Here is a 288,358-nt window from a genome sequence, read left to right on the forward strand (position 1 = left end):
CCTTGTCTGCCTTTTACAAAGCCTACTTGATCTTCATGTTCTATTGTGGGGAGTATTGGGGCTAGCCTGTTGGAATAAATTTTAGCTAATTATTATTATTATTATTATTATTGCCATTTATATAGCGCCAACAGATTCCGTAGCGCTTTACAATATTTTGAGAGGGGGGGATGTAACAATAAATAAGACAATTACAAGAAAACTTACAGGAATGATAGGTTGAAGAGGACCCTGCTCAAATGAGCTTACAGTCTATAGGAGGTGGGGTATTAGAAACATTAGGATAGGAAATATCAAGTAGGAGTGAAGCAGAGCTGGAGGAGAGAGCAAAGCACTATCCCATAGGAGAGCAAGCGACAGGTATGTAAGGGAGAGATTACTCTGGGAGGCCATACGCTTTCCTGAAGAGATGGGTTTTAAGGCCCTTCTTAAATGATTGAAGACTAGGGGAGAGTCTGATGGCAGTAGGCAAGTTATTCCATAGGAGAGGAGCCGCCCGTGAGAGGTCCTGCAAGCGTGAGTTGGCCGTACGGGTGCGAGCAGCGGTCAGGAGGTGGTCGCGGGCAGAGCGGAGGGTACGAGGAGGGGCATACCTCTGGATCAGTGAAGAGATATAAGAGGGGCTGGAATTGTTCAGTGCTTTAAATGTATGGGTTAGCACTTTGAATTGACTCCTATAGGATACAGGGAGCCAATGTAAGGACTGGCAGAGGGGCGAGGTGTGAGAGGACCGACTGGATAGGAAAATCAGTCTAGCTGCAGCATTCATTACAGACTGTAGCGGGGCAGTACGGCTTTTGGGGAGACCAATCAGGAGAGGGTTACAGTAATCCATGCGGGAAATTACTAGAGCATGGACAAGCTCCTTGGTAGCATCTTGCGTAAGAAAGGGGCGGATGCGGGCTATGTTTTTGAGTTGGAACCTACAGGACTTGGCAACAAACTGGATGTGAGACTCAAAGGTGAGACCAGAGTCAAGTATGACACCAAGACAGCGCGCTTGTAGGGATGGACTTATGTGGATATCACTGACTTGAAGGGAGAGTGAGAGAGGAGGATCAGTATTAGGAGGAGGAAAGACAAGGAGTTCAGTTTTTGAGAGGTTAAGTTTGAGAAAGCGTGACGACATCCAGTCAGAGATGGAAGAGAGGCAAGCAGTGACACGTTGCAGGACGGCCGGGGAGAGGTCCGGTGAGGAGAGGTATATCTGAGTGTCATCAGCGTACAGGTGGTAGTTGAATCCAAAAGAGGCAATAAGTTTTCCAAGAGAGGCAGTATAAAGAGAAAATAGAAGGGGACCAAGGACAGAGCCTTGGGGAACTCCAACCGAGACAGGGCGAGGGGAGGAGGTATCCTTGGAAAAGGAGACACTAAATGAGCGTTGGGAGAGATAGGAGGAAAACCAAGAGAGGACAGAGTCACAGAGACCGAGTGATTGAAGAGTTTGAAGGAGGAGAGCATGATCAACTGTGTCAAAGGCAGCAGAGAGGTCAAGGAGAATTAATATGGAGTAGTGACCTTTGGATTTAGCGGAGATTAGGTCATTAGTCACTTTGATAAGAGCGGTCTCAGTAGAGTGGAGAGGGCGGAAGCCAGACTAATAGTTTGATATCTGTATTAAGAAGTGATATGGTAGGCGTAGGTTTTGTCCTTTGTCTGGTATTTTTCCTGGTTTGGGTAAAGTGGCCACATGAGCCATAAGCATCTCTTTTGGCATTGTTCCTGTTCTGATTATGCACTGGAAAGTTTGTTGTATGTACGGGATGAGTGTAGTTGCGAAGGTTTTATAGTAATAATTCATTAGGCCGTCCGGTCCTGGGGACACCCAGTGGGTAGTCGGGAGATAGCAATTGTTATCTCTTCCGTCGTGATTTGTGCAGATAAGGTGTCTTTTTGTTCAGGTGTCAGGGTCGGTAACGGTATCTGCTTCAGATACTCCTTGATTTCCGCTGTGGTTGGCTGATATAGGGTTGTGTCGGTTTTTAGGTTGTATAGGGCACTATAAAAGGCCGCTAGTTCTTTGTTCATATCTTGTGGATTCCAAAGTTTTTGGTTAATTTTGGAGAGAATGTATGGGATTTTGGCGTTGGATTGCCTTTTGCGTAGCATGTTGGCCAGGAGTTTGCTAGCTTTGTTCCCTTGTGCATAGTGGGTCATTTTAAACTTTTGCAAGGTGTACGCTGTTTTTTGGAATTGCTGTTCATTGATTTTTGTAGTTAGTGCTTGGATGTGGGTAAGGAGGTCTTGTTGCCTTGTTTGGTAGTAGGCTTGGGTGGTGTCTCTGAGCTCCCTGAGTAGTTTCATAAGTGCTGCTCGTTTTTGTTTATTGAGATATGAGGCCCTGTGGATCAGTAGGTTTGTGTGCCTGCCACAAGGTCGGGGCCGTAAGCTGGGGGTCTGTGTTTGTGGTGAAGTAGTGATTAAGCTCTTGGTTTAGTGTGGAGATAAATTCTTGGTCATAGAGAAGCGAGTTGTTCAGTCTCCATGACCCTCTACCTTTGTATGAGAAGGCATCATTGAGAACCAATATCACTGGGGCATGGTCTGACCATGTGATGTCCCCGTGTGTGCACCCATGCGTTTGTGGTAGCGTTGGGCCAGTGACAAAGTAATGGTCTATCCTAGAGTGAGTTTTGTGTACGTGAGAATAGTATGTGTAATCTTTGTCCCCAGGGTGTAATGTGCGCCACACATCATAGAGGTTATGTTGGGTTAGAAGTTTATTTAATAAGGCGCAGGCAGATGTGAGGGATCTTGATCTAGGTGTTGTTGTATTTAGTGTCGTGTCCATATCGGGATCTAGGATATGATTTAGATCTCCGCAGTGTATTAGTGAGCCTTGTTGTATATTGCTTACTTTGGTCAGGAGGCTTTGCATGAACTGTCTCTGGTTGTCGTTGGAGCATAAATGTTCACTATGGTATATGTGACATTATTGAGATTACATATCAGTATGAGATATCGGCCATTACTGTCCTAGATTATTGGTTCGAATGCCAGCGATTTGTGCACCAGGATACTGACTCCTCTAGCTTTATGGCTATATGTGGAGTGGTATTGGTGTGGAAATTGTTTAAGGCCGAGGGACGGCACTTTCATTTTCTGGAAGTGGGTCTCCTGGAGACATATCACATCAGCATCCTGTTTTTTTTAGTTCAGATAGTAGCATTTGGCGTTTGTGGAGAGAATTTAGTCCCCGAACATTATGTGAGTATATCTTCATTATGGGGTGCGTTTAAAGTGAATTCTAGACTGAACCGTAATTGAGATAATGTATTAGTTGGTATTAGTTGGTGTAGTAGTAGGCTGCGATTAGTCAGCGTCGATGTGCGTTGCGCGGCTATCGATAAATAGCGTTGGGGTTGAGGTTCATAGTTGTGGACATAGAGATGCCGTGTACAGTCACGTGTTTTGCAACCTGGGTTAGGGAGGGAGGTAGGGACAAACAGTAGTCCTTCGAAGGACCTAACTATGTACAGTCGTGCCCTAGATTGGGGCTTGGTACTCCTTGTTAGTACCTGGGGTGTGGTGAGCATGCGTGGTTTGCTCACTAAGGAGGCTACCTGGGCTTATTTAGTTTATTAAATGGACCCTGGGTTTGCACCAGGCTGCGTTCCCTGGTGTGGTATGTGTATATTTTGCCCTGGTCGGCGAATGCGCAGCCCACTCCAGGCTGACGCGGAAGGGGTTTCAGGTTTAAGGAGGTGACGTTGAATTCAGATGGAGGAATATATAGGGCCCATATCATACATTTATACAGTTGCGGTGTAGCATTAAATAAAGTCAGTCAGGTTCCCTTGCGCGTCAGAAACTAAGTTGTCTGAAGCTTCGTCTGGCCCTTGGGGCTTCACTATCATTGTGTGTCTGGGGTCACCTAAGCCCTTCAGTATGAGCTCTTTTTTTTTTTTTTTTTTTGAGTCTCGTCCAGTCTATCGACTCGGTCTGTTAGGGGCTATAGTTGATACTTGGACCCCTGAATTGATAATCGTCGTCTCAGAGAGTGGGTGCTTTTCCCGTCCGGACTTATTAGGGTTAAGCAGGTTGTCAGAACCCTTTATTGTCAGATAGTGCAAGTGACAGGTAATCCCTCAAGTAGGGGGAAGATATACATAGGTAAGTTGGGGTAGAGCTCTCGGCGTTCCGGGGTTCAGGTGTGTATTGGCGCTATATGGGTAATTCTCAGTAAATATCGCGGGGTGGTTCGGCAAAACATATTAAACCATAACTATTAAAATAAAGATCATAACATCATAACAGCTAAACAGTAGTCAGCATAACAGGCAAAGTCAGTGTGGTATAAATACATTACCAGCCAGTACATGCTGAAGCATATGAAAGGCGCAATGTGGCTGGTAGTAGTTCATGGCTGCTATGCCTGTCGCCACTCTTGCTGCAGCTTATTTGCTTCTCTTGGTGGCTTGCTTGGTCGAGGGAGCTTCCACTCTTGGAGAAGCTTCTCCCCGTCGTCTGTTGAAAGTAGAACTTTTGTCGTGCCGTCTTTGGAGATGAGAAGTTTAAGGGGATATCCCCATCTGTATGCGATTTGGTGTTGCCTGAGGATGGTGGTGATGGGTTGGAAGGATTTTCTCCTCCGCAATGTTGCCGCTGACAGGTCAGGGAATATCTTTATTTCGGCATATTTGCTGGGGATTTCCTTGTTGTTTCTGCTCTGTTATAAGATGAGCTCTTTGATGTGATGATAGTGGGCACACAGGATGACATCTCTGGGTTTCGAATCTGGCAGATGTCGTGGCTTAGGTATCCTGTGGGCTCTATCTAAGAGCAGCATATCCGACGGCGTGTCTGGCGACAGGGCGTGGAAGAATACGTGCAGGTAGGGCCGGAGTTCCGCTGGAGCCACCGTTTCTGGTATGCCCCGTAGCCGCAAATTATTCCTCCTTGCTCTATCCTCCATATCCATGAGTTTGTTCTCCAGTGTACAGATAGTGGACTGTAATGAGTCGACCTGGCACGCTAGTTGGTTGTGTGCACCTTGAGTCTCCTCCATCTTTTCCTCCACTCGGGAGGTTCTCGCACCCAATTCTCCTATATCCTTTTTTAAGCTTGCTAGGCCCGTTTTCCAGCCAGACATCATTTTGCTGGAGAATGCGTCAAGTTGCTCCAAGAGGAACTGCTTAGTGACCGGTTCTTCGAGAAAGGGATTTACCGGTTCGCCAAGAGGATCGCCGTCGTGTGATCCCTCCCCGCCATCTTGTTGGTGCGGTTGAGTCGCGTGCTTTGCCGGCGTGGCATTTTGGCCAAAAAAATTTTGTTTTTTGGCTTTAGTCATTTGCCTCTTCTGTTTAGGCTGCGACATACTGGTTTGCTGGGTATCTGGCTTCACTGTGTCGGGGTTTAGTCGCCTGTTTTCGGAGCCCATGTGCCGGAGCCAAGATTTACACGTCCATCTTGCTCCGCTGGTAGCCACACCCCGCAAACATAAAACCTTTTAACAACACCCATTTCTTTTTTTTTTTTAATTCTTTTTTTTTTGTCGTGCAAGCTTTACATTTTGCTTGAATAGCCACAACAGCTAGATCAAGCGCATCCGTAACAAGGATAACATTAGTATGGCATTTGCTATTACTGCACATTTTTAAGTGATGAAAATTAGACATTTAGGAAAACTTGAGCTTGTAAAGTTAAGAGGTTACGACAGCTGTGACAGGTGCGTTGCTATATTTATGTAACGTCTACGTGGCATTGATAAGTACTGTCGTTTAGTGCCTGGTATTAGTCAAACTTAGAGTGGGACAGTAACTAGGAGGCTTATATAAAACCGTTACGTCCGCCTGGTTGGTGGCGTTATCGAGGGCGGTGGTGCCGCGGCGGGCGTTGTAGGAGCGTACCGTATCAATTACCGCTGTTAGAGAGTGTGCTACCTTGGGGTAGGGGAAATGTACCCATGCTAGTTCGGGTGCGTGGAGATTACTGTAATTGGCCGTCAAAGGGGTCGGTAGGTTAGGTATGAGATGGGCCGTGACCTGGCCTAGACCAACATAGGTATTTAGTCAGGAGCGTAGTGCCTAGGACGGCGTATAATACAACTCCTCGTTAGTGAGCTAAAGCCAGCCGTGTGCTGTTTGGAGTTGGGGGGGTGGGTGATATATTGGAGCCCGCTTTCCGGGCAATCCCGGTAGTTGTAATGTAAGAGACAAGAATGAAAAACATAGGATAAACTTAAACATTTTAAGCAAAACATATTAAACTTGTGAGCCGTGTTAGACTGGCGGTGGTGGTTCACGGAGTTTCCTTCCTCTGTGCGCCCCCTGATCCAGAACAAACGGAACAATGTTGGCTGGGTCCCATGTTGTTGTGGCTGGAGGGGGGTTATGTAGGCCCAGTTTTGCCATTACAGTGTCCATCTCTGTTATAGCGTTGACTCTGTATTCAGTGTCCTGGTGTTGTACTATAAGCACATGAGCTGGTCCCCAGCGGTACGTCGTCCCTCTGGCCGCCAGTGCAGTCGTCAGTGGTCGAAGGGATTTCCGCCATTGCAGGGTGGTGCGGTATAGATCAGCGTAAAATGTTATGTCCATGCCCTCGAAGCTAAAGGGATTTTTCCCTTTAATGGCGCCCATGAGCGCAGCTTTGTCTTGCCCATTCAGTAGTTTGACCAGGAGGTCCCCAGTAGCGGTGCCAGTGAGTTGTGGTGGCTTTGGTAAACGAAACATGCCCTCTAGCTGTATCCCTTTTGCTTGCTTGGCGGGCAGCAGGGTTGCAAACAGCCTGCGGAGAAAGTGAGGTAGCTCTGCCGGGGTCAGCGAGTCAGCTATACCTCGGATTTTAATGTGTTTCCATCTGCGTTTGTCCTCCATGGCAGCTAGTTGGTGGGACAGTGCAGTGTGGGCTGTGGTGAGTTCCCTCACCTGTTTCTGGAGGTCTGTCACCTGGGTTATGTGAGCTTGGGTGAGTTGTTCAATGGTGGTTAAACGGGCGGTAAACTCTCTGACATCTTCTCTCACTTTGGATATCTCTGTCGATAATGACTGGCGCAAGCCTGAGAGGAGTGAGGTGAGTATCTCCGTGGTCACCGGGTGGCCCCCAGTCGGCTGGCTTGGTTTTGCCGGCTCTCGGTATTCTAGAGCCTCCGGACAGTGTAGTGGGAAATCATCCGTGCTGTCGGAGTATTCATCCATGTCGGCCGCCATCTTAGGCCCCGCTGCACCATGCGGCCTCCGGAATAGTTCGCCGATATCGGCGGATTGCCGCGGCCGATCCGGGCGCAGTTTTTTTGTTTTCTTTCCCATTTGTGTTGGGGTGCTGTAATGCTTCTTGCAAAGCGGTAGGCAGTGTGTTTGGTCGGTTTTTGGGGTTTTAAGGCGTCCGATCGTCGGAGAGCTGCAGGCATGCGACTGATCGGGCTGAGTGCTGGCTCTGCCCCCCAACAACACCCATTTCTTATGGAAACCACTCCAACTCTTTGGCCCCCCCAACCCCAACTATACAAAGTAGCATGTCACCCACATCTTACAATGCCAGCTTTGCCCCCAAAAAGCTCATCAGTGCCATCTTTGTGCCCAGTTTCCCAGTGCCTTCTCTGTGCCTATACTGCTACCCAGAGCCATCTGTGTCCCAAAATAGCTAATCAGTGCAGTCTTTGTCTCAACATAACTAATCAATACCATAGTTGTGCACAAATAGCTTATTAGTGCCATCTTTGTGCCCATAGATGGCGTCAATTACATGCTGTGTCTTACATATCAACGAAAAGACAGTGTTTATATTGCTGCCTAGTAACACCTCTAGTGGCCATCACTCAGATGACCACTAGAGGTGCTTCCAGGGGCAGGGCTACACAGTGTACAGTACCTACATTCAATGTCTCCACGATCTACATAGGGGCGATATATATAGATGCATTGATTCTCTATGAGGAGGTACTGATTAGTGCATGTGCAATAGCCTGGCTTGGTGCAGTTCATCAAGATTGGTTATGTCAGCCACGGAGGTGGAGCTAGTCACGGCGAGACCGCCACAGCCTAATTTGGGGCGGAGACAATCTCGGAGGGATCCGTCCAGGATCGGCCCTGAATATATATATATATGTATATATATAGATCTTCATTCTAAATTTATTTTGATATCAATATATATATATATATATGTATACATATATATATATTTTTTTTAGTATTAAACGGACACTATAGTCACCTGAACAACTTTAGCTTAATGAAGCAGTTTTGGTGTATAGAACATTGCCCCTGCAGCCTCACTGCTCAATCCTCTGCCATTTAGGAGTTAAATCCCTTTGTTTATGAACCCTAGTCACACCTCCCTGCATGTGACTTGCACAGCCTTCCATAAACACTTCCTGTAAAGAGAACCCTATTTAGACTTTCTTTATTGCAAGTTCTGTTTAATTAAGATTTTCTTATCCCCTGCTATGTTAATAGCTTGCTAGACCCTGCAAGAGCCTCCTGTATGTGATTAAAGTTCAATTTAGAGATTGAGATACAATTATTTAAGGTCAATTACATCTGTAATTTAAAATTCTGAAAGTGAAACCAGTTTTTTTTTTCATGCAGGCTCTGTCAATCATAGCCAGGGGAGGTGTGGCTAGGGCTGCATAAACAGAAACAAAGTGATTTAAAAGACCACTCTAGGCACCCAGACCACTTCAGCTTAATGAAGTGGTCTGGGTGCCAGGTCCAGCTAGGGTTAACCAATTTTTTCATAAACATAGCAGTTTCAGAGAAACTGCTATGTTTGTGAATGGGTTAAGCCTTCCCCCTAATCCTCTAGTGGCTGTCTCATTGACAGCCGCTAGAGGCGCTTGCGTGATTCTCACTGTGATTTTCACAGTGAGAGCACGCAAGCGTCCATAGGAAAGCATTATGAATGCTTTCCTATGTGACCGGCTGAATGCGCGCGCAGCTCGTGCCGCGCGTGCGCATTCAGCTGACGGGGAGGAGAAGAGGAGGATCGGAGGAGGAGAGCTCTCCGCCCATCGCTGGAAAAAGGTAAGTTTTAAACACTTACCCCTTTCCAGAGCCCGGCGGGAGGGGGTCCCTGAGGGTGGGGGCACCCTCAGGGCACTCTAGTGCCAGGAAAACGAGTATGTTTTCCTGGCACTAGAGTGGTCCTTTAACTCCTAAATGACAGTGAATTGAGCAGTGAAATTGCAGGGGAATGATCTATACACTAAAACTGCTTTATTTGGCTAAAGTAATTTAGGTGACTATAGTGTTCCTTTAATAAACTGTTATTTTTTTTAGTTATTTTTTTGTAAATGGAGCAAGTAAATAGCGTGTACGCAGTGGCAGATCCGGGGGGGGGAGGCGCAATGGGGCAATTGCCCCCCGGAGAAAACAAAGGGTCTCCCTCTCCCCTGTCAGCACATGCAGGCGCTAGCCAGTGGTCTATCCTGGTTTTGTGCTGTCCTAGGCAGGACAAAACTCAGGCGCCCCCCTCACACCCCCCCCCGCGCCACCCCCACCCAACCCTTCCCCCGCCCGGCCTTCTAAATACACACACATTCACTGACAGATACGCATACACTAGCTAACAGAAACACACACTTACACTAACAGACACACACACAGTCAGATACACACACACACACTAACAGGCACACACTCCCTCACTAGCAGACACACACACTCACTAACGGACACACACACTCACACTAACAGGCAAACACACACACAGTCAGACACACACACTAACAGACACACACACTCACACACAGACACACACACACACACACACACTCACATTAACACATTTTTTTTTTATTTATTTAACCTCCCCCCCCAGCCTCCTTACCTTTGGGAATGCTGGGGGGTGGGGTTCTTTTTCTCCCTGGGGGTCCAGTGCCTGCCTGCCAGGCGTGCGGGATGCTGGGCGGCTGGCGAGGGAGCACTTCCTCTGAGCTCTCTGCTCAGCTCCCTCGCACGCTGCAGAGTGAGGCTGGGAGACGGAATATTACGTCATCTTCTGGCTCCCAGCCTCACTCTGAGGCGCGCGAGGGAGCTGAGCAGACAGCTCAGAGGAAGTGCTCCCTCGCCAGCCACAAGGCTAACAAGGTATTTGCCCTGGGCATTTGGGGGTGGCTTTTTTTGCCGCCCCCTGGAAAATGCCGCCCAAGGCAAATGCCTTGTTTGCCTCGCGGCTAAAACGTCCCTGGTGCTAGCCCTGTAATGTGCCTTCACGGACAGGAGGGGAGGTCAGAGACCTCCCTCCCCGGTCCACAGGCACTGTGCTGGCAGCCGGCAGGGGAGGTAGTGAGAGAGGACCCGGGAGCTCAGCCTGCAGCTCCTCCGGGTCCTACTCTTGCGAGCACGGACACACATACACTGCCCCCCCATACACAAACACTGCCCCCCATACACACACACTGCCCCAGACACACATACACTGCCCCCATACACACACACGTCGTTTATGACCGACTCCATGAGGACGGCATTGAAAGCATATTACAAAAAGTATAGATTTGTATAGAAATTTGCACTTTTATAAATTAAAGGGTTACTCCATGAGCATTAGTTCTATCCCGCTGGCTGACATCAGCGGGGGAGGAGCAGAGACAGTACCCTAACCTAAGTTGAGTGACAGAAGGAGTATATAACCCCTTTTGCACCACAGGGAAGGGGGCAAGAAGAAGGTGGGGACTATAGGGAGCTATAGTTCCAGGAAAAACTACAGTTTCCCTTTAACTCAGTGGAGCTAAACTCAAGAGGCAACCAAAACATATTGGAAAGTCTGTGATTGGACAGCCACAGAAAGTCTTGGCATGGTTAGAAGGGGAGAGCTTGCAAAGGCATCAGATAGGAGACAGTGGCGGATCCAGAACCTGATCTCGGGAGGGGCACTTGTAGATTATTTAAAGAAATAATCCAGGCACAATAACCACTACATCTCAGTGTAGTAGTTATGGCGCCAGTAGTGCCAGGATCCCATCCCAGAGTAAGTAGTCAAACCGTTTAAGAACAGTTTGACAACTTACCTGGGATCTGCTGGGATATTGGGCATAGGAGCAGTGGTATGTGTTAGGGGTGAAGTGTGTGTGAAAGGTGCAGTGTGTGTGTGAGTGGTGAAGTGCGAGTGCGTGAGGGCGGCAGTGTATGTCAGGGTTGCAGTGTGTGTGTGTTAGGGGGCAGTGTATGTGTGGGGCAGTGTGTGTGTGTGTGTGTGTGTGTGTGAGCGGTACAGTGTGTATGTGAGGGTTGCAGTGTGTGTGTGTGTTTGGGGCAGTGTGTGTATGGGACAGTGTTTGTGGGGCAGTGTGTGCAGTGTGTGTATGGGGGGTAGTGTGTGTAGTGTGTGTATGGGGGCAGTGTTTGTGGGGCAGTGTGTGTAGTGTGTGTATGGGGGCAGTGTTTGTGGGGCAGTGTGTATGGGGGCAGTGTTTGTGGGGCAGTGTGCGTAGTGTGTGTATGGGGTAGTGTGTGTAGTGTGTGTATGGGGGCAGTGTTTGTGGGGCAGTGTGTGTAGTGTGTGTATGGGGGCAGTGTTTGTGGGGCAGTGTGTGTAGTGTGTGTATGGGGGTAGTGTGTGTAGTGTGTGTATGTATGGGGGTAGTGTGTGTATGGGGGGCAGTGTTTCTGGGGCAGTGTGTGTAGTGTGTGTATGGGGGCAGTGTGTGTAGTGTGTGTAGTGTGTGTACGGGGGGCGTGTGTGTAGTGTGTGTATGGGGGTAGTGTGTGTAGTGTGTGTATGGGGGGGCAGTGTTTCTGGGGCAGTGTGTGTAGTGTGTGTATGGGGGCAGTGTGTGTAGTGTGTGTAGTGTGTGTACGGGGGGCAGTGTGTGTAGTGTGTGTATGGGGGCAGTGTGTGTATGGGGGCAGTGTGTGTATGGGGTAGTGTGTGTAGTGTGTGTATGGGGCAGTGTTTGTGGGGCAGTGTGTGTAGTGTGTGTATGGGGGTAGTGTGTGTAGTGTGTGTATGGGGCAGTGTTTGTGGGGCAGTGTGTGTATGGGGGTAGTGTGTGTAGTGTGTGTATGGGGGCAGTGTTTCTGGGGCAATGTGTGGTAGTGTGTGTATGGGGGCAGTGTTTCTGGGGCAGTGTGTGGTAGTGTGTGTATGGGGCAGTGTGTGTAGTGTGTGTATGGGGGCAGTGTTTCTGGGGCAGTGTGTGGTAGTGTGTGTATGGGGCAGTGTGTGTAGTGTGTGTATGGGGGCAGTGTTTGTGGGGCAGTGTGTGTATGGGGGTAGTGTGTGTAGTGTGTGTATGGGGGGCAGTGTTTCTGGGGCAGTGTGTGGTAGTGTGTGTATGGGGGCAGTGTGTGGTAGTGTGTGTATGGGGCAGTGTGTGTAGTGTGTGTATGGGGGCAGTGTTTGTGGGGCAGTGTGTGTATGGGGGTAGTGTGTGTAGTGTGTGTATGGGGGGCAGTGTTTCTGGGACAGTGTGTGGTAGTGTGTGTATGGGGCAGTGTGTGTAGTGTGTGTATGGGGGCAGTGTTTCTGGGGCAGTGTGTGGTAGTGTGTTTATGGGGGGTAAGGAGGGTAGGGAGGCTTTTTTTTTTTTTAATTTAATTAAAAATAATATATTCATGTCCCCCCTCCCTTCTTACCTTTACTGGGAGGAGGGGGGACATTTCTTAGTCCCTGGTGGTCCGGTGGGGAATCCCTGGTGGTCCCAGTGGTGGTAAGATGAACTCAAACCCAGCTACAAGGCTAGAGTTCATCTTGCGAGATTTGGAGCGTTGCCGTGGTTACCGCGGCAACGCTCCAAATCTCGCGAGAGGAGGACCCGGAGGAGCTGCAGGCTGAGCTCCCGGGTCCTCTCTCCCTCCCCTGCCGGCTGCCAGCACAGTGCCTGCGGACCGGGGAGGGAGAACTCTGATCTCCCCTCCGGTCCGCAGGCACTTTGCAGGGCTGCCACTTGGGCAATGCCAGCCCTGCATTAGCCGGCAGGGGAGAATCTCGGGGGGGGGGGCAATTGCCCCGTTGCCCCCCCTCTGGATCCGCCACTGATAGGAGAATATAAATATAAATGGGGAAAAAATGCTTGTGTTTTCATTTGTGGCATATCTACCAAACCATGATTTGTTTTGGGGCAGTGAGGGGCAGCTGTAAATCTAGTGCTGCCCTATAATATGTAGTATTTAACTACTGGATGAAAAACGATTAATTAATGAAAGCATTTGAATACTAGATACTACAGGGCAGCTCTTTTCATGGACTGCAAATCAGCATGGAAAAAGTGATTGTTTTCCAGCGAAACATGATGTATCCCCTCTCATAATATTGTAAAGCGCTACGGAATCTGTTGGCGCTATATAAATGGCAATAATAATAATAATAATAATAAATCTGGGAACCCTTGTACTTGGTGACTGTTCTTGGAATGTTGCAGTTATTATGAGAGGAGGAGGAGGAAGCTGTGTTCAGGAGTAAAGTTTCTCATTGTGGGTGGAATTCCAGGTGTGTCTATAAGCTGTGTTTTTGACACTCACAAGCTCCCAAACCAGTATTTATCTATAGCCCAGGTGGCCGCCCCACCCAGGGGAGGGCCATTCACGCTGCTAACACGGTGTGAGTATTGAGAAGCTCTGTTTTCCTTATGTCCTCAGAGGTCGGAGTGCAAAGAGGTCGGTGATTTACCATTGGAAAAGCGGCTTGTACTGGAGATTGAATGCTAAAACCATCTGGGATGACATGTTGAATACAGCTGGGCAGGGAATGACATGCAAGGTGCATTTGGGGCTGAGAGGGCATACCCACAGGTATCTTGGGCTAGTATTGTGTGGGTCCAGATAGGAATTCGGTAGGGCTGTTTGCAGGGACTGGGTTCGGTAAGTCCGATTCGGGATGTCTGTCATGGGAGAGGGATGGTAACTCGGAAAGCTGCTTGTTTGGTCAGTTAGGACAGGTCCGGGCTGATGGCGCTGTACGCGCAACGTGCTGGTTAGCAACAGGTAGAGAGCTGGTGCAGAGGGGTAAGTCTTAGAGCTGGGTACAGGCTGCGTGTGGACATGTTATCAGCAGCTAAGGACCAGCAACGCTACTGGATAGAGGGAGAGCGGGACAAACACAGGGTGAGCACTTTGAGCTGCCCTTCCTCCCTGTGGGGTACAGGGTGAGCACTTCGAGCTGCCCTTCCTCCCTGTGGGGTAAAGGGTGAGCACTTTGAGCTGCACTTCCTCCCTGTGGGGTACAGGGTGAGCACTTTGAGCTGCACTTCCTCCCTGTGGGGTACAGGGTGAGCACTTCGAGCTGACCTTCCTCCCTGTGGGGTACAGGGTGAGCACTTCGAGCTGCCCTTCCTCCCTGCGGGGTACAGGGTGAGCACTTTGAGCTGCACTTCCTCCCTGTGGGGTACAGGGTGGGCACTTTGAGCTGCCCTTCCTCCCTGTGGGGTACAGGGTGAGCACTTTGAGCTGCACTTCCTCCCTGTGGGGTACAGGGTGAGCACTTTGAGCTGCACTTCCTCCCTGTGGGGTACAGGGTGAGCACTTTGAGCTGCACTTCCTCCCTGTGGGGTACAGGGTGAGCACTTTGAGCTGCACTTCCTCCCTGTGGGGTACAGGGTGAGCACTTTGAGCTGCACTTCCTCCCTGTGGGGTACAGGGTGAGCACTTTGAGCTGCACTTCCTCCCTGTGGGGTACAGGGTGAGCACTTCGAGCTGCACTTCCTCCCTGTGGGGTACAGGGTGAGCACTTCGAGCTGACCTTCCTCCCTGTGGGGTACAGGGTGAGCACTTCGAGCTGACCTTCCTCCCTGTGGGGTACAGGGTGGGCACTTGAGTTGCCCTTTCTGCAGGGTTCATGCTGTTAATTGGTGTTTTTTTTACTTGGCAAATAAAGGCACAGCCATACATCGTCTACTCTTAGTGTAAGCAGGAATTATTTTTCAGATCTAGCAAACTGTTACACAAATATTAAGACAATCCAGAGTATTGGGTATACCTATTATTTCTATAGATTTCTATGTAAATTAATTCAAACCAAACCTGTTCTATAGATCCACAGCTACTTTCCAGCCAATACTGATATTAAAAGCAGAGCACTCCCTTTGCCTTTAAGTGTGTTGTTAAAACCTGAACAGTCTCACTGTATTTCCTGATTGTTGCCTCTGTGCTGACTGTGTACACCTTCTCCTATGGTTTGTTGTGTTAATTCATTATTGCATTCTTCTTACCAGGAATTATGCTTTGACTTTTATTCTAAGAACTGTTTACAGACATCACTTGGCTTAATATGTGGATTTGAATGGGGACAGACCTTTTAGAAATGGAAGCAGGCATTATTCTGATACCTCTGGTAAGTAATGAATTGGAATGAAACCCAGTAAAGCAGTACAATAAGACTCTTACCAGGTTTTTTGTGTTTTTTTGTGCAAACACTGCAACCTTCCAGGTATCTGGCTCCAGTCCAGTGTTTTGATGAGCCTGTATGTCTCTCTGCTTTTGTCTGATATCTAATATTGTGAATTGGTACTCATACAGCTTGGTATATATCCAGTGGTGTCAATCTAGATTGAGTGGGTGAAGATGTAAGGCATAAAATTAAGAAATATTTAATTAGATTTTAAGATTTTTGTGGCTGCCTAATTAGGGTTGCCTTGTGCACAGTGTTTTCCAAACACAATTGGAATTTTCGTGCTGAGGGACAGTACAGGAAAACTGCTGCCCTGTAATGAATAATTTGATTAATACTGATGTCCGCAGAGGGGGTCCCTCTCAGGTGGGATTAGGGAATGTTCTAGGGGCAGGATTTATGGGTAGGATTAAGGGTTTTGATTATAGATGGGATTAAGGATTGAATTGGAGGCAAGATTAAGGTAAAAGGTGTACATGTGGGGTATCATTGTAATTGTGAACAGTAGCAGAATACAAATATGTTGTTTTGCAGTGGTGGGTCATGTGTGGTCTGTTATTTTTCCCAAAATTAATAAAGGTGTAGGGGAAAAAATACACACAAAAAATAGATATTTTGACCTAGTTATGGTAAAATGAAGTGTCAAAATGCTCTTAGTTAAATAGCCTGAAATGTATTATCTATAAATATATATTTTTGTGTAGCAGTTTTGGATTATGTGACTACTATAAGTTGTAGTCGCAGCATGTCAAATTTTGCAAAGTTGTATTTATTTTAATTTTTTAAAGGGACACTATAGTCACCCAGACCACTTCAGCTCAATGGAGTGGTCTGGGTACCAGGTCCCTCTAGGGTTAACGCTGCCTGCTGTCAACATAGCAGTTTCAGAGAAACTGCTATGTTTACATTTGGGGTTAAGCCAGCCTCTAGTGGCTGTTTTCCGGACAGCCACTAGAGGTGCATCTGCGACGCTAGAGGCATATTATGCCTCCATCACGCAGAGCGTCCATAGAAAAGCATTGAAAAATGCTTTCCTATGGACACTTTGAATGCACATTCCGCTCCGCTGACGTCAGATGGGGGAGCTGACGTCGGCTGGGGAGGAGAGGTAACGGAGCCCGGCGGTGGAAGAAGGTGAGTAACTGAAGGGGTTTTAACCCCTTCAGCACCACGGGAGGGGCACCCTCAGGGTACTATAGTGTCAGGAAAACCGATTTGTTTTCCTGACACTATAGTCACCTGAACAACTTTAGCTTAATGAAGCAGTTTTGGTGTATAGAACATGCCCCTGCAGCCTCACTGCTCAATCCTCTGCCATTTAGGAGATAAATCCCTTTGTTTATGAACCCTAGAGAGAGGAAAAGAATGTGTAGTATACCTGTATGGGGATATGGGAACGTGTAGGAGGTATTGTGAGTATAAATACCAATGGAGACTAGAGATACCAATCAGAGATAATGATTGAAAAATAAAAAAGACTTTATTGAAAAAATATATATATGTTCAAAATTGCCAAACAACTTGGCAATCACCCAGAGTGTCACACACTAGCTAAATATAGTGGGGGAAAAAACTAAAATAAATAAAGTAGAATGAATTAAAAGAAAGGGGCTTGATAACTGAAGATTCTGAAGTTGCACTCCAATTTGTGTCTGTGAAGCACACGTCTGTGCTACAGAAAAAAATAAAAAAAATAAACGTGACGTATTGGGGGAGGAAAAAGATAAGATGCCTTGAAAAAGTATGGAAGATTGCAGAACCTGTGTGTATACAATTAGAGAAATTGCCTCAGTAGACAAAGAGCCTTGATACAGAGTCTGCAAACAGCAGGCTTAATAAGTTGGCATATGTGTTTAGGATGTAACAGTTCATCAGTAAATGTTGCCAATATTTAGCACTGTCTGTTCGCTGTGTGTGTAGACTTGCAGCAAAATCTCAGTAAAAACACCAAGCACTGTGAGGCTATCGCAATTCCCAATGAGATAAAATTTACGCAGAGACAGTACACCAATACGTATTGCCAATTATGCAGTCCGTTCGTTAAATATACAGACTAGTAATGGATTATTGTGAACCGCAGAGTAAGAAAGGCTGTCACTTTACCCCATTAGAATAATACTGGATAGTGTGACATGGTGTATGTGGTCTCTTTGTAAACATAGGAACATTAGATCGATAGCCAAAGTTCTAGATGTGACCTGGATGTAGAACTGAGAAGATTGCTGCCAAAACACAGGATGCAAAAAAAGCCACACATATACTGGATATTCACAGAATGCCTTTGAGGGCACCTAAATCCAACCCCACTTAGTAAGATGTATAGAAAGAATGGAGTGCAAGCGTAGAAACGATGATTAGCTGGGTACGATAAGCCACATAGAAGTTTCCCTTGACGCGTGCGTTTCACCCGACCAGGCTCGTCAGAAGGTGGGGGGGGGGGGATGGAGAAGTGTTTTTTTGTTTTTTTTTTAATCACTTTTTTTTACTATTTTATTCCTATTTAATATTGTATTATGTACAAATATAGGGTATCAAAAGAAAGGAACACTATGGGATGGGGGAGGCAAAGGAACACTGAGACAGGGGAGGGGGGGTGGAAAGGAACACTATGGGACAGGAGGGGAGGGGAGGGGGTGGAATGGAACACTATGGGACGGGAGGGGAGGGGGTGGAATGGAACACTATGGGAGGGGAGGGGGTGGAATGGAACACTATGGGAGGGGAGGGGGTGGAATGGAACACTATGGGGGAGGGGAGGGGAGGGGAGGGGGGAAAGGAACACTATGGGGGAGGGGAGGGGAGGGGGGAAAGGAACACTATGGGGGAGGGGTGGAAAGGAACACTATGGGGGAGGGGTGGAAAGGAACACTATGGGGGAAATGAAACTATATGAGTGTGTATGTATGTATGCAAAAAATGGCTGGCACTCACGGTGTCTCATGTAGTTAAAATATCAAATCTTTATTGAAGTATATCCATAAAAAAAAAAATCGTTTCAGCACTCGTCCAGGGCTTTCCTCAGGATCAATAATAAAGCACATAATTAAAAACACTGTAAGTGGGTGTTTCTATTCAAGGAAATGCTTGGCCACGGGTTTATCAGTCCGGCTATCCCTAAACGTTGTCCTTATGCTAGATCGCATAAAGGAGTTTTAGTCTTACCAATGTAAACTAAGCCACGGGGGCACGATAGGTTATACAGTTGCAAGAAATAGTATGTGAACCCTTTGGAATGATATGGATTTCTGCACAAATTGGTCATAAAATGTGATCTGATCATCATCTAAGTCACAACAATAGACAATCAGTCTGCTTAAACTAATAACACACAAAGAATGAAATGTTGCCATGTTTTTATTGAACACACCATGTAAACATTCACAGAGCAGGTGGAAAAGGTATGTGAACCCCTAGACTAATGACATCTTCAAGAGCTAATTGGAGTGAGATGTCAGCCAACTGGAGTCCAATCAATGAGATGAGATTGGAGGTGTTGGTTACAGCTGCCCTGCCCTATAAAAAACACACACCAGTTCTGGGTTTGCTTTTCACAAGAAGCATTGCCTGATGTGAATGATGCCTCGCACGAAAGAGCTCTCAGAAGACCTACGATTAAGAATTGTTGACTTGCATAAAGCTGGAAAGGGTTATAAAAGTATCTCTAAAAGCCTTTCTGTTCATCAGTCCACGGTAAGACAAATTGTCTATAAATGGAGAAAGTTCAGCACTGCTGCTCCTCTCCCTAGGGGTGGCCATCCTGTAAAGATGACTGCAAGAGCACAGCGCAGACTGCTCAATGAGGTGAAGAAGAATCCTAGAGTGTCAGCTAAAGACTTACAAAAGTCACTGGCAAATGCTAACATCCCTGTTAGCAAATCTACAATACCTAAAACACTAAACAAGAATGGATTTCATGGGAGGATACCACAGAGGAAGCCACTGCTGTCCAAACAAAACATTGCTGCACGTTTACAGTTTGCACAAGAGCACCTGGATGTTCCACAGCAGTACTGGTAAAATATTCTGTGGACAGATGAAACCAAAGTTGAGTTGTTTGGAAGAAACACACAACACTATTTGTGGCGATTAAGAGGCACAGCACACCAACATCAAAACCTCATCCCAACTGTGAAGTATGGTGGTGGGGGCATCATGGTTTGGGGCTGCGTCAGGGTCTGGACGGATTGCCATCATGGAAGGAAAAATGAATTCCCAAGTGTGACTGTACATACCTTTACTCCGTCAAGCATTCCCTTCTTCCCATAAAATAATATTCCTAATAATCCACAGGAATAAATATTGCCGGTGTCGCCAAATAATCCACACATGAGCCAAAGCTTAATGCTGGAACCGAACTTTACTGCAAGTAACAGGTATTCAAGCCACAGTTTGTTATGCCCTGCTCCCATGCAGGGGAGGGACACACACGTTATCTACAGTAGCCAATAAAACAGAGGTTACAGCCCACACAAAATCCTCCCCTCTGCCTGTGATTCAATTATCTTATACAATAGAAGACGCAATTATCACAAGCAGGAAAAATACAGTTTTTACAGTATATTCATAACTTCTAAAATATACATCACATTCACATAAATTATATATTCACAATCAATCCATTCAGGGGAACAACATATCAAAAAATGGCATGAATCAGACCAGGGGTTCAGAAGTTAGTAAAGTATCTTTTGGGGCCTGGCTGGCAGCATGGCTATCTGGCCCAAACCGGTTTTACAGAGCCCTCTATCCTGGAGACAATGGGGAAAATAATCCAATTATATCCAGGGATAGAGGCAGACTCCATTGAGCACGTTACCAGTAAAACACAAAAGGATACAAAAATACATAACTCCTATCATACTGAATTGAACGGGCCAAATCTCCCAGGGTCCATAGTCACAGGGCAAGAGGCAGGCAAGCAGTCCTCTCCAGGCACAAGTGGCGAAGGGCACTTCGTCACAGTAATAAATCCATGAATAAAGTAGCAGGGAGGGAAAGTACCGAATGAATGGAGGGGGATTCTTCACACCAAGTTTATCAAGACATTTTGCAGGAGATCTTAAGGCCATCTGTCTACCAGCTGAAGCTCGACAGAAGATGGGTGTTGCAACAGGACAATGACCCAAAGCATAGAAGTAAATCAACAACAGAATGGCTTAAACAGAAGAAAATACGCCTTCTGAAGTGGCCCAGTCAGAGCCCTGACCTCAACCCGATTGAGATGCTGTAGCATGACCTCAAGAAAGCGATTCACACCAGACATCCCAAGAATATTGCTGAACTGAAACAGTTCTGTAAAGAGGAATGGTCAAGAATTACTCCTGACCGTTGTGCACGTCTGATCTGCAACTACAGGAAACGTTTGGTTGAAGTTATTGCTGCCAAAGGAGGTTCAACCAGTTATTAATTCCAAGGGTTCACATACTTTTCCCACCTGCACTGTGAATGTTTACATGGTTTGTTCAATAAAAACATGGCAACATTTCATTCTTTGTGTGTTATTAGTTTAAGCAAACTGTGATTGTCTATTGTTGTGACTTAGATTTGTGCAGAAATCCATATCATTCCAAAGGGTTCAAATACTTTTTCTTGCAACTGTATATGACGTGGGACGTCTTGCATGTAATGGTATGTCGAATATAATAGATTTTGTTGTTATGTGGATGATTAAAAATGTGAGATGAAACCATGTGTCCACATGTGACACATCCAAGACATCTAACACAACCTCGTACCTGTGTCTTCTTATCCTGTTCAAAGCTTTTCACTAGGTCCGTGTTTACTAGCAGGTCACGTAAATTCTTGTTTCGGCAAAAAAATAAATCATAGGAGTTTCCTTAACCCCTTAAGGACACATGACATGACATGACAGTGACAGTTTGGTCCTTAAGGGGTTAAAAACGATACCGTTCCCAAAGTGTTTATCTTGTTCAAGGAAACGCGTATGATTTGTTTTCGACGGAACAAAAGTTTAATTTTGATATGTTTTTGACATTTTTTAAAAAAAATCATATATATTCAAATAAATAAATCAATCAAGTGGCCAAGTCCTTTTTAAATATATTAAGTTATTTATATTTCTTTCATGGTTTATGCTGACTTAAAATAGCCTAAGTACCATAACTAGTACAGCCCTTGCAGTGGATACTGTGTCAGGAATCTCCTGACCCACAGTAAGTAATCATAGTTGAATGGTTTGACACTTATCTTTGTCAACTGACACTCTTAGTCAATGAATATTAGTCCAAATATGGTCAAAATATTTACTACTGACGAGGAAGATCCCATTTCACAATTAGTGTATGCAAATGAGGGCCAAGTTGGAGGTGCCCAAGGATAACGGGTTGGTGTCAAAATATTTGGAATGGGACTCCTGGCAACATTACTTCTTTAGTGAACTGTTGTGGCTATGGCACCAAACTGGTCTTGAACCCAGTGGGTTTGAGGCTGAACTTGAACCCATTTAGTCAAACCTGATTCAGAGACCTGAAAGTGCCTGTCCGACAGTTCCCATCCACTATTATGATACTTACAGGGACATTATAGTCACCAGAGCAACTACAGCTTAATGTAAACACTGTTTTCTCAGAAAAAAGGCAATGTTGACATTACAGCCTAGGGATACCTCCCCTGGCCACTTCTCAGTTGGCTATTAGAGGTGCTTCCTGGGTCACTACTGCATAGTGTGCAGCACTGCCACTCAGTGTCTCCACCCTCTGCATGGAGATATTGAACTTTCCTCGTAGAAATGCATTTCTATGAGGGGATGCTGATTGGTCAGGGTGGCATTTGGCTCCACCCCCCAGCCCTCCTCCTTGGCTGAGACAAATGTTGTCTCTACTTCCTTTTTTCAAATAAAAAAGAGATTATCAAAATTGACAATCTCAGCCAATCCAATGCTTTCCTGTTGTGATTGGCTGAGATAATCATTTCTGATGATGTCAGCCAAGGAGGCAGACCAGGGGCACAGTTGGCACCAGCAGACTGGAATAAAGGTAAGACTTTACTATATTTTTAGGGGGGGCCAGGGGGGCTAGATAGTGTTTTTAACATTGTAGGGTCAGGAATACATGTTTATGTTCCTGACCCTGTAGGGTTCCTTTTAGAGGATGTGTAGAGATTAATGGCATAAACTACCCAAATCCAGGTGTGCAAAGCTTGTTACGTCATAGTTGAAGCATCTATGAAAGCAATTACAGCCTATGTAACGAGTTAAGGGTCTGAATACTTTTGTCAACGTGACATTTCAGTTTTCTTTTTAATGTATTTGCAAAGTTGAAAAAAAAACTAGTTTTTTTGCTTTGTCATTATGGAACATTGGTGCATTGACGATGTGAAAAAAAAAATACAATTTAGGAAATTGTACCATAAGGCTGCAACATTAAAAATATGAAAAAATTGAAGGGGTCTGAATACGTTCTTAAAGCATGTATATGGTCATCCTTTCAGCCATGGAGTCCATACTGTGTGCTAAGATACTGGTTCATGCTGTTGTTCTCTCTCGCCTCGACTACTGCAATCCCCTTCTCACCGGTCTTACATGTTCCCAGCTTGCACCGCTGCAATCTATAATGAATGCGGCTTCGAGGCTTATTTTCCTGTCCGGTCGCACCTCCCACGCCTCCACGCTCTGTCAGTCCCTGCATTGGCTTCCAGTTAGATATAGGGCCCAATTAAAAATTCTGGCGCTTGCTTCCAAATCCCTACATAATGCTGCTCCAACGTACCTATCCTCCCTCATACACAAGTATGTCCCGTCGAGACCCCTGCGCTCATCCCAAGACCTACGCCTTTCCTCTGCCCGGATCCCCACCTCTGACGCTCGCCTTCAAGACTTTTCTAGGGCTGCACCTATTCTGTGGAACTCCCTTCACTCCTCAATTAGACTTTCACCCAGTCTCCATTCCTTAAAAAAATCTTTGAAAACTCACTTCTTCATTAAAGCGTATCAATTAAACTGTCATCCCCCACCCCATGACTCCTTTCCTGCAACTGTCAAAAATGACCTACCAAGCACTCAATAAACCCTTCTCTAACAAACTATTTAATTCCCCTACTTTAACCCTTTGTGTCACTATACCCCACTCCCTCTAGCATGTAAGCTCATCGAGCAGGGCCCTCAACCCCCTCTGTTCTTGTACGTCCAGTGGTCTGATCTCAATTATGTGTCTGTTAGTCCACCCATTGTACAGCGCTACGGAATTTGTCAGCGCTATATAAATAATAAAATAATAATATATGACACGTGATATTTAAATAGTGACTCCCCATTCATAAAACTAGCTTGAAAAGAAACCAACCTTTTTCAAGCGGGTCTTTTGAATGAGGAGTCATTGATTAGCTGAGAGCGTCAGGTGACTGCCCTTATCAATCCGAGGCGCCAGTGCCCAATTCTTAAAGAATTTTCCGGTTTCCAAATTTAAAAAAAACATAAGGACAGAGGCATAGATTAAGCGCTGGAATAAAGAACAGCTTAACCCTATAACGTGAGCCAGCACCAGGGACCTCCTGGCAGTATAACAACTTCATTTAAACTTAAAATTTACACACATCCTCCTTTCCGAAAGCAAATAAGAACAAATTAATTACGTATTTAACATAGAAATTGTATTCTTGGAACATGTTTTTAATTTTTGCTCATCACTGCACCCTTTTTTTTCTTTTTTTTTGGTTGACATTTTCTCTTAGGGCACAGAACACTCTTCTAGCAGCAGAGTTAGTAATGGAACAACTTCTAGCACTGAGGAGGAAGGACAAACTGTTAATTAAGTTAGCAATAATTAAAATGAAACCGTCTCGGGAAAAATCCATTGTCGCAGTCATTCAGACTGCGCATTGCAATCTAACAATAATGGTCGCCGAGTGCGGAGTTATCGTGTGACTGCTCTTCTATTGTTCTTGCAAGTATTGTGTGAGCCATTTCCTGTACACGGATAGTCTTAATTTTATCAAGCACAACTGCACACAATAACGGCAGTCTTCGTTTTAACGCACACTTCGGTTATACAATTATCCGGATGCCTGTTGCATATTTTTTTTTGTTTTGTTTTGTTTTTTTTGTTTTGTTTTTTTTGTTTTTTTAAATCCATATATCGTGACTCGACTGTGTCTATAAACTAAATTCTAATAAGAAAAAATTACGAAAAATGTTTGAGGAATGTCACACCACCCCACTAACACCTTTGCATCTGGGATTTGCCTTGACACTTGCAGTGGTTTTACATTTATTTTATTTATTTTTTATTTTTAAATGTGTACATAATGGTTTGGCGATACAGCACAGATAAATGTTGTTTTTATGTTTTAGTTACATACTGTAGTATGCAGTCTCACACAAGCTATGGGAGTGTGAGCAGAGGGCTGATGTGTTCTTTCACTACAAGTCCAGTGCTCAGGCTATTGAGAATATCACGTGTTTGTGACACTTCATGGGAAATTACAGCTGTCTAGTTTCTGATTAGAAAATAAAAATCTTCTACCTAGGATAGTTCCCATGTTTTGTGACCTCAATCCGTACCTTAAAGTAAGAAAGCTTAAACAGATTGCATCTTTTTACACAACTTAATTGTTTCGTTTCTTTCTTTTTTTTAATAGTTCTTTAACCCCTTAAGGACCAAACTTCTGGAATGAAAGGGAATCATGACATGTCACACATGTCATGTGTCCTTAAGGGGTTAAATTGCCTCACTTTGTCATGTAAAGGGGTTAAAGGAACACGTAACTTGTATTTCTGTCCCTGTAGTGTTAAAAACACTATCCTGCCCCCCCCCCTAAATATATATATCCTGCCCCTCCCCCCCCCGCCCTCCTAAATATAGTAAAATCTTTATTCCAGTCTGCTGGTGCTGGCTCTGCCCCTGATCTGCACTGCCCAGGAAGCACCTCTAGCAGCCATCTGAAGAGTTGCCAGTGGAGTGATCACTAGACTGTAATGTAAACACTGCATTTTCTCTGAAAAGACAGTGTTTACTGCAAAAAAGCCTGCAGGGACTGACTATACTCACTAGAACCAGGGCCGGACTGGGATAAAAATTCGGCCCGGGCATTTTTTTATCACAGCGGCCCACTAAGAAGGGGCGGTGCAGAGAGGGCGTGTTTTGTCGTCACTAACGACAAACACACCCCCTTCTCAAAGTGCAGGCCAGGGCAGACCATGCGCAGAGCTCTGCTAAAGAGCTCTAGCATGAGAAAAAAGCCCTGTATTTGTTCTGCACAGTGCAAGCAAATTTAATAACATGCTTGCACTGTGTTTCCTTGCAACTTGTCTCTGGTGTCTCTATAAATGGATACCAGGAGACAAAAATGCCAGGAAAGAGTATCGTGCTGTGTTTGGAGCCTGCTTGTGGGATTGTGTGTGTGTGTGTGTGTATAGAGTGAGCTGATTGTGGTGTGGTATTGTGTAATAAGGTCGGTTTTAGTCGTGTTGTGTTTGTGGTGTAATGTAATGCATATGTGGCTAGGGTCTGTAAAGAATGTGTGTATAGGGGATGTAGCAAGTGTGTGCATACAGGCTATAGTGTGTGTGTGTGTATATGTGATGTAGTGTTTGTAGAGAGTGTGTGTTTAGGGGTGTAGTATGTGTTTGCTTACAAGGAATCTAGTGTGTGTGTATAGGGTATCCAGAGTGTGTATGTCAGGAATGTAGTGTGTGTGTGCGTGTGTGTATATATATATATATTTGGAAGTATTGTGTATGTGTGTGTTGGGGAGGTTCGGTGTGTATGTGAGGGGTGCAGTATGTGTGTATGATGGATGCTGAGTGTGATGTGTGTGAGTCCTGAGTGTGATGTGTGTGAGAGTGCTGAGTGTGATAGTGCTGTGGATGATGTGTGTGAGTGCTGAGGGTGATGTGTGTGAGAGTGCTGTGTGTGAGAGTGCCGAGTGTGATAGTGCTGTGGATGATGTGCGTGAGTGCTGAGTGTGATGTGTGTGTGAGTCCTAAATGTGATGAGTGTGATAGTGCTGTGGATGATGTGTGTGAGTGCTGAGTGTGATGGGTGTGAGAGTGTTGTGTGTGAAAGTGCTGTGATGGGTGTGAGACTGCTGTGTGTGTGATGGGTGTGAGAGTGCTGTGTGTGTGATGGGAGTGAGAGTGCTGTGTGTGTGATGGGAGTGAGAGTGCTGTGTGTGTGATGGGAGTGAGAGTGCTGTGTGTGTGATGGGAGTGAGAGTGCTGTGTGTGTGATGGGAGTGAGAGTGCTGTGTGTGTGATGGGAGTGAGAGTGCTGTGTGTGTGATGGGAGTGAGAGTGCTGTGTGTGTGATGGGAGTGAGAGTGCTGTGTGTGTGATGGGAGTGAGAGTGCTGTGTGTGTGATGGGAGTGAGAGTGCTGTGTGTGTGTGATGGGAGTGAGAGTGCTGTGTGTGTGTGATGGGAGTGAGAGTGCTGTGTGTGTGTGATGGGAGTGAGAGTGCTGTGTGTGTGTGATGGGAGTGAGAGTGCTGTGTGTGTGTGATGGGAGTGAGAGTGCTGTGTGTGTGTGATGGGAGTGAGAGTGCTGTGTGTGTGTGATGGGAGTGAGAGTGCTGTGTGTGAGTGATGGGAGTGAGAGTGCTGTGTGTGAGTGATGGGAGTGAGAGTGCTGTGTGTGTGTGATGGGAGTGAGAGTGCTGTGTGTGTGTGATGGGAGTGAGAGTGCTGTGTGTGTGTGATGGGAGTGAGAGTGCTGTGTGTGTGTGATGGGAGTGAGAGTGCTGTGTGTGAATGTTAGAAGGGATTGAGTGTTGGGGGGGGTAAAATAAATAAAAAAGTATGCATTATGTCCCCCCCTCCCTTCTTACCTTTAGCCTGGGAGGGGGGGACCGGCATGCTGGTGAGTGGGTGGGGGGGACCGGCACTCCGACACCATCCCTGGTGGTCCAGTGGTGAGTGAACTCTAGCCTGAGGGCTAGAGTTCACTCTCGCGAGATCCGGTCGTTGCCATGGCAACGCGCCGGATCTCGCGAGAGGAACCCGGCGGAGCTGCAAGATAGAGCTCCGCCGGGTCCTCTACCTCCCTCCCCAGCCGCAGGTCTCTCCAAGGGGGCCGGTGAGGGAGATCTATGATCTCCTCACCGGCCCTTCATTGAAAACAGCGGGGCCGGCGCTCGGATAGTGCCGGCCCTGCATAGACCGGCAGGGGAGATCCTGGGACCTTCCCCTGCCGGCCTCGGCCCATGGCCACCGCGGCCCACCGGGCATTTGCCCGGTGTGCCCGATGGCCAGTCCGGGCCTGACTAGAACAAATACATTAAGCTGTAGTTGTAGTTTAATATCACACTTTTTGTCTTCTAAGGTTATTCACTAAAGTAAGCTTTCACAGTGAATTTAACATTTATCTTCAAAATAGCCTAAATGGCAAAATTCTGTCGGCTATGCTTTTTTTTTTTTTTTTGACTACTCTGGCCTTAAATTTAAAATTCAGTCAAGTGTCTGTGCGCTTCTTACATTTTCATGTTCTTCTTCGTTTGCAGATTCTGAAGAATTTTGCTCAGACCTAGCGTTTTCTGCTTGTTTCCAAGCTTTTAAAGAGTTTATTCACTTAAAAAGATTTTGTAGAATAGACAAGCGAACTTGAAATGCTAGACCAAAATCACATCACAGAATTGGGTAAATTCTATAAATGTGAATAAAATATTTTTGCCTGAAATCAACAATTTCCTCATAATATTTCCAGAGCTGCTGAATTGGTGAATATTCCCTTCAATATAGTATACACTTCTTGGGTGGGAAAATATAATTTTGTATAAAATCAGAAGTAAAATATGAGCTGAAAGTAATAAAGTACATTTTAAGATTTCCTCCAATGAGTATATCTCAGAAAATAATTGAGAAATCCTAACATATTCTCTTTGTGAATTTTCCAGGAAGAAGACCCCTCTCCGGGAAATGTTTGCATTCAATGATTGCAAATCACGTCGGTTTTTGTAGGTCATTATCAGAAGAACTCGTCTGACTCGGATATAACAATGGATGATAATGACCAGGCAGAGACCTTTGAGCGTTTTGAGCCAAGCTGTATTCTAATCCTGATTATAACTGGCAAAATTATAATGAACATCTTTATTTCCGGAGCAAAACGAAGAAGCGTCAGTCCGAGCTTCATGGGATATTTTTGTCTGTCCCTAGCTTTTACAGATTTTGCTCTTTTGATTTCAGTCTTCAGCATTCACTATTTTCAGGATTTTGCGATATGGGGTGTTAGGTTCACAACTTACCATATATGTCTGCTGACGCAGATTATATCCCATACATATGGTATCTTACACTATCCTGTTTTTGTAGCAAGTGGACTGGATTATTACTTGACTATTGTAAAGTCTGTACATCTTTCAAGGTTTTGCAGTGGATTTCTCTATTGTGCAGTTGTTCTGCTCCTGTGGACTTTGGCTTTTTTGTATACCCTCAATATCCCGGCTGGCTTGGCAGAATGGAATGCTGGAGTAATATCCCACCAATGCACTTTTTACATCAGCAGACAAAGTTTTTATCTATCAGCTGCCATAGTCGTTACGGTTTTCATGGTTCTTGTAATCTGCTGTTTTGAGGTTGTGGCATTAATAAGAACAATGAAACTAACTACCTATTGTGATAAAACTGTGATTCTGTTTTCATACGGAAATGAGTGGCCAATACGAAGCACTAGATGTCTCCTGACTTCTTTTCTATTTTCATTTCTGGGGACGTGGGCGCCATTTCTTCTCATTCAAATCATCATTATTTTCTCATGTGCCCATATCCCGGGATACATGGATATGAATGTTGCATGGCTGTATTTCATGAACAGCTTTCTAGTGGGAGTGTCTTATAGTCTTGAGTATCCCAATATTCCAATAATAGAGCGGAAGCTTAATGTGGATCCTTTTATAGACTGGAAATACTGCGTTTATCCATTTTATACAGAGGACAGCCAAATAACTGCATTAAAGGAAATGCCTCTGGAAGTTGTGATTTAATATATATATATATTTTCATTTTGATATGTGTATTTTTCTTGCATACTTGCACATTTTGAAAGGTTTATTTTGTTTTGTTTGTCTTTGTTCTGTTTTTTTAACTTGACCTTGTTACTAAGAGCCATAATTGTACCGGTTTTAGTGGTTTTCCTGGACCAAAGTCTATCTAAATTTTCATTAATTTATGAACAAGTAGTAAAAAGCTGTCCTTGATATAAATGTCTTCTATAGACCCTTATTTGTAGTTCTTGGAGAATATACATTAATGCAGTGACATTGACTGTTCTGTCAGCACCTGTAATATAAATTAAACTCCACAACTCGATCCAATGCAGATTGTCATTTTTGTATTTTTGCTAAATTTCATATTAAAATAAAAAATAAACATCCCAGTGAGGTGGCCTTGTGTGTTTGTGTTTTAGTTTTTTTTTTTTTTTTTACCTGTGCCTTCTCTCCTCTTTTTAAGTGAGCTATACAATAAACACAGGAGTATGGGTGAGGTAAGCCTCGAAGGGGAGCAGTAAGTATGCTGGTAATCCAGTAATTCAAAATTTTGGAAAGCAATTAATAAGTAGGAAAAATGGTTATTATAGCTGGTCTTACAAAACATGGCTTGCACAGTATTGGTGAGATGTGACCCAGGCAGGCTTATATTTTATACAACTCCCATAATTCCCTGGCCGCTCTAGCCTTGATGAAAATGAAGGGAGTTGTAGATAATCATCTAGGAATGACGGTTTTACACTTGTATACAGATTAGCGAGCCAGCATGGTCACCTTGGAGATGAGCACAATATTAATCAAATGAGACTACAAATACAGGAACACCATGATGAGCCACAAGCTTTTCAATGAATAAGGTTCCACTGTTACATTTTCAAAAGATAGATTTGTTTGGGTGCAAATTAATGATGTGTGCACAAGTCTACTATATTACCTTTGTGTAATTCTATGGTGGATTAGATTTGCTCAAACATCTCAAGGTTGTCCAAAAAGGGGAAAATTGGTCCTACGTTCTTACAGGAGATGCGCAAAAGTGAATCCCCAAACTCAAGTGTTATTAGTAATACTTCGACTTAGCTTTATAGCATAATTGTAAATTAGATTATTTCATGTAGTATCATTGTCTGAATTAAGAGCAAATTTGATATACTCGGTCAGTAAAATGTAGGACTTTTTTTTTTTTTTTTATATATATAATATACAAAATTGTAGGACATGTATAACCCATGTTTTCTTAAATGTCTGGTTTATAATGTTAAATATAATTTATTTATAGATTTAAAACAAATGTTGCACCAGCATTTCTTATTGTTGTGCCAGCTGTTTGCAACAATAAGAAATGTGATGATCCCTTTGTTACCTAGAGGTAATAGTAAGTCATCAAGTCACAGAGGGCTATAAAGAATGCATGCACTTTACAGAGACAAGCTGACCGTTTCGCTGGATCAGATGGTCAAAGGATTATCAAGATTGACTAGGAAAGGAGGAAAATGAGATTTATTTGGAAATATATATATCCTGTATTATTATTATGATATTTATATAGCGCCATCAAATTCTGCAGCGCTTTACAATGGGTGGGCGAACAGACATGTAGTTGTAACCAGACAAGTTGGACACACAGGAACAGAGGGGTTGAGGGCCCTGCTCAATGAAGTTAAGGATAGTAATGACACAAAAAGTTAAGGATAGTATTAGACTAGTGACAGTTGCAGAAGAGGAATCAGTCAGGAGCTATTAACAGTTTGATACGCTTTTATGAAGAAGTGGGTTTTTAATGATTTTTTTTGAAGGAGTGGAGACTGGGCAGCTAACGGAGGAGGGAGGCAAGTTCCACAGGAAAGGTGCGGCTCTCGAGAAATCTTGAAGGCGTGCATCAGAGGTGGGAGTACGGACAGTATATAGACATAAGTCTTCAGCATCGTAAGGGCCTAGACGGGACATACTTGTGTATAAGGGAGGATAGATAGGTGGGAGCAGCATTATGTAGAGATTTGAAAGCAAGAACCAGAATTTTAAATTGAGCTCTATATTTTATAGGAACCCAATGTAGGGACTGACAGAAGGGTGAGGCATGGGAGGTGTGGGCGGACAGGAAGATGAGCCTCTTTGCCACATTCATTATGAACTGTAACGGCGCAAGTTGGGAGCTTGTAAGACCACTGAGAAGCGGATTACAGTAGTCAAGACGAGAAAGGACCGTGGAATGGACCAACACCTTAGTCGCATCTGGCGTTAAGTAGGAGCGGATGCACGCAATGTTTTGAGATGAAAATGACAGGATTTGGCGATAGATTGAACATGAGGCTTGAAGGAGAGGTCAGAGTCAAAGAGAACACCTAGGCAGCGAGCCTGCGAACACCTAGGCAGTGAGCTGATGGTAGCACCGTTGACTTGGAGGGAGACAGACACAGGAGTAACAACACTTAAGGGAGGAAAGTCCAGAATATCAGTTTTGGTCAAGTTTAGTTTAAGTAAGTGGGCAGTCATCCAGTTAGAAATAGCAGAGAGGCACGGGGAGAGAACAGGAGAGTACAGGTAGATTTGCATGTCATCTGCATAGAAATGATATTGGAAGCCAAAGGAGCTAATGAGTTTACCAAGGGAGGCAGTATAGATGGAGAACAGGAGGGGACCAAGGACTGAACCTTGGGGGACACCAACAGAGAGGAATTGGGGAGAAGAAGCAGAGCCAGAGAAAGAAACACTGAAAGAGCGCTGGGAGAGGTAGGAGGAGCACCAGGAGAGAGCAATATATTGTAGACCGATATTGCGGAGGATGAGAAGAAGCTGTTGATGATCAACAGTGTCAAAAGCCACAGACAGGTCAAGGAGAATTAGGATAGAGTAGTGACCACGAGATTTTGCAGTGAGTAGATCATTGGATACTTTGGTCAGTGCCGTTTCCACAGAGTGGTTAGCATGGAAACCAGACTGAAGCAGGTCTAGCAGAGAGTTGGACTCGAGGAAGTCTGTCAATCTCGCATACACAATTCTTTCAAGGATCTTGGATGCAAAAGGCAGTAGCGAGATAGGACGATAGTTGGATGGGGAGTTGGGTTCAAGATTGGGCTTCTTTAAAATTGGGGTTACAGTTGCATGTTTGAAGGGCGATGGAAATATACCAGAGGGGAGAGAGCGATTTAAGAATTTTAGTGAGAGGTGGAAAAAGAGAAGAAGACAAAGTACGAATGAGATGCAAGGGAATTGGATCTAGGGAGCAGGTGGTGGGGCGGGAGGACTGGAGCAGAAACCTATTCCAATGTAGCGAGTACGAATGAACATAGAACAGCAGAGGGAATGAAGTTAGGGGAAGTATTGTAAGAGGAAGAAGAAAGATGAGAGATCTCTTCTCTGATTGTAGAGATCTTGTCAGTGAGTTGCAAAGTCTGAGGCGGTCAAGTTAGTAGGTGGAGGAGGAACATCAGGGCGAAGAAAGAGAGTTAAATGAATGAAATAGTCATTTGGTTTGCAGGAGAGTGTGGTTATGAGGCTATTGAAGTAATTAACTTTTGCAGAGGAAAGAGCCAAGCTGTATGAGCTCAGCATAAATTTATAGTGGAGAAAGTCAGATGCACAGTGAGACTTTCTCCAACAGCATATATATTATAGATCTGTCCCAGTCTTCCTTGACTGGTGCTCGGCTGCACAATTTATACTATGAAGTATAAAGCCAGCTCTCAAGGTCTTGTCGAGTAGAGAATAGTTTAATCAAAATAAAGATCCAATTGTCAACGTTTCAGTTGTGCAAAGAACTTTTCTCAGGACACAATATTAAACAAAGTAATCAAACTACTATACATAGGAAAAAACAAACCTACCTTACCCAAATCACCTGTATTGGAGCGTTTGAGACCCCTCCATGCGCCTGCGTGCCATGCAGAGGTCCCCACCAATGATCTAATAACGTTCGGTGCTCGGGACCCTGTTACCATGGTGATATGTATACAAATATTGCGTAAGCGGCCACAGTACCCAATCGTGATTGAAAAGCCTTACAATTACTCGCTGAGTATAAGTGACAAGTAGAGGAGTTATAGTGAAAAGTATGATACAAGATCGTAATGATCACCCAGTGGTGCATGTAACGGTGGGAGGAAGTGATATAACCTTGATTGGGCATTAAGAGTCAGTGTAAAAGGGACACTGGGCACCAATACAAATTGAATGCATTTGATAGATTTTGACCTCAATATGTTTTGATATATATTTTTTGCGTGCTCGTATCTTTATATATTTTGTTTTAAAAAAAAAAAGTAAATGTTTTGCAGAATGCTTCATTATAAGCCTGTCTCTTTAGCCAAGCCCACTCATGCCAGAAAGACCTCTCCGCCATTGACACTACTGAGTGATCTGAGCTACAAAGCAACCTGCGTTAGAAGGAGAGTACACCTGGGGAGACCTATAGTACGGATATTATTATTTATATAGCGCCATCACATTCCGTAGCGCTGTACAATGGGTGGACTAACAGACATGTAATTGTAACCAGACAACTGGACGTACAGGAAGAGAGAGGTGGAGGGCCCTGCTCAATGAGCTTACATTCTAATCTAAAGGATCACTACATACATTTTATAGTTTCTCTGGTTGGCCGCAGCAAGGCTTTGAATTAAAAGCAGGTCACTCCGAGCTGTTTGGGCTGAGGCTGTGTGTATACATGGTATACGGATGTATTTCTGGCATTAGAGGGTGTAACTTGGGTGGCAACATATTTTTATATCACACTGTAAATGTTATTGCTAGTGTATACTAACTTGCAGTGGTTGATTACAGTGTATATAGGTGAAGGGTAGGTAGATGAATTGTGTCAAACGTTGTACAGATGGGAATAGTGAATCAGATTTTTCTTTGTAGCCATTCTTATCTCTTTAGTAAAGCTTTTTAATTTTCTTGGAATTGTCTTGGAATTGTCTCTTTACACCAGTCTGCCCTGTCTCTCATCCTATGGCTGGTTTTCTATAATCTATTTCACCTCCGCATTCTGTAACTCTTCCACACACATTTTGATTCCACTCCTCCCCCCCCCCCATTTTTTTTTTTATGTATTACCTAGAAATCTGTCCTGTCTTCTGACACATTGTATTATTATCTTGCTTCCATTTTGGAGGTGATCATGTGTGAGCTAAAAAAAACGGTACAAGCATTTGCACTAATGTATGGCGCTTGCCAAATACATTTAACCCAAGTCTTCAGTTAGTTCTGGACACTCAAATAGAGCAGAAGAGCCATGCACTTTGGGGTGGTCTAGAGGGATTTCATTCTAGATCAAAGTGTCACTTCTTCAGCCCTAGGTGACTTTAATCTCTGAGATAAAAGGCATCTGATCCACTGTGGAGTTTTGCTACATTAGTGTGGGCTACAGTGACTGAATCAAAATATGAGATCCACGTGTGTGAGATGGATATTCTATTTCACTAAAGCTTCTTTTAAAATGTAATATTAAAGGGACACTGTAGTCACCAAAACAACTTTTAGCTTAATGAAGCAGTTTCTGCTTGATTAAAGATAAATTGGTGGTGCCTTCCTAAAGCCATAAATCCACCTGTAAATCAGCTCATACTGGGACCTGTGCCTTCAAAACATTTGAGACCGACTGAGTATGTCTTGTCAATAATGATAATATGGTACCACTTAAAAGAGCCTCCACCCCCCCACTGGGCAAAATCTGTGCAGAAATGAAAAAGGACTAAGGCCCTACTCAAAGTCAGCTTCTTTAGAGGTTTCATAGGAGTCTGAGAGCAATGGCTCGATCAGGTCAGATCGGCCCAATCCAAGCTATTGCTTGGTTACGTACTGTAACTGAGGATCTGCTGAGTGGTATCTATTTGAGCACATGGCCAAATACCTGGACTTAGGAGTGTGTAAATAGCTTGATAAGGCCACACACAAAAAAGCTAATATCCTTGACCCTAACATATAAATGTTTGAGATGGTGGAGTCTATATTGTCTAATGGTACCCCCTTTGACATACACTATCTCAGGGTTTGGATGTAATGATCAATCTGCCTAATAATTAACACACCTTTTGCGACTGAAAGACACAAGTTTATCTTGCTACAGATATTACCATAACTGGTAAATCGGGACACGTCGGAATGTGATCTGCAAGAGAAAGGTCTTCAGTATGGAGATAAGTTCGTTAAGGAGCTTGGTTCCTAGGTGAGCATATTTATATAACTGGAGGGTTTTTAGTATTACTCCAATGGCCATTAGATGTAATCCCACCTGCCACGTCAAGGCAAACCTCGTAGGTGGGTTCTACACTAACAATTCACCTTGCTTCCTTCTGCTGTAAAAAAAAATAAAAAATCATCTGTAATCAGACAGAGAGGGGTATTTTTCTAAACCGCTACATACTTATTAACCTTTAATAGGGAACACATGGGGTGGGCGGCAGCATTGTAACATGGCTGTGTGATACAAAAGCAAATACAAACACACAAAAATAAGTCCTGCGCTCAGACTCCCGCTACTCCTGGGTGGCAGCAATGACCATAGTACACATCAGCCCCAATACATATAATAAAAATGATCGCAAATTGCATATCCTATGCATATTTAGATAACTGGAAGTTTTTAGTATCACTCCACTGGCCGTTAGATGTAAACCCACCTGCCACGTCAAGGCAAACCAATGCTCAAGATTTACCTGTCAGAGCACTCTGGTTGGCTTAAGCAAGTCAAATTGCACAGTGTGGGAAGGCTTTATAAGACTTTCCCTGCCCTGCAAAGCTGAGCCCACGCCATTGAAGATGTTTCTTATCGGCGTGATTAAAAAAAACAAACAAAAAAAAAAAAACATTTTAACGATCGTGTCTTTCTGGATTTTTATTTGCCCTTTTTTTTTTAGATGCAAAGAGAAGCTTTAACAAAAATATATATATATATCTTTATTGGTAAGTAAACATTTTTACATTTTTCAGATATTTAGTTTATTGCTCCCCTCTCATTATTATTATGGTGAAGGGGGTAGGTAGTGTTTCATTTTATTGGAGGGGTTAATTAGGGGGTTGGGAACTGCTAGTCACATAGGGTGATCTATTATTTTATTTTAATAGTTGCCACTGGCTGCTCACAGTTTGGTAAACATGCCCCTACTCACGGCATAGCGCATAGGGGCAGGAAGGAGATTTTAATTTCCCTTAAGCGAATATGGGGGTCATGTTGCACCCCATAGAGTGAGGGGAGCATGGGTGGGTTTAGGAAGTGGTGGGGAGCTCTGCTAGGACCTAGATCCAAACAAGAAATAAACAGGTTAAAAAAAAAAAGGTGAAATGGGGGACCTATGGGCATTTGGGGGTGACTAGGGGAACAATTAAATAAAGTTGTGAAGAGGGCTAAAAAATAAAATGGATGCAGCCATGACAATAAAATCATGACTTTACGTCATGTTGATTGTAAAATCTGGTAATTTTCTACTATATTCTACAGAATGAAATTTTGCTGATTTTTATTTTTTTATGGTTAAAAAGTTAAAACAGAAACAACAGTAATCAAACAGTTCTTTAATAAAGAAAACCGATAAGTGTGTGACATGACTCCAGGTAAACATGCCTTTGTTTTTCACATTTTCTTTCCTTCTCCTTTCTAGCATTTAACTCCATTGGGCTAACCAAACCAGGAAGCAACAATTGGGAAATTGTAACAAGGCTCATTAATAAAAGTGCTGGTTTCTTGTGGGTTTCTTTCTATCCAGTTTTCACCAAAAAAAAAAAAAAAAAAAAAGGCCTTACACAGTGGAATCATTGCACTGAGTCTGATTCTTAAAACAAGCTAGCAAGAAATGTATACAGTTAATGAAACACATGCAGATCTCCTAAAGATTTGTATGGAACAAATGTAGCCTAACTATAAACCCCAAGCCTAATTTACAGAATAGAAATCCTCTGTTTTTATATAATTGCTACTCCATTACAGTGTGACTTCTCTCATCATATTTGTACTTGGAGTGCACATTTACCCTTGGCTAGAGGTAGATAGCATCCAAAGTTGACCGTAGGCCTTTCTGCCAAGCCAAGTGCTTGAAACTTAGAAGTAACCACCCCTCACTTTATACATCATTATTTTTTTTTTTTTTTTTAATTCTTTATTTTTATTGTGCTGTGAATGAATAACATGCAGGCTCGTGGTGCCCCAACAGCATTCCTCGAGCTTATACACAGATAATACAGTTGGTGCATTAAGATTAACGGCACATTTTTATATATGTTAAAGTAATGCTGAGTAATTCTGTAGATTAGACCTTGCGAGTGGCAATAGCATAATATTAATTTACAAGAGAGAAATAGACAGGGCTGTCATAGGTTGCTAACAGTATAATATAAACTTATGTCTTAATGTCTAAACTACGCAGGCAAGTAGCCTCGCTGTGTGAATGCCAAGCCAATATAGGTGGGCAAGCTTCCCTAGCAAGCTTAGACATGAGATGTAGTAGTTATCTGGTACACTGGCTCAAATATGCTTAAACTTAGACACAAAAATAAGATAAAAGTAAAAGAGAGAGGAATTTAGGGCTAAGATGGGACACCAGCTTGGAATGGATGTTTAAACCCGGGGTGTCAGATTAATAGTTATAACAGAGTTAACTAAACAGTGACAACAGTCATATACAGCGAGATTGTTCTCGTTCAACATTGCTAGGGTGGTTTGTCAGCGCATTTGCGGTGTTATGTTGTGCTTTGTTACGTTTAGGCTGTGCCGCGTGTACTAGCCGAGTTCCTGGGTTAGGTGGCCGTTTGATTAGGTATCACCACCTTGTCGTATCAGCGATGCGTACGTGTGTGTCCCGAGTAAGGAGTCGGGTCGGGCCGGTCCGCACTCGGATATGTTCTTTATGTGGTTATGGGGCTGTTGAGCGCTGTGTCGTTCCTGCGTGGCTAACTGTTTTCCCCCTTCGCTGTCTGTGCATGGGCTGTGTGCCTGGGAGTAACCCATATCGGGTGGGTGGTGTTATCTGGCTGGAGCGATGTGTCTTCCCTGTGGGCTGGAGCCTCCAAGGGTATTATGTGGGGGTGTGTTAACTAGCTGTGTGAACGGTATCATAGGTAGGATTTCAATTGAAATTAAAAAAATGCAATCGAGATAAACATGGAAATAAGGTCAAGATAAACATTGAAGTTAGCTTCAGCTAAACTAGGAAATTAAATACACTTTAACATCCAAGTATACATCTTGCACATGTTTTCTGTTTTATCCATCTCTTTAACGTTATGCTATTCAAACTTAAATCTGCATCAGACATAATGCTAGGTAGATACAGTTATTGGAAGGTAGGCTGGGTAAGCAGTGAGTTTAGCATGCTTAAACAACATTTGTAAGGTAAGCGACCAATGAGTGAGACCCCTCTTGTGCTAGCCAACATTAAGTAAATTTAAAAAAAAGAGAACTTAAGAGTCAACAGTCAAAATGGTTGCGGGTATTCAATCGAGGCATATTGGTAGCGTGGGCGTCCTGCCTTGCATTAGGTCTTAGTCTCTGTGGAGTCAGCCAATGCCTTGCCTGTGCTGGGTGCTTCTTCTCGGCGTGTGTGAGCTCACAGCTCCTATGATTTGCGACAGCGTGGTGGTCGGTGAGTTTAACAGCCGGCTGGCCGCGTGTAGTGCTGGTTTCAGCTGCCTTGGGTCGGGGCAGTGCCGGGTTTGCCGTATTGATGCGGACGGCTTTCTGGGTCTCTCATCCCTCAGATTGGTCTGTCTGGTCGTGCTGGTTTTACCCCTCCGGAGCTGACGAGGGTGTCGTGTAGGTTTTCTCCGCGGTGTCTTCTGGGCCCTGGGTCTCGGTCTGTGATTGGATCCCCTGCAGCTCGGGTGTGATCCTGAGGGGGCTCCCCGCTGATGCTTGGTAGCCACAGGCGTAAAGGTAGGAGGAGCACCCGTTTCTCTCCGCTGGGTACCTCGTGGTGGGCTGCACAGCTCAACGGCAGTCAATGGTATATGCGCCCGTAGCTGCATTCTGGCTTCCAATTGCTGCCAGAATGAGGTAAAGATTGTATTTAGTCGCTGTTCGGTTTCCAGCCAGGCAAGTTGTGCACAGGCTGTATCCGCCATTTTAGGAGGCTGTTTGGCGGGAAGTACCGGGCTTGTTGTAGTGGTCGCTTTCCCACCGCTTTGCAGGGGTATCTTGCGGGGGTAGACCGGGATAACCCCCACCGGTCCAGAGGGGGGGGGAATGGGGCTCATGGCTTGAAGCTTGATTGGTAGTGGCATAAGGGGAGCGGCCGTCTCTCCAGTGCCTGTCATCCAGGTAGGCCTCACCTTTGTGCCGGGTGAACGGGGTTTGATATGCCGCTGATTTGGTATCCACATGTACCCCTAGTGTCACTGCATGTTGGGTGGCCGTTCTCTATACATCATTATTTAATGTAAAAAAAATATAAAAATAGTGCTCTTGCTACCAGAAGCCTCCTGTCAAGAACCCAGCTGTCTTCCCAAAAATCTGGTTCACAGAGGCAATCTTGCCAGTAAGGGTGTCAGCTGAAATGTTTTAAGGTGGACTCCTGTCTCACACTCTGCTTAGTTTACCTGTTGATCCAGATTACTTTTTAATTCAGCTCAAAACACAATAGTCTAGCATCTTTCATTGTTTTTATATCTACCTATAATTAACGTGTCAAGCAGGTCCTGCATGTCTCTATAGCTTTCTATTCAGACATAATTAATTGCTGAGCTTAACTACATTTGTCTTATATTTCAACAGTTAGACATGTTTGAAAAACCTGGTGATCTTGTTTACTTAACTTAAAAAAATGCCATGTCCCTATGTTTGTGTGATCCTTGTTGCTGATACCATGGCACGGCAAGCCTGATAGCATCTTCATGCACTGCAAAAATAAATAATTAAATATATTTTTACAAATAGTGCTCTCCTAACCAAGAATTAGCAAAACGTATCTACATATCCCAGTTCTTTAATTTATTCTTAAGGGAGTTTTAAGCATATTGTTTAACCGCTTAAGGACACATGACATGTGTGACGTCATGATTCCCTTTTATTCCTGAAGTTTGGTCCTTAAGGGGTTAAATCAACCAGGGCTTTGACATATACAGTTAAGCACTTGTCAAAGTGACAGATGTCAGTGTGCCCTCTCCATCCCCATGTCCTCCTCCAACACTTCTTATGCATCTCTCGTTTTCCAACTTGTGTGCCCCCTCCACACACTCACTGTGTGTGCCTCACCATGCCCTCAATGTGTGTCCCTCTCCATGTCTCATTCTAAGCTCTAATTCTGTTCCTTTTCATGACTTCATTATCTGACGCTCTTCATTTCGTATTGTATGCTCCTTTTAATGCCTTCATCTATTTTACTGTATTAAAAAGGGTCAATCCAGTCCTTTAAATGAATAATGCACATCATGTAGGAAGGCTCATATCATATGTTGTATTGTCTTGTTGTCTGTTGTGACTTGCTTCCATGAGGTAGGTAGAAAAGAAGAATTACGCCTCTCTGCCAAGAAACTCTAGTTGCACACTTACAGCTCCAAGTACTACACTTCCCCACAGTCACCAAGCCTTACAGCATATGGATAGCTGAATCACGAAGAAGCAGATATGAGTTTGTAGTTAGTAACATGAAGATGAAATTGTAAAAATTACATTAATTTAAAGGGACACTATAGTCACCTGAACAACTTTAGCTTAACCAGGCTAGCGGTATTCCCGAGCGTGACTCGGGGTTAATTTTCGCTGCCAGAAGCGGTAACCCCGAGTCACGTTCGGGGTAGATAACAGAGCTGGCAGCGGAGTCTCCTTACCTTCTCCTTGCGATCCAGCGATGTCCCCGCGCTGTGATTGCCGGTGAGAGCCCCGGCGGATGCCTCCATCTGACTTCCTGGTTCCGTCTCTGTGAGCCGCAGAGGCTCATGGGGGCGGAACTGGGCGGGTAATTTAAATGTTTCAAGCATAAAAGTGACACACACACATAAAGTTAGGTGATACAGTGAAATCCTGTCAGATTACATTGTATCACCTCAGATTTAAAATTTGATCATCCTACACTGCCCTGCCTGCCCTTTTTGCTGTAATTTCTGCCCATAAAATACATTTTTTACCATGGCATCAAAGCGTCACTTTAGCATCTCCAAAGCGGGTTTGGATCAGATGAGTGACAGCGGCAGCGACACAGAGCCCCTCGCAGAATCGAGCGACTGCGATAGCGATTCGTGGCAAGATTCGTCATCCGACTCTGACAGTGACCAGAGAAGTGGCGACAGCGACGATTCTGCACCCGAGCTCAGTGATGTGCGCACTTGGTGCCTTATTGATTGCGGTATGGATGAGGTACCGCCGCCAAGATTTCCGTTTATTGGATCACCTGGGATTAAGGTAGACGTTGAGCACAATGATCCTTTGGCATACCTAAAATTATTTCTCACAGATGACGTCATTGAAAAGATTGTCACGGAGACAAATCGCTACAACGAGCAGCAATCAGCTACTCTGCATAGCAAGTTTTCCAGGAACAGAAAATGGGAACCGGTATATTATTTATTAGATTATAATTCATGATTTTATGTTTCGAACTTTATCACATCTGAGAGTACTTTTGGTCAGGTTTAAGAAAGTAATTACTGGCCTACAATACATAACACCAAATTTCCATGCAAAAAAATGGTACCGCTTTTGGTACAAAATTCCTGACATAATCATACCGCCAGGGAGGTTAATGAAGCAATTTTGGTGTATAGAACATGCCCCTGCAGCCTCACTGCTCAATCCTCTGCCATTTAGGAGTTAGATCCTTTTGTTTATGAACCCTAGACACACCTCCCTGCATGTGACTTGCACAGCCTTCCATAAACTCTTCCTGTAAAGAGAGCCCTATTTAGGCTTTCTTTATTGCAAGTTCTGTTTAATTAAGATTGTCTTATCCCCTGCAATGTTAATAGCTTGCTAGACCCTGCAAGAGCCTCCTGTATGTGATTAAAGTTCAATTTAGAGATTGAGATACAATTATTTAAGGTAAATTACATCTGTTTGAAAGTGAAACCAGTTTTTTTTTTCATGCAGGCTCTGTCAATCATAGCCAGGGGAGGTGTGGCTAGGGCTGCATAAACAGAAACAAAGTGATTTAACTCCTAAATGACAGTGAATTGAGCAGTGAAATTGCAGGGGAATGATCTATACACTAAAACTGCTTTATTTAGCTAAAGTGATTTAAGTGACTATAGTGTTCCTTTAATGATGAATAACAGATTCTCTTTTAAAGATATATCACCTCAAACAAAAGAAAAGTGAAACACAAGATGCCTATTTGAGTCACGTTATACCATAAATTAAAGTTTGTAAATATGGTCAACAACCACAATGGTACTCTCCCCCCAAAAAATTCAACTGAGAAATTAGCCCACTTTTAGCGGGAGATGGATTCCAGGGAGCCGTTGCCATACTGAACACTAGTGAATTAGTTTTTAGACAAATGAAAAACCTATATTGGTTACGTCAGAGAATGCTGGCATCTTGGGTCAAGTCCTTGGACTTTATGCTGACCTAGTTTGGGCAAGCTCAAAGAAACTCTGTGACCAGTGAAATTTTGTTGATAACTATTTTATTAACGGTAAAGAAATATACACTGAATATGTAAGAATGCAATAGTAAAGTTCTGAACCATTTCACATCCTGCAGGACACAAGACTCTCTAAATTAGCTTAGCTTGATAGAAAACTGTCATAATTTTGTCTGAAAATAATAGATTAAAAAGTAATACCGGCATAGCCTTGTTGTGTCTTGTTTTGTTGTGAATACATAGAAGTCAAATTGTTTTAGTGCATCTTTTGCTATATCCTTGTTCCATGGGGGCAGCCATCTCTAGCCTTCTTTAATCAAAAGTAGCATTTATAAAAGATCACTTTCCACCCTTTGAAGATCTGAAACGGAGATACCTTCTGCTTGTGCATGCTGTCAGGATTTGTAAATGCACACTAGATCTGGATTACCAGCTCTTGCGCTTGAAACATAAGTGGCGCTTCTGACCAAATAAAGCTTACAGAGTTGGTCACTACATGAGAATTGCTAGGAATTTAAATGTTAAATTTAAAAATGTTCAGTATAGCCGAATTAGAACCATTCTCCAAGTCCATTTTATTTCCAGTTTGGCTATTTTAGCTTTAAATTTGAATTACTGGCAATTCTCACTATAGTGAAAAACACTGTGAATGGAGGTCATCCACATGAAGTACGGGAGATACACACTTTAAGAGTCATTTACTTATATGTACAGATTACAAATGATACAGACACAGGCTATATAATACATATATTATTTTCTTTCTTTTATTTTAAATAAAAAGGATGACATAGAAACATAGAATGTGACGGCAGATAAGAACCATTCGGCCCATCTAGTCTGCCCAGTTTTCTAAATACTTTCATTAGTCCCTGGCCTTATCTTATAGTTAGGATAGCCTTATGCCTATCCCACGCATGCTTAAACTCCTTTACTGTGTTAACCTCTACCACTTCAGCTGGAAGGCTATTCCATGCATCCACTACCCTCTCAGTAAAGTAATACTTCCTGATATTATTTTTAAACCTTTGTCCCTCTAATTTAAGACTATGCCCTCTTGTTGTGGTTATCCTTTACGACAGTTATCCTTTACCTATAAATAAAGGCTTGCAACCACACTCATTGATTTATAAAAGGCTTTTACTTGGCAGATACTCATACTAGAATCTACCTTTATAATACACCACGTCATACAAAATCAGTTTATTGCCAAGTCATCCATATAAATGGAACCTTTTATTTGGGCTTTTTTGATATAACAGAGTAGAGTCATAAGAAGTACTATTCTTTAGTTTCATTTTTACTGCAGTCCTGAAAAAAAATCATTATTATAAAATGTAGAAAATAAAGATAAGTGTAAATATAACAGTTACAAGTAACACACGTAATGAAATGCAGACTGGCGGCCAATGACTATATGTATCTATGCGGGTTCTAATTCTAGCACTTGCTAAAGACACATTTTCCATTTTTTTCACATTGAAAGGGTAGACATTTTTTGTGTAAGCCATGAAGCTGCGGTGCAATACAACACAATGCAAAACTATAATTTGAATTGAGCTTCAAGGGACACTATAGTCACCCAGACTTCTTCGTCTCAATAAAGTGGTCTAAGTGTAGTGTCCAAGTCATATTAAACCTGCAGTTTAAAACATTGCAGTTTTTCAGGAACTACAATGTTAACATTGCAAGTTTAAGTCCACCTCTAGTCGCTATCAGTATAACAGCTACTAGAGGTGTTTCTGCTGCACTGACCAAATAAAAGTCGGCCATGTGACAAGGAAGTTCCCATAGGAAAGCATTAGGTCCCCAATACTCCTCTGTGAGGAGCATTGGATGGTACATCGTCGGAGAAGACTATGCCTTCTCTGTGATGTTTCAGCAGATGAAGAGGTTAGCAGCCCCAGTGCTGAAAAAACGGTATAAAAATCCTTTATTTTCTTAACATTTTATTGCACACGGGGTGTGGGACTTCACTACAATTAGGGACTGGGGCACTATAGCATTAGGAATACAGATCTGTATTCCTGACGCCATAGTGATCCTTTAGTAATTTCGATAGACATTTAAAATAAGAGGACGACTTGATTATGTAACTAAAAAATAAATATTTTTAGTTTTTGTTGAAGAGAAGCAGATTTGGACCATTTTGATATGTTTAAAATCCATAACATGCTGTGCAGAGTGCCGCCCAAGGAAAAACCCTCTCACCTCCTCCACGGTCTGACTCGCTGGCAACTCACGCAGTGAAGAGGAGCAACGGAGGGCTGAAGCTGTCAGGGCCTACCCTCCGGCCCCGCCGACGCACATCCACGCAGCATCCCGGTAAAAGCGACCCATGCGGGAGCAGAATACGCCATCGGAAAGAGGCAACCTGGGGAGGATGGCGACTGGGGGAGTGGAGCCCAGGAGACTCCGCGGCTGAGGTCAGCAAGGACGTACATCCTCAAGAGACGATGCACAACAGCAGCTGTCCTGCATTGATGCCCAGCAGAACACAGCACACAGGGGTCGCTGGAGCTCTGTCTACAGGTGTAGGGTGAGCACACCTCAGCACGCAAATATTGGCACTCAGACGGCTGGCGCTCGAGCCCAAGTTAACCCTACCGTTATGCGCTCAATGGGACAGTACAAGTATTCCTGTTCAGTGAGAAATATGCAGCAAATGGGGAATGCGTCACACTTTCAACAGGTGATGGAGCCAGCGGTACTAATGCAAGGCCAAGAACCTCTAACCGCATCAATGCTTGCAGGCGCCCTGCCACAAGAGCAGAAGCAAATGATTGGTGAACGGATTTATCCACTTATTCATGAAATGCATGCAGGATTAGCTGGAAAGATTACAGGAATGTTATTGGAGATTGATAATTCTGAACTACTTCATATGCTAGAATCTCCAGAATCCCTCCAGTCAAAAGTAGAAGAAGCTGTTGCGGTCTTACAAGCACATCATGCGAAGGATGGATCTCTTAAAAGTGGAACATCTATGAAATAAATTATCTATACCAGTCAGGAGTATTGTATATAATCGTATCTTTAAGCTGTTAGTTTACATGGGGTGCACAGTGAAAGGCAGGATAAAGATATTGCATGTATTGTATGTTTTCACTAGAAATTACAAATGTTTCCTTTTGTGTTTATGTAATATTAAGATAAGATACATTGTATTTTGCAGGCATAAACCTCAATCACAGAGATTACAGTATCTACAAAAATTAATTTGAGGGTATTTTTGTTTATTAAAATAAAATTGCAAACAAAAAAAAAAAAAAAAAAAATCCATAACATGTTCTTCACATAATGATGTTTTTTTTCCTGTCCGTGAAAAGAGCAGAAATAATAGTTGGTGGAAGGGTGCGAAACCCTGTGTAATTGAGATCACATCAGAACAATTAGCTATAGATACATATGAGTCAACTTAAATCGGTTTAAAAGCATCACCTCTACAGATGGTTTCACACTTTGGAAATAAGGTGAAATTTATTCTAAACAATCTACTGTAAATCGGTGAAATAATACATGCATTATCTTTACCAAGTATTTTCCATCATTTCCATACTGAAATAAGACTTAATTGAAACCACATTGATCATTTTAATATTTACAAGGGGGATAAAGTGTTACATATTCATAATTACAATATATATTTGCAATGAATATTTACAACACAATTAACACTTTTTTAAAGCAGAGAGCAAGTGTCTAAATGAAATATATTATTTATACTGTATTTATTGTAGTTTGTATAATAACAAGTATAAGACTTGTCAAATAGCTTATCTTTAAATAGTGGAAACACAAAGTTGAACAGCACTTAGATTTGTAAGTTAAAAGGTTAAAAATCATCTGACTTGCATACAAACAGAAAACATGGACAAAACTAGTATATCATTGTGTGTTTTTCTGAGATGGTGTAGTTTGTATCACTCTGAAAAGAAAGCAATACCAAAAATACATTACACCAGGTATGACATGGTTTATCAATAAATACATGGTAATTCGAACCTTGCAGTTTGGTAAGACAATACACCCAGGAAATAAAATAAGCAATTAGGAGCTAGTGTGTGTAGTGGTTAATACAATATTTTAGCATAGCAAAACTTAGAACCAAGTTTCTAGATGTGTTACAATACTTATGACAAAAGATCCTTGTAGGACAGGCCAAATGAAATGATATGAACCCAAGATTTCATAAATAAATTGTAGTTTGTTGAGAACAAAAAGAATAAAAATGTATATTAACTATGTATAATCAACACTGTAATAAAAGGAAAACCTTTAGGGCAAACGTATGTGTGTTTTTAATACCATCCTTTTGTCCAAGACGCTTTCATAATGTTGAGGGTATATGTAATGTAAGAATCTAGTTTGGCAATGATATTCATTAAAGCTGATGGACGTGAAGAAGCTTCACACACAGACATTTTACAAAGTTACAAAACTATGGATTCTGTTGAATGCAACATAAAAAAGTCACTACATATTCACAATCAATACTGTCAGTTCAGATCTACTCTTGACTAGGTCTCTTTTAGTAAATTAATCTGAGCACAGATCTTCAGCGCCGGTCCTAACTTAATATTCATGGTGCTCATCAGATGGTCTTCTTTTAGTAAGAGAAGAGCTTGACCATCAATCTCCTGTAATCGAAACTCATCAGCGATATCATGGCATCCTACAAGACAACAAAGACACATGGTAGAACAGTAATGAAGCATACAAACGGGCCTTTATGTATAGAAAAAGAGCAAATTAAATAGTAATTTAGGCTGAAAAAAAGAGTTAAGTCCATAAAGTTCAAGCTGGCCAATTATGTCTCAAAAGGGAAAATGCATTCTCGACTCCATAATGGCAGATTTCTCCTTAAATTAATAACCCACATACATGTTAAAAGTATCCTTCAATTTTCTGTTTGTTGTTTGTTTTTGTTTTAAAAACAAACCTTTAATAAAAAAAAACACTACAGATTTTGATAGGACAACCTCTTTAGGTAGATTATCCCATATATTTTTTGTTAATACTAGACAGAAAAAAAAAAACAGGAATTAGTGCATAATCCAACAACCCTAACACACCGTTTAACTCCGAAAACCATGATATATATATATATATATATATATATATAAACAAAACCGAAAAAAGGAGTGTGGTGCACCGTAACATGAAGATATATAGTGTGTGGAATCACAAAAATTGAAAATTACATACGTTAAAACATGCCTCTGAGTCAGAGTATAAATTGCCAGATATAAATAGAATCTTCTTAATATTTAATCACTTGAATAAAAAAAAAAAAACAACATAGTGTAAAACCACACACATATAACAAATAAAATAAGGACCTGGTATTATTTTAATAAATGTTTTTTTTAATAAAGCAATATATTTTTCCACCTATCCTGAGTTCGGCTCCAGTACCATTGGCAGTAAGGAAGTGGATTTAGCCTTCCACAGATCGGGGGAGGCACCTCTAGGCGAGTTACTCTCATCTATCTTGTCAGTTATACCTATTTTGCACACTTTTTCTCAAATATACAATTTTATACTATATTTGTTTTTTATATTGTAGATCCACAGCTGTATCCTCCATATTGTTTGTACCTATCTGATTTTCAATGTAAACACTGCCTTTTCACAAAAAAAGGCAGCATTTACATTGCTGCCTAGTAACACCTCTAGTCACTGTCACTCAGACAGCCACTAGAGGTAATTCATAGTTCAGTGCTGCACAGTTTGCAGCACCTATGTTCAGCGTCAACATGCTCTGCATGGAGGCGCTACATGTTCCCCATAGAAATGCATTGATTCTGATTGATTCTGGAGATGCTGATAAGCACAATGCGCAATAGCCTCCCAATGCTTTCCTGTTGGAAAGCATTGGCATGGCTGAGATAATTAATATTCATTAGCAAAAATTGGTCACAGGAACTACACTCACTCCCACCGGCCACAGGTGCTCTGGAACAGGACCAGCAACCCAACACGACAAGGCAGTAGGAAAGATTCCCAGGCATTCAAATTGTGAAAGCTGCAGACAGATTTATTGCAACAAAATGAACAGCAACGTTTCGACCTAACAAGAGGTCCTTGTCCTTAATATTCATTGTCTCATCCATGGAGGCAGGGACAGCCGCAGCAAGACCAACACAGCATCAGAAAAAAAGTAAGTAAAGACACTTTCCCCATGTGATTGGAGGAGGGCAGATCACCTAAACAAATACACTCACTGACAGACACACAAACTTACTGACAGACACACACACATACACACTCACGGATATCACATACACAAACACTCACAGATAGATAGGCACACACACACTCATTGACAGACACACACACAGTATCTCACACATTATTGTTTGGTTTCTTTTAATTAAAGTCCACCAGCCTCCCTATCTCTGGGAGAGCTGGAGTGGATGATTTCACTGGGGTCCAGTGGGGCTGCTATGTTACTTTTATCTACAAGCTCTGCTCCCTTGTGTGCTGTTTAGTGCTCGGGCTAGAATAGTGTCATATCCCCGGTTCTATGAAAAAATCCCACATAAAAGTTGCACACAGAAAAAAAACTAACTGTCATAAATGCCCACAAGGAAAAATGCCAACACTGAATAATATGCATATATAGTAATTTCCCATTTATGAGCATTCATGGGTATATAACCTACATATTATTTTGTTAGCAATATATTATGATTAAAATATCTCATATTCATATGCAACAGTTTGCATTGTAATTTTATAATGTATAATTAAATAATAATTTTGCTATGCATGACAGCACCTTATTAGCTTTTTGGCAGACCGCATTGCATACTGTTAACAAGTTTGTAATTGTTCCCAAATTTCTAACTTAACTCCATTTAATGTATAATTTGCTTGTAGGTTCCTTAATCCAAAATGCATGAATTTATATGATTACATTTCATCTGCCACTGGCCTGCCCAGTCCTCCAATGTATCAAAATCCCTCTGTAAAGAATTTATATATTGTCCAGACTGTGTTATCTTACCTAGTTTTGTGTCATCTGTAAAACCAACACATGGCTTTCAATGCCCACTTCAAGATCATATATAAACTGATTAAAGACAATTAGACCCTGAACAGAACCCTGCGGCTCTCCACTTACCGCTTTTGTCAAATTTTAAAATGTTCCATTTACAGCTACTCTCTACACTCTATTGTTAAGCCAATGTTCTATGCAAGAGCAAAATTTGTATTTTAACCAACTGATTTTAGCTTTAATAGTATAGTAACGTTTTGTGTGGAACCGTATTAAATCCCTTTGCAAAATCCAAGTTAATCACACCTACTGGATCAGACTGATCTATATTTTTACTAACTTCTTCATAGAACACAATGACGTTAGTTAGGCATGACCTGTCTTTCATAAAACCATGATTCCTACTATTGATATTGTTCAAAATGAATTCATGGATAGTATTCCTTGATAGGCCGTCAAATAATTGCCAAACGACAGATGTAAAGCCCACTAGTCTATTGTTTCCAAGTTGTGCTTTTGTTTTAAACCTTAAAATATACCTAACATTTAAATACAAGAATACACCTGCTTTTCTCCTATCCTATAGTATGATTTCGCAATAGCCAAATATGGTTTCCACAGCCAAGCAGAGAATCTACAACTCAGCAGACTTCTGATAAGGGCTAATTAAAAGTACCATTCCATTGTTTTCCATAGTAGCTGCTTCACATTTGCCGTGTTGCTCAAGGTTTTCGCATTGTACAAAAGCCATATTGTTAATAATCTTTGATGTCTGAGCTTTATTTGCATAAATAATGTTCTAGCTGTACTAGAAATGGCCACTCCAAGATGAACAACATATCATCCTTAATTTATTCTATCTTGACACCTTCTGTGGCCCTGTATGTGAAGGATAGCATACAATCCAGCCTAATAAAAGTTAGTGAGGCGAACATAGAGCCCGTTTGGGTTACATTACAATTTGGTAATCACACAGTAACTCGTGTAGGTGTGATTTATAGGCCCCCAGGACAAATAGAAGAGTTAGATAATCTACTGATGGAGGAAATAGCTAAAATGACAATGAAGGGGGAAGTTATCATCATGGGTGACTTTAATCTTCCTGATGTGAATTGGAAAACAAAAATAGCTGCTTGTGCCAGGAGCACACATATTCTAAACTCCTTACTGGGATTGTCTCTAAAACAAGTCGTTGAGGAGCCAACTCGTAAAAAGGCCATACTAGATTTAGTGTTAACAAATGGAGATTTGGTATCAGATATTACTGTAGGTGAAAGTTTAGAATCCAGTGATCATCAGTCAGTGTGGTTTAAAATAAGCAAAGTGACTGAGTCACACCACACAAAAACAAAAGTTTTAGACTTTAGAAAAACAGACTTTTCCAAAATTAGCATATGTGTAAAGGAGTCATTATCGGACTGGAGCAATTTAAATGGAGTCCAAGAGAAATGGGACTATTTAAAAGTTGCACTGCTGAAGGCAACAGACTTGTCATTAAAAGCTAAAAATTTAAGAAACCACTGTGGTACTCTGCAGATGTGGCCAAAATAGTAAAAAAACAAAACATTAGCATTTAGTAAATATAAAAAAAAAAAAACAGAGTGAAGAAGAAAGACAGATCTATAAGATTAGGCAGAAAGAGGCTAAGCAAGTTATAAGAGCTTCCAACTCACACACAGAAGAGAAAATAGCACAGTCAGTACAAAAAAGGGGACCAAACATTTTTTAGATACATAAATGAGAAAAGGAAAATTAAACAAGAATTAGTTAGATTAAAAACAAAAGAATAAGAAAGGAAGGTATGTAGAAACAGTGGCGTACAAAAAGGGAGGGTGGGGGGGGGGGGGGGTCAATCCCGGGTGCCATGACCCATGACATAGGGTTCACACATGGCCATAGGGCTCACACATGGCCGGGTGACAGGAGTGCAGGGGGGGAGCTTGCCTGTCTGTCTGTGTGCCTACCTGTCTGTGTGCCTGCCTGTCTGTCTGCGTGCCTTCTTGCCTGTCTGTGTGCTTTCTTGCCTGTCTGTGTGCCTTCTTGCCTGTCTGTGTGCCTTCTTGCCTGTCTGACTGCGTTACTGTCTGTGTAGAAGAGGATGAAGGTCTAGCTGACTGCCTCAATATTTTTGTTCAGTATTTACAGATAAAAATGAAAGAAAGGGACCTCGGTTAGGAAAAGGGACAAATGAGTACTTTGTTACATGTGAGTTAACAGAGGAAGAGGTTCTATTTCAACTGTCAAAAGTAAAGACAAATAAGTCAATGGGGCCTGATGGAATACACCCAAAGTTATTAAAAGAGCTTAGTGGTGTACTAGCAAAACCATTAATAGATTTATTTAACCAATCATTGTTAACAGGAGTAGTCCCCTGTTAGCGAATGTTGTGCCCATTCACAAGAAAGGTAGTAGGGAGGAGTCAGGGAACTATAGGCCAGTAACCCTTACTTCAGTAGTGGGGAAAGTAATGGAAACCATGTTAAAGGATAGGATTGTTGAACATCTAAAATCACATGGATTTCAAGATCAGAGACAACATGGGTTTACTTCAGGTAGGTCATGCCAAAATAATCTTATTGATTTTTTTGATTGGGTAACTAAAATAATAGATCGGGTTGGTGCAATAGACATTGCGTACCTAGATTTCAGTAAGGCGTTTGACACTGTTGCACATAGAAGGCTTATCAATAAACTGCAATCTTTAAGTTTGGATTCCAATATTGTTGAATGGGTAAGGCAGTGGCTGAGTGACAGGTAACACAGGGTTGTAGTCAATGGAGTATATTCGAAGCATGGTCTTGTCACCAGTGGGGTACCTCTGGGATCTGTACTTCTCTTTAATTCTCTTTAATATTTTTATTAGTGATATTGCAGAAGGTCTTGATGCTAAGGTATGTCCTTTTGCTGATGATACTAAGATATGTAACAGGGTTGATGTTCCAGGGAGGGATAAGCCAAATGGCAAATGATTTAGGTAAACTAGAAAAATAGTCAGAGTTGTGGTAGCTGACATTTAATGTGGATAAGTGCAAGATAATGCACCTTGGACATAAAATCCCAAGGGCAGAGGATAGAATATTTGATAGAATCCTAACTTCAACATCTGAGGAAAGGGATTTAGGGGTAATTATTTCAGATGACGTAAAGGTAGGCAGCAGGAAATGCTAGCAGTATACTTGGTTGTACAGGGAGAGGTGTTAGAAGTAGAAAGAGGGAAGTGCTCATGCCATCGTACAGAACACTTGTAAGACCCCACTTGGAGTATTGTACGCAGTACTGAAGACTGTATCTCCAGAAGGATATTGATACTTTGGAGAGAGTTCAGAGAAGGGCTACTAAACTGGTTCATGGATTGCAGGATAAAACTTACAAGGACAGATTAAAGGATCTTAACATGTATAGCTTGGAGGAAAGACAAACGGGGTTTATGATAGAAACATTTAAATACATAAAGATCAAAATCAACACATTAAAGGTGGAGACTATATTTAAAAGAAGAAAAACTACCACAACAAAAGGACATAGTCTTAAATTAGAGGGACAAAGGTTTAAAAATAATACCAGGAAGTATTACTTTACTGAGAGGGTAGTGGATGCATGGAATAGGCTTCCAGCTATAGTAGTAGAGGTTAACACAGTGAAGGAGTTTAAGCATGCGTGGGATAGGCATACGGCTATCCTAGCTATAAGATAAGGCCAGGGACTAATGAAAGTATTTAGAAAATTGGGCAGACTAGATGGGCCAAATGGTTCTTATCTGCCGTCACATTATATGTTTCTATGTTTCTGTGGCCACCAAGTATTTGCCTGGAGTTACAGCCATCCAGACCTTGTGTCTGGTAAGGAATAAGGAAGGTATAAACACTAAAAGGAAGGTATAAACACTAAAAGGTATGTACTTACCCTGCCTAAGAATTTGAAGGGGGGGGGGGGGCTAGACATACCTGGCAAAGAATGAATAAAAGCCCAAACATCTTCAACAGTCCATTGGGATGGTTCAGACTGTGTATCTGGTGGTAGCTCGGAATTAAGTGTTACTTTTCTGATCTGGAGAAGCCTTAATTCTTGTTCCCTTTCAGTCTGACGTCGTAATCGTGTAGACATAGCAACAGGTATAGAATCTTCCATGGAATCCTCCAAAACTTCATCTGTGCATGAATAGGTAGATGGTAGCTGTGAGGTGCATAGAAGGGCAGATTAGTGAACAGTCTTGCTACCTGTGGGATCTCGCAACATTTTATTTACTACACACCTGTCTAAGATAGTTGTCTCTGCTTGATCCACCAATACCACTAGGGCGTCTTCCTCGTCGTCCAAAATTTCCTTCCATCTTTGTATTCCACCTACTGGCTTTGTCAGGTTTGAACAGTACAAGTCTCTTTGTGCCATTAACATTGTACCTGGAAGACAACATATTCTCCTTTTAAAATGACTGATTTACTTAAGAATATAACTTGAATCCAGAAACAATATTAAATATAACCCCTGTTACTAAGTTGCTTTACTATAAGAACATTTTGTTTCCATCTTTATCCTGCCTTCATTTGGCTCTGCATCAATTCGAATTATATTTGTGCCACAGTTAGCCATCAGCCTGAGTTGCATGAACTATTATTGCATGCAGTGGTGTATTTTGGATTTGTGCTGCCCTAGGCACGACTAAATTCGGGCACCCCCAAAATCTAAGTTTGCCCCCCCAATTCGTGTCAAGGCCACTTTTTTGACTGACAGACACATGCCCTCATTGATACATGCACTGATATACACTCACTGACAGATACACAGTCATTGGCACACACTGTTTAACCAACACACACTTTCACTGACACTGACAGACACACACTAACACACCCACTCACTAACAGGCACACACTCTTAGATACAAATAAAATGTTATAAACAAACTGACACACACTCACAGGCACACCCATTCTCACTGACAGACACACACACTCACACTGACAGACAGACACACACATTCACTGACAGACACACACACACTGACAGACACAAGCACACTCACTGACAGACACAGATACACACATACATTTTCTCATACACTCACCAATTATAATTTCATTTACATTTAAATCCACCCAGCCTCTCTACCTTTGGAAGAGCTGGAGTGGATCCTTTCAATGGCAACTGCTGGGTTCTGCTGGCTGGGCTAGAACTGCTGAGTCTGCTGGGAGGGGGTGTGGGGGAGGGGGTCTAAGGTGGACCTACAATATCAGCAAGGGTGAGTGCCATTACATGTGTATTATATATATATATATATAGCAAAACACGTGCTATTTTGAGTGCAAAGTGCAAAATGGTGAGAGACAATCTATTGGTGTGCATGGTGATTACAACTTATTTAGTACTCTGCCCCAGAATAGCACCTGTTTTTGCTTTGATATATCTCCACCAAACCATTACACCTGTAGCAGCCAGCCATGAAGACTGCTGCTCCATTATGGTACTAAAAACAAGGTGTGTTTTATGATGGAAGAATTAATATCAAGTATGGAACACATTTAAATGAAGGTATGTTTCAAGAAAATAAAGGATTAATCATCCATCTATGGTAGCCTGGCCGGGAGCACGACAACAACTTTCATTGCAGGAAGCAAACCACAAATTTATAGCAAACTGCTATATCACACTGGTTAAATACTGGGTGGTTTAATAACAGAAAATATTTACTTTTAATTTAATGCTTGAGCCCCCCCCTTTTTTTTATAGTTGCTTGCTATGAATATTTCATGTGGACTAGACAAACAAAACCAATGAAGACAAAGGAAAAAAACCATTATTCATATAATTTGCATGTATCCCAAGAGACTACATAGTCTCTATGTTAACAAATCCTGCAGAGATTTATTCCAGGAAACCACACCTGTCCATGCTCAAAATAAATAACTCCGCTAATTACACTGCTGTTTTGTGTATGACAAAGGATTGCAATTATCACGTTTAATTCACAGTAGGCCTAATTCCTACTCTTTCATAATAGCCAAACTCCTTGGACTGGGAAAAGACGAGGTCAGTGGCAGTGGAAATTGTGTGTATTTAAAAGGTGATTTCCCCCCATTTTTAACTCCCAGTGTGTAATTCCTGTTTGTCTAAAATTATATAGATTTACATTTAATAAATACATTTAAATTCCAGATTTAGAGTTTTCCTAAGACTATGACATGTTCTTCCTGATGCATCTAATCTGATATTTTAAGTCTCTACAAATAAGATTAACTCTAGGATGAAATGGGGATGGTGACTAACCCATGGTGTCACCAAAATATCACAGCCCCTTACGTTTTTCAACAGGTATGAAGTATGGAAGGCAGCTAGAGAAGCAACACCCAAGAAGTCATTTTTCTTCGCTTTCATTTTTTGGGTTTGCCCCAGGGTGGTACAAAAATAAATACTTATTTAAAGAGATGGGCGTATACGTCACTCTGTCTAATTATAAAGTAAATATAAATAAATATGAAATGATGTCAATAGCAATATAAGAAGAAATTATACATAAAATTCAAATTCAAATTTTATTATTTCAAAATTCAAATAAACAAATGGTTATACCGCTTACACATGATCCCCTTAAAATTCCTGTAAAACATTGTGACTATTTTCAAAAAATCCCAGAAAAGTTCATGTGGCTAGGGATAATAACTAGAATCTGCAGAAACACGCTATATTCTACGGCACAGCAAGGAGGATTAAGCCTACCTAAATTAGAAAACTATGCTAATGTAGTGCTGATTACTCAAGCTCATAAATTTCAAGTAGACAGCTGTAAACAGGAAGACTCGTACCTGATAGAATGTGAGTTTTTAACCCCTTAAAGGACCACTATAGTGCCAGGAAAACATACTCGTTTTCCTGGCACTATAGTGCCCTAAGGGTGCACCCACCATCAGGCTCCCCTTCCCACCGGGCTCTAGGGGGGAGCCGCGCGCGCATTCAGCCAGTCCATAGGAAAGCATTCACAATGCTTTCCTATGGACGCTGGCGTCTTCTTACTGTGATTTTCATTGACAGCCGCTAGAGGGCTTCCGCGCCCTCTATAGAAAAAAGGGTTCATAGAAAAAAATGAACCCTTTTTTCTATAGAAAAAAGGGTTAATCCTAGCTGGACCTGGCACCCAGACCACTTCATTAAGCTGAAGTGGTCTGGGTGCCTAAAGTGGTCCTTTAAGAATTGAGAACTTGGAAAATATTTTGTGGGTTCATCATAACCAAATGAAAACAATAATCAGATATAATAATTCCAATATCCTTGATAACATTATTAAAGCCTGGACACGATTTAAGAAAACAAACCTGAATAAAAGATTAAGTTATTAAAAATACTTCTCTTGTAAGTCTAGAATATAATATTCAAAACTTAGTGGTGAAATATCCATATGATAAATATAAAATCAAAATCAGGGACCTCTTTACAGGAGAAAAATTAAAGCCTATTAAAACATCAAACAAAGAGCTAGATCTTTCAAATTCTCAGTACTATTCTTGGATAAGAATTAATAACTATATCAGAGTGCACCTATATAGGGAGGATAAAAATTGAATAAATTATCAGTTAAATAAAATCTTTAATAATAAATATCAAGTAGGTGTAATTAAGAGGATTCATAGAATAATGGTTACTTTAAAACAAGAATTAAAATTGAGAGCGATTCTAGCATGGGACTACAAGTACCCTTGGACATTAAGGATTGGATTAACAAGAAACACACTTAAAACTGAACTATAGATAGTATTTCGTACCAGCTATTTTAGCAAAATTCAAGAGTACAAATATTATAACATGCTGGTGATGTGGGGATTAAAATGGTAGCTGTCTACACATATGGTGGGAATGTACTCAAATAGCTGATACTTGGAAAACTATCTTTGAAACCATTTCCGAGATATTACAAATCATCTTCGAAGATGGCATTATTACACATGGACTTGGGAGAATTTGAATTTAAAGATAGATATCTGATTACACAGATTTTTTTTAGCTTTGAAGATCACTATAGCAAGAAACTGGAAATGAAAAGACAATATCTGTTGCTGTTGAAACTCAAGTAATCTCCCAAGGGGAATTAGAAAAGGCATTTTACTTGAATTATCAATGCTTGGATAAATATAATATATTATGGAGACCATGGTTTAATAAGCATTACATAAATTTCAGAAGGTAGGGAATTTAGCCACTAAGGGTGTATGTTAAAAAAGCAAATTCAGCTTGTATCCTTCACTGTATGGAACAATAATCTTTAGTTATGGATTGGTGTTTTTTTTTTTGTGTTGTTTTGTTTTTGTTTTGTCTGCTAAGTCCGATTGTCTGTGTTTTTATTTTGTCTGTGAAGGTCGATTGTGTGTGTGTTACTTGTTTAACTAGTAGAATATGTTCGACATAACAATGTGAATAAAAACAATGATAGAAATCAACAAATGATGAACATGGTATGGATTAACACAATAATAAATGAGCAATGGCGAACTCATACCTAGGTCTGATGTTAATTTTTTTAATTTTATTTTTAAATACCAGGGATAGAGGCCCAATATCAGAACTGCCCAGCTTAAATAGTGACTCTTTTGTTTTCAACAGTCCGATACTTTAACAATTAAACAATTTGTTTCTAGCACAGATCAGAAAAATAATTCTCTCTGCTAAAGCAATGCTGTTTTGGCACATTGCCAGAGACCATAATGATTGATTCTGAACAGTTATTTATAGAACATAATATTAACATTATACGTGGCCAGGGTAATCATATTACCTCTTTGCACATGACTGAGAACAGAATCTCTTTGATCTCAAGAACTTGTTAGGATAACCAGTCTTTCCACAATATTCACACTCCAAGATTTCGCCTTCTGGTTCTTCCACTCCTTCTGTTAAAACAAAAGAAAACCAATACATGGGTAGTTCCAATACTACTTTTCTTTTTATGGGGGAGGGAGACTACAGTCTACAGCCTACAGCAAAAAGATGCATATTAGTTCCACTGAACCTCTGTTTGATAGGGATTGAAAGCTTCCCTAAATTCTACACACGTCTACATGTGTTTTCTTGTGATTCCTAGAGCCTACATGTACAGGTCACTAGCGATGATTAAAGTGTCACTTGTAATTTGCATCAAATGCCAGGCTGCAGTAGAACGGCCTTGCCTTTTGGTGCAAATACAATCTTTTATCAAGGCACAAAACAGATGTTATCATGGGGCAAAGTGGTAGAGGCAAATCGCAAAGGAAACCAATAGTTTGTCTCCCAAATGTTCATACTTTGCACCGAGAATGGCACCACATTTCCCATTATAAATATTTTATTTCTGAAAGTTACTAAAAAGTAAATAAAAGCACACACAACAACAACTGACATTTAATTATCTATTAAAATATACCATAATCTTCAATGTGTCTGTTCTTACATAAAACATAAGCAGACTGTTATAGATGTAATAACCAGGGCATAACTTAGCACACAATTCAATATAACATATTAGTGTATTACAAAACTCTCCACATCTATGCTCCTATTTACACTAGTTCACTGATTATTAAAAGGTATCTAACTAGCTCCCTTCACATGTTTACATGCTATCCCACACTAGATTGTGTTTCCTCCTACTATTAGAATGTCAATTTTAGCAGTATATCAATTAAATTAGTAACTCATAGAATCGTGCGCACAAAGCAATGGTGTAGCCCAAACACAAGGACTGGTAGGCAAGCACTATAAATATGTCACCAAACTAAGCTCCCTGAATGGGGGTAACCCAATGACCCAACAACTAAAAGGCACCAAAGCACTACAGGGAGAAAAGTCACAAATTAAAATAAAACTTAATTTTTTATCAGTCATGTAGGAGTGATAAAAAAAGAACTTATACCGTAAGTGCACATGTGAAACAAATAAATAAAGGATACCAAGAAAAAGGGTGGTAAGGGGGTATGGATCAGGATACAAAAACCCAATATACTAGATAAGTGATACACACTCAAATTAATTAGGGTTAATACCTGACTTAACAACAGTACCCCCAGATGATATATAAAAGGGGTACCAAGTAAACAATGCTATTAAAAAAAAGATGAGTGACCTTCCAATGTAAAAAACTTTACATGTTTAGGCAAAAAAATAGCCACTTTACTAGGGAAAGAAAACCTAGTTTTATATATATATATACACACACACACACAGTATCTCACAAAAGTGAGTACACCCCTCTCATTTTTGTAAATATTTTATTATATCTTTTCATGTGACAACACTGAAGAAATGACACTCTGCTACAATGTAAAGTAGTAAGTGTACAGCCTGTATAACAATGTAAATTTGCTGTCCCCTCAAAATAATTCAACACACAGCCATTAATGTCTAAACCGTTGGCAACAAAAGTAAGTATACCACTAAGTGAAAATGTTCAATGTACTCACTTTTTTAGAGATACTGTATATGTATATATATATATATATATATATATATATATATATAGAGAGAGAGAGAGAGAGAGAGAGAGAGAGAGAGAGAGCGCTGTTTAGGCAATATGCCACACAAAAAAATACAACAACCTTTTAATGATCGTCAGATTAAGGTACACACACTTATGGGATCAGAGCAAGCAACATACCAATATAAAAAGTGGTTATAGGTACTAGCAAGTAGAGAAACCACAGTTATAAAACCCTGTGTAGCTGTCCTTATTTACCTCCGTACCTACCAAACCCTACTGACCCTAAATCAAGCAAAATATCCCATATTATAGAAAATAATATTAAAGTGCTGTAAATAAATACTACAGGCTAAACTTGCTGAGGTTAAAAAGGGGCAGCTGTCTTGGTATTCCTTTATTTTTTTGTTTCACATGTGAACTTACAAATCATGCTATAACTGATTTTTTTATCGCTTCTTTGTGCTGATTAATAAAAGTTAAGTTTTAATTTGATTTGTGAATTTTCCCCCTCTAGTCCTTTGGTGCCTTCCAGCTGTTGGTCCCAGAACACTGAGAAAATTAGTTGGGTCCAGAATTCTGATAAATTAGTAACTCCTTCACTGTTCTGTCACCCCACACAACATGTCTCAACTACACTATTCAATCTTCTTATTTACTACATCATATAATGTACCGTATATACTCGAGTATAAGCCGAGTTTTTCAGCACATTTTTTGTGCTGAAAAACCCCTACTCGGCTTATACTCGAGTCAATAGTCTGTATTATGGCAATTTACATTGCCATAATACAGACTGGGGCTGTGGGGGCTGTCAGAGAGTTTACTTACCTCTCCTGCAGCTCCTGTCAGCTTCCTCCTCCTCCGCGCCGTCCGTTCAGCACCTCGGTCAGCTCCCACTGTATCGCGAGACTTACAGTGTGAGCTGATAGAGGTGCTGAACGGACCGGCGCAGAGGAGGAGAGAGCTGACAGGAGCTGCAGGAGAGGTAAGTAAACTCTCTGACAGCCCCCTCCTCCCCCCCACTGAACTACCAATGCCACTAGACCACCAGGGAAGGAGCCCCCCTGCCTGCTATGTATAAAGCAGGGAGGGGGGACGGAAAAAAATAAAATAATAAATACTACAAATAAAATAATAAATAAATATTAAAATAATTAAAAAAAATAATTAAATAAAATAATAAAAATTAATCATAAAAAAATATTAAAATAATAAAAAAAAAAAATTGCCCACTCCCCACCAAGGCTCTGCAACACACACACACACTGCATTCACACACACTGCATTCATACACACATTGCACACATACACACACACACGCTGCACTCATACACACACGCTGCACTCATACACACACGCTGCACTCATACACACACGCTGCACTCATACACACACACTGCATTCATACACACACTGTAAATAAATATTCAATTAATATAATTTTTTTAGGAATGTACCAGTAGCTGCTGCATTTCCCACCCTAGTCTTATACTCGAGTCAATACGTTTTCCCAGTTTTTGGGGGTAAAATTAGGGGCCTCGGGTTATATTCGGGTCGGCTTATACTCGAGTATATACGGTATATCCTGTATACTGACAGGAGCCTTTAAGCTATGAATACCCAGTAGAGAAAATAATTTTCTAACTGTAAACAAGGCTAGAAATTGGTCAACCTACTGGAATAATAATGCTAGAATGTTTTTTTAACTTGGTGGTGCACTGCCCACGTTTCATGGCCCACTGCCCACGAAGGAACTATACTGCATCAGTTAGTCACACTAGTAAAACCAAAACAGATCCCTACCTATCTCCTTTAGTACATAATACAAGAGGGTGGATAATCTGTATATACTGAAAGCAATTGTGCAGCTCTCTTGGTTCTCTTCAATGCCATCACATCCAGGGCTGGTGAAAGACTGTTTTGCACCCTAGACAAGACCAGCACCTTGTGCCACCCCTCCCCCCCCTCCAATTTTTTTCCCAACCTTGTGTGTCTCTTTATTCTCCCAGCCCCATTGTGTCTCTTTCTCCCCAACTCCTTTGTGTGTCTTTTCCCCCCTTCCTCAGCCCCTCTGTGTGTGTCCACCCCAGCCCCTTTGTGTGTCTCTTTCTCTTCCCAGCCCCTCTGTGTGTCTTTGTCCTACCAGCCCCTCTGCGTGTCTTTGTTCCCCTCTAGCCCCCCATGTGACGCTTTGTTTCCCTAGCCCCTAAATGTGTGTCTTTTTAACCCCTTCCCCTTTCCCTTCTCCCCCGACTCACTTCCATGTTGTAGCGTGGCCTAGGGGGGACTGCGATAGAGGAGCTTGTTTCTCTCTACTGGACAGGAAGCAGTATGGCACTCTCTCTGTGAACTTCCTGTCAGATCAGCTGGGTAGAGAGAAACAAGCTCCTCTACCAAGGTCCCTGCTTGGCCACGCTACTTACAGAGACTGGCAGGAGGAGAGTGATGTGCTGTATGCACCCCTCCTGCTGGTCATCCAGGCATTGAGCCCCCCTTGTCGGTTCACCCTAGGCAAATGCCTAATCTGCCTAGCAGTTGCGCCGGGCCTAATTACATCCACTCCTCGCTCTGACAAAATGAGACTGCTGTAGAAAGCAATTTCTGCAGTAGAACATACAAAGAAAACCCCCAACTAGATACCTGGAAACGCAACCTCAAATCCACACATAGCAGAAAACATGTGAGTGGCTGGATAGACTTTGCAATTATTTATTCCTAATACAAGTCAGGGCAATAAAGATGTTGAGAGCATTTAAGAGATTTGAATACAGAACATGGTGAGGGTTTTAGAGAAAAGTCAAAGTAAAAAAAAAATTGAAGTACAGAATGCAATGTAAAAGCAATAGAGAAATAGGAGTCGAACATGGAAAAGGCACAGGATAGTATTGGAAAAGGCAAAAGCAGCAGAAAAGAAGGTAGGAAAAGGAAAAAGAAGAAGACAGTGAAATAGAGAAAGCAATGAAAAGTTGCAAAGAGAGTAGAAGACATATGGTTAATGTATGAAAGTGAAATACATATATCCTCATATTATTTTGAGTGAGTTAAGTAGTGACAAGGTGACAATAATATTGGGGCACACCACTGTTTAAAGGAAAAGTGTGTTTTTGAACCCCACTTGCTAATGGGACACTTTAAGCACTAAAACAACTTTATCATAATGAAGCAGTCTGAGTGTACAGATCATGTCTCTGCAGTCTCACTGCTCAATTCTCTGTCATTTAGGAATAAATCACTTTTCTGTTTATGCAGCCCATGTGACATCCCCCCTGGCTGTGATTGACACAACCTGCATAAAAAAATGGTTTCTCTTTCAATCAGATCTTAAATCACATTGTTTTACTGTAGAAGATCTTACCTCCTGCTCTGTTAATTGAACACACACAAGAGGCTGTTGCAGGCTCTAGAAGGCTAATAAAAGAGCAGGAGATAAGACATTCTAAATTAAATACACTATGCAATAAGGGAAGATAAAAAGGTTACTGTTTGTCAGGAAGTGTGTAGGCAGGCTGTGTGAGTCTCATCCAGGGGAGGTGTGGCTGTGTTTTTAAACAGAATTAAAGTGACATGTCATGCCAAACATACGTTTCTCATTTTGTCTTCTCTTACTCTTTCCCAATCTGTTATTCTTTTCTCTTCTATTTCTCTTAAAAACACAAGACAATGTAGGGACTACCTTATCTTAAGTGCTTTTTCTACACTTAACAAATCTTGACAAAGGGTGGAGCTTGAGGAAAGATCCACGTCTTTTGTCAAGTATAATTTTTACCATAATACTCATCTTTCCATCGAATTATTCTCCTTAGTCTCGCGAGATTCCCTATATTAGCTCCGAGCACGTGTCCAATATAATTGCCTTTTCTTGTGTTCTTGTGGCTTACTGGACACGTGGTCAGCATTCATTACTATAACAACAATTAGAAACTTCACATTCCCTCTCACTAGTGTCTTCCTCTCACTAGTTATCAACTGTTTCCCAACCCCAAGCCACAAATAATATACAATTCTTGACTGTCTATGGACACCAAAAGCAAGTTAAACAACAAACAGCAAACAGTGCAGAGTCAAATGACCTCCAGGTTGTTAATTTCTGTGAGGGGGCTCCTGGCAGAGTAACTAATAAGGAAGGACAATGCATTGCTTTTCACACGTCGTTTCCACTCTGTAGAGTAATTCATATTCCGCACAAAAACATGCAGAGGCGGCTCCGTAATTAGAAATGGAAGACACGATGGAGGTATAACATAGCAAATACATTCTGACTATTTGCATATATAGGTATATCGATAAGTAACTGTCATGAGATCAACAGAAAAATAACAAAACAGGAAGCCTAAGGAGACTTAGCAATTATCTTGTGTGTAAATGTAATTACCCTTGCCCTAGCTCCAATCCTCTGCCATTTATGAGTTAAATCGATTTGTTTATACAGCCCTGCATTTGACTTGCACAGCCTTCATAAACACTTTCTGTAAAGATAGATCTAATGTTTAAACTTCCTTTATTGCACAGTATGTTTGATCTAGAATGTATTATCTCCTGCTCTGTTAATAGACTTCAAGACCTGCAGGGGCCTCCTATATGTGATTAAAGTTCAATTTACAGCAGGAGATGAAAACTTCTAAAGTAAGTAAACAACTGATTGCACATGACACCATCTTTGTTATGTAGGCTGTCTGCCACCGAACTAAGACTGCATGGACAGAAACAAAAGTATTTTAACTCCCAAATGTCAGATAACTGAGCAGTGAGACTACAGGGGCAAGATCTACATACTACACCTGCTTCATTAAACTAAAGTTGTTTACATGCCTATAGTATTCCTTTAATAGTCCCAGATCAAAAGACAATACAGAAGAAAAAAACAAGAGTAAAGTAGTTAAATTGAACATGATGACTTCTGGCTAGTTCAATAGTTTAAAGTGGGACATGACATCACTCAACAGATATCAGGAGGCATAAAAAAGTTATGCAGACTTCCTGGATGCAAACCAGGCATATGATTACACATCTATCTATCTATCTATCTATCTATCTATCTATCTATCTATCTATCTATCTATCTATCTATCTCTATATATATATATATATATATATAAGCTATCACTGTGGGAAACACTACTGGCTTGGTATTGTTGAAGGTAAAAAACATTTTACCATCAGTCATCTTGGTGATAGTTGTTTATGGCCGATAAGATGCTATTATTTTATGATTAAATTGTTCATAGATCCTTGATATTACATTGATGTAAAATATGAACTGTTTTCTGAGGCTATTAGTTTTGATAATACAAAAGTAGCAGAAAGGTTTGTAAAAATTTTATGGGTCCACTAATGAAGTAATTCTTGCTATAGGGCATTTCATAGAAGCATCAGTACCGGTGCAGACGATTATCTAATGGACTCCCCATGAACATATTTGGCAAACTGAGTCAGCGTTTCAATCCAATAGGAGTTTTACGAAGTCATGCTTTGCTGGAAGATGCAATAAAACTATTTGACATTTCTACATATCCATGCGCCCCCATCGCCGGCCCTTTAAATGCTGCAGCCGCCTGAGCGCTCAGACGGCTGCCGCACTGCCTCACCTCCCCTCCCCTGTAGTGTGGCCGAGCTCCTCTCCGGTCGGCGACCCGGCCGGACTGATAGGAAGATTGGAGGGAGGGGGGAAAAGAAGATTGGAGGGGAGGGGGGTGGGTAAATTGGAGGGAGGGGGGAGTGAAGATTGGAGGGGAGGGGGGGAGTGAAGATTGGAGGGGAGGGGGGAGTGAAGATTGGAGGGGAGGGGGGAGTGAAGATTGGAGGGAGGGAGGAGTGAAAATTGGAGGGGAGGGGGAAAGAATATTGGAGGGGAGGGGGGGAGTGAAGTTGGAGGGAGGGGGGAGTGAAAATTGGAGGGGAGGGGGGAGAGAAGATTGGAGGGGAGGGTAAATTGGAGGGGGGAGTGAAGATTGGAGGGGGGAGTGAAGATTGGAGGGGGGGAGGGATGATTGGAGGGGAGGGGGGAGTGAAGATTGGAGGGAGGGGGGGTGAAGATTGGAGGGAGGGGGGGTGAAGATTGGAGGGAGGGGGGAGTGAAGATTGGAGGGAGGGGGGGTGAAGATTGGAGGGAGGGGGGGTGAAGATTGGAGGGAGGGGGGGTGAAGATTGGAGGGAGGGGGGAGTGAAAATTGGAGGGGGGAGTGAAGATTGGAGGGAGGGGGAGAGAAGATTGGAGGGGGGGAGAGAAGATTGGAGGGGGAGTGAAGATTGGAGGGAGGGGGGGTGAAGATTGGAGGGAGGGGGGAGTGAAAATTGGAGGGGGGAGTGAAGATTGGAGGGGAGGGGGGAGTGAAGATTGGAGGGGAGGGGGGAGAGAAGATTGGAGGGAGGGGGAAAGAAGATTGGAGGGGAGGGGGGAGTGAAGATTGGAGGGAGGGGGGGAGTGAAGATTGGAGGGAGGGGGGAGAGAAGATTGGAGGGGAGGGGGGGAGAGAATATTGGAGGGGAGGGGGAGAGTGAAGATTGGAGGGAGGGGGGGAGTGAAGATTGGATGGGAGGGGGGAGTGAAGATTGGAGGGGGGAGTGAAGATTGGAGGGGAGGGGGGGAGAATATTGGAGGGAGGGGGAGTGAAGATTGGAGGGAGGGGGGGAGTGAAGATTGGAGGGGAGGGGGAGAGAAGATTGGAGGGGAGGGGGATGGGTAGATTGGAGGGAGGGGGGAGTGAAGATTGGAGGGAGGGGGGAGTGAAGATTGGAGGGAGTGAAGATTGGAGGGGGGAGTGAAGATTGGAGGGGGGGAGAAGATTACAGGGAGGGAGGGAGGGGGGAGAGAGAAGATTACAGGGATGGGGGGAGTAGATTACAGGGAGGGAGGGGGAGTGGAGAAGATTGGAGGGAGGAGGGAGAAGAAGAGAAGATTACAGGGAGGGAGGGGGAGAGGAGAAGATTACAGGCAGTGGGTGAAGAAGAGAAGATTATCGGGAGGGGGGAGAAGAGAAGATTACAGGGAGGGAAGGGGGAGAAGAGAAAATTACAGGGGGGGAGGGAAGAAGATAACAGGGAGTGGGGAGAAGAAGAGAAGATTACAGGGGGGAGAATAAGAGAATACAGGGATGGGGGAGAAGAAGAGGAGAACACAGGGAGGGGGTAAGAAGAGGAGAACACGGGGGGAGAAGAAGAGAAGAACAGGGGGGGAGATGAGTACCCGGGGGGGGGGGCTGAGGAGAACGTGGGGAGGAAGAGACCACTAAAGGAGGGAGGGGGTGGTGGAGAGACCACTAGGGGAGGGGGATGAGGAGAGACCGCTAAGGGAGGGGGGGAGAGGAGAGACCACTAATGGAAAGGGGGGGCAGAGGAGAGCAGAGACCACTAAGGGGGAGACGAGAGACCACTAATGGAAGTCGGGGAGAAAAGGAGACCGTTAAGGGAGGTGGGTGGGAGAGGAGAGACCACTAAGGGGCAGGGGAGATCTCTAAGGGATGGAAGGGAGAGCTCTATAGGACAGGCGACAGGACAGGGAGCTCTTTTACACTACGCACACACACACACACACACACACACACAATGCATCCCTATACACACAGAAACACAACATGCTTCCCTTACACACAGAGAAACACACAATGCATCCATTACACACACACACACACACACACACACTGCAACCCTTACACATAAAGACAATGCATCCTTTGCACATATACACAGAAACACACAATGCATCCCTTACACACACATGCAAACACACACTGCTTCTCTTACACACACACAGAAACACAATGCATCTCTTACACACACTCAACGCATCCCTTACATACACAGAAACACACTTTGCATCCCTTATGCATACAAACACAGATTCACACAATGCATCCCTTACACACAACAAGAAACACACAATACATCCCTTGAACACAAACACACACTGCTTTCTATCCCTTACACAAAAACACACTGCTTCCACTACAAACAAACACACTGCATCACCTACACAAACTGGTATCCCTATACACTACATCCCATAAGCACACACATTAGATCCTCTACAGTAACACATAACACATCCCCTACACACTCCACTCCCTGTGAGTGAACTCATGGGTGGAACATGTAGGTGGACTTATGGGTATACTCACTGTCAGGCCCTGGGGCCCAGACATTGAGCTGTGTAAGGGGCCCCAAAAAATGGAGCTGCTTCCCGTTCTTCCAGAACATTGAATTTTGTGACCACAGTTACAAACAGCCTCCAGAGAGCCTGTTCTACACCAGACCAGTGGAGCCAGACTGCAGCCAGAGCCCATCACCATCCTCATCTGGTTGTAAGTAGGCAATCTAGTATATTATTAGTGATACTAATCTCTAATTTACCTCACATTAAAGGGACACTATAGTCCCCAGAACCATTGCAGCTTAATAAAGTGGTTCTGGTGTCTATAGTTTGTTCCTGCAGGCTTTAAAATGTAAACAAACACTGTGTGCAGCACTGGCATTAGTTCATATGGCAGATCATATTGGTGGGGCATTGCGATGTCACTGGGGGGTGAGGGGGGTGGCAAATTTTTCTTTTGCCTAGGGCGGCAAAAATCCTTGCACCGGATCCGGTACATAGCTCTCTGCCATGTCCTGTATTCAGAATCCTGTCTAATCTATATATATATATATACATAGATAGATATATATAGATTAGACAGGATTCCGAGAGTCCAAGGAAAACAATACATCTGTCCACATGGTTGTTTGATTAAAAAAACACATTATAGAAGTAAAATACAATGATTAATATGTGTCACATTTTCACAGGCCTATCCCACATCTGTATAGATTTGTTATGACACTACACAGCCGCCTAAACTGCTTATAAGGTTACTCTAGCTTACGGGCACATAATGCTCACCACAATAGAAAAGTTTGACACTTACAATAAGTACAAAAAAATAGCAGCACAGGAAGAGCCACACGAAAAGATCTGGATGTCACGCTCCTTAGTCATAGCACTATCTTGGCATGTTTTCATTAAAGCGGCACTGTCATGCCGAACTTACCTTTCCTCAATCTCTTCCTCTTCTCCCCCTCTCTCGGGATCTGTTATTCTTTTCTTCCTGTCTTCTTTAGTTTTCTTTAAAATCATAAGACAAAGTAGGGACTCTGTCTTATGGAGGATTCCTCCGCTTGACCAGCTCTGACCAGCGGAGGAGCAAAGTGTGCTTCATTTCCGCTGGTCAGAGCAATTTTCCCATGATCCCTAGCTTTCCTCCCAGTTCCCACAATGCTTCCTGTCAGTATTGCCGAACGTCCTGTCACTTAGACAGAACGCCGGCAAAACTGCCGAATTGCATCCTAACAGAATGAGCACTGTTTCTCCATTGGTGTTAGGATGCAATTCGGTACTTTGTTCGAATCGGAATTTCATTCAAATGAATGAAACTCCGATCCTATTCATTGCTGTGGCTGCATCTTGCAGCCGCTTAGTAGATAACTTCCTAATTCCCACGGTATCAGGGAGCTATCTACTAAAAGGCTGAAAGACCTAAATTGGTCTTTCAGCCAAATTTACTAACACTAAGTAAAAATGACTTGGTATTAGTAAATAATATGCCCCTACTCGCTATACCGCGAGTAGGGGCATGTCTAGTAAGCAGTGAGCAGCCTGTGGCTGCTCACTGTAAAAAAAAATAAAAAAAAAAAAATATTGCCCCCCACCCCTAAACGACGGGTGGGGGCTGTAAAGTAAAATAAGGGAGGGAGACCTATTGTTCCCACCCCCCCCCCCGGCCCCCACCCCTGGCCGGCGGGTGGGGGCCATAATGGTAATAAGAGGGGGGGGACCTACTGTCCTCCCCCCCCCCGGCCCCCACCCCTGGGCGGCGGGTGGGGGCCATAATGGTAATAAGAAGGGGGGGGACCTACTGTCCTTCCCCCCCGGCCCCCACCCCTGGGCGGCGGGTGGGGGCCATAATAGTAGTAGGGGGGGGGACCTACTGTCCTCCCCCCCCCGGCCCCCACCCCTGGGCGGCGGGTGGGGGCCATAATAGTAGTAGGGGGGGGACCTACTGTCCTCCCCCCCCGGCCCCCACCCCTGGCCGGCGGGTGGGGACCATAATGGTAATAAGAGGGGGGGGGACCTACTGTCCTCCCCCCCGGCCCCCACCCCTGGGCGGCGGGTGGGGGCCATCATAGTAATAAGGAGGGGGGGCCTACTGCCCCCCCCCCGGCCCCCACCCCTGGGCGGCGGGTGGGGGCCATCATAGTAATAAGGAGGGGGGGCCTACTGCCCCCCCCCCTGAGCGGTGGGTGGGGGCCATAAAGATAATGAGGGGGGGGGACCTACTGTCCTCCCCCCCGGCCCCCACCCCTGGGCGGCGGGTGGGGGCCATAATGGTAATAAAGGGGGGGGGGACCTACTGTCCTCCCCCCTGGCCCCCACCCCTGGGCGGTGGGTGGGGGCCATGATAGTAGTAGGGAGGGGGGGGGGACCTACTGCCCTCCCCCCCGGCCCCCACCCCTGGCCGGCGGGTGGGGGCCATAATGGTAATAAGAGGGGGTGGGACCTACTGTCCTCCCCCCCCCGGCCCCCACCCCTGGGCGGCGGCCATAATGGTAATAAGAAGGGGGGGACCTACTGTCCTCCCCCCCCGGCCCCCACCCCTGGGCGGCGGGTGGGGGCCATAATAGTAGTAGGGGGGGGACCTACTGTCCTCCCCCCCCCGGCCCCCACCCCTGGGCGGCGGGTGGGAGCCATAATAGTAGTAGGGGGGGGACCTACTGTCCTCCCCCCCGCCCCCACCCCTGGGCGGCGGGTGGGGGCACTAAGTAAATTCCCCCCCCCATCAAGGTGACTAGGGGTGCCCAAGCCCCTAGTCACCCACCCCCCACCCAAATAAAAAATGCCCCTACCTACCCCCCTCACCCTAAAAAATAGTGAGGGGGGAATAAAATTGCTAACCTGTAAAGTAAAATTAAACTTACCATTCGACGTCTTCTTTTTTCTAAAATCTTCATTTTTCAGCCCCAAAAAAGGCCAAATAAAAAACCATCATAGCCGTCGAACTAAAAATAAAATAAAAAACCCGAGCGCAAAAAAAAAAAACCCGACGAAAAAGAAAAAACCCGAGCGCACATAAAAATAATCCATCTTCACCCATGGAGGGCTCCGCGCAGACTGAGCTCCGCAGGGCGGGGCAAGGCTTATAAAGCCTAGCCCCGCCCTGCAATTAGCCTAAGAACACTCTGATTGGTGGGTTTAAGCCAATCAGAGTGCTCTTTGTCATTTTACAAGCGTGGGAAAGTTCTTTGGAATTTTCCCACGCTTGTAAAATGACACAGAGCACTGTGATTGGATGGCTTGAAATCCATCCAATCACAGTGCTCTGTGTCATTTTACAAGCGTGGGAAAGTTCTTTGGAATTTTCCCACGCTTGTAAAATGACACAGAGCACTGTGATTGGATGGATTTCAAGCCATCCAATCACAGTGCTCTGTGTCATTTTACAAGCGTGGGAAAGTTCTTTGGAATTTTCCCACGCTTGTAAAATGACACAGAGCACTGTGATTGGATGGCTTGAAATCCATCCAATCACAGTGCTCTGTGTCCTTTTACAAGCGTGGGAAAGTTCTTTGGAATTCATAGCCGTCGAACTAAAAATAAAATAAAAAACCCGAGCGCAAAAAAAAACAAAACTTTATTTTATTTTTAGTTCGACGGCTATGATGGTTTTTTATTTGGCCTTTTTTGGGGCTGAAAATTAAGATTTTAGAAAAAAGAAGACGTCGAATGGTAAGTTTAATTTTACTTTACAGGTTAGCAATTTTATTCCCCCCTCACTATTTTTTAGGGTGAGGTGGGTAGGTAGGGGCATTTATTATTTGGGTGGGGGGTGGGTGACTAGGGGCTTGGGCACCCCTAGTCACCTTGATGGGGGGGGGGGAATTTACTTAGTGCCCCCACCCGCCGCCCAGGTGTGGGGGCGGGGGGAGGACAGTAGGTCCCCCCCTATTACTATTATGGCCCCCACCCGCCGCCCAGGGGTGGGGGCCGGGGGGTGGAGGACAGTAGGTCCCCCCCCTTTTACCATTAGGGCCCCCACCCGCCGCCCAGGGGTGGGGGCCGGGGGCTGGAGGACAGTAGGTCCCCCACCCCCCCTTATTACTATTATGGCCCCCACCCGCCGCCCAGGGGTGGGGGCCGGGGGGGAGGACAGTAGGTCCCCCCCTATTACTTTTATGGCCCCCACCCGCCGCCCAGGGGTGGGGGCCGGGGGGGAGGACAGTAGGTCCCCCCCTATTACTTTTATGGCCCCCACCCGCCGCCCAGGGGTGGGGGCCGGACAGTAGGTCCCCCCCCCTATTACTATTATGGCCCCCACCCGCCGCCCAGGGGTGGGGGCCTGAGGGGAGGACAGTAGGTCCCCCTCATTCCCATTATGGCCCCCACCCGCCGTCCAGGGGTGGGGGCCGGCGGGGGAGGACAGTAGGTCCCCCGTCCCCCCCCCTTATTACCCTTTTTTTTTTTTTTTTACAGTGAGCAGCCACAGGCTGCTCACTGTTTAGTGGACATGCCCCTACTCGCGGTATAGCGAGTAGGGGCATTGGGGAGATTTTAATCTCCCTTGTGCTATTATGGGGGTCATATTGACCCCCATAGAGTTAGGAGGGGACCTGGGGGGCTTATGAAGTGGTGGGGAGCACTGCTCCCTGCCGCTTCTGTCTTTACATATTGCAAGTAGCTCCCTCCTTGTAATAAACCGAACAAACAAACGAACACTGATACACAGTGTTAGTTTGTTCGTCTGATTTTTTTCTATTCATTCATTCATTCATTCGTCTGTCTGATGAATGAATGAATAGGTGAAATTCCCGTTCGCATGTCCAGATGTTTCACTGGGCATGTGCGGGAATCTCAGTGCTATCTAGTGTGGGTAGATGACGTGTCCCACAGGGACTTCACCTACCCACACAAAGATGGCGGCGCCCTGAATATAGATCGGGGCAGAAAATAAAGAATAAAAAATAGGTAATGTGGGGGGCATAGGGGCATTTGGGGGTGACTAGGGGGTCGATTGGATGTAGTTGAGGCGGGAGGGGGGTTAAAAAAAAAACGGAATTCGGCATGACAGTGCCGCTTTAAGCTGACATTATGTCCAGGATTAGCGTTTCTGTGCCAGGCATCTCCCTTTGGATCAGGTAAGTTAAAAGTTATTTTTCTGTTTAAGTGTTTATTGTACTGTGGGCTAGTGGTTTGCCTGTTTTTGTATATATATATATCTTTCTGGGCACATAAGCACAAGGCCTATATTTTTTCCTCCTTGCTATTCATTTGTTATTGGCAGTACTGGATATTCTTGCTCCCAGGCACGGCACAAACACACTAAGAATCGTTTATCAATTAACGTGAATGGATCACTAACAAATATAATTTCTAGGAGCACCTAAGTTATATCTAATAGTGTTGGCACCAGCATTCAGAGCACACAGTGAAGGCTCAGGTACATTGACATAATTTTTCCCTCTAATCCACAGGGACACAGAGTGATAAATGCTGCTCAAGGCAAAGATAAGAGGCCCATGGGGTTTTCTGCACACACAGAATACTTCCGTTGTCTAACCATATATGACTTATTTTACTGACATTTGTCCTAAGGGCACAAAATACATCTGGTGCGTTGTTCAGACACTTGCATATCATGCTAGAGATTTTGATGTATTTGCAGCATTAATGATTTTGTGTCTTGTTTCGTAGATCCATAGATGAGTGCTCTGGATTTCTTTATTTAACATGGTTTATATTCAATAGCGAATTGCACTTTTAGTATTCTTGTAATACACTGGTGATGAGCAGTGCTTTGTTTTTTAGTTGAAGTTTTCCTTAAATTATTACACTTTGCTAATGTTTGTCTACCCCACACTCTAATACTGAAACTTTTTTGCAATGTTAATTTTCTTTAGAAAACAGTTATTTACTGAGGCATTCCTTTTTTATTTTTTATTGATAATAATATTTGATAACGCTGTTTTGGGTATTTCCCATGCCTCACCAATTCTGCAGAAATGTAATTGTGTTTGGGCGGCGGGAAAAATACCTAAAACCTGTTTCAAGTTAAGAATGAGGCTTCCCATTGAATATAACCCTCTCGCTAGCATAGTTACTTAGAACTGTTATCTTTTTAATACATTCCTTCATCAACTGCAACCAGTTCCGATCCTGTGTCATTCCCTAGGTAACAGGTACATATAGAAATTATGATTTGTTGATTCTTAGCAAAGTAGCACATATATATACGCCTCTCTCCATGTGGACTATATCATATGACACTAAATCCACAATGCCCTTAAAAAATGTGTGCGCACCATTTTTATGAGTTTCTTAAATGTATTTTGCTAGTAAGCTTACCTTGATGTTTTGACATATACACATGTTAAAGGGGGAGGGAAAAGGAGTGGTTTGGCCAGCCCTGGTTTTCCCTATAGAGATGCATCAGATGAACAGATGAAGATGCATCAGTTCAGGTGTAGCTGCAATGCAGGAAGCTGTTCATTCTAACAGCCAGGTGGGGCTGAGAATATAAGAAAGGCTGTTGTGGTAGGGGATTCTATTATTAAGAGAGTAGGTTTTCTGTATCTAATTCGACATGTTGCTGACAGAGAGGATGAATTATTGGAAGAGATGTCGTGGTCCATATTGGCTTTGTCATTGGTACCAATGACAAAGTCAGAAGAAAATGTAAGGTCCTAAAGAATGAATCAGGGAATTAGGAAGTAAACTGAAGAAAGGGACCTCCAAGGTAGTATTTTCAGAGATTTTCAGAGATATTACCTACAGTGTGCTACAGTAGAAAGGCAGTGGGAGATAAGGGGGATTAATGTGTGATTAAAGTCATTGTGTGGAAAGAAGGGTTTTCACTTTTTAGAGCACTGGGCTGATTTTTAGGCATGTGTAAATGTTCAGTCCGCATTTCGGCACTTTGGAAACTTCGGAACTTTGGCATTTTGGAATTTCAGGACTTCTCTTGCAGCCGCTTAGTAGATAACTCCCTAATTCCCACGGTATTAGGGAGTTATCTACCAAAAGGCTGAAAGACTTAAATTGCTCTTTCAACCCAATGTACTAATATTAAGTAAAATTACTTAGTATTAGTACATTTTGCCCCTACTCGCTATGTCCTCCCCCTGGCCCCCACCCTGAACGGTGGGTGGGGGCCCTAAATTAGAATAAGGGGGGTACCTAATGTCCTCCCCCCAGCCCCCACCCCTGAGCGGTGGGTGGGGTCTCCAACTACTAATAAGGGGGGGACCTAATGTCCTCCCCCCTGGCCCTTACCCCTGAGCGGTGGGTGGGGGCTCTAAATACTAATAAAGGGGGGGACCTAATGTCCTCCCCCTTGGCCCCCACCCCTGAGCGGCGAGTGGGGGCCCTAAATACCAATAGGGGGGGACCTAATGTCCTCCCCCATGGCCCCCACCCCTGAGCGGCGGGTGGGGGCCCTAAAAACCAATAGGGGGGGAGGACCTATTGTCCTTCCACTGGCCCTCACCCCTGAGCAGCGGGTGTGGGCCCTAAATACCAGTGGTGGGGACCTATTGTCCTCCCCCCCCAAAGAACTTTCCCACACTGTGTAAAATGACACAGAGCACTCTGATTGGTGGATTTCAAGCCAACCAATCAGAGTGCTGTGACAGGTAAATGTAGAGACTTATATATGAAACAAGATACACCTAGAAAAAACAAAAGCAGAGAACACTCATAGGGAAACACCGTTAAGTAAAGATGTCCCTGCTATAGATGTTTTGCACTCACAGAATAAAGGAGTAATTCAAGCCCATCAAGGTATCTTTAAATCTTGAAGTATAATTCCTCAGGGGTACCTGCTGGATTCTTTATGTCCTCTTAAATGGTGTTCTAGTGACTCTTACCTGTTTAGAATGGCGTCAGGTTTAACCCAAAGCATTACACAGGACTTACCTGATGCCTGCTTAAACCCGACGCCATTCTAAACAGGTTAGAGTCACTAGAACACCCTTTAAGAGGACATAAAGAATCCAGCAGGTACCCCTTGCTTGAATTACTCCTTTATTCTGTGAGTGCAAAACATCTATAGCAGGGACATCTTTACTTAACGGTGTTTCCCTATGAGTGTTCTCTGCTTTTGTTTTTTCTAGGTGTATCTTGTTTCATATATTGGTTTGTGAGGATCTGAGGAATCCTTTGTTACAGCCTAGATTTCGAGGGAAGTAATACATTTTTCCTCCCCAATATACTGCTGCAACTGGGTGGTCTTTTTTGTCTATATATATATCACAAATGTAGATACTTACCTGTCAGTCTCTTCATTTACCTGTCAGAGCACTCTGATTGGATGGCTTAAACTCACCAATCAGAGTGCTCTGAGTCTAATTGCAGGGCGAGCAAGGCTTTATAAGCCTCCCCCCGCCTTGCAGAGCTCAGTCAGCGCTGAGCCCTTTATGGGTGAAGATGGATTTCTTTTTTTGGGCTCGTTTTTTTTTTTTTTTTTTTTGCATCGGTTGTTATGGATTTTTTTATTTGGCCTTTTTAGGGGCTGAAAAAAGGAGATTTTAGAAGAAAGAAAACATCAAATTGTAAGTTTTATTTTTTTTACAGGTACTTAGTTAAAGATTCCCCCTCATTATTTTTAGGGTGAGGGGGTAGGTAGGGGTAAATTTTTTGGGGGGGCGGGGTGACTAGGGTTTTGGGGACCCCTAGTCTCCTGGGGGGGGTAACATTTTTATTTAGGGCCCCCACCTGCCGTTCAGGGGTGGGGGCCGGGGGGGAGGACAATAGGTCCCCCCATTGGTATTTAGGGCCCCCACCTGCCATTCAGGGGTGGGGGACAGGTGGGAGGACATTAGGTGTCCCCCCCTTATTAGTATTTAGGGCCCCCACCCACCGCTCAGGGGTGGGGGCTAGGGGGGAGGACATTAGGTCCCCCCCTTATTAGTATTTAGGACCCCCACCCACCGCTCAGGGGTGGGGGCCAGGGGGGAGGACATTAGGTCCCCCCCTTATTAGTATTTAGGGCCCCCACCCACAGCTCATCAGTGGGGGGCCAGGGGGGAGGACATTAAGTCCCCCCCTTATTAGTATTTAGGGCCCCCACCGCTCAGGGGTAGGGGCCAGGGGGGATGACTTTTTTTATTTTTTATATTTTTATATTTTCTAAAGCCATAGGCTGCTCACTGTTTAATAGACATGCCCCTACTCGCTGCATAGCATAATTTACTAATACTAAGTAATCTTTACTTAGTAAAAGTAAATTTGGCTGAAAGACCAATTTAGGTATTTCAGCCTTTTAGTAGATAGCTCCCTAATACCATGGGAATTAGGGAGTTATCTACTTATTCATTCCTGTCATTACACTGACTGGCTAAGTAACTTACATTTTATATGAATGTATGTTACTTGATTGTTGTAAGTGTTGCAAATGCTTACAGCTGAATCCTGGCTATGTTTGTATACTTTTTATTTAAAATTGTATACAGTGTAACATTCTTCATTCTTCCACTGGGTAAGTATATTAGTTCTTACGCAATACTGTGCTTCGGTACTTCGGCACTTTGAAAATTCGGTCATTTCGGAACTTCAACCATTCAGCCATTCAGCAATTCAGCAATTCATCTATTTGGACATTCGGGAGTACCCGAATGTCCGAATTGCCTGAAATTCGTCCGAATTCACATTCGGACCGAAACGAATTGCACATGTCTACTGATTTTACACTTGGGTACAATCTCTATAGCCATGATGGATTTATAAGGATGCAAATTCTAGAAACCCAAATAAATGAAAGTGTAGGTACGCTAAAATCAGAGATGCTTGTGTTAGTAAATGAAGATCAGGAAAAGGCAGACTTTTAAAATAATAGTTGTTTCCTCAGTATATTTTAAGGAGGCTTATGGCAAGAGATATGCAAATGATTGCTGCAAAAATGTGCTGACAAACTGTAATTGGATGACTCAAGACAAGGTGCTGCAGAAAGTAAAGAAAGTAAATGTAAATAAAGCACCAGGGCCTGACTGTATTCATCCTTGAGTACTTAAAGAAGTAAGTGTGGAAATAGCCAAACCTCTGCTTTTAAACTTTCAGGATTCTTTTCAGGATTTGTACCACAGGATTGGGGAGAAAGGCAGATGCGGTTCCTATAGTCAGAAAGAAATCAAAATCCTTGAATTATATATCTGTGAGCTTAACCTCTGTGACTGGGAAAGTATTTGAAGGATTATTAAGAGATACATTTTAGGAATTTTCTGGGAAGAGCATTGTTACTAAAAAAAATGGTTTTATGAAATATAGGTCATGTGAAACTAACTTAAAGGCACACAACATTCACCAAACAACTACAGCTTAATGTAGTTTTCTGGTATCTATATCATGTCTCTGCAGGCATTTTCATGTACACATTACTGCCTAGGGACACCACCAGTGGCAGTCACTGAGACGGTCACTAGAGGTACTCTTCCAGGGTCAGTGCTGCATGTTGTTCAGCCCTGATGTCCAGCATCTCTACGCTCTGCATGGAGGCGCTAACCATCTCTTATAAAGATTAATTTATTCAATGCATCTCTATGAGGAGATGCTGATTGGCCAGCTTAGCATTTGGTTCCGCCACAGCCTCCTTGGTTGAGATTATCTGAATTGACGATCTCATCCAATCCAGTGCTTTCCCATAGAAAAGCATTGGATTAGCTGAGATGGTCAGTTCTGCTATGCTTAGTCAAGTAGGCGGGGCAAGGGCAGAGCAAGCGCCAGCAGACCTGCGTAGTGCTGGAATAAAGGCAAGTTTTTACTATATATAAAGTGGGCAAGGGGGGTGGCCACCTAAATAGTGTTTTTAACATTACGTACTCCTGACCCTATAGTGTTCCTTTAATTGCATTCTATGAAGAAGTAAGTGGAAGTATAGATCAGGGTACTGCAGTGGATGTAGTCTACTTGGGTTTTGCCAAGGCATTTGCTACAGTTCCACACAATAGGTTAGAGTTCACAATAAAAGAAATTGGTCTAGATGAAAATGATTAATTATTGTCAAAAATTGTAAATTATTGTCATTAATGGTAAATGCTCAAGCTGGAGAAAAGTGGTAAATAGTGTTCCTCAGGGTTCTGTTCTGGTACCACTTCTATTAAACATACTTATAAATGGTCTTGAAATAGTAATTGAAAGTCATGTTTCAGTGTTTGCAGATGACACAAAAATTAGGTAAGACAAATACAATGTTAATAGGATATTACTTTGCTGCTGAGGGATAGATAGATTAGGGGACTGGGCACTTAAATTAAACCCTAAATGGTAGTGAATTAGGGAATGAAACACATGAGATGGATTTGGTAATTGTTATAGACAACAAACGAGACAACAATGTGCAATGTCAATCAGCGGCTGCTAAGGTCAGTAAGGTATTGTCAGGCATAAAAAGGGACATTCGTTCTCGGGATAAAAATATAATTTTGCCTCTTTAGAAATCAATAGTAAGACCAGACTTTGCTGTGCAATTTTGGGCACCTGTTCTAATGAAGGATATTATGACACAAGAAATGCAGAGGCGGGCTACAAAATTAATGTTATGAAAAAAAATTAACAAATTTGAATCTAAGTTTTGAAAAACTGTGCCTCAGAAGGGATAAGATTGCATTATACAAATATATTGGGGGCCAATTCAAAACCATTGTCTGGAAATCTATTCATAAACAGGACTATACATAGGACATAAGGTCACTAATTTAGACTGGAAGAAAGGAGATTTAGTCTGAGTCAAAGAAAATGTTTTTTTTTTTTACAGTAAGAACAATAAGGATGTGGGATTTTCAGCTTGAAGCAGTGGCTTTGTTAGAGTCTGTGCAGATAAAACAGTAGCTGGATGAATACTTGCAAAAATCTAAAGGAACACTATAGTCACTAGAACCACTACAGCTTAATGTCAGTGGTTCTTGTATCTATAGCATATCCATGCAATCTTAGTACTGTACACACTGACTTTTCAGAGAAAAGGCAGTGTTTACATTGCTGCCTAGGAACACATCTTGTGGCAGTCACTCAGACGGCCATTAGAGGTGCATCCTAGTTCAGTGCTGCACAGTGTGCAGCACATACGTTCAGCGTCAGCTTGGAGGCGTTGAACATTCCCCATTGATTCAATACATCTCTATAAGGGGCCGCTGATATGGGTAGCGCAGCGTTAGCATTGGATTAATATTCTCAGCCATGGAGGTGTGACCAGGCGGGCAGTTGAGAAAAGGAACGTTTAATACCTTTCATCTCCACAGAGAGGGGAGCCGGTGAGCTAGACATGGATTCCAGCACTATACTGTATGGAATACATGTTTGTATCAAGACACCATAGTGTTCATTTAATATTCATGGATATAACTTTTAATATGTAGGGTAAAGGCTACTTGAGCAAAGGAGAGCTCTGACTGCAATTCTGGGGTTAAGAAGGAATTTTGTCCTAGTTTTTTGCAAAAGCTTGTATTTTTACCTTCTTTTGGATCAACACCAAACCAGATGTGAGAAAGGCTAAAGTTGACGGATGAATGTCTCTTTTATGTCTATATAACTATGTTTTACTTTTATACTATTACAGTATAAATGGAAAACCCCCCACAAATGACAGAACACAGAAAGTCTTCGGGATATGACAATGAGATTCAGTGTTTATATATGTTTTCGATTTGATTGGCAGTATGAAAGATATATCATGGTGCACTGCTCATTCTGCAGGTACAAAATCAATTGAGAATGTACATTTGTGAAATTTATATGCGTTAAGTCACTTTAAAACACCATTGAAATTACACAAGTGGATTGGCCACTAAAGGAAGCTCTGTACAGACCTCTTACTACATTTAAAATGATTAACAAACTTGAAAACATAAATAAACACCCCAGATGCGCACTGTGGGTTACACAGGTTTTCAGATCAATCTGCTCTCTTAATATGAACCTAATAGCGAACGGTAAAAGTATGTTGCGTATGTTTACGTTTAATTTATGCTATTTATACACCAACTACATCTACACTGTTTTTAAGAAAACATAATCTATAAAAATATATTGATGTTAATTCAAATATTACTCTAGAGACCCAGTACATTTGTTTCTACTTCACTTGTTTGATCTCTGAAAAAAGAATCTGGTTTATATAATTAATGTATAGAGCAGCATTATTTCAGCAATAGATCTTACACCGCCTGTCTTCTTATGGGATAGCATTACCTGCCTGCACCTCACCTGCTAAACTCCACCGATAGATCGTCCGAGTACGTAGTTCTTCCTGGGCTTGGATTTTGATACTTCTGTTTGGGGGTACACCAGTAAGACTGAGATTAGGGAAAATATCTGATTAAATTAAAAAGAAGAAAAAAAAACCACTGTCCTCAACATGAGGTTAGCGTTAAAAATTAAGAACTTTTTGGGAATTAAGAAGACTCATTATTTACAAAGACATCACCACCTCACTTGTACAGTGAAGGAAAATGTATACATAATACAGCAATAACAAAACAAAAACATGTTTGTTAGAAACAGAAAAACTATAATAGTGGGCCAAATATATTAAAGTATAAAGAAGCCCATTGACTTCAATAATGTGAGTTATGGTTAATATAACTTAAGTTATATAAGTTTTTGCTTTTGACGATGATATGACAAATTCTAAAACTGTACCCATATGTATGGGTTATATAATGATTATGATTTGTGAAGAAATCCCTAAATTATTCTCTCAATCCTAAAAGAATAACCACAAACAGAAACCCTCCTTTCTGATGTTCAAAATACGAGACTAGATTTTTTTTACCATTTTTAAAAACAGAGTTAATGGATCAAATACCCAAAATGTATTAATTGTTCGTACAAGAGAGAAGATCTGTTGTCTTAATACTTGATAATAAGTACTCACCCTCACCAGTCAGGTCCTCAATATCTGTGTCAGTAGAATTATCGGGAAGCTTTGCTGAGGTCTGCATCTCAGGTTCCATGTCAGTGATATCCATGTTGTGTTCATCTGAACAAGCCTGCCCTTTGCAAGGTTGTTCAACTAACAGTGAAGACCGATTTACCTATGAAACAATATTAGTTTAAAACAGTGGCCAAACTGTACTTCTTCTGTGTTTGTAGAATCACAACTGCCTCTTCCACTATGTTTTATTCTATGGCTGGTCTGCTTTATTCTCCATGCCTGCTGTGGAGGGCTTCTGCTCACTTGGAGCATGCACTCAGCTGAAGGGAAGTTGTCTTCAAGGACATTAATTATGTTCTTTATTAGAGGAATCCTGGTCATGGATGTATCAACTGACTGCAGAATGTTTTAGTCAAACCATTTTAAAGTGGTTTGATAAAAACTAGAACTATCCTGGCTTGCAACTCACAGCTTTTTAGAAGTCCAAAATCTGCATTATTCAATCAAACCTATCAAGCTTGTATGGTAACAATACAATGTGCTCCATGTCATTTGACATGTCCACAGCCTATTTCTGTCATCCAAGGCAGGACCAATTTGGAAGGTTTACTAGGAGGAAAGCCCCTGGTAAAAGAGGGGACCCTTGCCTCTAAGCTGGACCAGACATACCAGTTCAGGGCTGAATCAATGTAGAAAAGTCTGAGTTTGACAAGGCAATTAAGAATTTGCTTTCCATAGTGGGTAAAACCACATGCTGACATAAGATTGTCAAGAGGCAGCATAAGGGGTCATTAAAAATGGAGAAGATTGTAACACTGCAGAACTATAATATTTCTATTAATCAACAAATGGATGAACAAAAGACATTGAACATATATTAAACATAGTTTTGTTTTTTTTTTAAATCACTCTCATTTCTATTTACAGTAGTGTTGCCTTTTTCATACTTACAGGAAATGGTTCCAATCCCTCCTGAATTACAAAACCCTCTATAACATGGGTCAGAATCTGTGGTTTCACTATGGCCTGTGGTATTTTGCTATCTGGTCCCGGGATGCTGTTAGGTTTTAAAGCACCATTGCTCCTTGTGGTAGCAGCAGGCAAGAGAAGTGGAGGTGCCGGAATGGAGGCATGAGACGAATCAGACGGAGATTTAATCACTGACGCGCTCACTGAAGATGCCAGAGTTGGTAGGCCTGTGGGGTTAAAAGAACAAAACTCTACACATCACCTTTAATTTATTCTCTTCCCGCAGCTGTACTTTCATAGTGATAGATGCACTGTAAACAATGGATATATGTTTTATGATGACCTATTCCTAAACTTAAGATCTACACCTATTCATTTGCTGTTTGAAATGCACAGCTGGGGGTAATCTGTGCAACGTGTCAAGAAGCATCAGAAATCATCAAACATCAAATATGATCAAAACATCACAAATCACAACCTAAATACTTTTTTGATAAAAGTAAATCTATGCTTGTGGAACCTGTTAACAGGGTGCAATTTGATCATGCTTCCAACTGTATTTAATTCCATTTATAATTTTTTTTATTTTTAAACATATGAATTCAGAGTCTTCCACTCTTGATAAAGAATATATCTGAAATTAGGGGAATTATTATTGGAATGAGATTATATAAAAAAAAAATATTATTATTGCTTTGGTCAAATAGTTTTTGTCTTTATTTTTCAACTTTATTGGTGTTTATATCATTGGTGTCTCTTTGGCTGACATTTTAGATTAAATATATTATAATCATATAAATAAAATATTAATCAGTAAATCAGTCTTTTTCACACATAAGTATATACTCTGAGACGTACCCATAGACATAGAGTGCCATAGGTTCTCCTGGGTGTGCACAATATATCACATCACGTGTCAGACTGGACTTATGGAACACCAGAAGATTTTCTTGCTTTGTGTAGTAGCTGGGTCTGTCTTCTTTGATTATTCAAGGTATTCTGCTCATTAAGTGAATACCACCAACAATTCTATGAAGGGCGCCCATGAGGATACTCCACCAGGTACTCTTTGTTCTAAGTCACTTTGAGCCTTTCCTCACCTGCAGTGGACACCTGCTCTGCCCATTGAGAATTTAAATATTTTATGTTTATATAAATACACCTGCTTAATAGTACTTAAAAAGGGGAGAAGAAAGCTCCAAAATTTAGTTTAGTTATATTTTGTTTTATTTAGACTGGTGAATAAAAAATTTTGCTTATTATTACTAATTTTAGTGGTTACGGTAATAAGAGTTAACGGTCAAACCATTCTGGAGCAGTCTGACAAAACACCAGGCTCTTCCCATCACACAAATCAAATTTCAGCATTAACAAGTGCAAATCCGTCCATCCTTAGCTGGCAATGACAGGCTCAGAATGCTAGGCTAACTTAAAAAAATTGAAGTGATATTAAAAAACCTCCAGCCATTTCAATGTGCATAGGGATTTGGGTAGTGTGCAAGTAACGTTCGTTTTTTTTTTTTATAGTCTGTGCTAGTGCTGATGTGTATTATAGTCACTGCTGCCGCCCAGTAGTATTACACAGCTATGTCACAGTGCTGCCACCCACCCCATGTGTTCCCTTTTGAGGGTTTAGAAGTATGTAGAAGTTTAGAAAAAATACCCCTCTATGTCTCATTATATATGTTACCTTTTAGCTGAAAACAGCAAGGTGAATTGTTAATGCAGATGTAGAACTCACCTAAAAGGTTTGTATGTCTGTACTAACTAAACAAAAGGCAGCTTATATTTCTAAGTATGGAAATCTTTCCTTGCAGACTGGATGCCTTTCATCTGTACACACATACTTTTTCTTATGCTTGATTTGTCCCCAGCCTACAATTCAGGGAGCCATCTTGGAAGGTACTGGAGTTGATGTTTACCTTGAAGTACGTGATCTACAGGAAGCTCCTCTCCACTTCCAATGGGGAGTGCAGGTGGAGATAGTGTTGGAGGTGTGGGAGTGTGTGCAATCACACGGACACAGTCTGGCTGAACCACAGGCATATCTTCAGTACACATGTTTTCAACCTGATAAACCTACAAATACAAAGTGCTTCATAGTGGAGAACTCTGCCAGCTCTGTACATCAAAAATGAATCTTACCCAATGCAAAATATACAGTTACAATGTCAACTCTGTACAAATGTACAGTAAATATTAATTTTACTTAACATGTTCAAAGGGTAAAGAAAAATGTAGAAGGCTAAAATAAAATTCTACATGTTTTACATGGTATATTAAATTTCTTAAGCTGATACATGATTGCCATGTGCCGTTTATAACACGCTCTTTGTAGATTACTCATTAATCCTTTTGTGGTTTGCTGGAACAGTACAACCTAATTGCCCTTTCTTAGTCACATATTTTAAACAAAGCAACAGGTGGTGTTTGTTCAAGAGCTCGAACCGGAGCAAAATCACTTGAATGTCTTCCAAATTATCCATTTTAACATTTGCTTTCCTTGCATTTTTATGTACATATAGTTTTTAACTAAATTACAAAAATACAGCATAACTATCTTTATGACATAACATTTACATTGTATTCCCTGCTTCTACATGCATATATATATTTTTAGTAGAGTTTGTCTTCTTATTGTCGTTATATAGCTATGTGTGTGTTTTGAATTTCTGATCCAATACAAATAAGAATAGCTCCAGAAAAAAGGTACTATAGATGCACACTCAATAGGCACACTCAAAAATCTGCCACTCAATAGGCACACCCCCAATAGCCTATAAAGCAAAATAAGAAAGAAAAAGATGGGTACAAACCCACCTATTGAGGGCGCTGGTCACTACAGACAAGTGTATAGACGTAATGAAAATATCAAAAATGTATTTTGTACACTTCACAATAAATAAAAATATATAAAATTAGATTATATTTCTCTCAACAAAAAAAGTTAAATCCAAAGAGTTGATCTGTTCGTCTCCCATTTCTTGGGTAAAATTCAAACCATAATCATTAGCGTTTACATAAATCATAAAACTACTAAACGTACATCTCCCTTCCGAATTATAAAAACATTGTCTATGTACCTTCTCCATAGCACCAGGTTTGCCCCAAACGGATTACTGTTCCAGATGCAGCGTTCCTCACAATTGGCTACAAAGATGTTAGCGTAACTTGGGGCAAAGCTGGTGCCCATGGCATTACCACAGACCTGAAGATAATGAGTTCCCTCAAACTAAAATGAATTATTATGCAAAATAAAATCAATACACTGTAAAATAAATTCACTCTGTTTTTTGGACATGTCACCGTCTTGATCTAACGCCTCTTTTACAGCAGCTATCCCTTTTATATGGTCAATGACCGTATATAGTGAGGTGACGTCTATGGTAACCCATAGATATAGGCATCAAATTCAGCAGTCCAGAGACTTATCTCACCACCACGATTGTATTGTACTGTGAGCCGCAAGTATATCTCAGCCCTAGGAATCGCGACCAAGGGCTGTATGTTACATCTGTTTACTTGTGAGCTGAGTGGTTGGTGTTGGGCTTTGTTCCCTGGTCTTAAAATTGCACTGCTTTGTATTTCTTTTTGGCAAATATGGTTATTAATTTTATATATTTTTATTTATTGTGAAGTGTACAAAATACATTTTTGATATTTTCATTACGTCTATACACTTGTCTGTAGTGACCAGTGCCCTCATTAGGTTGGTTTGTACCCACCTTTTTCTTTCTTATTTTAAATTTCTGATGACTGATTTTGGCTTATCTATCCATTCTGCTCTTAAATGAACACTGTAGTCACTTAGACTACTTCATCTCAATGAAGTGGTCTGGGTACAACGTCCCTGTCCCCTTAACCCTGCAATGTAAAACACTGTCCTTTTTGAGAAACCGCACTGTTTACATTGCAGGGTTAACGCCTCCTCTAGTGGCTGTCATATTGACAGCCAATAGCGGTGCTTCTGCAGCACAGACTGAGTAAAACTCGGCCCCATAGGAAAGCATTGATTCAATGCTTTGCTATGAGAAAGTTTGAATGCGCACAGCGCTTGCCTCGCATGCTCATTAGCTTCCCAATTCTCTTTCATTAGGAGCACTGGATTGATGCGTCTGGAGAAGAGAAGTAAGTAACACAAAGGGAGCCTTGGCACTGGAAACAAGGTAAATAAAGAAGGGTTGTTAACCCTTGCAAAGCCAAATGGGGAGGACCTAGTAGTGACAGGCATATCAGGGACTCTGATATTAGGCATGCAGATTTGTATCCCTAACGTTAAAGACCTGCAGAAATATACTGTCTGCTATCCCAATTATCCCAAATATTATCCTACATTTCTGATCAACAAGACATTCACTGCACCCACCCCCTTTCCAAGAGGGGAACTGAGGGCTCAGTTCTTGGCCCCTCACCTTTTCCTTTTTACCCTCCTCCCCCCTCCCGCCATCAGCTGATCTTATCTTTTCTTACAGCTTTAATTTCTTTGCAAATTATACTCAGATCCCCTATATACAAGACCGCTCTTCCTGCATTTTTGTTCTGCCTTTCTGACAGGAAAAGACATGAGGAAAAGACAGTGATGTCCTCACTTTTATGCACATAAAGCATCCTTGACCATTTCCCACTCACTCACAACCCAGGTGTCACCTCCTTAAAGTGGTCTGGGTGCAGTGTTCCTGTCCCCCTTAGTCATGCAATGTAAATCATTGCAGTTTTAGAGAAACTGCAACAATTACATTGCAGTACTAAGAGTTTGTTTCTAGTTGATTGACACTAGAGGCACTTGGTGACTTTTGATCGCCTAACTGATACTGGACGTCCTCACACTCTGCATGAGGACATCCAAATCCCCATAGGAAAGCATTTGCTCTCTCTTCTTTAGCTCTTGTCAATGCGATCCTTCCCAATTCTGCTCATTCACCCTCTTAGCCCCATACCACTGTAACAAATTCCCACCCACATCCAAATGGCTACCTCTCTCTCGAATCCTTTTGTAAGTACCTCACCTAACAAATAAATGTATAACTACTTTTTTACGGTACCTCTTTCTTTATACTTGATTTAAACCCTTCCCAATATCCCAACTTTCCTAACAGTATCCATAACACTGATCAATACCTGCCCCAGCTGTAACTCAGTTTGGATGGTGATACATATGTATTACTTTCTTTTTCTATGCAACCGTATTGTTCTATAAGTTCACTGCAACTTGTGTTCTATAAATTGGAATTGTGCAACATTGTGTATTATGTCCTATATTCTTTTCTATCTCAACTTAAATGCTGATTGTTTGATTGCGTATCTATGTAAAGCACTTTGGATAAGGGCACTTTTTAATAAAAGGGGAACTGTCATTTCTCTAGAATTTACACCGTTCCCTAAAACATTATAAATCACAGGTTTTTTCCCTTTTTCTAGAGACGCTATCTTAATACTAAATATATATCAAATTACATCCTAATCCAGTTCAAACACGGCAAAGCCAGGGATAACTTTGCAAATGAGGAGGAGATATATAAAACAACAAAATCATTGTTTTACTTGTCATCTTCTCTGTGCTGACTGCCAGGTGTCTACCACATAGTTAATGACAATGACTAACAAGGAGCTAAGATAGAGGCACCCAGTTAGAAGATGAAGACCTGTGGATTTCCACAATTGGTTCAATTTTTCATTCCTCTCAAATTCTTATTTCTTATTTGTGTGCTTGTAAACATAATATAAAAAATTCTGGGAAGTGACAATTTTTGTTTAAATAACTACATATAGCCACAAATGCTTACCACAGGAGGCTCTGCTTGCGCAGGCTGTATGTGTAAGTTTACTGCAACAGTCTGTGGTGGTGGAAGAGGATGGAATGGTAGTTGAACCAATGCTTCTGCTGCAGGAAGTTCCTCTTCAGATAGCAATGCATTCTGCATCAAAACTTGACCAGGTGTTAACATTTCAGGCTGTACTGCTATTGCTTGCATGGACTGTAGTGGCAGTGCTTGAAGCTGAGCAGGAGGGGTCGTTGGTAGATGTGGAGAAGAAGCTCTATGTGGTTGCAGAATATGGTCTCCAGATTGGGGTGTAGATGTTATTGGAGACATTAACTGATGCCCAGACGAAACTACAGCTTGGTGCTGTAATGATCCATTGTGTGTTCCTGATGACTGAGCCGGTGGAAGTGGTGGAAGGTGTGCTGGAAGAGTTAGCTGAGGTGCTGAATGCACTGTACTGTGAAGAGTGTGATGTGAATTATTTCTTGATGGAAGAGCTGTCTGCATGAGCAGAGGTGATGGAGACTGGATAAGGGCTTGTGGGTGAATAATTATAGTAGGAGACTGACATGGGGATTGATTTGGTTGAGGAGACACAACCACGGATTGCTGGGCTGACTGTGAGAGAGCTGGAGATGGGGATGGTGGGGTTGGAACAGGGGTGCAGTGATGTGAATGAGAACTGGTATGAATGGGAATACTGGCGATAGGTATACACTGCTGAGCAGAAGGGGTTTCTATATTTGGATTGTGTAAGGTAATGGTCTGAATCTGATGCCTGTGTTGAATTTGTTGCTGCTGCTGTAATATCATTTTATGATGGGACAATTTAGGGGGGTCGGAATGGAGTGGAATTGTTGGATATTTGCCAAGAGAATGTGGATGAATTGGAGAATATGACACTGTAAAAAAGTAAATAACAGTATTTACCTTTCCTTACCTACTGTTTTGTTTATATCACAAATATCCTAAGTGCATAACCTCACAAATTACTGTGAAACGGCAATTATTCACGGCTCAGTAGACTATTATATGCAAGACTGTGCAAAATTCCATATACATGCTAATTGAAACATGCTGGTAAGGCAATATTTATTAGCAGCACTATGAACAATTTAATTCCGAAAGCCTATTCAGCTGTGAAGCACTAAATCAAAGTGAAAATAGCATTACCAGTGAAGCAGCATTACCAGATATGCAGGTTGAGATTTACATATCCTGCAACCTAGACACAGATTGGTGCACTAATCTCCAATCCTTTTAAGGATAGGACCGTAATCTAAATCCCATAATGCACTGAGGCTTACATTACTGTTATAAGACAAGCAAATAGTTTGTCATATTTATCAAGGCAAAAGCAGGTGACATTCTTGGCAAAATACTAAAGAAGTAATCACCATGGAAACCGTAGAATGTGGTAGAACCACTTACCACTTTGCTCCAGAACAGCAAGTGTTTTCCCTTGACAAATATATATGGCCCAAAACAATCATCAGCCATAACTATCAGATGCCTAATGCACTTAAATACATGTAAACACCCTTATACTATAAACCTTATAGTCCCTTACACAAAACTCTTTAAAGTTATGTCTGAGACCTGCCTGGTGCTATGAGCTGGTGTAAACTCGACGTGCGTGTTACAGCTGTACAGCGGGCCTCAGAATTCTCTCCTCTGTGGGTATTCTCACAACAGGAGTCTGTGTAGATAGCTTTAGAGCTGGTTACAGTGGTTTTTTGACATACAGTGAGTGGCTGGTCGTGGTTGCCTTGTTTTGCTGGATTGCTCTGTGAACATGACATCTCCAGCATTGGTTGACTTCTTAGTGTTAAATTCTGAGCCTACACAAAGAAAAACGACAGCACTAAATGATACATGCATGAAGAAATGACTGGTGACAGCAACCAAGCTGACAGTGGCACAGTCAATCCAATTTGTTTCCATGAATACATTTAATTACTTATAAGAGAACACTACTTAATACATGAACGTGGCCCTGCATTGTATTTCATTTACATTTTTACAACAAAATGCACAAATGTTTAGTAAGACAAAATGTCCCAATGTGTCTGTCATTTTCCACATATAAGTGTCCTTTTTTATCTGAAATATTAACAAATATCCAACACACAAAGTTGGCACCATCGGAAAAAGTATTAAAATAACAACATAGATTATCATGGCAGTAAAGGAAGCCCTTCACGCTCCAGATGATAACCTAAATGACCCAAAATGTTATTATGATTGCCATTTATATAGCTTCCGTAGCGCTTTACAATATTATGAGAGAGGGGATTTAACTATAAATAGGACAATTACAAGAAAACTCACAGGAAGGATAGGTTGAAGAGGACCCTGCTCAAACAAGCTTACAGTCTATAGGAGGTGGGGTATAAAACACATTAGGACAGGAAATAGCAACCAAATAAGGTGGGAGTGAAGCAGAGCTGGAAGAGAGAGTAGAGTGCTGCCCTTTAGGAGAGAGCAAGAGACAGGTATGTGAGGTAGAGGTTACTCTGGGAGGCCATAAGCTTTCTTAAGTGTTTTAAGGCACTTCTTAAACTATTGAAGACTAGGTGAGAGTCTGATGGCGGAAGGCAGGCTATTCCATTGGAAGGGAGCCGCCCGCGAGGAGTGCTGCAAGCGTGAGTTGGCCGTACAGGTGCGAGCAGCGGACAGGAGAAGGTCACGGGCAGAGCGGAGAGACCGAGAAGGAGCATACCTATGGATCTGTGATGAGATATAAGAGGAGCTAGAATTGTTCAATGCTTTATATGTATGGGTTAGCACTTTAAATTTAAATCCTATAGGATATAGGAAGCCAATGTAAGGACTGACAGAGGGGTGAGGTGTGAGAGGACCGACTAGAGAGGAAAATCAGTCTGGCGGCAGCATTTATTACAGACTGTAGCAGGGCAATACGGCTTTTGGGAAGACCAATTAGAAGAGGGTTACAATAATACATGTGGAAAAATTACTAGAGCATGGACAAGCTCCTTAGTAGCATGTTGTGTAAGAAAGGGGCGGATACGGGCTATGTTTTTAAGATGGAATCTACAGGATTTGGCAACATACTGGACGTGAGGCTCAAAGGTGAGGCCAGAATTAAGTATGACGCCAAGACAGTGTGCTTGCAAGGATGGACTTATGTGGATACCACTTACTTGAAGGGAGAGCAAAAGAGGAGGATCAGTATAAGGGGGATGAAAGACAATCTCAGTTTTAGAGAGATTGAGTTTCAGAAAGCGGGAGGGCATCCAGTCAGAGATGGAAGAAAGGCAAGCAGTGACACGTTGCAGTACGGCAGGGGAGAGGTCCATGGAGGAGAGCTATATCTGGGTGTCATGAGCGTACAGGTGGTAGTGGAATCCAAATGAGGTAATACGTTTGCCAAGAGAGGCAGTATAAAGAGAAAATTGAAGGGGACCAAGGGCAGACCCTTGGGGAACTCCAACTGAGACAGGATGAGGGGAGGAGGTATCATTAGAAAAAAAGACACTGAATGAGCGTTGGGAGAGATAGGAGGAAAACCACGAGAGGACAGAGTCACAGAGACCGAGTTATTGAAGAGTTTGAAGAAGGAGAGCATGATCAACTGTGTCAAAGGTTGCAGAGAGGTCAAGAAGAATTAATATGGAGTAGTGGCCTTTGGATTTAGCTGCGATTAGGTCATTAGTAACTTTGATAAGAGCAGTCTCAGTAAAGTGGAGAGGGCGGAAGACAAGGAGACAGTTGGAATTGAGGAAGTGAAACATATGGGTAAAGACAAGTCTTTCCAGAAGCTTTGAGGAAAAGGGGAGCCAGAATATGGGACAATAGTTAGAGGGGGAGGACGGGTCAAGAGATGTTTTTTTCACGATAGGTACTACAGTGGCATGTTTAAGGTCAGCAGGGACAACACCAGAAGAGAAATAGCGGTTGAAGATGTATGTTAAAGAAGGCACAAGACAGGGAGAGAGATCTGATAAGGTGAGACGGGAGAGGATCAAGCGGGCAAGTGGTGGGGTGAGATGAAAGGAGAAGCGCAGCCACCTCTTGTTCAGTAGTCGGGGAGAAAATCTGAAGGGTAGGAAAGGCATGATCTATGTGTGGTTGAAAAAGAGAACGGCAAGGTGGGGAGAATTCTTTCCTTAGCTGCTAAATCTGGTCAGTAAAGTAGCATGCAAAGCTATCGGCTGTAAGGTTAGTTTGGGGGGGTGGCCATAGGAGGGCGAAGAAGAGAGTTAAAGGTGTCAAAGAGATGCCTGGGATTGCAGAAGCATGAACTAATGAGAGAGGAATGAACTAACTTCCTTCAGGAGCGTTCTGCACAACGGGAGCATCTTTGCCGGTAGCGTGTTGATTCAGACAAACTAAAGGCTGGCTGAAGTCCATAAGTACATCATGGCCTCTACCGCCATTGACATTAAATGGAATTTGCTCGGGGCAACTTTAAATAAGATGTTCTTTCCAATGTTGTCTGTGTTGCTCTGAATAAGCTAAAGAACACACCATGTAAGTCATGAGGCTTTATGGTCAATTGAAACATATACAAAGAGACAATCAAAGTCAGGTTCCACCTACATTAGCACCATAGTGGAAATAGTCTGTATGTATTAGTGAATAAAAGCATTATAGCCAGGGATGGGAGAAAGAGTTGGGAATGGATAGGGAACAAGGACCCCAGACTCCAACCCTGAGAACCTGGCCACAGCAGGTCAGAACTATTGCATTTTTAAAATACAACAACTTATGTGTCAAAAATGTATTGAAATCTTAACTTTTTATCATTTTATACATAATGTCATTTTCAGACAGTCACATTTACCTGCAAGCAAAACAGCATGATAGCTAGCACAATGTATACATAAAACATAATCCACAAAATTATACAAACTGTATAAATAATATTTTATCAAAACATTAAAATTACTAGTGGTACAGAAATTATGTCTACCACACTGGATGTAAACATCTATTTTTCCCCACAATACTTTGCATGCAATGGCACATTTTAAATGTCAGGATGTAACAGGAACACACAATCACTGCACACGACCAGGAAGCATGCTGCAGTTATGTATAATATGTCAAATGGGTCTGGTGTGCCTAATGCAACACACAGGGATGAGGGAGTCTGACTTAAAGTGAAGGGCTCAAAAACTGGATATAGACAGAAATTTCACCTAAAACTGTCTGAAATGCGAAGTATTGTGATTAACACTGTAAGTCCCGTGTGATGGATCCAGGAGCTGGTTCACTTAAAAAAGGCTTTGTTGAAATTCAGAATGAAAACATGAAATTGTGTATATGGTGTGTATACCTTTAAATCTGTCTCAAACGAGATGAAAATAGGTGCACGCCAAATACTATACTTTTAGCAAACAGGAAATTAAAATCACCTTCCAGTATAGGAAACTGTTTCCTGTGATGTAATGAATCAGTGTAACACTGATGCGTAATGACACAATAATATATGGTGTGTGTGTCTTTAAATTTATGATCTTTAAGTGGACAGAGTATATACCAAGTGGTGTACTTAAAAGTACGGAGATATATTACTTATAAGGTGGAAATATAATGAAAATGACTGTATTTCATAAAAATGGTTAAAAATCAATAAAATCCAATGAATTCCAAATGAAGTTTAAAAATGATTCAAAATTTATTAGAAAAAAGGCGCCTATATCAGGGCTTTCAAAGTGGTAGAATATAAAAATATAAAGCTGCATAAAAATGAATAAATATAAGTCAGGGACGTTATGCAAGATTGTTACCAGCACATCTGTGTAGGTTGTTCCGTTTTCGTAGTGAGGACCGGTCAGGATGGATGTGGATAGTTTGTTGCTCTTTCTGCCGGCTGTTTGTGAGGTTGGCGTGCGTCCCAGACCTCACTCTGGATGATGTACGCTGTTTGGCCGGCGGGTCCCCAGATCTCGGAACACTCTACGTTTGATGGAAAAATACTGCAGCTGGATCCTAGGTCTGCGTCCGTACCCTGCTTACTTCTTTGTGGTCTGTGGTCTAACGCGTTTCGTGGGTGTCAGCCCCACTTCCTCAGAGACGTGATGAGGATTCTTCAGTACACCATGATTTTTATATAGTTCTAATTGGTGTTAATTACATTGATTGTCACTTTACTTTGCCAATTATAACTTTGCATTTAAGCTAGTGTTTGGTAAACACACTGAATAAACCTGAATTGGAAACATATGTTTGTGGTGTACATAGTTATTTCGGCTAATAAACAAATAATGGAAAACATTGGAGATAGCATAAAAAATAAATATAAAAACATTTAATATGTCATCTACGTTCTGGCATTTTTATAGGCACAACTGTTACGGTTGCCTCCAGGCTGGCTGGAAGTTGGACCGTAGAAAAGGATGCTCCTAGCGCTCACCAAATGACCATCAGCACCGCAGCCACCATAAGCACTGCAGACTCCACGAACCACCGCTGCTGGGCTGGTATCTCGCCGTCTGCTCTGCGCCCTGGACCTACGACCAGGCTCCAGGTTCCACTAGGCGAACCTCTTCCTTCTGTAGAGCGAAGCAGGATCAGGAACAAGAGCTCTTACAAGAGCTCAGTAGCTTAGGGAGTATGAAGAGCATAGCAATCCCTGTAGTGATTATAGCTGTCCCCTACAAACATGAGTCAAGGCTGCAAGTTAGAGGGTCAGAATAGGTCTGAGGTGCTGGAACACCCAGCCTGGTTTTTATTACCATTTTGTAAATACAGGACCACCCACAGGGCGGGACAAAACAACCAATCATACACGTACATCATTAAAACCACTCCCAGTAATTACACACAAAATCCTCCCCTATGTCTGTGATATAATTATGCTACACAAGGGATTAACATAATTATCACAGACAGTAAAAATACAGTTTTTACTCATACCCTGTAACTTCAAAACCATCCATCCAATCTTCATAAAAATACATATTAACAATCAATCCATTCAGGGGAGCAACATATTAAAATGATTGCATATTAAAATTGATGGCACGAATCAGACGAGGGGTTCAAAAGTTATCAAAAGTATCTTTTGGGGCCTGCATGGCCGCATGGCAAACTGTTTCAGCAGGTTTTACAGGGCCCTCTATCCTGGAGACAATGGGAAAAGTAATCCAATTATCCAGGGTTAGAGGCAGACTCCATTAACCACATGGTTGCAAAAAGACATAAAACACTTTAAAATACAGAAAGTCATCTTTTACACATAACACACAGACATTTCACATATCCCCAGATAGCTGGGATCTGAGCGCACAAAACTACCGAATAGTGCGCAGATCCTATTCACACAGTTCAATTGCCATGGAGCTAAAGTCTTTCCCATAGTCTTTCATTATATGAATAGGCTCCATGGCATAGCTATCTGGGGTATCACCGCTCACACAGGGCCATAGTCATAAGGAAGGAGGCTGGCAAATAGGCTTCTCCACAATCCAGGGAAGCAGGGCAATTTCCCATTTAAAGGGCCAGTTACAAATAGCCATTTGTAACAACAACCTATACCTTAAAAGTGTAAAAAAAATACTCACTTTCCACAGGTTAGATAAGGGGATTGCAACTTCAGGCAAACACCTCCCTCACCAGTCATTTCCCCAACCAGAAGCCTCTCGTTCTGGTTGTTGTGTCTGTCCAGCACAGGATTATTGAAAAAGTAGCATATAGTATATGCCCCAGCTACAGTTCCTTTCATCACTTTAATGAGTGGAACTGTTTTACAGTTACATAGTAACATTGGCTGAAAAAAGTTTCAAGTAAATCAACTTCAGCATTTCACATATCTGTATTACTGATCCAAAAGAAGGTGAGATTTTGAGGCGATTTCAAGTTTTGCCACATACTTGGAAAACAATTCCATTCAAACTCCAAACTAGCAGGACTCCTTGGATCAACAAGCTGCTAGCCCACATATACACTATAATATCCTTTATAAACTGATAACAGCCATACCACAGTTCTATCAGTTTATACAGTTTGGTAAAGTGGACTGTAAACAGCAATAGGCAGAGCAGCCGAATGTTCATACATATGGCTGAGACTCTGCTCTCTGTGTGGAGGAGAGAGAAAACCTTATTTTGCGTGTGGTGTCCATGTACTGCATGTGCAAGTTGGATAACTGATGAGGCAGCCCAGAACTGAGAGTACCAGCTGCCTGATATCTCCCTGGAGTGGGCACAGTTATAAACAATTCTTAGATAGAGTGAGTGCAGGGTATTCTTAGCACCATAATTCATAGATTGTAAGCTCGTTAGAGAAGGGCCTTCTTCACCTCTTGCCTCTGTTAATTTTTGCATGGAATATGTTATTATTATTATTATTATTATTTATAAAGCGCCAACAAATTCCCCAGTGCTCTACAATGTAGATATGTGTTAGTAACCAGACAAGTTGGACACACAAGAACAGAGGGATTGAGGGCCCTGCTGAACTAGTTTACATGATGGAAGCAGTGGGGTATACTGACACAAAAGGTAAGGGAACAGTAGAAAAGTTGGTTGCTAGGATAGTATTTACTGAGGGCTTAGTGTTTAGTTCTTATGACAGTTGCAGGAGAGGAATCGGGGTGCGGGAAGGGAAAGCTGTTAACAGTTTTATTGATATGCTTTCCTATAGAAGTAAGTTTTCAAATATTTTTTAAAGGAACGGAGACTGGGTGAAAGTCTAACAGTGAGGGGAAGGGCATTCCATAGGAATGGTGCAGCCCTAGAGAAGTCTTTAAGGCGAACATAAGAGGTAGGAGTACGAACAGAGGTTAGACATAGGTCTTCTATGAATGCTAGTAGTAATAATCTTTGCACCAATGCAATGTTGTTACACAGCATAGAATTAAGCTTTTGTAATACATCTTGAGCATTCTGGAGCTTTAGGTAAATGATTAGCCTAATTTAAATTATCACATACATTAAGCTTATCGATAAAAACTATACATTTTCTAAAGGTGACATCTTATTTGGTGAAGTAAAGGAGGTGAGAGTGCAAGTTTTCAGAAAACATCACGCTTGGAGAGGAAACGTAACCCCTGCTACTATTGTGTTTTCAGGACCTGAGGTTTCGTGTGTCCATATCATAAATCATATATAACTTCACTGTCAAAAAGTATATTGATTCACATCAATATTAAACTGAAAGAAATATCTCAGTGACAATGTAAAATTAGAAACGGTAGAAATGATTTGTCCCTGGAAACAGAATTATGTTTTTGTCTTATTGTATTGTTTAGTCTGCAAACAAGTGTCTTTATTTGAACCAGCTGGCCCTGAAGCACAGAGTAAACACCTGCGTTGATGTGTCACTTGGAATTTCTTTTGCAAATTAGCTTTTCTGCATGCTCAAAAAAAAGTGAAGTGAATCTATACTTTAATTGCTTATAACACAAAGAGGCAAAGCTAGGGTTCCCTAAACTCTACTAATGAATATCACTATATAGTTGAAAGGTAAATCTGCTACAATAGTCACGGTTGCTGATATTGAGAGAATAGAACCAACCTGTAATTAATTAAATGTACATAGTTCCTGCTGCATGAAATTATTTTTCCGGTTTACATAATGTGTTTTTTTTGTTTTTTTTAACCAGAGGCATACAGAACAAATGTGACCATTGATGGTCCATATAATGCAATGAATTGAATTCAAAAGGTTTTATGACAAAGGGATGTATGCTTACAATTTGTGCATTGCTATTCTGAACAGCAAGATACATCTGAAATTTCATTCAGAACAATGTTTTATTTTAGACTGCTTTCAAAATCTAGTTCTTTCATAGCAACTCCTTCTCTAAAAAGCATTTGCATTCATGAATGACAACAATCAGCTCTGATCCACTGATAAAAGGAGTTGTTGTGGGTTTTTTTATACAGGAGGAAATTTACAAAATACGATTACAATCTTTACTGACCTTGTGCTGGTTCTTACTAGGCTGAGAAACATATCTCAAGCACCACCTCAGGTCAGTCCTTCTATCTTATCTGTAAAAGGGTTCTCAAAGTAAGGATGGAATGGGGCTATGGGAATATATCAAGTGATCATTGTTGCAGTTTAGCTTTCAGATACAGGTACCTGTGTTATCGCACAAGTGCTCTACTTACTATATGTAGCATTATTACCAATAACAGCCACATTTAGCAAATGTTATTGATTTTATGCAGATTTCTTAAACATACCGATGGGTGAGGTATAAAAACAGTATGCTCTGCTTAGATTATTCAGATTCCTTCTTAAGAGTTGCAAGAGGAACAGTATACCCATACTCCCAAATAAAAAATAATTCCATTAAAAAGCACTGCTTCTACACCAATGGCTGCTCATTTTCAAAGACACAGCTGGAATGAAGAAATATCTGCATCTGTTTCACAGGAAATACTTGCAGATGGAGTTCCACTGATACAGTCTAGTAGTTAATGCTTTAGGAACATTGTTTGAAAAACATTTTTACCTTGCAGGTCTTACATCTGGCAGGATCAATTCAGCCTTCCATTATTCCAAGGTCAATAAAATGAAAAACATCAAGCTGGGTAATAATATACATTTACTTGGAGAACTTGAAGTATCCTCCCTGGCTAAATCAATTTCTTTTATTGCTTATTTGCCGACTGTGAATCTGTTGGAATTATCACAAAGCAATGATATTGCCAGTGCAGTGACACTAACATTTAGCGCTCCAAATGCTTTTAGCTGTATTCCATTTTTTAGCATTCTCTGCCATGCATTTGGCCAGTGCTGCTCTACAGAACTGAACACCAACTGTAAGTCATACATGGTTAATTCCTATAAGGATCTCATACAGACAATAAAACTTCCACAAAGTTTGCAAGCAAAAAATAATTAGCTCAAACATTTTGATTTTCTAACTAATCACTACATAAAAAATGATAATCCATTGTACATACCTGCGTTGCCGAGGGCTGGGAAGAGGATAGTGAGGGGGATGAAGATATAACAGGAATATCAGACTGGACAGCAGCAACAGTAGCTGCTGGTGTAAATATCAACTGAAATAAATGTAAACCAACATTTTAATGGAAATTAACATTCTGACTACATTCAAATAAAGAACTACACAGTCCTCACTGAGACTCGTACTTAACAACACAACTGATACTACATCCCAGTACGGGATGGTCTTCTTTCATTTATCAACTAAAACATACCTTTTTTTTTGTTTGGGGGGGGGGGGGGGTTACTTTCATTTTTATTGATTATCTAAGTTGTTTGTCAAAGCGTATGATCATTAAAGCCAATGATGTGTTGATCTGGATTTAATGATTTCATTTTTATTATTTTTTTTGTTTCACTAGGTAAAACATGAAACATGACATGTCCCAAAATGTCATGTTGTGAACTATTTAGTGAAGAAACTTATTTTAAAGGAAGAGGGCATTTAGACAGAGATTCTCTTTTATATACTGAGTTCACATTCAACAGCAGAAATTTGTATTGTATTCCTTTATTCGCTTCATCTACAGGGATTTTTTGATGTATACTTCCATGAGCAAATAATATATTTCCAAATAATCACAGATCAAAGTTTCAAGTTAATATCTGAAATAAAAACATAATAAATTAGAAAAGGGGAGATTTTAGGGGGATAATGTACTCAATTAGAAATACTAGGGGACTCAGCATTTATATCCACCCAATAGCAGAATATCAGAGAAAATACTATGTTTAGCATAGATGCCTCTTACAAAGCTACAACATGGACTATAATTATTTTGAACTATCACTACCACCCAGATTGGATGGACTCAGTCTAGATTATTTAATTATTTATTCCACATTATTAATTCTGTTGAAGACAGGCATTGTTTGAGAGCAAGGCAAGCCATCTTTTGTCATACTGCCTTTTAGGAGGTTTAACTAACAACTGGGGGTTATTGCTTAAATATTCCTGGCAACAAAACCACTAAGCTGTACTTCTCATGGTTCTTAAGAGTGCCAGTTTGAGTATATACATATTACTCAATGCTGATCGTATTATTATAAATTGCTGGCATTGAGTCACATAAGAGTTAACTTCATTTGAATAATATTTTTTTGTGTATTTCTGTTAAATATTAAAAAGAATGGGCACATTAATGTCCAGTTAGATCTTCAAAATGTGTATTCAAATGCTTACAAACACAAAATGATCAGCTGGGTTTTAGAGAGAAATATTGTGCTATGGGAGGGGTCTATGAATCTATAGTATTAATTATTTGCAAAGCTCATAGAATCTTCATAAAGTGAGAGTTTTGAACTAATAGCCTATTTTGTGTAATGTAGTGATAGCTTAAATTTGTTAGTTTGATTCTTTGTTATTCACCACAGCTTAGTAATCAATATATACATAACTTAAAAGAGGGAGTGATTGATTTTGTTTGTATCGTTTTATTCAACAAATCCATTTTTGGTTTTAAATGGAATTCTAACGAAATCAGACACAGGTTCATATACTGCACTTACCATCTGAGCTCGAAGATACATCTGGGCCTGGCTTGCACTTATACTTGGAGATGTGCTTCCCAACAGCATGGTTTTCTGGGTGATACTGCTACTGGTAGTATTGGCTGCCTGCGATCGACTCATGACGTGAGAAGGTGGAGGTGAAGCAGAGAGATTCACCTAAAGAATCATATTAAAGTCTTTACAATAAGCGCAGGATACAGGCAATTTACGTTCATAAATGAAAGAGAGAGAACATAGTCAAGTTTGGCTGCTCTTTTATATATAGGGAGTTTCCCGGTTATAACACTGTTTTTATGTTTTGCAGGAATGTAAATATTAGTGAGCTAATACTTTATAAGTCGATTTACAAATCTGCCTCTCTCAGTTATATACAATAAAAATGCAAAATCACCAAAGTGGTAAAATCCGTATGTGGTACTCTAACACCTGTGTGGGTTCCCCTTAACCAACACCAACAAATATTTAACAACAAAAAAAATATATAAAAGGTGGAGTAACTTACCGGTACATCAGATTTTTTCTCTTTATTTAGGATTATAACTACCAAGGACTATCTACCCTTTCCAAAATGTTATGAAATCTGATGTAAGATACTCCACCTTTTATATATCTCTCAGTTATATAACTATTGGAATACAAAAATGATGTAAAAATGTATATATTTATACAAACATGCAACTGACTGACTCAATAAATACTGCAATTTTTGTGGTTATTAAGTTTTATATATATATATATATATATAAATATTTATATAAAAAATTACACATTATAGTGAAGCTCAGTTATCACATGTTAAATGTTATATTCACAAATATATATATATTTTCATTTAAAAAACTCTAAAGCATTTGATTAATCTCGGTATACAGCAAATAAAAATCAATTTACAGAGTTTCCAGATTAGTTATGTAAGGAAACATGACCTGCAGGACTTACAGAGGTTTGGGAGACATTTGATTGCTGTGAAGCACTTCCTGGTGAGGCAGACCTTCTATCCCCAGAAACACTTGCCTGAAAAAGAGAGGAAATTATAGATCTTAGATCGATCGCTAAAGGCATTGAAAAGGAACTTTTCAGAAAAGTAAATTGCATTCAAAATCAATAATGCCGACGATGGTCTTTTCAAAAAACAAGTCTGAAAAAATGTGAATTCTACCTGATATTGCAGAAGATGGTATTTTGCAAAAACTAAATAAGAATTCTTTCTCATCTAACCCAGCATGATAAAAAAAAAAGATGTGCTATAATATTTACTCTTTCACTGCCTTAGGAGAGGTGCCCAATGAGTGACTCCTACCTCTTTTCCACACCATTAGGGAAAAAATGCTGAAGGACACCACAATAATTAAAATTAAAATGGCAATTTTCATTTTACAATTTCCCTCATTGCAGTGTGATTGTTTGGCATAAAAAACTAACCAATCACAGGTCAATATTGGGAAAAAATGGGATTAAGCATTAACATTGCAATTTAATGAAACGACTACGTTTTGTTTAGTAGTTTGTTTATTTTATTAAGGCATAATGATGTGCTTGGGACATAAATCTTACATCACAATATTAAATAAGGATTTCTTTAACACTATATCAATAGGCAGGGATTGCTGGCTACATACATAGATTATAAATACATTTAAGAATGCCTCGCCAATATGATCAAAGTAACTGCTCCCAAATATATAAAATAAAGAAAGTAAAAGATAGGTGCATTACATTAAAATATCTCTATCATTCTTGCTTTGTTGGAAATATTCTGGCAATTTATGGCACATTGGGATTTTATTACAGATTGTCTGTGCATTTAAATCATCAGTGAATCTGAAGAGAGAAAATAATTTCCTATAACACAGATTGGGAATTTTATTGGCAAATATAATTAAAATAATTACAATAGTAGCTTACATATGATGACTGTTTTAACCTTTCTATGAAGCTGTTGCCATAGTCAGCAATGTGATTATAGTGTAATATCAGACTTACAATGACTTACCCCTTCCTAAGCCTGAGTGCAGTAATAAGAAGGGTTTACCTGCTGAACAGAAGCCAGGCTCTGGAGCTGAGCGCTGCTTAAGTGTTGTTGCTGTAGCGCAGTAGTCTGTAGCATAAGATGTTGTTGTTGGGCAGCATACATCTGCTGAAGATATTGTGCTGCAGAGCTCGGAGGGCGATTTAAAGCCTGTTGGATAACCTATAGCATGTTACGTGTTAGTTCCAAGTTACTTTAAAAAAAATGTAAATAAAATCTTTATTTTGAAAAGGCAATGAGGATAAAACAGCATATAAAAGAAAACAATATAAGAAAATAAAAAACATTGCCTGCAAGTTTGATATTGCACAAAATTAGGTGCAAAACTCAGCAGAATCAAGTTCCCAGACATAAATTCACACTCTAAACAGAATGGAAAACAGTAATTTAAAATATTAAATAAGAAAAAAGTCTTTCTGCACTTAATGACTGGGAATATTAGAAAACTGAATCAACTATCAACCTGTGACCGGATTTTTCTGCAACATAGTAAGGGTGTGGAATTGTAGAGGATCATCTTCAGCAGGTAAGAAAGAAATACTGTTCAGTTCCACAGTTAAAGCCTTATGAACAGATTTATTACAGTATAGCACATTTAAAAGGAGACACCATAACCATTATAACTCATGGATGTAGTCTCTCCAGATGTATTACAAACTATTTTCTAGCCGTAAGACTATAAAAGCCCAACTTCTTATTTTACAACACTAGAACATTAACAGGCTCTATGTGCCTACTTATAGGCATTGATTCAGTAGCTCTGAAAAGGCTGTGTCAACTCAGTACCTATGAGGGACTGACAGCAGACTGTGGACTCCAAGCTAAAACTAGACCATAGGCCAAATGAAAGCTTATATGTGAATAGGCTTAGAGGTCTCTTCCATTTTAAAGGGACACTATAGTCTCTGAAACAACTTTAGCTTAATGAAGCAGTTTTGGTGTATAGAGCATGCCCCCGCAGTCTCACTGCTCAATCCTCTTCCATGTAGGCATTAAATCACTTTTGTTTCTGTTTACGCAGCATAGTCACACCTCCCTTGGCTCTCACTCACACAGCCTGCATGAAAAAAAAATGGTTTGATTTTTAATCAGACATAATTTACCTAACGTTTTTATTCTCCTGCTAAGTAAATTGAGCTTTAATTGCACACAAGAGGCTCCCACATTGTCTAGCTCCTAAATGGCAGAGAATTGAGCAGTGAGACTGCAGGGACATGATCTATACACCAAAACTGCATCATTAAGCTAAAGACTATAGTGTTCATGTAACATATTGTATATCGTACATAGTGCATATAAACATAAAATACAAATATTTTTTATCCTAAATGTTTTTTATATATTCACCTCCTTTGACAGGTTAGTGAGTAAAGCCCAAATATTTCCATTTTAAATAGTGATAAGATAATTCATGAAGTAATTTTTAAAAAACGTTGAGCTACCTGCAACTTATCATTTCAAAATCAAGCAGTATATATCACAGTCATGTTTACAGCATATAGACACTGCACGTATGTGCCCATTGCAAGCACTTTCAGTTTTTATTTCTGATATGCTAAACTGAAAGGTTCTAAAATAAAGCCTGCATCATAATATATATATCACTAGCTCTCTGTTTAATTGCTACAGCAATTCATTATCTCAAATTCAACCTGAATGGAAGCACTATAACCACTACAACATTCTAGAAAGTTTTGACTTCTTACTTCGGGGCACAGGCACTGCTGTCTGCTCCACTACGTCGGAAAATGTTAAGGGTTTAGCTAATTGGGTTAGGGTTCCTTGACATGTTATCGTAAGTACTAATCTAATAAATATCTAGGAATCAATTTTATTTATTTACCCTTACAATTGATAATTTCATACAGGCTTTCCCATAATTTACTTATGATGTATACCAAATCTATACTACTACTGTTAATGTAATTATGGTGTGTTGCAATACATTTTGCTTGTTATATGTCATTATGCTTTTATTACATGTTTTGAATAAAGATCCCCCCCCGCCTCCAAAAGTGAGAAAAATATCACTGTGTGCAAAAATTACTGACACTAGTGACTGCTTATTATTAGGAAAATTTGTAGGTGCATAGCACACTCTAGTGGTGAGAGAAAGTATGGCTACTATGCTGCAGAAAATGCACATTATGATACTGACAATACATATTTTTAATGGAAACACATATTCGGCTTTCAACAATTGTCTTGTTCCTCTTCCAAACTATGCATAGATTCATACATCCCAAGCTTATTTATTTTAAACAATTCAAACTTGTTTTCTATCTCCCCCTCCAAAGGCAGTGTATACACACTACATGGCCAAAAGTATGTGGACATCTGCTTGTAAAATATCCAATTCACTAAAAGGGGGAAGTTAAAATTAGTTTGTTTCCATTTATTGCTATAACTTTTTTTTTTATCCCCAAGCCTTCTCTATATGTATTTGCCTATATATGTTGGACACTGCAAAGCAGTTCACATATCAGTACTAATTGAATCAGCAAAGTACTTTAGTTATTAGAGTTAGTATTAGCAAACGGCATTAGGGTTATGGAACTCAAAATTGGAATTGGTTATTAAAAGCAATGCCACAGAGAGTGTCCATTTTATCAGGTTCACTAAAAGTATATTTTTGTTTATTGATTTTAGCATTAGGAATTAGGATTTTTTTTTAAAAAAAGTATAAATATTGCTGTAGTTTAGTACTCAGTGCAAGTATTATGGGTTGAGGTTCTGGGGAAAACCAAACAGCCTGTTCCTGCTATCTGAGCATTGTAAATTACCGACAAAAGGCAGAGTTTATACTGCTTCATTAAGCAACCTCTAGCAGCTGTCACTCAGACAGCCATTGAAGGGACTTTTTGGGTTCATCCTGCAAAGATTGAAGTATCGATGTTCAGTGTCGACTGTGAGTGCAGCGCAAGGAATTGATATTGGTACTATGGTAATGCAAGTTATGCATTATCAAGTTGGCTAAAAAGATGATGCCAGGGCTACTCCTAGTTATGTCAAACCACTGTCAAACTCAAGTGGGATATTGTCCATATACTGTCTGGAGGCTGCAATGAACTGCATTATTTGGCTTAGACTCCCCCTTTAACCTACAAATGGTAAGAAACTGCAATGATTTACATTCTGGAACTAAGTGGGACTGGCATACTACACCCAGACCACTTCAATGAGATGAAGTGGTCTGGGTGACTACAGTGTCCCTTTAAGCAATTGTATTATTTTGATAATTATGTTAATCTTTTATTTATTCCAGATGACAACAGCTGCTAATACTCTAGCAGTAACGGCAAAGTACAGAATAAGAAGTGAACATTAACATGTTAGAAGTTGGCTTTCCTTCTGAGCACAATCTGTGTGTAAGTTATATTTACAATGAAGAACGTTTTATGAAAGTGCAACAGCTTGGGGCAAGCAATGGTAAATCATATATGGAGGAATAAAAAGGGTAGGGAAGTGGTTACGGCATGTTCACATGTATGGAACATATCTACAGATTCTTTTTTTTCTTCATCGATGTCTTGTTTTTATTAAAATTGTTTCGTTTTAACAGAAGGAAGAAAAACATACAGCATTATAATCTGCGTAATACAGTGCAAGAGTGTGATACATTTTTACATAAATCGGTTGAATATTACAGAGTTATGCAACAGTACATATCGGATTCACTGCAATGTGATGAAGTTGCTCTTACAGTATCTGCAGATATCTGCGACCGTGACAGTGTCTATGGCAATACCAAGGCTGTGTACATGATAATATAAACCTACCCACCAACTGTTGTGGCTGAAATACCCAAAACCATTTTTTTTATGAGAGGCAGTCACATACTTTTGGCCATGTGGAATTTATTATTTTACTGTTTTCATTTGTTAGTTGCGGTTTTCTTAGGCACAGAAAGGATGTATTATTATTCCAGGAGTATATTTGATTCACGTACCTGCACAGCATGGCGGTCTGAACTGCTGTACACGGAGATGGGGGGCGGATTGGTTGGAGACGAAGTAATTGTTGAGACAGGTGCTGAGCATGTTGTTGGAACCTGATCATTCTCCATGGTTCCTCAGTGTTCATGGAGTCTTAGATAAAAAAATTAAATATTTAACTTTACACATCATGCCAGGAGTACATTCAATTACAACCTAGAAAATGCTTTAAATATACTCCTTACTCTGGACTGGTCTCCAGATCAATAATATATATATATATATTGGGGGGGGGGGGGGGGTGATTACTAGAGTTCCATGCATTTAATTTTTTTCCACCACAAATAAATTATAATAAAAGCCAAACCTCAGAGCAGCACAACTGTTAATCGCAATCCTGCACTGTGTATAAATGTTTATTTGGAGTGGTCAGTGCTGAGCCCACTTCTCATTGCAATGTTGTGTAAGGATGACTGTTTAAAAAGAGTATCAGGAAAGTGGTGGCATGTATTGATCACAACAGATGTTTGTGAAGTACTCTTCCCTTCCAGGGTGCCAAGAGTTTCCATCTCAGAGTAAGGCTATGGTGACAGAATTCATAGAGACAGGATCCAAGGCTAACACAGTTAGTGTAGTCATTTTTATGCTAGAAAAAAGTGTCAGGATGCAAATGTGACACATACATAATAATCTACTTCAATGCTCATCAGAAGTAAAATCACATGAGGAAAACTCATATCTGTGCTGTCATTTTGTGCAGGATTGGTTTAAACCCAACCATTTTCAACCAAGAGGAATAGTCACTCCCCAAATTAGCTAACTGAAAATGGCACGGTATCGTCCCAACTGAGACTCCATTCCCAACCCATCTAAAACCTGTGTATTCATTTTTATAAACATAACTTTCAGTCTATTTATGTCTGCCAATGTAGTAAGTAGAATATTTGTGGCATAAAGGAACTCCTGGCTGCCAGTTGCCTATAACTATAAAGTTTTCAGTCATTAAGTGTGAGGACCGAAGAGGGTATCTTTGGTGATGTTAGGAGATCATATGGGTTCAGCTCTGTTGTTAGAACACTCTAAGCACCAGTCTTGGTGCATTTACACAACTTATAGTATTTAAAATATAATTTTTTTAAGGTGAATAGGCCATGAATGGGTGTGATTTTGCCTAAAGCTGTGTAGATTACTTCACATGAATCAACAGAGAATAATGAAAGTGTTGACATGTTTCAATAAATTTTTTTTAACAGTTCAGTTTTTAATATGTTTTTTAAAACATGTTTCCAATTATATTACATGTCTTTTGGCTTGGCACAAAATATTTCACGGATGGCAGCAACTGTCACTATGTACCATATAATATGGATTACATTTAACAGTCAGCAAGTTGCTAACTATCATAGACAATACAGTTCACCAAAGCTACAGTCCCACTGGTTCACCATCACAGCTAAGATTTTTTGGCTCATTAAGGCCATAAATTCTGTTGTGCCTTAGGTTTGCAATCACAATAAGAATACAATGAAATCAGCAGGCGTTGCATGACCACCTGCTAGGCTTTGTGACCGTGCGACAAGTGGTTAGAGGAGTTACTTATTAGTCTAGATACAGAAAAAAGATTTGATAATGTCTTCTGGCCACATCTTATCAGAGTCCTGAAGCTACGCTATTTTGGCCACACATTTGTAATTTTCATTAAAAATCTGTACCAAAACCCAGACACATGTATCACATTCGGACTCTCCAAATTTCGCCCTGAGATGTTGGGTGAGGCAGGAATGTCCTTTATTGCATGTGCTGTTTAACTTGGCCATAGGCCCATTATTGAGAGCAATGGATTACTTACACAATTTCAGCACCATGCTGATGGGAAAGACTGACTTTGCTGATTAAATATATATGAAAGACCCAAACATGTCCATGCTGTGCCTCCTTGACTTGATTACAAACTTTGTTTTCCTGCCACTATAGTTTCCCTTTAACCTAAAATTCTCTCTGGCGCTGTCAGATTCCTTGCCAGCCTTGCAGTACAGACCACACAATCTCCTCTCTGAAACTATTGTATTGAATCCCTTGTTAGTTGTGCCCATCAGGGCCTGAAAACAATCATGCTCAAATTTGGGGCCTCTCCCCTTAGATTCCACTAATTAACAAGCCAGACTTTCAACATGGAACCAACAATTACCCATTCATGGGCATGGCCATTACGACCCTTAAACTGCTCGTAGACTTTTCCTGACAAACGTTCCTTTCCCATGCTACTATTAGGAAGCATTTCCCAGGCCTTCCACTACCCTTGTTGTGTATTGTCAAGTGCGACAACACTTCACACCAGAGGACTGGAATAATACTCTTGACACTTTATTATGCACATCTGACCAAGCTTTCAACTCCATATCCAAAGTTTCTATTGTTTGGTTGTTACTTATGAATTTTTATTCAAGTGTTTTATTGACATAAGTGAAAAATAAACAATAAATGTTAAATACCTTCTAAATAGAGAAATTGATGTTTGTCCATTTATTGTCTTGTTTTGCCCTACATTCCTTCTGCTATAAGTAGCAAACTGGGGTTATGTTTGATACTAAATGCTAAATAAAAAGTCTCATTGTCACATTGAATCAGAGGATATTTACTGTAAGGGGTTCAGAGCCCATATGTACATTATAGTGTGATATTTAAATCAAGGTTTAGCTTCCCGCAGCTAGATTGATTGTCATTTCATGTTGATGAACATTAACACAACCTGTACAAGTAACAGTGTCAGTACATCAGCTTTGTTTTCCTACAATGGAAACAAGACTAAAAAGGTTATTCAGTGAAGTGAGAATACAAGGTGAATTCATATAGAAGCTGGAAACAGTCACTCTAGGGAAACGTTTCCCAATTGCTGTTCCGCGGAACCAACACCAATTGGGGTTCTACCAAAAGTATAAAAAATAAAATGGCCGCGGGCAGCAAGGGAGCAGTGATCTCCCTGCTCAGCTCCCTCATGGGCACAGCAGTGATGCTGGAGCCGGAATATGACGTCACTCCGGCTCCGGCATCACTAATAGGTACACGAGGGAGCTGAGCAGGGAGATCACTGCTCCCTCGCCGCCTGCACACCAGACGTTCAGCATTCCCACTGGACCCCAGGGACTGCACGCTCAGCACGCCAGCCGCTCAGCAGCCCCACTGGACCCCATACCTAAAGGGTTGGGCGGAGTAAAATGTAAAAAAACCCAATGTTTTAATTGTATGTGTTTCTGTTAGGGAGTTTGTGTTTGTGTGTCTGCCACAGAGTATATGTGTGTTTGTCAGTGAGAGTGAATGTGTGCTTGTCAGTGAGTGTGTGAGAGTGTATGTGTTTGTCAGTGAGAATGTATCTGTTCTTGTCAGTGAGAGTATATGTGTGTCTGTAAAAGAGTATGTGTGTTAGTCAGTGAGAGTATGTGTGTCTGAGTGTGTCAGTGTGTGTCTGTGAGTCAAGGTTTGTGTATGTGTCACTGTGTGTATCTAAGTGTGTGTGTGTGTATGTGCCAGTGTGTATCAGTATTTGTATGTGCCTGTGTGTGTGTATGTCAGTGTATGAGTGTGTCAGTGTGTATCTGTGGGTGCGAGCATGTGTGTATGTCACTGTGTGTATCTGAGTGTGTGTGTATTTGTGAGTCAAGATGTGTGTTTCAGTGCGTATCTGAGTGTGTGTATCTGTGTGTCAAGGTGTGTCCGTGTGTATCTGTGTGCCACTATGTGCCAGTGTGTGTATCTGTTAGGGATGCACCGAAATTTCGGCTGCCGAAACTTTCGGCCAAAAATGGGCCTATCCCATTTCGGCCAAAAATGGGCCAAATGTGCCGAACATTACTCCCCCCCTTAGGTATATATTATGTAAACTACTTAACTGAACAGCAGTCAAACGTGGCGATGTAAAACTGGTACAGGACAAGCCATGAACCGCGTTCTCTAGTGTTTGTAACCCCTGTGTCGCAGCGCACTTTCTGGCAGGTGTTGTGGAAGGCAGGCGCTGGGCGGTCATGTGACGCGGGAGCCGTGAAGCATTGCGAAGCCGAATGCGCGCGCACATTCAAAGTGTCCATAGGTAAGCATTTCTCAATGCTTTTCTATGGACGCTCTGCGTGATGGAGGTGAAATGTGCCTCCAGCGTCACAGATGTGCCTCTAGTGGCTATCCGGAAGACAGCCACTAGAGGCTGGATTAACCCCAAATGTAAACATGTTTGCATCAGAAGGGATAAAACATGAGGGACCTGGCACCCAGACCACTTTACTGAAGTGGTCTGGGTGACTATAGTGTCCCTTTAAAATAATTTGGGGAAAAAAGTCATTTTCGGTTTTCAGTCAACGGCATCTTGAATTTTCGGTTTCGGCCCAGAATTTTCATTTCGGTGCATCCCTAGTATCGGTGTCACATACATATACACACATACACATATACACACTGACACAGAGATACACACACTGGCGCATACAAACACAGATATACACACCGGCACATACAAACACAGATACACACACTTTGACACACAGATACATACACACACACACACACTTGCACATACAAGCACAGGTATACACACCTAAACACACTGGCACATACAAAAATAACGGCACAATTTTTTTTCGGGGGGTGGGGCAGAGGGAGGTTCCACGATGATATACTATGTCAAAGGGTTCCACAGGAAAAATTAATTTGGAACCCCTGCTCTAGTGAATAACCCTGTAAGTATACAGCTGTTCTAAGTCTGAAATTAATCAACTTTTTCTAACTACAACAAATGATCCAAGTGGTAAAAACTTATTTTAGTTTTCTTAGATGAACAGTGATAACAATCTGCTCTAGTTCTTGCCTTCAGTAATTGCAAAGTTGTACAGTACTGACACATTCAAACAACTTTTTGTGTTTTGTTTTATTTGGAAATGTATTGACTAATGCCTTCTCCTCCAGATCACAATCACGCAGAAAACACACCATATTTTATTAACTGTGTAGTTTGAATGCAGCTGATCACATAGGCCCAAGGTGGAAACCAGGACTGTTAACTGGACAGCCTGATGACGCGTTACATGCATATCAAGGAGCCATACAAATCCCTTTCGACATTTCAAGTTGTTTCAGTACAATAGATGGTGCACATAAACTGCCCTTGCGGCCAGGAAGTCGAGAAAAGAGTAAGTGGAGATATGGAGCATAATAATTCATGTTTATATACAATTTAAATGATGGAAAAAAGAATTCTAAAATAACTATCACTAGAGCAATACATACCCCTTACAGGGTTATCTACTAAAGTGAGCATTCAAATTCAATTTCAAATTTAATGCTAAGATAGCCTACCTGAAAGTTTGTCTGACTTAGATAATCTTTCTAGTTCAGCTATTTTGAATTTAAATTTGAAATTAACTTTGAATTCTGACTTTCGTAAATAACTCTAATAGTGTAGTTGGAGTGTCCCTTTAAATTAAATATGTTGGTGAAAGGTATTCCAATTTCAATTCAGTCAGTAAATTCAATGCCCTTAATGTTCATTTATTATACAGGGAGTGCAGAATTATTAGGCAAGTTGTATTTTTGAGGATTAATTTTATTATTGAACAACAACCATGTTCTCAATGAACCCAAAAAACTAATTAATATCAAAGCTGAATATTTTTGGAAGTAGTTTTTAGTTTGTTTTTAGTTATAGCTATTTTAGGGGGATATCTGTGTGTGCAGGTGACTATTACTGTGCATAATTACTAGGCAACTTAACAAAAAACAAATATATACCCATTTCAATTATTTATTTTTACCAGTGAAACCAATAAAACATCTCAACATTCACAAATATACATTTCTGACATTCAAAAACAAAACAAAAACAAATCAGTGACCAATATAGCCACCTTTCTTTGCAAGGACACTCAAAAGCCTGCCATCCATGGATTCTGTCAGTGTTTTGATCTGTTCACCATCAACATTGCGTGCAGCAGCAACCACAGCCTCCCAGACACTGTTCAGAGAGGTGTACTGTTTTCCCTCCTTGTAAATCTCACATTTGATGATGGACCACAGGTTCTCAATGGGGTTCAGATCAGGTGAACAAGGAGGCCATGTCATTAGATTTTCTTCTTTTATACCCTTTCTTGCCAGCCACGCTGTGGAGTACTTGGACGCGTGTGAAGGAGCATTGTCCTGCATGAAAATCATGTTTTTCTTGAAGGATGCAGACTTCTTCCTGTACCACTGCTTGAAGAAGGTGTCTTCCAGAAACTGGCAGTAGGACTGGAAGTTGAGCTTGACTCCATCCTCAACCCGAAAAGGCCCCACAAGCTCATCTTTGATGATACCAGCCCAAACCAGTACTCCACCTCCACCTTGCTGGCGTCTGAGTCGGACTGGAGCTCTCTGCCCTTTACCAATCCAGCCACGGGCCCATCCATCTGGCCCATCAAGACTCACTCTCATTTCATCAGTCCATAAAACCTTAGAAAAATCAGTCTTGAGATATTTCTTGGCCCAGTCTTGACGTTTCAGCTTGTGTGTCTTGTTCAGTGGTGGTCGTCTTTCAGCCTTTCTTACCTTGGCCATGTCTCTGAGTATTGCACACCTTGTGCTTTTGGGCACTCCAGTGATGTTGCAGCTCTGAAATATGGCCAAACTGGTGGCAAGTGGCATCTTGGCAGCTGCACGCTTGACTTTTCTCAGTTCATGGGCAGTTATTTTGCGCCTTGGTTTTTCCACACGTTTCTTGCGACCCTGTTGACTATTTTGAATGAAACACTTGATTGTTCGATGATCACGCTTCAGAAGCTTTGCAATTTTAAGAGTGCTGCATCCCTCTGCAAGATATCTCACTATTTTTGACTTTTCTGAGCCTGTCAAGTCCTTCTTTTGACCCATTTTGCCAAAGGAAAGGAAGTTGCCTAATAATTATGCACACCTGATATAGGGTGTTGATGTCATTAGACCACACCCCTTCTCATTACAGAGATGCACATCACCTAATATGCTTAATTGGTAGTAGGCTTTCGAGCCTATACAGCTTGGAGTAAGACAACATGCATACAGAGGATGATGTGGTCAAAATACTCATTTGCCTAATAATTCTGCACTCCCTGTAGGTGTTATTTAAAAAAAAAATCTATATAAAAGTATTTTTCAAAAGGAAATCTATTGATGTAGTAAAAAATGACAGAGAAAATTCCTTTGCGTGCATGCTTTTAAATTACATTGTCTTCTAGAAATGCAATTCATAAATAAATGTACCGTGTGTCTATGTATGGGGAGGGGAGAGTTAAGCATAATACTCAGAAAACAAACTGTGTGAAAAGACTGTACAGATAGTCAGTTATTGACCATTCCTAAGCAGCTATGTAAAGATTTTTTTTAATGGGTTCTGCATGTGCCCGAAGTGGACTCTCAATTGACTGCTAACTTTTAAAGATCTTGCACTCTTGTTATCAGGATTTGAAGAGAAAATGGGTATTTGCAAGCAAGAGATTTTAATGCATTACTAATTGCTTTTAAGAACAGTGGTTTTAAAATGTACCCACCCCTTTTTAGCACACTGTTAATTGTATATTGCATTTTAATAATAGAAGTTGCTGTTTTTATTTCTTTTTATTACTCTGCTTTAAACAGCATGCTCAGAGACTGCCTGTGGGAAATAAGGTGTTTTTCTTTTTTCTTCATGGTCATTCATTGAAACTGGGATATGTTTAAAATTCACCTGTAAATTTAAAATTTTAGGTCAAAATAGTCGAGCTGGAGAAACTGCACCCAGAGTTTGCTAGATATTTTCCAATTATGTGATTTTTTTTTTTTTTTTTAGGTTCCTCTGCGGTGGTTTGGTACTCCACTACCACCATCATCATCCAACAGAGGGGCTGGGGGGAGGGGCCTAATACACATGCGCAACGAGTGCCACAAGCACATTAGGCCCTCCCCATAGGAAATCATTGAATCATTGCTTTCCCATATGGGGAATTCACGGACGCTGGATGTCCTCATGAACAGGGGACCTAGAGTTTCGTAAATTCCTGGAAGTGTCTTTCGTGGCTGTCTGGTAGACAGGCTTTAGAGACTGTCTAATCTCGAAAACTGCAATGTTTTACATTGCAGAACTAAGGGAGACAGAGACGCTGTACCAGACCACTTTAATGAGATGAAGTGGTCTGGGTGCCTATAGTGTCCCTTTAAACATTAACCCACAATTTTATTTATATATTGCAACAATTTAAGTCACAATGAATAAATGCATTTACATACAAAATATAATGTTGCACCTCTAAAATCACAATACAATATTGTAAATATGCAATAATGTGATTCAAGATAAAATGATAACTTGTGTTTTAGTTATAGTTCTCTGACTTTTGACAGATACGTTTTTAAAAATGTTCTGAGACACAATGTGTTTCGAGTCCTTTCCTAACATTATAAATAGTCTCATTAATTATTTTATGAAGGTGTCTTGTTGTGCAGCCGACACACTGCAGGCCCCAAAGACATCTTAACAGGTAAATAGGTATTTGTTCTTTTATCTCAAATTCCTTTCCTGTAACCAACAATTTCAATTTTCCTACTTTTTTCTCTTCTTTTTAAAAAGATTTCTGTGATCATATGTATATGATTTCTGATGTTTAGCAAACAGTCTTTTCTATTTATACTTGGGTTATTAAGGGATTTCCTTGCTAATAATGTTACTTCTGTTCACCCCTTTTTATTATCATTATTATTATCTCTCTGTCTTGGACTCTGTCCCAGCCTTTCAATGTCAAAATGTAGAATATGCTACAGGGATGCCTAGTTGTATCTTGATAATTTCAGTAAATAGAGAATTATAAAAATAATAATAATAATTAACCAAATTTGTTTTAGAACTTTGTGCACTCGGAAAAGTGAATAACACTGTTGGTGTTTAGGGGTTAAATATGTCATTAAAATAATAAAACAAGAATGCCTGTGGGAGGCTCATAAACATGGAATAACAGTTCAGAAATATTAATTTTGGATCCTAAAGTGGAACAGCTGTGCTGCCTTCAACGTCTCTCCCTGCAGAAGCTGGAAGCATCCATTGCTATGCACAAGCAGTACCATTTGTGACAACACACACAGCTCTTGGAACAGGAAGAATTTTTAATTAATTTGAACAATAGTTACAGAGCTAACATTTTAAACTGGGGGGAGGGGGGGAGGCTGGCAACTACGGCCTTTGTATAACCCAGTGGCGTACATACCGCGGTCACAGGGTTTGCAGCTGCTACCAGGCCCGTCACTCCAAGGGGCCTGGCCGCCCTGCGGACCCCTGCGACCGGGTACCCGCGCCATCTTTTGGATGTTTGCCACCGGGGCCGCTGTACAAGGGGTCCATCGGATTGTCAGGGGGCCCGGTCAGCGCTGACATCACTGCTGGGAGGAAGTGACTGCCCCGGTCACCCCTCCCAGCATACACAGAGCCCGCGCGGGAGGAAGGAGATGGGAACTCTGACTCCCATCAACCTGAGCCACCACTGGACCCTGGGGAATGTCACCCTCCTGGACCTAAAAGGTAGGAAACAGGAGGGTGACAAAAAAAAATTTGTGTGTGTTTGTTTTTTTGTATGTGTCTGTGTGTCTGTCTGTCTGTATGTGTGTATGTGTCTTTGTATGTATGTGTGTCTTGTTTGTGTGTCTGTTTATGTATGTATGTATGCATGTGTCTTTGTATGTATGTGTGCCTGTCTGTATGTATGTCTTTGTATGTCTGTGTGTCTGTGTGTGTGTGTGTGTGCCTGTCTGTGTCTGTATGTATGTGTGCCTGTCTGTTTGTATGTGTCTTTGTATGTGTGCCTGTTTGTATGTGTCTTTGTATGTGTGTGTTCCTGTCTGTGTCTGTTGTTATGTATGTGTCTGTGTGTGTTGGACTGTATGTATGTATGTGTCTGTGTGTCTGTATGTATGCCTGTCTGTCTGTGTGTGTATGTGTATGTATGTGTCTTTGTATGTATGTGTGTATCTGTCTGTCTGTGTGTGTATGTGTCTTTGTATGTACGTGTGTGACTGTCTGTATGTATGTGTCTGTCTGTGTGTCTGTATGTATGTATGTATGTATGTGTGCATGTCTGTTTGTATGTATGCATGTGTGTCTTTGTATGTATGTGTGTATGTATGTGTGCCTGTTTGTTTATATGTATGTGTCTTTGTATGTGTGTGCCTCTCTGTATCTGTGTGTGTGTAGGTCTGTATGTATGTGTCTGTGTGTGTAGGACTGTATTCATGTGTCTGTGTGTCTGTCTGTCTGTGTGCCTGTCTGTTTGTATGTGTGTATGTGTCTGCATGTATCTGTCTGTCTGTATGTGTCTATGTGTGTATGTATGTATGTGTATGTGTGTGTGTGTCTGTCGGGGGAGAAGAGGGAGGGGAGGGGGGGCCCACGGATCAGTTTCGCACCGGGGCCCCATGGATTATGTGTCCGCCACTGGTATAACCTATAACATAATGCACAGGTTGCAAAATCCCAACTGCTGATAAAGAGAGAATTAAGGAGAAGAATCACTGCAAAAAATCACCAATGGTTTTCAAATAATGGAAACGTGGATGCATAAAACATTAAAAAAATGTAATCAAGTATGTCAGTGTTATAAATTAGTTTTTTTAGTAAGTGCAGGAATATTATAAGGAAACTAAGCAACAAAACAACTTTAGCTTCATGATGTGGTTTTAGAGCATGAATCATGCCCCAGCAGAAAAAAACTGATGGGAAATTATATTATAATACATACATAAAACAAGTGGAGCTTTTAGATTTCAGCAGGCGTTCTGTAAAAGTAAAATACATACAGAAAATAGTGCAATATGTCTATAACACAGTATATAGAAAAGGGTTAAAATATTTGTCAAACTCACAAGCCTGGAGTCATACCCTCATATGACTCTGGTGGTATAAGCCTCTGGACCATTTGGGGGTTGTCCAGACCCTTCTTTGGCAGCGTGCTGGATGTTGAGTAATTCCTTTGGTGTCTTTCTGACTGGTTTCCAAAATAGGAGTAAGTACCCAGTGTGTCAGGATTTAAAAAACGATTTATTCCAAAGAAATATAAAAACAAGATATATATATAATAAAAAATACTTATCCCAGGTAATACTGGGTAGACTCAATAGTCTCAAGTTCAAGTAGATAGAACTTGAGACTATTGAGTCTACCCAGTATTACCTGGGATAAGTATTTTTTATTATATATATATCTTGTTTTTATATTTCTTTGGAATAAATCGTTTTTTAAATCCTGACACACTGGGTACTTACTCCTATTTTGGAAACCAGTCAGAAAGACACCAAAGGAATTACTCAACATCCAGCACGCTGCCAAAGAAGGGTCTGGACAACCCCCAAATGGTCCAGAGGCTTATACCACCAGAGTCATATGAGGGTATGACTCCAGGCTTGTGAGTTTGACAAATATTTTAACCCTTTTCTATATACTGTGTTATAGACATATTGCACTATTTTCTGTATGTATTTTACTTTTACAGAACGCCTGCTGAAATCTAAAAGCTCCACTTGTTTTATGTATGTATTATTCTATGTTTTAAGTGGTGTAGGGGATACCACTTTACAGGTGTTTTTGAGCTAGTACACTATACCTACTTCCATGTTGTGCATATTTTCTGTTGGAAATTATATTATATATATTTATTTCTGCAGCCTTATTTATACACACAGTCTCGTGAAAAAAAGTTTTCATTTTCAAACCTATCTTAGGAGAGTGTGTTTATTTTAGAAGTAGTATTTTATCAGATTATATAGATCAAATTTTACTTACTGTAAATTTATTTTTCCTTAGGATTACAAACAGTGCACGATAGGAATATCCACCATGTCTTGACAGACAGGCAACCTTAATTTTTTTTTAATTTAAGCCCCTCCTATTATTCCTCATATATAAGGTATAAAACACTGACATGTCACAGTAAATCTAGAAAATACACATGGCAATTAACTGCAAAAAATATTTTTCATTAAATAGGGAGGGAAATACTGTCTGTAATCCTAAGGGGGAAAAAATGTACGGACAATGTGATCAAATTAGAGGCACAAAACAACAGGGATAGACAAGCAATACCCAAAGGGTGGGAAGACATCATTTCACCACAGCCTGAAGCATTTTGCACCCAAAACAGTATCCCCAGAGGTCTGTATGTCTGATTTAGTGTTTGGAGAAAGTATGACTGGACAACCAGGTTGATGCTTTGTAAATCTGAGAATTTTAGATCTGATGTTCAGATACCATGCTATGAGCTTGAAGGTATTATAAGTATGTAAAGGTAGCAGACTGCCCTCCAGGATTTCGACTGACACTGGAAGATGCCAGTAGTTTTTCTTTGACAGGTTCAACAGTATTGAAAACCAGCTCCTCTATGGCCAGAAGGGAAAGATCGCAATGATCTTTGCTTTCTCTACTATGATTTTTTGTAAAATCCGCGGAATAAGAAGAACTGGGGGGAAAAGCAGGCCAGCTGAAAACACCAGGGAATCGTCAGGGAATCCAAAAAGTCCAGATTTTCTCACTGGTTGATTGAGACAAATTTTTAAGTCAAAGGTATTTCTGTTTGTTCTAGATGCCATCAGGTCTTTGTGAGGTAAAAAAGTATTTGACTACCTGCTGATTTTGAATATTTGTCCACTGACAAATAAATGATCAGTCTATAATTTTAATTGTAGGTGTATTGTAACAGTAAGAGACAGAATAACAAAAAAAATCCAGAAAAACGCATGTCAACGTTAGAAATTGATTTGCATGTCAATGAGTGAAATAAGTATTTGATCCCCGATCAATCAGCAAGATTTCTGGCTCCCAGGTGTCTTTTATACAGGTAAGGAGCGGAGATTAGGAGCACTCTCTTAAAGGGAGTGCTCCTAATCTCAACTCATTACCTGTATAAAAGACACCTGTCTACAGAAGCAATCAATCAATCAGATTTCAAACTTTCCACCATGGCCAAGACCAAATAGCTGTCCAAGGATTTTAGAGAAAAGATAGAAAAATCTGAGGAAGTATTTGCTTTCCTCTGCGACAGGATATGCATCTTTCAGGTCTAGAAAACTGAGTCAAGCCCCTTCTTGGATAATGTGTGTTGCTGAGTTTATGGTCTCCAAACTGATTCTTCAGTAGGTTCCTGATTTTTGTTTCCGTGTAAGGTAGTTCTTTTATAAAAAATTTCTGGACTTCTATAAATAGGGCTGAAGCAGTTCTGGGAAACTGGACTTAATAGCAAAGAAATATTCGTCTTAGTTATAATCGGTATCCTCTTCGGACAATAGTAAAGAGTAAGGACCCAGTTGTCTCCCATTGTGAAGCAAATGTAAGAAGCCTTCCTCCTACAACTCTGGCATCATAATCGGTATTCTTTAGTCTTTCCGATTCATTTTCAATTTCTATAATTTAATGATTGTTGCTGGTTTCTGCTTGATGCGAGCCTACAAAATGAATATCTGTAGGCAGACATGTCTTGTTCCACTTTTCCTGTCTTCAGGTAAGGCCTTTTTCCCCTCTGCCATCTGTTCTAGCAGATCATCCAGATTAGACACAAAGAGCCTCCATTGCTTAAACGTAAAATCACAAACGGAATTATTTTAAGCGGAGTCTGCCATCCAGTTTCTGAGCCATGCGGTGTGTCTGGACACAGTGAAGCGGTCCATAACTTTGGCGTCGACTCCAAAAGAAAATCTGAAACCATTCTAATGTTATGTAAAATATTTACATGGTCTTCATTGGATTCTCTCAAATAAATTATTTTGAAGGGAATCTAACTACGAATGTTGGGTCTTGGCTACAGATGTTTCTGCAATACGAGCTTTGCGCTGCATTAGTAGAAAACAGCTTGTGTGAAGAGGACTCTTCTTTTTTATCCATTTTGTCTTCAAGCCCGCTGGAATCTCCTATAGGTAGCGAGGTTTTCTACACCAACTGAGCCTCCATTTTAGATTGAAATGCTGCCTATACAAAGAAATCTCTGATTTTGTGCAAGGGTGTAATTACACTCCCCCATTGCCCCACACATGTGAATTATGCAGCCCAGAACTCTCTTCAGAACTGCTTAATGTGAGTTCTGTGCATAAAATATTATAGATTATTTATATAAAGGAAGGCATGGGAGGGTCAGTAAGACCTAGTAGTTGTTAAAATATGTATAGAAAAATTAACATGGGTTAACAACCAGCTTGGAGAAACCTTTCAAAGATAAAATAAATCAAACTTCACATGAAGAAACAATAATTCTCTGAAACCTGCATGCTTGCCTGTACTATTACAGACGTGCAATTTGGGACATATTCCAGCACCATGTATTTTATATGATGCATAGGATTTGAAAAAGATCCTGTATTTAATTTGTTCATTAAATAAGATTTTCACATACGTTTCTTTATCGTTTCCAAATATACTTTCTATGCTTACAATGATGAGAAGCATTTGACTGGACAATGCCTAGCATGAACAAGGAAGCTAAAAGAGGCAAGATTTAATGTACTAAATTATTGCATTTTTTTTAACTGCCTTATTTAATAGTCTAAAAATATGTATTTTTAAACGCTGACGTAGTGATGTCCCGAACTGTTCGCTGGCGAATAGTTCCCGTGAACATCGCTTGTTCACGTTCGCCACGGACGGCGAACACATGCGCTGTTCAGTCCGCCCCCTATTCGTCATCATTGAGTAAACTTTGACCCTGGCCTGTACCTCACAGTCAGCAGACACATTCCAGCCATTCAGCAGCAGACACTCCCTCCCAGACCCTCCCACCTCCTGGACAGCATCCATTTTACATTCATTGTGAAGCTGCATTCTTAGTGAGGGTAGGGACAGTGTAGCTGCTGCTGATTTGATAGGGAAATTTATAGCTAGGCTAGTGTATTCAGTGTCCACTACAGTCCTGAAGGATTCATCTGATCTCCTGTAAGGACAGAACCCCAAAAAGCCCTTTTTAGGGCTAGAACATCAGTCTGCTTTTTTTTTTTTTTCTGTGTAATGTAATTGCAGTTGCCTGCCTGCCTGCCAGCCAGCCTGTGTGTCAGGCTCACAGCATATACTGTGCCCACTTGCCCAGTGCCACCACTCACTCACTGGTGTCACAATAGCTTGCATTTAAACAAAAAAAAACTTTTTTTAATGTAGTATAAAAGCAGTCAGTTTCCTTCACTAGTGTGCGTTTCAGGGCCTGCCCAGTGCCACCACTCACTCACTGGTGTCACAATAGCTTGCATTTAACAAAAAAAACTTTTTGGACTGTAATATAATAGCAGTCAGTTTCCTTCACTAGTGTGCGTTTCAGGGCCTGCCAGGGCACAGTGTCACACCAGTGCAACTCATATCTGGTGTAACAGTAGTGTAATTTTTTAAAAAAAGAATACAATTTTGACTGTAATAGATTGAATAGCAGTTGTCTGCCAGCGTGTGTCAGGCTCACAGCGTATACTGTGCCCACTTGCCCAGTGCAACCACTCACTCACTGGTGTCACAATAGCTTGCATTTAACACAAAAAAACCTTTTTGGACTGTAATATAATAGCAGTCAGTTTCCTTCACGAATGTGCGTTTCTGGGCCGGCCCAGTGCCACCACTCACTCATATCTGGTGTCACAATAGCTTGCATTTAACAAAAAAACACCTTTTTGGACTGTAATATAATAGCAGTCAGTTTCCTTCACGGGTGTGCATTTCAGGGCCTGCCAGGGCACAGTGTCACACCAGTGCAACTCATATCTGGTGTAACAGTAGTGTACATTTAAAAAAAAAAATACAATTTTGACTGTAATAGATTGAATAGCAGTTAGTTGTCTGCCAGCGTGTATGTCAGGCTCACAGCGTATACTGTGCCCACTTGCCCAGTGCCACCACTCATATCTGGTGTCACAATAGCTTGCATTTAAAAAAACAAACACCTTTTTGGACTGTAATATAATAGCAGTCAGTTTCCTTCACGAGTGTGCGTTTAAGGGCCTGCCAGGGCACATTGTCACACCAGTGCCACTCATATCTGTTGTCACAGTAGCTTGCACGCATAGTACCACTAATCCCCCCAAAAAATGACAGGCAGAGGCAGGCCACCCCGCAGGGGCCGTCGTGGTCGTGTTTCTGTGATTCCTTTTTTGCCCTAGAATAATGCCCAGTGTTCAGAGGCCACGTACCCTGAACTTGAAAAGTTCTGAGGACAAAGTTGACTGGCTAACACAGGACACCCAATCTTCTACAGCTTCCGCTCGAAACCTCGACGCACCATCCTCCTCCAGCTTAGCTTCGGTCACCTCTCAAGTTCCCACTCGCCCGCCTGCCGTCACCACCAACACTAGCACCCCAGCCGCTTCACTTGGTATGTCAGAGGAGTTATTTACACATCAGTTGGAAGAAATTAGTGATGCGCAACCATTATTGCCAGAGGATGTAGATAACAGGGATATGTCTCAGTCAGGCAGCATTACACACGTACGGTGTGATGATGATGATGATGTTGTACCCACTACTACTTCCTTTGCGGAGTTGTCAGATACAAGTGAAGCGGTTGATGATGCGTCCGTGGATGTCACGTGGGTGCCCGCTAGAAGAGAAGAAGAACAGGGGGAAAGTTCAGATGGGGAGACAGAGAGGAGGAGGAGGAGACGAGTTGGAAGCAGGGGGAGGTCGTCGCAAGGAGCTAGTGGCACAGTCAGACAGCATGCATCGGCACCCGGGGTCAGCCAGACAGCACGCCAATCAACGCATGCTGTTGCCACCACCAGAATGCCGTCATTGCAGAGCTCAGCAGTGTGGCATTTTTTGTGTGTGTCTGCCTCTGACAACAGCGATGCCATTTGCAACCTGTGCCAAAAGAAACTGAGTTGTGGGAAGTCCAACACCCACCTAGGTACAACTGCTTTGCGAAGGCACATGATCGCACATCACAAACGCCTATGGGATCAACACATGAGTACAAGCAGCACACAAACTCAAAGCCGCCATCCTCCTCCTGGTCCAGCATCTTCATCCACGTTAACCACTGCTGTCCTCCTTGCCCCCTCTCAACCATCCGCCCCTCCGTCTCTCGCCTTGAGCAGTTCCTGCTCATCTGCCCACAGTCAGGTGTCTGTCAAGGACATGTTTGAGCGTAAGAAGCCAATGTCACAAAGTCACCCCCTTGCCCGGCGTCTGACAGCTGGCTTGACTGAACTCTTAGCCCGCCAGCTTTTACCATACAAGCTGGTGGAGTCTGAGGCATTCAAAAAATTTGTAGCTATTGGGACACCGCAGTGGAAGGTACCTGGCCGAAATTTCTTTGCACAAAAGGCAAGCCCCAACCTGTACTCGATTGTGCAAAAGGAAGTAATGGCATGTCTGGCACACAGTGTTGGGGCAAGGGTCCATCTGACCACTGATACCTGGTCTGCAAAGCATGGTCAGGGCAGGTATATCACCTACACTGCGCATTGGGTAAACCTGCTGACGGCTGCCAAGCATGGAATGCGTGGCTCTGCAGAGGAGTTGGTGACACCGCCACGACTTGCAGGCAGGCCTGCTGCCACCTCCTCTACTCCTCCTACTCCATCCTCTTCCATAACCTCCTCGGCTGAGTCCTCTTCTGCTGCTGCGTCTTGCTCCACATCAACGGCACCCCCCCAGCTCCCCAGGTACTGTTCCACATCCCGGATACGGCAGTGTCACGCCGTCTTGGGGTTGACTTGCCTGAAAGCAGAGAGTCACACCGGACCAGCACTCCTGTCCGCCCTGAACGCACAGGTGGATCAGTGGCTGACTCCGCACCAACTGGAGATCGGCAAAGTAGTTTGTGACAACGGAAGAAATTTGTTGGCGGCATTGCATTTGGGCAAGTTGACACATGTGCCGTGCATGGCACATGTGTGTAATCTGATCGTACAACGCTTTGTGCATAAGTACCCAGGCTTACAGGACGTCCTTAAGCAGGCCAGGAAGGTGTGTGGCCATTTCAGGCGTTCCTAGACGCACAAATAGCAAACACACGGACACCCGTGGAAAGAATATAATAACAAAAACTTAGCTGATAGGTACACTGCTTCCCAGTTCCTACACGCGCACTTTTCCGATATCCAGCGGCGAAACAACATGCCAGTGAGGCGCTTGATTTGCGACAGCCCGACACGTTGGAATTCAACACTCCTAATGTTCGACCGCCTGCTCCAACAAGAAAAAGCCGTTAACGAGTATTTGTATGACCGGGGTGCTAGGACAGTCTCTGCAGAGCTGGGATTTTTTTTGCCACGTTACTGGACGCTCATGCGCAATGCCTGTAGGCTCATGCGTCCTTTTGAGGAGGTGACAAACCTAGTCAGTCGCACCGAAGGCACCATCAGCGACATCATACTATTTGTTTTCTTCCTGGAGCGTGCCCTGCGAAGAGTCCTGGATCAGGCCGTAGATGAGCGTGAAGAGGAAGAGTTGTGGTCACCATCACCACCAGAAACAGCCTTATCAGCATCGCTTGCTGGACCTGCGGCAACGCTGGAAGAGGATTGTGAGGAAGAGGAGTCAGAGGAGGAATGTGGCTTTGAGGAGGAGGAGGAAGACCAACCACAACAGGCATCCCAGGGTGCTCGTTGTCACCTATCTGGTACCCGTGGTGTTGTACGTGGCTGGGGGGGAAGAACATACCTTCAGAGAGATCACTGAGGATGAGGAACAGAACATAAGTAGCTCGGCATCCAAACTTGTGCAAATGGGGTCTTTCATGCTGTCGTGCCTGTTGAGGGACCCTCGTATAAAAAGGCTGAAGGAGAACGACCTGTACTGGGTGTCCACGCTACTAGACCCCCGGTATAAGCAGAAAGTGCCTGAAATGTTACCGAATTACGGCGTCGGAAAGGATGCAGCAGTTCCAAAATCAATTAAAAAAGCATGCTTTACACAGCGTATAAGGGTGATGTCACAGCACAACGGGAATCTAACAGGAGAAGAGGTGAAAGTAATCCTCCCACGACCACGCCGGCAAGGACAGGACGCTTTACAGACGTGTTGTTGATGGAGGACATGCAGAGCTTTTTAAGTCCTATGCATCACCACAGCCCTTCGGGGTCCACCCTCAGAGAACGACTCGACTGACAGGTAGCAGACTACCTCGCCTTAACTGCAGATATCGACACTCTCAGGAGCGATGAACCCCTTGACTACTGGGTGTGCAGGCTTGACCTGTGACCTGAGCTATCCCAATTTGCGATGGAATTTCTGGCCTGCCCCGCTTCAAGTGTCCTGTCAGAAAGGACCTTCAGTGCAGCAGGAGGTATTGTCACTGAGAAGAGAAGTTGCCTAGGTCAAAAAGTCTAGATTACCTCACCTTTATTAAGATGAATGAGGGATGGATCCCGAAGGGACTGACAGTGAGCGATACATTCGACTAAAAAAGGCCTGATGAGGGGGCTACTTAACACACCACTCCTATCTGGTGGCACATTAGATTGCACGCGCAGTGCCCCAAATTTGAAGTAGGAGGACCGACCAAGCATCTTTTTCCATCTCCCGCTTCCTAAAATTGATGCCTTATATACACGTCCCCTGATAGGGGACGTAACAGGGATTAAACTGATAAGAATAGTACTACTTAACAAACCTTATAATAACGCAGAGAGGCAACGCAGAGAGAGGAGTCTGAAGAAGAGGAGTCAGAGGAGGAAGGTGGCTTTGAGGCGGTGGAAGACCAAAACCGGCAGGAGTCCCAGGGGGCTTGTTGTCACCTTTTGGAGATCCTTGGTGTTGTACGTGGCTGGGTGGAGGAAGAGACCTTCAATGACATCAGTGAGGACAAGGAACGGGACATGGCTAGCTTGGTATCCAACCTTGTGCAAATGGGGAGTTTGTGGTTGTGCAAATGGACTGTTTGCGGTTGTTTGCGGTGCGTTAAACGGGGAGTTTGGTCTGTCACTGTGAAGCGGGCGTAACCCTTACACTACCTGATCGATACAATATCATACCTGATGTTTTAAAGCACGTTATTCCAAACAATTTAGGAATGTTAGGTGATTTATGCCCTTTATGGATTAAAACCAGACTCTGCATTAACTATGTAATTTTCCATGGGAGTTTTGCCATGGATCCCCCTCCGGCATGCCACAGTCCAGGTGTTAGTCCCCTTGAAACAGCTTTTCCATCACTATTGTGGTCAGAAAGAGTCCGTGTGGGTTTTAAAATTCGCCTGCCTATTGAAGTCTATGGCGGTTCGCCCGTTCGCGAACATTTGCGGAAGTTCGCGTTCTCCGTTCGCGAACCGAAAATTTTATGTTCGCGACATCACTACGCTGACGATCCCTTTAAATTGAATTGTTAGATCTTATAAAACCAAATGTTAAGGCGTTTGGGTTAGATCTGCAACATAGAAATTAGTAACATGTACCAGAAAATTACAGAACCAGCAGTATCAGTATTGCTGAAGGCAAAATCTCACATTAACAAAGTGCATGGTTTTAAATTCTGTCATTTTTTTGTAATTTGAACAAAGCAAATTTGTTCAAATTCAAGTTTAAATAGATGCAAAAAAATCACAAAAGGAATACTGTCCCAAAGAACTACACAATAAAAAACAAAATATGTATGTATGTATGTGTGACAATTATTTTGGGTAGAGGTTTTAGAGAAATACAGACAAGATATTTGCAAACATCTTTTAACAGTGCAACTGCCAAATATGTAAGTTTGAGGGTTTTATGTAAAGAGAGCAATTAGAATATGTAGGCATATGTTGCAAAGTGATAAATGACAACAACAATCTCAGAATAAATAGAATGTGATATTTTTTTCTTATTCACAAAGCTGTGCCACTGCAATATATATATTATACTGTTTTACTAACTACATAAATTTATTTTTAACTAACATACTTAAACAGCAAATCTGCAAAACCATCATTTTTACAGAACCAATTATGTTTACAAAATACTATGGTGAAAAAATAGGTTACTTTTTTCCTACATCACACTGACTATCATGAAATAACACCAATGTGAGTATTTAATTCAACTGCATTCCTAAAAAAAACAGTCTTCCACCCAACATTATAGTGGCATCGACAACATATGATTTATGTTGAAAATTTCTGATATCTACATTTTAGCAAAAATATAAAACAATTTTTTTTTTTTTAAATGTAAAACTTATTTTGTGTGCCACAAGGCTTTAATAGGTACAATTACAATTACAGCCAGCAAGACTAAAACTGAGGGATACAAAAAACCTGCACCCACTCACTTATCATTGGATAAATTGGCTAAGATATCTATATTATATACACACATAGCATATAATTTCAGTAATGGCTATCCTTTCCCATTTCAGGTGTTATGGACTACGTTTCCCATGATGCTCAAACATCTATCTGGCTGGCTGAGCATCATGGGAAGTGTAGTACACAGCACTTGGAATGGTCAGGGTACCGTATAGAACTCCGTCACTGGCCAAAATAGCATCCTACAGCCGCCTCCACCTCCCCTCCCTCTCTCCAGCCCGTGTCCTCCCCATTATCTTCCTTCCTTCTCTCCGGAGCCATGCACTGCTCAGCCTCACTCCCACTCCCCCCACCCACGCCCACTAACATTCCAAGGACCCCGCACCGCTCACTCACTTACTACTCACAAGGCCTCCGCCATTTTCTAATGGCCGTCACTAGGTGACGCTGCGCATGCGCCGTGGCTCAGCTGGTGGGGGCATTTAACCCCACACGTGGCCGCCGTGTGAGCTGCTGGGACTGTGTGCCAGGGGGTCATAGCATAACACTGCTCATAGCTCACACACTGGTATTAACATTATAAGGGCAGACTGCTTCCAACATTTAATGTTTATCATCATTTTATTTTTGGGCACCAGGATTTAATAAATAAGTGGACAGCTTGTTAATACAGCCAGATAGAAAGAAGGTGCTGTCAACGAAATTGATCCATTACAGCTAATAAAATAATATTAATATTACAATTTAAATGGAGAATGTGTTTGCGACTTAAGAATGAAATCGATCCCCTGGATGTTGGGCCAAAGTAACATCCCCAGGAGGTACTTGGAAACCAGAGTAATATGAATGTACCTTTCCTGGTTAAAGGACCACTCTAGTGCCAGGAAAGCATACTCGTTTTCCTGGCACTAGAGTGCCCTGAGGGTGCCCCCACCCTCAGGGACCCCCTCCCGCCCGGCTCTGGAAAGGGGAAAAGGGTTAAAACTTACCTTTTTCCAGCGCTGGGCGGAGAGCTCTCCTCCTCCTCTCCGCCTCCGTTCCTCCCCGTCGGCTGAATGCGCACGCGCGGCAAGAACTGCGCGCGCATTCAGCCGGTCGCATAGGAAAGCATTCATAATGCTTTCCTATGGACGCTTGCGTGCTCTCACTGTGATTTTCACAGTGAGAAGCACGCAAGCGCCTCTAGCGGCTGTCAGTGAGACAGCCACTAGAGGAAAAAGGGGAAGGCTTAACTAATTGATAAACATAGCAGTTTCTCTGAAACTGCTATGTTTATAAAAAAATTAGTTAACCCTAGCTGGACCTGGCACCCATACCACTTCATTAAGCTGAAGTGGTCTGGGTGCCTAGAGTGGTCCTTTAAATACTTTATAATTATTATTATTATTATTTGCTATTGCTGGGGGGAAAAAGGGAACAGACTATAGCCACATTACATAATTATTTTAAAAATAGTTATATGAATTTACTGGAACAACGCTATTTTGATTGCAGTTTTATACATTAGGATAAGTTACTACATCATTACCATGTCACTTATTTATTAAATTCCTAAAAAAAATATGACATTTGTAATACTTTTGAATTGTGTTTTACTTAACATATCAATAATAATAACACCTATTAATATTATATCTCAATGTGTCTCTGATTTAAAGGGGTACCATCCCTTCCCTGCCCCCCTTTTCATACCTTATCTAATGGCCAATTATACAAGTATTTTAGTCCTCAACTCATTTCTGTTGTATCAAAACACATCAGGAAATCTTCCTTACTTATCATTATAAAGACATGCATAACATGTGAAGGAGGGATATAAGAGCAAATTAATAAATGTGGAGAACATCAACAGTAATGCAAGGCTGCGCCAAAATAAATCACTGTGGACTACAAACAGTAAAAAGCATATAAATGAGACATATACAAAGTGCAAACAAGATAGTTGGTGTTATGTATAAAATATATAAAATAGTCCAAAGAGGTTTAGAGGTTGCATTATGGCAATAAATGTATTTTAACCCCTTAAGGACACGTGACATGTGTGACATGTCATGATTCCCTTTTATTCCAGAAGTTTGGTCCTTAGGGGGTTAAGGTGCTTTTGATGAAGGGGTCTCCTCTCTGTTTAAAGTAGTCCAATTTCTCTCGTTATATGAAAGACATAAGATAAGAGACCAATCGTATAGAGTGTAGGGGTCAATATATGTGAGAAAAAGATATATATATTCCACTCACATTTGAATGAGCTATAGCCAGCTCAGGTATAACGGGCGTCCAGCGGTATGATCCCCGCTTGTGGGATATATGGATGATTGTCCTCTGGAGGGAATGATGTCCAACTCTCAGGAAAGGGATATATAAAAACAGCTAATAGTGCTCACTGTTTAACAAGGTATAAACGTTTGTTAAAAGAATAAAAAATGTACTTACAAGTATAGTGCAGGCCGACTGCACTATGGTAACAGCGTTGGTGGTATGATCCCCACCTAGGATAAGCTTGTAAGTACGTGATAAAATTGATAAGATGTCAGGTAGAAGTAAAAAATGTATAGAAAGATAGTTGGCACAAAACATCTTTAATTATATAAAATACACAATTAATAAAACCATTTATGCGTTTCGCCACTAGGGCTCTTTCAAAATGAAATCCCATTTTGAAAAAGCCCTAGTGGCGAAACGCGTAAATGGTTTTATTAAGGGCACAATACATGAAATGTATAGAAATACATGGGGAAACAAAGAGGAAACAGACGATGCAAGGGGAAAACATACGAATAAGCAGTGGGCATGGTACTCAGTGACGGCGGTCCGTCACAAGCACCAAGGGGTGACATTCGGCAACAGAGTAGGTCAGTGAAGCATAGTCTGGAAAAAATATTTTTTGCCAATGTTTCTTGTATTGTCGTTATGATCTATATTACAAATGCTAGATTTATGACTTGATAAGATGACTTAGATCATATTGTTCCTTTAAATTTCTATTCATTATTTTGTTTCATTCGGTATTATTAGGCATGCTTTGGTTTTCACAGTAATAAAGCATTTTTGGATTAGACAGGTACACTATATTCTGTCCAGTCTGCATGTATAAAGATAATTGGATGTATTGTATATTTGTATGCAATATTGTTGGAATATATTGTAACGCTTGCTTTGTCACTTCTATGTATTTACTCTGTTACTCCTAATAAAAATAAAATCTCAATACCTAAATATAGGCAAAAATGGAGGATCTGAAAAAATCCAACTTAATAAGCTATTGTCAGCATGGCTAATGAATCCTTGATTATGCCATTTGGACTGTAACTGTAACTGTAACTATAACTATACTCAGTTTAGTGAACAACTGTGATAGTGTTAACTTCAAATCTCGTCAAACTGATTTGTTGGCCAGAGAAGAGTTTCCATTCCAGTATATAATTTCTTGCATTCACAAATCATATCAATATTGGTTACACAATTGTATTTCGTTTTATGCAAATAAAGCACTGAAATGGTTACTACCATCAGCTACACCAACGACAAATCCCACAATGCTCCCATTTTGCATCGTTGTATTTTTGTCCTAGGAGGTAATCACTGAGACATTCTGTAGGCTATCACAGTGAGAAGAGAATCTGGGGGAGAGAAGGAGGACTGTTTATCATTAGACACACCACAGTGGTTTCAAGTAGAATACCATCTCATGATCTCTTAACTCTTCTGTGACCAGAGAGTTAAAATTGTTAGTTTTACATTGTTAATCTTCTTGAAATATTTTAGATGTCACCTATTTATATACTGCATGCTGACAAACTCCCTTGAAGTGAATATGACAAGTAGAACCTAAAACATATATTATTACATGCATTGTGGGTTGAGCTCTTTGGGTACATACATGTATACACATGTATTTTATTTGTCAAGAGAGGGTTAGTTTATATATGTGTGTGTGTGTGTGTGTGTGTGTGTATATATATATATATATCGATACATTGTATACGTGTCTGAGGGAATAATATGATAATATGTTGATACATTGTGTATGTGTCTCTTTTTATGTTTATACATTGTAGGTATAAGATGTGTCTGTGGGTATAAGCAGTGGATACATTATGTAGCTGTCTCTAGGTATAAGGTGTTGTTATACTGTACAGGCGGCTGTGGGTATAAAGATGTTGATACGTTGTACCAGTGTTGAAACATTGTATGAGCTCCTGATACATTGTATAGGCGTCTGTGGGTATAAACTGTTTAAACACTACATAGGTGCTTTTTATATATATATACTGGATGCATTGTATAGGTATCTCTTGGTATAAGCTCTTGTTACAGTATATAGGTGTCTGTTTATATGCTGTTGATACATTGTATAGGTGTCTGGTTATAAGCTGTTGATACATTGTATAGGTGTCTGGTTATATGCTGTTGATACATTGTATAGGTGTCTGGTTATAAGCTGTTGATACATTGTATAGGTGTCTGGTTATAAGCTGTTGATACATTGTATAGGTGTCTGTGGTTATATATGCTGTTGATACATTGTATAGGTGTCTGGTTATAAGCTGTTGATACATTGTATAGGTGTCTGTGGTTATATATGTTGTTGATACATTGTATAGGTGTCTGTGGTTATATAACCTGTTGATACATTGTATCGGTGTCTGGTTATAAGCTGTTGATACATTGTACAGGGAGTGCAGAATTATTAGGCAAGTTGTATTTTTGAGGATTAATTTTATTATTGAACAACAACCATGTTCTCAATGAACCCAAAAAACTCATTAATATCAAAGCTGAATATTTTTGGAAGTAGTTTTTAGTTTGTTTTTAGTTATAGCTATTTTAGGGGGATATCTGTGTGTGCAGGTGACTATTACTGTGCATAATTATTAGGCAACTTAACAAAAAACAAATATATACCCATTTCAATTATTTGTTTTTACCAGTGAAACCAATATAACATCTCAACATTCACAAATATACATTTCTGACATTCAAAAACATAACAAAAACAAATCAGTGACCAATATAGCCACCTTTCTTTGCAAGGACACTCAAAAGCCTGCCATCCATGGATTCTGTCAGTGTTTTGATCTGTTCACCATCAACATTGCGTGCAGCAGCAACCACAGCCTCCCAGACACTGTTCAGAGAGGTGTACTGTTTTCCCTCCTTGTAAATCTCACATTTGATGATGGACCACAGGTTCTCAATGGTGTTCAGATCAGGTGAACAAGGAGGCCATGTCATTAGATTTTCTTCTTTTATACCCTTTCTTGCCAGCCACGCTGTGGAGTACTTGGACGCGTGTGATGGAGCATTGTCCTGCATGAAAATCATGTTTTTCTTGAAGGATGCAGACTTCTTCCTGTACCACTGCTTGAAGAAGGTGTCTTCCAGAAACTGGCAGTAGGACTGGGAGTTGAGCTTGACTCCATCCTCAACCGAAAAGGCCCCACAAGCTCATCTTTGATGATACCAGCCCAAACCAGTACTCCACCTCCACCTTGCTGGCGTCTGAGTCGGACTGGAGCTCTCTGCCCTTTACCAATCCAGCCACGGGCCCATCCATCTGGCCCATCAAGACTCACTCTCATTTCATCAGTCCATAAAACCTTAGAAAAATCAGTCTTGCGATATTTCTTGGCCCAGTCTTGACGTTTCAGCTTGTGTGTCTTGTTCAGTGGTGGTCGTCTTTCAGCCTTTCTTACCTTGGCCATGTCTCTGAGTATTGCACACCTTGTGCTTTTGGGCACTCCAGTGATGTTGCAGCTCTGAAATATGGCCAAACTGGTGGCAAGTGGCATCTTGGCAGCTGCACGCTTGACTTTTCTCAGTTCATGGGCAGTTATTTTGCGCCTTGGTTTCTCCACACGCTTCTTGCGACCCTGTTGACTATTTTGAATGAAACGCTTGATTGTTCGATGATCACACTTCAGAAGCTTTGCAATTTTAAGAGTGCTGCATCCCTCTGCAAGATATCTCACTATTTTTTTTACTTTTCTGAGCCTGTCAAGTCCTTCTTTTGACCCATTTTGCCAAAGGAAAGGAAGTTGCCTAATAATTATGCACACCTGATATACGGTGTTGATGTCATTAGACCACACCCCTTCTCATGTCAGAGATGCACATCACCTAATATGCTTAATTGGTAGTAGGCTTTCGAGCCTATACAGCTTGGAGTAAGACAACATGCATAAAGAGGATGATGTGGTCAAAATACTAATTTGCCTAATAATTCTGCACTCCCTGTATAGGTGTCTGGTTATGTATGCTGTTGATACATTGTATAGGTATCTGGTTATATGCTGTTGATACATTGTATAGGTATCTGGTTATATGCTGTTGATTCATTGTATAGGTATGTGGTTATAAGCTGTTGATACATTGTATAGGTGTCTGGTTATGTATGCTGTTGATACATTGTATAGGTGTCTGGTTATGTATGCTGTTGATTCATTGTATAGGTATGTGGTTATAAGCTGTTGATACATTGTATAGGTATGTGGTTATATGCTGTTGATACATTGTATAGGTATGTGGTTATAAGCTGTTGATACATTGTATAGGTGTCTGGTTATGTATGCTGTTGATACATTGTATAGGTATCTGGTTATATGCTGTTGATACATTGTATAGGTATCTGGTTATATGCTGTTGATACATTGTATAGGTATCTGGTTATGTATGCTGTTGATACATTGTATAGGTATGTGGTTATAAGCTTTTGATACATTGTATAGGTGTCTGGTTATGTATGCTGTTGATACATTGTATAGGTATCTGGTTATATGCTGTTGATACATTGTATAGGTATCTGGTTATATGATGTTGATACATTGTATAGGTGTCTGGTTATAAGCTGTTGATACATTGTACAGTATAGCTGTCTGGTTATATGCTGTTGATACATTGTATAGGTATGTGGTTATATGCTGTTGATACATTGTATAGGTGTCTGGTTATATGCTGTTGATTCTTTGTACAGGTGTCTGTGGTTATAACCTGTTATAACCAGATACATTGTATCTGCCTATCGTGGTTATGTAATATAACGTTTATACATGGTTTAGCTATACTGTTGATACATTGTATCTGCCTATCGTGGTTATGTAATATAACGTTTATACATGGTTTAGCTATACTGTTGATACATTGTATCTGCCTATCGTGGTTATGTAATATAACGTTTATACATGGTTTAGCTATACTGTTGATACATTGTATCTGTGTTCTCATGCCTGTGTTGTTGTCATTCCATGAGTAGGGGTGATGCAGTGCGGTGATGTGTTCTCTCTGGCTCTGCCCTTCCTTTCCCTACCTATCCTGGCAGTGGGACTGAGTTCTGGGAAGGGCTGTCCCTCCCCCGGATGTGTGCGGCTTGGTACGGTCTCCCAGGCTGTGCTGGGACTCAGGAGTGGCAGGAGGAAGAAGGTGTGAGGAGGCCGCAGGAGAAGCACTATTCCCAGGCTGTCTGGCTGTGTGTGTTTCCCGGACCCTAGATAGCTCTCTGAACCCTTGTCCTGGAGGACATGCCGACACAGCGGGACAACACCATGTCCCAGCCAGTAGATCATTCCCACCAGGTCCGGGTCAAGGCGTATTTTAAAGGGTGAGTACTGAAATCCCATCCTGGGACTGTGTACTGATTGCTGATACCCAGAGCCTGCCCTGCCACTGCGGCATTGCTCCCTGACACTAACGATCAATGCATGCTGGGACTTATAGTCATGCTGGGACTTATAGTCATGCTGGGACTTGTAGTCATGCTCTCCCCATCTCCTGTATGGGCTGGGCTGCAAATCACATTGAGAGTAGGGGGTTGGGAATCATGGGCTTAACTATCTGATGGCCTGACACCATTGCTTGGGATGCATGTGTTTCTTTGGAGGGATATTTTCACATAGTTTTTATATATACACTGTATGTATATAAACTATCTGTATTCAGTATATATATATATATATATATATATATATATTGAATGCAGTTTGTCATATGAGATCCTCATACTGCTGGGATGCTTTGCATACTGTTGTTTCTTGCGCTGGTTAAGTTATTTTTGTAGAAATTACTATTATGTGATTCTTTTATAAGCTGTAAGTAAGTTTAAGCATTGCTCTTCTTCACTATTAGGGCTGAAAAATCCACAGTGTATATCTGGAGACTTTTATATAATCAGAGCAATATCTTTGGGATCCCTCCATAATGAAAATGGCACTCCAAGCACTATAACCACTGCAGCATATTGTAGGTGATAGGGCACTTTTAAGCTGTGGGTGCTATTCTGCAATACTTTTGTCAAATCAATTCATACGTGTAATTTTTCAAACTCAAGGCACAACTCTTTAAAGCACTAATGGTGTCCCTTTCTTAGTTTAGACCAGTGATGGCGAACATTTAGCCCGAGTGCCCAAACCGCAATACAAACTAACTTTTTTTCCTCAAAGTGCCATGACAGCAATTAAATACGACAATTATACACACACATACTCGTATATACACTGTCACTGACACTCACAGACACACACAGTGACTGACATACACACACTCACTCACAGACACACAAACTGATATACACAGAGTGACTGACACACACACACACACTGACATGCGTACACACACACACACATTACCTGAAAGACACACATACACCATTTCCCCAACACTCACAAATTACTATGTATTTATTTTAATTTGACTCTATCCAGCCTCTGTGGGAGAACTGGACTGGATTCCTTACCTGGGATCCAGTGGGGCTGCAGGGGCTACTGGACAGGCAGGGGGCGAACTGGCAGAGTAGACGGTGAGGAAGCTCTGATCTTACTGCTCAGCTCCCTCGCACGCCGCTTAGTGATGCCGGGAGCCGGTCTGATGTCATATTCCGGTTCCTGGCATCAGAAAGCGGCGTGCGTGGGAGCTGAGCAGTAAGAGCTCAGGCTACAGCACTCCCTTGCCGCAAGCCCACAATAGAACCTGCCACCGCTTCGTGGGCAGCCCAAAGGTGGCCAGCCACCCAGCTCTTGGGCCCCCCAGGACACGAGGCTAACAAGGCAGTGCCGACCAAGGAAAATGCCTGGTTAGCCTCGCTGTGAATACACCGCTGGGCACCCTACCGGTGACCTATGGCCTCGTGCCCAAAGAGAGGGCTCGGCATGCCAGCTGTGCCATTGGTTCGCCATCACTGGTTTAGACCAAGGCCCCTTTCCCCTTGGTTAAAAAAAAGAAAATAAAATAAAGTTAAAAGCAATTGAAAAGTTAACTCTAGGCTGCATTCTTACTGCATTTAAGTTGTTATGGTTCTAGGAGGTCCCAGGTGCCATCTTACATAAAGGGTTTTAACCATTAATGAATAATTTCACATCAAAGTCAGCAAAACGGCACCCAATCGCCAATGTTGACATTGCATGGTTTGAATGCCTCTAGTGGCTCTCCCTAGAGGCACTTCTACTGAAATAGCAGAGTAAATATGTTATTTCAATCAGATGGTCTCATAGATTGGCGCAGCGTGGCATTTTGCAGCACATGCGCATTAGCCTCCCAATGCTTCTTTTTTATGATCTCAGCAAATGAGGCAGGATGGTAGCTGCGAGGGAGAAAATGTAAGAAAAAAACTATTTTTTAACTCCCTGCCGGTGGAGGCCGAGAAACAAAACCGCTACCAGGGAAGTATAGTGTTAGGAACACACATTTGTATTGCTAACGCTGTTCTGTTCCTTTAAGATGAAGTGGTTATTGGGGCTCAATGTGTTTTTACGGCAAGTCCACTAAGTCAAACTACTCCATTTGGAGCAGCCAAATCGATTTCCTGGAGACAAACGGGCCAGTGGCAATATGACAGCTGTATTGTCCTGTATTCTAGCAGCCATGTCATCGGAAATGTTGCTCTTGTAGTAAAGATACTTTGATCGATAATTGGAATTCATTCTTATGATGTCTCAAGTTAAAAGGGTAGACTTTGGGTGCCGGGAAATTTGGCCCAATTTTGGTTATAGCATTTGTCGTACTATATAATCACCATGACAACTACAATATACTGTACTAATGTTGCTTGAAACGTTACTTTATCTCATTTCCATTCACACAAAGTGTGAATTGTACTCTGTAAAATGGCAGCACTTGTCATGTCTTGCTCCGGATTAAGAAATTGTGTTCAAGAATATATGGTAGATTTAGTAATCTGCTCCCATACTGTTCCTCTGTGCCTACATTTTTATTTTGTCATAATTCCTTACATGCTTTATTTACTTTCTGTAAAAGGCTGTGGGATATGTTGAGACTTTATAAATATATTATTTCTACTGTCATTTTTTTATTTATTTTTTATTATTTTCTTCATGTGTACCAGTTCAGCCACAATCAAGTTCTGGTAGTCACATAGTGTAAGAGTGTATCAGGTTGATGGTTGCTATGTTTAAAGAGGCCGGGTCAGTGTGTGCGCTTTAGGACTGCCGAGCTAAAATATGCTTGCTACGTATGGAATTAAACACAAAACAATGCCCTGTTGAGCCTGCTGTTTTGCATTGTGTAACTTTATCTATGCAAAATAATATTGAAAATCATTGAGGAAGTGGGAAACATAACATAGTACAAGAACAATTCTTAATTTTTACTGGAGAAACCAAACATGGTGGTGTTATCTGTTGTCTGTGTTTTTAGGAATTGTTGGCCTTTGACAAGAATTGCTTATTTTTGGTAAAAGCTGCAACATTGAAAAACACATCCTACTCAACTGTTTGTGCTTTTTCAAGCTCAACTATTCGGGCCTAAAATTTAGAAATAAAATTCAAAACTTTGTATTGATTTATAATTTGGAATTCTGTATAAATTAATGTATAATTTATCCGCACTATTATCAACTAGATTGTGAATAGTCAGTAACTCAGCAGGATATTGCAGTATGGCTTTCATGACCTTAGATTTTCCAATTCCCTTGGAATTCTCCTTAAAGGAACATGCCGCCTACTAAAGCACTTTAGCTTGCTGAATAACTTTGGTGGTTAACTGAAAGTCCCCCCCCCTATCCTATGTATTGAAATTTCTAATTTCAAGAGAAATTGGCACTTTTTATAAATTGCACTATTAACATGCTCCCAACTGCCAATCAGACAGCTGAGTGTTTTCTACTCTCTCACTTTGATTCTAGTTCTCAGCAATAGTGAGCACTTCTCATAATTAAACTTTTGGTGTCAGTGCATGTCTATGTAAATGTATTCTATTGGCAAAAGCTGCAACATAGGTCCCCAATGAGAAGCATTGGATTGGCCCAGAGATCATTGACATCAATGATCTGCTGGCGTACATGGTAGCTGTGACTTGGAGACTGTCTTAGTGCTCAGTTATTTTACTTTATCTTTCTAAAATAAAAAAGTAACCCTGCAATGATAATATTTTAAATCTATTTATTTTTAATTTTGGAGTGTTCCTTTAACTACCAGTTTTAGTAAATAAGTGAGTGTCATCATAGTAGGACTGAGGGACAATAACTGCCTGAATTCCATATTTTCCACAAGGGGAAAAAAAAGCACACATGGCCCTGTAAAAGGAATACAGTCAAGTTTTCTGTGTTGAAAATTCTGTGTGCATTTTTTTTTTTCCAATTTCATTATTAACGGTAGGCTTTAAACAAACAAGTACATACACCTTCTACTGGAAGAAACATCATTAGTGGCAAATTATATACTCCACTAGCAGAAATCTTTGAAATGTACCAATTATATATCAAAATCATTCTCATCTTGCAAAGACGTAGGTAGCTCTGAACAGGCTGCACTCTCCGGAATGTTGTCCTCTGATCAGAGTAGTCAAATGCCAGGAGGTAAATTGGGAGGAACGATGTAAAAGATCAGATATGGGGACCATTTAGCAAATACGGGACTTTACTTCTTTCTAATTTTGCATTGCTTTTGCACAGTCATTATAAAGCAAGTGCATGTTACAAACATTTTTGCTTCTGTAAGAAAACCAAAGTTTGTTTGTTTTTTATGAAAACGCATAGGCAAGCAAACTAAAGAAATTGAAAAATACTTTGTCTATGTGCCACGATGCGCGACAGTGCATAATTATATGCATTTAGGTCAAGACATTTGTATTTTATCAAAGCAGGATTTATGAAGAGTTGAGCAGATGTTTAATATTGGCAGAATGTCATAGTTAAAGGGACACTCCAATAACCAGTGTCGCTGCTTGCCAGCAGGCCTTCCAACAGTCCAAACTTCAGCAAGACAGTCCTGGTTTTTGTGTTTTGCCCCGTCGTCCTGATTTAGTTCTCTGATTACCCGCATCCTTTTCCAAGGAACAGCGCAGCATCATTAGATGGGTACCAAGACCATTAAGAGAGAACAGTGCTCTACATGGCTTTCTGTGTTAGCCAGCCAGGCTAACAAGCCCCATTATAGGCATCATTAGTGAAGTCCACCCATCTTGATCGCACAATATTGGAAGGTATGCCCTTATAGCATTGCTATAAAACTGCAGTGGTCTAAAATATAATGATGTTATATGTCCACTGGCCTGCACAAATAATTGCATAACATGTGCTTATAAAAGTACCCACTTCTACAACTTTCTGTGCTGGAATCGGTACTCATCCTGCACATGGGCAGTTACAACTTCTTTTCCATTCAAAAAATAAAACCATGGAAATGTTAATAGGCTAAAAAATGGTTAGGTCAGTAACTCCACAACTGCTATGAGTGAAATGGAATGAACTTCTACCCAGGCTGAGAGAAGTACTGGCTGCTGTAAAGAATGTGATCATTTAATCACAACTATTCCATGACTGTTGTCAGCCTGGGCAGTTCACGTTTTTCGTTAATTGAAATGTTGTTTTGAACAAAACCTCATGTTTCATAAAGCTTTGATGTTTACTCTGTGAAAGGAAAGGCAGCAATAGTAAAGTTTCGTGAGACGGTTGCCCATGACGTGATTTAGTACAATGTACTTGTTACTTCTAGTGGGCCCCATTAAAATAGCCTGAGGAATCAATTTCAATACAGGTCTCAACCAAGGTGTTGAGAAACATTGCCTAAGTTGCACTTTAAATGGTAGCAGTTTTTCTTGTTATGTGTATTGTTTGTGATCAATTCTTTCAGCTCTAGCAAGGGCAAGAGAAGGACAATGCATGAATGGGGTTTGGTCAAACAGGAAAATGTTTAAATCCTGGTTCCTGGTTTCTTTGAAATGTGACCTGAATTTTTTTTTTTTTTTTTGGTATATTTTTATCTTGGTTGTTTTAATTATCATTTGTTTAGTGCCAACATATGCCACGGTGTTTTACAAATTGCAGCGAGGTATAAAAATGCACATAGTTGAAAAATGTGAATAAGACATTGCTCACGTCAGTACACAAACCAGAGATTGTTACCTAGAGGTTTAGACACTGAATGGAATCTTTAGAATGTGTGTTAAAGGGAACCTGTTACTAAACAGAAGTTTACATTAAAAGCACACTCCAAGCACCATAACTACTACAGTTTATGGTGCAAGCGGTCAACCCCTTCGAAATGCCACCAAATTCTAACCTGTAAAGGATTTTCTCATACTAAAAGGAAAGTGAAACCTCCCAATTATTACATCAGTGGTAGAGAGAAAGGTGGGGCTTTGACTACCAGAAATGTCTCCTGTATTCTTATAAAAGTGTTTGAAACTGTAAACAGATTTTTTTAACGGTGTGAGTTACACAGGAAAAAACTGAGAGAAAAATAAAAGGATTATGAGCTGCAAACTAGGAGAGAGCCAGGGTCCGCTCCACTGTGTGCACATGCGATAAAGTCAATCACCAAGCTAAGCTTAGGTAGAGAACTATTGGCTCTTCATATTAAAGGGAAGACCACTGAAGCTCATTGAAGTGGTCTGGGTGCAGTGCCCCTGTCAGTTTAACCCTGCAATTGTAATTATTGCAGGAATTGATAAACTGCAATAATTACTGTGTAGGGTTAAAGGACCACTATAGTGCCAGGAAAACAAACTCGTTTTCCTGGCAATATAGTGCCGTGAGAGTGCCCCCACCTTCAGGGTCCCACTCCCGCAGGGCTGAAGGGGGAGGAAGGGGGTTAAACACTTGCCTTTCTCCAGCGCCGGTATCCCTCAGCGCTGGGGACTCTCCTCCCTCTTCTGATGTCATCGGCTGAATGTGCATGCGCGGCAAGAGCCTCGCGCGCATTCAGCCAGTCCATAGGAAAGCATTCTCAATGCTTTCCTATGGATGCTGGCGTCTTGTTGTTAAAAATGTTTACAGCAGGCAGGGTTAACCTTAGAGGGACCTGGCACCCAGACCACTTCATTGAGCTGAAGTGGTCTGGGTGCCTATAGTGGTCCTTTAACTCCACCTCGAATGGCTGTCTACCAGACAGCCACTAGAGGCACTTCCGGTTGGTTAGGCGACTTTTAATCATGTGACGCTGGACGTACTCACGATCTGCATGAGGGCATCATGTGTTCACTTAAAGGAAAGCATCGATTCACTGCTTTTCTATGTTGTAGTCCTAATTCGATCGTGACTTGTCACTCATGCGCATTAAGCCCCCCTAATGGAGGTGGAGTCTGAACCAGCACCCAACCCAGCGTATGACCCTTTGGAGCTAAAATCAGTTAAGTGACAAGGTTTTTTTTGTTTTGTTTTTTTAACCATTTTGATGCTGTGGGGGTGGGGGATAACACACTCCCACGTAGAAGAGGTGCACTATAGAGTATTATAGTGTTAGGAATACAACTTATTATACCTAGCACTATAGTTTCCCTTTAAGTGGTGGAAGCTGGGAGCTCCCACAACTTAAAAGTCAGAAGTCAAACTATTCTAGAATGGTTTAAACACTTACAATGAGGGTGATGGGACTCTCCTAGTACCATAAGTACTACTGAGATATGTAGTGGTTATGGTGCTCCTTAAATACAATACCTTTTATAACAAAATAATATACAGGAAAAATCTTGCGTGATACATGGAAGAAAATTGTACCCCCCCCATGAAAAGGTCTGCAGGTTGGAATGCTTCATTCCCAAACAAGTATAGTGTAGATGAGCTAGGCCTGCTTTAGGGATGCTGCAGTGAATTGCTCAGTCAGTATAGAGACAGTTGGCTTTAATTGCTTTGAATGGACAACTGTAAATCTAAATTACTTCTGTAGGAGCAGCTCCCATTCATTTGCCATCTGTTACTTCCTCTCCCATTGCTCTCAGTGGAAGATTAAACATTGGTTGAGATATTTTAGAAAATTACTGATTGAAGTTGAATTCATGGGAGGCAGTTTGGATTCTGGGGATTAGTTGTGGGCAAGAGACCTTACTTACATGGGCATATTTTTCTTCTTCTTCTTAAAGGGATTCTGTAGTTTTAGGAATACAAAGCTGTATTCCTTACACTATAGTGCCCTCTGGTGCTCCCACCCTCCCTTGCGGCCACCCACGGCACATGAAGAGTTAAAAAACTATTTTACTCACCCGGGTCAGTGCTCTGCCTCCTCCAGCCTTATCCGACAGGGGGATGGAATGCGCATGCATGGTGAGCACATTAGGCCCCCCATAGGAAAGCATTGAATTAATGCTTCCTTGTGGGGATTTTACTGACACTGGATGTCCTCATGCAGAGCAACCCAGAGTGCGGCATTCTCCCAGAAGCGCCTCTAGTGACTGTCTGGTAGACTGCCATTAGAGGCTGGTTTAGCACTGCAATTTGAATATTGCAGTTTATTATTATTATGTTATTATTTATATAGCGCCATCAAATTCCGCAGCGCTTTACAATGGGTGGACGAACAGACATGTAGTTGTAACCAGACAAGTTGGACACACAGGAACAGAGGGGTTGAGGGCCCTGCTCAATGAGCTTACATGCTAGAGGGAGTGTGGTATAGTGACACAAAAGGTAAGGATAGTTTATCTAAAACTGCAATGTTTTACATTGCAGGTATAAGTGCAGGGCCGGCGCTACCATAAGGCGCCCCAGGCGGCCGCCTTAGGGCGCACCAGCCCTGGGGGCACAACATCAGGCTGACCGGAAGGAGGGAAGCGCACTGCGCTCCCCTCCAGCCGGTTACAATTTGTAGCGTGGCCGAGCGCAGCCCAGATCTTCCCGCCCGCGGAGCCCAGCCTCAGCCTGCCCAGCCTCCTGCACTGGCGTCTGCCGACTGCCGCAGGCTGTGTGGAGGGGGCGGGGATATGAATGACATCATATCCCTGCTCCCTGTGTACCACACAGCGCGTCTAGCGCCCAGTCATGGGGCTGGGCTGCAGGACAGGACTCCAAGGAGCCGGACAGCATGCACCCAAGGGGACCAGATTGAACTGATGTAAGTATGTAATTATGTCTGGATGTCTGTCTCTGGATGTATGGATGTCTGTCTCTGGATGTCTGTCTCTGGATGTCTGTCTCTGGATGTCTGTCTCTGGATGTCTGTCTCTGGATGTCTGGATGTCTGTCTCTGGATGTCTGGATGTATGTATGTATTTCTCTGTATCATGTATGTATGTATGTATGTATCTATCTGTATGCATGCATGTATGTATGTTTGTCTCTGAATGTCTGTATATATGTCTATGTATGCATGTGTGTAACTGTGTGCCTTTATGTCTCTGGATGTATGTATGTGTCTGTGTTTCTGTATGTATTTGTATGCATGTTTCTGTATGTATGTATGTGTCTGTATGACGGTTTGCCTCTGTATGTATGTTTGTATGGGTCTGTATGCCTGTATGTACGTATGTATGTTTCTGTATGCCTGTATGTACGTATGTATGTTTCTGTATGCCTGTATGTACATATGTATGTGTCTGTATGCCTGTATGTGTCTGTATGGCGGTATCTCTTTGTATGTATGTTTCTGTATGTCTTTGTATGTATGTTTCTGTATGCCTCTGTATGTATGCATGTCTTTATATGCCTTCATGTCTCTGTGTCTGTATGTCTCTGTATGATTATTTCTGTGTTTGCATGACAGTGTATCTGTATGACTTTGACTGTGTGACTGAAAAATGATGGCTGTGGCTTGGGAGGAAATACACACAGGTGAAGATGCATTTTTTTTATTTTTATTTTTTAAAGGAGGGTAAGGGCGCCAAAATGCATCTTCGCCTGTGTAACTAAAAATCCTAGCACCGGTCCTGTATAAATGGGACAGGGACAATGCACCTAGACCACTTCAGTGAGCTGAATTGGACTTAGTGCCTATAGTGTCCCTTTAACTTAACCCCTTTACTCGCAAAACTTTGTGTGCCAAGGCAGGCATGAAGGGGTGGGAGGAGGAGGCTACTTCATAACCCATTCTTATGAAGAAATGTTAGAGTAATAATATGATAACCACATTATTATAGCCAACCTATATACCCATGGGGTTTGCAATTATATAGTTATTATTTAGAATTAATCAACCCTTTATATGGTACTACGAAAATGCATACATATTCACCGGAATTCTACCTGCTCTAATTAAATATTAAAAGCAATACTTTTTATATGCTTTGTGAGCAATATGCATATCTCGGTCTCCCAGGCTCTTGGACGTGAAGGCCGTAAATAAAATCTATGTAAACGAGAAACTATTGACGATTACAAATGGCTTTTAGAGAATGGAATCTGGAATCCAAGGTTACTGGGTCTGCGTGTGCAGTCTGTGAAGACTGGCTGGGCAACATGGGAAAAATAGTTCTAAGATTAGCCATGAATACACTAGACTAGAGGGTCACTTAACAGTACTCTCAAAGTAATCAAGTAAACGTTTCATTAGTAACAAAAGTATTTAAATGATACCACTGCAATCATTTTGTTTTATATTGACCTAATAACAATGGCGCACTGCCTACTCCTGACTGGCATCCAGATCACCACATGCTACGTGCATTTCCGATGGAGAGGACGTTGTGAGACTGTCAGTATACTTTCACATTCCATAAAACACTGAATTGAAAAGTGAAATTATTAAATTATAAATCTCCCATTATATCCTGCATGCACAAGGGTTCCTGTCCCACTATCCTTCATTTTTCCTCCTTTACTGCCAGTATCATGGCATCATGGCATAGGTGTGCCCCACTTGGCAGGGTCAGCCACACAGGAGGAAGGTAGGATGTAGGGGGGGAGCAGGGGGTGGGTGTCCCCTACAGAACCTGCGTGATAGCCTTGATGTGCTTGCTGGAGAGGAGATTAATAAATTAAATAGCAACTACATTTTAAATTTCTCCCTGTGCTAAAAGAAATATGTTCATTGCTTAAGGGATTGTTTGCTTTTGAAGAGTACTTGTCATAACAGGTTCTCTATAACAATATGCATGTTTTTCCCCTTTCTTGATGCTGTTCATGCAGGGCTCAAATCTAATGTCCTTTAACCCCTTAAGGACACATGACATGTGTGACATGTCATGATTCCCTTTTATTCCAGAAGTTTGGTCGAGGATGCAGATCCAAATTTATTAAATGCACATTTTTAACAAATGATAAAACACCCCTATTATTACTTTTAAAATCTAATGTTTTCTCATTCTTTGCAATGTAAGTGTACCTGAGATTATTATTAGATACAGTAACGTTTTGCACAAGTTGATGACTATTTTAATGGTTCAAGCGTCTGAAAGTCCAACGCAATCAGAAGTTCTACATGAGACAAAGTAGAGACTATTTTGTCTCATATTATGGGCGATCCGCAGAGTTTCGACTGCCATGGTTGACGATGATAGGAAAATACACCATAATTTGTGATGCGCTGTAGATTTCTGTGGCACCTTCAAATTTGGTGGAAGAAAAATGAAAGCTCTGATGAGAAAGAAGTCGTACATTTCCCTAACTGCTCCCCCTTTGGATACCTTCCCACAAACGGATCTGCATGTTGTGTGGATATTGGGGAAAAAATGCAAAGAATCCACAAGTAACTGTGCTGCTTTCAATTTGCTGAGAATATCCAGTGGCAAATCCAGCTATTGTCAGGTAAATCATTGAGTTAAAAGTGGAATTCCTGCCCAGAATCGCTGGACTCTGCAGTTGGCAATATGTTTTACATTTTGGATTTTCTGGTTTCTGATCTGCTGAGAATCATGTGAGATAAATCGTAGCATTCTAAATAGTGAATATCTAAGCTGGCATGTCTTGGTTCTCTTGTCTTGACTTTATGTACTCTAAAAGAACACTACAGATTGGAGTTGGATCCCCTGAAAACTACAAGCACCGTAACATCGGCATTGGGCTGTAGTGATTATGGTACCAGTAATGCCCCACCGTACTCCGCCACCTTAAATAGTTAAACCATTCACTGATGGCATGACAACTTATGTGGTGTCTACCAGGAGCTTTCATTGACTTTCCTGAGCTAACTTTCATGAGAGATGACCTCTCTGAGCCAAACAGCTAAGGCCTGTACTGCCAATGCAGAGAGCTTCCAGCTCTCATGGAGGAGGTGACTGGTACCCAGCGAACCCCAGTAAAGTGGTAGCAATTAGCAAATGGGGGGTGCCTTTAGGGCACTCTTGGCACCATAAAGACTATAGTATTCTGTAGTGGTTCTGGTGCTTTAAGTAATCCTTTAATGCAACTACAACAGCTAAGGTTCTGTTTACAGTGTGCATATTCCATAAAATCATTGTCCAACCGATATTTGCAATAACTGTTTAGTTGTGAATACTTTCATTGGTGCATTCATAATTTTTTTTTCATTAATAAGAATCTTGGTCTAGAAAGACCTGTGGGGTGAGTGGGAGTTGAGAGGGAAGGATCCAATAAGTGACAGAGCTTCGTTAAGCTAACCACAGACCGGTGGAATGTTGTCACTGAGTTGTAAGATGAGCATAAAGCTGCAGCAATTACTGCTGGAAATTAGGAATTCCCAGCTTCCAAAAGTCTCTCTCTCTCTGTGTGACATTGCTGTTGCAAATTGCGGTTCCTCGTTATCCATTGTGTTTGAGTATAAAAACACAATACCATGCTGTATTTCAGACCTTTCTGTGAAGCTTTTTTGCTGTTGACGCTTGATTCATTGAATCTACTAAGAGAGCTAAAATGGTTTAACCAAATCTGAAAGGACTGTATTTGTAATGTCCTAGGACCATAACCACTACAGCAATGGTGTTCAGAATGCTCCCGAATATATAAGAAAATTCAGTAAGAAAATAACTCTGTATGAAACATATTGAACAATATGTAAACTCTTGGCTACTTGACAGAGCAGCACATGCTTTCCATAGGAATACTAGTGAAACATAGTATGGTACAGAAACTAGAACTTGGGTAATATTGTCTTAGTCGCATTCCTCTCTGATGAATGCAGCATGAGAGTGAGCTGTCTCTTTCTCGTAGCAGCGTGGGTGGTTTCTGTCAGGCTGCTATTAGATTATTCACTTACTTCCTGACCTTCCAACCTGTGTGTGATGTCACAACGTGTTTACAGTTATTCAATGTGTGTCGCAGCTCCAGGCAGCATCATCACTATATAATGATTTCTTACTCTCTGCCTAATAGTGACTACGCTAAAGAGAGAGGACATAATTTCATTTTCAGAAGAATAAATTACATCTGCAATGAAGCACTGCATCATTTTAGTACGTCTCTACATTCCTGATTATTGACTGACAGAATTCTCACTGAGCTCCTGTGTTCTGACCAGGGAACCTTTGCAGTTCTGTTGCAACATATAGAGCAATAGGTAGATCCTCGGATGTTTTAAAACTACAACTTCCATGATGCTTTGCCTTTCTAAAGGTATTATAAATGCATGCAAAGCTTGTTGGGAGTTGTAGTCTTACAACATCTGGGGATCTACTTATTGGGCACCCCGATATAGAGAGTAGCTGGTAACAGGGAGTTGTTTTATGTTGTATTATTATTATTTGTGCTCCTCTCTACTTTAATGAACATCTGTAATGACCAACATGTCTTGGGGTCATTACAAAGGGAATTAAATGTCATGTATACCAGGGCTCAAAATTTCAACTCCCCACTAGGTATTGATGAATGGAGATTCAGCCCGCGCTCTCCAGACATGCCTGGGCAAGTATCTTTTAGGCTTGGCTAGTAGTGTAGGGCTGGACATTTTGTGACTTGAGATAGACATTCTTCTAGGAAATGTATAGATGAAAAATTACTCAACTGTACATTTTGACACACTTGGGCTTTCCAAGCACACATGGAGGGGTGAGGGTTTGAATGCAGCGGTTTGGGACATTTCAGAAGACCATGTTAGGTGAGATGGAAGAGAAACATCAGGTAAGTATATATTTTAACAAATGAAAGTCCAACCCAATCAGAAGTTCTACATGAGACAAAGTAGAGACCCTAAGAAAGGGCAAAAGCGTAGAGAAACTTTATAGATTGCCCTTCGGCTAGTTCTAAAATTGTTATTGCTTACCTGTGCCATAACAAAGATAATCCATACCATTTACATATCAGACTGATTCCACTCGTATGGTAAGTCCATAATCGAAATGCTGGCAAGTTCTCTCTGCACGTAAGATAACACAAACCTGAACGATGATATATTCGGCATACTTTAGGCTCTTATCCGTGAGGTGTAGCTGATACCCCTCTAGGCAAAAACTAATCACATTTGCTTTGGCTCTCCCAAAGTTAAAAGGGTAATACAGACATTAACCCCTTAGTCCTTAGAGAGAGCCCATGCAAATGCATTGCAACTACAACTGTTACTTTTCTCTAAGCTTTTGTCCATTCTCAGAGTTCTCATATTCTCTGTTTTTGTTGCAATGCATTTGCTTGGACTCACTGGCCCTGGAGCAGTAACCGTTACACCTCACTGACAAGGCCCAAAGACAGATGAAATGATTGTCCGGGTTGCGGTGTCTTACGTGCAGAGAGAACTTGCCAGCATTTCAGTTCTGCACTGCCTTTATGGTTGGGATCCGTCTGATATGCAAATGGTGTGGATTCTCTTTGTAATGGCACAAGTGAGCAGTAACAATTAAACTACAGAGTTCCTCTAAGCTTTTGTTCATTCTCTGAGTTTGCATATTCTCTCTTTTTGTTGCAAGTATATTTTTTAAATTGTACACCTGCTAGTGATTTTGTAAGTACAGTGTATAAATTATATCAATATCTCACTGAATGTGTACATGGTTTGTAGATGACAGGTCCACTTCAATCATGTATTATTTTTTTACTATGGTCTCTGCCTTTGTTTTGCTTTGTGTGATAAGTAAGAGAAATCAGTGGCCACTGTTTTACCCCAGGTACATCCCCTACAGATACCCCAGGTACATCCCCTACAGATACCCCTGGTACATCCCCTACACTATTCAAGCACCTTCTTGGATGAGTGGTGCAGTTGAGGCATGTATATAACACAAACACACTTAACAACGCATACTTCATTGTTTGTTGCTTCTCTTGATACCCCAAAGAAACCCTGGTTCACAGTGGCATCTGCAAAGTAATGCTGTTCAAGGGTGTGTATGCTTGGGTTGCATGGCATTGTGGGGAATCCGTTTATTTACATAGTATGCTCTGGCTGTGCCAAGACAGCCAAACATACTACCAACCTGATGTCAGCCTACTCCTCCCTCCGAGGTGGTGGATTTTGTGGTTCCACCCCGTTGCCTTGCCATACCCTTTAAGTGGCCACTTGACTCTTTTCTGTTCTTCTTTTTCCATTCTACTCTTTTCATTCCTATTCTCATTCCTCCTGTTCTCTATATGTCTAAAAATGTACCCTTGCCAGTGGGACAAACTATATTATTCTCTTCTTTCCTGACAGTTAATATTGTGCTATTATTTGTATATTATTTGTCAATGCTCTGTGCTTTTCTCTACTCTCCAACGGATTATCATCCGGCCTACACTATGCCATGTTGACCTACAGAAGGCTGATATTCATGCTCTAATGACCAGCATTTTTCATTTCTAACCGCCACCTTAGGCTTTATTTTGTACAGTTAACGAGTATGGTTTTATTTAGTGATCCGATACTTTATGCCATGTTGATGTATTTTGTGCTTATGTCAACAGTCTATCTGTTTTGTATTGCCTACTGCCTAAGATGAAATAAAGAATGCAAAATAAAAAAAACAGAAAACTGTTAAGAATAAATAAGAAATGGCACAATAAGTAGCTATGCTATCGTGCTATAAATAGACCTGACTTGGGACAGTATGGGGATTAGGAAAACTATAACTAATTATCTAGTGAAGGTCATCATCCATAGAGGTGTAACTAGAAACCATGGGGCCCTGGTGCACAAATTGCCAAGGGGCCCCCCCATAGTCTACCCCCCGCCATCCTCTCATACGTCTTCCCTCCCCATCCCAAACATCCCCCCCACACATGCAGACAAACAGATACACATGCAAACAGATACACACACACACACACACACACACACACACACACACACATACAAATGCACACACAGAGACACACACGTGCAAACACACAGACAGACACACACACACACCCACACAGACTGACCCACACACACACAGTCCTGTTTCTTACGTTTTAGGTGCTGGAGGGGTACTTTCCCTGGGGTCCAGTGGCTCAGCCTGATGAGTCAGAGTTACCACTCTGACTCCCTACTATCCTTCCTTCTTCCACGATGCACTCCATGGGCAGTCATTTCCTCCCAGTTCTGATGTCATCTCAGGGGGCCAGGTCGCGCTGTTAAAGTGCCGCAGGGCTAACCGGGACCCCTGGAAATTCATTTCCATGCTGTTAGAGTCATTGGGTGGCTCTAGCAGCATGGGCCACCCGATTGACCCCTTCAGGGCGGCCCCGGTGGTTTAAAGATGGCAGGCACCGCGGTTGCAGGGGTCCGCAAGGCGGGCCCGGTTGCAGCTGCGACCCCTGTGACCGCGGTAGTTCCGCCACTGCATCCATACACCGTGCTTAAAAAACAGCTTGAGAAGTGGGTTCCTGACATCATTACTCCATTAACTATTAAGCACTGTAAACATGTCTGCTTAACTAGCTACGTACAATATTCATCTCCATCTATGGGATCTTTTTTTATATCCTTTTTTAAACCATTTTTAGGGGTCTTTTTTTTCTTTTTGTAAAATGCCCCGGCATAGACTTCCATGTTTCCAGTCAAGGAGAGCAAAGAGCCTTGCACGATCCAATCACAGGATTCTCGTAGAGAATAATGTGATTGGACTGTTTAGCCAGCTCAGAGCACATAGGTGCAATCAGAGCGGGCAAGGGGGGGTTGGAAATTTAATTGAAGACAAAGAGAATTGCTGATCTTATTGGGAGGCAGATGATTCAACTCATAAATGGAGGGGAGAAAAATGCTTCCCTTTGTAGGCACTGCCTGAAACGGAGCAGCTCAATATGTCTTTTGCCCGTGTGCAGTACATGCAGGGCCGGATTAAGAGCCCAGTGGGCCTGGTGCTGACAATTATGATGGGGCCTAATTATGGAATCTTATCGACCAAAAACACTAAAACAGTCATACCTCCCAAGCGTCATGTATCTGATGGAGATGGTGCTGGAGGGAAAATCATAGGATGCAGCTATAAGAAAACACATACTCTATGCTAATCTCTCTCTAACTTATGCTTTCATCTTTCAAGTAAATCCATAACCCCTAACAGCAGTGTCCAGTGAAGCAGGAAGTCAATGGGCGGGGTAAAAGGGTGGGCCACTGGTGTGAATCACGTCACCAGACCTGCCAAAAGGGGTGAACATGCCCAGAAAGGGGGCATGTTTATCCAAAGAATTGGAAGGTCAGCCTGGCATGAATGCAAGTCAGGCTGCCTGCCAATCCTGCAGGCTGTCCAACTAACGGCATACTATGCAGGCAGCACCCTGAGCTTGACATAAATGCATCTAATGATGCGCTCACTCCATGCTTTCTAAGGACTGTCCCCTAGCACTCGCTGGTCCACTTGTCTCCTTACCTTCTTACTAGCAGGCAGAAGTTACTGGTATATAGTCTGAGACAGAGAAAAGGTGTATGCAGTGAGTGTAGAATAAAGGGGACATGCCACAGTGTTAGAGAGACCAACAGCATTACCTAAACTAATTTTATTGTCAGCCAGTCCACACAAGTTTGTTCGCATACATCCCTCTTAAGCTTCCAAACCTAAAGGGACACTATAGTTACCAGAACAACTACAGCTTATTGTATTTGTTCTGGTAAGTAGAATCATTCCATTCAGGCTTTTTGCAGTAAACACTGTCTTTTCAGAGAAAATAACTCCTTTGGCCGCTTCTTAAATGGCTGCTAGAGATTCTTCCTGGGGCAGTACTGCCTAGTGTGCAGCACTGCCATTCAGTGTCTCCACCCTCTGCATGCAGACACTGAACTTTTCTCATAGAGATGCATTGATTCAATTTATCTCTATGAGGAGATGCTGATTGGCCAGGGCTATGTTGGACTTGTGCTGGCTCTGCCCCTGATCTGCCTAGTTGACAGTCTCAGCCAATCCTATAGGGAAGTATTGTAATTTGCTCAGACCACCACTTCTGATGATGTCAGCAGACAGTCAGTTCAGAGGCAGAGCCAGGAGCTGCAGACTTGAATACAAGTAAGATTTTACTATATTTAGGAAGAAGGGGCCAGGGTGATGGTTTTAACATAATAGGGTCAGAAATACATGATTGTGTTCCTGACCCTATAGTGCTCCTTTAAGAACGAGTATGTGAAGAGTAGTTAATGTTACCACCTTTCTTGGAAAAAATACCAGCCTTAATTATTTGTATAATTAATTAGTTAAGCGTGACATCACATGATGTAAATCACAAGGAGTGACATCAGAGAAAATTATCAGTTTGATTCTGCTGTATAGATGGATTGCTCCCAGTGTCTCCCTGTCTCACAGTGTCTGTCTCGCAAGTCACCCAGTGTCTCAGTGTCCCTATGTATCACAGTGTCAGTGTCCCCATGTCGCCCAGTCCCCTAGTCTCCCACTGTCTCAGTTTCCCCATTTCTCCCAGTGTCTCAATGTGTCCCCATGTCACTAGGATACTGGGGACACAGAGACATGGGGACACTGAGACATTTAGGTAAACTGGGATAAATGGGGACACTGAGACACTAGGGACACAGACACTGGGAGACATGGGGACACTGAAACATTTAAGGACACTAGGGACACAGACATGGGAACACAGACACTGTGAGACTAGGGGACACTGGCTGGGAGACAGACACTTGGGGACACTGGGAGACATGGGGAAAGTTGTGGACATAGACATGGGGACATATAGGGACACTGGGAGACATGGGGACACTAGGCACACTGAGAGACATGGGACACAGACACTGGGAGACTTGGGCACACTAGGGACACTGGCTGGGGGACATGGGGACACTGGGAGACAATGTCTCAGTGTCTCCCAATGTCCCTATGTCTCACAGCATCCCCATGTGTCTCAACATCCCCATGTGTCTCAGCATCCCCATGTGTCTCAGCATCCCCATGTGTCTCAGCATCCCTATGTTTTCCAGTGTCTCAGTGTTCCCAGGTCTCCCTGTGTCTGTGTACCCATGTGTCCTAGTGTCTCACTTTCCCCTAGTGTCTGTGTCCCCTAGTGTCTCAGTGTCCCCATGTGTCCCTGCTGCCTTCCCCCCATCCCTCACTAACCTGAGCTGTAGAGCTGCTGTCTGGACTCTGTGCTGTGTTGCTGCTCCCCCACAGATCAGTGAGTAGTAGAGAGAGGCAGGGACATGCTGTAACTTCCTATCCCTGCCTCTCTCCACAGACAGTGACCCCTACTGGCTGGTGCTGGTATTGCAGAGTAATCTCCATTTATTCTGAGAAAAATACCTGCATTTGTACTATAGCCGGTATTACTGCAATACCAGCACGGCCAGGCAGCCTCAAATACCGTCTGTGCCAGTAAAATGCCAGTCAGGTGGCAAACCTAAGAGTAGTGTGTGTAAAAAAAAAAAAAAAAAAAAAAAATTTTTTTTTTTTTTTTTTAAATGGGCCTATTCCATGGGCCTGGGCCTGGAGCTGCAGCTCCATCAGCCCCTATGTTAATCCGGCCCTGAGTACATGATGGAGTATTTTGTGCAAATAATTGACATTGACAGAGTTCTAACTGCCCAAATATCATGTGCCGGGGGTGTAATTAGCCCTTGGCCCAAAAGTGCACATTTCTCTCTCTTTGCAGTATTTCAAGTAGAAACGTTGCCCGTACAGATTCCTACCACCATGACTAATGCAAATCATTGAAGTGGTCATAGTGGTTGGAGTTTAAAGAGACACTTTAGTCATCAAAACAATTGAAGCTTAATGAAGCAGTTTTGGTGTATAGATTATACCCTGCAGTCTCATTGCTCAATTATCTGCCATTTAGGAGTTAAATCACTTTGATTATGCACCCTAGTCACACCTCCCTGCAAGTAACGTGCACAGCCTTCCTAAACACTTCCTGTAAAGAGCAACACAAGTAAGTGTGATGATAAATGTGCTTAAAAGACCACTATAGTGCCAGGAAAACATTCTCGTTTTCCTGGCACTATAGTGCCCTGAGGGTGCCCCCACCCTCAGGGACCCCCTCCCGCCGGGCTCTGGGGAGAGGAAAGGGGTTAAAACGGACCTTTCTCCAGCGCCGGGCGGGGAGCTCTACTCCCATTCGGCTGAATGCGCACGCGCGGCAAGAGCTTTCCTATGGACGCTTGCGTGCTCTCACTGTGATTTTTCACAGTGAGAATCACACAAGCGCCTCTAGCGGCTGTCAGTGAGACAGCCACTAGAGGATTTGAGGGCTGGATTAACCCTCAGTATAAACATAGCAGTTTCTCTGAAACTGCTATGTTTATTAAAAAAAATGGGTTAACGCTAGCTGGACCTGGCACCCAGACCACTTAATTAAAGAACCACTATAGTGCCAGGAAAACATACTCGTTTTCCTGGCACTATAGTGCCCTGAGGGTGCCCCCACCCTCAGGGATCCACTCTCGCCGGGCTCTGGGGGGGAGGAAGGGGTTAAACTTACCTCTTTCTCCAGCGCCGGGCGGGGAGCTTTCCTCCTCCTCTCCTTCTTCCTTGCGACGTCATCGGCTGAATGCGCATGCGCGGCAGGAGCCGCGCTCGCATTCAGCCGGTCGCATAGGAAAGCATTTACAATGCTTTCCTATGGACGCTTGCGTGCTCTCACTGTGATTTTCACAGTGAGAAGCACGCAAGCGCCTCTAGCGGCTGTCAATGAGACAGCCACTAGAGGTTTTGGAGGCTGGATTAACCCTCAGTATAAACATAGCAGTTTCTCTGAAACTGCTATGTTTATTAAAAAAAAGGGTTAATCCTAGAGGGACCTGGCACCCAGACCACCTCATTAACCCCTTAAGGACCAAACTTCTGGAATAAAAGGGAATCATGACATGTCACACACGTCGTGTGTCCTTAAGGGGTTAAGCTGAAGTGGTCTGGGTGCCTAGAGTGGTCCTTTAATTAACAATATTAATTTATTGCAACTGATACACTCTGTTACCCTCAAACCACAAGTTAGAAAATACAGAAACAAAAATCCCTGGAAAAACACTGTTTAGGTGATAAGACCCCACACCTATGTTCCCAAGTGTGAGTGCAGCGCTTAAAAATCAGGTAACTTATCCTTCAGATGTTGTATGGGGTTAAAATTTTACACTTCCTTTATCGCAAATTCTGTTTCATTTAGAATTTCTTATCTCCTGCATGGTCTATCAAGCTGTTACCAGCAAACACTTGCGCCTCTACTCCCTCTGCCGAAGTCAGCGCCGAATGCGCATGTGCGGCAAGAGCCGCGCGCGCATTTAAACCGCCCATAGGAAAGCATTACTCAATGCTTTCCTATGGACGTTGGCGTCTTCTCACTGCTTTTCACAGTGGGAATCGTGGAAGCGACCTCTAGTGGCTGTCAGTGAGACAGCCATTAGAGGCTGGATTAACCCTCAGTGTAAACATAGCAGTTTCTCTGAAACTCTGAAACTGCTATGTTTACAGCTGCAGGGTTAAAACCTCGGGGATCTGGCACCCAGACCACTTCATTGAGCTGAAGTGGTCTGGTTGCCTATGGTGGTCCTTTTAAAGTTCAATTTATAGAACAGGAGAGAGAAAAAAAATATCTAAAGTAAGTTAATATTGATTGAAAATGAAACCATTTTTCTAATGCAGGCTGAGAGAGTTACAGCCAGGTGAGGTGTCACTAGGGCTGTACGGACAAACAAATGTGATTTAACTCCTTAATGGCAGAGAATTGAGCGGTGAGATTGGAGAGGCATGATCTATACACCCAAACTACTTAATTAGGAATCTACAAAATGGTAAAAAAAAAAAAAAAAGTGAATTACAAATTTATGTTTTCTGTCTATTTACACATGGTTTAAGGGAACACTCAAGACATGCTGTAGTGGTTATGGAGCCAGGGGTGCCCTGACTGCACCCCCAATGTAAGTAATCCAACCATTTGTTTGAATTCTAACTTGGGGCTCATCAAGCGCTGTTTCCCATCTACTGTCAGCAGCAATGACAGCCAGAAGCACCTGCTTACCAATTTCTGATACCTCTCCTAAGCCCAGCACTGCCAGGTCGTGCTCAGGCAAAGAGCTAACTGGCCTGGAGACTGCTTTAGAGACGCAGAGCTGCTCCCTGTTTACCCCAGATAAGAAGTCAAGCTATCTAAAATGGTTTGACTATTTACAATGCCAGGGCGCCAAGGCACTTCTGACACCCTAATTACTATAGTGTAATGTAGCAGTTGTGCTACTTGGAGTATTCCTGAAGGTTTGGGATATCAGCCAAAAATATGCCTAAATGTTACTTTTCACTAGTTTTGTGAGATTTTCCTTGTTTGACATTTTATCCATTGCTATTTGTGGTTTCATAGAGTTGATGCCATAGTTTGTTTCAATGCTAATTATAGTGTGCACTCCATTTGATACATATAATAGAGAGTATGGCATTAATTTGGTAGGGCAGAAGTCGTTTTTTTTTTTTTTTTTTTTGTATTCTGTACTGCATGAATCAAGGGATTCATTGAAGCAATTAATGATACTGGAATGCTCGTGATTCTAAGTTTTAAATTAAAAATATTTTTCTAATCTTAGTAAACTGCGAGTGGGATATAAATGTTATGCAAATAGATTCTGCCTGTTATCTGGTTTCACATGAACACATTGCCTAATGACTGCCTTCCGTTAATGAATTTGGCTTAGGGAAGTCCACTCAAGCTTGTCACATTAGGTGATATTCATACACTACAAAAATGTGATATGTGACAAATTCAAAATGAATGGCTGAAGAACCCAGCACTTATGTGACTGTCAGCAGGACATCACAAGAGAACTGGGTAAATCTATAGCTACTGCTCTAACAATAACAATAGGACTAATACTATCTTACTTGTCTCAAAGCACAGACATACAATAATTAATTCCGATTTCCATAACCATACCAAGTTCTTAAAGAGGTAAAATGTAATTCACACATCTGACAGGTGTGAAAGCTAAATTATAATTAAATTCAAACATTACACACACATAACCTTCTTTACAGAACCTTGTTGATCAATATATACATTTAATACAATTAATCAACAAGACTCTAAGCAATGTTAATAAACATTAAAACATAGAAACATTTTAAACTACTATAGGCACCCAGACCACTATTATTATTATTATTATTATTATTATTATTATTACTGGTATCTGTATAGCGCCAACATATTCTGTAGCACTTTACAATATTATCAATGTATCAGTCTATAGGAGGTGGGACGTAAAACCCAACAGGACAGGAGGTAGCAATCAAACATGGAGGAGTGAAACAGAGCTGGAGGAGAGAGTAGAGTGCTGCTCTTTAGGAGAGAGCATGAGACAGGTATGTGAGGTAGAGGTTACTCTGGGAGTCCATAAGCGTTCCTAAAAAGATGGGGTTTGAGGCGCTTTTTAAATGATTGTAGACTAGGGGAGAGCTTGATGGTCGTAGGCAGACTATTCCATAGGAAGGGAGCCTCCTGCGAGAAGTCCTACAAGCGTGAGTTGGCTGTATGGGTGTGATCAGCAGATAGGAGAAGGTCATAGGCAGAGCGGAGAGACTGAGTCGGGGCATACCTGCGGGTCAGTGAAGAGACATAGGAGGGCTAGAATTGGTCAGTGCTTTATAGGTGTGGATTAGTACCTTGAATTGACTCCTATAGAATACAGGAAGCCAGTGTAAGGACTGACAGAGGTGTGAGAGGAGCGACAGGAGAGGAAAATCAGTCTAGCTGCAGCAATAATAATAGACTGTAGAGGGGCAATACGACTTGTGGGAAGACCTATTAGGAGAGAGTTATAATAATCCATGCAAGAGATTACTAGAGCATGGACAAGCTCCTTAGTATAAGCATGTTGTGTAAGAAAGGGGCGGATGCGGAGTACGTTTTTAAGGTGGAATCTACAGGATTTGGTAACAGACTGGATGTGAAGCTCAAATGTGAAGCCAGAATCGAGTATAACACCAAGACAGCGCGCTTGCACGGATGGACTTATGTGGGTACCACTCACTTGAAGGGAGAGCGAAAGAGGGGAATCAGTATTAGGAGGAGGAAAGACAATGAGTTCAGTTTTAGAGAGATTGAGTTTCAAAAAGCAGGAGGACATCCAGTCAGAGATGGAAGAAAGGCAAGCAGTGACACGTTGCAGGACAGCAGGGGAGAGGTCCGGGGAGGAGAGATATATCTGGGTGTCATCAGCGTACAGGTGGTAGTAGAATCCAAATGAGGTAATAAGTTTGCCAAGAGAAAATAGAAGGGGACCAAGTACAGAGCCTTGGGGGACTCCAACCGAGACAGGACGAAGGGAGGAGGTATCATTAGAAAAGGAGACACTGAATGAGCGTTGGGAGAGAGAGGAAGACCAAGAAGGACAGAGACCGAGTGATTGAAGAGTTTGGAGAAGGAGAACATGGTCACTGTCCCACTGCGTTTTAGGGCCGTGGACCTAAATGGCCACCATGGCTCTATAGCGTTAGGAATGAACATTTATATTGATAACTATAGTGTCCCTTTAAAGAAAAACTCTATTTTGGAAATACAACTGCTTTTATTGAAAATAAAATTATACACAACAACCTCTATTACAGCAGTGCCCTTCATACAGGAATTAGCTAATCGTACAGTCTTTCACACTCCTGTACATACAAGCCTAATAGCAGATTGCAGATTGCCAGTCACATAAACTCTAACATGACTAGTCAATCACAAACGTATAGCTAAAATTCACATACATGTACATATAAACACAACTAGATAATCACATGTGCGTACATGCATGTAAGCTCATATGCATGTAAGCTCATATGAACAGGCCTCTAACCTATTTCTCTTATATTTGGCTTCTTGCAATCTCTTGTTTTTTTTAGTCCACCTACTTTACAGCGCTGGAGAATATGTTGACGCTTTATACGTAATAATAATAATAATAATCTACAAGCTCAACCGATTCCCAGAATTTTTTGATCTTGTCACCAGTATCAGTCACTGAACAGTTGGCCAGTAAGGCAAATCACTATTAGCACCTGTTTAAGAAGAAAAAGCGCACAAAGCATGCGGTATAATCATCTTTGGTCTGTAGTCATGGGTTTAATTTTATTCCCTTTCTGTATGGCCAGCCCATCCCAAACTAGTTTTCTATGATCTGCCATTCATATCCATGTTGTGTGAAAACCCATCTGAATCATGCGTTGACTTGGCAGATGAGCTGTACATGTTGTGCAATAATTTGTTTGTGATTGGAAATAAAAACGTATATGTCTTGGCACTCATAATGTGCTTTTTGCATTGCACTCCACATCTAAAGAAACAGACAATATTAAACGTCACTTCATCTCTTCGTTCACCCTATATTTTCAGATTACTGTTTTATCTGTGTTGCTAGGTTTTGGCTATTTTTCTTTTTCTAATGGTTTTTAAAAAAAAATTAAAATAAAGTGGTTTGTTCATTTCTAATTGTAGTGGATTGAAAAATGTATTGCAAACTACGGCAAAATAGCCAAACTGTGACCATAGCAAAAGTAGTTATTCCGATTTGGCTATTTTTGCCTGAGATTTGTGATTCCGTTTCCAATTCACTACAATTTGGTGTTTAACCCCTTAAGGACCAAACTTCTGGAATAAAAGGGAATAATGACATGTCACACATGTCATGTGTCCTTAAGGGGTTAATGAATATACTATTAGTGATGTCTTGAAGAATGTGATATTTGATGACGATTATTTCGGAGTGACTTTAGCAAAGCGATTATGTTACATAACTTTGCAGTGTGATTATATAGAGGTCATCGAGGGTAAAAAGAAATGTATTCACTATATAGTTATTCCTATATATATTTAAAGTTCGTAAACATCCAAACAAATCTCTTCCTCATTGCATCACAGCCCTGCAGATGGTTAAACTCCATTTACTTGAGGGCTGTCTTTGATGCCTACATACACAAATATACATATTCTAGCATACAGATAATCACTCCTGTACACACCTACAGGGCCATAAACCAGTAGTTTTAGACCCCTAACACGTTAAGGTGGTCGTCGCACTGACCCTTACCATTGTATTGTTAAAAGAAGCCTATGTTTTTATTTTCTGTTTTACTTGCTGTCCATTTTATCACGGCAATTTTTCATTTATTTATTGCAGTGGGAGCACTATAGATGTGAACCCTGTTGGAAAGGTGGTTGACTAACATATGTATTGTCAATATTAATCATCATGTTTAATGCATGTCTCTTATTGTCTCTGTGTGTGCGAGGGATACTGTCCAACAATATGTCTGTACATTTTATAACAGAAGCATCCTGATACTACCTGTCTGGTATTGTACATCACATATGGAATTATATATATATATGTGTGTGTGTGTGTGTGTATAGTAACATCACTGCAAATTTGTGATTTTTGTGGGAAAAGCAAGTTTTATGGCTTGACTGGTGTGCAGATTTTTGTTTAACATTGTATTAACTATCCACAGACTTCAGGTGGAAGGGGTTTTCAATCACAATTTTTCCACACCATTACTTTTTTGGTTTTACACTATAGATAGTATAGATAGATATACATGTAAAAAATAGAGTATGCACAAACAGCCACACTGATCCAGGGATTATTTCATATATATATTCTGTTGGTTTCCATGGGCTCACTCCTTACTTGGATATTTGTTCCAGAATAGCACTTAGTTTTGTATCACACAGCCATGTTATAATGCTGCCGCCCAACCCATGTTATCCCTCCTAAGGGTTAATAAATGTTTAGCGGTTTCGAAAAATACTCCTTTCTGTCTGATTAGAGATTTGGCCTTTTGGCTTGAGCACCAAGGTGAACTGTTAATGTAGGACTTACCTAAAAGGTTTTTCTTGATGTGGCAGATTAGCTTGCACTTTAATGGCCATTGGAGTGATTCGAAAGAGCCTCCAGTTATTTAAATCCGCATGGGGATTTTGGATAGTGTGCAGGTAACTATTTTTCTGTTTTTGTGCTGTTCTGGGTGTGAAGTACTAAATTTGAGAGACATTCTAATGATTTCCGTGGTGATTAGTCCTTATTTTGATATTTGTCCCAATATGACGCCTAGTTTTGCCTTGATCGTCACCATTTGGTGCCCATCTGTGCCTTGCACAGCCAGTCACAGACTACTGTAATACACAAAGAGAACATTGATGCCTGACCCTGATAGGTTGGCTCTCTAACCTATGAGCAGCTAGATTCTGTGTTCTTAAGTTGCTACAATACCTGAGCTTTAATACCAAACCACTTGGTGATGTATATTTGTCAGGCTTTCTGTGCTGAATGAAGAGGAGCGGCCTATGGAGAATGACCAATACTGTTTGTCTGCTCATAGACAGTGGCACTCAGTCACAACTGACCTCTCATCCTCTTTACAGAGTTGTGAGTAGAAGAAGGGGCAATGATTAGTGTGTGCTGATAAGACACAACGATCAAGCAGTTCATGAAAAGAAAAATCTTTGAAGGATCATGAATGTGCATTGAGTGTGCAGAAACATCATATTAATTATTTGGAGAAATATATATACACAAATAAAGATGAGTTTTAGGAGGGACTTAACATTGCAAGCAGAGAAGGTGTTCATGACTAGATCTGCGACTATAATAGCTGGATACCTGTACATGTGTAATTTGTGCGAATGACACTGGGTATGTGTACAACTGTGAGTGGCAGGGTGGTCTATGTATCCTGATGAACAAGAATACTCATTATGGGAAAGTAAAGGACAGAGAAATGGAGAAAAGGATCTGGTCCCCCCTGTTATTACTTTTAAGATAACTGAAGGTAGCCGGTAGTAATATAGTAACTTGATAAAAATGAGAAATGTATTTACCTGTGAAAGACTTAAAGGACCACTATTGTCACCCAGACCACTTCAGCTCAATGAAGTGGTCTGGGTGCCAGGTCCCCCTAGTTTTAACCCTGCAGCTGTAAACAAAGCAGTTTCAGATAAACTCCTATGTTTCCACTAGGGCTAATCCAGCCTCTAGTGGCTGTCTCCCTGACAGCCACTAGAGGCCGCTTCCGCGATTTACACGTAGTCAAATCGCACTAATTTGATGCTGGACAGAGTCCAGCATCAAAAAAGATCCCCATAGGAAAGCATTGAGTAATGCTTTCCTGTGGGCCAGTTTGAATGCACAGGCGTGTCTCTGGCCGCGCATGCACATACGGCTTCACTTAGAAGATGACGTCAATGGAGGAGGAGAGGACCACAGTGCCAAGGGAGCCCGGCACTGGATTAAGGTAAGCTTATAAATGGTTAATTAACCATTTATTCGCCACGGAACTGGGCCTGCCACGGACTCCGGAACCAGACATGCTGACAGAACACAGACACAGGAAGTGCAGTCAGGGCCGGCCTTAGGGGTGTGCGAGCTTTGCGGCCGCACAGGGCGCCATGGCAACAGGGGCGCCGGGAGGCCAACACCGCTCGCTGGCCGGCCGAGTTCTGTATTTAAAGTGCAGAGCAAGTCAAGTGCATAATGCTGCTTTGCACTTGACTTGCAAAATATGAGCAGAGAGCCGCCGCCGGGAATCCACTTCTGTATGGAGTGGGGAGGAGGAGCGTGGGGGCGTTACGCCGAGTACTTGCGTAACGTCGATGTAACGGAACCGCTGGCACCCCGACCGGGTACCCTCCGCTGACGGATGCTCCTAGTGCTTTCCGAGGTCTCCAAGCACTCTGCCTGACACCATAACCACTGCAGACCCCACGAACCGCCGCAGCTTGGTTGGGGTCTCGCCGACTCCACCCACTCTGGACCCAAGACCAGGGTCCAGCTTCCAGTAGGTGGACCTCTCCGAATTCCAGAGAGCAGGAACAGGAACAAGCTCTTAGCAGAGCTCAGCGATTATACCCTGGGGAGTATAGTGATTATAGCAATCCCCAGAGTGTAGTTCTCCAATCCCCCAAACATGAGCCGAAACTTCATGAAGGTACAAGATGATCTGAGGTGCTAGCACACCCAGTCTGGCTTTTATTACAGTTGTTGCAAATACAGGACCGCCCACAGGGAGGGATAAAACAACCAATCATATCACAGTTACATCCCACATATCCCCTCCCCGTATCCTGAGAGGAAACTCAATTATACATACAGTTAAAACATACTTTTTACCCAACTTTCATAACTCTAAAACCATACATCCAATCTCTATAAAAATACATATTCACAATCAATCCATTCAGGGGAACTACATATTAAAAATGGTGCGAATCAGACCAGTGGTTCAAAAGTAAAGGGAAAGTACTTCGTTACCAAATGAAGCATGGCTTTTCTTCCCAAAACAGTTCCACAGAGTCTCTATCCTGGAGATAATTGGGAAGTAATCCAATTATCTCCAAGGACAGAGGTAAAACTCCATTAGCCACATGGCAGACAAAGGACAATAAAAGACGTAAAAATACATACTGTTACATTTATCACATAGAACCTACACATTTACAATTTACCTAACACAGAATAGCATACATAATATTGAAGACAGCCTGAATGCAATCTGCTACACAGTCTTAAAGGGACATTGTTCCTAAAAGTCATAATATGTCCATGGATGGTTTTTAAAGGGCCAGCAGCAGCACCACCATACAAATCCAATATGCCCAAAGGTTGCACCTGAAGGGCCAAATCTCCCAGGGACCATAGTCAACAGGTAAGAGGCTGGCAATCAGGCTCCTCCAACAGCCAGGGGTAAAGGGCAGCTTGTCACCAATAAATTCAGTGACGAAAGGCATTTCGTCACAGTCGATGTGCTCTGTCATCAGAGGGAGCTGCGGAAGGATCCAATTCAGTGAGTGAAGGCGGCGCCCGGTGCTCTTCAATCGGCGGAGACAGCTCAGTCCAGGGAGCAGCAACCTTTACTGTGAGTGACTGTTCCTTTTTTTTTTTTTTTTTTTTAAATAGGTTTTGTTGAAGGGGTGCAGGAATTTACTTAAGGGGGCAGGGGATTGATGAAGGGCTGGCATGGATTGCATTAATTGGCAGGGGATTTATTAAGGGGGCTGATAAAGGGGGGCATAGGGCTGATTAAAGTAGGCAGGTGGTTGATAAAGGAGTGGGAGGGGATTGATGAGGAGATCAGGGGGCTGATGAAATGGGGGCAGATGGCTGATAAATGGGTGGGAGGGAATTGATGAGGGGGCAGGGGACTGATGAAGGGGTGGCCAGGGGTTGGATTAATTGGCAGGGGATGTATTAAGGGGGCTGATGAAGGGGAGCAGGAGATTGAAAAGGGGGGCATAGGACTGATTAAAGGGGGGCAGGTGGGTGATAAACGGGTGGGAGGGGAGTGATGAGTGGGTCAGGGGGCTGATGAATGGGGCAGAAGGCTGATAAAAGGGGGGGGGGGTCAGGGGACTGATGAATGGGGCAGAGGGCTGTTAAAGAGGTGGGAGGGGATTGATGAGGAGATCAGGGGGCTGATGAAATGGGGGCAGATGGCTGATAAATGGGTTGGAGGGTATTGATGAGGGGGCAGGAGACTGATGAAGGGGTGGCCAGGGGTTGGATTAATTGGCAGGGGATGTATTAAAGGGGGTTATGAAGGGGAGCAGGGGATTGAAAAGGGGGGCATGGGACTGATTCAAAGGGGGGCAGCTGGGTGATAAAGGGGTGGGAGGGGACTGCTGAGGGGGTCAGGGGGCTGATGAATGGGGGCAGAGGGCTGTTAAAGGGGTGGGAGGGGATTGATGAGGGGGTCAGGGGGCTGATTAATAGGGGCAGAGGGCTGAGAAAAGGGTGGGAGGGAATTGATGAGAGAGGCAGGGGACTGATGAAGGGGTGGCAGGAATTGATAAAGGGGTGGGAGGGGATTGATGAAGGGTAAGGGGTGGCTAGGAGTTTGATGAAGGGATGGCCAGGGCATTGATGAAGGGGAAGGGGTGGCCAGGAGTTTGGTGAAGATCTGGCCAGGGGTTTTGGTTAAGAGGTGCAGGGGTTTTGTAGAAGGGGGTGGAGGCGACAGATTGTGAATGCTCTTAAAATAGTTTGAAGGGGTCCAAACAGAGACAGGTGAGGGTGGTGGGGTGTAGGGCGCCACAAGATTGTTTCGCACAGGGCGCCTGAACACCTAAGGCCGGCCCTGAGTGCAGTACCGGTCCTTAGGGTGGCCAGGCTGTGCACACAGAGAGAAGTCAGAATAGAAGCCAAAGTCAGAGGGAACCAGAGAGACAGAATAATCGATAAGACAAGCCGAGGTCAAGGGTCAGAGAAAGCAGGATAAACAGTGAGACAAGCCAAGATTTATTAACCAGACCATCAAACAGAATACACGATTGGCTACCTTTCGATTGGAATTAATTATGACACGTGGAAGGTATTTGGGCCTTCCACTTGGACCTATGACATCATATTTGCACGCTGAGTCATGTGACTGACTCTGGCTCCTATTTAAGCACATTGCACGAAGCGTGCAGCATCAAAAATGCTGCTGAAGGAATTGGAAATTGCAGCGAGCAGGTATGAGAAACCGCCGCACGCGGTGGACGGCAAAGACAGGTCGTTGTGGGCGCCGCGCGGGAGCCAGAAGAGGAGCGGAGAGGAGGTGGGGGTGCCGCGAGCGAAGCCGCCACGTGCTTGAAGCCAGCGTTAGGAATACATATTTCTATTCCTAACGCTATAGTGTTCCTTTAATATTTTTTTCTTGAGGGTTTATTCATGAAATGATGAATTGAAAACTAAATTGCACACCTTAGATCAGAAAAGCTTTTTGTAAGTAACCCTGGTCTTCATTAAGGTTAACAGATTCATTAAACAGTTCTTTGTAAAATACCTGTAGAATTCCTAGATCCTGCATATCTTACTAGACATACACCTCTCACTCTAATGGGCTATGTGGGAGATGAAAACTTCAGGGGGGGAGGGGGGGACTCGGCATCTAAGAAGGCTGAACGTGTTTGTTTGTAGCTCTCTAGGTCATGGGCTAAAATAAGCTTTTAATGCTTGCAAATTATTTGCAAATAGCTGCTTCAAGTTACTAGCAGATGATCAGAACTACATCTTTTTAAGCCTGCTTCAGGGTGATCTGTGGAATACATCCTACATCTTAGGACTGAGGCTTACTGAGACAAGTGCGCCAACGATTGTGAGAGGCTGACATCAAGGACGCATCCTGATCCCCCACCCCTCCCATTCTAATTGGACCAGCAGAGGATATCCCGGTCACCACTGGGTCAAAAGAACTTTGTAATCAGAAGCTCTGTGCCTAAAATAACACATGCTGCATGGCGCGACCAAGATTGTTGCCACTCTGAAATCTCCATAATGCAGAATGAGCCCAGAGAGCTAGCAATGTGCCAAGAATTCTGGATCCGCATCAATGGCAGACCTCCTTTGCTTACCTCTCAAGCTGCACTATTGTCCCATGATGTCAGCTGAGTCATACAGGCCTCGGGGCCCTCTTGGAGATCTCTCCAAGCCACCGTCCATACACCCATGGGAAAATCCAAACCACGGAGAACCTGTTGACCCAAGATCAGGGCCGGATTAACATAGGGGCTGATGGAGCTGCAGCTCCAGGCCCATGGAATAGGTTCATTTTTTTTTTACACACTACTCTGATCCGCAGGGGGAGCAGCAACACAGCACAGCAGACAGCACAGCAGCTCTACAGCTCAGGTAAGAGAGGGATGGGGGGAAAGGCAGCAGAGAAACATGGGGACACAGATACACTAGGGGACACTGAGACACTAGGGGACATATGGGGACACTGTTACACTAGGGGACACAGACACTAGGGGATAAATGGGGACACTGAGACACCTGGACACATGGGGATTTTACAGAATTTTCTCTGATGTCCCTCCTTGTGATTATACAAATGATTAAGGTGGCAACCCTAACTACTCTTCACATACTCTTGCTTAAAGGAGCACTATAGGGTCAGGAACACAATCATGTATTTCTGACCCTATTATGTTAAAACCACCACCCTGGCCCCTTCTTGCCTCCCTAAGTATAGTAAAATATAACTTGTATTCAAGTCTGCAGCTGCTGGCTCTGCCTCTGAACTGCCGCTGACATCATCAGAAGTGGTGGTCTGAGCAAATTACAATACTTCCCCATAGGATTGGCTGAGACTGTCAACTACGCAGATCAGGGGCAGAGCCAGCACAAGTCCAACATAGCCCTGGCCAATCAGCATCTCCTCATAAAGATAAATTGAATCAATGCATCTGTATGAGGAAAGTTCAGTGTCTGCATGCAGAGGGTGGAGACACTGAATTGCAGTGCTGCATACTGGGCAGTACTGCCCCAGGAAGCACCTCTAGCAGCCATCTAAGGAGACCAGTGGAGTTATTTTCTCTGAAAAGACAGTGTTTACTGCAAAAGGCCTGAATGGAATGATTCTACTTACCAGAACAGACACTGTGGCATGTCCCCTTTCTTCTACACTCACTACATACACCTTTTCTCTGTCCCAGACTATATAACAGAAACTTCTGCCTGCTAGTAAGAAGGTAAGGAGACAAGTGGACATGTGAGTGCTAGGGGACAGGCCTTAGAAAGCATGGAGTGAGTGCATCATTAGACGCATTTATGTCAAGCTCAGGGTGCTGCCTGCATAGTATGCCCTTAGTTGGACAGCCTGCAGGATTGGCGGGCAGCCTGACATGCATTCATGCCAGGCGGACCTTCCAATTCTTTGGACAGACATGCCCCCTTTTTGGGAGGTATGACTGTTTTAGTGTTTTTGGTCAATAAGATTCCATAATTAGGCCCATCATAATTGTCAGCACCAGGCCCAGTGTGCTCTTAATCCGGCCCTGCCCAAGATCCTGTCACCACTGAGGTTACAGAGACCTGATGCATTGCGATCTAATACCCACTCGTCAGCAGAAATATTATTTATTTTTATTTATAAAATATTTTACCAGGAAGGATACATAGAGATTTCTCTCATTTTCAAGTATGTCCTGGCCCTCCTGGTGTCTACAAGGGGGAAAAACAAATCTGGTATTGAGCTGGACTTTCTACTATGGCCCATATGTGGTATAGGATGATCACAATTCGTGACTTTCGTAGTTTTGTGCACCACTTGCAATAAGTCAGTTATTCATGTAGAATTTGGTGCGGTTGCTCTTTTTACCTTATGATCTCTTATTGCTATCTAATACCCAGTGACAGTCAGTAAGTTTAGTTTGACTTATCTACTGTTACGACATACCACTGGACGGACTAACTTGTTATTTGCTTAACTACTATATCTCTCATGCTTTCTAATTCTTACCATGACTACACATACACGTTGGCATTTAACACAATTCTAGACACGTATGATCAGCATGTTTATGTAGCAACACAAAACTGTGTAAACGTTTCGTATGCCAGATATCTGTTTACCTATGTGTTTTATCGCCCTTGCTATAGCTATTGTGGCATCGCAAGTCTGTCTGTATTTCTTCCACGCACAGCAAAAATAACAAAACAAAAAAAAGTAAATAAATTGCAAAAGTTTAGTGTGTCATCTTTGTATCTTAAATTGGCGTTGAGTAGGTTTGATTTTAGAATCTTGGTTACCAGATTTATGACTTTACACCAATCATCACATAGGCATTCTTTCCTGGAAAACACTGTGTAGTAAACATACATACACACATATATATATATATACTTTTTAAATTTTTTTATTTTTAATTTTTTTTTTTAATGTCATTGTTTTTGTTCCCAGAGGCCCTTTTTCGCACAAAAAAAAAAGTCAACCTAAAAAAAAAAAAATTAATCTGGTAACCTCAGCCATGAAAGTTGTGCCTTCTATCCATAAGTATAACGATGACTAATTACTTTTGCTTACAAAAGCAGATATTTTGCAAAATGAGCAAGACTTCGAGGCTGTCAGTGGTGGGGGAGAATAAACAGGCTTGTCAAAACATGCTGTGCTGGCGAGGTACCAGCTCTGCTTCCCTGGGTAGTAGCAGTAATTGGATGTGTATTAGCAGATGGCTCTGTTTTCATTCTACCTCTCTTGCTGTGGATCTGCCGTATTCGCCATGATTTCCTGTCACTTAATCTAGAGCTTGGGAAATACCTAGCTTTCCATGTTACATTAAACAGAACAGCAAATTAAGTCTGATATAGTTAAAAACTAGGTCTTTTTAGGTTGTTCACTAAAGCATTGGAAAATCTACAACGGAATTTAAAATTGTTGGTCCAAATAGCTGAATTTTAAACATTTTCCAGTTCTGCTATTTTGGCATTAAATGTACAATTTCCTTGTCAGTTTAGCATAATTTAGTAAATAATCCAATAGGCATTATTCCAGGCAAAGGACAAAAATCCATCCTTAAAAAGCATTATTACTAAAACAAGAACTCGTAAAAGATACATTTATCCTGTTTTCACCCAGGAAATAATGCTGTCATCAAACTACAAGTCACATGAGCCTTTATCAGCCCCAATCCTTGTTGGCAAAGATATATAGCAAGTCAGGTGTTTAATTACCACTGATCCATAATGTTGTTTTTTTTTTTGTGTGTGTGTTTACCAAGTGTCTCTGCAGTCATATCTCCCTTTAGATTGTAAACTTGTAGGCAGGACTCGTATAACACACAGTATTCTTGTGCCATGCTGAGTTTTATAATACTCACACATAATGCATTCACATTGCAAAACCTGCTGCATACACGTTAATGGATTGTGAATACCTATTGAAAATAAGTTTTTGTTAAATTTCAACCTGTTAAGACTTATTTCTTCTGAACATCCCAAAAAGAAAAATGAATATTTATGTATTCTAAGAGGGGTTTCATTTCCTGTCGTTATACATTGTATGTTTATGTTCTGCTATTTGTTATACATTATTTCTATGTTTAATTATTGCATGGTATTCTTGTGTTGCATTGTTTTCAACCAATTGAGTCCAACTGTATTGCTTGAAGACTCTGTTTTCAAATGCACTTGCTTATTATATACATTTCACAAATAACCATGCTGTGCTTATTATACGCTTGAAGAACAAAGTGATGTTCAGGGATTCAGGGATTATATACAGCAGTAAGATCCATTATACATGTCTTCTGTGCAGAGGCTGCAGGGTGGAGCTTAAGTGCAAGGTTTTGGGTTTTTTTTGGTTAAAGAATTATATATATAAATATATACACTGAATAAAATAATAAACGTAACACTATTGTTTTTGCTCCCATTTTTCATGAGCTGAACTCAAAGATCTAAGACTTTTTCTACGTACACAAAAGGCCTATTTCTCCCAAATATTGTTCACAAATCTGTCTAAATCTGTGTTAGTGAGCACTTCTCCTTTGACGAAATAATCCGTCCACCTCACAGGTGTGGCATATCAAGATGTTACAGAGTAAACTAGCAGAAACCAAACACAGAGAAATGGATGCAGGTCTTCAGGAAATAAGAGGTCTTTATTTACATACCGATCGGGCCTCAGATGAACTCCTGTTCCAAAAATATCTGAGAGACCAACACATGGTGTGCATTCCTTTACATAGCAATATAGCTCCTCCCATCAATAGCTACACCCACATATACCCTTAAAGGACCACTCTTGGCACCCAGACCACTTCAGCTTAATGAAGTGGTCTGGGTGCCAGGTCCAGCTAGAGTTAACCCATTTTTTTTTTTATAAACATAGCAGTTTCAGAGAAACTGCTATGTTTATAAATTGGTTAAGCCTTCCCCTTAATCCTCTAGTGGCTGTCTCATTGACAGCCGCTAGAGGCGCTTGCGTGATTCTCACTGTGAAAATCCCAGTGAGAGCACGCAAGCGTCCATAGGAAAGCATTGTAAATGCTTTCCTATGCGACCGGCTGAATGCGCGCACAGCTCTTGCCGCGCGTGCGCATTCAGCCGACGGGGCGGAACGGAGGCGGAGAGGAGGAGGAGAGCTCCCCGCCCAGCGCTGGAAAAAGGTAAGTTTTAACCCTTTTCCCCTTTCCAGAGCCGGGCGGGAGGGGGACCCTGAGGGTGGGGGCACCCTCAGGGCACTCTAGTGCCAGGAAAACGAGTATGTTTTCCTGGCACTAGAGTGGTCCTTTAACCAATCAATGAGCAGAATATAGACTTGTACATCTGGCCAAACCACATGGCTCATCCAAGACAAAGGAAATTTCAGTTCCTGCATTCCTGCACATGCTCAGTATACTGATGACTCATCCAACTGTTTGTAACCAGATACTAATTAGCCTATGCCATGTGGAGATTTCAGCCTACTAAATTTTAACCATGCTGGAATCCCATCACATCGATGCTGATTAGACATCATGATTATTGCACAGGTGTGCCTTAGGCTGGCCACAATAAAAGGCCACAGCCAAAATGTGCAGTTTTACTGAAAACCAGTTAGTATCTGGTGTGACCACCATTTGCCTCACGCAGTGCAACACATCTCCTTTGCATAGAGTTGATCAGGTTGTGGATTGTGGCCTGTGAAATGTTGGTCCACTTCAATGGCTTTGAGTTCAGCTCATGAAAAATTGGAGCAAAAACAAAAGTGTTGCGTTTATAATTTTGTTCAGTGTGTGTATATGTAAACGTTTTTTGAATGTTGCAATATTAGAGGGATTATTGCATGTTGGTGTATCCGCATTAGTAATGGTGTATGCTTATATTGCTTCAAAGAAGTCCTGTTTTAGAGTTCTTAACAAGCTATCCTTTTTAAATTCCATCGAGATGATTATTCAGTCAGGGCTTTCATGTAGTGTCCTCGCTAAATACCAAGCAGAATGTTTTTATTTTCTGTCTGGGCTCAGAAGTTCAGAGGGAGGGGGAGGATGGGGGTTACCTTTATTATCTGGTCAAGGTGCTTCGACTGTTTTTTGTAATACATCTGAAGACGTTTCTTGAATTGCTTTGGTAATGAAGAGCAAGCAGCAATTTTTCTGGTTCATTGTCTGTTACATCCTGTATAAGAAGCTTACAAATTGTTATTATGACTGGGCCTTCAACTACCTTCAAAGATGTTTTATAGCACATTACGTTTTTTTTTTTTTGTATCATTTCCCCATTGTCCTCTGCTTTCGTGTAAATGTAGTAAATTTACACTTTCAACCTGTTTATATGTTGCTTTTTTTGACCTAACTACTGACCTTCTAGTCTCCCGGTGTCTGGGGATTAACTAGGTTCCTGCAGTGAAGCTGATAGGGCTATAATATATACAGATCTGGGCACAATTTTCTATTACATTTCTTTTGTATGGAGTCCCACGGTGGGCATTAAAAAACTCTCAGGCAGCCTCTTATAAGTAATGCATGTGAGTATTTGATAACATTTATGTGAGCTTGTCGGATAGCTAGTCCAGCATGGAGAAACATCCAGTTATTGATTGTAATAGCAGTTGAAAGGCAGCTGTTGGTGGAGTTTGTTTGTTAAAGGCACTTCGTTCTCATTGGAATTTTGGTTTCTCTCCCGGTTCTACTGGTTTTCACTACGAATTCAAGGTCTGACAATCCTGCTTTTCACAGGGCTTTTGAATTGGTTATTCATGATGATTGTTTGACGGTTTTTATTAGTTGTGTGAAGTTCAGTAAGGGTGTTAACAAATATCTGCTAAGAAGATGTGTGATTCTGCAGAAAATGGGAGTTCCAATTATTTTACCGTTTTCAATGGGGCCTGCCTCTTCAGGATTTTCTAGTTTTGTCGAATTTCTCTCCCTGACGTCTCTGCTATATATCAGGGAAGGTTTGCAGACAGACTTTCATCTGATCTGGACTTGTTTTGCTTTGTAGTGACAGTTAAATTGAGTAGAGGCCATGCACATTATTAAGTAGTATTTCTGATAATGTTCTTATAAAATTCATGGCATCTCAGAATGAGAACTTTCAAACCAGAACTATTAGCATTTTCATAACAAAATAGCAGCATTAGATTTTGGAGTTTTTCCTAATATAAGATGAGTAAAAATGTGAATGATGCACCTGAATCTAGCTTTTTACCTGTTTTCCTCCATTTAGAAATTCACAAAATTAGCAAAACTAGCGCTGGCACTTTCCATGTCTGAAGGATGGTTCATTCAGACGCTACCCTGTCACTCAGAGCACATGATTAGATTGGTATGAATGTGGGACAGGGGGCAGGCCAGCACAGCATGCACATAATACTGGCAGGCAGCTGCTATGTCCAGCTCCACTTAGGGGAAATTCAATTTCCTTGTTTCTTAGAAGAGTGGATAGTAAGGCTCATAGGATTATCATTATTAATAAAAATTTGAAAATACATCAATATTGGTGGTGTCAACCTCCCAAATTATTAAATATGTCATCAGTTGAAACAACAACAGCAGAAAAATAGTTATCCATCAATCTTCCTATGATCTAAATAAAGAACAGATGCAATCACAAAGAAAATAATCATGGTTAAAAGGTTAAAGTAAGCAAACAATATCAAACAGTTGCCTTGTCCTTCAGGAACAAAAGGATAATTTAATTAATTCAGTCTAAGAGTGTTGTGTCTGTGTTTTACTCTTTTGTCAATCTTTATTTTAATTGTGCATATAATAACAAGCTTGCCCCAAAAGCAATTGCAAGGGTAAAATCATGGCACTTTTTTTTTTAAAAGTAGCAACAAGTGAGAAGACAAGACTCAATAGAGTAGTAATTAACCTGCAATCCTAGTCTAGGCCGTCATGTCTAAGTTGTGTATGTGTTTTAAATCAACATTCGAGTGAAATGATTCTGCCAGCTAAAATTTGTCAAATGTACCAAAAGATATCTGTAATTTGTCAAGATTTCTCAAGCATAGCAAGTATGCGTACTTTCCTATGTTTTCAAAAGGAAATAGTTCAAAAAAGGAAAACTGATTGGGAAAGCGGAAGAGAAGAGGAAATAATTGGAGAAAGGTCAGATTGGGGTGACAGTCACTTTTACATACTAGCTTTCTGAGATGAGCATAGACCCAGGGTTTAGTCAAAAACGGGTGGATTTTGTGTAGATGGTAAAATATTGGTGTTTTGCCAGAGAATGAACAAATCAAAACATTGTATATATCTCTTCCATTCAAAGGTCTTGATCCATTATCACAATTTGTGTGAGAATATGAAGCTGTATAATTAAATATAACATGTCCTACAAAATAGCTTTCAATCCGGTGTCATACTTGCATAAAATGTAAGATGATCTGGCTTTGATTCACATTACACGTATTTGACAAAGTCTTTGGGGAATTGTGGATTTGCAGAGTGGTCTTGGACAACGTTGCACCTGATGCTCTGAGTTTCAGACTGTGTGTGAATCTTGGGTCTTGTTGATCAGAGCGTTGATGTTCCTTTCATTGTTTGTAAAGTGTTTATATAAACTGGGCAATACCTGGCACCTAACTCCCTGCTTATATAACGCTTGGTAAACAGTATTATCACAAGACGGATAAAATTATTTCACCCTTGAAAGCTTAGAACTCACTGTCCCATAGCGTGGATTTGCTAAAAATGCACTGTGCTCACTTCTCTGCATGCTTCATAAACTGATTACTGGCTCCATTAAAGGAAAAAATTCATAATTTTTCATTATTACTGAATTAACAGATGGCATTTAATATTGTCTGGTTTATTTTTCTATAATGGACACTTAGATGTTAATAACTCTTCTTGATAATTCTCTGGGCTTATCCTTGTTATTGGAGAGTAGCAATTTGTGTCCTCCTTACGTCAGAAGCCCAGCCTTTCTGCAGTGAGAACTTAAGGTCTGAAATTGTCCCAGAGTGCATTTTCGCATGCCCGGTACACACTAGCTCTTCATTACCTGCTCTGTTTATAGTCCGATAAGCTGCGTATCTGACCATAGTGTTCTTCAAAGGATAGTCTAAGCACCAGTGCCACTTCATCTTAATGAAGACCTTCAATAATGCCAAAACATCAAATTTCCTTTCTCGAGCTCTGAGCTGAAATGTTGCCTCTGTTCCTAAAAAAAATATCTGCCTTTGGATGTAACCCTTTAAGTGCCCAGACAGCTTTCAATTCTGTACACTGTATGTATGGGATATGTAGCCACCCAGGTCTGTGAGGCACTATTGGAATATCCCTCTGCTTAGTGTGGGTACAGCCCCATTTGGTGGAAACTGTAGTCAAAGCATCAGATTGGCAGAGCACTGCAATTTTGTGCATGCACCGCAGCTCTCCACTGCTTCTCTGGACAGAAGTGTATTGGACCATGATCATCAGGATTGATGATCTCAGAAGATTTGGAGCAGCTTCTGTAGGGAGAGTGTAATGGCTTGGTTTTTGTTTTTGTTTTGTTTTTTACAAAAATGAGAGAGAGGGAGTTAAATCTAAAACAGTAAAGGAACACTTCTAACTTCAAAAATAATGTATTCATTTTTAAAATGAATGCCCCGTTCAAATAACTTCCCCAGTAGAGAGAAGATAAATAATAAATAAATAAATTAAATATATATACATATATACTCATGAGTATTACATACATGTTTTAATTTCAGTAATAATTAAAAAATAAAACTATGGCCATTTTCTTTTAATAGCTTGAGGTTTGTGTAATGACTTCCCATTATTGAGCTTCATGTCAGTTCTGCAAATTTCCTCCAGTTAGAACCCATGCTGTGCATTATGTATTGATTGGGTTTTAGACTAGAGGCTATTTTCGACAATCCTAAACACTGAAATTTTGGATATTCAGGTATGTCATGGTAAATAACAAACAATTGCCCATGGCTGCCCTGTGGTTTTGTTTTTAAGCTGTTATTTTTGTTTTTGTTTTCTTCCAATGCATTATTATGTATAATTTATATATACGTTTAAAGGACCACTCTAGTGCCAGGAAAGCATACTCGTTTTCCTGGCACTAGAGTGCCCTGAGGGTGCCCCCACCCTCAGGGTCCCCCTCCCGCCTGGCTCTGGAAAGGGGAAAAGGGTTAAAACTTACCTTTTTCCAGCCCTTGGCGGGGAGCTCTCCTCCTCCTCTCCGCCTCCGTTCCTCCCCGTCGGCTGAATGCGCACGCGCGGCAAGAGCTGCGCGCGCATTCAGCCGGTCGCATAGGAAAGCATTCATAATGCTTTCCTATGGACGCTTGCGTGCTCTCACTGTGATTTTCACAGTGAGAATCACGCAAGCGCCTCTAGCGGCTGTCAGTGAGACAGCCACTAGAGGAAAAAGGGGAAGGCTTAACTAATTGATAAACATAGCAGTTTCTCTGAAACTGCTATGTTTATAAAAAAATTAGTTAACCCTAGCTGGACCTGGCACCCATACCACTTCATTAAGCTGAAGTGGTCTGGGTGCCTAGAGTGGTCCTTTAAGATACCCTAAAGATATATTCTAGAACATCAGACCAGGCATGTTCCATTACCTCTGTGCCGGAGAACATATGCAATGTGGATTATAGACCATGCTTTACAAAACAGACTTTTTTACTTGATCTATTTAATTACTTTTCTAAAATGCATTCTGTTTCTATCCACAGAGACATCATGATTACACATTTTGACCCCAATATCAACTATGACGGGTTGTGCAATGAGGTACGGGACATGTGTTCAATCGAGAATGAGCAACTCTTTACCATGAAGTGGATTGACGAAGAAGGTAATTTCTCACACAGAGTATACAACAAGTAGCTATGTATCTATACACGGCCATTTTTTGAGAGATGATTGGAGGGGAGCATCAGATTAGAACGGACCCATTCCTTATTAATCATTATATCAAAAATACACTTAAAATATCCAAAACAGAAAATTTAAATTTATAAAAGTTATACAAAACTGAGCATGCAAAAAATGCAGTACTTTATTTTTTGTAGATAAAATGTTATAAAATGGTTCAGAGTTGTACTTGTGCCTTTTGGTGTCCACCTGTGTTTAATACATAGAAAATGATATAACATTTACAAAGTAATTATTATAATAATAATGTTAGATAAATAAAAATGGTATAATTTAAAGAATTACAATGTCACTTTATTGTGCTATCTCGACGCCGTGTGTGTATATGTTTATATATATGTGTGTGTGTGTGTGTGTATATACACATACACACACACACCCCACCCCCCCCCCCAGCCCCCCAAATGGCTTCACCCCGGTCTTATAAAATCCAATACTTTATTTGAAAAAGATTAATACGTCCCTTTCCCCCTCCTTTCAGTCAGTTCAGTCTGTGCTAATCTATGCCAATGAACACAGAGAAAAGAAGGCTGGGCTTTGTATGTCCTCTGGGCGTCTCTCCTGTTTGAATTTAGTCTAAGTAAAAGTGTGCAATGGGAAGTAGTAAGTAGGGGCAAGCCAAATGACATTTTGGGGAATTTGTAACCTGTTAAAATGTAACATTTTTTGAGTACTTCTGGACACTGACATTTGCCTCCTGGAGGATATTTGCTGCAAGTTGTGGAAAGGTCTTGATGCTGACTAATATGTACCAGGGAATTTTTGTTTTCTTCTTGAAGGAGGCTGGAGAAGAGTCCAACATATAACAACATATCCCGAACATCGGCATCCTGTAAATAGGGACACTAGTGGGTGGGGTAACCGGAACCAGAGCAGGGATGTGACTCATGCCACTGGCACAACTTAAGTGGTGGAATGGGGGTGGGTCTGCCTGAAGAACAGGAAGCATGGTTTCAGCATAGCAGCTTACATTTTGGGGAGAGTACCCTTGTCTTCCCAAAAGCGGGACACCCGTAAACAAACCTGAGACAGCAAGATAAGACCCTAAAATCTGGACCAACCCACTGAACTCTGGACGATTGGGAGGCCTGTAACAATAAATGCCAGGAGTTAAGATGGCTCTGATACCGGAGAAACTGACGGAAGCCAAGCACAGAGAGATGGACACAGGTTTCTTCAGGAAGGAAGAGATTCTTTATTGGATCACCGATCGGGACTCAGAGGGACTAATGTCACCAAAATACAGCAAGTTCTGAGCCCCGGACAATAGTGCAGGCTCCTTATATAGGCATATAACTCCTCCCATATTAAGCTCCACCCGCACATTCTCTTAACCAATCAACACAAATAAGAATTAACTTCCTGTTTGACCGCATGGCTTGTCCAGCACAATGGAGGAGGGGAATACCATATCCTGTATTCTTGCACATGCTCCGTACACTACTGATCGTATCTTGCCTCGTGCAACCAACTGATCGATACGTCAGCATATGCACGTACGCATGCCACGTGGTAATCTCGGCCTACTAAATTTATTTTTACCGACATTCCACCACATTCCCCCCTTTGATGCCTCTTGATATTTTACAATTACTTGAGGCATCACATAACCTTAGTTTTGCTTACACCGCAAGTTACCTTGAACCAGACCAGACTTATCTTATGATGTGAATCTTCAACATTCATCTTCTTGCATTGGTTCTCCCTGATCTAGAGCCCTATACTTATATATCGCCATTATCTGTGCAGCAGCCTTCCTCTCTGCTATACTTCCTATCAGGCTTTGCACAGACCTAACTACTAGGGGTATAAGACACGGTAGGAGTAGACACAACAGTAAAATCAGTAGGACTCCACCTACCACTGCCTTAAGCCCTCCAAACCACTCATACCAGCTACCAAACCAACTACTTGGATTGTACCCTTTCCATACCTGAGTAGGCACATGCGCTAGTTTAACCATATGGCTAGTAAGCTCAGCTATTGCTTGCCCTTCGTCGTCTATTTGAAGACAGCAATTGCTTAGGTTAAACTTCCCACATACACCTCCCTCTACTGCCAATAGGTAATCCAAGGCTAATCTATTTTGGTAGACTGCTGTCCTCATCCTGGTGTTATGCTTCGCTAGAAGATTGAGCGCTTGTGATGTCTCATTTGTGATAATCTCAACCACCGCCTGTAATCTTATAATACGGTTGAGCATATAAATAGGGGTTCTATAACCAAAGGTACCATCCTCAGCCCACGTGGCTGGCCCATAATAGTCTATAATACGCTGGGGAGGCCATTCATTATCTTCCCAGGTGCCTATCTCTATGGGTCCCCTTTTCTTCTTATGATTCACATCATACACTTTAACACCTAAAGTCTCACCTGTTTCAATCGGTAACAAGAAGAAGGATGGTTTGAGCATACCCAACACACATGCCCCTTCCCAGTCCTGTGGCAGCTCCGAATAGGCTTTCTTACCACAGATCCAGTACAAATTGGCTGGGGCTCTCCAGGTAGATGTGATAGATAGATCAAACCACACATCCTTTAAATTGGCGTATCTAGCAAACGGGTTAGATGGTTCTGAGACATTTGAAGCCGACCACCAAGTTGTATTCTTTGTATCATCATCATAAGCTTTTTGCCCTAGACAAGTTAATTCTCCTACAGAAGTATTATACATTATTCCTTTCCTTGCTATGCAAACATAACCTATGATGGAGGTCTTTAATCTCCACTCAGATTTACCTCTAACACTCATATGATAATCGGCTTGTGTAGATATTAGTTGGTCAACTGCCTCAGAACCGGACATTACCTCCTTTGCTTCCCAAGGCCATTGGTCTCCCATGTTAGTACCTCCACACACATAGCAGTTGGTAACATTAAGACTACCGGCAATACTTTCAGCTAGGTCAATGAACAGGTTTTTAGCGTTATGGGGGATCTTATTATCTATACTCATCTCTTCATAAAAGGAATGATATACTTGATGAGTCTGGGAGGATACCGTATCAGTCTCTATCCCTATAAACAATAATGTCCCAGGATCTAAACCCGTCCCGTATATCTGAAACCCAAATAAATTGCCATACTTATCTAGGAACTTGTCGGGGTTATTAATAAGTATATGGACTGGGTTGCATTCCATAGACTTACAATAAGGGCTAGTCGGCAACTTAGTCACTATCATGTCTTTATCTACTGTCTGTCCCCAAGTCGCCCACCCCACACAAGACCAATATGGGCAAAAGTTATAGTCTTTATTTGGGCATCTAGGACTTACATATTTATTTTTACTACTGGGACAAATATACTTATCATTAGACCCATACGTCCTCTCCCATCTAAGATCCCCACATACATTCCACGGCTTTCTACCACTCGATATCGCTTTACACGCATCAAATAGCAGAACACCCGAAGAATGTACGGATTCTAACACCGTCTTATTAATTAGGGTCCCCTGAGGATCTCCATTCCTGAGAGTCAACCAAATTGTACGAGGTTGATACTCCGGACTGAAGCACTTAGGTTCTCCTACTCCTAAATGGCACACACTATAGTCTATATTTAAGTATCTACATCTCGATACATCTCCTTTACACTCGTATTGTGAATGCCAAATTAGGGTTTGGGAAATATGGTTACCTGTTCTCGTAGTCTTAATGCATACCTCACAGCTAGGAGTGTCGGTACCTCTACCTTCCTGAATATAAAAACACATGTAAATAAACACAATCAAAAGCACATCTTTCGCCGTCATCCTCAGTCTTCGTCCGTGCGATGGAACCTCAGCTTCCAGGATGTGAGGGCTGCAGGGAATGGAGTTCTGCTCGTCTTCACAGGTGTCCCTTCGAGACTTTCCTGGCTTATACACTATGTGTTGGTAAGCGGACAGGCTTTATTATGGCCTTCTCACTCACACCTGTAACAATAAAATTTGTAATCCACAATAATTCCTCGTTACTCCGACTGAGTAGTGCGTTTCAACCGGATCTTGCAGGGATTCTCTGGATCTGCTGTAACTTGCCAAGAATCAACTGCTGCTGGCTTAACCCTGGAGTGATGTATCCACGGAGTCACTTCTGCTACTTTTATCGCTGTAGGGGTAGACAAAAGAACAACATAAGGACCTCTCCACTTGGGCCCTAACGGTACATTATTCCACTCTTTAATCCACACTTGGTCTCCTGGATGATAACTATGAACAGGGGGATAAATATTCACAGGTAATCTATCTTGTACCCATTTCTGTACCTCCTCCATAGTCTTACCCAACTCTACAACCTGCTGCCGAGTAATTCCTTCTCCCAACTGACTCAAATCCCCCCTTAAGTTACCAAGTACGGGAGGTGGTCGCCCATACATAATTTCAAAAGGAGAGAGGCCCATCCTTCTGGTAGGGGTACTGCGGATTCGCAATAGAGCTATAGGTAAGAGAACGTTCCACTTAAGTTGGGTTTCCTGACACATTTTAGCCAACTGGTTCTTAATAGTTCTATTCATTCTCTCTACCTTACCAGAACTCTGGGGTCTATATGCAGTATGAAGCCTCCACTTTATACCAAGCATATGAGTCAGTTGTTGTAGGCACTGGTGAACAAAAGCTGGACCATTGTCCGATCCTATAGAACAGGGTAGTCCATATCGGGGTATTATTTCTCGTAGCAGGAATCTCACAACTTCTCCTGCTTTCTCTGTACGAGTAGGACATGCTTCTACCCAGCCTGAATAGGTGCACACAATTACCAGCAGGTAACGATGTCCACCCGATTTAGGCATCACTGTAAAGTCTATTTGTAGATCGGACATGGGGAGTCCCCCCATAAACTGGACTCCTGGTGGCTTTACTGGTCCTTGTCTTGCATTATTCTTAGCACACGTTACACATCTGCGTACAATGGCCTGAGTCAAGTTGGACAATCTTGGTATGTAGAAATGTTTCCTGAGAGATTCTTCAGTACTGTCTCTCCCAGAATGTGTCCCGTTATGATAATTTTGGACAATTTCTACTGCTAGTGATGCTGGTATGACTATTCTTCCATCTTCTAGCTGATACCACTTGTTCTCCAAATACTTTCCCGGTTCAGTCTTTAACCACTCCTCTTCTTGAGTTGTATAAACTGGAGTCCATTGAGACAGTGGGGTTGGTATTAGAGCAGCTATATGCCCCACATACTCCTGTCTTCCTGATTCAGCAGCACGCTTAGCTGCACTATCTGCCATCCGATTTCCCTTGGTTACATCACCATCTCCTCTCAGATGCGCTCGACAATGTATAATACCGACTTCTTTCGGCTCCCACACTGCTTCCAATAGTTGTAGGATTTCAGCTGCGTACTTGATTTCTTTGCCTTCTGAATTCAGTAGTCCTCTTTCTTTATACAAAGCTCCGTGGGCATGAGTGGTTAAAAACGCATACTTAGAGTCCGTATAGATATTTACTCTTAAACCTTCAGCCAATTGTAACGCTCGTGTTAGTGCTATCAATTCTGCCTTTTGTGCTGATGTTCCTTTCGCCAGTGGCCGAGCTTCTATCACCTTGTCTATTGTTGTTACTGCATATCCTGCATAGCGGATCCCTTCTTTCACATAACTACTGCCGTCGGTATAATATTGAACATCGGGGTTCTGGATGGGAAAATCACGAAGATCTGGTCTACTTGAAAATACTTCATCCATTACTTCCAAACAATCATGTTGACTTTCAGTAGGTTGTGGCAAAAGGGTAGCTGGATTTAAGGTGTTTACAGTCTCTAAATGCACTCTTGGGTTTTCACACAACATTGCTTGATACTTGGTCATACGGCTGTTACTAAACCAATGATTTCCTTTGTAATCCAACAACGTCTGTACTGCATGTGGGACTCGTACATAAAGTTCTTGACCCAGAGTGAGTTTATTGGCTTCAGCTACTAGCAGGGCGGCTGCAGCTACGGCTCTTAGACAAGGTGGAAGTCCGCTGGCCACTGCATCCAGTTGCTTAGACATGTAGGCGACAGGTCTTTGCCATGATCCCAAGTACTGTGTCAATACTCCCACAGCCATTCTTCTTTGCTCGTGTACATATAAGTAGAATGGTCGTGTGTGATCAGGTAGACCTAATGCTGGGGCACTCATCAAAGCCTTCTTCACATCTTCAAATGCCGTTTGCTGTTCTTGGGTCCATAAGAAGGGGTCGTGCTCTGTACCTTTGATGGCTGCGTACAGAGGTTTTGCTAGTATCGCATAGCTGGGAATCCATATCCTACAGAAGCCTGCTGCCCCCAAGAATTCTCGCACTTGTCTTCTATTCTTGGGTATTGGTATTTGGCAGACAGCTTCTTTTCTCTCTGGCCCCATAATCCTTTGACCTTCAGAGATATGGAATCCCAGATACTTGACAGTTGGCAAACACAACTGAGCCTTCTTCCTGGACACCTTGTATCCTGCCTTCCAGAGAATATGTAGTAGATCGTGCGTTGCTTGCTGACATTTTTCTTTTGTAACTGCTGCTATCAACAAGTCATCTACATATTGTAACAATACACATTCTCCTGGGATAGACTCGAAATCCAGTAAATCTTGACTTAGAGCTGAACCAAATAGGGTAGGTGAATTTTTAAACCCTTGGGGCAGTCTTGTCCAAGTCATTTGGCGTTTTGAGCCCGTTACAGCGTTCTCCCATTGGAAAGCGAAAATACATTGACTTTCTGCGGCAATTCGGAGGCAAAAGAAGGCATCTTTGAGATCTAAGACTGTGAAGTAAGTAGCCCCGCCCGGAATTAAAGCAAGCAGGTTATATGGATTGGGTACAACTGGATGTATACTAACAACCGCATCATTGACTGCTCTCAAGTCCTGTACAGGTCGATACTCATCTGTACCGGGCTTTTGAACAGGCAGCAATGGGGTGTTCCAGGGGGAAGTACAGAATTTTAGGATACCATACCGTATGAACTTATCCAGATAGGATTGGATGTTCTTCTTAGCCTTCTGTGGGATGTGGTATTGTCTTAGGCTTACTGGATAAACCCCAAGTTTCAGTTCAATTTTTATAGGTGGAATATTGCGGGCCAGTCCTGGTGGGTTGTTCTCTGCCCAAACTCCTGGTATGTTAAATAATGTCTCATCACTCCTAGGGTTTTGGCTAGTCAACACTGTATAAAGTCGCCACTCTTCTTCCTTTGGTACGGATAAAGTCATAATACCTGAAGGTCCATTAAACTTTAAAGATGTTGTTCCATTTGGTAGGAACGTAATCTGCGCTTGTAATTTTGATAGCATATCACGTCCCAGCAATTGGACTGGACATTCAGGCATATAAAGGAATTGGTGTTTTACTACGTGGCCTCCCAATGTACAGAGTCGACTTTTAAGAACCGGTTTTTCAGCACTTCTTCCAGTTGCTCCTATCACAGTAATAGTCCTTCCAGATGGAGGAGCAACTAGATTAGTCACCACTGAATGTTCAGCACCAGTGTCGATCATGAACGCACTCCTTTTTCCCCCTATTGATACATCGACCATAGGCTCCGCTCGACCAAGGGGGATGGAGCCCGGTCGGTATCAATAGTCCTCCATGACCGTGTCAGCCAATCCTACAAAGTCCCTACCTTCTCTATCGCGGGACCTTTGCGCTGCTGGAATATACCTGTCTTCCCTAACACTTCCTCTGTTCCCATTACTCCCTCTATAACCATTACTCCCTCCGGGGCCTCCTCTACCTCTCGCTCTGCCTCTAAAGTTTCCGTAGCCTACCCTGGGTTGGTCTCTCTCGTACTGCTCTCTTTGCGGACATTCGTTCCTCCAATGCCCTTCTTCCCTGCAATACGCGCACTGATCCCTACTCAAAGGCTCCCTACTCCATCTATTATTGCCTCTATCTGGGCCCCGTTTATCTACGCCTGCGATCGCTACCGCTAGCATATCAGCCTTTTTACGCATCTTGCGCTCTTCCTCTTTCTTACTTTCTGTATCCCTGTTCATATAGACCTTATTTGCTACCTCCATTAGTTGGGTGATGGACATACCTGCAAACCCTTCTAACTTTTGTAGCTTGCGCTTAATATCTCCGTATGCTTGGCTGACAAAGGCGGAGTTAACCATTCGGGAATTGTCTGCGTCTTCCGGATTAAAGGGGGTATACAAGCGGTATGCCTCCAATAATCGGTCATAAAAGACACTGGGCGCTTCATCGCTTTTCTGAATCACCTCAACTGTCTTCGACATGTTAATGGCTTTCTTTCCTCCTGCTTTCATGCCAGCAATTATAGCGTCTCTATAGGCTCTGAGTTGAACCATATCAGCACCATTTACGTTCCAATCGGGATCAGTGTTGGGATAATGTGTTGCGGCCCATGCTGCTGGATTAGCTTGGTTCAACGCACGGGCTCTATCCTCTAGTGCTTTTATGGCTGCTTGATTTATTCTTGTCCTTTCCTCATTGTTAAATAAAGTCATTAGTAACTGCTGGCAATCAGCCCATGTCGGATTATGCGTCTGTACTATTGAGGTGAACAGATCAGTCATGGCTTGTGGTTTCTCAGTATACGAGGAATTATGGGTCTTCCAGTTTAAAAGGTCGGTAGTGGTAAATGGGACATATACGAAGACTGGGTCAGCGTGTGCCATTTGACCTGCGGCATCGATATAAGCTGACCCGGGATTTAGGCGAAGAGGCATCTGATAGTGCTTTAATTGTTGGGCACCAGTCAACTGTCGGGTTTGGATGGGGCTACGTAGAGAGGCGTCAGTCATGGGTTCCGGTCGGGGAGAGATAGGGTATGGGGATGTGGGAGGTTGGTTTTGGGAAAAGGTCGTAAATAAAACACTTCGAGTCGAGCTAGATGAAGCTTGACCGGAAGTCTGAAGTGGCGCCAAATCAGGATATTCGTTTCTAATGGGGGTGGGTTCTGGTTCCGGAAGGGGAGATTTAGTACGAGGGGGGGTGGATCCTGTACTGGAAGAGGAAGCGGAAGTGGATGGGGGTAATGAGGGGAGGGCTGCAGGACTTCCTGCGTTTGCGTCACTTCCTCTTAACGGAAAGTAAGGGGGCGGCAAAGGGATCTCGGACTCAGGGGGCGTGTCCAAAATGGGCCTAACACCAGTCCTAGTGGACGAACAAGTCCTAGCTACCATGAGGCGACACTGCTCCTCGTGGCATGTCTGGAGCCATTTTGGCGAGTCATTTACGGCCTGTCTCCAACAGTCAATATAAGGAAACTGGCCGTAAAGTTCAGGCCTACCTGATACAGCCACGTGTAAGCGCTGTACCAGAGTTAGATCCAAACTGCCACATGGCGGCCATGCCGCAACCAAAGTAGGCCACTCCCTAGTGCACAAAGTGACCAAACGTACAGGAGACATCTTAACCCCAAAATCACATGTTTTGAATCCCTTTTTAAAATTCTTCACCATACAACCTAAGGGATCCGGAATCGTTGACTGCGACGCACCCATACTTAACAATGGAACGTCGTCGACAACGAATACTATACACGCGTACTATTCAACAGTCACACCCGTTTCCTCTGGCAACAGCACCACGTGGTACGGTTACCAAGTGAAACGTACACAATAACAATAAACACTCAGGGAATTCCCGTACACACACAGCTGTTACACCAGTCACTATATAATCAATATTATGCCCTTTGGCGTAACTATACAGTCACCCACGCTATAATTCTCTATATACGAATTACCCGTCTATAACACACCCCAGTAACATCGTCTTTTACAAATAGCGGTTACAGTACGGTTAGCATAGGTCAAAGCACAAGTTAAGGTCACAATACAATTATTAGTGGTTATGGTGTTAAACATGCAATGGACAACAATGATTAGTACTTATATACAGTGTCAGTAAATATACAGGGTTATGGTACCGTGCACTATAATACAGCAACACACTATTAACACTCTCGCTAGACGGCTGAGCTCGCGCTATCTAACAAGATATACACTTTACTAAAACAATCGTTAACACATTTACAATTCCCAACTAAACTATTGGCCAGTACCTTGAATGGACTACCTAAAACTATATACACCCGTTTTGGTTAGCCACACTGCCCAATCACCACATATATAGCGAGCTAGAGAACCGAATTTACACAGGCGCCTCTTAGTCGCACTATCAAAAGTCTAGTGGGTTCCAAATTTACACGCCTTCCCACTTAGCCCAGATAGGATGAGAACTAGCGAACCGAATTTACACAGGCGCCGCTTAGTCTCCCGGTCCCTCCGACCTAGCGAACGTAATATACACCCTAGAACGCTAGTCTAGACAAGACACCGGTGTCCGGCTAGGGCTATTTACACCAGAACCCCGCCTGACTAACCAAATCAAACGGTCTGACTAAAGAGCGTTCGATCGAGCGGTGCGCCTTCGCTCCTTCCCTCCGACAGAGGGGGCAGATACACAGATTCAAAACCCCTTTGGGCCTACCGCACAATCGGTATACCCCTAGTGGGTCCTGCCGTCTAAAACAGCAGTTGTCTTACCTCCTCGTTCCTGAACCTGAGTTCACACTCATCGACGGGGACACCCCAGCACTTCTCACGTAGAGGCCGATGATCTCCTGGACAACAGACCAGTGGCGCCGAGACGAAGGGAGGTCCACGCAGAAGTTCAGGGGTGCAGCCGTAGAGAACGTGGGCAAAGATAGACCGTCTCACGCCTCTGCCTCTCAGCTACCGTTGAACGATGAGTTTCCCGGCCAATGCACCAAATGATACCGGAGAAACTGACGGAAGCCAAGCACAGAGAGATGGACACAGGTTTCTTCAGGAAGGAAGAGATTCTTTATTGGATCACCGATCGGGACTCAGAGGGACTAATGTCACCAAAATACAGCAAGTTCTGAGCCCCGGACAATAGTGCAGGCTCCTTATATAGGCATATAACTCCTCCCATATTAAGCTCCACCCGCACATTCTCTTAACCAATCAACACAAATAAGAATTAACTTCCTGTTTGACCGCATGGCTTGTCCAGCACAATGGAGGAGGGGAATACCATATCCTGTATTCTTGCACATGCTCCGTACACTACTGATCGTATCTTGCCTCGTGCAACCAACTGATCGATACGTCAGCATATGCACGTACACATGCCACGTGGTAATCTCGGCCTACTAAATTTATTTTTACCGAGATTCCACCACAGCTCTATTCAGTTATAGCATTGCTAAATACAGTGCAATTTACTACACATTACTTTTAGGCCTAAAAATACACATTTGTTGACTATAGAAAAAAAAGTAAACATTATATTGGCAATAGAACAGTTTCCCTTTAAATCACTGTGTTACTAGTTTCTAGTTTGTCAAACATTTCTTTGAAATCAGATTTTGCAATCTCCATTAAAAGGTTCTTATCACATTGTACAGAATTCAGTATGTCGATTATAATGCTAGGTAAACATAGCTCAGTGCTGTGTGCCTTGAACTTGCAATCACAGAGTGTACTAGCCGTCTGCTTTTAACACAAACACAAATGTGCCATGGGCATGCTTATAAAGCTTTTGTCGGCTCTCTGTGATTGTCTCTTAAACATCTGTTTGCTTCTACTGTATGAATAATCAGTGCGTGCTCACATAGATGGGGGGGGGGGGAGGGAGGGCAGTTATTGAGCATTGGAAAGAAAAATAGTTTTCAATGTGGTGAATTACAAGTAACTTAGAAAAAAAGTTAGCTAAATGGAAATGTATGTAGGTATAAATCAGGGATAGGCAACAGTGGCTAAAGTCTAGCTGCATCAATGGGTTTGTATGACAAATCGCGCTTAAACGGACACTATAGTCACCTGAACAACTACAGCTTAATGTAGTTGTTCAGGTGAGATCTATAGCTCCCTGCAGGCAATTTAATGTAAACACTGTATGTTTACATTGATTGATAGGAATACCTCTAGTGGCTGTCACTCAGACGGCCACCAGAGGGACTTCCTATCATGTATGGCCCATAAAAAGGCCATGTACACGTCAGACGTATTAAAATACGTCTGACGTGTGCAGGAGAGAAAAGGCTCTGTGTGCGCGCCTTCTCTCTCCTGTATGTCAGCAGAGGAGAGGGCAAAGACCGCGAGCTGAGCTGTCAGTCAGCTTGCGGCTGCGCACACCGCACGCATGCGTGGTAGTGTGCTCAGGACTTCATAGGGCGCGCATGCGCATAAGGGAGCAATGACGCTTCCGAATGGAAGCGTCTGATTGCTCACGCCCGCCTATTTCGTCATTTTGACGAAATAGGGGGCGCGGCTTCACGAGGCTCCCGGCGCTGGAACCAGGTGAGTAAAAAGGGCTGCCTGGAGTGTCCCTTTTACTTGTACTTTTACCCTTCCTCTGCTCATCATACAGTAGTTATGCACTTAGGGAGTGCGCTGGATTTTGGTGCTGATTTTGTAAGTTTTATTAAAACCACCTAATCTAGGTTTAGTTACACTATATGATCATACATTGCATAAGCCTGCCACAACGTCAATGTACCCCATCTTTGGCAGGTCCTACTCTCACTGCCAACGGTCTGCTAAATGAGCTACTCACTTGGGGAAATCCTTCCATCTCGAGTTCTCTGGAGTACAAGGCTAAATAGGAGGATCCTGGGATGAGGCACCTGTGACAGGGAGGGGTGCAGAACCAAGGATACTATAGGCACTAGAATGGTTTAATTTTCAATCAGACATTAACTTGTTTTAGAAATTTTTATCTTCCGTCTGTAAATTGAACCTTAATTACACACAGACGGCACTTGGAGGTTCTAGAAGGCTATTAACAGAGCAGGGGATAATAAATTCTAAATTAAACCGACTGTGTTAATAAAGGAAGTTTAAACATTCGATCTCTCTTTACAGAAAGTGTTAAGGAAGGCTACACAAATCATGCAGGGAGATGTGACTGGGGCTATTTAAACAAAGTACCGGTAATTTGACTACTAAATGTCAGAGAATTGAAAAGCGAGACTGCAGGGGCATGATCTATACACCAAAACTGCTTCATTAAGCTAAAGTTGTTTTGGTGCCTATAGTGTCCCTTTAAGTTTATTAATGGGGCCTTATGTTCATCAAAGTGTTAAAACCATTAGTTTCCCACAGTGTGCATGATGAGGCTTATAAATAATCCTTTGCATATCATATTTCTAAAGGAATTATGCAGTGTCTCTTACATATTTGTTTAGTTTCTCGGTCAGTTTCTGATTTCATGTTCCTGGTTCACAAGTATAACAAAACAATTTGCTTGCTGTTGAAGAAAATTAAATATTCTCTCTATAAAGTAGGCAATTATTATTTTTATTAATTTTTTTTTAGGGGTTTCAACAAAATGTATTTAAACAAAAAAAGGGGGAGAAATATATACAATAAACATCTCCTACATGATCTCCTTTAATGCTCTTACAGCTATAATGCTGGCAAAGCATCATGGGGGATTTAGTCCGAAACATCTGGAGTGCCAAAGGCTGCCTACTGGGTAGACACTAATGTGAAATCAAATCGAACTGCAGCTAGAAGGCTAAGGTTGGACATCTCTGCAATCAACAAATAATAAAACACAAATGTCTGTGTTTCGAGTTTGTGTGCTGTGAAATATTGAGTGGTACAATAGAACCTATAGTTTTCACAAGTATGTATTGAGCTGAAAATCCATCAAACTATTGATAGTGGTCTACTGGATATCTATGTCAGTAGGGTTTAGTCAATAAACACGTTACAGACAAAGTGCTATTGAGTGTTCCAGGAGAAATAAGCCAAATGGCAAATGATTTAGGTAAACTAGAAAAATGGTTGAGTTGTGTCAACCAGGCCCGGACTGGCCAACGGGCATACCGGGCAAATGCTTGGTGGGCCGAGGCCGGCAGGGGAGATCACAGGATCTTCCCGGCCGGCCCCTGCAGGGCCAGCGCTACCAGAGTGCCGGCCCTGCAGTGTGCCTTCATGGGCCGGTGGGGAGATCAAAGATCTCCCTCACCGGCCCAGAGGCACTGAGATGCGGCTGCGGGCTGGGGAGGGAGGCAGGAGAGGACCCTGTGGATCTTGCGAGAGTGAACTCTAGCCTGCAGGCTAGAGTTCACTCTCACCACTAGGACCACCAGGGAAGGCAGCACGGCATCCACCTCCATGGAAACCCGGCTCCCCCCTCTCCCAGGCTAAAGGTAAGAAGGGAGGGGGGGGGATATAACTTTTTTTTTTTTAAATTATTAATAAAAAATATATTAAAATAAATTCACACTCACACTAACAACCCCCTTACACACACAGCACCCCCTTACACACACAGCACCCCCTTACACACACAGCACCCCCAGACACACACACAGCACCCCCAGACACACACACAGCACCCCCTAGAATGTGACGGCAGATAAAAACACCCACACACACACACTGCGCACCTCACACATACAATACATCCAAAAAAAAAAATATATATACACACACACACACACACACACACACACACTACAGCACCCCTCACACTGCACCACTACACATATGCTCCAGATACACGCTAGATCCCTTACCCTATATGCACTCTTAATCCTCTACACACACACACTCTTCTATACACGCTAGATCTCCTACACACACTGCAACACCTACACACACCCTACATTCCTTGTACGCAAACACATACAACATTCTCTAAACACACCCTCTCTACAACCCCCACACACACTACAGCACGTATGCACACACTCGCTACATCCCCTATAGCACTATTCCCATATACACACACTCTCTACAGCCCCTAGCCACACATATTACACCACAAACACAAATGAAATTGACCTATTTACACAATACTACACACAATACCACACCACACTCTACACACACGCAATCCCACAAGCAGGCTCCAAACACATGCACCATACACTTTCCTAGCCCTTTTGTCCTCTGGTATCCCACTTGTGGAGACACCAGAGACAATTTAAAAGCAAACACAGCGCAAGCATGTTATTAAATTTGCTTGCGCTGCACAGAACAAATTCAGGGCTTTTTTCTAATGCTAGAGCTCTTCAGCGGGGCTCTGCGCATTGAACCAACATGCTCACTTTGAGAGGGGGTGTGCTTGTCATTAGTGATGACAAAACACACCCTCAAGGCCCCGCCCCCTTCTTAGGGTGCTGCTCTAATTGAAAAATGCCCGGGCCTGATTTTTTTCCCAGTCCGGTCCTGGTGGCAACTGACATTTAATGTGGATAAGTGCAAGATAATGCATCTTGGATGTAAAAACCAAAGGGCAGAGTACATAATATCTAATAGAGTCCTAACCTCAACATCTGAGGAAAGGGATTTAGGGGTGATTATTTCTGATGACTTAAAGGTAGGCAGACAATGTAATAGAGCAGCAGGAAATGCTAGCAGAATGCTTGGTTGTATAGGGAGAGGTATTAGCAGTAGAAAAAGAGGGTGCTCATGCCCTTGTACAGAACACTGGTGAGACCTCACTTCGAGTATTGTACGCAGTACTGGAGACTGTATTTTCAGAAGGATATTGATACCTTAGAGAGAGTTCAGAGAAGGGCTACTAAACTGGTTCATGGTTTGCAGGATAAAACTTACCAGGAAAGGTTAAAGGATCTTAACATGTATAGCTTGGAGGAAAGACGAGACGGGGGGATATGAAACATTTAAATACATAAAGGGAATAAACACAGTAAAGGAGGAGACTATATTTAAAAGAAGAAAAACTACCACAACAAGAGGACATAGTCTTGAATTAGAGGGGCAAAGGTTTAAAACTAATATCCGGAAGTATTACTGTACTTAGAGGGTAGTGGATGCATGGAATAGCCTTCCAGCTGAAGTGGTAGAGGTAAACAGTGAAGGAGTTTAAGCATGCGTGGGATAGGCATGCGCGGGAAAATTGGGCATACTAGATGGTCCGAATGGTTCTTATCTGCCGTCACATTCTTTGTTTCGATGTTTCTATGGGTGCATCTCTACCAGGCCCGGACTGGTCATCGGGCAGATCGGGCAAATGGCGGTGGGCCGCGGTGGCCATGGGCCGAGGCTGACAGGGGAGATCACAGGATCTCCCCTGCCATTCTATGCAGGGCCGGCACTATCCGAGCGCCGGCCCCGCTGTTTTCCATGACGGGCCGGTGGGGAGATCAAAGATGTCCCTCACTGGCCCACTTGCATAGACATGCAGCTGGGGAGTGAGAGGAGTACCCGGCGGAGCTCTCCGGGTTCCTCTCGCGAGATCCAGAGCGTTTACATGACAACGCCCCCGATCTTGCGAGAATGAACTCTAGCCCGCAGGCTAGAGTTCATTCGCCACTTGGACCACCAGGGATGGTATGAGACTGCCGGAGTACCCCCCCTCCCCTTCTCTCCCAGGTACCACCGTGCCGGTACACCCTCCCAGTCTACAGGGAGAGGGGGATATAATGCCTGCCTAGTTTTTTATTTTTTATTTTTTAATTCTTTATTTTAGACGTGCAGGGTTAGATACAAGCTTTGTCGAGATATACTGCACTTTTTTATATAAAAACAGAAAATTAGCTTTGCGCAGAAAGCTTAGACATGGAGAGATAATAGAAAACATGCATATTATCAGTGCATTAGCCTACAGGTATATAAAGGTGAACAATGCAGTCAACACATGGAGGTCTCAATGTGGCATATTCAAATTACCAGCTAGCCCAAACATTTTCTAGCCGCTCCTCTAGTGTGATAATGGTGGTGTAAACGATACTAGTGAGTGAATTTACGCTGTGAGTTCCTGCTTTATGTATCCTTTTCAAGCTAAGCCGTACAGTCAGAACGGTAGGGTAACAATGAGCGTGAGGACAAATAACGCTTATCTACGCTATGTTTACCATCCCAATACAGTTGTGGTGTCACAAGTTAAACATGCTGCTGAAATCCAGGGACATGGCGTTGTAGTTTTCCCCAGTAAGCAAAGGTACGTTTGTACCTACACCGCTGTGGATCTGAATAAAAGTGATCCCCGCTATTTGGGCAGGCCTGCATATGTATACCTATCATGTTCATAACACTTATAGAGACCATTCGCTTTTCACGAGTGTGGGTAGCATTTGTGTAGGTCAATTTGCACAAAACATTTGCGTAATAGTTGCTATCTTAGTCTATAGTAATTGCACAGACTATGTGCACTTAACATTGGTCTATGTCGACTGCACAGGATGTTAGCCTAAAACGTTTGCATTTATCGGTTGTATAAGATAGTAGCCTGTAGCAATCGCACAGACCGTGTGCACCTACTATTCGCGTATAATGATTGCGTAGGATGTCTGCGTGAGACGGTGGTATATAACGGTAGCCTACAACTGGTGCATAAAGTGTTTGCATACAGCAATTGCATAAATTATTGGCTCCTACTGATTGCCTACAATAGTAGTGTAGACCGTCCCCAAGTGTGGGTTGTACCCCACTGGTTACCGTGGCGGTCTAGCGCCGCTAGGGGAGGCTGAAATAAAATTAAATGCATGTAGTTAAGGGCAGACTGCCCAAGGTTAACCAGATATAAACGAAAACTGTAACGGTAAAAACAACATATTTGTTTGTTTTTTTAACCCCCCTCAACACACACACAGCACTCTCACACACAGCACTCTCACACACAGCACTCTCACACACAGCACCTTCACACACAGCACCTTCACACACAGCACCTTCACACACAGCACCTTCACACACAGCACCTTCACACACAGCACCTTCACACACAGCACCCTTACACACAGCACCTTCACACACAGCACCCTTACACACAGCACCTTCACACACAGCACCCTTACACACATCACCCTTACACACATCACCCTTACACACATCACCCTTACACACATCACCCTCACACACATCACCCTCACACACATCACCCTCACACACATCACCCTCACACACAGCATCCATCACATACACATACTGCACCCCTCACATACACACTACACCCCTCACACACACACACACTGCACCCTTCACATACACACAGAACCTCCCCAGAACCTCCCCAATACACTGCACCACACACATACACAATACTTCCAAACATATTTATATAATATTAATATATATATATATATATATATATATATATATACAGCACCCCTCACACACATACTGCACCCCTAAACACATTCCATTCCAGAAACACACTAGATCCCTTACCGAACTCTGGGTCATCTACACACATACATACACTAGATCCCTATATACACTCTGAATCCGTTATATACACACACTCACTAGATCTCCCATACACACTCTGGATCCCCTATACACACACTAGATTCCTTGTAAGCAAACACATACTACACCCCTAAACACACACACTCTCTACAAACACTACATCACCTATACACACACACACTATAGCCTGAATGCACACACTTGCTACATCCCCTATACACACATTCTCTACAGCCCCTAGCCACATATGCATTACATTACACCACAAACACAACACGACTAAAACCGACCTTATTACACAATACCACTCCACACACACGCAATCCCACAAGCAGGCTCCAAACACATGCACAATACTCTATCCTGGCCCTTTTGTCTCCTGGTATCCATTTATAGAGACACCAGAGACAAGTTGCAAGGAAACACAGTGCAGGCATGTTATTAAATTTGCTTACGCTGTGCAGAACAAATACAGGGCCCTTTTCTCATGCTAGAGCTCTTCAGCAGAGCTCTGTGCATGGTCTGCCCTGGAAGAGCATTGAACCAACATGCTCACTTTGAGAGGGGGTGTGTTTGTAATTAGTGATGACAAAACACACCCTCTCTGCCCCGCCCCCTTCTTAGTGGGCCACTGTGATAAAAAAATGCCCGGGCCGAATTTTTTTCCCAGTCCAGCCCTGTTCTCTACTGTGTGTATGTATAAAGGTAACTCCAAGTAACATTACCACTACAGCATGCTATAGTAGTTATGGTGCCAGGAGTGTCCTGCACCCCTCAGCCTTCTATTGTAACTAGTTAAACTATTTTAGGATGGTTGAAGTTAGAAGCCATACCCAAAATATCAGGAGCCTGCTTGATGTGATAGTGTCATAACTACCAACAAAAAATTGCATAAAATGTTAGGGCGCATACAATTATTGACTGCTCATTCTTGTGACTTGTCTAGTTGGAAACTCTGTGTCTATAACTACTTTCGATAAAAGCAGTGCTAGTTTGTGGCCCAGCATATATTCTTTCACCTGACCTCCTCCTACTAATTATGGAAGTCAAAAAAGTGGTTGGGCCTTTCTGAACTTTTCAGGAAGTGGCGTGTGTGTTAATGGCACCCAAACTTGGACACTGGGCAAACATTTGAGTTAGTCGATTTTAGTGATACCAACTATTTCAGATAGATTAAAAAAGAAACAAAACTAAAACAATTTTTTTTTCTCTTGTAATTTCTCTAAATGATGGTGTTATATTACTCTTCACAGAATAGATGATCTGTAAACCCCAGTGAATGATTGGATTTTAATCCATGTACTAGTGTAAAAAATGCAGTCATTTAAAGGAGCCCCCCAGATAACACAACACCTTCTTTTACTTGCATAACTTATTGAGCAAACAGGACCTCTGTACAAGTCTCCCTGCACATGATGTCTAATACTTTTCATCAATTTCAAAACCAGTTTTAAAGGAATCCCTGTCGAACCAGGGCTGAATCTGGAAGTGCAAGATCTCACATTCCTACACCGACAGATTAAATAATAATCCCAAATTCATTTTTAGATCATTATTCATGTTTAACACCGCCTTAAATTGAAAAAGCTAATCTTAAAAGCTTAGCGAATGGAACAAATCGTGGTCCATTGACTGATAACAGGGGGTGGGGGGGTGGGAGGGTCTATTCTCTGAAATCTGAATTCTAGCCAGCTGAAATCTGAATGACAGAGTTGTTTAGGCTTACCTAGCCAATAGTGTTAGTTTAGCTCACTTTTTGCCATGTTATTTTCAGTTTGCTACAATTCAGAGTTTAGTGAATAAAATAATGTAAATGGCCGGGAGGAGGAGTATAGTACAGATAAAGAAAAGCTGGACACCTTTTATGTTTAACTTTTGATACACCAACAATACCCTTATAGGAAGAGTGGAAAAATAAACAGAAAGATACAAAATATATCCAGCATTTCTTTGTTTGTATTATTCCCTTTTATATCCTTTTATAACAAAATTCACTAAAAAGTGTCACCTTGATAATGGACACTAGCTTGAGTGCAGTTTGATGATTAAAGTGCTGTGGGTGCAGCACCCCTGTCCCCTTACATTATGTTAATTATTGCAGTTTCTAATAAACTGCAATAATTACATTGCATGGTTAAGAATGCCTCTAGTGGCTGTAAATGAAAAAGCTACTAGAAGCACTTCCTGCTTTCTAACCGACTTTGGTCACCTAAATGATGCTGGACATCATCACGTCTCATGAGGACATCCAGCATCAGTCAAATCCCCATAGGAAAACATTGCGGCAATGTTTTTCTTTGGGGAGGGCCCAATGTGCTCGCCGTGCATGCGCTTTAGCCAACTTTGTATTCCTTGCACTATAGTATGCCTTTAAAATTGCCAACAACGTTTGCTTTTTATTTATTTATTTTTTTACATACCTTTATATGAAGCTTCATAGAGTTTTCGAACATACTCCCCTTGTTCCAAACAGTTCCAGGGCTGCCACCTTCTTTAGCATGAAGCCTTTTCTTTGTCTTCACAAACATAAATCTAGAACTTTGCTATATTCTTAGAGGTAGGTCCTTAGTGGTGGTTGGATTTATAGAAGAGAAGAATACAGCAAAATATAGTGTAATATATTCCATACTGGTGAATAAATAAAAAAAAAAAAAAAAAAAAAGGAAATGCACTTACAAAGTGTAGAGCTTGAGTAGCTTTATTTTAATTTGCCTGGGCTGTATGATCCCCACCTAAGAAGGGCATTTATCATTGATAAAGGGGCAGTGGTCCTGAAACGTCTACTTTGGATGCTCTTTGAATACATTTGGGCTGAACTAGTGGACCTCTATAACTAAGCTGTGCTTTGTGGATGAATACTTTGGGTTGATCCCCACCTTAGGATAACTGTATTCTTCTTTTAGTAAAGTGGTAAGTGTGTAAGACCTTCAGCCAGGCAGAGTAGCTCAGGATAATATATACCCCATCAAAAAAACGTGTAGGTTTGTAGGCAGTAATTATGCAACAAATTTATAGTGCTCACTGCTGGTATTATACGTTGTTAAAAGAAATGGAGAGGTACTCACTAGTATGGAGCAAAGATAGGACTCAGGTGGTATGTTCCCTAGCAAAAGAATGCGTGTCAAAGCTCCAACAGATAAATCAGGATAAGTCAAAGGGTATATTAAAATGAAGTACTTTATCTAACAAATTAGTATGTAAGAAAAAATAAAATTGTAAAAGCAATACAAATAATAAAAAAAAACAAAAGAAAAAAAAACACAACGTCTTTCAACTACACAGGCTTTTTTATGAGATGTATGAGAAATTATTTTTCTTATACATCAAAGTACCACTAAGGACATATCTACCTCTTAGAATATACCAAGATGCTACCCCCTCCTTCTATTATGCCATCTTCTATAGGACCGGAACAGAGAGACTCTGGTTTGGGTGTTTGAGCTGTGGAATCCCATCAACTATATGCGCTAGAAACCTATTCCTTAAGTATTATAAATTTAGAATTGTATGGCTCAGAATGTACATAGATGTGTTCTCCAAGAATTCAGTAGTTAAAAGCCTTGGTATATTGGATTGTTAAATAAGGATTTGCTTCATTGCCTAGGCATTTTGAGTTGGAATAGCATTTTACATAGAAACCCTTTGGAAGAAAAATCTTTTATTAGAACCTGATGTCACAAGCTCATGGAATGAAGCCAGTATAAAGCGCTATTTCTATACCCTCTACGCCGAAGTGCCCTCTCTTTGCATTCACTATGATTGGAACTCAAAGTGAACCATATCTATGCACACAGCATAGACAATGAATTGGTTTGAATGTTTCATAGAGGTTTTATGTAAACAATAATGTAACAAACCTTTAGTGATAGATGCCTTTTAAATTCCGTCAGACCCAGAATGACTTTTTTAATATATATATTTTTCATCTGTGTCTTGTAAGTAATTGTTATTTTTATTTTTTTAGGGCAAGCTCACTTCACTTTTTTTTTCCATAAAGAAAAATAATGTTTTATGTTTAAATGACCAATATACAAGGCTTCACCCATTTGTTTCATTGGGAGACCCATGTTGGCAAAACAGTCACTTCTTGGTTGCTGTAGCCTTATAGGAACCAAGGAATTAAATAGGGATAGAACGCATTCAGAAGATGATATCACACCTATTTCTATGCAATCTTTAGACAATGGTGCTTGGAATGTTCCTGTACCTAACCGACTTTATAATTTCCAGAGTTTATAATTATTTCTGTATCTATGTTCTGTTAACAGGAGATCCATGCACTGTCTCCTCCCAACTGGAGCTGGATGAAGCTTTCAGATTGTATGAACTCAATAAGGATTCTGAATTGCTGATCCACGGTAAGGAGTATAGATATATAGATTCATAGTGTCAATAAGGACTTGTTTGTTTATGCTGAAATACTGCTTTTAAATAAAGCTGCCCCTTAACCCAGGCTGTTGCACCTACACCCTAGATGGATTTTTAGCAGCTCATTCCCCAATGCCACCTGTACTTGTGAGCGTAGCTTTAGCTGGATTAGGACAGCAACAACCTTATCACTGATTATATATATATTTTATATGCATGAAACCTTGACCTCTTTACACCTCCAGAACCCTCCTGATATTTCAAGGGTTTATTGTCATCATGTAAATCCTGTTAGATTGCCAAAACAAGAAATAATACAAATCAACAAGTTTCTATCAAAGCTGTTTAACTAACATGTAGCCATGTGATGACAACGTATTTTTTTTCCATATTATACATGTGAGTATTAGATGTATGCATGATGCAAAGTATATTATCAATAGCAACATGTATATAGCACATAAATGTTAACCTGTAAGTATGTAGATGAATTATGAGTGATATATGCTGTTTGGCATCTGTATAAATCCTATACAGCACGGGTGCCTAAATGATACGTCCCCAAATGTTGTAGAACTACAACTCCCATGATGCATCATGGAAGCTGTAGTTTTAAAACATCTGGGGATCTACCTTTTGGGCATGCCTGATATACAGCGTAGATGTACTGCTCAAGTTAATAAGATATCTGCTTTGAATTACAATTCATTGTTTCTCTAATACCCCAACTGCCTTTATTTGCAGTGTTTCCATGTACACCAGACAGGCCTGGAATGCCTTGCCCCGGAGAGGACAGTAAGTACATTGCTTTGCCTCCTAAGATTTCTAGTTATAGGGAAAGCAGGAAATGGTACTAAAAATAGATGGGGAAAAAAATCAAATTTTCTAGATGCAATTTCTGTGATCCCTAAAGCGGCTCTGTCATTCCTTCCCTGACCCCATGGGCATTTCAAAAAGATAAAATTTCCTACGCTTGACAAAGTTCAGAACTACAGCTGTCAAGATTTGTCACGTCCTCAGCCGTCGCTAGTAAAAAGGCTTTGTGTATGCAGGACCCCGCTGACTTGCAGGATGCTCCATTGACATCAGTGTTGTACTGTTGCCCGTGTTGTGATAGTACAGCATTGAGGTCGGCTCCTGGTGACCAGCAAGAAGATGATGGCTGCACAGACAGGTTCAGGTAAGTAAAACTCACCTTTCCTTGCACCCTGTGGCCACCGCACTGCAAACGGCGAAGTCACCATCGAGGGTCTTTGCAAAATATGGAAAGGCCAGTGAAAGTAAGAGACGCTTAAAATTTAACTGATATTTATTTGCCATCTCACTTACTCCCCGCCCCCCCTGTATATTCATTACACCCACCTCTTTTAAATGTCCAGCTTTCCAGCAATGATATAATGATTTAACTTACCTTTATTCTGTATCACATTGTAAGGTAAATGTTTATTTTTTATTGTTGCATATGCTTCACTTACTGGTATTTAAGGCATTACACAAAACCATCTAAAGACACAAACAAAACCTGTAAATAAAATATAGGACAGAAGCCTAGTGTAGAGGGACAGGTAGTTTAAAAAAAAAAAAAAAAAAGTGGTGGAAGCTTTATCTTGCCTTTAAAAAAATAAAAGAACAATCCAAGTTCGATTTACACACATAATTCCTTTTTTTTATTTTTTTTATTTCGTGCATTCAATAAACAAGCTGGCTTGCACTTCCACAATAGCTGGTGCAACCTGGGCATTAAGCATAATATAACATTGATGTGGACATTTAGTTAAGTACAGTGCACATTTGATGAATATAAGTACGCTAGGTGATTCTAGGGTCTCTGATCTAGAAAGTAAAATAAATGGGGGGGGGGGTCTCTCTCTCGGTACTCACACTAAATCCGTTTTCCCCTCTCCCTCCCATCCCCCAATCCCCAGTTACTGAAGGGGTAAAAACCCCTTCAGTCACTTACCTGAGGCAGCGGCGATGTCCCTCGTCGCTGCCTCCTCCTCCGCGCCGCTCCACCCTGTGATTCCGTTGGCCGGTGGGCGAGACTGATCCCGCCCACCGGCCGAGGAGACCTAATGCGCATGCCCGGCAATGCCGCGCTTGCGAATTACTAGTAGACGGCCACTAGAGGTGGAGTTAACCCTGCAAGGTAATTATTGCAGTTTATGAGCCAATGAGCAGAAGTGGTCTGGGTGCCTGGAGTGTCCCTTTAACAAAGGAATTGGACACTTTGCAGTCTTAATGGCTGTGCATATGCTGGAGAGGGAAGGGGGTAAGTCTCTATCAGCCTGCGTGAGATGGGCTAATCTGATTTCTGGTGGACACAATTCCTTTTTAACACATAGATGTAATGCATTTAAAAATATATATATATAAAATAAAAAAAAAAAGATTATTTCAAATGTAAAGCCAAAAAATATCACCAGGAGCATAGCTGACATAGAGAATTCTTTCAGTTCAGCTGATTTGGACTTGAATTTAAATTTCACTTTGAAATCCAAACAAACTTTTGTGAATATCTGCTTTTAAATAAAGCTGCCCCTTAATCCAGGCTGTTGCACCCCCACCCTAGACAGATTTTATAGCAACACCTTCCCCAATGCCACCCGTACTTGTGAGCTTGCAATGTACCTTTAAACGTGAAAACTCTTGTATACATAATCTACATTAGTTACGTTAAACAATGTCTAAATCTGGAATATCTAATTTGACTTTGTTTGCGGAGTTAATTAAAAGGACACGAAAGTTATACGATAAATCTTTTCAGTTTTAGATCCACTGCCTCTCCTCCCCTTCCCCTCCCCATTATAAATATTAAAAAACTTAAAACGTAAAATCCAGAGCCAGGAGATACTAGTCTTTGCAGTCGCTCTGCATTCATTATAATGATTATAATGACTGATCTCTGTCCAACATAATGCTTCTCAAAGACACACATTGAGGGCCGAAGCCACATGCGCGTGCTTTACCAATGCATTGCTTCGCATAGGGAAGCATTGAATTCATTGCTTCTGTGTGAGCTTTCGCGGTGTTTGGTGTCACTGTACTGTGCATGATAAAGCCAAATGTAAAGATCTCAAGGTGTCAAGGAGGTAGTGCCTCTAATAGCTGTCTGTCTATTCTTGGATCAATGTAAACATGGCCATTTCTCAAAAAAAAGACAAAGTTTCACATTGTCTGAGAAAAGGGACATCATCTATGCACAAAAGCCACTTTATTACGGAACTGCTTAATATGCATTTAGTAGATTCTACAACATTTTTGCTTGCAAACTGTTGTATTCTAATGACTCTATGACCTGCCTGTTTTACGATGGCTCGCACTTACGACCATCTCTCTAGCGTGGGGGCTCAAGTGATTCCCCACGTTAGAGAGCTGGTCTATGTTCTGTGAAATTTACCCGAACGTAGACATACGCATCAGAGCAGGGAATCCCTCTAATCTATGTTCGGGGAAATTTCCCCGAACATAGACCTCACTTACCGACCAATTAGTTTTACGACCGGGTTGTAAGAACGGAAGCCGGTCAGCAAGTGAGGAGTATCTGTACATTTTTTGATCTGGAGTAAATATACAAAGAGTAGTAGGAGTTCAATGTATTATTATTATTATTATTATTATTATTATTAAATGGATACCATAGATACCAAAATAACTTTAGCTTAATGAAGCAATTTTCGTGTATACATCAGGTTCCTTTAGTCTCACTGCTCAATTCTCTACCATTTAGGAGTTAAATCGCTTTACTTATACAACCCTAGCTGCACCTCCCTGCATGTGACTTACACTGCATTCCTAGACACTGGATATAAAGAGAGAACTAGTTTAAACTTCCATTATTGCACAGTCTGTTTAATTCAGGATGTATTCTCTCCTGCTCTGTTAATAGTCTGCTATAACTTGCAGGAGTCTTGTGTGTGTAATTAGAAGTCAATTTACAGAGCAAGCAATAAAAACATCTAAAGTAGGTTAATATCTGATTGAAATGAAACCATTTTTTTTCTTGCAGGCTGTGTGAGTCACAGCCAGGGAAAGTGTGACTAGGGCTGCATGGACAGAAACAAATTGATGTTACTACTAAATGACAGAGAATTGAGCAATGATGCTGCAGGGATATAACCTATACATCTAAATTGCTTAAATAAGCTCACGTTGTGTTCATGCCTATAGTGTCCCTTTAATATTTATATAGTGCAAACCTATTCCACAATATAATTAATGGGCCATTTAACAACTACTGAGACAAACAATTTTTTACAGAAACAATAGGTTGATGAGGACCTTGCTCAAACAATCTTACAATCTAGCGGAGATGAGGTATAAAACACAACAGGAAGGGCAGTGTGAGGGAATAGAACCAAGTGACATGGAGGGAAAGTAGCAGAATTGGATGATGAACGTCAGCGGGAGAAGGTTAATTAAGTGGGTGCCTGAGAGGATAAGATATAGGTTTAAGGAATGACACTTCTGCTGGGAGTCCATAGGCTATTCTAGGGGATTCTTAGGTACTTCCTAAAGGATTGAAGGAACTAGTAGAGAGTCTGATGGGTGGAGGCAGGCTGTTGCATAAGAATTGAGATGCCTGTGAGAAGCCCTGTTTATGCATATTTGCTGTATGGTTATGAGCAGGAGCCAGGAGTAGGTCACTGGCAGAGCAGCCGGTAAGGGGCGCACCTATGATTACTTAAGAAATATCGCAGGGGTAGAGCTGTTAAGAGCTGTGTAGGAGAGGAGCAGGAGAGAGAAAAATCAGCCTGGCAGAAGCATTCATTATAGACTGTAAAGAGACTGTATGGTTTCTGGGGAGACCAATTGGGAAAGAATTACTGTAGTCAATGTGAGAAACTACTAGAGCATGAACTAACAAGTAAGAAAGGGGCGGATGAGTGCAAAGAGGAAATTTGCAGGATTGAATATGAGGTGTAAAGGAGAGGCCAAAATAACAAAAAATAACACCAAGGCAGCAAGCTTGCAAGAAAGGGCTGATGTGAGTACAATCAACTTGTAGGGAGAGTGACAGAGGAGGATTGTTAGATAAGAAGCTCCGTTTTAGAAAGGTTGAATTTAGAAAGTGGGCAGACATCCAATTGAAGATGGAAGAGAGGCAACTGGAGAATCATTCTAGGAGACGAGAGATGTGTGTGGGTGTCATTTGCATACAGGTAGTAATGGAACCCAAAGGAATACATACATTTGTCTTGAGAGGCAGCATTAATAAAAAAAAAAATAGAAGGGCTCAGAGGACAGAGCCTTAGGGGACTCCAACTGGGACAGGATAAGGGGATGAGGTGTTATCAGAAAAGGAGACACTGAAGGATCGTTGGAAGAGAGAGGATGAGAACCTTGAAATTATAGTGTCACAAAGGCCAAGGGTATAAAAGTTTGGAGTAGGAAAGTATAATCGACAGAAGTAGCAGAGAGGTCTAGTTGAATTAGCATGGAGTAGTAGCCTTTGCCCTTAGCTGTGGATGAGAGTTAAGAATAGAGATCAGTCGACTGTTGCTGAAAGTCAAGAGATTTAAGGTTTCCCTTTTGTTAATGGTGTGAGTGGTGATATGAGAGTGGAAATGGAGTGTTAGAAATGTTAGAGACTGAGCATGTATCTGAGATGCGGTTGCGGGTATTGCCCGCTACATGTGTGTGAGTAGTAGCCCACAGGTATATCCTGAGGAAGAAAGTAATGGAAAGAAGCTTTGAGGCAGCATAGGTCAGACATGGGACAACTGGAACGTTGACGTCCCCAGTAATTAGAATGGAGTATGCAAGGACGTGGGAAAGCCAGGCAGCAAAATGGTCAAAGAAGAGGATAGTGGAGCCTGGGGGCCAGTAAATAACAGTATCATTTGCTGGAATGGATATGAACAAGCGATCTCCGTGAACTTCAAATAAGGAGAAAGAGGTGGCAAGAGGTTTGAAGCAGTGGGGGGAATGCAGAAAATGTACGCCACCACCATACTATCATATTCTCTTTTATGAGTTCTGCTGGGGCAGATTACCCTGGTAGCCCTGATTTTTCTCATATCACTCCAAAAAGCCAGTATACAACACCCATAGACTCATAGCACCATAGCCATTGCAATGAGATGTAGTGATTATGGTGCTTAGCGTGCGCCTTTAAATTGCACTATAACAACAGTCAGCAAAAATATCATATTAAAAATATCTGAACTGCTAAACAATTTGAAAAAAACAAAATACATTACGTGGACAGGTTTTATGCTCTATTGATTCGTGGAAAATAACTTTTGGTGACAAGTTCATTTTAATCTAGTTGTAGGAACCGCAGTTATTACATTTGTCATTAATGTGTGTTTTTATTCAATTATATCCATCTGCTGTTGTGAATTGCTGCTGTTTATTATTTTTGTAATGACTGTATTCTCAGGGGACCATGTTTTGCTGGATTTGTTTTTTAATGTGTCCGCTTCTACATAATATGCAGCGCACCATCAATTTACAATCCTTGCCGTTATTTATTTATAGTGCTATGGTCTTGTACAAATGCATTATTGAATTATTGTGTGATGAAGAATTTTACATGCATACAGGAATACACATATCTATAGAATTAATGCTATTAATGTGATTTCATTAAAATGTGAGAAACTCTACAAAGAGAGTAAAGTCTCAAATGTTGCTGTTAAAATACCTTATATATTTAATCATTTATTTTTGCTATTTTGGAGGGGAAATAGTTTTTAAATGTTTAAATAGCCAGATTTGTGAGAGGAAGTTTAGCCTATTGCCAAATTTTGCTAAAATTCAACTTGTCTATGCGATAAAGTAGTCCCTGTTTATCTTATGACCTCTTTGGATTGCATTGGAACTTCAGAGAAATTCCAACGGAATCTCTATGAGCATTTCATAAATATTCTATATTGTATATTTAGGAAAATCTTAAAAGCGACTGTACAACTTTAAATTTTCATGCTAGCTGAATTTTAGAGCAACATTTTATATGATCATGCATATACTATTTCTTATGACTACAACTCTTTAAATATGCATGCTTTGTGTGGTGCGATGCACAATGTAGCAGTACTGAGAATGTCTTTATTAAAAATAATCTGTTTCTTTAATCGTAACCAGAATCCATCTATCGACGTGGAGCAAGGCGGTGGAGGAAGCTTTACTGTGCAAATGGTCACACTTTCCAGGCTAAAAGGTTTAATAGGGTGTGTAAAAATGTTGTTAAATTTTGTTTATGTAATGTTTATGTATTGCCACTAGGGGAGCTGTATTTACTAGGTGTACTATGGTATGCTTATACAGTGCTAGTATGCATGTTTAGGTTAGTGTCCGAACAGTAATTATGTTAATTAAAGCTAAAGTAACAAAGCTGGGAAAACCCTGCAAGTCTGTTTCATTTAATATACATAAAATAAGTCTACATTTTGCATATTCAGTTTTCAGAGTTTCCACGGTTTAGGGATTAAACCCACATTGCAGGTGGTTAACATATAAAATGTTCTGTACTGTACACAGCAGACCCATTAAAACCTCAAGGTCTGTTCACTGATGTGAATTATATCGACTGAACGCAGAATAGTAAAATGTAGGTCAGAAAAGCAGCACTGTAAACCTTCTCAAATTCACAGCTTGGCTATCTAAGTCCATTTTTTGCAATTAAATTTTCACTTTCCAACAGTTCACTGGTTGTTAAATAAGTTTGAGATATTATTAGTGTCAGGATTTGCTGAGAGATCCCAGATAATTCCAGGTTGAATGAAGGACACGTTGCTGCAGGTCTGCAGTGTTCTGTTATCTAAAGGGGACTTCGGCCACCGGAGGTGCAAGAATGTAATGGATGGTATCATGCAAAACGTAATTCTAAATCCATTTTGTGCATGATTCCAAGCATAGCTTTTTATCATTGTTTTATTTCGTCAGAAACCACAAAGAAAGAATTATGCCATGGGCCACCTTCTTCTACTATACTCTTCTAAAACGAAGAGAGAAATCTAAAATGTGTACAAGTACTTGTATGCATCTCAGAAATCACAGTGCAGGAAATAAAGAACTCCTGTATGAAAACTTAAATGCTTGTAGGTAAATAGAAACATAATCATTTGATAATACCTACATTTTTGCAGATAAATGGAGAAGCTGCTAAAAGCTCCTCACCTATAACCTAGCATTAGAATTCAATGAATATGCGAGTGTTGAAGTGAGTTTTCAAGCCAGAGATTGTCTGAGATAGCTTATCCAGTTATTTGATCACATCAGGAAACCCAGGAGGCAACTAAAATCTGTGGGAAAAGAGGGGCATTCAGAGTTTTAAAATTAATATTTATGAAGTATAGAATTTTGTAACACATGCTGTACAAAAAAAAGGGTGACAAATCCACCTTACATTGTCACTTTAAAAATGTCTTTGTGTGTGAAATGAGGCAGTTTCTAGTAATGTAGTTTGCACAGGATCACCTGCATACCATTACTCATGAAGGTCAAATATTTGGGATTTCCTTTTTCTGACCCGGATATGATCTTAAAATAAAACATGGACTATGGGGGTGCAGTAATTATTTTTTAACCAAAAATCATTTTTATATGATTACATTTCTGGCTCTCTAGAATGTAATTAATTGATTATGCCAAGTCACAGCCTTGTTGTCTGGTGCTGTACTAAAAGTATATAGCAGATAATGACTGTTCTTTATTGAGCTACCTAACTATTGGCTATGGGCGGTATGCACGCAGCAATCTGTTATGAAGGAAATGTTTGCGTTTGTGTTAACTCTCTGTTTAATGCCTTCCAGCGAGCACACTGTGCCATTTGCACTGATCGAATATGGGGGCTAGGACGTCAGGGCTACAAATGCATCAACTGTAAGCTGCTGGTTCATAAGAAATGCCACAAGCTTGTTACCATAGAGTGTGGGCGACACACTATAACAGTAAGTAACAATTGTCACTAAAATGCGTCTGTCAGCCTGATTCTGTGTCAGAGCTGGAACCCCCCCCACTGTGTGCTGTGTACACTAAATTCCATTAATTGGCTTATGCTTGCCTCCAAACAGCCTCTTTTATTCAGCAAACAACTAAAATGCAATGTACTAAACTACACATAGAATAAAAATAAACACACAATTTGCTGTGTCCCTCCCCCCCTCTCTTTTTTTTTTTCATCTTTGTTTTTTATTTTTACATTTGATCAATAAATTAGCATTTTTCTGTTCACGGCTTGTTTCTATTATCTTTCTTTAACGCATTTAAATATACCGTAGTTTTCTTTAACATCTGGAATTAAGCCAAACATATACATTTAGTGATTTAGATTTTTCTGTGCAAATTGTATTCTGTTGAAAAACAAAAAACAAACAAACATATGAACTCTTAAACAAGCAAACATTTCTAATACAAAGAAAAGCGTGTTATTCACAAAATGTTCTATTGATACATATCCAAGGGCAGGAAAGAGTTTTTGTTTGTTGATTATGTGTGCAGCTTGTAATTGCATTCCAGCCCTATTTATAAATCTTAAAATACTGAGACTTGTGAAGAAATAAAACGAAATGGTGATTTCTCGGTAGCAGTAGAGATTACAGTCTCATTTGCTAAATTGTCTGTGAAACGTAAAAATGCCATGTACATGAAATGCTTTAGGCACAGCTCTTTTTTCCTTATCATTCCAGGAATCTATTATCCCAATGGACACACCAAGCATGCACCCAGAACACCACGACCCAGGTATCTGTAATCTAGGAACGTCAAAAAAATGGAACACTAATTGTATAAATGCAATTTTAAAGGGACAATAAATAAAATGAATCATTCTTCTCTCCACCTGCTAATGTAAAAGATCATTCACTGTGTAAACATTTGGGCCTACAGTTTCACCCCATGTTCTTAACCACACATGCACCCTCTCTACGGACAGAATTTAAGCCTTTAAAACAGGCTTAGCTGCTAGTGAGGGGGCCAAGCAGTAGTGTATGTATATGACGGTTTGCATGAAAACACCACTTAGAACACTAGACATGAAGGAAATTGATTTCTAGTCTTTATCTTGTTAATTTTCCCATTCTTAAAAAAATTAAAACATTTAGCTGAATTGGCTATAGATTATTCCATTGTGTGTCTAGTTTTCCCCTCAAGCTTCCTAATTAGTGGTTCTTGCTTATTGTCATCAGTAAGTTTGGCCAGCGAAACGCCAATTTTTGTTGGATGTAATGAGTCTTCCAACGGTCATGAACAGCTATTGGAATGACTGCCATGTATGTAACTGCTCGTGATCACTGCCCTTTAGCTAAAACAATAGCAATATTTTCTTGTGCTGCTTGTTGTCCCGTTTTTCAGAGCAGAAGCAAATACTGATGATGCTTTAGAGATTAATGCAGTTGATAAAAGTAATAAAAAAAAGACAACAAATAAAAATAAGCGCCGTATCCAAGCTGTTTATACATTCATCCCATGGGCCTGTAAAGATAATTTTCTTGCTATTCACTTTATAATCAACATAACTTTCTAATAAGGCGTTCATTTTCCTTTGATTATAGCAATATGTACCTTCGACAATTAGGAAATGTAACGTTATGAATCATAAATATATTGCGCTTTCGAGAGTTATCCCCCTGGGGTTAGAGAATTACACTTATTAAGCTCGATCATTTTATAGAGCTGGTAAGCTGTGCACGTATTGAAAGAATTCATTTAGTTTACGGAAGGGTTATGTGTAAACACAACCTAGACTTTACTATATTTCATTTTATTTTTGGGGAGAGAGCAGGGGCTTGTTCTTTGAGTTAGGTTAATCAACCAGTAGTGATTCACTGCTTCCTAGAAATCATGAACATTATTTTAAATCTCACCCATAGGAATTGCTTGCATTTTCTGGTTTAGGATTAGATGTAACCTTGGGGGCAATCCTGGAGAAAAAGAAATCCACCTACAGTCTTTTCAACCTTTTGAGAGATGTATTATTAAAGCTATTATTACCGTACAAAAGCAAAGACTCTAATATAATACAAATGGATTTATTGCCTAGAATTCTATGTCTTTTTTAAGATCAATTATTTTGTATTGCGTTTTAAATTTACCTTAAACGAGGGACATTCTAAGCACCATAACCACTGCAGTTTATCGTTTTGATTACAGTGCAAATGTCAGTGGATAAAGTCCATCTTTTTTGTGACATATCATTTGGCCACCCTTGACTCTGAATCCAACATCGTAATGACGACTTGCCCTGCTTCATTACTTGTAATAAAAAATGATCATCCTGCATTCTCACACTGTGCAGTAATAGACTGTGAGCACTAGGCTATTGCGGCTTCTGACTGCATCTAATCGTGGCAACGCTTTCTGCATCGCCATCTTTAAAAGAAAGGTTTAACATTAATCTGACTGCACAGAGTTGGCTACAGTAAAACGTATAGCCCAGAACTCACAGTCTATCAGTGCATTGTGTTCACATACCATCCAAATATATTTGCAGGTAATGAGTTCGTGAAATCCCTCCGTATAACGCAGAGGCAGAGGTGGTGAGCTCACAGCGCCCTGTTTATGGTCAAACTGCTTAAAACTAAACAAAAGCCTATAGGTCGGCATAACAATATAATTCATAAACTGAGCTTGAGCAAAGGCCAGCAAATCTAAACAATAGACCTCCTCCATGATTGGGAGTGTGATGTGTCATATGACACAATTTTCAACTGTATCAATTTTTACAGTAAAGAAAATACGTATACACTTTATTCAAGTGAAACCAGAAATCTGTTTGTGGACATACACAGTGTATTTAAATTTCCAGCACTGATAGATATGTGTATTATCTGTGAAGGTACGTGGAAATGCATAATTTTATATGTTCGCTAATAGTCTTAGACCTGTAGACCCAAAGTGCCTCTTTCTGAAATGTATAAATAAATTGTATTCTCTGTGACCGTGTACGAATACAATTTAATTAGACTAGGTGTTGACCACACTTGAATCAGTGTACTTTTTTCCCCATTAGAGCGCTTTTTTCCCAAATCGCTCGTTGTGGTGTTATATAATTTATTAAAAGAGAGTGATCCTCTCTATTTTGACAGATTTGTGATTTGAAGTAGTACTTAACACTAACTGGCAAAACATGTTCTATTTGCAGAACTCCCTTACAGGCCTCAAAGCCAGGATAACCTTGATCAAGTTGGAGAAGAGAAAGAGGTAAAGTCATTTTTGGGTTTTGGTCGTTTTTCAAAACTTTATTGCAGTTTGTTTGCTTTGTTTATATATGTATTTTTTCCCCTTTAAAGCCAGACCTGCTTTAAAGAAAGCTAGACCAGTTGTCCCCTAAAAATAAAACCGTGTTTCTATATCTTGGCAGAACATTGTTTCCTGTCAAGTTAAGGCTGAGGCACAAACTCAGGTTTGCAGGATCTGCGTGTTCTGGGTGTTTCACGGCAGACACCATTTTTACAAGGATTTTGAAGGTTGCTTGGACCTTGTTGGTGGCTGACACACCACCTTGAATGGCAAGGTTAGGGTGGGCACAGCTAACTACGCCAGAACTGATTAGCTGAAGCATCATCAGATACACCGGGGGCAGGAACTGGATGTTAAGGTAGGTAGAATGCCAGTTAGAGCAGCGTCTAGACCAGGCCAACAACAGGGTAAATATTACGTAGTTGTAAAGCCTGGAAAAAAATCTTGCGTCCATAGGTCTTCATGCTTCGACTGTGGTTAGGGTAAGGCTTAGCAAAAAACTGTGTGATTTCACAGGCATGTGCCTTGGAGTTTAAATGAATGACTTGTAATATCAATCCTCTCTGTCTGGAGTGTTACACTTTTAAATTGCATACTGCCACTCAAGGAAGACATAACAGCAGCCATGGGAAATACAGCCTCGCTACTCGAGCTAGGCCCTCACCGGGTCAAAGAATAGCTCTACGATGGCGCATTGCTTGTGTGAAAGCTTTGGGGTGTTATGGAATGGAGGGCCTGGTGACTGTGACAAGGGATGTTACGGTTTCTGTATGTTCCCATATCTTTTCTTCATGAATGACTTCTTTTGGAAAAGAGTCAATGCACACTTTATTCCTTTTCTTTATAATAGCATCTTACAGTGATGGGGGGAAAGCTGATACAGGTGATAAATTCTCCCTTTATCTTTCCCCAAAAAGGGAAACAAAAATCTGAAAAATCAAACCAATTATATAGTTATACAATCCAGGAAAAATGCCACTTACCAATATTTCAGAGGGCCCTCACACTGAGTTGAAGGCTCCCTTTAAAGGCTTACATTGAATCCAGAAGATATTGATTGCACACGCACCGCCAGTTTCCTTTTGTTTCTGTTTTAGAATAGGTGTCTTTATAATTCTACAATAATACTTTTCATGTATGACTGTTAAGGAATTTGGGCCCATCCTGAGAAACCCTTTGTAATCTACATTGTTCCTTAAGCCACCATACTGTTTCTCTTGCAGTTTGAACACAGGCTCAATAGCTACAAAGCTGGTTTTCTGACATATAATAAGATGTGCCTTTATTAAGCTCTTTGAAATGTCCCCTTTGTAGGCAATGAACAGCAGGGAGAGTGGCAAGGCCCACTCCAGTTTGGGCTTGCCGGATTTTGACCTGCTACGAGTTATTGGAAGAGGCAGCTATGCTAAAGTTCTGCTGGTGCGGCTGAAGAAAACAGAACGTATTTACGCTATGAAAGTGGTGAAAAAGGAGCTTGTTAATGACGATGAGGCAAGTTCACATATCATTAAACATTCATTCATATATATATGTATGTGAGTACGTGTAAATTTGATCAGTGTAACGTAACCGTATCATACCTTACCCAGCCTCTCTTGTGCATTATCTAATAAAGATATACATTGAACCAGCCAAACTAGAAAACCTCTCCAACTTAGCTATTGTTTCTATTTGGGTGTTTTCCCTGAAATTTTCCATTCCATTTGTCAGTTCTCCGCAAGTTAGTGCAAAAGTCACAATAGGTATTTTGATCCTAGCAATGAACTGGGTATTTTAAATCTGACACACAAAGGGTTTTAGTAACAAATGTTCCCCTACTGTCTAAGGCTATCTTAGACTTAAGATAAGGCCAGGGAATAATGAAAGTATTTAGAAAATTTGGCAGACTAGATGGGCCAAACGGTTCTCATCTGCCATCACATTCTAGGTTTCTATCCCTTTAAAAAATAACAGCCAGGCTCTGCCGCCTAAAAAAACCCAATAACAATGTTCTAGTATAAAGTATCAGTAAGATTTCCAGTTTTTGGACTTCAGGAACTGGTAAAATAAGGGCATGTGAACTGATGACATCACTGGTGACATCATTAGATGGATGCCCCCAGTTTACAAAGAGAGCTCAGCTTTAGTACCCTAAATAAATTGGAATTCTACTAAGCACCTGAATGCATATTAATAATTGCATAGCATAACATATATTTATGTCTGGTTGTAGGATATTGACTGGGTACAGACAGAGAAACATGTCTTTGAACAGGCTTCAAACCATCCTTTCCTTGTAGGACTTCACTCCTGTTTCCAGACCGAGAGCAGGTAAGTTGGAATTTTATTTAACAATTCTTATGTAGAACTTGTGAGTCCTCATAAAAATGAGCTCATCAAACCGTGACATAGTCCTGCCGAGTCCTTCTTCCCTAAAGTCTTAAACCAACTATGTGTCCACATTTGCAAGGTTCAGAGAATTGGCAAAATGTGTTTTATGTGTAGATGATGTACAGATCTCAACATCGTACTCAAAAGTAGCCCTTTAAATAATCCAGCAACTTTGTTGGTCAGAATTCTCTCAAAAGGTTGTCAAGATGCAAAATATTGGCTAAACATATGTAGCTCTTGCATCCATTCTCTGTGACAGTCAGGCTTTGGTTCATCCATCCAATTTTTAGGATCTGTCAATAAATAAATCTATTAAAAGATTTCTTCAACCCTTTTTGGGGTTTTATGAGAATAATGCCCTGTATTCTGTTGGTGCCCCCAAATGAAATGCTCAAATAGCATTTAAAATGACTTTTGTTCACCTTAATCCAGTTCTGGGCAAGGATCTTGCGGCACCCCTGTCCTTGGGGTACGTACCTTCATCTAATCAAAGACGTCTTGTAGCAGGCACACGCTCTGAGCCAGAGCCAGAGCCAGTGCCAGTGCGGGGAGGAGGAAAGCGAGGAATGGAGTGGAAAAAGAGGAGGGGATAAAAAAAAATAAAAAATACATGCCCATGGAGGAGATTGGAAGACAGGAGGGCTTTCCTCAGTGTGTGTGTGGGAGGAAAGTAATAAACACAAAAGCATCTCCCCTGCAAGGGAAAAGCAGTTACATCTATCACCAACGTACAGTGCTCGTAACTAGCCCCATGGTTCTTATCTGCCGTCACACGTCACATTCTATGAAACACTACACATCCAAACTCCTACCAACATGATTGCTTCTAAAAGCAGATGTGATCATGGTGGTTGGACTAACCATTTAAGTTTAGCCTTCAGGATATAACTCTTCTAAACAATAAAGGCTAATCATTAAAAGTGAACCTTATTTCTAAACTGTTCTTTTGTCTGGGGTGGTCCTTTTTGCTTTACAAAAGAAAACAGGAGAAATTGATGGATAAAACTCTTCGTGTACTTGTAAATCCTTGCTTTAGTGACAGTGGATCCATCTTGATTTGAAGATAAATGTGGTATTTCTTCACCTCCTGTCATGATGCATGTCGTCATTTCAGTACACCAATTGTAAAGAATAACTTTAAAATGTGGGTTTTTATTTTTTTGCAGAGTTCATAGAACAAACTATCCGCTTTTTTTTTTTTTTTTTTTTAACCTTATACCTTAAATATATATGATAGAAGAACAACCGGGTAGTGATCTAAAGAGCGACACTTTTTTAATTTCTACATTATACACAGTTTTAATTTTAGGCTTCCCACGTGTATTTGTAGGGACATTCATCGGCATCCGTTTAGAACAAGCCACTCAGCTGTGGTTCTCTGTTTGAAAATACAGTGCACATTAATTTACAATGTCAACGGTCTATGTAGGACTGGGCTATTCAACCCTTCATCTGTTGTGAGGCTACAACATCATTAAATACTTCCAGCTTAACGGAGGACCAAGGAAGATTGAAGTTTTAGCCAAAAGGCTCAAGGGATGAAGTAGCCCAGACTAAGAAAGACCTGCTAATCTTTTTGTATTTGATACGATTGGGATAATAAAACAATTTTCAAGACATTAAATTCTAGTGATGCCATGCCGCATTCCGTTTGCTTTTATCCTAACATTCTGTTTTCTTTCAGACTGTTTTTTGTCATTGAGTACGTAAACGGTGGCGATCTAATGTTTCACATGCAACGTCAAAGAAAACTTCCAGAGGAACATGCACGGTTCGTATTAAGGGGGGCATAGTGACAGACACAATTCCTTTATTTATTAATGTTTTCTTAATCAGGCAGTGTGTGTATTTCGTTCCCTGCACTGCCTGTGAAATGGTGGGATAATTGAAATGGAAATTGCATTATGATAAAAGAATATATCCTAAGTAGCGATGATGGTTTGATATAGATATAAACTGTAGCATGCAAACAAGGGGATTTATTTAGCAATTCTTTTATGCATTCTTTCTTTGCACGCATTGCTTCTTTGTAATAGATCTGTGTTTTCCTCCCCCCTAGGTTTTATTCTGCAGAAATCAGTCTGGCATTAAACTACCTTCACGAGCGGGGGATTATTTATAGGGATTTAAAGCTGGACAATGTCTTATTGGATTCTGAAGGGCACATAAAACTTACTGACTATGGCATGTGCAAGGTGGGGAAATTATATTTTATACCTCCTGTCAACTCAGGCGCTTTTCTAGCCTCTCCTCTCAGGATTGCTGTAAAGAAACACATGTATTTTTCAGACTTGAATGTTTGTTATGAGAAAAAAAAAAAGAACTTTATGATAACCCAAGTTCGCAATTGATTCAGCAATGGCTGCCTTCTAACATAAGCTCACTAATCAAGCTATCATTGGTCCTATGGCGGCATTTATGTATGCTTTCAAACTTTTGAGAACACTGGATAGCAACGTTGGATAGTCCAGACTGCATACTAAATTTATTTACCCTTTGAATATTAGAGAGGGGGGACATTATTTTTTCCCTAGGACACAATGTAATAAATAAGTGTAAAAAGTCCCCATCAGGTACATATTACAATTTAATAGTGGAAGTGTGCAAGTGGTATGTGGTAGTGGGTGGCCAGTAGGTAGCTTGCTGTGCTGTGGGACGCATAGGCGCACATCGCAAAGCTAACTACACAATCCCAGAATGCAGTGCACACAGCAGTATTGGGCTAATCTCAGTTGTTAAATTCTGTATCTTTACAAACTTTAGACTTTTCATCATATTTTTAGCTTACTTGTCAGTACGGTCATTGCATATCTATTTTACCTATTATTATTATTATTATTTATATAGCGCCATCAAGTTCCGTAGCGCTGTACAATGGGTACCTATGACTGTTATCTACACCTATGACCATTTGTTTTGCCACAGTTCTGTATGTTCATCCTGTAACCAGTCAGTAAAGCTGTAACAAAAGTTAACGATCTCTGACTCTAAAAAACAAATTGAGATTCCTATTGCTGTAAGTCTTACAAATCTGTTTTTGGTGTTTTTTTTTGTTTTTTTGTTTTTAAAGGAAGGGCTTAGGCCTGGAGATACGACCAGCACCTTCTGCGGCACTCCAAATTACATTGCACCAGAAATCCTGCGAGGAGAAGATTATGGTAATAAGCGAGAACCGGCTAGGCTATGCTTACAATAAACAGCTGTAGAAATAAAGCACTCGCCTTGGCTGGGGGATTATATTTAAAATCTTTGCCACCAGAGTCTTGTTTTTCAGATTTATGTTAACATATGCCCCATTAACACTGGAATAGTTAAGGGACAATGGATAAAACAATTGCTTCTGCTTTCATCACAAATGCACACATTGCTTGCAGATTGCTTAGGATTATTTTAAAACAAAACTGTCTCTAGGTAGTTGTGTTCCAGAATGTAAATGATTGTATTATTTCTTTATTGTATTTCTCTTGGTGTGGATAACTTCAGGGGTTTGCAATGTATGACTGCAGCAATTAAATAATGGTTTTGACTTTGAATTGCCCTTGAGTAAGGTAGAACTCTACATACATAGAGAATAAAAGAATGTGTCATGCTGACTGTTTTATGATATGATAAACAGGTCTTTAGATTGCTTTTCTCTCTGATTAAGGTTTCAGTGTGGACTGGTGGGCTCTTGGGGTCTTGATGTTTGAGATGATGGCTGGAAGGTCACCGTTCGATATTGTTGGGAGCACTGACAATCCGGACCAAAACACAGAGGATTTTCTTTTCCAAGGTAATAGGTAGTTTCCTCTTCCTATGTGCATTATTTTTAAGCATAAATGTATAGTTGTCCATCTCTCCATTACCCTTTGAGGCTTTGTTTACAATGCTGAGATTTGTGAGCTACATTTCCAATAATTATGTATGCCTGACCCACCCTTAATTACGAAGTAACATTAAACATGATTTTCTTATCCTGCTGACAATTTTATTTGGTCAATATAACGGTACGTAAGCTAAGTGAGTACAAGTGTGTATACTAAACTAGGTGGGTGATAAAATCAACTTAAGATGCTTGCATATTTTGTTAACCTATTAAAAGTTAGACATTTAATATATTTAAATGCCCTTTCAAGCTATCTGCACTTTATACATGTGCAAGTGATCTAACTTAAAGGGACATTCTAAGTACCAAAACCAGTTCAAGTGGTTTTGGTCCAAAGACTCTGTACCATTATCTGGCAATGTAAAACAAATCAAAAAGCAGTCATTGTGTTAACTTTTACTTATCAATTCATCAGTTTTAGGAACACACATACAGTGATCAGCCACAACATTAAACAACTGACAGTGGAAATGAATAACCTTCATTATATCATTACAATGGCACTTGTTAAGGGGTAGGATATATTGGGCAGCAAGTGAACATTCAGTTCTTTAATTCTATGTGTTGGAAGCAGGAAAAATGGGGATGTAAAAGGATCTGAGTCACTTTGACAAGGGCCAAATGGTGCTGGCTAGATGAGGGTCAGAACATCCAAAATGGAAAGTCTTGTTGGGTGTTCCTTGTATGCAGTGGTTAGTACCTACCAAAAGTGGTGCAAGGAAGGACAACTGGTGAACTGGCATCATGTACACTTGGGGAGTGAAGGCTAGCACATCTGATAACCCTGGATTAAATTGCTGAAAAACGTAATGCTAGCCATGATAGAAAGGCGTCAGAACACACAGTGCATCACAGTTTGCTGTATAGGGGGCTGAGTAGCCACAGACCGGTCAGAGAGACCATAATGACCCCTGTCCACTGCGAAAAGTGCATTTAATGGAAATGTGAGCATCAGAACTGGACAATGGAGCAATGGAAGAAAGTTGCATGGTCTGATGAATCATGTTTTCTTTTCGAAAACAGCTGCAGGATTCACTATGAGAAGAAGGCAGGCTGGTAGAGGCAGCGTTATGTTCTAAGAAACCTTGATCCTAGCACTAATGTGGATGTTTCTTTGACACATACTACTAGCATAGAGATTGTTGCAGACCACATACAGCCTTTCATGACAATGTTTTTCCCTGTTGGCAGTGGCCTCTCTCAGCAGGATAATGCACCCTGCCACACTGCATACATTTTTCATGAATGGTTTGAAGAACATGACAAAGAGTTCAAGGTGTTGCCTTGGCCTCCAAATTCTCCAGATCTCAATCCAGTTGAGTATCTGTGGGACTTGCTGGAACAACAAATCCAAACCATGGAGGTCGCACCTCGCAACATGCAGGACTCGAGGATCTGCTGCTAGTGTCTTGGTGCCAGATACAACAGGACATGTTCAGAGCTGGTTTTGTAGCTCGAAGGGACCTACATGATATTTGGCAGGTGGTTTTAATGTTGTGGATGATCAGTGTATGCTTACTTTTGCCATAAGACCATTCATCTATTACCAGAATGCAGTTAGGCTAATGTTTACTTACGGACTACTCATAACCCTGTTCATTGCATGTTTTAGATCTGGCACAGGAAAAGGGAAGAAATAGGAGGTGGTATAGATTTGTGGTATTGCTAAAGCAAGACTGATAACAATATCTTATCTGCTGGTTCTGTTTTTCTTTTTTTTTTTTTCTTCTTCTTTCTGCATGTGTGTGTATACCCTGTTTCCCCGAAAATACGCCCTACCTCGAAAATAAGCCCTAGCTGGATTATCAGGGTGGGCTGCAATATAAGCCCTACCCCGAAAATAAGACCTAGGCAGGGCCGGCGGCTGCCGGCCCTTTAAATGCCTCAGCCGCCTGAGCGCTCTATAGAGAGCGCTCAGACGGCTGCCGCACTGCCTCACCTCCCCTTCCCTGTAGCGTGGCCGAGCTCCTCTGCCCCACTGAGTGTGCACTTCCTGTCAGTCCGGCCGGGTCGCGGACCGGAGAGGAGCTCGGCCACGCTACAGAGGAGGTGAGGAGAAGATTGGAGGGGGGGGGAGGTGAGGAGAAGATTGGAGGGGGGGAAGTATTACAGGGAGGGGGGGTATTACAGGGAGGGAGGGAGGGGGTAGAATATTACAGGGAGGGAGGGAGGGAGTGGTGAGAGTATTACAGGGAGGGAGGGGGGCGAGTATTACAGGGAGGGAGGGGGGCGAGTATTACAGGGAGGGAGGGAGGGGGGAGAATATTAAAGGGAGGGAGGGAGTGGGGAGAGTATTACAGGGAGGGAGGGGGAGAGTATTACAGGGAGGGAGGGAGGGAGTGGGGAGAGTATTACAGGGAGGGAGGGGGAGAGTATTACAGGGAGGGAGGGAGGGGGGTGAATATTAAAGGGAGTGAGGGGGAGAGTATTACAGGGAGGGAGGGGGGAGAATATTACAGGGAGGGAGGGGGTGAATATTAAAGGGAGGGAGGGGGAGAGTATTACAGGGAGGGAGGGGGGAGAATATTACAGGGAGGGAGGGGGGGAGTATTACAGGGAGGGAGGGGGGAGAGTATTACAGGGAGGGAGAATATTACAGGGAGGGAGGGAGGGAGTGGGGAGAGTATTACAGGGAGGGAGGGAGGGGGGAGAATATTAAAGGGAGGGAGGGAGTGGGGAGAGTATTACAGGGAGGGAGGGGGGAGAGTATTACAGGGAGGGAGGGGGGAGAGTATTACAGGGAGGGAGGGAGGGGGGAGAGTATTACAGGGAGGGAGGGAGGGGGGAGAGTATTACAGGGAGGGAGGGAGGGAGGGAGGGGGGGGAATATTAAAGGGAGGGAGGGGGGAGAGTATTACAGGGAGGGAGGGGGAGAGTATTACAGGGAGGGAGGGAGGGGGAGAATATTAAAGGGAGGGAGGGAGGGAGGGGGGAGAGTATTACAGGGAGGGAGGGGGAGAGTATTACAGGGAGGGATGGGGGAGAGTATTACAGGGAGGGATGGGGGAGAGTATTACAGGGAGGGATGGGGGAGAATATTACAGGGAGGGAGGGGGGAGAGTATTACAGGGAGCCAGGGAGGGGAGAATATTATAGGGAGGGGGAGGTGAGGGTCTCTGGGGGGGTTACACAGCGCGGACACCGACTGACAGACTGGCTCTAAGCCCTACCCTGAAAATAAGCCCTAGTGTGTTTTTTGTGACTAAAATTAATATAAGACCCGGTCTTATTTTCGGAGAAACACGGTATGTACAAACCGTGTGTGTATTTATTGTACAATTCTGGATAGTATACAATCATATATTTTGCATAGTAAAGTAAAGTAATCTGAACAAGTGCAACTAAATGGTGCATGGCTGCAAGTATGTATCACATCAACCAGGAAGCAAGTGGCTAAAGTGCATGTAGGCAGATAGTAAGGAGAGGGTTAAAGTCCTATATTTGTTGTATGGTGTGTACAGGTACAGGGAGTCCTGGTGGCTGTTGTAAATAGTGACCCTTGTAATAATCAGCCTGCCATAGTGGGAAATGGATCTGGGGACAATACATTTGCACACAAAAACTAGCAACTCGGATAAATAGCAGTCCACTTTTTATGTTTTTGAGGCACCAGGCAAACCCCATGTTACCTCCCACAATCCCATACATTTAGCGTAGTCTGCCATTATTTTAGTGGTTTTTATGCTAGGAGTGTCTTGGAATTGTGCCACAGTAAGTGGTTAAACTGTTTTCCTTTGGCCTGGCCTCCTCTTCTGGTATATCCGAAATAAAAAGTTTCCCTTCCACATTCAATATGTCAATTTCATCCCCACTTGGAAGGATTAATTGGCTGAGAATGTCAGCTAAATTCTGTCCAGCGTCAAGTCCAGAAACAGGCCAAATTGAAATTACTAATGCAGACGTAGCATTACCGGTACCAGAAGAGATGGCCAGACTAGAAGTGGCAGGGCGACCCAAGTAAATGTCAAAATGTTTGAAAACAGTGTGAGTACGTACTCCAGAACAGTGTCATGGCACATTGGTGTTTTTGGTACTTAGATTGACTCTTTGATTAACACGTACAGGGTATATTTCTGTTAAAGCATTGATAATAGATGGACTACCAGCTAATAGAGCTAAAAGTTCCAATCATTTTCCAACAAAAACAGCAAATGTTAAACAATTTAAATAAATAAAACACATGAAAAAGTACAATGTTTTTGTGTTTAATGGAATTTTTTTTTTTTTTCATTTTATTTCTGTGTTAGGCCTAGGGCATAGATAAAGGGCAAATAACATTTTAGGTAATTGTAATGGAGGATGAAGCAGGAAATGATTCTATAGGATTCACAGACTGATTCTCATTACGGCAAATAATCTGAATTGTTGTCAAATATATGGCAATCGATTCCCAAAACGGAACCATGAATCTCCAGCAGTATAGCTTCATTTTGTAGATGTTGTATATTTTTTATTTTTGTTTATTTATTGTTGGCTAATATAGACATGTCTTTTAACATTTTGTTGTTTGTTTGTGTCTTCTGTCCTTGATTGCTAGTCATTCTGGAAAAGCAAATCCGTATTCCTCGATCTCTGTCTGTGAAAGCAGCTAGCGTATTAAAGAGCTTTCTTAACAAAGTGAGTAACCGAGAACCCTTTGGCAACAATATCTGTTTGTCTTCAAACCCACCTTTAAATGCCTGTGTCACACACAACAAATTAGTTTTTTTTGTCTTCCTTTTTTCTCTTTGATTTTTATTTTATTTCTGGCTGTGATTTGTACCAAAAATACAGCGTATTTACTAGCATGACACCTGCAGTCTTGGCAATTTTTATTTAGCAGCTTTCTTTCTCAGTATTGTCCACCAGTGACAACCATATATCTTTAAATACACTGTAGCAAATCCATTTGTACTTCTTTTAAATCACCAGGAACCAAAGGACCGGCTTGGCTGTCATCCACAGACTGGGTTTGCTGATATCCAGGGCCATCAATTCTTCCGCAATGTTGACTGGGACCTTGTGAGTAATGCTTTCTTACTGTAAGAGATGGGTTGTATGGTTCAAACATGGGTCATCGTGGTAGCAATAAAATAGTGTTATATAGCCAAGTAGGGGGCGGGAAGGCACAAGTTGGACATTTCCAAATTTGCTTGTTTGTTATTATTGGTTATTGATGACTACTGATGTTTGGGGATAATGCCTTGGGAAATAGTCAGCCATTCCCTTGTGGTTAATGAGATCCAAAATGTTTCAATCACGGATCTGCTTGTGAATGGGCAGTAAGCTACATACCCAGAATTTTAAAAGAACACTATGGCTTTAGGAATACAAACCTGTGTTCCTGACTCTATAGCACCCTTGTCCCTAGTTCGTTCCAAGGGAACCCCTTTAGCAGTAACATTTTTTAAAAGTGCTTTTATTTTCCGCCTCACACAGCATCATTGAAGATATGTTGTTTCCATGTCGATGATCCAACCCAATTCTCCTTATAGAGGAGCATTGGAGGCATGACACACACATTGAATGAATTCAATGCTTTCTCATAAGCTCCATTTAATGACATTCATTTTCCTTATAGACAGCTACCAGGGCACTATAGTAGATACATATTTGTATTCCTAATGATATAGTATTCCTGTAAGCTTCAGACACCTTCAATTGGTGAATGGGTAGCTAGATAAATGGATAAATAAATTGGATTAGACTCATCGGAGCCAAAGGCTCGTGGTCAGGTTTAATCTACAGTTTGGTTATTCAGGTATGTAGCCTGACTGTCGTATCTACTACGCGACAAGCTAGTCGTGGTGGAGCAAATGTTGGGCAGGCAGGGTGGGTCTCTCGTACTGCGATGTCCTGTCTCTGCAGGACGGATGGCTGGTGATCTGCTCTAGTGAGGGCATGTATGATGGATCTGTGAGCTATTCTGGCGTTCGGACTGCCCTGCTCTGTCTCTGCATTTAGGGTGATGACCTCTAACTAAGGGGGCTGCGGGGCAGGGGGTGTGCGGTATGCACCTGACTGTGTGGCCTCAGTGCTGTGTGTTCCTCAAGAAATGCAGAGTTTTAGGGACTAGTACCCCGTATGTGTGCCGAGGTGTGTTTTGGGGCGTTATGTGCCCCAGGGGCTGAAGCCTGAGTGTGCATAAGTGAATAATCATGTGAAATACATAATATAGAAAATAAAGAAATTAAAACAGTTAAACCAGCAAAAATAACATCTAATTCGTTGGAGTGTTAGAGGTATCCACCATTTATGGTGAGGTAGTCCATCACTAGGTTAACGTGAGTGTTCATGGAACTGGAGTTCGTCTCCCACTCGCTCCCGAGATACAAGGTGAGGTGGTTGCTGGGACCCAGTGTACTCCAGGGGGGTTTGCTGCCTCGTTGCGATCAGGTTCGACAAGCCGAAGGTTTACAGGAAGTTGGTGGCTTCATCCGTTGAGTTGAGGACGTGTGTTGCCCCTTCGTGGGTGACCTCCAAGGAACCTCCTGTTCCCCACCCCTTTAGGCCATGTTGGCTGCGCATAGCTGTGTGGTTGCCGGGCTGTATGTGTTGCGCCACAGTAGGGTAGCCTGTGATAAGTCCTGATAAAAGGTAAATTCAGAGTCCTCAAAGGATAGAGGCGTCTTGCCCTTAAGCACGGTCATAATATGGAGTTTGTCTTGGAATGTAACGTATCTTAGGATCACGTCCCATACTGCGGGGGACTTTAGGCGAGTGTAGGTCGGGAGATGGTAAATTCAATTTATTGCGATTTTCTTTGCTGCTGCGTGGGGGAGTATGGTGGCCAAGAGGCGCCTTACGTAGTCTGGCAACTACTCTGCCGAGATGGCGGTGGGGATTCCTCTGATTTTTATGTGTGTGCCTTTGCCGGTCCTCTTTGGTGGCCATTTTGAGTGCCATGAGTTTCTGGTTAAGCTGGATGTGATGTACCTTGTCATCGAGGGATGTTAGATGAGATTTGACCTCCACCACGTCTTCCTCCATGGCTTTCACACGGTCAGTTACAGCTTGTACTTCTGTTTTGAGAAGGGCCGAGTCGGCTGCTAAGAGCTTGTGGATGTTGGCTAGCAGGAGTTTTAAATCTCCTTTGGTGGTTGGGGCCGCGTTGTCCGAGGGTTCAGGGGCTGCTGGGGCTGCGTTGCCCTTGTGATTGGGGATGTCTCCTGCTCTGGGCTGGGAGCGCGGTCTGTTTCCCGCTCATCTCACTGCAGCAGCACGCCGATGTCTCTGCTGTCCGCCATAGGTTTTTCGGATCTGAGTCAAATGGCCGTCGTATGAGCTGGAGTGGGATGGAGGGTGCCCCTGTTGCTCTGTTGGTTGTCTGAGCAGGAATTCCTCAAGGTCTCGGATCGTGAGCGCGAGGTAGGCCCCAGATTTGCGTTTCCTCTTGGAGCCTCAAAGAGTGGCATCTATCGATGCGGCTTGCTGTGCTGATTCAAACTGTGGGGTTTGCGAGGCTGCATGGGTGTCCGTTTCGCTGATATCGCCAGGATTCTAAAAGTTAGACGGAGCTACTAGAAATGGCGTCTGGTTCAGTGTGGTAGCAAGCTCCGCTTAGATAGCTGCTTCTAAAAGCAGCTGTTCAGTGTAAATGGAAGAATAACTAATATAGTGTTCTTATGGGTTACTAAGGGCATGTATTTCTCCGCTCCCTTCGATGACAATCAGAATCACCACCTCTCTCTTTTGTTCCTAACCCCCTATCCACAAACATCATGCTGCTAATGTGTATGCCTTATATTAAAATGAAGTTGTATTCACTATTTACAAAAATGACAACTGTATATTGATAGTTCGGGACTGACAATCGGACATTAATTTGCCGCAGTGAATATATGTGAAACCAATAGGTTAGTCCTCCCATCACATGTCAAATGTTTAGCTTATAAAGAATAGGGGTCTTTTTAATGACAATGCCAATGTACTGGTAACAAGTCTTGAAGTTTTTAATTGTCTTTATATGTTGTTGCAGATGGAGCAAAAACAAGTGGTTCCTCCCTTCAAACCGAACATATGCGGAGAATTTGGATTAGATAATTTTGATGTACAGTTCACAAACGAACCAGTCCAGCTTACTCCTGATGATGAGTATGTGGTCATATTTTGTTCTTCTTGAGTGATCCAAAAAAATTTAAGCTGAGCCTTTCTGTATTTCAAGTTTGTGTGGGTGATGGGGCTGTGTTCAGCAGAATGGTTATCATAAGGTGACAATCAGAATTTAATTAGCATTCAGATGTGTTGCTACATGACTCCCTGATTAAGGAATGTAGTGTACTGGTTTGGTTAAAGGGACACTATGCTATCTTAAATTTGAGAAAAGAAAAACAAAAATAAGATTATCATTGTCATCCTGCTCTTAAATACACTACAAAAAAAAATTGGACATTTTATTTGGTAATGTACAAATGGGAAATGAGAATAGATTAGTAGAAATAGTTAGGTTGAACTGAGTCATTACATGATAAATAGTGGAATTGAGAAATAACCATCGAGGAGAGATATATGATTTTCACAACCAAACCATACAACACACTGAGATTATGGGCTTTGTTAAAGCGGGTAAAGAGTAAAACAGGGAGAATTATCTACATATCAAACAAATGGCTAGTAAGCATATCATTATAGTGTGAAAGAGAAAATATTCATATTAAAATAATGTATTTACGAATAGTCTTATATAGCATCTCCTATGGGCTTATTATATGTCCCCTCTCTCCAGTTTCACAACACACCATTTATTACAAAAGCACATGCAGGAGACATTTAACTAGATCTGGGAATGACCTTAAAATGTCCTTTTTATAATATGATCTTAAGTAATAAAAGATGACGGTCCACTTGATCTTGATAAAAGGCCCCCCCACATAAGTGCTATTAATAAGCATTTTACACCTTGAATTGGAAGCTCATTAAAACGTTCTCTCCTTTTCTTTTGTCTTTTTTCAAACAGTGATGTTGTGAGGAAGATTGACCAATCGGAGTTTGAAGGTTTTGAATATATCAATCCTCTTTTGATGTCTGCTGAAGAATGTGTATGATTCTATGGCGGTTCCTAGAAGACGTTTTGGCCTAATCAGTGACGAGGTTATTCTGCTGAGCAGATACTTGTGCTTGAAGATGATCCAGGAACAACACTGTCTACTATGTTGTGTCATGCTGCTGCATTTAATATCTGCTATTTAAACATCTGAATCACTGAAATAGGACCTGTTAAATGCCTGGACTATTTATGAACTTAACATGATTACTGTTTCACCCCATTCCACATGATGGCCTTTTTTTTTTCCGCATCACTTTATTAGTAATGGTAAAACACGGAGCAACATCTTAATTTATGGTGTCTGGAATGCATAAAAAATACTCTTGTACGGGAAATGGGACACATGCCAAAAACGTATATTTAAACGTGGACCTTTTCTATTTTATACCATGTTTTGTGGTATACAAGATGTGAAGGGGAAATACGTTTATTGTCGTCGTCCCCCCCTCCCAATCCTTCTATAACGTTGTATACGAGCTACCACTTCTATGCTAATAGCCACGTTGTGAGGTTGCCTTTAGGTTCAGTAATTAGTTTCACTCTCATTAGTTGGCTGTGCTTAGGTTTTTAAATAGAGGTTGACTGTGAGCATCATGCTAAGTGCTGACAGATGCCTGTGGCTCCCCTGTCCTTGAATCAATGATGGACAAGTCGTGACAGGGAGCTTTGGAATAGCACGCTGAACTTGTGTTCCATTAGACTGACTTATGCACTGTGATACTGATTCTGCAAGTGAAACCCATGAAACGCATTGCTTTTGGTACTCACTGTGTTTTTGCGCAGTGTATTCCTATTGAAACATTTATTCTGCTCCATAAAAATAGCACCTGATTGCTACAGTATACCCAGGTTTGTAACACTCTTATTCTGATTTTAGACATATGAATTGGAACACTGAAGGGTTTAATCCCTAAACAGTGAATTTGCGTACAAAATAATCCAAAAATGGGGTATTGCTGAATGTGAGAATTATTCTAGCTTGACCTCAATATTGCAAATTCTGTTTTGAATTGACCAGATCTCACTGTTTAGTGAATAAACTTTAATTTAGCATAACCACTTTTAAATTAAAAGAGCCTATTTAACAATGTATTTCCGCTAAGCTATGGAAGTAAGGATCACTGTATTGAAGAAGATTGTACGTCAAATCTTATTCATTAAGAATCATGAAAAAATGAAGCACACACATATATTTATAAAATATATACACACACTATAATGTGTATGCAGCACAGTGCTTTGTATGCTATCTTAGGAAGCACGAAGGGTTAAATGAATTTCAGAAAGGTTGTGAAGTGTATTATTGTAGAAGCTTTGAGTCTTACTGAAATTAAATCTAGTTAAAAGCAGCCATTCTCGTGCAGTTAACTCCTCCATAGCCAATGGGGACCTCTGTTATTGGAGGGTCAAAATGCTCAGTACAGTTCTGTACTTGTGCCAAATGAAATGGCTTTCTTCTTTTTCATATGCCTCAAAGATTGAAGCTCTGCAGGGACTCTACTTAGAAATACTTTAAAGTACATGGATTCATATTTTTTTTTTTTTAATACAACCACTATAGTTTTAAAAAATGATTTTATTTATGGCCTGTCGGAAATTATTCCCTGGTACTGTACACAAAAAAAGTACTATTTCTCTACTGGCTGCTGTTTCCGGAGAAGCCCACGCTTTTCCACTTAATATTCCAATGTCAACCCATTTTTTGTTCTTTATTCTCTCTTCGATTAGCCAGTCGGCAGCACTGACTGTTGTCAGAGTACAAATCTGGCTGTATCAGAATAGTGGGAGTGGGAATCTGTTGAAAACTGGAAAAATGCACATCCCAGATTTATACATTCTGATCCCTGCCCTTTAAACATTTTTATATAAACTACTGTCTTGACTGGGTTTCTGTTGGACAGAATTCCGATCATGTTAAAAGTGTATCTTTATGGATTTCATTTTATTTGTATTTTTATAAGGTGTATAGCTTAGAGTGGATAGTGGGAAATGTAACCTAAATATCCTTACTTTGCCTGTTGGAGAGAGGGGTGGAGAATGTGCCCGTCACAGATGGATCTAGATATCCTAACTGAACATGATGGTCGGTGAAGGAGTAATAAAATGTTCCCTTCTCCGATGTACTTTGCTGCCTTATAACCTGTTAGATCTGCAGCGGAAGTGTTAATGAGATTCCCTAAATAGTGACACAGTTCATTGAGGAGTGTGGCATGCTGATTAGAATAAAACAACATTAATAAGCATATTTATTTCATTATATTGATTTTCTTTAATTTACAATTAAATCTACTTCAGCCACCACAATTCACAATAGAACAAAAAGCAAACGTTGGCAGACAAGAGGCAGACAATCAGGGATTCTGATTCTTTACCAACCCTGGTGGTTACCCAATGTATTAACCAACGTACTAAAATAAGCCTACATCTGTTATATGGCTTCATTTCAATCTGCTGTTGATACCGGGGAGCCAACACTCTAATAGAATATTATCAGAAAGCCTGATTTTACGTTTTTACACGACCCAGAACCCACTCTAATTTTAGAGATCTGTGCTCAAGCTTGCTATTTAAAGGGATACAATTATTGTTTTTGAGATCCAGCTACCTCTGTGATTTGTTAAAGGCCCCCAAAGTGACAGAAGGGTTAATATCTTCCTTATGTTGGAAAAACACTACACACAAGATCTGCAATGCCCACGTCATCTGAATATATGATCCAAGGATTAATTTGCACTGATGGTGGCTTTGCATCAATGAGTGGTTGTATAATCCATTGTGTCTTTACTGGGAGAACATTCTGAATCTTGACATTTTATTACAGAACTCACCTATTGATGCCTTCACTGTCATTCGTTTAATTTTATGAACTTAACATTATGGATGTTAATTTTTTTTTTTTTATGTAGTTTTACATTGTGTATCTTTATTTTAAATGTTTTTGTTTTGGTTTTTTTAGGGATACGTTTTTTTGGTTTTTTTTATACTTCATTGCACAAAATCCTTAAATTTGTATGCATTCAATGATTTGTATGTACTACATCATATGTATTGTTTTGTTACGTGGACCAGATTCTCTAAAGGATGCGTGTGCATTATTGGCATAAATTACAATATGCTTAGACATCTCTTGGGTGGGTTTATTCCCTATATACTGGATTGGCTTAAATTTTACACCAAACTGTACAATTTACCAAGCTATCACTTTAACACAGTTGACACATTTTTACAACTCTGAAAAATTTGCCTAAATTCTACAATCCAGGTTTCAATTAATCACAAATTCAGAAATGCCAATAAATATAATTTATCTTTTGATATTTTTTCCTGATGTCCTGAAGATCTACGTAATATTCCGGCTTTGCTGCATAATTTTACATGTTTTATTTGTTACTTTAGTGCCGTTCAAAACAACTTTCTAAAAGCACACAATAGCAAAAACTGGTTTCCCATGCATACAGAAAGGAGACGTTTAGATTTTACGGTAGGAGATCCTCAGAATTCATAGGTCAAAATTTAGAATTACAGCATCTGTTAGAATACACCTGTAGGTAAAAATATTTTTTCTATATGGTGGACATTAAAGCCACTATTACTGAAAAAATAATGTCGTACCGGCTGGGTGAAATATCGTCTAGATTATCAACTTCTTGCTTTCTTAATATATAACTTATAAATCAATGTAATTTTCCATTACACGTGATGGGTGTCGTAACAAAACACTTCAAAGAAAATAATTTGTGAGACTCTAAGTATGATGAAATTGAAGAGGGTGTTCTTTGGATTTTTGAAAGGTACTTAAATCATTTTCTGCTACAAATGCTTGGAATTACTGGCAGGAAATTTAGCAGAAACAGGGGTAAATGTAACATATGATGTAATACAATGTTACGGTTATTCTGTTATGTGTACACTGTTGTAATAAACCGTTCATTCTCCGAGCTTTCCATATCAACACCGTAGTATCAATTTGCATGTAGACAGAATGAGAAATGCATGTATGCCCATCCAATGTAATTGTATTTTTTTTTCTTTTTCATTTTAATAAATTGTTTATACAAATCTTAAAGTGATCACAAGAACATAATTATTAACAATTTATTCGGCATGTTCTTATTGGTATTTAGCAGTGGGCTCTTACAGGATAACATGGGGTGAATAATCGCAGTATAATTCTATCAATTTGTTTGCAAGGTGCCAATTATGGACCAGTATGCTCAAAATATGCCAATGATCTAGAATGCTTTCATTTGCTAAATACCTGACAATCACATTGCCCCAAGTTTGTCTTTATGAAAATTATTTGTGGTTAAATTACAATGTTTTCTCTTTTCCAATCACTGAGTAACAGAAAATGTAGGTTTTTAAACTGCAAGTATCTGGAAGACTGTGACTGAAAAGGTGTGGAGAGAAGTGCTTCTGTTTTGACTGGGTGTATTTGTAGAAAGTGTGAAGACCCAGAAGGGGGATATGCAGGGAAGGTTGGTTGTGAAAGAAATTAACTGAAAGTTATCTACAATTAAACTGGTATTGTACAAGGGAAGAGATCAGAACCAAAAGAGTAACAGTATTGTAGTATAGACTGTAAGCTCGTTTGAGCAGGATCCTCTTCAATCTATAGTTCCTGTAAGTTTTCTTGTAATTGTCCTATTTATAGTTAAATCCTCCTCTCATAATATTATAAATTGCCACGGAATCTGTTGGCGCTATACAAATGGCAATAATAATAATAGGAGAACAGACTGAGTACTTGGTTCCCCTGAAGCTGAATCATTTAAGAAAGCAAGAACAAGAAACAAATTGGAGTAAACCCGGAGCCAACATTAGGATAATCCTTTGTATCAAAGGCAGCAGTGATGCTGGGACGATAAGAACGTGACAAGGCTAAGGAAGGTTAGCCAGAGGGTCAAAGTTTGAAATTCTACTCCTATAGACAGGCCTAAAATGGCCTACAATGCCCATGGCACACTCACCAGGAGTGAATTTTAATTTGCAAATGGATGTTGGATAAGTTATTAGCCTTCGTTAGGAGTGTAGTTGAAGCAAGCAGGGTCAAACAATAAAAGCTCAACCGCGAAGGAGATCAGTATCGGGCAGTGCTCTGCAACCGGAGTGCCGCAGCATTGTGCTAAGTGTGCCGCCCAGTGGCAGTACTACCACTGCAGTGCAGGCTTTTGGGGCCTATTGGGTAGCCCATACACTTAGAGCAAATCTGATAGGAAGTCTGGTCTAATCAGAGGCCCAGTCGAGTGCTGTATCCCTTTAACAGTGTGACTGGCCCCCTTTAAATACACACAGAGGTGAGGGGAAATCAATTTCCTGTCACTTCCTCCCTCTTGACAGACTGCTCAGAGGATAGAGAGCACTGCAGACTGCCTCTGACTCCCATCATCCTCAGCCAGCCCAAGAAGGTATGGAAGCAGGGAGGGTGGCTAAATATATGTTAATTACAACTTGAATATCTGTGTATGTGCATCTGTGCATATGTGTTTATCTGTGTGTGTGCTAGTGGGGATATATGTGTATGTCAATTTGTATGTGTATCTGTGTTAGTGTGTGTAGGTATATATCCCAGCATTGAAATTCAAACATCAACACTACATACAAACACAACCTTCCATTGAAACACAAACAATACATGCAAATACCAACACTACATGTAAACACAGCGCTGCAATCAAACGCCAACACTGCATACTAACACATTGCTACAATCAAACGCCAACACTGCATACTAACACTTATTGATACAATCAAACGCCACCACTGCATACTAACACATTGTTACAATCAAACGCCAACACTGCATACAAACAAACCTCTACTTTCAAACACCAAAACTACACACAAATACGTCCCTTGATTCAAACACCAACTCGTTCAAATGTAAATTGTGTAATTTATCAATGGCCAAACTTACTGTGGTATTTTTTAATATGCACCTGGCCTGGCATATGCTTATAGGATCACTATAGTGTCAGGAAAACAAAGCGGTTTTCCTGACACTATAGTGCCCTGAGGGTGCCCTCACCCTCAGGGTCCCCCTCCCATGGCGCTGAAGGGGTTAAAACCCCTTCAGCAGCTTACCTTAATCCGGCGCTGGTGACCTCTCCTCCCCCGCCGACGTCAGCTCCCCCGGCCGACGTCACTGGAGCCGAATGCGAATGCGCGGCAAGTGCCGCCGCACGCATTCAAAGTGCCCATAGGAAAGCATTTCTCAATGCTTTCCTATGGACGCTCTGCACAATGGAGGAGAAATGTGCCTCTAGTGGCTGCCCAGAAAACAGCCACTAGAGGCTGGATTAACCACAAATGTAATCATAGCAGCTTCTGAAGGGTCAAACCTGAGGGACCTGGCACCCAGACCACTTAATTGAGCTGAAGTGGTCTGGGTGACTGTAGTGTCCCTTTAAAAGGCTAACTGACTGCGGTATGTTTTTAATGGGAAAACTGACTGTTGCATGTACTGTGGGACAAAGGGACACTGTTCTGTGTATTTTTACCTAGCCGCCTGCCTGCCTGGACTGTTAGCCGCCAGGCTAACAAGACATTTGCCCTGGGCATTTGGGGGCGGCTTTTTGTGCCGCTCCCTGGAAAATGACGCCCAAGGCAAATGCCTTGTTTGCCTCGTGACTAATACGTCCCTGTCTGTGTATGCACGTTACTACTTTTTATATTTTTTTTACTTGTGGTGTCTCGTGGAATTCTAGAAAGAGCTTTGGTGTGCCTTGGGTGAAAAAAGGTTGTGGAGCACTAGTATAGGGATCTAGATGGGCATCTGCTATACAAACATTGTCGGTACAAAGGAATGACAAGGGCATGGTTGAAAGTGAAAAACAGAAAGGGTAGAGAGCTAACAGAACAGCGCAAATGAACATGAGAAAGACTTAAACAATAAAATTGGCACAGGATGGTGTAATTCTAACCAAAGAAAAAGATACCCAGATCCTGAATTTTACAGAAAATAACCAGGTTTCATATCATCTTACTCCAAACTTTTTTTTTATGTTGTATAATAACTTATATTCCCTATTTGGCACTACTAGAGTGTCAACCTCCAATACTAAAACCTGTTAATTAAAGCTAAAACTTATCAGGAAATCTAGCACTGAGAGAGGATCTTCCATGCCCAATCTGACGTCATGTTGCGGCACTGCTTCCCTCTCCGTGTTCCAATCAAATGCTTCTCATAGTACATGCTAACTAGATGTTTTTGCACTGATGACAGATGTATTTTTTGCATAGAATTTACATTAGGCAGCCCATGTGCTGGGGGTTTAATTAGCCCTGGCACATATATCTTTACATGTGCAGCGTTTCAAGCAGAAATGCCACTATGACCACTTCTAGGAGCATAAGTGACATGGTAGTGTGGGAACTAACCCAAGATCCACCCCCCACACAAAAGCATCTTCACCTATGTACCTCTTAACCTGCCTTTTGTTTCTTATCCCTTTTTTTAAATGTCTTACCCCATCCAGTGTGTCTTATCCACTATTTTCCCCCATTGTGTGTCTTACACCTCCCTTGTGTAACTCTTACAATCCCCATTTGTGTGTCTTACTCCCTCCAGCCCCTTTGTGTCCTTTACTCTTTTACTCTTACCAGCTCCTTTGTGTGTTTCTCTTTCACCACCAGCCCGTCTATCTCCCCCCCAGCCCCTCTGTGTATTTTTTCCTCTTCTCCAGCCCCTCAGTGACTCTTTAACCCCCAGCCCCTTTGTATTTCTGCCCCCAGGCTCTTCTGTGTGTTGCTTTTATTCCAAGCCCCTCTGTGAACTTTCTCACCCCCAGGCCCATCTGTGTGTCTGTCTCCCTCCTCATGTCCCTCTGTGTATCTTTCTCCCCACTCAGGCCCGCCTGTATGCAACTCTCCCCTCTATGTCCATTAATGTTCTTCTCCCCCCTTACCTGTCTCTTAGTGCCTTCCATTCCCCTTAATGTTCCTCTCCCTTCTCTTTTAGTGATCCCCTCTACCCCAGTGTTCCTTTTTCCCTTCCCTCCCCTGTGCCTTAGTGCCCCCACTTAATGTTCCTCTCCCCTCCCTCTCTTTTAGTGTTCTTTCCCCCCCTCCCCTGTGCCACATAATATTTTTTAACATATCCATAAAACAAAGTGAGCAATGTCTGTATATTTACTATGGTATGGAATGAAACATGTAACATCATTGTAAACAGAGGCCACTTATAAAATAGTGCTTCATCAAAAGTGTCCTGGATGCAGGAGACCATTGATGTGTGTTTGGGCCCATGCACGAGTGCAGAACGGGTTGGTTGGCTGTTATGTCTGCATGCATGCTGGAGCCTCTAGCAGCATGCCAACGACGATGCATCACTGGCATGAGCCCTGTTGGCCATTTGTGTTACCTCTGGCTTTAGGAGATGTAGTGACAAACTCACATGTTTTGCACTGCAAATACAAATAAATGGTAGCAGCACGAAGCTATTGCAACCGTCAAAACGTTATTTGTGCAATGCATATTGTTTCGTGCGTTACATAGAAAATTAATTAGAAAAAGGAATGGCAAAATTAATGGTACAGCATCCCTTTAAACATACCTACACGGTTCCTGAATACCCATTAAAGGGCTGCATTTGAGGGTTTCATTTTTTTTTTTTAACAGCATATTGAAATATTATGTGCCAGCAAGATACAGAAAATCAATATATCCAAACCATAAAAACCATATATCTGATATTTTTTTTTCATTCAGTCTACAGTAAAAAATAAATCTGGCAGCTCGGTATAGGTTAGCGTTTCTTGATTGATGAAATATGGAACTGGTAATTGCTTTGGCACAGTACATGCATGAGTAGATTTTACGACAAAGAGAAGACATTCTAAAAGGATTAATGATTAGAGGCACATATCAATGGAGTGCTTGATTTTACAGGGTAGATAAAAGGCAGGGAGCCCTTTCCGTTCAATAGAATATAAACTTGTTTATCAAATGAATAAAACATATCATACACACTTGGTAATATAGGGCATTAGGGTGAATAAAAAACAAAAACATGATTACACGTTGCCATAATCTTATATACTACAGCTTTCTGGACATTACAAGCTTGTTTTAATAAGCGACAGCTGTATAACTATATTTGATTCCCAAAATGTCTGTTTAATGATCTGTTTTTAATGAAAAGGTGGTATGAAGTGGTCATGGTGCTTTGATTTGTATGTGCAGCAATTCAGTTTGAAAAGCTGAACATTCAGAGATATAGCCCAGTGCTGTCAGTGGTCTAGGACCTAGGTCCATCTCTAACAGTGTCATTAGCCAGCTCGGAATCAGAGATCTCAGATGGCTTAATGTAAATGTGTGCATATTTGGAAGGGGAGTGATCTCATTAGTGCATAATTGCAGGGAGAACTTGGCCCCTACGTTGATCTCGAAAAAATATTTGGTAATGCTTTCTTTCTTTCTTTTTTTTTGCTGTACCAGCAAGAGGTATTACAACCAAAGATAGTGTTTTTATTAAAACTATTTTTTCCTAAAATGTATTTTTTTTTTTTTAATTTTTTTATTATTATCAAAAAAATATTTAAGTTGGAGAGACCATGTTAACAAAAGTTATTCCAATCAAAATTAGTGCTTTTACATTGCTTTTGGTTGTATTAATCCTTTGTATACAACCTCAGGAGATTATGTTGACTGCTAAATGAGAGCTGGAATGCAACACATTTTTGAATATTATGTTTATTTATATTTAACAAATATGTATTTGTGAGGTGTAAAAAAATAAAAATTAAAAATGTAGAAATCTGACCCGTAAAGGACCACTATAGTGCCACGAAAACAAACTCGTTTTCCTGGCACTATAGTGTTAATAGGTACCCCCGTCCCTCATGGCCCCCTTCTTACCTTTCTCCAGCGCCGGGCTCCCTCGGCGCTGGGGACTCTCCTCCTCCTTCCGACCTCATTGGCTGACCGCGCGTGCATTCAGTCAGTCAGTCAATCTATAGGAAAGCATTCTCAATGCTTTCCTATGGACACTGGCATCTTCTCACTGTGATTTTCACAGTGAGAAGCCCCTCTAGCGGCAGTCAGTGACACAGCCTCTAGAGGCTGGATTAAGCCATATGTAAACATAGCAGTTTCTTTGAAACTGCTATGTTTACAGCAGGCAGGGTTAAATCTAGATGGACCTGGCACCCAGACCACTTCATTAAGCTGAAGTGGTCTGGGTGCCTATAGTGGTCCTTTAATACATCCTGCAACCATGTGCCTCTATCTTAGCTCGCTGTCAGTCATTGTTATGAGTTCTGTCCTTTGCACCGCGATGTCGAATGAAACAATATTGTAATTCCTCCTTTTCATTTGTGCTGTTGGTCCAAGCTTTCCCTTGTCTGAACTGGATTGTGATATAATTTGCTAAATCTAATATAAATGTAAAAGAAAATGGAGCATCTCATTTTTTAATATAAATTTTAAGTATTTTAAAAAAAATTTCCAGAGGCGTAAAATATAGAAATGACTGCCCCCCATTAATGTCTATGGCAAATCTAAGAGAGTTTGACACTACAGCAAGATCAAACGTGTACCATTCATTTTCAGGAAATTCTAATGAGCAATGTTATCCGTTACTTGCTAGGATTGCTCTAAAGTCTAGAGGGAGAATGGGCAGAGGCAACACTTAGCAGTCCCACAGGTATGCCAGAGTTTACTGCCCTGCAAATAATGCCCTGTGCTCCTGATTAGTTGAGCTCTATTCAGTGCTTTACAATTACCAGTGTTGTGTTCGAGGATGTTCTTGGAAAGATATGATTCATCATAATCTCTTGGGTACCAACGTGTAAAATAATATTCTTTCTAACCAGGAAGTGTCTGATAAGCACTTTAGTTACCTTGAGATGACCCAATACTAATTCCTGCCATCTAGTCTTCTATAGCAGCAGAGGTACAATTTTCAGATATTTGTGTCAAGGAGTATAATGTTGTCTTATGACAATGAAAGAAAAAAAAAAAGAAGAAATGGGATTTTGTTTAGATTCACAGATATTGTACCCATTTATTATGTACATCTAAAGTTGGCAATTGTTTAAAGCGGCAATTGTTTGTTACCGCCTGGGGACTTTGCATAATTTGCAAAGACCCTCGATGTTGACATTGCCGCTGGGGGTTCTGTGGCCAGGGAGGTGGGGGGGGGGGGGGAGGGGTGCTTAACTTACCTAAACCTGGGGTGGCGGGGCAGAGAAGCTGAGCAACCAAAATTTGGGCCAGGGCACTTTTTTTTATCAGAGGTTATCACAGAGTCCCAGTGGAAAGGGAGCAGGGCCAGAGGGTGTGAGGTGCTGTGTCATCATCAATGACAAGCTCTACCCATCAAAGTGAGAATGTTGGTTCAATGCTTCTCCAGGGGAGCCCATGCACAGTGCCCTGCTGAAGCGGTTTTGCATTAGAAAAAGGCTCTGTATTTGTTCTGCTGTGAGCAAACTAATTTAATGACATGCTTGCACTGTTTGCTTGTGACTTCCCTCTGGTGTCTCCATAAGTGGGACAACAGAGGACAAAATAGCCTGCAACGTATATTGTGCATGAGTTTGGAGGCTGCTTGTGTGATTGTTTGTGTGCAGTGTGAGCTGATTGTGGTGTGGTGTTTTGTGTAAATAGGTCAGTTTCAGTTGTGTTGTGTTTGCTGTTTAATATATATGTGTGACTAGAGGCTGTAGTGTGTTTGGCTAGGGGTTGTAGAGAGCGTGTGTATAGGGAACACAGCAAGTAAATGCACAGGGTCTGTAGTATATGTGTGTATAGGTGATGTAGTGTATGTATGGCTGTAATGAGGTGTGCTTAGAGAACATAGTGTGTGTGTGTGTGTTTGCATAGGAGATTCAGAGTGTGTATAAGGGATGTAGTATGTATGTCAGGAATATAGTGTTTGTAAGGGTGCAGTGTGTGAGGAGTACAGTGTGTGTATAGATGCAGTGTATGTGAGGGGTGCAGTTTGTGTGAAGGATGCTGTGTGTGAAGGGTGCTCTGTGTGTATAATTGCGTGTGTGTTTGCGGGTGTAGTGTGTGTGAGGGGTGCTCCGTGTGTATAATTGCGTGTGTGAGGGGTGCAGTGTGTTTGTAGGGTGCACTGTGTGAGGGGTGAAGTGTGTTAGTAGGGTGCACTGTGTGAGGGATGAAGTGTGTTAGTAGGGTGCACTGTGTGAGGGGTGAAGTGTGTTAGTAGGGTGCACTGTGTGAGGGATGAAGTGTGTGTGAAGTGTGACTGTGTTGGATGATATAAGGCCTATAGAAAGTGTGTGTGTGGTGTAGATGGGACTGGGATCACATATTAAAAGAAAGATACTTTATTTCCCCGCTCCATTCTTCTTACTTTTTGGCAGTGAAGAGGGACATTGCAAAATCTGGTGGTCGGGTGATGTTGAGTGACTCTAGGCTGCAGCCCTTCTGGGGTGCAGTGTGTTTGTAGGGTGCACTGTGTGAGGGATGCAGTACTCTGTGCAAGATCTGAAGTCCAAGCAAACATGGTCATTCATGAAACATTTTATCTAGGTCAGCTGCCTATGTATGACAGAGAAACCATTATTCTTTGGCACCAACAGACATCAGGAAAGTCTGGAGCTATTTTACCACCTTGGTTTATAAAATATTAATTTTACAGAAATCAATCTGGTTTCCCCTAATGCGAAGGAATTTTTGTTGCAAATACTTTATATTTTTGATCAGGAATGCAGTAATTTAGTCATATGAGCAAAACATGGATATTTTGACAGTGATATTAAAAATAAGAAATATTTATGTTGGCTTTATTGTCCAATTCAAAACATGAATACACAATTAAATGGAATAAGATTATGATTTAACTTATTTAAATTGACTGAACAGTAGGATGAGGGCACCATCGGATGGATTTGTGTAACATATTAACATGCTGCACATATCTAATAAAATAAAAATATCCATTTATTTAATTCTAATTTTCTTACTACTTGCTTGGTAGGGAACATGAGCTCATACAGTGGTTAATGTCAAGTTCGTCTTTCAGCTGCCTCTGTCTGATTTATGTTTTCCTAAATTATCACTGGGCATATCCTGGTCACGTGGCTGTCTGGACGTGTACAGTCATCTGAAAAGCATTTTGCACTCATCCCTCGCTATATATATGCACTATATTTAAAATTATCAGTCTTTGTAAATGTAATGACCAAGTGTCACATTACCAGACAACGCATAGTTTCCTTGCTCGCTGATGTGCTTTATGTTTTGTGGTGTCATACCTGCATCTGTCTGCTGTCTGCTGTCTGCTGTCTGCATCCTGTCTCTGCCAGACAGCCACAAAATTCCTTAATCATGCTGTTCTTTTAGTAAATAGTAGACATCATTCCTTATTCTGTTTCCCCATAATTACGTTGTACACAACTGCATAATATTTATTGTCATTCAGATAAATGTTGTTTTTTTTATTTTATTTTTATAATTCTTTTTTTTTGTTGTGCTTGATATTAACAAAGAATACACAATATCCACTGGGAGAATCACTGTATGTTGACAAGTCCATTAAATTGGGTAATAGTAACAACCCCTGGATGTTGGGCTAAGGTAACATCGCCAGGACGTACTTGAAAACCAGAGTAATCTGGTAATCAAGCTTACTGCACTAAGATAAGACTATATAGAATGATATATAAAACATGAGGGAATCGAGTGCAGAACAGCTTAAGACATTATGCACTATAACATTCTCTAGTTAGGTGAACTGACTGCTCTTAGATTCACATAAGATAGAGAAGTACCACCTAGAGGAGTTCTACTGGCTACAGCTTATGTATACTTAATAGTTGACTTAGCGATATGTAAGGAGAAGAGGGAAACAGTAATAATGGGCTCAGAGTTCTGTGGTCATCCAATGCATTTGGCAAGCAGGCCATGCTGAGGCAGGTGATCAGGGTCTTCGGGACCATCACAGGCTGTATATCATGTCGCTGTTAACCAGCTCCCCCATTACATGCTTTCCTCACAGCAGTCAGGCTGAGTCCTCGAGATTCTGGGGAGCGCTGGACTACCTGGGTGCTTGAGCCGCGTGCGGTTAGGTGAGGTCGGCGAGATCCCTGTCTGGAAGGGTGCCTCCATGTGTGAGTTCCGCGAGTAGGCTTTACCTCAGGTGCAGGCGGTGTGGGATACTTGCTCATCTTCGCTCTCGACCTAGAAGAGGAACAGGATGTCGGTACGAAGCCAGAGGCCTCCGTAGTCCCGGCTAAAGTGAGTGTGGGTTGCTGCTGGCGATCTGGGTCCAGAATGCGGCACACAGGGTGGCAAAAGCCGTCTGGAACTCGATTTCTAAATGAAGCAGGTGCTTGGTCGGTGCGGCAGCCATCTTAGATTCCGCACTTGCCTCTTGTCTTGCAAGATGAGTTTAAGCTGCTATGACATGAAGGTGTAGTAGCGTTCCCTGGTGGGGACTGGGATAAACCCCACCAGTCCAAAGGTGGCGGGGGCGAACCAATATGCTTGATCTGCTTAGCCGACCAGAACGCAAGGAGAGGGGCTGTGTTTCCCACGTCAGGTCCGCCTGTAGGCCGCAAAGTCAGGAGTTGGGCAATCCAGTGAGTAGCATCGCGAGTTTAATGTTGGTGGGTTTGCCAGGATGCCCCCAATCATGTAAATGTTTTTATGTGGTCTGATCTGTAAATTGGCAGCCGTTTAGAACTTGAAATCAGTGCTTGGAGTAGGAGCTCGCAAAGCATGCGTCTGGCCCCGCCCCCTTCATTCATAAAAAAATGTTAACAATATAAATAATATAAACAATAGCATATTAGAACTTTAAAATCTCAATAAAAATATTCCAGAAATAACTTCAAAATTTGATTTTGTTTCACAATTTGTGAAAATTTGGTAAAAGGGCAGTTTGAACTTAAATTGGTCCATTCCTTTTATAAAGCACAATAAAAATATGAAGTAGAATTAATTGAGAATAATTGATAAAAAGAGAGAATTACTTTAAAAGGTATTTATTTTCATGCAAATACATGCATTATCAGTCGCAGCATTGTCCACTCCAAAATAGAAATTTAGCCAGGGAAGTACTTCCCATTCTGGCTAATGAAAACACAGCTGTTGGAAATGTCTAACAAATTACTGAGTTAAAGTCAAGATGCCAAAAAAACGCAATATTGCAGTATGCAATGATCCCTTTTTTATTGGACTAACATTATACTTATTTTAGTGCAATACAAAAAGGGATCATTGCATACTCTGGTGTTTTGGCATCTTGACTATTGGACTAATATGGCTAATCCAATCTGAGTTAAAGTCTAAATCGGAGAGACTGATTAGTATGTCAAATATATCTGGTCAAAGGCTCACTTCTGCTCAGAGCAAGTTTTTCACAAAGCTATTAATACATAGAAGCTGTAATGATGCCTACAATGTTCATTACAAATTAAAAAGACACTATTGTTACCAAAAAAACAACTTTAGCTTAATGCAGCAGTTTTGGTGTATACATCATGCCTCTGCAGTCCAATATCTCTGCAGTCTCACTGCTCAATTATTTGCCATTTAGCATTAAATCACTTTATTCATGCAGCCCTAGTCACACCTCCCTGCATGTGACTTGCCAGTCTTCCTAAACACTTCCTGTAAAGAGTCATCTAATGTTTACACTTCTCCTTTGTTGCAAATTTTGTTTAAGTTAGAATTTCTCATCTCCTGCTCTGTTAATAGCGTGCTAGACTGTGTAAGAACCTCCTGTATGTCACCTCGCTGACAGTCAAAAGTTCAATTTACAGAACAGGAGATAACAACTTTCAAAGTAAGTTAACCCATGATTAAAAATTAAACCATTGTTTTCATGCAGTCACAGCCGGGGGAGGTGTGGCTAGGGCTGCATAGACAGAAACAAAGGTGCTATAACTCCTAACTGCTTTATTAAGCTAAATTTATGTTGATGACTATAGTGTCCCTTTAAGGTGACTAATCAGCCAAGCATGTGCATTAGCAGATTCTTGTGCCACTTTGCATCTCTGGGCATTTCACCTGGTGCAGATTGTGAATTGTAGGAGTTATAGCCAAAAGCATATTCTTAGCCCTGATTATGTTTTTATCTAGATAACACCTACAAAGTTGGCATCTTTACTTATGTCACAGTTCCTGCTTCATATGGACTTCACTGTGGAACATTTGTTGATACCGTGCATCATTCCAGCATTCTTTGTGATGCTGATCACTTTGCTCACGATTCTCCTTATAGCTAGAACAAGTTTCATAATTATTGGAGCTGCAGCAGGTGGCGACATTCTGGGTATGGACATTCTGGACTCACAAATCATTTCTGGGTTATTTAAAACCAATTCACTCTCAGTCCATTGCCTTTGTCTACCCAAGAGTGCATTCCTATTGTTTATTGTTTTTTCCAATTTGGATTTGGGTCAGTTATTTGACTATCCTGACTCTTGTAATACTTGGCCTTGATCTGATCCTCATTTCTTTGTTCTTCTATGTCCCTATGACCGTAGCGACTCTTTGTTTGCACTCTTTCTGCTTACAGATAGTCTCAACTATATTATTGTTCTGTGAAGCCAGGCCATTCAAAGCACTGTATTACTTTGCTCGCTAGTGTCATTTATCTGCTGTTTACCTGGGTTTTCGTGTTAGGGCATACATACCCACCTTGACAATTGTAAACTACTCTAGGTGTTAAATGGACTTTCCAGGCACCAACACAACTTAAAGGGACACTGTAGGCACCCAGACCACTTCTGCCCATTGGAGCGGTCTGGGTGCCAACTCCCACTACTCTTAACCCTGCAAGTGTAATTATTGCAGTTTTTTTATAAACTGCAATAATTACCTTGCAGGGTTAACTCTACGTCTAGTGGCTGTCTAATAGACAGCCACTAGAGGGCACTTCCGTGTCCCTAGCACAGGGAACCTGTTCTAGAGCGTCGCTGGACGTCCTCACGCTGTGTGAGGACCTCCAGCGTCGCTCAATTCCCCATAAGAAAGCATTGAAAAGCATTTTGAATGCTTTCCTATGGGGAGCTCTAATGCGCATGCGCGGCATTGCCGCGCATGCACATTAGGTTTCCTCAGCCGGCAGGCAGGATCAGTCTTGCCCACCGGCTGACGGAATCACTGGGAGGAGTGGCGGCGAGCAGAAACCACCGCCGAGGGACATCGGCGGGGTCTCAGGTAAGTGACCTGAAGGGGTTTTCACCCCTTCCGCTACCGGGGGATGGGAGGTGGGAGGGAGAGGGGACCTGCAGTGTCAGGAAAACGGATTGTTTTCCTGGCACTGGAGTTTCCCTTTAAGTGCATTTATAGGTTTTGGCCTCATAGTCATGCTGTACTTTTCTGCTCGCTAAACTCTTTTTCGTCTTGCTAATAAAAAACAACTGTTTTGCATAAAAAGACACAGCAACAACTTGTGTCAAGCGCGCCTGCTAGGAGATATCAGGAAACAATGGTAGAAGACAGAAGTGCCTTACTTGTTACAAAACAAATGTAGCATGCCCTGGGCTTTAAATTGTCGGAGTATGCTTGAAATGTGTAAAAATACATAAATAAATATAGCATGAAGGTACAGGTTTGCTTAAAGGTCCTCATAAGTCTCTCTAGCTCACAGCCATCTACAGTCACTACACTCCTTTACCTAATTAATTTGCAAATGTCCCTAGAAAAACAAACAAATCCCTCTGTTCTTTCCCAGTCATAAGGCACTCATATCACTCTTCCTTCCTTGCCATGAATACTTCTATACTTTTCTCCATGTTTAGACCATTACTGCTGTAAAGTATTGATATTTCTTTCTGTCTTTCAGTGCTCAGGCTATAAGGATACCTTATCCGTCCCCTCAACCCAACCCTGAGATCTTCATACTTGTTTCCCTTTCCCTGCTACTCATTTTTGTAAAACACTCCATTAGCTTCATGTGCCATCATGCAACAAATGCAAATTCCTTAGCCCTTACCAGCATACTCCATTTTGCAATAAATCGTATTCTCAGACAGTCTGGTACACCGGCAGTACTGCTGTTGCATGACAGTCAGTCGAGACAGAGACCGCCTGGCCCAACCTTCCACATGTCTGAGTCTGAAAGTAACTCACTCCATTGAACACTTCTGACAGCAAATCGAACTAGGGCCTGCATTGCATCACGGTGAGAGAGAAAATAACTGTCAGCAAAAAGGTGTCTTGATATTCTATTTTTGCTTACATATATTTAAAGAGGTTTATACACAGACCGGATGGCTGGAATTTTGCATTCTTTGGGATAGCTAATCCAGTAAATGGATGCCTTTGGGCCAATAAATAAACAAAGACAACCATTAAAATATCAGCACCCTAAGGCTTCAGAAACATGACGTGCAAAAATCACATGCAAGAGAAACAACTATTATAATAATAATAAGCAGATAAATCTTTATTTACTCTGTGTGTACACAACATCTCACCTTCTGCCAATTCTAGTTCAAAGGATAAATAAAAAAGCTATGCTATATCCCTCCAATGGGTAATCAACCAGTGCCGAATGTGCTTTATAGAACATCCATTCCAGCTCCATCTCCAGAATTATAGAATTATAACCCTGGATATCATCTTGTATGTTTACTAATGCGAATTGCTCGCCAGGTGAACAATGTACTCAATGCATCACTGCACAATCTCTCATCACCAGCACCCTACTTGTCAGTCACCTCGCTGACAGTCATACGATTAAAATAAATGTTACTTTTATAGTGTTCAATTATCATTTTTATTGTTTTCCGAGACAAGACAATAGCATAAAAGCTCACTTGTCAGTGCATTTAAAGGGTAGGTGTATACCCTGTACAGAAAGCAAAAAAAAAAGTAAAAACAAAAATGAATGCTGAGCTCAATCCATATCTGGGCTCCATTTAATGAAATAAAGGGACAAACGAAAGAGAAGAATGGATCAGGGGAAAAAAAGAGTAGAGGGAAGAATGCATACCTCCCAATTGTTAGGAGGGACATTATCTATTTTGGGCCTAAATTCTCTGTCCCTGGTTACTGTTCTAATCTCCCTCTTTCCTATGTTTATAAAAGAGCTCCAAAACAGCAATACTCACAGTGTCTTTAAATTACAATAGATATATTAAGAAATAAGATACATTGCCCTAAATTACATTTTAGTTGCATACTTTGTTTTGGACAGAACACTGTTTGGCTGGGGGAGTGAGAGAGGTATGAGAAGAGAAGTATGGTGATGCTCTTAATAGAGAGTAGTGCTGGTGGTAGGTGACAGTGGTATGGGAACTGCGTGCTAGAGAAGATTAAAAAAGGTCTTGGAGCACTGAGAGATGTCTAAACATAGAGAAAATTATAGAATTATTCATAATTAGAAAGGAAGAGTTATATGAAATAGTTATGACTGGGGAAGAATAGATGGATTGGTTTGTTTATAATGTTGAAGGAATAAAAATCTAGGGACATTTGTGAATGGATTAGGTAAAGGGGTGTAGTGACTGTATTTGGCTGTAAAATGGAGAGAATTGTGAGGACCTCTAAGCAAATGTGTTACCTTTACGCTTTATTTATTTTTGTACATTTAACACATCCTCCGACAGTGTAAAGGCCGAGGCAGACTACATTTGTTTTGTAGCAGGTAGTAAGTCGCTTAAGAGTTTTCATAATAGGCGGCCACACCTACTCACACCTCTAAAATTAAAGGGTCCTTCTTTGTCCATTTAAAATGTTGGCAGGTATGGCAGTGTGAGGGGTTTAGTAACTGTACCCACAAAAGGAACAGCCCTAAAACAAGAACTCTGGTGTGATCTGTCAAGTGGCAGTCGTCTATTTCTTTGTGGTACATTGGGCAGAACTCCATGGTTCATTGGGCAGATGTTAGGTGTTCTGCCTCGCCATAAATGTTACATAGTAAGATAAAACCAAAAAACGGCCACCCAGCATAGAGAGAACAAAGTAATTGTATAGATAGCATTATTATAGCCAGGGGTCAGCAGCAAGATAAGTGGTATTCACTGAACATCAAACTGGAACACATTGAAAAGTGAATTGCAAAATGTAAGCAAAATGACATGTTTTTCTTATAAAAAAAATATAATATGGGTGAGAGCGTTTCATTTGTTGCACTTGGAAAGGGGGAACTGTGTACAGTGTGATGTGTCCTTGGAACCGGCCCTGAGAACGCGTCCATATTATAATTTTTTTTTAAATTCTTTATTTTTGTCGTGCATGTATCTCCAACATTTACTCAAAGCTACACCAGCTTCTGAGTGCAATTTACAATATTCAACAGAATAACAGGTGGACACAGCACAATTTTTAGTTTATAACAAAGAAAGGAACAATAAAGGAGTACGACTCAGTCAGTTAATGTTGAGTTGGATAGCATGTAGCTTTCCATGCATGGTCAGGACCAAAGTCCTTTGTGTCAGGTATAGGCATTCTCACCTCCAATGTTAAACTTTTACTTAAGACTTAAGAAGAGGCTTCTAGACCCTAGGAAAGGCCCGGAACATCGTCAGGGTAGATTTTGATACTATGCAGTCAGAGTTCCTGCCCATACAATATACATGTAACTCGTCATCACGTGCCTATCAGTTGCCATTGTCCAAGGTGACCGCTGCTGATAGTGAGGTGGCTCCCAAATCTTTTGAAACGAACTTACTGTCCCTCGTACTCTTGCAGTCAAGTCGTCCATGATTCTACACTCTCTAATCCTAGACGTCACTCCGTAAAAATCGGGGCCTTCCGGGCAAAGCCACGCGGTCGCTATAGCCCGGCGTGCGCTCAGGGTTATCTTGTGCGCCAATGTTTGTTCCCTCCTGGTCCAGCCCTCCAGAGACCTATTCAGCAGGTACTCCCAAGGGTCCATACGCAGGGGTCTGTTGAACGTCTGCCTCAGGAGGTCCTCTACCGACCTCCAGAAGCCGGTGAGTTTTGGACATTCCCACCACATATGGATATAGGTGCCCCGGTAACCGCAACCCCGCCAGCAGTCATCGTTGACCAACTTGCGCATGCGATACAGTTGAACAGGCGTGGTATACCACCGCAGCATGGTCTTCCACGCCTGTTCTTGGAGTGTGACACAAATCGAGACGGTGGCATTCGCCTCCCAGATCTCCCTCCACTCCAAACCCTCCAATACCTCGCCCAGATCCGTTTCCCATCGCTCAGTATAATTTAGGTTACCCCATTCACTGGTTTCTGTGCTTAAGTGTGCGTACAGAAGCGTAATCATACCCTTGGGGGTGGTCCCAGTGGAGCAAAGCCTTTCATAAAAGGTCAATGGGCCCAAAGCAGCCTTCTTAATGCGGGGTTTGTTAGCAAAGTCGCGGATCTGGACGTAGCGGAAAAAATCTGCAGGGGTGAGATGGGCACTCTGTTGTAGCTCAGTAAATTGGACCACCGAGCCGTTACGGTAAAGCTGATGTAGATGTTGGAGCCCCGTTCGGTCAATGTTACGGAAATCTCTGGGTGCCATGCCGGGGGGAAAATCCCCATTCCTGAGGATCGGGGTCATCGGGGAGGGAGACGTCGCCAATCGATATTTGAGATGACATGCGTCCCAAATTCGGATAGAATTGAGGATGGACGGACACGTACTCCGTATAGCGGGTCTATGCTCTTTGGGGATCCACATTGCGAACTCGGGAGCATCGACCCCTACCATCATAGATTCAACGTCCGCCCATCTTCTCTCCCCTGGCGGGGAGTGCCACATGGCTATCTGCGTAAGCTGTGCCGCAAGATAATAGAAGTATAGATTAGGTAGGCCCAAAACCCCTCTATCCTTTCTTCTATACAGAACTTGGCGGGAAATTCTATGCCTCTTATTCTGCCAGATAAAGTCCCCAATCGATCGTTGCAAAGGGACCAGTTGGGTTTTAGTGATGCGGATGGGAAGAGCCTGAAATAAGAACAATATACGTGGCAGAATGTTCATCTTGACAGAATGGATGCGGCCTATCCACGAGATGGGTCTATCTGTCCACTTATCAAGGTCACCCATTAGGGTTCTCATCATCGGGGCGTAGTTAGCGATGCATAGGCGATCAGGGTCGGCAGTCAGGTGGATTCCGAGGTACTTAACGGAATACGCTTCTATCTTGAGTTGATACGTGTCCTTTATCCGCGTGATCTCCGCGTCCGTAAGGCAGACCGGGAGAGCACTAGATTTCTGGATATTCGCCTTATAGCCTGATAGCTCGCCGTATTCCGCCATGACCCTCTGTAGTGCCAACATAGAATCAATAGGATTCATAACAGTCAGGAGGACGTCGTCTGCATAGGCTGACACTTTGTATTCATCGGCTCCCGCCTTGACACCTGTAATATCCGGGTGTCGTCGGGTGGCCTGTAGTAGTGGTTCCAAGGCAAGCACAAATAGGAGGGGGGAGAGAGGGCAACCCTGCCTAGTTCCGTTATACAGCCGAAACGGAGTCTTAGGGGCGCCCGTTATTTGGATCTGCGCTCGCACATCCTGATACATCGCTCTCGTCACCGTGACATATTCGTCTGGAAAGCCCATAGTCTTCAATACCGGGAAGAGGAATTGCCAACGCACCCTATCAAAGGCTTTTTCGGCGTCAATAGACACCGTCAGGGTGGGAGTGCCGGTGGTCTTCTGTTTCCATATCAAGTCGATATTCCTCCTGGTATTTTCGAACAGCTGCCTTCCTTGAATAAAACCGACCTGATCAGCGTGTATTAGGGTGGTCAACAGGGGGTTCAACCTGTCCGCTTAGATCTTTGCTAGGATCTTCAGTTCATGATTAATTAAAGATATAGGCCTATAATTTTCTGGGAGGAGCGAATCCTTTCCCGGTTTGGGCAACAGGACAATGGTGGCCAAAGACATATCAGGATCCAGCCGTCCCCCCTGACGTAGATGTGTGAAGAGTCGGGTCAATTGAGGTACAAGTTCGTCCCAAAAGGTTTTATAATAAGTGCCATCGAAGCCGTCTGGTCCAGGCGCCTTATTCCCTTTCAGGTGCGATATAGCTTTGTCAACCTCATCTTCCGTAATCTCAGCAGCCAGCGCTCCTGCAGCATCTTCGCTCAATTTGGGTAACCCCAAGCCATCTAGATATTGGAGGATCCGATCCTCCTCTCTCCCTCCAGGATGAGCACCGCCGGGCGAGTGATTGTATAAAATCTTATAGAAGTCTTCAAAGACCTTCGCTATCTCTGCGGGTGTTAGTTTCGTCGTGCCATCTGGATGCCTAATAGCAGTAATATGGGCCCTATCCTGTCTAGGTCGAAGAGTCCTGGCGAGAAGTGTGTCCATTTTGTTGGCGCTTTCATAATAAGTTCGCTTGGACCATACCATGGACCTAGCCGCGTCATCCAGTAATAGCGTACATATGTCTCTCCGGACTGCTTCCAACTGCCTATATACTCTCTCTTCCGGCGCTGTCTGGTGTTTCTGTTCTAGGGATCTCAATTGTCTCAGGAGCTTATCCAGTGTCTGATATTTCAACTTCTTTTTCCTTGTGGCCAGTTTAATTAAGTTCCCCCTTATGACAGCCTTATGAGCCGCCCATAGCGTGCTCGCGTGAATATCTGGTGTGGCGTTCAATTCGAAATATTCCACAATCCCCTTACGGATTTGTTCCCGTATCTCTTCATCTCGCAGCAAGGACGCGTTCAGCCTCCACGTCCATGGTGAGGCCACGCATAAGTTGCCCAGTGTGATAGACACATCCGCGTGATCGGACCACGAGATGTTACCAATTGTGGAGTCCGCGATCCTGGACATGCCCGATGCGTTAGCAAGGAACATGTCGATACGTGAATACGTGTATGGGGGGCCGAGTAAAAGGAGTACGCCTTATCTCCTGGGTGGTGAGCCCGCCACACGTCTACCAGTCCTAAATCGGCTATGAAGTCTCTGAGCAACCTGTCCTGTCTGCCCCTGCCCTGAGACCTAGGGACGCCAGTGCGCGAGCTCCTGTCCGCAGCCGGGCATGGGGCAGCATTAAAGTCTCCACCCATGTACACTAGGCCATGAGGGAGGGCCAGGAATTTGTCTCGAAGCGTGGACCAGAAGGCAGGCTCCGGTTGATTTGGTGCATATATGTTTATCAGGTGGATTACATGGGAATATAAGGAACCCGAGACGATGACGAAGCGACCCTCTGGGTCTGCATCAAGTGAGCTAACATTTAGCGGGCAGCTGCGCCGGACGAGGATCGTCACCCCATTGCGCTTGCGATGGGACCTGGCTTCAAATGACCCTGCGAAGGTGTGGTCTCTCAGCCGAAATTGAGCCTGTTTGGGCAAGTGCGTCTCCTGCACAAAAGCTATATCGGATTTCAACCTATTCAACTCTTTGAACATCAGTCGGCGCTTTAAGACCTTTTACATTCAGGGAGTGTACCCTAACCGTCATCTCGAGGAATCGTAGCCCCGGCAACATGCACCCTGTCCGTCATCCCTATGTTCCCCGGCAAGTCATCAAACACATCCCTCCGCCGAGCCCCTATCAGCCCCCCTACCGGAAAAAAGATGAGAGAAAGAGGGGAAGGAGCAGAGAGAAGAAGAGAAGAGAGAGAGAAGGCAGCGTCCAGACTCAGTCTGACGCCAAGAAACTCTGGTCTTACCAAACGCCAGAGTGTTATGGGAACGTGTTCCCACCTTCCAGCCACGGTCAACGTAGGGAGGAACAATGGGATATTGAGCCCCTAACCACAGGCGCCCTCTCATAGCTACACCCGCTTCAGTAAGAAGCCTTCCCCCTGTTCAGCGTCCTTAAAGGGTCCCCTGTCCCAGCGGTGACCTTGCCCAATTGGCATGTGAGAATCGAGCTTCCCCTCAGGGACGGCCAAGCCCTCGGTATTAAAGGTTTCAGGCGTCGGGAAGAGACGGCCTGCATAGGTCTATGAGTTATCGTGGTATTCCCCGTCACCCCACCCCCCCACCCCCCAACACCTTTGTACAAAAGAGACATCAGATAGAAACGGCATATCCCAGAGTGATAAACATATTAACTGAAATCAGGATATACAAACTACAATTTGCAATTTACAGTGTACAATGTACAATATGGACTATGCATGGTGTCCCGTGTCGCGGAGCGCGAGGGTCCAGACAGGAGTATCACACTCAGCGGCAGTGACACCACAGGGAAAAGTAAAGTCACATTATGGCAGCGCCTCCCTCTATACCCCTTATTCCCCTGCTTAGTCTAGTTTCTTATGTTTTATTTTCACCATTCTATTGTGGGTATATTCCGAAGGTGAAGTGCAGACTGGGGGAGGGGGTGGGAAGGGGGTGGGAGAGGGGCAGGGAGGGGGGGATGAGGGGCAGGGAGGGGGGGAGAGGGGCAGGGAAGGGGGGAGAGGGGAAGGTAGGGGGGGACACATAGCGAATCTCCGCCGCTCCCCGCACCATTATCCCCACAAGGAGGGAGAACATTAGGGCACAGACATCAAATTGCAGCATGTACGCGTCGGGGAACCGGAGGTCCACTCCCCGCCCGCCCTCCCGGAGAAAAGAGGGAGGGAAGGAGGGGTGCAAACCCCCAGCCCCACGACCCCCAACTGCCGCCCATGTACAACCACCAGGTAAGAGCATTAGCAAAGTCCACATAGAGGCCGCAGCCAGCAGAGTCCCATTTCGCCATCAATAGGTAGCTCCCGAGAGGTGGGGCATGCGCCCGGCAGTGGCACCAGCTTCGGTGCAAGGCATGGACAGGAACCACAAAAAGCAAACAAAAAAAACAAAAAAACAGTCCCCTTTTGAAATCTCCGGCCACCACACCACATATCCATAGCCAAAAGGGTCAGGAAGTCCAGGATATTAAGAGGAAATCATAGAACGTTGTCCACTCAATTTCTTTAACAAAACACGCAAATATGTTTTCGTTTAATGTATTTTTTTATTTTTTTTTCCATTTTCTATATTTGCATTTACGTTTAACTTATCTTTTTTTTTAATTTTTTTTTTTACATTTTTTCCTTTTTATAGCGTGTGGTGGGGGCAGGGAGGAAAACACGTAAAATACCGGACCGACCCAGTTCCCGATCCCCATTCCCCAAAAAAGGGCCCACCTGCCCAAGGAAAAAACGAACCCCCAGACCCCGAACGTGGAAAAAAAACCTCTCCGGACCTCAGTGCGGGGATGGCCAGGAAGAATGTGGCTCACACATGAGCGAAAACGGCAATAAAAAACCCGAGCCCACCCAACACAAAGGCGCGACCCCCCCAGCAAAAAGGAGAAAAGAGACCCCAGAGTGAAGGCCGTGGAATACGATACCAACGAGTTGTTGTCATCGGCGGCTTCGCGAGCCTACTTCACGCCAGTCTCCTGGCAGTTGTGGAAGCTCTCCCGGATACATCGCCACCGTCGGCAGGTCAGGAGGTGGCTGGATTCCGAGACCCAGGAAGAAGCGCTTCGGATCTCCACCAGGTACGAGAACATGCGCTCTCCCCTCCCGAAACACCATCAATTTGAAGGGGAATCCCCAGGCATATTTAAGGCCTGCTCCCCGCAGCGCTCCAGTAATCGGCCGCCAGTCCCTCCGCCGCTGCAGAGTCGAAGGGGCCAGATCCTGGTAAAGGGAGATCACGGTCCCCTCATGCCGGATCGGTCCCTCTCGGCTCCTCTTCATTAGGGCCTCCTTAGTGCGGAAATGAAGAAAACTGAGGACCACATCCCTGGGGGTATTCGTTTCGGCCCGCTGTGCACGCAGTGCCCGATGCACTCTCTCCACACGCCATTGCTCCTCCGGGATGGTCGGAAGGAGAGGCTGCAATATAGAGAGCACCAGCCCCTGTAGATCTTCCTCGGGTTCCTCGGGCAGTCCCCTCAAGCGGAGGTTGTTCCTCCGGGACCGATTGGCCAGGTCTTCTATGGCCAAATCCATGTCCACGATATGGGCCATCATTTTGTTGACCCTGTCCACCGCCTCGTTATGGGCCTGTGTGGTAGTTTCCATGCGGTCTTCGAGCTGAGCTGTGCGCTCACCCAGGGCTCCAATATCCGCCTGCAGGACGGCAGTCGATTTAGCAATTTCGCTGGCGAGGAACGCCTTTACCTCAGCCAGTTTAGTCAGTACTGCCTCCTGATCCGTGGCAGAGGCCCCTTTGGCAGCGCTAGGGGACGCGTGCGGGGATCCTCCGTCGCCATCTTGGCTCCCGGCCTTGCCATGCCGTTGTGCCGTTAGAAGGTCCAGAACGGAGCCTCCGGACTCCGTTATCTTCCTGGGCTGTTTCTTGGAGATCCTCTTCTCCATAGTAAGGGGCACAGGGGATATAAATGCACTAGAAAAGGCTGCTTTAGTAGGCTTTGAGGGCGCCCTCAGGACGGAGCTCTAGTGAGACACGTCTAGTCTCATCGACGGTCAGATCACGCCCCCGAACGCGTCCATATTAAACACATTAAAAGAGGTAGTCTGTGTTTGTGTGTAGTGTGACCACATGTCAGTGTTTTGCCTGAATATATGCTGATATTCTTGCTTGCAGACAGTGGTGTTGCTAAGTGGTAGGTGGGGACTATAGGCCTGAATCTTTTTTCCCTAACAGGCTGCAATGATCTCCATGCCTGTGCTGCTTCCAGTCCTGGTTAATACTAGGGGACTGGTCATTGAAAGTGCACATCAGCTCGGCAGAAGGGTCTTGGGACCTGGAAAATAAAGAGCTTTCACTACAGTAGACTTGAGTCCTGAAACAGATACCGGACTTGCCTCCTGCCTGCCCCCTATCCTGCATGATGACTCAAAAGAAAAAACAGCCAACTCGACGTTAAGGTGATGTGCCCCACCACCTAAAATATGCAAGAAGAAATGCAGCGCTTAATAATGGCACTTACCCCTCAAAACAGTTTTGGGGGTTGATACCATATATAAATAAAAGAAAGAGAAAACAACAATAGTGTGATATTCCCTCAAATATGTAATACCACAGCAACACTTGTATTGCAAACTCACATTTTTAGGATCATTTTTAAGGTGTAGATTCTAAACAACAGGCTTGTGTGCACTTATCAGGTTGCAACCAGACCTTTGACACTTCACTCCTTGAGAATTGTCAGGCTCACATGTGGAAAGGAAAATCAGATGGAAGAAATATCTGGGTGTAGTATATTAAAGGAACACTATAGTCACCTAAATAACTTTAGCTAAATAAAGCAGTTTTAGTGTTTAGATCATTCCCCTGCAATTTCACTGCTCAATTCACTGTCATTTAGGAGTTAAATCACTTTGTTTCTGTTTATGCAGCCCTAGCCAAACCTCCCCTGGCTATGATTGACAGAGCCTGCATGAAAAAAAAAACTGGTTTCACTTTCAAACAGATGTAATTTACCTTAAATAATTGTATCTCAATCTCTAAATTGAACTTTTATCACATACAGGAGGCTCTTGTAGGGTCTAGCAAGCTATTAACATAGCAGGGGATAAGAAAATCTTAATTAAACAGAGCTTGCAATAAAGAAAGCCTAAATAGGGCTCTCTTTACAGGAAGTGTTTATGGAAGGCTGTGCAAGTCACATGCAGGGAGGTGTGACTGGGGTTCATAAACAAAGGGATTTAACTCCTAAGTGGCAGAGGATTGAGCAGTGAGGCTGCAGGGGCATGTTCTATACACCAAAACTGCTTCATTAAGCTAAAGTTGTTCAGGTGAGTATAGTGTCCCTTTAAATATCACAAGGTAGATAAATCAAACAGCTACACATGTTTGCTCACCTTGTTTGGAGCCTGTCAATGGAAGCTGACCGTCATTCCATTGAGCAATAATATTAATGTACTAAGAGCCTATTTCAACACTTGTTTTTAGTTTTCTTTTGCCTTTTTATGTAATGTAAGTATGCCTGTATGCGTGTGACTGGATGTGACTGAGTGTAACTGGGTGTGCCTGTCTGTGTGTGTATATGTATGCCTGTGTATACCTGTCTGTATGTGCCTTGGTGTATGCCTGTCTGTGTGTGCATTGGTGTACCTATCTGTATATGTCAGTGCTGGTCTCTGTCTGTGCCTGTGTGTACCTGCATGTGTCTTCCTATTTTGTGTTTGCCTGTACCTGTGTGTGTATGTATGCCTGTGCCGGTTGGTGCCCACCTGTACCTGTGTGTTACAATCTGTGCCTGTATGCCTATATGTGTGTGATTGTCTGTATGTATTTGTGTGTGTGTCTGTAAAAAACTGTGAGTATGTATAGAGGTGTGTTAAGGGGTGGTATTTGGGGAAGGGCCAGGTGTGGGACATTTGGAAAGGGTCACCAATTTATTTTGGGGCTCAAATCCTGGTGGTTTTTTGACCCTAACAACATTCCTGCTTCCAGGGCTGCTTTTGCTGGAAGGATGATCTAGCTAGCACACTTAGCACAGCACTGTGCACAGAGATCAGGGCTTGCCCTTGATGATGATGTGAGATTATTTGGGAGTGGAAAGGAGAAAAATAGAGAGAGAGGTAGACTGGGATTTGCGTTTACAGCCTGTGTGACTGTGTCTATTTAAGTGCACACACAAAGAGTAAACGTGACTTTAATGTGAGGGCAATATGATAATATCATAATGTGACATATTAAACTATATACATGAGGCACTACATAGAACATGTTAAGTAAGTGTTTTATTGATGACATCCTGCTCATTTGGCAGGGGTGTAAAGAATCATTCATGAAGATGATGAACTTTTTGACAATTAGACATCACCAGTACATTTTTCTTTCAAAGTTGACCATCATTACATTGTATTCTTGGACTTGTGTATCATCATTGAGGGCCAGAAATGTATACTCTCTATTAATAATATGTTGATCACAAAATGCATATTTTTTTATTGGTAGGTCCTTTTCATACAAAATTATTTAAAGATGGCTAAACCACTGAGAGTACTGAATAACAAGTCTTACAACTTGTCGTTAAACGCAAATTAAGAGTATAAAACAGCAATTTCTAGATAAGGATAACATGACATGTGCTATAACCCCACACAGACCTCTACTAAGACACCGACACCATCTTTTCTGTTGGAAATATGTAGTTAACAGCTTTATTTAAATCAAACATAAATTAACACATAGGGGTCATTGCCGCATAATAATGATACTTTAATACAGTCCCCCTCTGTACATAAATACCCCTGGCAATGACCCCATATCAATAAACAATAAATAACAGTATAAATAACAGTATAAATAACATATAACCAAAGAGGCCCCATAACCAACTGTTTAACTTATAGGGGTGTATTGAGACACCCCTATACCCCCAGATTCGGAGCCACCGATGAGCTCGAACCTACCAACCAGTTGAACCACTCCAGCCTAATAAAGCCTAAACCTTGCCATGACCACTTCATACTCCACCTACTTCCCATTTATCCTAGCCCTTCCCCGCCGCTGTGACCAAACGGGGAACAACAACTAACCACAGGGAGGGTGGGAGGGACAAGTAACAGGTTAATGTAAGTTGTAAATGAAAATGGCCACTCTCTAAGATGGCCGTGCTATATTACCCTAGGCCCCGCCTCCATAATCACATGTCTAAAATCCTGCCCCCAAACATTAATAAAACATGCCTACTTTCTGTCCCTGTCAAGGCCCATTCCCCTAACTGCATTGCCCCATGGGCTACAAAAAGGCCACTGTTGAGCTGTCATAAAAAAGGACATGCAGACATTGAAAAATAACCAATATTGATGTACCTTAGTCTAGCACTGTAGTGACAGGACTATTTGTGGACAAACATTTAACCTTGTGAGCTTTATCAAAAAGGCGATTTTTACTGATGGGCTAGCTTTGCAAAGAGGTTGGCTTTTGTCACATTCTTTTACTCAGACAGTAGTTTAAGCTTGCTGTAGGCTCTTATGTTTTATTTTCACCATTCTATTGTGGGTATATTCCGAAGGTGAAGTGCAGACTGGGGGAGGGGGTGGGAAGGGGGTGGGAGAGGGGCAGGGAGGGGGGGATGAGGGGCAGGGAGGGGGGGAGAGGGGCAGGGAAGGGGGGAGAGGGGAAGGTAGGGGGGGACACATAGCGAATCTCCGCCGCTCCCCGCACCATTATCCCCACAAGGAGGGAGAACATTAGGGCACAGACATCAAATTGCAGCATGTACGCGTCGGGGAACCGGAGGTCCACTCCCCGCCCGCCCTCCCGGAGAAAAGAGGGAGGGAAGGAGGGGTGCAAACCCCCAGCCCCACGACCCCCAACTGCCGCCCATGTACAACCACCAGGTAAGAGCATTAGCAAAGTCCACATAGAGGCCGCAGCCAGCAGAGTCCCATTTCGCCATCAATAGGTAGCTCCCGAGAGGTGGGGCATGCGCCCGGCAGTGGCACCAGCTTCGGTGCAAGGCATGGACAGGAACCACAAAAAGCAAACAAAAAAAACAAAAAAACAGTCCCCTTTTGAAATCTCCGGCCACCACACCACATATCCATAGCCAAAAGGGTCAGGAAGTCCAGGATATTAAGAGGAAATCATAGAACGTTGTCCACTCAATTTCTTTAACAAAACACGCAAATATGTTTTCGTTTAATGTATTTTTTTATTTTTTTTTCCATTTTCTATATTTGCATTTACGTTTAACTTATCTTTTTTTTTAATTTTTTTTTTTACATTTTTTCCTTTTTATAGCGTGTGGTGGGGGCAGGGAGGAAAACACGTAAAATACCGGACCGACCCAGTTCCCGATCCCCATTCCCCAAAAAAGGGCCCACCTGCCCAAGGAAAAAACGAACCCCCAGACCCCGAACGTGGAAAAAAAACCTCTCCGGACCTCAGTGCGGGGATGGCCAGGAAGAATGTGGCTCACACATGAGCGAAAACGGCAATAAAAAACCCGAGCCCACCCAACACAAAGGCGCGACCCCCCCAGCAAAAAGGAGAAAAGAGACCCCAGAGTGAAGGCCGTGGAATACGATACCAACGAGTTGTTGTCATCGGCGGCTTCGCGAGCCTACTTCACGCCAGTCTCCTGGCAGTTGTGGAAGCTCTCCCGGATACATCGCCACCGTCGGCAGGTCAGGAGGTGGCTGGATTCCGAGACCCAGGAAGAAGCGCTTCGGATCTCCACCAGGTACGAGAACATGCGCTCTCCCCTCCCGAAACACCATCAATTTGAAGGGGAATCCCCAGGCATATTTAAGGCCTGCTCCCCGCAGCGCTCCAGTAATCGGCCGCCAGTCCCTCCGCCGCTGCAGAGTCGAAGGGGCCAGATCCTGGTAAAGGGAGATCACGGTCCCCTCATGCCGGATCGGTCCCTCTCGGCTCCTCTTCATTAGGGCCTCCTTAGTGCGGAAATGAAGAAAACTGAGGACCACATCCCTGGGGGTATTCGTTTCGGCCCGCTGTGCACGCAGTGCCCGATGCACTCTCTCCACACGCCATTGCTCCTCCGGGATGGTCGGAAGGAGAGGCTGCAATATAGAGAGCACCAGCCCCTGTAGATCTTCCTCGGGTTCCTCGGGCAGTCCCCTCAAGCGGAGGTTGTTCCTCCGGGACCGATTGGCCAGGTCTTCTATGGCCAAATCCATGTCCACGATATGGGCCATCATTTTGTTGACCCTGTCCACCGCCTCGTTATGGGCCTGTGTGGTAGTTTCCATGCGGTCTTCGAGCTGAGCTGTGCGCTCACCCAGGGCTCCAATATCCGCCTGCAGGACGGCAGTCGATTTAGCAATTTCGCTGGCGAGGAACGCCTTTACCTCAGCCAGTTTAGTCAGTACTGCCTCCTGATCCGTGGCAGAGGCCCCTTTGGCAGCGCTAGGGGACGCGTGCGGGGATCCTCCGTCGCCATCTTGGCTCCCGGCCTTGCCATGCCGTTGTGCCGTTAGAAGGTCCAGAACGGAGCCTCCGGACTCCGTTATCTTCCTGGGCTGTTTCTTGGAGATCCTCTTCTCCATAGTAAGGGGCACAGGGGATATAAATGCACTAGAAAAGGCTGCTTTAGTAGGCTTTGAGGGCGCCCTCAGGACGGAGCTCTAGTGAGACACGTCTAGTCTCATCGACGGTCAGACCACGCCCCCGAACGCGTCCATATTAAACACATTAAAAGAGGTAGTCTGTGTTTGTGTGTAGTGTGACCACATGTCAGTGTTTTGCCTGAATATATGCTGATATTCTTGCTTGCAGACAGTGGTGTTGCTAAGTGGTAGGTGGGGACTATAGGCCTGAATCTTTTTTCCCTAACAGGCTGCAATGATCTCCATGCCTGTGCTGCTTCCAGTCCTGGTTAATACTAGGGGACTGGTCATTGAAAGTGCACATCAGCTCGGCAGAAGGGTCTTGGGACCTGGAAAATAAAGAGCTTTCACTACAGTAGACTTGAGTCCTGAAACAGATACCGGACTTGCCTCCTGCCTGCCCCCTATCCTGCATGATGACTCAAAAGAAAAAACAGCCAACTCGACGTTAAGGTGATGTGCCCCACCACCTAAAATATGCAAGAAGAAATGCAGCGCTTAATAATGGCACTTACCCCTCAAAACAGTTTTGGGGGTTGATACCATATATAAATAAAAGAAAGAGAAAACAACAATAGTGTGATATTCCCTCAAATATGTAATACCACAGCAACACTTGTATTGCAAACTCACATTTTTAGGATCATTTTTAAGGTGTAGATTCTAAACAACAGGCTTGTGTGCACTTATCAGGTTGCAACCAGACCTTTGACACTTCACTCCTTGAGAATTGTCAGGCTCACATGTGGAAAGGAAAATCAGATGGAAGAAATATCTGGGTGTAGTATATTAAAGGAACACTATAGTCACCTAAATAACTTTAGCTAAATAAAGCAGTTTTAGTGTTTAGATCATTCCCCTGCAATTTCACTGCTCAATTCACTGTCATTTAGGAGTTAAATCACTTTGTTTCTGTTTATGCAGCCCTAGCCAAACCTCCCCTGGCTATGATTGACAGAGCCTGCATGAAAAAAAAAACTGGTTTCACTTTCAAACAGATGTAATTTACCTTAAATAATTGTATCTCAATCTCTAAATTGAACTTTTATCACATACAGGAGGCTCTTGTAGGGTCTAGCAAGCTATTAACATAGCAGGGGATAAGAAAATCTTAATTAAACAGAGCTTGCAATAAAGAAAGCCTAAATAGGGCTCTCTTTACAGGAAGTGTTTATGGAAGGCTGTGCAAGTCACATGCAGGGAGGTGTGACTGGGGTTCATAAACAAAGGGATTTAACTCCTAAGTGGCAGAGGATTGAGCAGTGAGGCTGCAGGGGCATGTTCTATACACCAAAACTGCTTCATTAAGCTAAAGTTGTTCAGGTGAGTATAGTGTCCCTTTAAATATCACAAGGTAGATAAATCAAACAGCTACACATGTTTGCTCACCTTGTTTGGAGCCTGTCAATGGAAGCTGACCGTCATTCCATTGAGCAATAATATTAATGTACTAAGAGCCTATTTCAACACTTGTTTTTAGTTTTCTTTTGCCTTTTTATGTAATGTAAGTATGCCTGTATGCGTGTGACTGGATGTGACTGAGTGTAACTGGGTGTGCCTGTCTGTGTGTGTATATGTATGCCTGTGTATACCTGTCTGTATGTGCCTTGGTGTATGCCTGTCTGTGTGTGCATTGGTGTACCTATCTGTATATGTCAGTGCTGGTCTCTGTCTGTGCCTGTGTGTACCTGCATGTGTCTTCCTATTTTGTGTTTGCCTGTACCTGTGTGTGTATGTATGCCTGTGCCGGTTGGTGCCCACCTGTACCTGTGTGTTACAATCTGTGCCTGTATGCCTATATGTGTGTGATTGTCTGTATGTATTTGTGTGTGTGTCTGTAAAAAACTGTGAGTATGTATAGAGGTGTGTTAAGGGGTGGTATTTGGGGAAGGGCCAGGTGTGGGACATTTGGAAAGGGTCACCAATTTATTTTGGGGCTCAAATCCTGGTGGTTTTTTGACCCTAACAACATTCCTGCTTCCAGGGCTGCTTTTGCTGGAAGGATGATCTAGCTAGCACACTTAGCACAGCACTGTGCACAGAGATCAGGGCTTGCCCTTGATGATGATGTGAGATTATTTGGGAGTGGAAAGGAGAAAAATAGAGAGAGAGGTAGACTGGGATTTGCGTTTACAGCCTGTGTGACTGTGTCTATTTAAGTGCACACACAAAGAGTAAACGTGACTTTAATGTGAGGGCAATATGATAATATCATAATGTGACATATTAAACTATATACATGAGGCACTACATAGAACATGTTAAGTAAGTGTTTTATTGATGACATCCTGCTCATTTGGCAGGGGTGTAAAGAATCATTCATGAAGATGATGAACTTTTTGACAATTAGACATCACCAGTACATTTTTCTTTCAAAGTTGACCATCATTACATTGTATTCTTGGACTTGTGTATCATCATTGAGGGCCAGAAATGTATACTCTCTATTAATAATATGTTGATCACAAAATGCATATTTTTTTATTGGTAGGTCCTTTTCATACAAAATTATTTAAAGATGGCTAAACCACTGAGAGTACTGAATAACAAGTCTTACAACTTGTCGTTAAACGCAAATTAAGAGTATAAAACAGCAATTTCTAGATAAGGATAACATGACATGTGCTATAACCCCACACAGACCTCTACTAAGACACCGACACCATCTTTTCTGTTGGAAATATGTAGTTAACAGCTTTATTTAAATCAAACATAAATTAACACATAGGGGTCATTGCCGCATAATAATGATACTTTAATACAGTCCCCCTCTGTACATAAATACCCCTGGCAATGACCCCATATCAATAAACAATAAATAACAGTATAAATAACAGTATAAATAACATATAACCAAAGAGGCCCCATAACCAACTGTTTAACTTATAGGGGTGTATTGAGACACCCCTATACCCCCAGATTCGGAGCCACCGATGAGCTCGAACCTACCAACCAGTTGAACCACTCCAGCCTAATAAAGCCTAAACCTTGCCATGACCACTTCATACTCCACCTACTTCCCATTTATCCTAGCCCTTCCCCGCCGCTGTGACCAAACGGGGAACAACAACTAACCACAGGGAGGGTGGGAGGGACAAGTAACAGGTTAATGTAAGTTGTAAATGAAAATGGCCACTCTCTAAGATGGCCGTGCTATATTACCCTAGGCCCCGCCTCCATAATCACATGTCTAAAATCCTGCCCCCAAACATTAATAAAACATGCCTACTTTCTGTCCCTGTCAAGGCCCATTCCCCTAACTGCATTGCCCCATGGGCTACAAAAAGGCCACTGTTGAGCTGTCATAAAAAAGGACATGCAGACATTGAAAAATAACCAATATTGATGTACCTTAGTCTAGCACTGTAGTGACAGGACTATTTGTGGACAAACATTTAACCTTGTGAGCTTTATCAAAAAGGCGATTTTTACTGATGGGCTAGCTTTGCAAAGAGGTTGGCTTTTGTCACATTCTTTTACTCAGACAGTAGTTTAAGCTTGCTGTAGGCTCCTGTGGGAGCCGTCATGTTGTATGGTTTTCCAATAAAATCCACCTAAACACCACCTGCATGTGCCCAGTCCAACTTTCTTCATGATTGCAGTACGAATGGAAATGTGAGCAAGTGCACTCCACATTGTAAATATTGACTAGTTTTAGCACAGTTTTTAGGCTAATAATTCATTAATTAAGGGAGAGAATACAGGAGCACAGATCATCGATAAGAACTGCATATTGTGATGGAAAGTCTGATCCGAGCTTTTGCAGCAAGTAACCACCACCTTCCACTTTCCTGCAATACAAAGGTTGATAAATCAGAGAGAGGAGTAGACTGTGATCTAGAACTTCTCCATTGAGAAGCATATTGGATTTATACCCTGGACACCCGGGGTTTAACCCCTTAAGGACCAAACTTCTGGAATAAAAGGGAATCATGACATGTCACAAATGTCATGTGTCCTTAAGGGGTTAAATAAAATGAATCTGTTAAATTGCTATTTGCTAACAATACATTGTTTTCCTGGACCACTAATGAACACTAATATTCTACACAATAGTGTTTTATTTTATTGGTATATACGCAAAAGGTATAAGTGCCCTGCTAAGTGTTGCTTCTCTAACTCGCTTCATTATTTTGTATTAAGTTTACTGTTTTGGCGGTATGCCCAGAATACAGTTTATAACTAGTGTTGCTTAATTTATAGATATAATTATTTAAGGAAACTCAGTAACAAACTAATTGGTTTATAAAATAATTATTTATGCTACCTCGCTTGTTTCTTTTTTTGCAGTATATCTTTTTATGGAATTATTTTGTCTGTAACTTTATTTCTTTCTTTTTATTTATTTATAATTAATATACATTTAAGGTATTTGAAGCACTATAATCGTATTTATCTATTATTTGTATATATCCCTTCCTTAATTAACATGCAGAGCAGGATTAACCATACGGGCCCAGGGATTAGATGGTGCCCGTCTGAGCACTATGAATGTGTTTGACTACATTTACTGTCCCTATGTGAAGAATGAAGGGGGTTCAGAAAGCCCCTGTGACAGCTGAAATGCTGACTGAACTTAGTGAGGAATACCTTTTTCTGTGTTAATCAAGATCTGTAAGTGCTCTTTCACATATATGTACATATATTTTGCACTGGTGCAAATAGAAATATATATTTATAGCCTGATTAGAGTAGTTTTGTTAAGAGCATTGCAATATGTAGTGGTACACTTTTTTGGACTAAAGGAACATTTGTCAAAGAGAAGTTCATCTTCTAATATTTACAGTTAGCATAATAAAATGAATTACTGTATACTGCAATATCCGTGTCATTTTGACTTCAAGTTGATCTGTAGCTCATCCCTCTATATGCCATTGCTAGCACTGTGTCAGTGCTACAACCCACCAATTAGGAAGGGCAAGGGACCTGCAATTGGTAATCTCGGAATCAGTGTCAAACATCAAGCCTGCTGGCTTTATTGTTTAGATCAGGGGTGCCCAAAAGGTAGATCATCAGATGTTGTAGAACTACAACTTCCATGATGCTTTGCATGCCTTTAGAATGAAAAATCATCTTGGAAGTTGTCGTTTTAAAACATCTGGGGATCTAAGTTTTGGTCACGCCGGTTTCAGATCGTGAGCCCATTTGGGGAGGGCGCTATTCACCTACTGTTCTCATAAGTCATACATGTTTTGTTAGAATTAAATGTTTATCTGTTTTCCTATTGTTCAGCACTGCAGAATATGTTGGTGCTATATAATTGTAATTGTAGTTCAGCCTGCTACTCATATATATATATATATGTGGACCACGGGTTTTGTGTTCAGTCAAGATGTATGGGAGGTTCATTCTCACATTACTCTAATTTTTATTGTGGTTCAGCTATGCTGATGCACTCATATACACTGCATTACTGTAAGTTTTATTGCCGTGGACCTCTGTAATACACTCCACACATTACTGTAAGTTTTATTGTCGTGGAGCTATGTGATACACTCATACACATCTTACATTACTGTAAGTTTTATTGTCGTGGAGCTATGTGATACACTCATACAGATCTTACATTAATGTGAGTTTTATTGTTTTAGAGCATGGTTGTCCAAGAGGAAGAACCCCAGATGTTTTAAAACCGCAGCTTTCATAATGCTTTGTCATTCTAAAGGCATTCTAATGGCATGAAAAGCATCATGGGAGTTGTAGTTCTACGACATCTGGGGTTCTACCTTCTGGGCACTGCTGTTTTAGAGACCACCCCCGGGTTAGCCCCCCCATATTGAGAATTTTAACAAAAGATTATTCCATTTGTTAGATCTTTGTTAGATCAAGTTTGATCAACAATTTTTTTCGTTAGATCTACTTTCAATTATGCGATATTAACAATCATTGTCAGGGGGGGCTAACCCGTAGCCACCCCCCCCCCCAACAAAAATGTGTACAAAATGTTGTTGATTATGATAGCTCTACGTTAGATCAGGTTTGATCAGGCAAAATTTTTGTTAGATCTAGTCTAATTACTGAGATATTGCATATATAATTAGGGGGGGCTTGCCCCCCCTCAACTGAAATTGTAATTTTTTAAAATTGATTTTGGTAGATATTCGTTAGATCAGGTAAGATCAACTGTTTTTTTCGTTAGATCTATCACGCAAGAGGCGGTATTCACTACTTAACTTTGTTGGCGTGACTACGGGTTAGCCCCCCCTCAAGTGAAATTTTAATTTATTTTAATTGATTTTGGTAGATATTCGTTAGATCAGGTAAGATCAACAGTTTTTTTTGTTAGATCTATCACGCAAGAGGCGGTATTCACTACTTAACTTTGTGGGCGTGACTACGGGTTAGCCCCCCCTCAACTGAAATTGTAATTTTTTTAAATTGATTTTGGTAGATATTAGTTAGATCAGGTAAGATCAACAGTTTTTTTTCCATAAGATCTATCACGCAAAAGGCGGTATTCACAATCTTATTTTAATTTTGCACATCAATACCAGTACATTTTCAGATCAAGCCACAGGTGACATCATAATTTAGGGATTTGTTAACACAATGTGTAGATCATTTTCAATATTTCTTTTTTTTATTCTCTACATGCACAGTATTGAGGTGAGAAAGTCCAGCATATGCCCAGCCTGAAGTTATTAGTGATATTTGAATATGCATGGATAACCTGAGTAATGCTGTCTATTAAAGTGTTAATAAAGGGCATGCAGTGTGTGTCCGTGGTGTTGTATGTTTGTGGTAATACCGTATATACTCGAGTATAAGCCGACCCGATTATAAGCCGAGGCCCCTAATTTTACCCCCCAAAAATGGGAAAACTTATTGACTCGAGTATAAGACTGAAGGCTGAAAATAAGGCTGAAAATGTAATATTGTCATCATAGGCGTGCGCACGGGGTGTGCCGGGTGTGCCTGGGCACACCCTAATGCCTGGGCACACCCTAATGCCCGCGGCACGCCTATGTATTGAGACCGGCAGGGGAGATCTCAGGATCTCCCCTGTCGGCTCATGCAGAGCCGGTGCTATCCGAGCGCCGGCTCTGCTCTCAGCCTCCCTCCCCACCGACCCACAGGCAGGGAGGGAGGCAGGAGAGGACCCGGGGAGCTCAACCAGCAGCTCCGCCGGGTTCCTCTCGCGAGATCTGAGCGTTGCCGCAGCAACGCTCAAATCTCGCGAGAGTGAACTCTAGCCCCGCAGGGTAGAGTTCACTCTCCACTGGACCACCAGGGATGGCGGTAGCATGGTCCCCCCTCCCTACATAAGGTAACAAGGGAGGGTATTAACTAAACGGCACCTCACCTCCACTGGACCACCAGGGAAGGCAGCAGGAACAAGAATCCCCCCATCCTACATAAGGTAAGAAGGGAGGGGGGATATTGAGTCATGTACCCCCACCTCCACCCCCCACAATCACCCACACACATACAGCACACACACCCACACACACAGCACCTACACACATACAGCACCTTCACACATACAGCACCTTCACACATACAGCACCCTCACACAGCACACGCGCACACACACAGCACCTTCACACATACAGCACACACACACACAGGACCTACACACATACAGCACACACACACACATACAGCACCTACACACATACAGCACCTACACACATACAGCCCCCACACACACATACAGCACCCACACACACATACAGCACCCACACACACATACAGTACCCACACACACAGCACCCACACACATACAGCACCCACACACATACAGCACCCACACATACAGCCCCCACACATACAGCTCCCACACACACAGCACCTACACACATACAGCACACACATACAGCACACACATACAGCACACACAGCACCTACACACACATATAGCACCCCACACACACAGCACACATACAGCACACACACAGCTACCACACCCACACACAGCACCCACACCCACACACAGCACCCACACCCACATACAGCACCCACACACATACAGCGCCCTTACACACACACACACACACACAAAACAGCGCCCTTACACACACACACATACAGCGCCCTTACACACACACACACACACACACAAAACAGCGCCCTTACACACACGCACACACACACACACACACAGCAGTGTGTGTGTAAATATATATATATATATATATACACACACACATACATATACACGCGCCGTGTGTTTGTGCTGCAGGGTGCACACCCTAATGCAATAGGCTGCGCACGCCTATGATTGTCATGCATACATGCACATGTCTATAAGCATATCCATGCTGATAAACAAATATACCCATGGAAATTATACACTGAAAGCAGTTCATTTCTTACTTGCATATAAATATCCCATACACCGTAATCCAATACCCACCGTAACACACAGATATTCTACCAGTATGTGTTTCTTTGACAACTCTTATAATGGGAGCGAAAATGATTATCCAATCAAAGAATAGGTCATACACAGCATTACTCAGGGTTATCCTTGCATCTTCCAATATCACTATTAACCACCGGCTGGGCATATGCTGGACTTCATCACCTAAATAATGTGCATGTATAGAATAAAACCAACATTGAAAATGACCTACACATTGTGTTAACTAAACTCCAAGCAAATTCCTAAATTAGGAGAATATTTGTCTGTGGTATCTCCTGTTTATGATGACACCTGTGGCTTGACATGAAAAATCAACTGGTATTTATGTGCAAAATCAAAATAAGATTGTGAATACCACCACTTGAGTGATAGATCTAATGACAAAAACAGTTGATCATACCTGGTTTCATCCACCCCATCCTCCTCACACTCCACACCCTTATCCACTTTCTACCCTTGCATTCATAAAATGTAACTGTTCACAACAATGTAATGAAGCCATGTAAAGCGTTACCAGTTTGTAAGCTATAGACATCACAATTTTGCAATTGCGCTTGTACATTCTATTGTTACGAATATCTATCAAAATCAATTTCACTTAAGGGGGGCTAACCCCTAGTCACGCCCACAAAGTTAAGTAGTGAATACCACCTCTTGGGAGATAGATCTAATGAAAAAACCTGTTGATCTTACCTGATCTAACGAATATCTACCAAAATCAATTAAAAAAAATTAAAATTTCACTTGAGGGGGGGCTAACCCGTAGTCACGCCCACAAAGTTAAGTAGTGAATACCGCCTCTTGCGTGATAGATCTAACGAAAAAAAACTGTTGATCTTACCTGATCTAACGAATATCTACCAAAATCAATTTAAAAAAATAAAAATTTCACTTGAGGAGGGGGCAAACCTGTAGTCACACCCACAAAGTTAAGTAGTGAATACCGCCTCTTGCGTGATAGATCTAACGGAAAAAAACTGTTGATCTTACCTGATCTAACGAATATCTACCAAAATCAATTAAAAAAAATTAAAATTTCACTTGAAGGGGGGCTAACCCGTAGTCACGCCCACAAAGTTAAGTAGTGAATACCGCCTCTTGCGTGATAGATCTAACGAAAAAAACTGTTGATCTTACCTGATCTAACGAATATCTACCAAAATCAATTAAAATAAATTAAAATTTCACTTGAGGGGGGGCTAACCCGTAGTCACGCCCACAAAGTTAAGTAGTGAATACTGCCTCTTGCGTGATAGATCTAACGAAAAAAAATGTTGATCTTACCTGATCTAACGAATATCTACCAAAATCAATAAAAAAAATCACTTGGGGGGCTAACCCGTAGTCACGCCCACAAAGTTAAGTAGTGAATACCGCCTCTTGCGTGATAGATCTAACAAAAAAAACTGTTGATCTTACCTGATCTAACGAATATCTACCAAAATCAATAAAAAAAAATTATAATTTCACTTGAGGGGGGGCTAACCCGTAGTCACGCCCACAAAGTTAAGTAGTGAATACTGCCTCTTGCGTGATAGATCTATCAAAAAAACTGTTGATCTTACCTGATCTAACGAATATCTACCAAAATCAATTAAAAAAAATTAAAATTTCACTTGAGGGGGGCCAGCCCCCCCTAATTATATATGCAATATCTCAGTAATTAGACTAGATCTAACAAAAATTTTGCCTGATCAAACCTGATCTAACGTAGAGCTATCATAATCAACAACATTTTGTACAAATTTTTGTTGAGGGGGGCTGGCTACGGGTTAGCCCCCCCTGACAATGATTGTTAATATCGCATATTTTAGAGTAGATCTAACGAAAAAAATTGTTGATCAAACCTGATCTAACAAAGATCTAACAAATGGAATCAAGTTTTGATCAAATTCTCAATATGGGGGGGCTAACCCGGGGGTGGTGTTTTAGAGCTTTGTGATAGGAATAGCACATACACCTAAAAAATAAAAATGCAACTTTAAATATTACAAGGTTACTTAAAATCACTAGTCTTAGCACACAAATATGGGGACTTGGTTACACCATGTAGCCCACCACTAGACCACAGTACCCCAATATCAATGGGGCTTATGGGACACTAATTTTAACATGGGAGATAAACATGTTAACTGCAAAACTCAGTGCTTAGACTGCTGTCCTAAAAAATTTATGCTTTCCTGTGGTCAAAATAGAGTGAAGAGGCAGAGTGGTGGCTCAAATCCTCATAATTGTTTGCTAAGATAAGTGATTTTTAGTAACCTTGTAAAAAAAATTGAAATGGTGATATATTTTTTGTCTGTGTGCGCTGTTCCTTAACCCCTTAAGGACCGCTGACGGTTCAGGACCGTCAGCGGTAAAACGTGCGTTTGGACCGCTGAAGGTCCTGAACCGTCATAACGGCTTTGGGCTACTTACCTGATCGCCGTCGGTCCCACGGCGGCGATCAGCTCTCCTCCCGGTCCAGGGGGACTGCCTGTCTGCCCGGGCAGTCCCCCCTCGGCAGATCAGGACCCCACGGCCATGTGATCACTCGATCACATGACCGCAATAGGGGTCTGTGTATCTGCCTGCAGGGGGACTGTCTGTGCTGACAGGCAGTCTCCCTGCAAGTAAAAAATCATAAAATAAAGTGTAAAAAAAAAGAAATCAGTGTAAAAAAAATAATAATATGTGTATATATATATGATATATATACATGTATTATATCTATATATACCTATATATAATATATGTATATATATCATATATATATAATGTCATACTAAGTGTATTTTTATATTTATATATACGTATATTAATATAAAAATACACTTATATTTAAATTACACACGAATATATACAATATATATAATAACTATATATATGGTATATATATTATTATAAAATACAAATAATATGTTAATAAAAATAAATAACAAAAAATAAAAATAATTTTTAATAATGAAAAAAAAATTATATATATATATATATTCAATTTTATTCTAACAGTATTTTGATATTGATATATATATATATTTATATCAAAATACACTTAGAATGTAATGATATATATATCTATGTATAAATAAATAAATAAAAATAATACAAAATATACATATGTCCACATACATAATTACATAAACAATTTAATAAATATACACGTAGACGTCAAATATATAAATATGTATATATATATTAAAATTCTACGTGCATATTTATGTAATATTTTTACCTAATTAAGTAATTTTAATGATTGCAATTTGAGGGACCTGCCTGCCAACCCAGGCCAAAAGTCCAGATAATTTAATTTGCTAGCACTGTGTTTAACCCTGTAACTTTCTATGACACCCTAAATCCTGTACATGGGGGTACTGTTTTACTCGGGAGACTTCGCTGAACACAAATATTAGTGTTTCAAAACAGTAAAACATATCACAGCGATGATATTGTCAGTGAAAGTGAAGTTTTTTGCATTTTTCACACACAAACAGCTCTTTCACTGAGGATATTATTGCTGTGATATTTTTTACTGTTCTGATACACTAATATTTGTGTTCAGCGAAGTCTCCTGAGTATAACAGTACCCCACATGTAGAGGTTTTATAGTGTTTGTGAAAGTTACAGGGTCAAATATAAGGCTTGATTTTACTTTTTTTTTTTTATTGAAATTTGTCAGATTGGTTAGGTTGCCTTTGAGAGCGTATGGTAGCCAAGGAATGAGAATTAGCCCCATGATGGCATACCATTTGCAAAAGAAGACAACCCTAGGTATTGCAAATGGGGTATGTTCAGCCTTTTTTAGTAGCCACTTAGTCACAAACACCGGCCAAAGTTAGCGTTTTTTGCATTTTTAACACACAAACAAATATAAATGCTAACTTTGGCCAGTGTTTGTGACTAGGTGGCTACTAAAAAAGACTGGACATACCCCATTTTGAATACCCTGGGTTGTCTACTTTAAAAAATATGTACATGTTAGGTGTGTTTCGGGGATTTATGACAGATAACGGTGTAACAATGTCACTATTGATACATGTAAAATATATATATATTGAAACAGCAATTTCCTACTTGTATTTATAGGCCTATAACTTGCAAAAAAAAGCAATAACGCATGTAAACACTGGGTGTTTTTAAACTCGGGACAAAATTTTTAATCTATTTAGCAGTTTTTTTCATTAGCTTTTGTAGATAAGTAAAAGATTTTTCAAGTAAAAGTCCAAAAACTTTTTTTTTTATTTTTCACCATATTTTATTATTTTTTTTAAGTACAATATATGACATAATATAAATACTGGTATGTAAAGAAAGCCCTTCTTGTCGTGAAAAAAACAATATATAACTTGTATGGGAACCGTAAATGAGAGAGCGGAAAATTACAGCTAAACACAAACACCACAAAAGTGTTAAAACTGCTCTGGTCCTTAACGTACAAACATCGCAAAAACAGGCCGGTCCTTAAGGGGTTAATCTGTGTTTTGTATATTTTTTAGTCTTTGCAGGAACACCTCTACTGAGAAATGCATATTCTGTATGTTTCTCCATTGCAGCTAGCATGTTAATTTCCCAAGGTATAATTACCGTATATACTCGGGTATAAGCCGACCCGAATATAAGCCGAGGCCCCTAATTTCACCAACAAAAAAATGGGAAAACTTATTGACTCAAGTATAAGCCTAGGGTGGGAAATGCAGCAGCTTCCGGTCAATTTCTAAATAAAATTAGATCCCAATAAAATTACATTAATTGAATATTTATTTACAGTGTGTGTATATAATGAATGCAGAGTGTGTGTGCAGTGTGTATATAATGAATGAATGCAGAATGTGTGTGTTTGTGTGAATGCAGTGTGTGTGTATATGATGCAGAGTGTGTGTGTGTGTAGTGTGTGTAAACTGGGTGTGAGGAGGGCATTTTTATTATTTAAATATTTTTAAATTTTATTTTAATATAATTATTATTATTTTTTTAATATTATTATTTTGATTATTATAATATTTAATTGTGTAACTTTTTTGCCCCCCCCCCTCCCCTCCCTGCTTGTTAGCTGGCCAGGGAGGGGGGCTATATGATTCCCTGGTGGTCCAGTGGCATGGGCTGTGCAGTGGGGGAGCCGGCAGCAAGCGTTTACTTACCTTTGCAGCAGCTCCGTTCACCTCCGTTCTGTTCAGCTCCCAGTGTAAATCTCGCGGTCTGCGTGTCACGCAGAGCGTTGCCACGGTAACCCGTGGCAGCGCTCTGAAGGCCGCGGGTCTTGCGAGATTTACACTGGGAGCTGAACGGAACGGAGGTGAACAAAGCTGCTGCAAAGGTAAGTAAACGCTTGCTGCCGGCCCCCAACAGGACCGCCGGGATTTTAATGAGCCCGGCGGTCCTGGTCTGCATTATGGCAATGTAAGTTGCCATAATACAGACAGTGACTCTAGCATAAGCCGAGGGGGGCTTTTTCAGCACAAAAAATGTGCTGAAAAACTCGGTTTATACTAGAGTATATACGGCAGTTATAATTAGTGTAGGACCCACCAATAAATGGGACATAATTAAATAGGTACATCGGTGGAAAAGAGACATACATACATCAAATTCAGCCTTTCTCACAATTGTTTTGCTGTTAATCCAAAAGAAGGCAAAACAATCCAGTTCGAAGCACATCCAATGTTGCAACAAACTAGGAATAAAATAATTCTTTTTTTTTTTAAATTCTTTATTTTTGTCATATTTTATAATGTTTTCAGTGTCATTGGGGTGGGGGTACAGAAAAGAACAAGGGAATAAAATTATTGTTACAGAGGTCAAAAAGCTTATTTACCATTGTGATGACAATCATACATAATATACTTGCAAGGTAAGGTCTTTCATTGGTTGCAATATCATACGTATGTTGGTACTTTTGTGCTATCCATGCAACATTTGTTGCTGTGCTGATTCTAAGGGTTAGGGAGGGGTACAAAAATAGAAAGGGGAGGGGGTACGGGTACCCTGTTTGCTTATTTTTAGTTTTTTAACATCGTTATTTTTAAGAAAGGTTATTTTCATTGTCGTTGGTAGAGGGTACAGGGGAGGATGAGGCAACAGGGTAGGTGGTTCAAACAGTGCCAAGCGTAACATTGTTGGCATTAACAGTCATACTGTATAAGCATGTTAGGTACAATTCGTCTTTGGTTACATTAATTGCTGTGTATCCGGGTACCAGTACTTTGTGTGTAACCTTTAATATTGTTCTGAATCTAAGGGGGAGGGGGGGGTACAAAAGTAGCAGAGGGAGGGGGTACGGGTGCCCTATCTAGTTTGTTCACGTTCTAGTTCAATATTTTCCGCTATTTGATATGTGTGTCGGGTTGTGTACCTTGAGAGGTATAGGTGGTAGAACAGGTGAGGGGTTGTATAGGGTTGAAGGGGGGTGTCGGGTCCCTAATCTGACCTGTTTTACCGTTCGGTTTGTTTCCCCGTATAGATATGTGTTCTTATGTAGTCATGGTCGGTATATTTGTCTGTGGCAGATTCGGTGATCATAGCTTATGTCTAGGTGTGTCCGAGTTTGCGTATCATGTGAGGCGGATTTGTCGGGGAATACGTTTATCGTACAAAGGTAAGTCGATGGGGTCATGAGTGGAGGGTTGGTCTCATGGTAGTTCATTCTCATGGGGGTCTCTTTCTGCTGTTATATGGGGTACGGTAAGGCACGGGGCCCAGGTCCGGAGGGGTCAGGTGGCTGATATGCTCTGGGTGTTCTTTTGGTTATAGGGTTACTCCCTGTTCTTGCGCAGTGGGGGGTTCCTATTGTTTCGGGTCTTTTGTTTCATATATTATAGTTACCAAGGTAGGGATGTGTCTCCCTCGATCCAAGGGTCCCAAATTTTGTGGTAGCGTTTAGGTGTGTCGTGGAGCAAGGATGTGAGTTTGTCCATTTGTATGTGATCTAATATTTTTTTTGTGATAGTTGTCGGGGATGGGATTCGGGGGGTCGACCACAGTTCCGCTATTGCTCTTCTAGCTGCAAGAGCTATGCGGGCGCTAAGTTTGTTTTCTGCTCTTGTGAGTTCTTCCAGTGGTTTTGATAATAGTAACGCCCATGGGTCTAGTGGGTATGGTTTGTGCAGTATTTTAGTCAGTAGGTTTGTGACCTTTGTCCATAGAGGTTTGATCTTGGGGCAAGTCCACCAACAGTGGAGAAACGTCCCTTGTTCGCCGCATTGTTTCCAGCATGTGTCGGGTGTTTTGTGTATGATTGCTAGCCGTTTGGGTGTGAGGTACCATCGGAATAGCATCTTATATGCTTGTTCTGTATGTGTTACACAGATGGAAATGGTCGCCGTAGCGTCCCAGATATCTGCCCAGTCTGTGTTGTCTCCTGGAGGTCCCAGGTCCCTCTCCCACGCCGCGATGTATGGGAGGGTGACCTGGGTGGGATGGGTTGCTAAAGTCGTGTATAGGTCGGATATTTGTCCTTGTCTGGTCGGGCATTTCATGCACTCCTTTTCGAATCGGGAGAGAGTTGCTGTGCCTGCTTGCTGGATTATCGGGTTTGAGGCGAAGCTTCGTAATTGGATGTACCTAAAGTGATCGAACGTCGTCAGTGTGTCGGCGTCTTTGATTTCCGTGTATTGAATCACCTTGTTATTTAGATATAGGTGTTGGAGTCTGTCTATGTCCCTTTGATCGAAACTGGCAAATTGAGTTGGAGTGAGCCCTGGTGGGAATAGCTTGTTTCTCCATATCGGGGTCATTGGAGAAAGGAATGAGGATAGGTCGAATTTATTCTGTAATTTATCCCATAGGTCTAGAGAGTGGGTAATGGCTGGGGCAGTTGGGGGGGGCAGGGGTCGATGGGGTCTTGGGACCCACATGTAGAAGGATGGAAGGTCTCTTCCAAATATGGTATGTTCGATATCTACCCATCTTTTAGTTTGCGGGGGTGCGTGCCAATGTTGGATTTGGGCCAGTTGAGCAGCTGCATGATAGTATGAGAAGTTAGGTAGTCCTAGGCCTCCTTGCTTTTTTGGGATATAGAGGGTGGTTCTGCGGACCCGGGGTTTGCGGCCGTTCCAGATGAATTTGTCGACCGCCTTTTGTAGCGTTTTGAAGTCTGTTGTGTGGAGAGGTATGGGTAGTGTTTGGAAAAGATATAGTAGCCTGGGAAGTAGGTTCATTTTTACGGAAGTAACTCGACCAAGCCATGATATTCCCAGGGTCTCCCATTTTTGGAGATCGGCATGTGCTTGGCGTAATAGTGGTGTATAGTTGTTTTCGTATAGGGTGTGTAGGTCAGCTGGGAGCTGAATTCCTAGGTATGTTATGACTGCAGGGCTTATTCGGAATGGGTGTTTGTGTTTGAGGTCGGTTAGTTGTGTTTCCGAGATTTGTATGGGTAGTATTTCCGATTTTGCGATGTTTAGTTTGTACCCTGCCACTTCAGCGTATTCATTTATGGTGTCCAATAAGGAGTCTATGGAGTGATCCGGGTTAGTGAGTGTGAGGAGTATATCATCTGCGTAGGCGGATACCGTATACGTTTCGCCCCTGATGGTTATTCCCTCTATGCTAGGATTGGTGCGGATAGCGTGGAGGAGAGGTTCTAGTGACAATGCGAACATGAGGGGTGAGAGAGGACAGCCTTGTCTCGTGCCGTTTAGGATCGGGAATCTAGGTGGGGAAATGTTAGGGAGCAGAAGGGCTCCCTGTGGGGAGTGGTATGTTGCCCGTAGGAATGCTAGAAAGGGGTTCGGGAAATTCATGTGTTCTAATGTGCGATAGAGGAAGGGCCATAGTAGGCGGTCAAATGCCTTCTCGGCATCCAAGGAGATCACTGCGGTGGGGATTTTGCGGTGTTTGGCTAGCCAGATGAGGTCAATGTTTCTTCGTGTGTTATCTAACGCTTGCCTGTTGGGTATAAAGCCCACCTGATCTGGGTGTATTAGTTTGTCTAGGTATGGATTAAGTCTTGTGGCCATCATCTTGCTCATGATTTTGAGATCTACGTTAAGTAGAGAAATAGGTCTATAGTGATCCGGCTCTGTGAGGTCTTTGTTGGGTTTGGGGAGCAAGCATATGTTCGCTGTCGTCATGTCCGGTGGGAGATGGTCTCCCTTCAGGGTAGCGTTAAATACTGCGCAGAGGTGTTTGAGGAGCAATGGGCTAAATTCTTTATAGTAGAGGGCGGTATATCCATCAGGGCCAGGGCTTTTGTTAGGTTTGCAGGCCCCCAATGCCGCTGCCATCTCTTCCACCGTCGCTTCAGCCCCTATGGCATGTTTAGCATTTTGGGGCAGGGTGGGTAGTTTTAAGCGCTGTAGGTATTTATCTAGTATTTCTTGGTATGTTGCTGTCTCTTGGTTAAGGTGTGGGGAGTGGTTATATAGTGATTTGAAGTATTGTTGGAATGTGTCGCCTATCTGGTCAGGCAGATCGGTAAGTGTGCCCATTTTTGTGCGTATAGAGGATATTTTCTTGGCTTCTATGCGTTTTTTGAGTCGTCGGGCTAGCATGGTGTCGGCTTTATTGCCCTTTTCGTAGTATTTCTGTTTAAGCCACATCATTGCTTTAGTCGTGTCTGTAAGGGTGAGTTGTTTAAGGAGGTCTCTAGTGGCGGTTAGATCGCGCAAAGTTTGTGGGTGTGGGTTGTGTTTGTGGTTCATTTCTAATCTTCGTAATTCAGTTAGCGTGTCCGTTATCTGTTGCATTTTTCTCTTTTTATGCGCAGAGGCAATGCTAATTAGGGTTCCCCTGATCACTGGCTTGTGTGCAGCCCATAATGTTATTGGGGAGGTTACCGAGGTTGCGTTGGTGTCGAAGTATTCTTTTATGGATTGAGCGAGTGAGAGTCTTATTTGGGTATCATGGAGAAGTAACGGGTTTAACCTCCAAGTCCATGGCCTTTTCAGGTCTGGTATGCGGATGGTGATAGTTATATCTGCGTGGTCCGACCACGAGATATTACCTATGGATGTGTGGGTTATCTGGGTTGTCAGGTTCGGAGAGATAAGGAAATGATCTATGCGTGAATATGTTTTGTGTGGATTCGAGTAGAAGGTATAGTCGCGGTCGGATGGATGTTGTGCTCTCCATATATCTACTAGTGTTTGTGTGGCTAGGAATTGTGCAAAGTATGCGTCATTTCTTGATGGTTGAGATGTAGGCACCCCGCGGGTCGACCTGTCTATGGCCGGGATATGCGTGGCGTTGCAGTCTCCACCTATTATCATTCTCTTGCCTGCGTAGGCTTGTATGTGTGATGCGTAGTGGTTCCAGAACGTGCTATCTGGCACAGAAGGGGCATAAACCGAGCTTGCGACGTAGGGGGTTGCGCCTAGTTTGCCTTCTATCGTGACATATCGGCCTTGTGGGTCTGCGGTGCACCTGACGTCTGTCAGGGGGCAAGTGGTTTTAAGTAGTATCGCTACGCCTATTGTTTTTGTGGTTGGGGAGTGGGCCATGTAACTCCGATTATAGTATCGATTGGTAAGGGGGAATGACCTTTTGGTTGTGAAGTGCGTTTCCTGTAGGAGTAATATATCTATGTGTTGTCTGTGGGCCCATCGTAGGAGGCCATGTCTTTTAGTGGGTGCGTTAAGACCCCTGGCATTGATGGAGACTGTAGCGGAGAGCCGATCTTGCACAGCTATTCTCCACTAGAGATTCCAGTGAGGCTCAGGAACAAGGTGATGTTAAGTCCATAGGCAAGGTTTCCAGCAGGTAAAGTAATACAGCAGTATCCCCATCGCAATCCCAATAACTGGACGACACACAGTTTCAGGAGTAGACTGACAAGCTTTATTCCACAGTTCCTTATAAAGCCCTCTCCCATGCAAGGGAGGAGGTTCTATCACTTAAGACATTATCCAATCTCTAAGTAGTAACCTCCCACAGATCTCCTCCCCTCCTCTAGCATCATAATCCCCTTATTGTGTACACAGTTTTCCCCGAGTTTTGGATGTACCCTAAATACTTGGGGTACATCCACAAATCCAACATCCCCAGATAGCTCTATTCTGGGGGACCAACATACTTAAAAATTAGCCCATTCGGATGAATGGTTCGTGAGATATGGGGTTCCAAAGATTTGACCGACCGCATGGGTAAAGTATCCGAAAACAGTTCCATGCATTTTGGCCCTGCGGTCGGTCACAAACAAGGGAATGAAAACAGGCGAATTGCCTGTGTTATAGAGCCTGGAGAGGGTTTGAATGAATTCCCTTGTTTATGGGGCTCTTTCTACCGAACGGTGGGTCATTCGGTAGTTTCCATACGAATTTCTGGAAGTATGGAGGTCTCAGCGGTGTTTGCCTAGTCAAGTGTCCGATTTTAGTTCCAGACACTCGACGGCAAAACACCGCTGTTCGGTAGTTTAAGATGGCCGCCGCCACGTGTTTGTTTCCCGAATGGCGGCCACCCAGAGGACAAAGACCACACTGCACTGATTGCCAATTACCTGTTTGCAACATTGTTGCAAACGGTAATTGGAGGCACACTCATTCCTGGGTGGTCTGGTTGTTCGGTAGTTTCATTCCCTTGTTTTATTTGAATGATTCTACCGAACAACTAGAGGAATACAATTCTTTACATACATTTAACTGTCATTATACCCGGATACCATGCTTTCTATACATGTACATACACATTAAACCAGCCATATGACCAAATACACTTATTCTCATACATGTCGTGGGACAGCCCGGTACCAATCCGCTACACTGCTCCCCCTTGCCCACAAGCCGGCATACACAGTCTGATCCAACACGGATCGGCTTGGGGATGTCCGGGGGCTCACGGATCATTTCTCTAAGTCAGTTTGTCTTGACAACCCGTCAGCATTTCCATTCTGCTTACCCGGCCGGTACTGGATATTAAAGTCAAAAGGCTGTAGCGCCAAACTCCAGCGCAGCAGCCTGGCGTTGTCTCCAGCCACCCGGTTCAGCCAGACTAACGGGTTGTGATCCGTGAGCAAGGAAAAGGGCTGTCCATATAAATAGGGTTGTAGCTTCTTTAGGGCCCACACCACAGCCAGGCATTCCTTTTCGATGGCGGCGTAGCTTACTTCTCGAGGTAACAGTTTGCGACTGATGTAAGCCACTGGATGTTCCCCGCCATCGGCCCCGACTTGACTCAGTACTGCCCCCAATCCAAACATAGAAGCGTCTGTGTGAACAAGAAAACGTTTAGTTGGATTGGGAGCTGCCAAGACAGGGGCATTTATCAGTGCATTTTTCAATTGTTGGAATGCCTGCTCACACTCCGGGGTCCAGTTTACTTGGCGGGGAAGGTTCTTACGGGTCAGGTCAGTGAGGGGTTTGGCCAGGGCGCTATAATTGGGAACAAACTTCCGGTAATACCCTGCTGTCCCTAGAAACGCTAAAACCTGGGTCTTAGTCCTAGGGGTGGGCCACTGGGCTACAGCCTCTACTTTGGCGGGTTCGGGTTTTTGTTTACCGCACCCTACTCTATGTCCCAGGTATTGTACCTCAGCCATGCCGATACTACACTTGGCCGGCTTCAAGGTCAGACCTGCTTCCCTTATCCTATCTAGTACAGCTCCGATGTGAGCTAAGTGTTCCTGCCACGTATTGCTAAAAATAGCAATATCGTCCAGGTAGGCACATGTATAGTCCTGGAATCCATCTAGGAGTCGATCCACCATCCTTTGGAAGGTGGCTGGGGCGTTTTTCATCCCAAATGGCATGACCTTAAACTGGTACAAGCCAAATGGGGTGACAAAGGCCGACTTCGGGATGGCGTCTGGGGCCAGGGGGATTTGCCAATACCCTTTACACAAGTCAATAGTGGTGAGGTATTGGCCCCTGGCCATTCTGTCCAGTAACTCGTCTATCCGGGGCATCGGATAGGCGTCAGATACAGTCTTCTCGTTCAATCTCCTATAGTCCACGCAGAAGCGGGTCGTACCGTCTCGCTTTGGTACGAGGACTACAGGAGATGCCCAAGGACTGTCTGAGGGTTCAATCACCCCCAGTTGGAGCATTTCGTCGATCTCCTTACGCATGTTTGCCCGTACCGCTTCTGGAATGCGGTATGGCGTCTGGCGCATGGGTAGTTGCCCTGGGGTCTCGACCCGGTGAGTTGCCAGAGGCGTGTATCCAGGTACATTAGAGAACGTGTCGCGTTTCTCTTCCAATAGTTGCTGTACCTCGATCCGCTCCTGTGGGCTCAGCCGATCTCCCAGCGTAACCTCCCCTAAATCTCCGGACAGCTGCCCATCCCCCAGCAAATCGGGGAGGGGTAAGCTGTCAAACTCTTCCGTGTTAGGGGCACAGATGGCGGTTACCTCCTCAGTACGCTCGTGGTAGGGCTTCAGCATGTTCACATGGAGCATGCGTCGCCCCCCAGTCCCGGTGCAGGGGCTGATAATATAGGTGGTATCGCATCTTTGCTCCACCACCTTATATGGGCCCTGCCAGGCGGCCTGTAACTTATCATGTCGGACAGGTTTTAAAATTAGTACCTTCTGCCCGACCTGAAAGCTACGGTCCCTGGCTCCCCGATCATACCATGTACGCTGGCGGGTCTGGGCCTCCTGAAGGTTTTCCCGTACCGTCTTGGTCAACGCTTCTAGGCGGTCCCGAAAGGCCAACACATATGGTAGGATGGGAGTGCCATCTGTGCTCCGGTCTCCCTCCCAATGCTCTCTAATAAGATCCAATGGGCCTCGGACCCTCCTTCCAAACAATAATTCAAACGGGGAGAACCCTGTGGATTCCTGCGGCACCTCCCGGTATGCAAATAGGAGGTGCGGCAGGAATCGTTCCCAGTCCTTGTGGGTCTCTGCGAAGGTTCGGAGCATCTGCTTCAAGGTACCATTGAATCGTTCGCAGAGCCCGTTCGTCTGGGGGTGGTAAGGGGCGCTGATAATAGGCTTAATGCCACAGATCCTCCAGAGGTGTTGGGTGAATTCTGCGGTAAACTGGGTACCCTGATCCGAGATAATCTCCCTGGGTAATCCCATCCGGGAGAATATCCGCATGAGGGCATCCGCGACCGTCTCAGCGTGGATGTTGGTCAGAGCCACTGCTTCTGGATACCTGGTGGCATAATCTACGACCGTTAAAATATACCGTTTTCCTGACGGGCTAACTTTATTGAGGGGGCCTATCAGATCCACCGCTATTCGGCTAAAAGGTTCCTCTATTATGGGTAAGGGGTGAAGTTTAGCCTTCCTGCGATCCCCCCCTTTTCCCACTCTCTGGCAGGTATCGCAAGTCGTGCAATATCTGCGTACTTCCTGGCTAATCCCTGGCCAGAAGAAACTCTGGGTTAGTCTGTACCTGGTGCGACTAACCCCTAGATGTCCGGATAGCGGAATATCATGCGCTATCCGGAGTAATTCAGCCCGGTACAGCTGTGGTACCACTAATTGTCTCCTCGCTATCGGGTCTAACCCCGTAATCTGTTTGGTTGTTTCCCTGTATAAAAGTTGTTTATCCCAGATAAACTTCTCTCCCTCCGCCCCGGGGGAACCCGTGCCAACCTTGTCCCTATACACCTGAAGCGTGGGGTCTGTTGCGACTTCAGCTACAAATTCATTAGGTGGAGCCCAGGGGACACATTCTAGAGGGGGGGTAGGGTTGCTTACCTGGACCTCCGGCAGTGTGTTGTGGTCCTGGGTGCGGGCCTGTTGTCGGGTGACTACAGGGTTGACCTCTCCTGTGGTGGGTGACTGGGGCTCAAAAGCAGAAGTGAGCCTCCCCAGATCGTTCCCCAATAAAACCTCCGCCGGTAAATGTGGCATCAACCCCACCTCCACTTCCCCTGCCCCCGCTCCCCAATGTAAATGTACCCTTGCTGTAGGTAGCCGGTACACTGCTCCCCCAGCTACCCGGACGGCAACAGTTTTGTTCAGTTTTGCCTGATCTGAAATCAGGTGGCTCTGTACCAAAGTGATGGTGGCTCCCGAATCTCGTAATCCCCGGACTGCTGTACCATTCAGATATACCGTCTGTCGATGGTGCCGTAGATTATCCACATTGGCCTGGACCGGATCTGCCTCGTGCAGTACCTCCCATTGTTCCACAGTAGTAATGGGGACTGCGGAACCATATGGGGTGGTGACTAGGTCCTGGTAGTGGTGGGCTGCGGCCGCCCTGGGTGGAGGTGGGCCTGGACGAATCCAGGTGGAACGGTCCCGTAGCTGTGGGCATTCCCTTTTATAATGTCCCCACTTCTGGCAGTGATGACAGGGGCCAGCGGTGGGTTGTCGGAACCGGGGCTGTGCAGCGGGTGGTGGAGGTGGTGGTAGCGGTCTCGGTGGAGCTGGGGTGTAGTTGTTTCCCCCGAATGTTTTAAAGGTTGCTTTTGGAGCTGCAGGTTTTTGTGACCTGCGTGCATCCAGGTAGTCATCCGCTTTCCTAGCCGCCTCGGTAAGGGAAGTAGGGTTTCTGTCCCTTACCCATTCCTGGACCTCATTGGTTACTCCCTCATAGAACTGCTCCATCAGCAACATTTGTATTACATCCTCCATAGAACGTGCCTTGTTAGCTTGCACCCACCCGAGCGCTGCCCCCTGTAATCGGCATGCCCACTCTGCGTGCGAGTCCTTCTCTGTTTTCTTTAGATCCCGGAACCTCCGCCGGTATGCCTCGGGTGTTATAGCATACCTGGCGAGTATAATTTCTTTCACTTTACTGTAATTCCTTATTTCGTCATTAGGTACAGTCCGATATGCCTCTGCTGCCCTCCCGGTTAACCTTCCGGCCAAAATAGGTACCCAGTCCTCTGCGTTAATTTTATGCAGTGCACACAGTCTTTCAAAGTCTTGCAGGAAAGCGTCTATATCTTCCTCTGCCTCCACATATGTTTTAAAAGCCTGGTATGGTATTTTAGGCTTACCTTCCTGTGGCACATTAATTGCAGAGCTTTGTTCTGGTGCCTGTGTCCTTAGGATGAATTCTTGTACCTCGGCCATTGTCCTGGTAACAATTTCTGTTGGGGGGTTTTCCCCATAAAAGGATAGCCTGAACTGAACCTGCCTCTGGAATTCCGATCCTTGTGGTGTTCCTCCCGGCTCCCTCTGTGCCGGAACTGAATCGCCCTCCATTCTGTACTCTGCCATGAGTTCTGTAACAAGTACTGCTTTCTTCTTATTGCTGGCTTGTATACCCCTTGCCTCTAGGAGGTCCTTTAGCGTGGAGCGTTTTAGCGCAGAAAAATCAATCTCCATCCGTACTCCATTTACGCTTGTTCCTCTGTGAGTTTGGATCCCAGCGCTGCCAACCAATGTAGCGGAGAGCCGATCTTGCACAGCTATTCTCCACTAGAGATTCCAGTGAGGCTCAGGAACAAGGTGATGTTAAGTCCATAGGCAAGGTTTCCAGCAGGTAAAGTAATACAGCAGTATCCCCATCGCAATCCCAATAACTGGACGACACACAGTTTCAGGAGTAGACTGACAAGCTTTATTCCACAGTTCCTTATAAAGCCCTCTCCCATGCAAGGGAGGAGGTTCTATCACTTAAGACATTATCCAATCTCTAAGTAGTAACCTCCCACAGATCTCCTCCCCTCCTCTAGCATCATAATCCCCTTATTGTGTACACAGTTTTCCCCGAGTTTTGGATGTACCCTAAATACTTGGGGTACATCCACAAATCCAACATCCCCAGATAGCTCTATTCTGGGGGACCAACATACTTAAAAATTAGCCCATTCGGATGAATGGTTCGTGAGATATGGGGTTCCAAAGATTTGACCGACCGCATGGGTAAAGTATCCGAAAACAGTTCCATGCATTTTGGCCCTGCGGTCGGTCACAAACAAGGGAATGAAAACAGGCGAATTGCCTGTGTTATAGAGCCTGGAGAGGGTTTGAATGAATTCCCTTGTTTATGGGGCTCTTTCTACCGAACGGTGGGTCATTCGGTAGTTTCCATACGAATTTCTGGAAGTATGGAGGTCTCAGCGGTGTTTGCCTAGTCAAGTGTCCGATTTTAGTTCCAGACACTCAACGGCAAAACACCGCTGTTCGGTAGTTTAAGATGGCCGCCGCCACGTGTTTGTTTCCCGAATGGCGGCCACCCAGAGGACAAAGACCACACTGCACTGATTGCCAATTACCTGTTTGCAACATTGTTGCAAACGGTAATTGGAGGCACACTCATTCCTGGGTGGTCTGGTTGTTCGGTAGTTTCATTCCCTTGTTTTATTTGAATGATTCCACCGAACAACTAGAGGAATACAATTCTTTACATACATTTAACTGTCATTATACCCGGATACCATGCTTTCTATACATGTACATACACATTAAACCAGCCATATGACCAAATACACTTATTCTCATACATGTCGTGGGACAGCCCGGTACCAATCCGCTACAGAGACACATTTCAGTAGGAGGGGCATTATGGCGGTTATATGTCCAATATGGTTCTACTATTCGCCTGGGTGTGTAGAGTATCTGTGGTCAGTGGCCGGGGCGGTGGTCGCGCCCAGGGGTGGGCCGGGGTCCCGTGCCTTGGGTATAGGGCGAGGAGGGAGGTTGAGGGATAGAGGCGAGGGGTGGGTGGGGTGGGGGTAAAAGTAAACTAAAGGTGGGGTTCTCTCTATGAGGGCCCTAGGGGGCCTATCTATTGGTCTTATACGTTGCCAATAGGTGGTGGGGTGGGTCGCCTGACGGCTCCTTAAGGGTCAAAGGTGGTAGTGGATAGAGTGATGGTCTACGGTGGCGGGTAGCCAGAGTCGCGGTCTGGTCCTTTGGTCAAGTCATTGCAATTATCTTATTAGCACGTAGTTGTGTGTGCCACAAGTCGGTGTCCGCGGCATCGCCCCCCTCCCCCCAGCCGCCCCCCCATAGGGCGGGGCAGCTGGGGGGGTGGGGAGAGGCCGCGTGTGTGTGTCGCCAAGGAGCGAGTGGTGGGTTTGCGTACTGTACCCAGAGTCAGTCGTCATTTGAGGGATGTGGGTCTTTCCCATAGGGCGATGCGTTTCAGTGTGGTCGTCCTCTATTGTTGCAGTCATCACTGGTGTGTAGGGTGCCATGGTAGGGGGCCACTGGTTATACAGTAACGTTCCTGAGCAAGATAAAGTAATAAACATTTGAACATCATCGCTTTATATTAATACAGTTATGGTTATATAAGTGCTAGTACATTCTCTTCGCATTCTTATAACATACCCATTCCTATCAGTATTGTAATTTCACCTCATTCCCATCTTGTTTTAGTTGTGTTACCTCTATATGCTCTCCCATTAGGTGAAGTAGGTTTAGTGGTTTACATGTTGCGGAGGAGCAGGGACTGAGCTGCCTTTATGCTATAGACTGCTAGTTATCCAAATACTATATAATCTATGGTATCTCTTTCGTGCATGGTATTAGGCCACTTGGTCTGTCCTGGTTGCATCGGTATGGCTAAATATCTATGTTTCTGTTGTGATTAGATCGGTTCTCTGGTGTCCCTGAGTATCGTCTTTTCCATAGCGGAATCTATGTATGGTAGCTTTACTCAGGTGCTGTTATGTGGATGTTGTGGTGCGTCCATTGCACTTTGTTCATTCTAGAGGTAGTGTGTATCCTGATATCATGGTCATTTGATCTAAATTTTTCTAGTTTACTCGATTTATAGAAGGACTGTGGTGTTTGTTTGTCTTTTTTTTTTTTTTTTTTTTGTGTGTGAGGATGTGCATATCAGGGATTATTAGTAAGTGGCTGGGAGTCATGCTGCATGTTTCGTTTGTCTTATCACTATATCTATGCTGTCCGCTCTGGATAGCCTCCTATAGGCAGCGTGCCTCTTTCATGCTAATTAAGACAAAAAAGGTGGTAGCGGTTGGCGCATTGTGTAGAATATACCGCCCATGGCGACCTCAATTACCACATACCTTATGAATTGGCATATAAGCGTATAGATTGGTACCGTATGTACATTTTAGCAGTGATAAGGCGGATAGTGATTCT

The 288,358-nt window shown here is 42.1% G+C and overlaps 3 protein-coding genes across 9 annotated transcripts; 2 read left to right on the forward strand and 1 right to left on the reverse strand.

Moving 5' to 3' along the window:
* The first annotated feature begins 13,420 nt into the window (after positions 1–13,420).
* Positions 13,421–29,206, forward strand: GPR160 (G protein-coupled receptor 160). Of its 3 annotated transcripts, none has more exons than XM_063441038.1 (3): positions 13,421–13,485; positions 15,095–15,213; positions 28,116–29,206. In XM_063441038.1, exon 3 carries the CDS (start codon positions 28,218–28,220, stop codon positions 29,202–29,204), a length of 987 nt encoding a protein of 328 aa, XP_063297108.1. In that variant the 5' UTR covers positions 13,421–13,485; positions 15,095–15,213; positions 28,116–28,217; the 3' UTR covers positions 29,205–29,206. The 3 variants fall into 3 exon arrangements, with proteins under 3 accessions (XP_063297108.1, XP_063297109.1, XP_063297110.1); XM_063441039.1 differs by having other exon boundaries at positions 13,463–13,541; XM_063441040.1 differs by lacking the exon at positions 13,421–13,485 and adding an exon at positions 13,585–13,644.
* A 16,820-nt stretch (positions 29,207–46,026) lies between these two features.
* PHC3 (polyhomeotic homolog 3) lies at positions 46,027–128,799 on the reverse strand. Of its 5 annotated transcripts, XM_063442652.1 has the most exons (16): positions 128,762–128,793; positions 107,191–107,329; positions 104,948–104,969; positions 103,245–103,403; positions 102,152–102,226; positions 101,210–101,368; positions 99,655–99,756; positions 90,372–90,609; positions 88,790–89,670; positions 84,929–85,085; positions 82,989–83,233; positions 82,038–82,197; positions 58,477–58,591; positions 53,968–54,115; positions 53,660–53,888; positions 46,027–47,387 (listed from the first exon to the last, which is right to left on the reverse strand). In XM_063442652.1, the coding sequence occupies exons 2-16, from the start codon at positions 107,322–107,324 to the stop codon at positions 47,233–47,235; spliced, it is 2,979 nt and encodes a 992-aa protein (XP_063298722.1). In that variant the 5' UTR covers positions 107,325–107,329; positions 128,762–128,793; the 3' UTR covers positions 46,027–47,232. The 5 variants fall into 5 exon arrangements, with proteins under 5 accessions (XP_063298722.1, XP_063298727.1, XP_063298723.1 ...); XM_063442657.1 differs by lacking the exon at positions 104,948–104,969 and having other exon boundaries at positions 128,762–128,799; XM_063442653.1 differs by lacking the exon at positions 104,948–104,969 and having other exon boundaries at positions 82,989–83,257; positions 128,762–128,799.
* Positions 128,800–135,714: 6,915 nt separating this feature from the next.
* PRKCI (protein kinase C iota) lies at positions 135,715–231,456 on the forward strand. Its single transcript, XM_063442658.1, has 18 exons — positions 135,715–135,955; positions 178,123–178,244; positions 200,728–200,817; positions 201,572–201,622; positions 207,914–207,999; positions 209,584–209,721; positions 210,460–210,514; positions 212,913–212,971; positions 214,325–214,501; positions 215,223–215,320; positions 217,065–217,151; positions 217,440–217,575; positions 218,451–218,538; positions 219,027–219,152; positions 223,783–223,862; positions 224,157–224,246; positions 227,203–227,318; positions 228,181–231,456. Exons 1-18 carry the CDS (start codon positions 135,876–135,878, stop codon positions 228,266–228,268), a joined length of 1,767 nt encoding a protein of 588 aa, XP_063298728.1. The 5' UTR covers positions 135,715–135,875; the 3' UTR covers positions 228,269–231,456.
* Positions 231,457–288,358: the final 56,902 nt, after the last annotated feature.

This window comes from Pelobates fuscus, chromosome 2 (genome assembly GCF_036172605.1).
Source record: "Pelobates fuscus isolate aPelFus1 chromosome 2, aPelFus1.pri, whole genome shotgun sequence".
NCBI classification, from domain to species: Eukaryota; Metazoa; Chordata; class Amphibia; order Anura; family Pelobatidae; genus Pelobates; species Pelobates fuscus.

Excerpts from the sequence above, each read along its gene's own strand:
- GPR160 (XM_063441038.1), top strand. The coding sequence starts at position 28,218 with ATGGATGATAATGACCAGGCAGAGACCTTTGAGCGTTTTGAGCCAAGC.
- PHC3 (XM_063442652.1), bottom strand. The coding sequence starts at position 107,324 with ATGAACACTGAGGAACCATGGAGAATGATCAGGTTCCAACAACATGCT. Across the intron at positions 90,610-99,654 it reads CCCAGCCCTCGGCAACGCAG|GCTCAGAATTTAACACTAAG; the intron begins GTATGTACAATG and ends TTCTTTGTGTAG. Across the intron at positions 58,592-82,037 it reads TGAGGACCTGACTGGTGAGG|AAGGAGTGGAAGAACCAGAA; the intron begins GTGAGTACTTAT and ends TTGTTTTAACAG.
- PRKCI (XM_063442658.1), top strand. The coding sequence starts at position 135,876 with ATGCCGACACAGCGGGACAACACCATGTCCCAGCCAGTAGATCATTCC. Across the intron at positions 208,000-209,583 it reads AGGCTAAAAGGTTTAATAGG|CGAGCACACTGTGCCATTTG; the intron begins GTGTGTAAAAAT and ends AATGCCTTCCAG. Across the intron at positions 212,972-214,324 it reads AAGTTGGAGAAGAGAAAGAG|GCAATGAACAGCAGGGAGAG; the intron begins GTAAAGTCATTT and ends TCCCCTTTGTAG.